General features: G+C 42.5%; 4 protein-coding genes and 1 pseudogene across 4 annotated transcripts in view; 3 read left to right on the top strand and 2 right to left on the bottom strand.

The window, feature by feature from the left end:
* Window positions 1-42,471, top strand: part of ITGB2 (integrin subunit beta 2) — a 109,337-nt gene extending 66,866 nt beyond the window's left edge. Inside the window, exons 4-17 of the mRNA XM_089671895.1 lie at window positions 4,678-4,766; window positions 7,387-7,570; window positions 8,917-9,087; window positions 9,405-9,646; window positions 10,354-10,509; window positions 16,533-16,628; window positions 16,804-16,893; window positions 21,929-22,069; window positions 25,100-25,284; window positions 26,043-26,287; window positions 30,069-30,279; window positions 34,690-34,898; window positions 38,371-38,537; window positions 41,787-42,471. Coding sequence (XP_089528021.1) covers window positions 4,678-4,766; window positions 7,387-7,570; window positions 8,917-9,087; window positions 9,405-9,646; window positions 10,354-10,509; window positions 16,533-16,628; window positions 16,804-16,893; window positions 21,929-22,069; window positions 25,100-25,284; window positions 26,043-26,287; window positions 30,069-30,279; window positions 34,690-34,898; window positions 38,371-38,537; window positions 41,787-41,855 — 2,255 coding nt within the window. The 3' untranslated portion in view covers window positions 41,856-42,471. The remainder of the gene's footprint in view (window positions 1-4,677; window positions 4,767-7,386; window positions 7,571-8,916; window positions 9,088-9,404; window positions 9,647-10,353; window positions 10,510-16,532; window positions 16,629-16,803; window positions 16,894-21,928; window positions 22,070-25,099; window positions 25,285-26,042; window positions 26,288-30,068; window positions 30,280-34,689; window positions 34,899-38,370; window positions 38,538-41,786) is intronic.
* A 16,408-nt stretch (window positions 42,472-58,879) lies between these two features.
* LOC149474127 (U2 spliceosomal RNA) lies at window positions 58,880-59,039 on the bottom strand (annotated as a pseudogene).
* A 19,662-nt stretch (window positions 59,040-78,701) lies between these two features.
* Window positions 78,702-122,911, top strand: PTTG1IP (PTTG1 interacting protein). Its single transcript, XM_089671885.1, has 7 exons — window positions 78,702-78,857; window positions 89,757-89,809; window positions 108,666-108,774; window positions 113,329-113,434; window positions 115,107-115,172; window positions 115,488-115,534; window positions 120,163-122,911. The coding sequence occupies exons 1-7, from the start codon at window positions 78,791-78,793 to the stop codon at window positions 120,204-120,206; spliced, it is 492 nt and encodes a 163-aa protein (XP_089528011.1). The 5' UTR covers window positions 78,702-78,790; the 3' UTR covers window positions 120,207-122,911.
* A 36,829-nt stretch (window positions 122,912-159,740) lies between these two features.
* SUMO3 (small ubiquitin like modifier 3) lies at window positions 159,741-178,743 on the bottom strand. The gene is made up of 4 exons (XM_089671876.1): window positions 178,585-178,743; window positions 170,066-170,194; window positions 161,280-161,351; window positions 159,741-161,191 (listed from the first exon to the last, which is right to left on the bottom strand). The coding sequence occupies exons 1-4, from the start codon at window positions 178,603-178,605 to the stop codon at window positions 161,129-161,131; spliced, it is 285 nt and encodes a 94-aa protein (XP_089528002.1). The 5' UTR covers window positions 178,606-178,743; the 3' UTR covers window positions 159,741-161,128.
* Window positions 178,744-179,547: 804 nt separating this feature from the next.
* Window positions 179,548-282,833, top strand: UBE2G2 (ubiquitin conjugating enzyme E2 G2). The gene is made up of 6 exons (XM_089671867.1): window positions 179,548-179,680; window positions 245,937-245,972; window positions 254,009-254,054; window positions 266,464-266,582; window positions 269,250-269,390; window positions 278,360-282,833. The coding sequence occupies exons 1-6, from the start codon at window positions 179,638-179,640 to the stop codon at window positions 278,470-278,472; spliced, it is 498 nt and encodes a 165-aa protein (XP_089527993.1). The 5' UTR covers window positions 179,548-179,637; the 3' UTR covers window positions 278,473-282,833.
* The last annotated feature ends 5,525 nt before the right edge of the window (window positions 282,834-288,358 follow it).

Genomic DNA, 288,358 nt, shown 5'->3' with positions numbered 1-288,358 from the left:
CTAAAGAAAAGCCACACTAGATAGTTGCAATTGTAGCAATATAGTGGAGAATCTTTTTGAAAGGAAAAAAGTATTGATAAAAAAAAGACTAGACTTTTCCCAACAGAGCTGAGAAGAAAACATTTATTCTCATAGGACACTAGCAAAAAACAGAGCCATGCTGGTAGTAGGAGGGGTTATCAAGGGATAGCCACAGATTTGTTTCTTTTGCAGTGTGCAATTCTCCTGTAGGCAGCAGTGTAACATTAAGGTTTATGATTTCATGTGTCCCTCAATCAACAACAAAGAAAATGCTTTCATAACTAAAGTATATATTTAAAGAAGCAGGCAAATCTAGTTACACTTGTCTACACAGATTCACTTACATACACCAGGCATTCACCAGCATTCAGTAAAACGCTTTCCTGATGGCAGTGCAAAAGTCAATCCAAATAAGGACTTAAAGGCTTAGATCCTGACTTGCGAGGTTTCTGATGTGTGCGAATAGTTGTTGGAGAAAGCATGGCATGTCCTCTACAGGAATAAATGGGACACCATTTCAGATTGTCAAAAACCAGACTGAAGACAGCTTCTATATTATAAATATGTTGAATGATACCTAAGATCTAGAGTTTGTTTCATATCAAGATTGACTTAATATAAAATTTATGATGAATCTTCCTCAGACCACAGCAAATGTTTAAGGTTTATAAGGAGGATGAAACACGAAGTCCATTCACTATTGGCACCAACAGTAGTGGATCTAAAGCAAGGGCGTCCCATACACATGCATAAACTTCCCAGCTGCTAGGCAGTGACCATTTGGGGGCAAGGAGGCAGGCCAATTGTCACAGAGATGGGTGGATGCTGTAATAGAGTAAACAAAGAAGGGTGAGAATACCTGTTTGTTCACATTATTGGATTTTTGTTTACCCCAATGGTGTTTGTCATTTAATGTGTCAAATGTCATAGGTTTGATTGGAGGATTGTCTATGGGTTTCACAGGTTTTAGTATTTTATGTGATAATGATTATATACAGTGTATGTCTGCATTTTAAATTTGAATCATTTGCTGCGGGTAGGGAAGGAGTATGTTTCTTCGAAATGTTACATTTTGCTGTGTGCATTAGCACTTAAATTAAAAGGACTCACATTTTGTTTGAAGTTCTATTGAAACTCATTTGTTTTGTATTAGTGTAAAGCATTTAGCCACCGGCAGATTTGGCTTGCAACCTACTCTTGCTTCTTCTTCTTGTAAGCCTTAAACCCTTTCTCTGCCAATACCTGCTTTTCTCTTGATAAAATTAGATATCTAAATTTCCTACAAATTAGACTCAAACTCAGAATAAGACTGAGCTTTATTCTGGTTAATACAGTGTTTCTCAACTCCAGTCCTCATGGACCCCCAACAGGTCATGTTTTCAGGATTTCCCTCAGATGAAACAGCTGTGGTAATTACTAAGGCAGTGAAACTGATCAAATCACCTGTGCAAAATAATGGAAATCCTGAAAACATGACCTGTTGGGGGTCCATGAGGACTGGAGTTGAGAAACACTGGGTTAATAGATGCAAAACCATATAAGTTTATGACAAAGGCAGGTGTGCCATGCCAGCCAGGAGGAGCTTAGATGTAAATTTTGTCTAGCGTAGGTTAGGTAATGCATATGTAATGATCTTAACAGATTGCTACATTATTATACTTCCATATTTTCCTATATACAGTACTTTAGTTCCTTATGACAGATTTTGCTGTGATGCACTATTATATGAATTTTGGATTTATTACCTAGTTATGTAATCAAGCTTGGATAACTTTAGATTGTAAGCTCCACGAGTAGGGCCCTCACATTCCTTCTGTACTGAAATGTATTGTAATTGTGCTGTCTCCCTTATATTGTAAAACGCTGTGCAAACTGTTGCCGCTATATAAATCCTGTATAATAATAACAATAATAATAACTGGAAGCAATAAACTGTAATTCATGTAGTTATCAGAGTATAAAGTACAGTAGCTTCTGCTATTTCATGGCACCTTATTTCACAACTGCTGCAGAAATAACCTACTATACTTAACTACAGTTTTTAAAATATTTTATCTTGGATTTGTTTTGCAGCAACCATAAATAAATATAATAATAGTAATAACAATGAGTAGTTATGTGTTAACATCAAAATGATGTGTAGCGCACACCTAATGTAGGTAGAGTAGGCTGATAGGTAAATTTAGTTTTGCTCCACTGTAGTCAGAGGAGCAGGAGTTGATTATTTAGGGCTGCTCAGTGTTTCACAGGCTGCTGCTCTGTTTCTTCCCCCTGTGTTCTAGAGGATTCTAGAACATAGTGGGAGGGAGGACAGAGTGGGCAGTCTGAATATTTTTGGGACTCCGGCCAATCCCTGGGGAGGTGTACCCAGAAGGTAGTGTGAGAGTCCATAAGTAGTCTGAGGCAAGGGGCAGTGTTCCTGGGTCCAGTTCTGCAGGAGAAGACCCCTGTGCAGGCCTGTGCTTCCTGGGGCAGAAGTCTGGAAGAAAGCCAGCATGAAGACACCAAGCTGCCAGCTAGGCTTAGCTGGGGGACCTATTTGTGGGCTGGTGACTACTGACTGTTCCATATGACTGTAAGCCCAGCAGGTTCTTCTGGACTATGCTAGGTGCCATGGATGGGGTCACTCAACCTACACATGGGATACCCTTTTTGCGTCATGCTCATCAATGCCCCGAAACAAGGCCGAGACAGCTTTCAGGGAAAATAAACCTTAAGACAGTCCTCCAACTTAGAGATGGCCATACACTGTGTACACTGAGGGAATAAACTGGATATCAATTCCCAGAAATCCCTCTACATGGTATGCAGCTTGCCCCCAAGACTCTCAACTTAAGCCCCAGAAATAGCCTATCTTTGTCCTCTTCCCATGTAGCAGCCCTTTCCCCTTTTTATTTATAGCACAGGGAGAGAGGCAGAGCACAGAAAGGCAGCCATGACAGTAGGCAACTTGCCTACACATTTGCAAGTCCTATCTGGATAAGCTAACGGGAGAGAGCCGGGAGGAAGTTGTGGGAGAGAGAGACCAAGCTGTCCAGAAGCAGTCTGGGTCTACATCAACCTCACTGGGAAGAGCCTGGTGGACATTGGCAGGAGGCAACTGATGATCCTCTGCCTAAGGGAGTACAAGACCCCAGTGCTGCAAAGTGTGACAGTGTGTAGCTTTAAACTCTGGAAAGAGTACAGGTTACAGTCAGCCTAGAGATCCATTCCTTTTGCTCAAGTGCAGCCAGCAGTTTGTACAGTGCAGTCAGAAGTTGAAGAGTTCTCAAGATGTACAGTTTTACAGTTCTGGGGTATCCCATGCTCCCTGTCCAGTCCACTTAATTGTTCTCCAATAAAAAAAAACACGAAAGGAAACCCCTAAACTGATACTTCGAGCCATCGGAAGAATACAGAAAATTGTGTGTGCCTTGGCTGTACTCAATGTACCATTGCCTCTGTAGGGGGTGCACTACAGATGTTTTATCATAACCACACTCACGTAGAATACTCCCGTGAAGGGCATCCGTCCCCTCTCCTCTGGAACCCAGAGTTTTTGCTCCTGCAGTTTAGATACCACTATGAATAGGCATCATTTGTAGACTGTTATACTGTTATGTAAATAAGGACCAGGTAGTTCCAGTAAAAATTTAGTTTGGGCAGTAGTTAGGATAAAGGTAATTTTCAGGTTATGTTAGCTGTTAAATGGTTGATTTCAAGGATTAAAGTAAGAGTTATGGTTGCTTATGTGTTATGGGTTAAATTCCTGGAGTGTAGTTACAGTGTTAAGGGTTATGTTAAAGTGATTGTGAAGTTTTTTTTAAAATAACAAACATGGTATACGTACATGCTAAGGTAAATGGTAGAAAGTGAGAGGAGAGAGTTACTACAGATGGGCACAGCACTGGATCAGGTGAGGACTCTGATAAGGATAAGTGGGGGTGAGGGTGTAACACTGTTACCTAAACATTTTTTACCTTAATGCAGGGAATGCTTTCAGATAAAAATATGTAGAGTGTAGAACCACTTTATGTATATTTTTTGGGAAGGGATAGTGTTGAGGTTAGGTGTAGGCTCAGTTTAAGTGTGAGGATGAAAAGGTTTTGAGTGGGTGAGTATACGTTCTTATATAGGGTTGTTTTTGGTACCTGAAGGACCATTCAAAATGTCTGGTGTTCCAGGAGCCTAAATATAATGTATCTTTCCCTACAGGCTAACCAGTGCATTATAGTACCTAAAGGAGTTCTGTGGTCACAGCATACACCTTTGTTTTATAACATCATAGTTGTAATAGCAATACAAACAATAGTTATTTTTGACACTCACATATAAGCTTTTTCCTTTCATTTTATGAGTGCTTTGCAGCTTCTCCTCTGCTTTTTTTTGTTTACTTTACTGTACATTTTGACCACAGATAAGCGTTAAGGCTTTTTAATTGGTCAATGGAAAAATGACTTAAGACACACTATAGGAGAAAAACTAGATTCGTGTAATAGAAAAGTACATTTTGAAAGTGTAGAGATTTTGGAAAACAAAGTACCACCAGATCTTGTATTATTATTACATTACATTATTTTTATATTACATTATTCTCTCGAGTCTCCATGTATAGAAAATGTACAGCTAGTAACGAACCTAGAAAAACTAATGCATCTGCATTGACCTATGTTCTAGCCCGGGCACAAGTATGCACTAAGACTAGAGCAAACACCTGCCAGGAATGTATCCGATCTGGTCCACACTGTGCTTGGTGTAAAAAGCTGGTGAGTAAACATTAAAAATGACGCTTTTAGTTAATAGATGCCTTTTTTCAAGTAGGATTCAGTAAATGGAGTTCCTTGTTATGATAATTTGCTGACTTAATGGAAATGCTACTATTACTTTAGAAAGGGGAAATAACAACTGGGATCATGCATACATGTGAAAATTCAGTCTAAAATTATCATCAATATGCAGAAATGGCTTATGAACAATTATTTGCCCGTTTATTTAGCTTTATTTATCTTTGAACCCCGCTCCCTCACCTCAGCGTGAGTGCCAGGGGTCAAAGGTAAACTCTAGGTCTCCTTTTCATCACCAGACCTTCTATTGTGTCACCCAACCCGTGCAATGCACAACAATACTATCAAATAATATACACTTGCAGGAATTTTTACATTGCTAGGCACTCAGGAGTTGGAAGACAGTGTGAGCTTGGTCGACATCTACCATCAGCTATTTAGTGCAAGGGCCTGTCTAATTTGATACAAACTGAATAGATTGTTCAGGTAGGTCCTCTTATTCCTTAGTTTTGGTAACTCTAAAGGAAATTGTACAGAGATTGTAAAATCAGATTGTATAGTATATGCCCATCTTTATACAAGCACATAGGAGGGAGTGGATGGAGACACCCAGCTGACAGGCCCCTATCACATTTCCATGTAGCGGGAACTCACATTTCCGTACACTTTTTTTGGGGGGGGTGGGCGTTTTGGAGCGTTCCGCTGGTCCACACATAGGGCAGTCCTTCACTTGAAAGAACTGCCGTACATAGGACAAACACCCCAGAGAAGCTCCATAATGTTTTTTAGAGTGGATAATGGCACGTTTTTTACTGTGCTTTGTTGGTGGATGGCAGATGCTTGCTGGCTACCCGCGCCTGGCGTTCCATTAACATGTAATGGCAATGCAAGTGCGATGCACATTTCCAATATGCACGGCAAAGCACACATCCTCTCTGCAGATGTGAATGGAGCCCCATTGTTGTTGTGTAAACACACCAATTTCACCTTCAGGCGCCATTCATACCTATCGTTATGGGAGTGTGCATTTTTTGACTAATTTTTCCTGTCATACACATAGGGCAGCTCATTGATTTCCATGGACATGATTGCAGAGTGGGAATAATTATGGCTGGGGGGGGGGGGGAGGATATGGCTGGGGGAAAATTGCCTTTCAATACAAATTTTCAGGAAACTTAAATACTTTTCAGAGACTCACATACGCTATATTGCCAAAAGTATTGGGACACCTGCCTTTACACGCACATGAACTGTAATTATTTATTTATTTCAGGTACTTATATAGTGCCGTCAATTTACGCAGCGCTTTACATACATATTGTACACTCACATCAGTCCCTAACCCTCAAATGGCATCCCAATCTTAGTCCGTAGGGTTCAATATTGAGCTATAACAGCTTCAACTCTTCCGGGAAGGCTGTCCACAAGGTTTAGGAGTGTGCCTATGGGAATATTTGACCATTCTTCCAGAAGCACATTTGTGAGGTCAGGCACTGATGTCGGAGGAGAAGGCCTGGCTCGCAGTCTCCGCTCTAAGCTCAGGACTAAGCTCAGTTTGAGCTCAGGACTCTGTGCAGGCCAGCTAAGTTCCTCCACCCCAAACTTGCTCATCCATGTCTTTATGGACCTTGCTTTGTGCACTGGTGCACAATCATGTTGGAACAAGAAGGGGCCATCCCCAAACTGTGCCAACAAAGTTGGGAGCATGAAATTGTCCAAAATGTCTTGGTATGCTGACGCCTTAAAAGTTACCTTCACTGGAACTAAGGGACCAAACCCAACCCCTGAAAAACAATCCCCCGACATAAAACCCCTCCACCAAACATTACACTTGGCACAATGCAGTCAGGCAAGTACTGTTCTCCTGCTAACTACCAAACCCAGACACGTCCATCATTTTGCCAGACAGAAAAGTGTGATTCATCACTCCAGAGAACACCTCTCTACTGCTCTAGAGTCCAGTGGCAGCATGCTTTACACCACTGCATCCGACGCTTTGCATTGCACTTGGTGATGTAAGGCTTGGATGCAGCTGCTCGGCCAAGGAAAGTCATTCCATGAAGCTCTCTACTCACTGTTGTACTTATCTGAAGACCACACAATGTTTGGAGGTCTTTAGCTATTGACTCTGCAGACAGTTGGTGACTTCTGCACACTGTGCGCTTCAGCATGCGTTGACCCCGCTCTGTCATTTTACGTAGCCTACCACTTCATGGCTGGGTTGCTGTTGTTCCCAGTGGCTTCCACTTTGTTATAATACCACTAACAGTTGACCGTAGAATATTTAGTAGCAAGGAAATTTCACTGATGGGCTTATTGCACAGGTTACAACCTATCACGGTACCACGCTTGAATTTACTGAGCTCCTAAGAGTGACCCATTCTTTCACAAATGTTTGTAGAAGCAGTCTGCATGCCTAGGTGCTTGATTTTCTACACCTGTGGCCATGGAGGTGATTGGAACACCTGAATCCAATGATTTGGAGAGGTGTCCTAATACTTTTGGCAATATAGTGTATGTATATGTTTTAGAGGAAATAGTTACTGTAAGAATTACATGTCATTACTAAGCTTTATTTTACCTGTATTGCTTTTATGTTTAGAATTTCACCACAGCAGGTGAGCCAGACTCTGTTCGTTGTGATACTGTAAATGTACTAGCTGAGCGGGGCTGTAGTGAGACAGATATCATCAATCCTCAAAGTACAGTATTACCTGAACGCCCCCAACCACAAGATGATAAAGTGCAGCTGACACCAAAGCAGATCAGGCTGCAGTTGCGACCAGGTAAGTGTGCATCACACAAAGTAGAGCAGAATTTTAATGTGCATTGAGTTAAACTGTCTAGTTCTATGCTGGATTTAATTTTTTTTGAGTTGATAGTTTATACCATGTATACACTGTTTTTGTTTACCATGTATACACAGGTACAAAATGTCTTCTTAAAGTAGACCTTCCATGAAAGTGGAAGATCGGCTCTATAAAAGCCCTCCCCTCCCCAAAGTCAAATCACCAGGTGGGCTTATTCCTCCCATATTACTGAAGCCCTACCTTTCCATGTGTGGGCCTCATTAGCCAATTACCTTCAAGTTCTGGTAGGTGGCTCACTCCCTGTGTTTTCAGCAAGATACATTTTCTAAACAGAAATATACAGTGCTTTTTAGATCAACATGAGAAAGAGATTAGCTGTGTGTAATAAATCTTACCATTATGTGGTCATATTTTAAAAATGATGTTGCTATGTATATTTTGTAATATTTATTTTCACGGGGCAGCCATTTTTTTCGTTACACATGCAGACTCTCCATTACAGTGCTACAGATTGGTAATGCTGTATTGCACCCTCTTACAAAGCAGTCGTATGAGTTGGCTGACAGATGTCCAACAATGCGTTGCCTGTGTGGCTGACATCTTAACTCAAGAGTCATTGATGGAGAAAGAGTAATTTGCTGAGCCAGTGAGAGTTCACTCTATTTGCTAATCTACAAATCTCTACATTTAAAACAATAACAAAATATGGAAGTGCAAGCTGGACATTGGTCGTATGAAAAACAATCACTGCTAAAATGAGTAAATTTATTTTCTCACTGAAAGTACACTGTACTTCTCTGTTAGAGCTCTTTCACATGGGAGGCCAGGACATGGTAAAAACAGGTGGTTGAGCTGCAGTTTTACCTCCTCTGGCCACTTACCTAAATTCTAATCTTACTGCCAGACAGGGCTGTACACATGCTGCGGTTGCAATGCTTTGCTTTACAGCTGTAGCAATTTTAGCTTGGCCTACAGAGTTTGACAGGTGGCACTGCCTGTCAAACTTCGCTATTGAGGTCAATGGAACCATGCAGCAACTGAAAGCAAAATGCTTAGCTTGCAGTTGCTGCACAGTATTTTAATACAAAATTCCCACAGGAAAAAAAAAACATATACATTCAGAAGGTGGCAGGATTTTCTCCTGAACGCTTGCTAACAGCTGCTGTACTGTCTATGTGAAGGAACCTTTAAAGTTCACTATATTATTATTGAGTGCCTTATAAGAAGAAATATCTGATTGCAATGCACACAATATAATTATACTAAATTGTGTAAACACCCTGTGATTTTTACCTAACAATCTTTTTTTCTAATATTATCAGGCAGAACTGGTGAATTTGAGGTGAAATTTAGAAGGGCAGAAGGTTATCCTGTGGATCTATACTATCTTATGGACCTTTCCTTCTCCATGTTTGATGACCTTGAAAATGTAAAAAAGCTAGGAGATGATCTGCTTAAGGCCCTAAATAGCATAACAACGTCTGCCCAAATAGGTAAGATACTGATTTTTTTTTCTACATATACATGAGGCTTTCTAACAGTTATGCTTTAAGTGTGGCAGCCCCAATATTGAGGTTTATGATGTGACTTGCTGAAATATGGCTACATGAGGGTTGAGGCTTAGATAAACAAATATTGTTGTCTATGACCTTGTTTTCAAATGGTTAGGAAGTATACTATACGTGACCACTTTAAAGTCAAATGGTGGAGCCTTGCTGCTTTATAAGCAACCGGAGTATGTTCCTATTGAGTCTGACCTTTAATATGTTTTTTTGATTACTTCTGTACATAACTTCTTGTTCTTTCTCAGGTTTTGGTTCCTTTGTGGATAAAACCGTACTGCCATTTGTGAGCACACATCCAGAGCAGCTAAAAAACCCTTGCCCAGATAAAACTAAAGCTTGCCAGCCTCCTTTTTCCTTCAAACATATCCTCACTCTTACCCCAAATGGAGGCAATTTTAAAAAGCAGGTCGGAGAGCAGTCCATTTCTGGAAACCTGGATTCTCCAGAAGGAGGTCTAGACGCCATGATGCAAGTGGCAGTTTGTGGAGTGAGTAAAATCTGCTATCAAAGTTCAGTCAAGCATACTGTATAACATTGCAAACATTCAAACTGAATCATGGAATGTAGCCTTCTTAATATGTAGCTCTAATTTTCAGGAAAGGGAGGTCATATAGCCAGAATCATGTAACAAGAGGAAGCACAGTGAAATGTCCTATGAAACTGTCTGCTAGAGTCTATAAAAGATTTAGTTTATAGTTAAACTGTATGAATTTTTATGCTTTTATACGTTTAAATTTCCTCATTTGCATTTTACTGAACAAACATGTTTTAAACAAGATTAAACTTGACCAGTATCATTGTCTGGTGTTTTCAATGGGGCATTATGGACAACAATGTATTGCTGATGGTAACTGTTACAGAATGATGTAGGGTTAACCGTTAATGATAAAAGAGGACTTTTACCTAAAACAATAATTTGTTAGTGAAAGGGGGCAGAATGCATATAAAATAATATTCACCTTTATTTTTTTACTGCTTAGATTCGTAAATCTAAGGCTCCTTTGGTGAACTCCTCTTCGTTGCCACCCTTGTTTTCCTGGTATTTCTGAATATCAGGCATTTCCCCTTTTGCAGTCAACAGGACTGGCTTCAAATTTAAGTAGCAAGATGAGCAAATCACTAGTGACACTAGATTTTAATATTCAAGTTTCAAGATAGTATTTGTAAATAAATGTCCCAATTGTATTTTCACAGGAGAAGATTGGGTGGAGGAATGTCACAAGGCTACTGGTGTATGCTACTGATGATGGCTTTCATATTGCTGGAGATGGTAAACTTGCAGCTATTTTAACACCAAATGATGGAAAATGTCACCTGGATCGCAATAGTTATGAGAAGAGTAATGAGTTTGTAAGTTTTTATTTTTAATTTTTTTTGCTATATCCAATAGCAGAATGCATTGCTGAACATAAAGGTCTGATGACTGGAAAATAAAGTTCACATTTTATCCACTTCCATTTAATATCATTGCTATGCATCCTTAATTTTCTTGGTAATGCACACTGAAATAATTCCTGCTGGCATGCACAATTAAAACCTGACTGTAATTGCCAGCTCAGTATAAAGCATACCAGTGATACAAATGGTATATCCTGAATAGCAGAAAATGTTATTTATTTTATATTGTTTATATTTATTATGTTTTATTTATGTGATAGCCTACCCATATAGCATCAGAATATGAAATTATTTGATCATTTTGAACAAAAAATACAATTCTAAAACTAGAGATGGGGCCATGGACAGCCAATGCCTCTCTTTTATATATTCGATGCCCCCAAAAAATTAAAGGAACACTTTAAGCACATCAGATCTCAATGGGGAAAATCTCATGCTGGATATCTATACTGATATGGACTGGGTAATGTATTAGAAACGTAAGGATGCCCCATCGTTTGCTGGAAATAAAAATTATCAACCTACAGAGGACTGAATTCAAAGACACCTTGAAAATCAAATTGAAAAAATGATGCAGCAGGCTAGTCCATTTTGCTGAAATTTCATTGCAGGAACTCAAAATGGTACTCAGTAGTTTTATGGCCCCCACGTGCTTGTAGGCATGCCTGACAATGATGGGGCATGTTCCTAATGAGATGATAGATGGTGTCCTGGGGTATTTCCTCCCAGATCTGGATCAGGGCATCACTGAGCTCCTGGACAGTCTGAGGTGCAACCTAGCGGCATCGGATGGACAGAAAAATGATATGCCAGAGGTGTTCTATTGGATTTAGGTCAGGCGAGCGTGGGGGCCATTCAATGGTATCAATTCCTTGATCCTTCAGGAACTGCCTGCATACTCTCACCACATGGGGCTGGGCATTGTCGTGCACCAGGAGGAACCCAGGACTCACTGCACCAGTGTAGGGTCTGACAATGGGTCCAAGAATTTCATCCTGATACCTAATGGCAGTCAGGGTACCATTGTCTAGCCCAGGGGTGGGCAAACGTTTTGACTTGAGGGCCGCAATGGGTTCATATATTGGACCCGGGGGCCGAACCAAGAGTAGATGAATGATGTCTATGTGTCATCCATAGTAAGTATAGTAATATTCCCCCATAGTAAGCATAGTAATTAATCCCCCATATAGTAATTCATCCCCCATATAGTAATTCATCCCCCATAGTAATTCATCCCCCATATAGTAATTCATCCCCCATATAGTAATTCATCCCCCATAGTAATTCATCCCCCATAGTAATTCATCCCCCATATAGTAATTCATCCCCCATATAGTAATTCATCCCCCATATAGTAATTCATCCCCCATAGTAATTCATCCCCCATATAGTAATTCATCCCCCATATAGTAATTCATCCCCCCTATAGTAATTCATCTCCCATATAGTAATTCATTCCCCATATTAATTCATCCCCCATATTAAGTCCCCAAGTCCCCCCTGTGTCAATTCACTTACCTTTGCTCCGCGCGTTCCTCTCGCCGTGTTCCCGCGCCGTTCCGGTGTAGCATGAAAATCTGTCTCCTATGAGGATCTGTCCCCCTCGACGTATCTGCGCATGTGCCAGTTTCAGGCATTAGCAGCCGATCGGCGATCTCCGGCACATGCGCAGATACGTCGAGGGGGACAGATCCTCATAGGAGACAGATTTTCATGCTACACCGGTCTTCTGGGCGGACTGTGAGAGGAGACTAGCGGGAGCCTAGCTCCGCGGGTCGGATTAAAAGGTCCGCCGGGCCGTATACGGCCCGCGGGCCGTAGTTTGCCCATTGCTGGTCTAGCCTGTAGAGGTCTGTGCGTTCCTCCATGGATATACCTCCCCAGAACATCACTGACCCACCAACAAAACGCTCATGCTGAACGATGTTACATTCAGCATAACATTTACCACGGCTTCTCACATGTGCTCAGGGTGAACCTGCTCTCATCTGTGAAGAGCACAGTGTGCCAGTGGTGGACCTGCCAATACTTTTATTCAATGGCAAATGCCAATTGAGCTCTATGGTGCTTGGCAGTGAGCATAGGGCCCACTAGAGGACATCAGGCCCTCAGGCTGAAGTCTGTTTCTGATTGGTCAGAGACATTCACACCAGTGGCCTGCTGGAGGTCATTTTGTAGGGCTCTAGCAGTGCTCAACCTGTTCCTCTTTGCACAAAGGAGCAAATACCGGTCCTGCTGATGGGTTAAGGACCTTCTACAGCTCTCCTAGAGTAACTGCCTGTCTCCTGGAATGTCCTCCATGCTCTTGAGACTGTGCTGGGAGACACAGCAAACCTTCTTGCAATGGCACGTATTGATGTGCCATCCTGAAGGAGTTGGACTGCCTGTGCAACCTCTGTAGGATCCAGGTATCGCCTCATGCTACCAGTAGTGACACTGACCCTAGCCAAATGCAAAACTAGTGAAAAACAGTCAGAAAAGATGAGTAAGGAAAAAAATGTCAGTGGCCGCCACCTGTAAAACCATTCTTGTTTTGGGGGTGGTCTCACCGTTGCCCATCTAGTACACCTGTTATTAATTTTATTAACACCAAAGCAGCTGAAACTAATTAACAATCCCCTCTGCTAATTAACTGACCAGATCAGTATCCCAGGAGTTTAATTGACTTGATGCTATACTCTGATTAAAAAGTGTTCCTTTAATTTTTTTGCGCAGTGTGTATATATATATATATATATATATATATATATATACACAGTATATATATATATATATATCCTTCTAGATCTATAGCATTTATTATTTCTTCTGTTGTAAGGATGCCTGACCATTTAAGATACAATTTCTCCTCTCAAGTCACTGTCTGGAACCAGCTCTGAATTAAACCGTTTAGGTCAGTGGTGGGCAATTAATTTTCCCAAGGGACCACATAAGAAACTGGGACTGTTGTGGAGAACTGAACCAATAGGCTTAACTTAAATCTGCTCAATTAAATATCCCGGGTATATGGGTGCACAAAACTAGATATGATATCCCCCTTAAAACAAATATAATACAAAAAAAAAAAAACACATAGAGAGCCAGCCTTATGTAATATGGTAAGCTAGCACCCCCTTAGCCCAAACTTACAGAGAGTCTGTAGAACAGCATATCTATAGGAACCTCATTTATATATTTCCTCCACTGTTATATAAGCCCCCAGCGTGTGATGCCACTTCCACAGCAGGACCGAAGTTAAGGCTGACTAGTGGGGGCATAGGCTCCACCCCTTACCTGTGGGTTGGCGAGCAGTTCCAGGCAGTACTTCGCCACCTGCCCTCACCCGCATCATAGTCTTGTTGCCCACTTCCCATTATCTGCCCCAGGCATTTAATGAGCCAACACAGCCCTTTCTTCATGGCCAACGCTGCTCTGAAGGGTGATAACTTCCATCTCAGTGAACGAAGGACCAACAAGGGTGGAATCACAGTCACCACTATCTTGTTGACTGACTGGCCTGGACCCAGGGAACCCACATTCCTCCCCCAGAGCCACAGAGCAGTGTCGCACCCTGCTGCTCGTGGTGGTGTGGGTGTAAGTTTGGCAGGTAGACACCTGTTCTCTAAGGTGAAGGTGCATAGGCACGTATGCACATACACAGATTAGAAAAAAATAGTCACCTTCAAAATAAAATCAATGCAGTTTTGCTCCATACATGGCACACAGCTATTTACATTTCATTTCTAATTCTTGAATGACCTCACACAGGCCTGATAGGGGCCAGATCTAGAACATGCCATCTAATGCAGCAGGAATAGAATTTTTCTTGAACTGTCACCCCCATGTCATATTGTTTTACCTTATACTGATATTAAACCCTATATTTTTTAATAAAAAAGAGGTTATACTTACCTGGTCTTCTTGAGTTCCCCACCGATCGTTTTCTGCTCCTTCTTACTGCGGGTGCCCTCATAGCAGTCTGTGCACTATGGGAGCACACATGTGGGTGCACTCCTGAGCAAGGATGTGTGTGTCTATAGATGCATGTAGGAGGAACAGTTAGTGGGGAGTTTTTTACCGTAATGCATTCCCTGCATTACGGTAAAAAACTCTTAGACTTTCTTTGTTTAAGAATTGGTTCCTGCCAACCTGTCTTGTTGCACAGCAATAATTCAGGTGCTTGTCTGGGGGAGGGATTCGGGAAAGCATTTTCCGCCCATGAAGTAACACCTTGTACTGCATTCTCCTAGCTCGTAGATTTCTCTGCACATGGTGGCTACAGACATTTTCCTGCTGCCCTGCATGGGATGTTGATGCCAAAACTTTGGTGTAGCCACAAATTGAATTTATTACCATCACTGAGCTAATTTGTCTGAATGAGTAAATGTAAATATAAAATAATCACAAGATGCTCTCCATAAACCTCACTAAAAAGGCAATAAAGGGCACTTAAAGCGTGCCTGACTAGAACAATCCATCTCTCCCCATCATAATCCTGGCTTTGTTTGCTAGTATAGATGCCTGGGTAATAGTACAAGAATGCAGATTCTAAGGTGTCAGTACTAGCAGGTGGCATGCCAGGAAGAGCCCTTGTTCTGGGCTTTATACAATGCACTGAATACCGTTACACAACACACCAATTGTAAAAATGAAAGAGAATTGATGTTGCTAAACTATACTGTATATACTTGCTTATTTAATCATTTTTTTAGTCTGTTTTATGTTTTTCTTTCTGCCAAATGCATTGAGAAATCTTGCTTCGTGTAACTTGTTAAAAGCAATGATTTATCCACACATAAAGCGTCTTGTGCTTCAACTGCAACAACACCATTTGTTCTATTAATAGCTAAACAATTTTCACATTTGTCATTTTGAAATGACACTCCATCTTGATCTCACAGCAGATTTATTTAAATACCAAGAATGGATTTTTAGTTCATTTTTTTTTAGAAAAAGATAGACATGAGTGATAGGAAAACAAATTAGTGAGATTTCATTGCAGTGTAATGCCCAGATCTGTTATTACTAGATAGGATATCAAATTTTACCCAAATTGTTACATCATTAGACGTGCTATGACTTCTCTGTCTGAAACCCTTTCATGAGAGAGACACCATTTTTTTGGTTGTCATGCTGATCCAATAGCTTCAGTTTTTTCCAAGATAATGATAAGTAGTTCTGACCAAGGAGATTAGCAAACACAGCCTTCATTTTTATCTTATGACAGGAATATCTTATGCTCCAGTGCTGGCGTAATGAAAGGATTATTTAATTTTTTGCACACAAAAGTGAATGTTGGGTCCTTGTTTCTGACATGTTATATTGGAAAACCCCTATTAGCACCTCTTATGCCTACAAGTATTCTTGGGGCTCCTTTACACCTATGCAGTTATAATCATGTATGCTTTTTTGTGTTACATATTATGTGTGTTAACGCAGCACAAAACAATGCATGCTACATGCGCGTTGCAATGTGTTTCCATTTACTATGCACAGCATCCCAACACATATACTTTACAGTACAGCTCAAAGAAATGCACCTGCCCTTGTAGTTTATTTCTTGCCTGATAATAGTACAAGTATGTTTTGCTGTACGCTGAGACACTGGAGGTTATTTACTAAAACTGCATGGTGCAAAATCTGGTGCAGCTCTGCGTGGAAACCAATCCGCTTCCAGGTTTTATTGTCAAAGCTTAATTGAACAAGTTGACATTAGAAGCTGATTGGCTACCATGCACAACCACATCAGATTCTGAGGGCACCAATTTTAGTAAATTTCCCCCAATGTATAAACAAATGTGTAAAATGGTATGCATAAGTATTGGGGGGGGGGGGCCTTAAGGGTGTATGTGATTGTAGTTTTCTAATCAGAAATCAGTTGTATACCTTTTGAACATTATTCCATCCATGGACTAGGTTTGAGATGACTCTTTGTTTTCTTGACTGTTAACACATTTAATAAACTTCTTTTAAACAGTTTTTGTACTTTGTAACAGGATTACCCTTCAGTTGGACAGCTAGCCCAGATGCTTTCGAAGAATAACATACAGGTTGTGTTTGCAGTCACTTCCAATATGGTGAAAACATATGAGGTAAGGGACCAGTGATAAATAAACATAGCTGGACGGAGCATTGCTACAATAGCTTCAGCTGTCACAGTTGTAGCTCACACAAGCTGTGCAAATGCATCTGCCTGCATCATAATATGCTTGCTCATTCCAAGCACAGTGCAGACATCTTTTTTACTCTTACTATGTTTTTTTATAGGCTCTCAGTAAGCTAATTCCAAAATCGGTGGTTGGGACACTATCTCCTGATTCAAGTAATATTCTCAACTTAATTACAGAGGCTTACCAGGTAAAATGTCAATTTCTATAAACGAGGCATACATGCAAGCCATTTAGATCTTATTTAGGCTCCTTGTATGTAAAAACATTCAATTTATTTAATGCGTATTCACAGAACAATTAATAAAGTTGTTTTTAAATTGGTCAAAGTGCGATTACTCTGTAATCCCTATTTAGATGAACCCCCTGACTCCCTGAGCCGCCTTCCCTCTTTTTACCCTTCATTCCTAGATTGTTTATTTCCTTTCAGGGGTATTTTTGTTTCATAGCATATAATTTAGCTTGCTAAGTATTCTGCTAATCTGCTTTTATGTATAATTTTTTCCAGAGAGGACTCTAATTTTATAGCAGATCTGGATTAGGTAAAACGAGGGCTAAAAAAAATTTACTCTATATTTTCCCAATGCTATTGTTACATAATTTGCGCAACCCTAGATATTTATCCTAAAATATCATTCTGACCAAAAGGAGATCATATAAGTGTGCGTTTTTTTATTTAACGATGAAGAATGGTTATGCTGAAACTCAAGGTTTGGCAGAGCTTTTCCCCTTTTGCTGTTACATCATGATGCAAATCGATAAAATATGACTTCTTTGCTCAGATTGTTAGTATAACAGATCAAGCTGGGTTTTTGCAGACAGAAATTAGGATGACAGCAACATTTTTACTGGTCTACAGTCGTTAACAATTAATTTTGACATTGTGCTTGCTTGTGCTTATACTATTGATGTTCTTGCCATAAAATCAAATGTCACCTTGCGCATCCAGCTTTTTTTGTTGGAAAATGGGGAGAGGGCAATGTAAACATTACACATATTACTTGTATTCATGGGATTCTGAGTCAGCTCAGGGTAGAAACATTGACCTCTCTGCTTTATTGGCCATCAGGTTGAAGGAGGAGTACACTTACAGTTTTGGAGAAACAAGGGATGAACTGTGCTGCATGTAATTTAGAAGACTGCACAAAATTGGGGAAAATAGTGCTTAGATGAACATACTCTATAGTGTTTTTGTACATACTTTGTTTATTATGTTCAGGACCAAAAGAAAAATATTTAAAAATGTATATTATAGTCAGATAAATATGAAATATTGCCTAATGAATATTCTGTCATCTTTTATCCGGCCAGAAGGTAGAGCTCGCAATTAAAGCGTATTACACTCGATTTTTTTTTCTTAATTGCATGGGCCCCCATGTGGGTTATGTCATAATGTGCTAGTATGCACTGCGTTTTAGCACATTATGGCAGACTTATCTTTCAAATGAAGCACTCCAGTGCTGTGCTGTCACCGCTCCTGCTGGACCCAGGCAATTCCATCTTCACCCCATTTTCCTTCCTGGGTTCCGTCTCATTGGCCATTTGAATGGTCTGGCCAAAATGACATCACTCCCATGCATGCACAAAGGAGTTACATCACCATGGCACAGATCAGAGCCATAAAGGCACACTGACATACTCATGCATGGCTCAGTGTATGTAACAACAGACAGGCAGGGGAACGCATTTATTACAAAAGTGACAGATATTGTCTTCTCTGTTATAAAAAAACATGCCTGTTAGCAGCTTTTAAAAAGTAAAGTTTAATACCACTTTAATAATTTTAAAACTGTGGCTAGAATGGTCCCTGAAATGGAAAGGTAGTGGAACTTAGAAGGGATTTCTACAGTTTCTAGCAATAGCCCCATCTGTTGTCAATTCCTTATTTAAATGTGCACCAGCCACACACACTTTCTATACGGAATCATATATAGTAGGTATAGAAAAGAATCATCCCCCCCCCCCCCTTTGAAATAATCATATTCTGTTGCTTTGCAGCCAGAAATAAAGACGGACACAACTTTTGTTTTATCCAGCTGTATTTACTTGTCATAACTTATAACATCCAAGTGAAAGATATAACACCAACATGTCAGAATTGTTTTTTTTGTTTTAATTCAAAAACAGAAACACCGAGTTGGAAAAAGGATCACCGCCCTCCTAAAAATGACTTGTAAACTCAATCAGGTGTAGTTAGTCACTTTCTTGTTTCAGTATTTTGTTGAACCACCTTTTGCTTTCATTACAGCCTTTAGTCTGTTGGAATATGTCTCTACTAACTTTGCACATCTAGACTTTGCAACATTTGCCCACTCTTCTTTGCAGAACTGCTCAAGTTCAGTTAAATGTGATGATGACCGTTTGTGGACTGCAGTCTTCGAGTCATTCCACAGATTTTCAGTGGGGTTTAAGTCTGGGCTCTGACTAGGCCATGCAACTTTTTCTCCTTCAACCACAGTGTGGTCATTTTTGCTGTGTGCTTTGGGTCATTGCCATGTTGGAAGGTAAACCTTCTTCCCATTGACAACTTTCTGGCAGAGGGCAGTAGATTTTCCTCAAGAATGTGACAGTATTTTGCCCCATCCATTTTTCCTTCTATCCTGACAAGCGTTCCAGTCCCTGCTGCAGAGAAACACCCACATAGCAGAAAATTACCACCTGAATGCTTTACTGTAGCAATGGTGTTATCTGGGTGGTGAGCTGTATTAGATTTCCACCAGACATATCGTTTAGTGTTGAGGCCAAATAATTAAATTTTAGGCTCATCTGACCATAAGACCTTTTTCCATGTGGCCTCAGAATCTTCAAGGTGCGTTTTGGCTAAGATCAGTTGTGAGTGCATGTGGCCTTTTTTGTGGAGTGGCTTGTTTCTTGCAACCCTCCCATACAAGCCGTATTTGTGGAAAATTTGTGATATTGTTGTCACATGCACACAATGACCAGTCTTTGTCATAAATTCCTGCAACTGCTTCAGAGCTGCTTTAGGCTTGTTGGTAGCCTCTCTGACCAGTTTTCTCCTGGCACTTTCATGCAGTTTGGAGCCATGTCCTGATCCAGGAAGGGTGTCAGGAATGGGCTCGCCTGCCGTGTGGGCTGCAGTGCCGGTGCTTGCCAGCGGGTGTGTCAGGAATGGGCTCGACTGCTGTGTGGGCTGCGGTGCTGGTGCTTGTCGGCGGGTGCTTTCGGCAGCCGGGATCTCGCTCCTGTAGTCGGGCCATCGCCTGAGGCTGATTGCAGGAGGTGTATTTGGGCAGCGCCGGGCCTGCAATCGGTGCCTTGGTGTTGTCCCATGAGCCCCTGTATCTTGTTCCTGATTGTCCTGTACTCCTGATTGCCTTGCTGCCGACCCTGCTTGATCCTGACCTTGCTGACTTCTCCTGCTCTGATCCCTGGCTCGTTTGACTACTCTTCTGGATATCCCTATTGATCTGAACTCCTGTTACCGAACCCGGCGAGTGACCCGACTACTCTTTGCCTGCTGCCTTGTACCATGCTGTCCCCACTGTTACCGACCCGGCCTGTCTGACCACGCTTGCTACTCTGCCATCCATCCGTCCTGCACGGACCTATCTGCCTTTTCAGGTCTGGCTCTTACTAGTGTATACCTCTGGCGGATCCCTCTAACACAGGTGGGTGTACTCAGGGGCCGCGACCTGATCACTGTCTGCTCCAAGTCCATCCCCACCATCAGGGGCCCTGGTGAACAAGCAGACTGGGGCTTAGACTCCACGCTCTGGGGAATCCTGTCCTGTGGATTGCTAGAGGTACCGCCAGGTGGTATCTGACAGAACCATACGGCCTGGCTGACCATTCCACCTCTCCAGCCCTGACTACGCCTGTGTTTCCGCACATACTGATATTAGTGGAAGGTTGGTTTTGTTTACTGTGAGTTTTGTATATTTGGGAGGCTAACAATAAATTATATTGTTATTACATCATTCCTGAAGCCTGTTACTTCCCTGTATCAGTCCACACATTTCTGGTCATACCCGGATCCCTGACAAAGGGTCTGTGTTGTACAAAATACTTTCCATTTCTTAAAAATAGACTTCACTGTGCTTCTAGGCATTGATAAAGCCTTTGGCATTTTTTGTATCCATCTCCTGACTTGTGCCTATCCACAACTTTATCCCGGAGATCTTTTGACAGTGCCTTGCCACCCATAGTTGATTGTGTGCTCTTTTCATGCTGAGCTAATCAAAATGACCACAGCTGATCAATGGCTTTGTGTGCCATTGAGAAGGTGATTAGCTACATCTGATTTAGTTTACAAGTCATTTTAGGAGGGGGGGGTGATCCTTTTTCCAACTCAGTGATTCTGTTTTTGATTTTTTAGCTTTTTTTCTGATATGTTGGTGTTATATCTTTTACTTGGATGTTATAAGTTGCACTGAGTAAATACAGCTGGATAAAACAAAAACGGTATCTGTCTTCATTTCAGGCTGCAAAGCAATGAAATGTAATTATTTTAAAGGGGGGTGATTCTTTTCTAGACTCACTATATAAGCTTAAGAGTACAAACAAGCAAAAGACAGGGGGGCAACTGTCCAACATTATATATACATATAATATAGGCATTACAAATATTTTTAACTGTAAGCTATATAGCACTATATAGCATGATGTGTGGAAACTCTATAAGCCTCATTCACACATGCAAATAGGGTCAGCCAGTGGATTCCCGCAGCAAGTATTAACACTGGTGTGTACAAAGCAATGGCAGGCTGACAGGACCTGTGCCTGTCTGCCACTGTTCACATGGATCCACACATCCAGTAGTTAACTATGGTTAGGGACAGATGATCAGTTCTGGATGCAATCTTTCTGTGTCAAGGGCTGCTCATCTGTCTCCTAACTGCAGGTAATCACTGGATCTGTAGATACTGTGCATGTGAACAGTGGAGGACAACTGTGGCTCCTGTCAGCCTGTCATTGCTTTGAACAGGTTGAGCGGACACAACTGTTTGCAGACTCCTGTGATTCCTGCCACAGGAATGTGCTGTCTGGCCTATTCACTAATGTGAATTAGGATTTAGAAGTGGGATTAAAAATAACAGTAATCTAAAATTATGACTTGCAGTAAATAATAAAAAATAATTATAGGGATTGTCTATAAACTTTAGCAGCAGCACAGTAACAAGATAATAACATGAAGTGCTATAGTGGCCAAGTATAATGAAACTGTGGATTTTATAAAATAATTGTCTGTTTTCACATTAATGCAGAATTTGTCATCTGAAGTTATTCTGGATCATGGAGTCACACCTGATTCCTTGGATATTCTGTATGATTCATATTGCTCTAATGGTGTTGTCAACAGAGACCAATTAAAAGGAGAATGCAGCAATGTCAAGATCAATGAGGAGGTAAGCAATGAGCATCAAATGCTATCTATAAAGTAAAGTATTTAAACATTGTACATTAAAAGCAATAAGGGCATCACTCATTACTTGTGCTATTTTGTTCCATTATACATTGCTGTGAAAAAGTATATGCCCCCTTTTTTGTTTTTTTTTGCATGTTAGTCAAACGTAAATGATTCAGATCATCAAACAAATTTTATTATTACACAAAGATAACCCAAATGAATACAAAATGCAGTTTTTAAATTATTATTTCATTTTTTAAGGGAAAAAAGCTGTCTACACCCCCACTCCCTTGCTAAATGCAAACATAGAAAAGTGACAGCAGATAAAGACCAAGTGGTCCAACGAGTTTGTCTGTTTTTTTGTGGTTTTTTTGGAGGGGGGGTGTTATGGTTTTTTAGGTTTTTTTTTGGGGGGGGGTTGTTTTGTTTTTTGTTAAATTTTTTGTCTGAGTATAGATCTATGCTTGTCCCACGTATGTTTAAAGCTATATATTGTTGACTGACTCATTGCCTCTGCTGGAAGTTTATTCCAATTCCTTTTTAATGGTGAATCTGTCACAATGATAAAGGCAATTAATAACTGCACCCCGCATACACTTTTTGTGAATCTAAAATATCATGAATACCCCAGGAGCCCCTAAACCCTAGAACAATTGGTCCTCCAACTTCCCACAATGTAATGTAGGCTCCTTTCTATATAATCTGTAGGCTATTGAACACTCAGACAGTCCTTTTATTGCCTCATAATGAGAGAGGTAGTGTAAAATCATGTAACAAACAGCTGCAGTCCTACTCAGCTGCATGTTTGAGAGCCTGAAAGACCATAACTTACATTACATTGAGATTAGGGTAACCAAAATACTACTGTTCTATAGAACCATTAGCCCTAAGAAATTCAAATAACATTACTGCCTCCTGTTATGGGGCATTTGGAAGTTTGAAAATTTTTACCTTAAAAAAGCCTTACTCATACCCAATTTCCTTTCCTCCTAAGACAACCAATGTCCCTTGTCATTTGATCAGTCTTTGTGCTACATTATGAATCTTCCAAATCTATGTTGATCATGGTTATATTTAAACATAATATTTAGATCTCTTCTAAGTAATTTTTTCAAAACCAAGAAATCACACTGTTTTCAACCTTTTTATCATAAGATCAGACTCCAATCAATACTATATTATACATCCATTAGCATAGCTTGGCTTTATAATTTTACATATGCCAACATTCAATTGCATCTGTCATTAATCTACCCACAAAGTCAATTACTAAAATTATTCTGTAATATGTCACATTCCTGCTGAGTCTTAGTAATTTCACATCATTCTGTGTTCTCCACAAAAGTTTTACTGAAGTTATCTGAATACATTAGATGGTGGTCTTATGTTGTATAACAATTTCCCCGCTATGTATAGAAAAGTTTCTGTGTGGATGTCTTAAAGTGGAGTTCCAGTCAGTTTTGTCTTTATAAAAAGTCAGCAGCTATAAAAACTGTAGCTGCTGACTTTTACTAAACACACATTCACATTTGCTGGGGTCCAGCGATGTACTCACCCACACCGTCCTTTCTCTGCCTCTTCTCTCCCCAGTACCGGCATCACAACTGTGGGCACTAGGCTGTGACAGCTTGCGGCTTCACAGCCGGGTGCCCACTGCGCATTTACCGTAGTGCTGTGCAATCTGATTGGTCCAGCAGTCTTCTGGGACCTGTGAAGGTTCTCAGGAGACTGTGGGAGGAAGGAGGGGGGGCAAACTTTGCCGTAGCAAACTGGTACACAGATTAGTCCTGTCAATTTAAGAAGGTGCTCCTAACGACAACTTATTACTGTATGTGTATAAAAGACACCTGTCCACAGAATCTCTTTCTTCCATTCAAACCTCACCAGCACGAGCAAGACCAAAGAGCTGTCAAAGGACATCAGAGACAAGATTGTAGACCTGCACAAGGCTGGAATGGGCTACAAGACCATCAGCAAGAAGCTTGATGAAAAGGAGACAACTGTTGAAGCGATTATTCGCAAATGGAAGAAATACAAAATAACCATCAATCGCCCTCGGTCTGGAGCTCCATGCAAGATTTCACCTCATGGGATAAGGATGATCAAGAGAAAAGCAAGGGATCAGCCCAGAACTACACGGGAATAGCTTTTGAATGATCTCAAGGCAGTTGGGACCACAGTCACCAAACAAACCATTGGTAACACAATACGCCACCATGGAAGGCACATGTACAGGCCCGTCTGAAATTTGACAATAAACCTCTAAATGATTCATAGAAGAGGGTTAAGAGAAAGTGATGTGGTCAGAAGAGACCAAAATTGAGCTTTTTGGCATTAACTTGACTTGCTGTGTTTGGAGGAAGAAAAATGCTGACTAGGACCCTAAGAACACCATCTCTGCAGTCAAGCACAGAGGTTGAAACATTATGCTTTGGGGCTGTTTCTCTGCTAAAGGTACAGGCCAACTTTGTCGCATTGAAGGGCCAACAGATGGGGCCATGTATTGTAAAATCTTGAATGAAAACCTTCTTCCCTCACCCAGAACACTGAAGATGAATTGTGGATAGGTCTTCCAGCATGACAATGACCCAAAACATAACGTTAAGGCAACAAAGGAGTGGCTCAAGAAGAAGCGCATTAAGATCGTGGGGTGGCCTAGCCTGTCTCCAGACCTTAATTCTATAGAAAATTTATGGAGGGAGCTGAAACTTCGAGTTGCCAAGAAATAGCCAAGAAACCCTAAGGATTTAGAGAAAATATGTAAAGAAGAGTAGACCAAAGTCCCTCCTGAGATGTGTGCAAACCTGGTAACCAACTGCAAGAAACGTCTCACCTCTGTGCTTGCCAACAAGGGTTTCTCCACCAAGTAGTAAGTAATGTTTTACCTGTGGATCAAATACTTCTTTTACTCACAGAACTGCAGCTCAATTTATAACAGTATATAACAATAAATGATACTGTGTATATGAATATGTGTTCAAATGACCAAATATATGTCAGGTTTTAATAAGATTTGTTTTTCTTTTAGATCACATTCAAAGTTAAGGTTACAGCAAAAAAGTGTCTTCCAAATCAAAGTTTCTTAATTCGTCCACTGGGATTTACAGAAAAAGTGGAAGTTAGTATCACGACTGCATGCGACTGTAATTGCAGAGATGAAATAGAGATTGAGGCCTGTAACTCGAATGGGGAGATTATATGTGGGATCTGCAGGTAAATGTATATTACATAATGGGGCTGATTTTTTAAAACTGAAGGAAAGTAGCAAGGAACTTTAAGAAGCTGCCTGTAGAGACCTATTCAATTCTGTACTGTTGTGTCAAAACAGTCTCTTAGTTGTCTGCTATAAAAACAAAATAAAAAATATCTGGCTTACTATATGGCTGCATCTAAGGTTGACAGCTGCTAAATCTAAAGCTTCCTCAGTGCTGGAATATGTTATATCTGCCCAAATAATCTCCTCAGAGACTACATATCACACTGCAGCAAAATTTAAAACTGACCTTCACTGGGACAAATGACTTTCCTCCCCTTGATTCTAACCCCTACAGTAAGAAAATCCCCCCCTTTATGTTTTCACACCCATGCTCGCCTCCCATCCTCCATTCTCGCCTAGGCGACAATGTTCCCAAATGAAAAAAGAAAAATGAAATGAAAGAAGAAACAGTCAACAGGATACCTGTTGTTAGGTTCTGTGGTCAGGTTATGGTTCAAGGTTATGTTAAGGATTAAGCATTAGTCAGATGTCAATTGTTCATTTTAGCGGGTATGTTAAGCTTTAAGGTTCAAATGAGGGTCAGCGCAGGGGTTAGGTCAAGGTAGGGGTCAGGATATACGAGACATTTTTTTTCACTTCTATCAACATCAAAAGCTGCTCTGAAAACGACCAGAATTGTGATTCTTGGTACTGTGATTACCTAGCTACATAGTTTATCGTCTGAACTAACAACAAATACTATTTTCATTTTCAGCTGTAAAAAGGGTCACGTGGGGAAGAACTGTGAGTGTGTAACTGGAGGTAAAACAAATCAGGAATTGGAACAGAGCTGTAGAAAGGACAACAGCTCAGCTGTGTGCTCTGGAGCTGGAGAGTGCATATGTGGCCAATGTACCTGCAATCCAAATGATGACCCTGCGAAAAAAATCTATGGCCAATATTGTCAGTGTGACAACTTTAACTGTGAAATGTTCAATAGTAAGGTGTGCGGTGACCAAGGTATGTGTTGTCTAATAATCATTTTTCTGATTGTCACTGTTTCCTGTACAGCGGTGTTACTCTACTGCCCCCTAGAGAGGTGACAAGAAATTACTGTATTCTTCACATAACCTCTGAACCGATATTCTAAAAGGTGTGATATGTAATTTATTCTAGAGTACAGTTAGGAACTGCAGAATACTGAGGTGCCATGAAGAGGCTTTGCAGTTTATGCATGTGTTTGCAAATGTGTGCTAACTAAACCCCAGTTTTTAACTCACACTGTTAGACAGGTTAATTCGGTTTGTTTGCAGGCTGGTTGGTAAGTTGAGCTGGGAATTTTTCTCTTTTATTGTTTGACATGCGTCGCCCATCCATGTACTCCTTGCTGTGAAGGCCAGTTATAGACTGGGGCAGTGGCCATTTTTTGTACTGTTGACTTGTTGCTGAGGGGGTGCACTGGACATCAGTGCCCTGATGATCAGTGTACATGTCCTCTCCGCGGAAAGCCGATTACTGGCTCTCCTTTCTAGCTGTCAGCGTGACAGCTCGAGAGGAGAGAAATGACGATAACCGGCATTTCCCTGTTTACATGTGATCAGCTGTGACTGAACACAACTGATCACATGACCGAGCCGACATCTTCGGCTCTTTCCGTGATCGGTGATCCGCTGTGTCCGAGGGACACAGCTCACCGCCAATCGCCGCGCGCTCCCTGAGAATGGAAGGACGTCATTTGATGTCCTCCCAGAACGAGAGAACCACCTTGCATCCGTCATATTACTATATGGCAGGCAGGAGGTGGTTAAAGGAGGGGTGGGCTCCCTCAGGTTCACCTGCCCTTGGTCTATCCATTAATTACATGGGTCACCCTTCCAGGTGCTCCTTGCTGTGAAAGACAGTTATAGACTGGAGCAGTGGGCATTTTTTGTACTGTAATGTATTTTAACCTGCTCCTGCTCAATGAGAGATTATTGTACATGGTGGACAGTTTTAACACATGCATTATTCAATCTGGTAGTATACAGTGTGTCAAAAGCAACAAAAGATAAATATGGGAAACCTCTACTGCATTTTTGTTTTACTTATACTTAAAAACATCTGAAAAAGAATGTTTTAAATATATTTATTTTGTTTACTGAGTATGGTGTAATACAATGGAAGTGGTGTAACTACGGCTATAGCAGTCCCTAAGATTGCTTTTGTGCCAGGAGGGCCCATTTCAGGGCCAATGGTTCCCCCTGCTGTCTCTGAGCCTATGAGGAGGGAGAGAGCCGCTGCTCTTGTTCACAGTGTTGGATTGAGATCAGGCTCAGGTAAGTGTAAGGGGGGACCTGCAGAGAATGCTTTAAGATAAAAAAAAAAAAAACCTTCAGCCAGGGGCGGACTGACCATTTGGAAACTCAGGCACTGCCCGAGGGCCCGGGGTCAGTAGGGGGCCCCATGAGATGCCCCTGGTACCTTTTTCATAGGCTTTTTTGAGTTTGGGCAAGGACACAGGGGCCCCATGATCCCCTATTGCCCCGGGGCCCCATGAGTTGTCAGTCCGCCCCTGCCTTCAGCCTTTACACCCACTTTAAAGAAGTTTATATTAGGGTTATTAGAGCAAACATTTAATGTTTCGAAGCTTACAAATCCTCAGGTGTTGTGGCTGCAATCATTTTTTTTTAAGATTTTTTTTTTTCCACCTTCTATTTCACCTGGTAAAGCAGACACCTTAGGAGTGCAGCTTTGTCAGTCTGAGAAAAGGGTAATGTTAGATATCCTAGCAAATTTAGGTGGACTAACAAATTGAAGCTGAACTCCAGCTAACAATTTATATTCATTTACAGAAAACAGTTCTTTTCTCCCTTTTGGAACAAAGGTTTTAAATAAATGAATAAAAGCTGACCATTATAAGCCCCTCCACCAGTAGTAAATGGTTTATTTCAACTCTCTAACTGCTATTCTGTCTGGACAGCTTGGACTGTTAGTAAGTTAAAAAATAACATACTTACTAAGTCTAGTAATTGGGAGGATCTGCTGGATCACCAAGTGAACATAAAGGAAAAAACCTTAATGCATAACTCCACTTTTGTTGAGAAAAAAAATTTGCCCTCTGTGTGATCAATGTGTATTACAAGGATTTTAACAAACTTTGTTGCAGATTCCTACCTTTTGTTATTCCGAAGAAATAGCTGTTTGTTTGTCTGTGTCCATGTCCAGAGTGGATGTGTATGGGAGTGATTTTATAAGTATCAATCAGCTGCTGCACCTGCAAGGCTCTAATGAGTAAACTGGCAAGGTCTGCATCTCTTTAGATGTGATTTCCCTTTGGGAATATCTCACCAAAAATTACTTTTTTGTTGCAGGGGATGCTCAAAATCTGACTCGTATCTTAGTACAGACTTCTGGAAAAATCAGTGTGCCAATCACACAGGCAGAAAATTACATTTTCAGGGGCTGTTCTTTACACCATCTGTGTACAGAGTGCCTCCAGTTAGTTATTGCATTGCATTGTACAGAAAATTACAGCGCTGTAGACTGAAAAGGAAAGGTAATTTTTATTAACATTCAGTAACACTGGTTGTTATTTACATTTCTGTACAGAAACCAATCAGCTTACAGGTTTTATTGCCAAAGCTTAGTTGAACAAGTTGAAGTTAAAAGCTGATTGCCTACCATGCACAGCTGCAACAGATTCTGAGTGCACCAGTTTTAGAAAATCTCCCCCAATATGTCTTGAGTCGCAATTGCATATGCTATATTGGGGGTTTTTTTATTTGCTATTTTTTTCACACAAAAGTGGAGTTACTCTTCAAAAAAAGAAAACTAATGCAACAACCACATTTAGGAATTGATGAGCTGCAATTTTTGTAATTATCTGATTAAATATGGTAATGGTTACTATTATTGCTACTTCATCTGTTTTTTTACTGACCACTAGACCACCTCTTTCAACATTTGTTTACTGTGGTGATGTAAATACTTAAGATTTATACTAATACCCTGAGATCTGAAGTCTGTAATGCATAGTTGCCAACATTTAAAAAAATATTTTAGGGACACTTTTTTTATTTGTATGTCCACAAAGCCAGTGTAGTGCCAGTGTAGTGTGTGGTGCGATCACCCCTGGGCTGGCCACACCCCCTCACATTAACAACCAATCAGCATGGGAGAAACAGCCACATGACTTCCTGTCTCTCACTGATTAGCAGTCCCAGGCAGGGGGAGGACAGAGAGGGAGGGCAGAGGATCACAGGGATCGGGAAAGAATATAGTTAACACATTGCAGTACTAGATGCCCCGACTACTGTGGCCGGCGGTCCGTGACAAAATAAAACTTGTCCATGACAAAAATCATTTTCTGTGATTCAGCCAGGGACAAAGACTGTCCGTGACAAATGTCAAAAATTTGTGAGCGTCCCAGGCAATCCGTGACTGTTGGCAACTATGGATACATTGAAAAAGACTGGGGAGCTACTGAGAACAAAGTAGTTACCTGAACCTGGATAGCATTCTGTAACACCAAGGAATACTGTTCATACCAATAGAACACAGTCTAAAAATATCACCCAATGATACTGTAGAAACGTATGCAATTTCTATACCTTTTGGTCGAACCCCTTGATGAGGGATTGTTAGATTTTAAGTAAGGTCACAGGTGCCTTCTCCTACACGAAGAGCATAATCAAATGTGCAAGCATGAAAGACAACAGAAGAAGTAACCAAAAATATTACCATACCATGGACATTTCCTATATGTCCCTCCCTAACAATGCCTGTGTTTAAGCAATCTAACTTAATCCTGTTTGATTTACAGGGACGTGTGACTGTGGCAGCTGCATATGTAATGAAGGCTATGAAGGAAGTGCTTGTCAATGTCTAAAATCCAAGAGCTGTACCAACACCAGAGGAAGCACATGCAGTGGTCGGGGAAAGTGTGAGTGTAACAAATGCACCTGTAAAGATGGTTATATCCCACCATTCTGTGAGACCTGTCCTGGCTGCCCTTCTCAGTGTCCACGTTTTGGGTAAGTGCTACTGATTGCCTTACAATGTCAGTTGATTCTGTAAATCTAACAGTGTCTGTACTGAAAATACAATATAATATTTTTTGTGAGTAATCCATTTCACTTTTTACTAGTTCAGGGAGACATTTTATCTGGACGTAGTATAAAAATGCAACTGGTTGGTGTGAACTTTATTTGGTGAAGTGGGGCAGGTATTAACCATAATTCAAATTGGTAAGGCCCCTTTCACACGGGGCGGACTCCATCAAGTGGATCCACTTGCTCAGAGGGAGATCTGTTTGCTGATCCCTGCTGAGCAGGTGGATGACAGGTCCAAGTCCACTCCGCTTGTGCAGAGTGGACACAGCCCACTTTGTTCTATGGGATGGTTGGATGTAAATCGCCTTTCCGTTTACATTCGACTGTCATCTGATCCAATCTGCTAGATGGATGGGGAACAGATCCCCCATCCATCTGTTTTTAGTGGATCGGATGCAGGCGGGGTGTACACGGACACATGTCTGTTTACATCTGCCTCCCCATAGAGAACAATGGGTGATTAGATCGGTCTGCCCTTGTGAGAGGGCCCTAAAGGATTGGATTACCCAACTGAGACCACACCCTCAAAGGTCTTATAGCCGTGAGAAGGCCAAAGCAAAACTAAGCAATTTATCTCTGCAGGGGGTAGATTATGATAACTGTGATATTGTCACCCAACCAAGCTGGCTTTTACATAGGAATAAAGGCAGAATGGAGCTAGGCCAAGAAACAGGCATGTCTGACATTAGGCGATGACTACAGCAGGTAGAACGGTGGATTTCTACCTTTTTAATTTGTTGCATATGCACTGTTGCTCTAGAGCCTGTTTATAGCCACCTCCTGTATGCATGCATTCACTTAAGCAAATGCTGCATGTCATTTCTAAGGGCAAATTTCCTGATGATGACAACAGGGTATTGTGCCTGTATAATGTGCATGGGCATGACCGTTTGTAGTCCTCTTTTGAGGATTGTGTGAGAGGGTGAACAACGAAAGAGTACAATTGGGAGACAGGGACAGAGCGCTGTTACTCTATTACAGGAAGTGTCTAAAGAAGGACTTTTATAACAGGATCACTTTTTAAATGAAAGCTGCAGAATTAAAAATGCTGAAAATATTGAAAATAATTTTCCTAGTCATACATTACAGGACAGAGGATAGTATCCTGAAAAACTTCTTAGTAGTGTCCATAAGAAAATAGACATCTTCTCTGCTCTGAGAGAAGCAAAACTTTTTTTTCTTTTTATCAAGACATATTTTCTTCTAGCAAAATTCTTCAGTTGATGCAGAGCCACTGGGGCTCATGTTTACAGTTTCTAATTTGGTTACTCCTTGGCTTTTCCCTTGGGGATGGTACGCAGACCCTGCAAGAAAAAAAGAGTCAGGGAAAACCTGTAGTGTCACCCTCTGGACACTAGATCCTGCATTTGGCACTTACCTAGGCAAATTGTGTAATTTGCTAAGTTAGCCGCAGAGTGCTCTACAGGTCCAGGGCCATGGTCCACCCGTCTGGAGGAACCCTAACCCTAAAGACTCCTTAGGAGGGATGCCCACTGGAGACAAGAAAAGGCTGTTGAGAGGGGGCATGTTCCAATTGGTCCAACCTGGCACTTTCCAGTCTGTGTGTACTGTTGGGGCTGCAGGGCACATTTCAATCCATCGTTGCCGTAAGTTGGGGCATAGCCTAGCTTTGGTTGCACCCCCACAGGGTTTAATTCTGAAGTTCCTACCAGCAGCACTTTTACAGCCGTGAAGTGATGGTGAGAATGGAATGAAGGGCACCTTTATATTTAGAGTCCAGTACCAACTCTACTGTTCAGGGTTCAGTTTTAAACAGTAGCTGCTCTATGAGGTCTGCAAACACCTGGTTTGTGTTCCCCACTGTGCCTGTGTGCATTGCTCCCTGGTATGCACATGAACTCTCTTTACCTTCTCGTACCCCATTTCTCTCAGGCCTTCAGCTTCACAGTGAAGCATGGAATTCAGGTACACCATAAGTCCTGGACCATGAAGTTCTCTGAGCCCATTAAGTCCTCCTCACATGAGGGGATGCCCTCACTTGTTAGAGTTGGGGAATGTCTGTTGACTTTCATGGCCATCTGCACAGAGGACATTTTGAGCTTTGGGTCCAGAAAGTGGTATACAAGCTCTACAATCTCCAATTTCAGGCCCAGTCTCTACCCCCTCCCCCCTTTCATGCTGTCAACCTTACCAGCATGCCCAAAAAGATTGGCAGACCTTCACATCACTCTGGTGCAGCTCCTATCTGAAGGAATCCTAATCATTGTCCTGGAAAACCAGAGGTTTTAAAGTTTCTATTCAAACCTGTTCACCATCCTGAAGGCAATATGGGGCATTCTACCCATGCTGAATCTGAAGGTTCTCAACACCTTTCTCCAGGTGAAATCATTCCACAGGTTTGTTATTGCTTACCTTCAACCTAGAGACCTTCTGGCTTCTGTGGACATTGAGGATGCCTACTTATATATCTCCATATTCCTGATACCTCAACATTACCTTTGTTTTGCTGTGGGCACACACATTACCACTTTTTTGCCTTTCCCTTTGGTCTGTCCCCTGCACCTCAGGTCTCACCAAGGTTTTCCTATTCTTTCACTTATTCGTTCTCTGCACATCCCTATAGTAGCATATCTGTATGACCTTTTTCTGGAGGAATGTTAAACTCAGGCTATATCAGCCAGTGTTCAATGGACAGAGCTTCTGAATCTCAAGAAATCAGTGCTGCAACCATCTCATCACTTGAGGATTGTGGACCTGATTTTAAACATGGCCCTGTCCTAGAATTGTCTTGCTCTTCTGTCTGATGGGTGGATCTACCACCTTGCTTCTTAGTTACTGGCTTTTACAGGCTTGGCAACTTAAGCCTAGATCCTGCGGGACAGGGGTCTATCAGATGTTGTCATAGCTTATGCTCTTGAAAGCTAAGAAATTCACTTCTTGCAAGAATGCCATCACATTTGAAAAGCATATTTTACTTGGTTCAAGACAAGGAACTTCCATCCATGGGAAGTTCTCCATGGGATAAATCCTGTCTTTTCCCCAGTTTGGCCATTGGTCTAGAGTCAAATCTCATCCTTAACCATTGTTTTTCACAGACCATATGCCTCTCACTCCCTATTGAAGGCCTTGTACAGGGTGTTGCTCACAATACGTTTAACGTGTACTTTGTGGCATATCAACCTGGTTTGTCAACTCTTCATATACTGCCCTTTGAACCTATGAAGGATATTCCTTTGGCTGTGCATCCTTGTACCTTGCCTTTCTCATCACCTTCACTTCTGTGAGGCGACTCTGAGTTTTCGCCCTTCACCTGTAAAGAACCTTTCATTGTGCTACACTAGGACATTGTTCTACAATCTCTCCGTCCTGCTTCTAAACATCTGAGGAGATTCCCTGCAAGCTTTTCAAGTTCATCTGTCAGCTACAGCTCCGGTTAGATAGCCTAACTCTCTGTTTGTTGTTCCTGTGGGTCACCATAAGGGACAGCCTACTCCTCATTCTGCTATTGCTAGCTACTTTTTCAAGCTTATAGCCTCCAGGTCAAACTTCTCCATCAGTGATTCTCTTGGCAATCAAACCTGAATTCCAGGCTGATAAAACAGACATGCAGGTATGTGCTTATAAAGAAATCATTAAATGTATGTATTAACCAAAATAACTAATGGAAGTGCCACAATTTTCCTTGACATCAAACACTTCCTGTACAACCTGTACAACAGAGCACACACTGGGGGCAGGAAGGGACAGCACAAGGAGCCAATCAATTCTGCTTCAGTGCAAATACTAACAAGAAGCATGCTGACAGTAGCAGAATGGAAGAGAGATGAGCTCCACGGCTTCTCTTTCAGACTGCATGCACACTAGCATTTTTTAAGCTCCTTGAAGCTAATAGCATTATCCTATGTGTCCATGCAAATTATTTTGTTAGAAGCATTTTTCAAGCTTCAGTCTTTAGGAGCAGAAAAAAAATTGTTTTTGCAGAGTTTTTGGGATCGTTTTCCCAGCAGAAAAAAAATGCTGAGCGCTCCTAAATGCTTCTAGATGCTAATAAAATGCTCCTAACAGCTTTTTTCCATCTTTTTTTATCTCTTCGTGTACTGTAAAAATGCTATTAAAATGTTAATGCTCCTAAGTGCTACTAAAATGTCAGCACAGAAATGTTATTATCAGCAGTAGAGCCACCAAGCTGGCTGTGTGCTCGGGCAGGGATGTGTAAATATCAGGAACGAATGGACAAATACAAATCCTTTAGCAGGTAAATCCCCTCCGATATATGTTTGTCTGTTGTGTAATAGCTGTTTGCCTGAAATTTAGCTTCAAGGTATTCAAAGCATTAAATTAGTATTTATCTTTTTTAACTTTATAAACCAGACCTTGTGTTGAATGCCACATAAAGCAAAAGGAACAGAGCTCCAAGAATTGTACATATGTTTGCCGTGGTGTAACTGCCGAAAAAGTGGACCAGCTAACAGAAGAGACATTCTGCAGAGAGAAGGATTCTGAGAACTGCTGGATGCAATATGTGTTACATGAAAACGATGGGGAAGATCTATACACCATAAAGTATACCCTAAAAAGAGGTAAGCAGCAGCAGAAAATATTTCACTGAGTGCAGTATGAGTGGGGATTTCAGCATGTAGGTCACTGGCATCTCATATACATTTTCATCCAGCCCCCAGTTGCTTTATTAAGTATACAGTATATAACTAGTGGTACTATTATTTTCACCGGTTGGGAAATGAGCTCACTTCAAATTAAAGTATAACCCCAGCAAAAGCTTTTATTTTTAGTATTGAACGAGTGAATAGGATTTTGTTTCTATTGCTGTCTTCCCACTGGGAAAAACTAATCTCATTCTGGGAGAAAATGGGAACTCCAAAAATGAAAAAGTTGTAATCAGGGCAGGAATAGGAGATAAATGTTCCAATGAGGATCCCTGTTCTGGTGAGAGCTATCGGAAGTGGCATTTCTCCACATTTTGATATTTCCATTTATATCCTGTTGTGAGACATTAAGTGAAAGGGCTCTCTGCAGCCATCTCTTTTCTTCATTACTGACTTAATATGTCTTGTTCTATGCTGTGAGAAGGTGGCCATAATGTTGAAGAGAATAGCTTTGCTTTCTCTAGTAAAAGTTGCACCCCTAATGACTGGTTATCTAATGATGTGTGAGGTAATATTAAAAAAACAGAATGCGAGAGACATACATTACAGATCCAAAGACTGCATGGAGCAGAAGCAGGGATATGCATGTATTACAGGTCCTCAAGTACAGATTCCTCTCCAGCAAGGAAAACAGTGAGCAGTACAGTAGCAACATCACCAAATGTATCTGCACATCTTGTGAGCCTAGCAGTCAGAAGCAACTCATACATAGCCAAAAGACTGCAAGCACAGGATTGCCTAGGCATACTCTTATGCCAGGAAGTGCACTGCTGTTTTTCAGGAGGAAATGAAGAAAAAAGATACATGTTTTAGGGTATTGGTTAGCCACAATTACCTTTTTGAGATACTCCCTATAAGAGAGCAAATTTTAACTTTTTGAATTCAGGTCCACTTTAGTGCCTTCCTTCTCACTTGCCTTACTTGTACTAAAAAAGGGAAGCGTGGCCAAAACTTTTTTTGGTGAATATGTCACAGAATTCAAGGAAATAAATGTGTGAGGATCTTCACAAAATAAGTTTACAAATTGTAGGATTGTTCAGAGTAATAGGAGTAGACTAGAAATTAGAGATGCACCGATATATTGGCGGCTGAAATATATCCGCCGCAAATCGTGTTATCGGCATTTTGCTGATAGGAAGAAAGGTTCCGATACATGCAAAGTAGCGTCTCAGACTTTTTCTTCAATAACACCCCCTAGTGACTTCAATGCAAAACCACGTCTCATGGACTTTCATGCAAAGTCACATTTCATAGACTTTCATGCAAAAACACCCCCTAGTGACATCAATGCAAAATCACGTCTCATAGACTTTCATGCAAAGTCGACTCTCCATTGACTTCAATGCAAAAACGCCCCCTAGTGACTTCAATTACCAGCCACATTAATTAAATTTAAAAAAAATTTAATAAAAACAAAGTGATTCAAAAGGCTTTTTTAAAAAAAAGTAATAACAAACATGTCTATACTAACCTGCTGTGTGCAGTGGTTTTGCACAGAGCAGCCCGGATCCTCCTCTTCTAGGATCCCCTGCCAGCGCTCCTGGCCCCTCCCTTCTGTCGGGTGCCCCCACAGCAAGCAGCTTGCTATGGTGACACCTGCTGCTCCGTGTATCCATTCACACACAGAGCTGTAGCTTGGCCTTGCCCCCTCTCTCTTCTCATTGGCTCACTGGCTGTGATTGACAGCAGTGAGAGCCAATGGCTCCTGCTTTTGTTTTAGCCAATGAGGAGTGGGAGTCCCAGGATAGCTGAGACTCCAGTGCACATCACTGGTTCGAGAGGGGGCTTAGGTAAGTATTAGGGGGGCTGGTGGGGATGCTGCACAGAGGAGGTTTTTTATCTTCATGCATAGAATGCATGAAGGTAAAAAAACCTTGAGCCTTTATAACCACTTTAAAGACTTTCACTTCGGTTTTCAGTCAAGTGCATCCTGAAATTTCAGTTTTGGTTTCGGCACCAGAATTTTCATTTTGGTGCACCACTACTAGAAATAATTGGCTATACATGTGGACATGAGTATATGTTTTTAAGTTTTGACCACAGATACACTAATTAAAGTGGGATGTGAACATTTTTTAACATAATAAGGATCTCATGGGTTTGGGTTTTTTTGGGATAAACAAGGTTTAGCCACATTGGAGAGAGAAACCACATCGATTTTTGAGCTAAACACACTACAACTAGGAGGTCTGAATATTTATATAGGTTTAAATTGTTTTATTTTTAATTTTGTTTTATTTTTAATTACTAGAATTGATTCTATATACATTTTACAGGACAGAGAAAAATAATCAATTTAAACTACTTCTTATTTAGTTATGTTTGTGGCCACCATAGGCAGTGGAATTTATTGGTGATTGTATGACATTTGATAAAGAGGTATATACTATATATAAACCCTGACAGCAAGATGCATTTGCCCACTTCAGATGATGAAATGCATTGGAAAGGGCAAAGTACTATGACATCACCATACACGTAAAGGTGACCGCATGCACTAACACAGGATTAAAGAAGTTGTGTGGCACCCTATAGAAAAGTGAATGTTGATCATTCCTAGTGCTGGCTGAAGCATTGCCTTTAAGTATATTGTTTTATTCTTTGAGTTTTAAATAAAGATATGGTTTTAAGGTATAAGCTTCTTCTTTCTGTGTTTTCTCTGAATGTGATATGTTGGGTAATTAAAGGAGAACCTCTGTGTACTGGGGATTATTAAGTCAGTGCTGTTTAACAATTTTTGTACAAGAGGTTAGACAAATCTGGTGAGCAATTTGATTCACGCGGGAATTTGCACTCTATTGTGCAAACAGTGGGATATATGTAATGGTCACTGACAGATTATATGGACTGAAATTAACTATATGAATTTTCATGTTTTGTCCTTATAGCAGGACTTTGTGAATTTAATGTGCTGTTCATAAGACCTGATAGGATATTTGATGATTTTGTATGAAACTACAGTTTTGTTTCTACTTTAATAAACTTTGTTCCTTAAATGCATTTGACGCATTTTTTGTGCTATTTTATTTGTTGAAATGATTCACGCTTATCTTTAGCTTTAAGAGATATATTACAGCTGAAATTTATGTTAGATAGGGAGGGGGTTAGTGAGGGTAGTGCAGAGGTCCTTATCCTTAGCTTTTTTATTACTTATCTGTAATGTCTAACTCCAGCAGAGAAAAATCAGGTCTCCGGGTTGGCTGTACTGTCTTGCAGCTCTGTGTAAAGCTCCAGAACTGGACAGACAGAAATACAAATCCTTTGGTTTTGAAACAGTGCCTATAAATATATTTCATCTATTTAATTGTTTGCCTGGTCTTGAGTGCTTTACACAACATCTTGCCCTTTTAATGAGACTATGTGATTTAAACTTTACTTTCCTTCAAAGAGTGTCCTGAAGCCCCCAACATATTTGCCATTGTGGGAGGAACCATTGGAGGTGTGCTTCTTATTGGTGTGATCTGTCTTCTTATCTGGAAACTTGTAACTGAAGTAAATGATAGAAGGGAGTACCGGCGATTTGAGATGGAGCAACAAAAGGCCAAATGGAACAAGGTAAGACGTTTTATATCTGCGTGTATCATTTAAATGGTTTTATTGCTATATTTTTTTCTTAGACTTAACTTAGGTACATTTATTATGGTAAGACTCATGGTAACTGTGTGAGTCTGTAATTGGGTCAGGATTACTGCAAGTAGGGCTGAGTGACTCTATTGCTCCCACCTGGTCCTCCAGCACCAGGTCGGTGACTCTATTGCCCCCACCTGGTGCTGGAGGACCATGATAGCTTTCAGAAGCCAGTGGGTGGAGGGGGTAGAGACCTAAATCTGCATGTTTATGGGAGTTCAACCAATCCAAGGCTCGGAGGCCCTGGTAATGTGGTAAGGCTCAATCATACATATGGGAGAGTCATGCCTGCAGGGGAGTTGGGTAGAAGACAGAGTGCTGAGGAGGCTGTTGGTGGCCTGGGAGGGGTCCCCTAGGTCTAGGAGGGTTACATATAGGGTTACTAGGGTTTAGTAGAGACACAGCTTGGAATCCCCTTGCGGGCACAGATGCAGAGGGTTCTATATATTATTCAAATCTCAATGTAACATATCCATATTCTCTTTTTCTAAGAGAATAGGTTCAGGAACTCACCTTCCCCGGCCAACTCCCTGCCCCCAGCCAAACCTGAGAAGAGAAGTACTGTGGCACCAAATGGTGAAAGGTTAACACTTAGAACTGCATATCACACAAGGTGCATGGTTCAGGAAAGTGCAGCACACAAAATACAAGACTCAGGACTGTGTATTGTGTAGTGGTGAGATGTGCATGTCTCACAGGGCACAGAAAAAAAGAAATCAGCAAAAGGGACAGTACTTACATTCAATGCAAAGTGTCCCTTGTGTGGTGGTAAAGCGTATGTAATATGCAGTCCAGCAAACAGAATGCAAGGCTCAGGAGTATGTAACGCAAAACCTAATGTACAGAGTACAGCATTTAGGAATACCATTCAGAGGCATTTAGTATCTAACATACAAATGACGACTGTAGAAAGATATGCAAAATACAACAAAGTATACATACAGTCATGGCCGAAATTGTTGGCACCCTTGATATTTCTCCAGGAAATCATGTATTTCTCACGAAACGTATTGCATTAACACATGTTTTGCTATACACATGTTTATTCCCTTTGTGTGTATTGGGACAAAACAAAAAAAGGGAGGAAAGAAAGCAAATTCGACATAATGTCACACAAACCTCCAAAAATGGGCTGGACAAAAGTATTGGCACCCTTTCACAACTGCGGATAAATAAGAATGTTACAAGCATGTGATGCTCCTGTAAACTCACCTGGGGCAAGTAACAGGTGTGGGCAATATAGAAATCACACCTGAAAGCAGATAAAAAGGAGAGACGTTCACTTAACCTTTGCATTGTGTGTCTGTCTGTGCCACACTAAGCATGGACAACAGAAAGAGGAGACGAGAACTGTCTGAGGACCTGAGAACCAAAATTGTGGCAAAATATCAACAATCTCAAGGTTACAAGTCCATCTCCAGAGAACTAGATTTGCCTTTGTCCACAGTGCGCAACATTATCAAGAAGTTTGCAACCCATGGCACTGTAGCTAATCTCCCTGGTCGTGGACGGATGAGGAAAATTGATGAAAGATTGCAACGCAGAATAGTCCGGATGGTGGATAAGCAGCCCCAAACATGTTCCAAAGACATTCAAGCTGTCCTGCAGGCTCAGGGAGCATCAGTGTCAGCGCGAACTATCCGTCGACATTTAAATGAAATGAAACGCTATGGCAGGAGACCCAGGAGGACCCCACTGCTGACACAGAGACATAAAAAAGCAAGACTACAGTTTGCCAAAATGTACTTGAGTAAGCCAAAAGCGTTCTGGGAAAACGTCTTGTGGACAGATGAGACCAAGATAGAGCTTTTCGGTAAAGCACATCATTCTACTGTTTACCGAAAACGGAATGAGGCCTACAAAGAACAAAACACAGTACCTACGGTAAAATATGGTGGAGGTTCAATGATGTTTTGGGGTTGTTTTGCTGCCTCTGGCACTGGGTGCCTTGACTGTGTGCAAGGCATCATGAAATCTGAGGATTACCAAAGGATTTTGGGTCGCACTGTAGGGCCCAGTGTCAGAAAGCTGGGTTTGCGTCCAAGATCCTGGGTCTTCCAGCAGGACAATGACCCCAAACATACGTCAAAAAGCACTCAGAAATGGATGGCAAAGAAGCGCTGGAGAGTTCTGAAGTGGCCAGCAATGAGCCCAGATCTAAATCCCATTGAACACCTGTGGAGAGATCTTAAAATTGCTGTTGGGAAAAGGTGTCCTTCCAATAAGAGAGACCTGGAGCTGTTTGCAAAGGAAGAGTGGTCCAAAATTCCGGGTGAGAGGTGTCAGAAGCTTATTGATGGTTATAGGAAGCGACTGATTTCAGTTATGTTTTCCAAAGGGTGTGCAACCAAATATTAAGTTAAGGGTGCCAATACTTTTGTCCAGCCCATTTTTGGGGTTTTGTGTGACATTATGTCATATTTGCTTTTCTGCCTCTGTTTTATATTTGTTCCAATACATACAAAGGGAATAAACATGTGTATAGCAAAACATGTGTTAATGCAATACCTTTTTTGTGTGAAATACTTGATTTTCAGGAAAAATATCAAGGGTGCCAACAATTTCGGCCATGACTGTATATTGATTCTGAGTATGTAATGTACAGGGTATGTTACAAAATTCTTACTACTGCACCCTGCATGCTGTGCCATGCATTACATACTCTTGGTCACTGAACTCTGCAAAAATCCCCTTCCCTCAAGTATCTCCCCCCAAATCCCAAAGAAACCATCAAATGCTCACCTCTTATCTCTTTGATTACCTCTGCATCCCCCATCCACAGCTCACCTTTGCAACCCCCATCCACTGTTTGCCTATGTATCCCCCATCCACAGGACACCTCTTCTTTCCCCTATCCACAGCTCAACTCCACACCCCTGAGAAAACCCCTTCTCCTCTCCTGAAGACACCTGGGATGTATAAGATCATTTACCTAGGCATGGAAACCAGGTAGTAAGTGAAGAAATGTAAAAAGCTTTAAAATAAGTAAATACAATGTACCTTCCTATCTATTTAGTAATGCTAGCAGCATAAGGATTAAAAATAGTCCACATTGATTGAGAGAGTGAAGTTCCACTTGAATTAATGCCTCAGATAAAATAGAAGCTAGTTTGTTTTTAATTTGGAAAAATCTTATAAAAGTCATACCTAAACCATTTGTGTTTATATTGTTCTTAGAGTATCAACCCAATATTTACCAATGCAACCACCACTGTGAAGAATCCACACTTTGATGGTGAAGAATGATTTTGAAGCCAAGAGCAAGCACAGGAGAGAAAACTAGCCACCAGTTTCTTCTTTGACATTCATGATTAAGATTTGTAAAATTGAAGAATGGTAAAATATGCTTCACTCAACTTTACTTTGGAGAACATGAAAATCCCAAAAAGAAATTGTAATAATTTGAAAAACAAGGACAAGTATCACTGCAGTCTGTTACTCAAGTGCAATATTAATACATTCTTGCTTCTATGAAAATCATTGAGGTCCTGTTCACATAAGGCAGCTTGAAATCGTGGCAGAATCAGTGCAATTCTGCCCGTGATTCCAAATCACGGCAGGACGTTCTTTGGGTTCATTTATTCTAAATGGTATCACAAATGTGGTTGGATTCTGCTGCAATTGTCGGAGCTTCTTTTTGGTGACAAACTCGCATGGCGCAGCCCATTGATGAGAACAGGCTGCCCAATTTGCACTGTGCGTTTCTGTGTGTAAATCGCACTTATAAAATCGTGAGTGGGAATTCTTGTTCCCACCATGTGAGGTCTTAATGAGGCCTAAATCTGCACAGTTCTGGAAGGGTTATACAGTTCCTTGAAAAAGTATTCATACCCCTTGAAATATTCCAGATTTTGTCATGTTACAACCAAAAACGTAAATGTATTTTATTGGGATTTTATGTGATAGATCAACACAAAGTTGCACATAATTTTGAAGTGGAAGGAAAATGATAAATGGTTTTCAAAATTTTTTGCAAATAAATATCTGAAAAGAACCACCTTTCACTGCAATTACAGCTGCAAGTCTTTTTGAGGATGTCTCTACCAGCTTTGCACATCTAGAGAGTGACATTTTTGCCCATTCTTCTTTGCAAAATAGCTCATGCTCTGTCAGATCAGATGGAGAGCGTCTGTAAACAGCAATTTTCAAGTCTTGCCTCACATTCTCAATTGGATTTAGGTTTGGATTTTGACTGGGCCATTCTAACACATGAATATGCTCTAACATGACTAACAATAATGTAAACCAATCCATTGTAGCTCTGACTGTATGTTTAGGGTCCTTGTCCTGCTGGAAGGTGAACCTCCACCCCAGTCTCAAGTCTTGCAGACTCTAACAGGTTTTCTTCTAAGATTGCCCTGTATTTGGCTCCATCCATCTTCCTATCAACTCTGACCAGCTTCCCTGTCCCTGCTAAAGAAAAGCATCCCCACAACATGATGCTGCCACCACCATGTTCATGGTGGGATGGTGTGTTCAGGGTGATGTGCAGTAGTTTTTCACCACGAGTTTTGCCTCAAGTTTAAAAGGTTTGCTGTGTTACCCACATGGTTTCTCGCAAACTGCAAATGGGACTTCTTATGGCTTTCTTTCAACAATGGCTTTCTTCTTGCCACTCTTCCATAAAGGCCAGATTTGTAGAGTGCACAATAATAGTTGTCTTGTGGACAGATTGTCCCACCTGAGCTGTGGATCTCTGCAGCTCCTCCAGAGTTACCATGGGCCTCTTGGCTGCTTTACTGATTAGTGCTCTCTATGCCCAGCCTTTCCGTTTAGGTGGATGGCCATGTCTTGGTAGGTTTGCAGTTGTGACATACTCTTTCCATTTTCAGATGATGGATTGGATAGTGCACTGTGAGATGTTCAAAACCTGGGATTTTTTTTTATAACCTAACCCTGCTTTAAACTTCTCCACAACTTTATCCCTGACCTGTGTGTTGTGTTCCTTGGCCTTCATGATGCTGTTTGTTCATTAATGTTCTCTAACAAACCTCTGAGGGCTTCATAGAACAGCTGTATTTATACTAAGATTAAATTACACTCAGGTGAACTCTGTTTACTAATCAGGTGACTTCTGAAGGTAATTGATTCCACTAGATTTTAGTTAGGGGTATCAGAATAAAGGGGGCTGAATACAAATGCACACCACAGATATCAGATATTTCTTTGTTAAAAAATTTGAAATCCATTTATTATTTTCTTTTCATTTCACAATTATGTGCCACTTTGTGATGGTCTATCACATAAAATCCCAGTCAAATACATTTAAGTTTTTGGTTGTAACATGACAAAATGTGGAAAATTTCAAGGGGTATGAATACTTTTTCAAGGCACTGTAAGTCTGTGTATGTTTTTGGCTTGCATCAGAGACAAGCTTTATTCATTTTTTTTCCCCCAGAAGTAAGGGAACAGAAAAAAGAACAAAGCACAAGAAAGATGCAGTCAGGTGTAAAGACTCTGGGTATGTCAAATGTAGTATAATGTTTAATGCTGAGTTTGCAAAACCATAAAGACATCTGAAAGCAAGATTTGAATCAAATCATCTAGGTCAGAAATATTTGCAATGTTTAAAACACCTAAGACACTGGGATAGTATTAAGCAAATACTTTGAAACCGCATAGTATTATTTAATATTATATATTTTAAAAGTATTTACTATAAGTTAATTTCAGATAATGCTTCATAGCTGTAATCGTTGGTAGTTATGCTTTTTAAAAAGAAAATTGTAGAAATACTATCTATGTCCTAGGCCTAGTGCTCCTGAATTGCAATCTCGATTTTTAAACGTCTGCTTACTCTTTACCTATCTTGTTGAGATAAAAGATCAAGTTCACAAGGGCTTCAGTTTGTAAAGAATGGTATGAGGAACAATGTAAACAGCATGCATATATAAAGCTTTTAGCAAGCTTTAAGCTGTTTTCAGCAAGCTTTAAGCAGATTTCTTGAAGCCCTTAAAGGATCCCCCTATGAGTGATATTTTCCTTCCTCTCTGTTCCAGCACCATTAAGTTCTAGCCCGAAACACATTTTAAATAAAATGCTGCCTGTCACTTTAAGCAAGCTATAAGCAGTATGCTTGCCAAAAGCCTGTTGAAGCCTGATTACAGCTTAATTCAGCTTAGCTAGACCTCTGTGTCCTGCAGTGCCAGGCTGGAACTGAATGGTGCTTTAAGGGTTTCTAGAAAGCTGGAATCTTTGTAAATGCTGCTTTATGTATTGCTCTTTGGACTAGCATTTACAAGCTAAAAACTGTGTGGACAAAGCTCCTGGAGCTACATACTTGTGAAGAAACCAGAGTTCCATAAATCTAAAGAAAAAACTATGTGTTGGTGCTAAATCCTAAGAAGCTTTCCTTAGTAGTAAATGCAGAAACATGTTGCAATGTCCTTTGTGTATGCTTCCCCCAAAGCATGTCTTGATCACTGTCTAAATCTCCATTTCTAGTCACGGCCATTCTGGCTGTGATAACAACAGACCCATCATAGCAGAACTGTCACTCTTTTGAAGCCGTGCACTAACACTGTACATGTTGAGTGAGATGATGGAGTCCACACTCACAGTAGCTCCCTCAGGAGTGTTATTCAGGCACTGCTGTTACCGGAGGTGTGCATTGCCATTAGAGATTGTGCACTTCCTATGCAGCTCTCAGTAACAGTCGCTTTGGCAAAGGATGCCTCTAACACTCCTGAAACTTTTAAAGGTGGCAATAAACAATAAACCTGCTTACTCAGACAACTGGAGAGCAAATTAAATGCACGAATGGAGCTGCAGTAAGTGCTCATTGCTTACCTTTACATGATGTGGTGTTACTGCTGTGTGAAGAATTGTAACCTGAATCCATGTTTGTCTATGCAGGACAAAGCAACAGATTAACTTTAAAAGAGAAGTATAGCCTGTTGGAAAAAACAAAGATTATACTCACCTAGATGGATACAGCATCAATGTGATGCTGCATCTTTACCCCACCGGCTCTGCACAGAGAACTGAGCGATCACAGACCGTGATCACTCAGTTCTCTCCTCCGCTTTGAACAGACAGCTGGAACCATCAGTCTCCGGCTCTCTGCTTTGTTCATCCAGCGCTCACTGGAGTGTTGGGCTGTGGAGGGGGTGGGAGGGGCTGGCTCAGTCTGAGCCAGATGTTGGTCCCAGAGTTCTGGGTGGATTTCAGAGGCAGGACCAGCTCTGTGATGTCAGCTGACAGCAGGCTACAAATGGGTCACAGGAGTGCAGAAAAAAACTGCACTTCTGTGATCCATAGGGGAAGTATATCCAAAAAAAGCTTTGGCTATATTTATCCTTTAACTCTCCCTTTCTCCAGCAGCATATTTTGCCTTCCTTTTCCTCCCATACTCCTATATTCATCTGGTACTTGTAATAAAAAGACAGCAATGTAAGCTCTAAAGACAAAAATATAAGTGCCTAGCGAAAGATGAGGTGTCCAAAATGCACACATTTTTAAGTTCGTTGGTAACATTAAAACAAAAGCCAACATGTTTTAGGGGCCACAAGCTCCCCCCTTCATCAGGGTTTAAAGATTTAAAAGATCTACTGAAAAGAAACTTTGTAGCAAAGAGAATCTCTGTTCAAATGTTTACTGAATGTTTAAAAAAGTTTGCCAGTGTTACCAGCTGTATACTGAATGCCCTCAAAATGTGTAGCCTGTTCTGTGTTTTTTTTATGTCACTAAAGATCTATTACAGCATTTTGGACTCTAACATTTGGCTTGGTGCTCCTGTTGTATTCTTGCTCTTTCACTTATTTCCTTAGTACCCATTGAAGGTGATGGGGAAACCCAAAACTCATGGGTTTCAGTAACATTTTGACTGCTGAAGTTAGATTGAAAAGTAGATGTGTTTATTAAATAAGCATGTAGTCGGATCTTCATGTAGGGAGAGCAGAACAATACAGTGCTGGATTCAAAGTAATGCTCTAACTGCCTTGGAAAGCTAATAGAATTTATATGTCCAAAGATGGGTGGTACCTAGCTACCTAATCATTCTTTGAAGTTCCATCTGTGTCTTTGGTGCATTTCATTGAAATGTAAATGGACATTCACACAAGCATGTTACTTCCCATAGCTTCTTTAGATAGCAATCTTCCCTGCTGGAGGTGTAAATAGCATTCTAACACAAGAAATACAGCTGTTACACAATAAGACTTCCAATTACAAAATATACATTCAATATATATCCACTTCATCAAAACTAAATGTTTGATATATAAAATGGCTGTTCCATTTTCCCTCGCACAGGGAATTTTGGTTTTATGTGGGGAGCTAAGCTGGAGTCCGTGACATCAGTGATATAGTGCATTTTCTTTACTCTTTACAAAAATATAATTGAATTCCCGGCACCACTTTGATTTTCTCTGGAACCTTTAAACTTTATTAAACTCTAGTCAGAGCTTTCACAAGGCTGCTTCTCTCCCCCTGTCATCAAGCTCCAGCAATGTCACATGAGAGGAAAAGTGAGCAAATCTAATGTTCTTCCATTCTGACGGATGAACAGAGTGGTGAAGGAGCAAAGGAAAATTATGTGGTTCCGGGGTCCAGGCTTTAAAGCAAATTTGTTGTTTTGCCCACAGAAAACAAAAGTTTGCTTTTAGCTGCTCAATATTACCTGACATTCACCAGTGATAGAATAGCTATAATGAATGATTATGTGGTGTATAGGTTAGTTACTACCAGAAATTCAACTATAACTCCAGCAACATATAAAATAGCACCGTTGATTGTAATTTATGTATTTGTTAAATAACATCATGAATTATATTTTCTAAATACAGCTATTGTAAGTACCTGAGCTTGGTTTGGTATCAGCCTCTTGTAATCCCCTGTACAGTAGAACTCAAACTGATAGAGAGCAGGGCAGCGCTAAAAGCCAATCAGCTGTGCTTGATGCAAATGTGTTGTCAACATAAAAAAGCCAGCAGAGATGAGTAAAAACATAGACAAACATCCGCTGCTATATCGGATAGGAGTCTGTTTACATGCCAGCGCTGCTGCAGATGTAATAGTTAGATCAGCAGCATCAAAAGGGTTAATCGTGTCAATGAGAAGGTGTCTGTAAATATGTACCATGTCCCAAACATGTAAAACAATGATTATATTTTTATGTTTATAGCTACATTAAAGGTTAAAGGCCAATGTATGTTGATTTTTTTTATTTTATTATCAATTTTAAAATATCTTAAATATCTTATTTTAAACTTTTTTTGAACATGTTTTTAATAAACAGAAAATTCTATAATTTTCATTATTTCCAGAAAATTAATTTGTTCTGCGCTCTCTAAACCTATCCTCAAGTTTAACCAACAGTGCATGTTTTTTGGATGTACAAATACACGTTAAGATGGGCCCCAACAGTAAATGAGTTTAAAATGATAGTAAAGGCAATTATTAAAAAAAAAAGTCATACTTAACTGCTCTGTACAGTGGTTTTCCACAGAGCAGCCCTGATCCTCTTCTTGGTTCCCCCTCTGGCACTCCTGGCCTCTCCCTTCTGCTGGGTGCCCTCAGAGCAAGCAGCTTGCTATGCTAAATGGCTCACATTGCTGTCTCAGCCAAAGAGGAGGGAGAGTCCCCGGAGAGCTGAGGCTCTCACGCACATGGCTGGATCGCATTGGAGCTCAGGTAAGTATTAGGGGGGCTGAGGGGGATGCTGCACTCAGAAGGTTTTTTACCTTCATGCATAGAATGCATGAAGGTAAAAAACCTTGAGCTTTTAAAACCACTTTAAAGGCAGATTACCTTACCTGGGCCTACCTAGGATATGAGTCCTGGCCATTTGTAGGTTTCATAAATCTAACCCCTGGTTCCTCTATTGGAAATCCCTGCAATGATTAAAAATGGAGGGTATACCAGCTAGCGCATTACCGCAATAAGATTCTTTATTTGTATTAAAAGAAGCAGATGTATACTCACAAACAGCACAAATTTAAAGGGGTGATCCCCTCTTCATCAGAGCCAACTTTGGATGCTGCATAACCAAACTTAAAATACTAGCTGGGTAGGGTCACATGACCAATTGGTTATGCAGCATCCAAAGTTGGCTCTAATGAAGAGGGGATAACCCCTCGAAACGCATCAGCCTGTTTGAAAGGTTGTCAGGGACATGTTGGCCATAGCATAGCTGTGGCTCATAGCTGCACACGAATATGCAGGTGCGGACCTGCAGGTGCTTGTGCTGTTGTGTGCAGGCATGTGTGTATGCGCACACAATGCATCTTGGCTAATTCTGGTGCCTATTGGCCTATATAAGTATAGCAGCTGAACTAGTGAATTACTGTCTGATCTGCAGCTCTCCCTGTGTTCCTGTGTCTGTTCCTGTATTGATCCCCCTGATTGACCTGGCTTATCCTAACCTCGCTTGAACGCTATCTGCACTGACCTCGGCTCGCTTCTTGGATTCTGTCTCTGCATACGGTATCTGCCTGATCTGCCTCACTGCTGCTGACATTGGCCTGTGACCCGAGCTCTCTATTTCCTGTCTATGCTTGACCTTGCCCGCCTGTTACTGACCTGGCCCGTCTGACCCTGCATTCAGCTTTGCCTGCTAACAGCCTGGTCTGCTATGCCATCTGCCCACTGTCAGCCTGCCTACCAGCCTGCTCTACTGCACAACATGCGGCCACCCTGCTCTGCAGTAACGTCTGCCTACAGCCTATTGCTTCACTCTTGGCTTCCATTCAACAAGTCATCAGCTATTCCTCCGCTGGACTGATCAGGCACTCATACCCCGCCGTGCTTGCTATTCCACCTTCAGTGGCCCCTGAGCCGGAGTTGTATGAGAGGCCTTTCTCTACATGTCAGGCTCCCTAGCTAGGCACATGACAAAGGTCTTCACGCTATTGGGGTTCGTTCAGGAGACCAGACGCTGCCATGTTTACTATGATGTTTGATGTGCCCTTACATCTGTGATGTTTGTGAGTATACAGTACATCTGCTTTTAATACAAATAAAAAATGTTATTGAGGTAATGCACTAGGCTTGTGCGCCTTCCATTTTTTGTCTTATGGCTGAAAGCCTGGTCAGATGAAGCTTCTTGTAAAAGAGTTCTCACTCGTGTACCCTTTGAAAGAGTATGCCTCTTTGTTGAGGCACTTGACAACTTCATCAAAGGATGTCACATGTGGAAAAGTCCTTCTTCCACAGTGGAAGGCTGTAAAACTTCCCTCTTCAGGGGCTTTGTTACGTACCTGTATGCAGATCCTGAGATGATAAGGGTGGCCCCTTGCACAGTTCCTGTCCAAGCACCCCTGTACATTGAGATAGGGCCTGCAAAGGCAAAGGAAAGGCATAAGTGCCAAGGTGTAGGCATTGTGAACGGGAAATGGGAGTGCTAGTATCTGAGGGGCAGAAGAATAACTGGTGATGCACTGTTTAGATGCCATATCCAGGTAAAGGTGGAGTCAGGTTCCAAACCTGGTTGAATGGTAGCCCATAATCAGTCAGGAACAGGCAGAAGTCGCCAACAATTGGGCAGCAAGGAACAGATACACTATGCAAAAGCATGATCAGTAGCCTAAGCTGAGGTTGGTAAAAGAGGCAGACAGTGAACATAAGCAGCCAGGGATAATCTGGGAGCAAGGTAAGAGGGAAAGGTTGGTAATAGGATCCAGATGCATCTCCGGAACTGGATAACAGGAACAAGACAGAAGACCATTCAGCAAATAACTAGTGCAGAGTTCAGATTTTAATAGCCCGCTTGGTGGCAGTGGACATGTGTGCAAGTCCGTTTGCGCATGTGCTGATAAGCGTTAGCAATGAAGTGCAGTCTGTCTTTCTATGCCCGCTGAAATGTACATTCTTATATGCACATGCACTGGCCAGACAGCATGAATATCTATATGCCCAAACGTTAGCCTGGCAGCTGACATCATTCCTTTTGACACAAAACTTGAAACAGAAATCCCACCAAGTCTACCACAAAGCCCTCTTCACAATGAAAGGGCACCCTCACTTCTAAAAGTGGGGGGATGTCTGATAACAGTTTGCATTTCCCTTTGCATACAGACCTATGGATTAAACTGGTAGTTTCAAAGGGGTACAAAATAGAGTTCCAAACACTAGCCCCACATTGTTTTCTTCTCTCAAACTAACCAAAATCTGCCCATGGACAGTCAGATTTACAAACTATCCTAAACCATTTCTTTTTCCAGGGACTGGTTGTTCTGGTCCTTCTGGATAACAAGTTCAAAGGATTCTATTTAAACCTGTTCATGGTACCAAAACCCATTGTATTATTCGTCTTATTCTGGACCTAAAATCTCTAAACAAGCACATTCATGTTTACAGGCTCAGCCTGGAATCTGCAGGACAAGACTTGGCATCAGTTGACATTCAAGGTGACTACCTCAATAATCTCATCTCATCAGCACTTTCTGCACTCTTCAGTAAGAGAAAAACACTACCAACTTGTCACAATAGCTTTTGGCCTATTCTCTGCAATCAGAGTAGTGACAAATGTGCATACACCCCTACACACTTTCTCAGGAACATAGGGGGGCATCCAGGTTACCAGGTACCTAGATGACCTTCATCTGAAGGATTCATCTTCTTCACAAGTACTGTAGCTCTATGTACTCTTATGGAATAAGTTTCAGCCTTGTCCATCCTACTTCAAAAATCTTTGGCTTCACTCTTACTTAAACCTTTATTCAAGGAGTCACATGGATGGGACCCTCTTTACAGCACTTGCTGTTTCCTTGCGATCTCTTGGTCCTCTCAGCCCTGTAGAAGCCACCCATAGAACCCATTGGAGAACAGCCCTTGGGTGTTCTCTTCTAAAAAGTGGCCTTCTTTGTGGCTATCATTTGAAGTGATAAGATCAAAACTGAACTTTATGGTTACAACCATAAATGCTTTGTGAGGAGAAGTCTCCATCCCTAGTGTGAAGCAAGGAGGTAAATCTCTGCTGTTTTGGGGATGTGTGAGCTACAGTGGCACAGGAAATTTAGTCAAAATTGATAGCAAAATAAAGGCAGAAATTATTGGGGGGAAATTTGCAGTCATCAGCCTGGAAACTGTGCATTGGGCACACCCTGGACATTCCAACACAATGGCCCAAAACATAAGGCCAAATAGATACTTTATTGGCTGTAGCAGAAAAAAAGTGAAGGTTCTTGAGTGGCCATCATAAACTTTTGAACTCAACATCATGCAATTAATGTTAGATAACCAATGGCTTTACAGGACTTTGAGGTTTTTTGTCAAGAATGGGCAGCTTTCAACATATAAGAAAATTACATGCCTCATTTATAACTATCACAAAATAATGCAGGCCATTATTGATGCTAAAGGGGGCAGTACACAATAGTAACAACTACATGTATGCAAACTTTGGAACAGGACCATTTTATTATTGTCCTTTATTGCTATGGTTTGTTTAATGACTGTCCTATTCTGTGATGACCAATAATTTAATTGAATCCCATCAAAAATAAAAGAAATGGAGGGGACCATCAAAGACTGACTGGCACAGGAACATTTGCTAATCTGGATTACCACTTCCCCAGAACCCACTGCCAGGATTGGGACCTGGCCGGCTGATTTTTGTGATTTTAACTTGCTTCACAAAAGCAGTAACAGTCACCACTAGAGACCCTCATCAGTACAGCAGTGAAGAAAGCCTGGGCAGATTTCAGGAAGGAAATGCAAAAAATGTACTTCTTTGAAGCAGACACCGATATGAAAGAAGAGGAAAAAGAACCTTCTAGTGAGACATTCACATTTTTATTCATGAAGATTATACCTCTCTTTGTTGCCCCTACAACTGTGATGCAAAAGCAAGCATTTTGGGAAGAGCTTAGGCTCCATGCCATGCAGCCTATAAACATAAAAATAATAGGAAGGAAGCGGTAACAAAAGTCACCAATAAAGGCTCTCATCTGTTACAGCAGTGAAGGAAAGCAGGTTAAAATTCAGAATGTTTACTTCCCGAACAATTTGATGATTTTGAATACAGTGAAGTGATAGGTCCTAAAAACATTTAAACAAAGTTTTTAGAATGCATCTCTTACTTCCAGATCCTCTCTTCCTGCCGTTGCTCTTCCTCTGCTACCACTTAAAAAATTTTAAAAGCCTTGGGATCATTTCACAAGAAGTAATAAAAGCTATTGCTCACAACAGGAACAAGGTGTAAAAAAAAATAAATCCTAGGACATGAACTACAGGGGCCTCGACAAACCCCTTAAGATTACACTAATGCTCAGCTCCAGACTTTGAATTTAAGAAAAGTACTAGATCATCAGGCAATCAGTACTCAATGATGCCTTGGCAGACACTGCTATGCTGAAGAATAGGCCTTGCTGTGTCACCTTGCAGAGCAAGGGGAGTAACATGCATAGTAACAAGCAGAATGGAGCCTACAGCAGGAGTCTACATGTGACAGCCCAGAACTGCTGTACCACATGCCTGAGTAGACTCCCACACTACCTGTAAAGTATGCAGCCAAGTGGAAGGCCCAAAGGAACAGGCCAAAAGAGGGTTCCCAAAGTAAAGGCAGATAATTACACTACAATGGCAACAGAAAAAATACCCCAAACAAAAAAATAAGTCCAGTAATATAACTTCTAGGGGTGTGCTAGCACAGGGCACCTAGGACACCACATCTCCTGCAGCATGCCTTGGGTCCCAGATGAAGCGATCGCCCCTTCTATTATTGTGAGAGGCAGTCAGTGAGGAGAGATGTTGCTGCCTGTCACATAAATACACCTCAGAGATGGGAGCAGGGAGCTTTCCCTAGGCTCCTTCTCCGCTCCGATGTGATCATAATACATCAGGAGGAGGAGCCCAGGAGTAGGGATGTCCTCCCGAAATGAGCTGTGATGATCTGAGGTCTGAAATTTGCCCTGAGAGAAACAATGATAAGGGGTGTTCATTTGTACTGGGGGGGGGGGGCGATTTGGAAGGAGAGAGGATTTCTGTTAGTAAGGGGAGGTGAGTGAGGGAGGATTTGTGCTAGAAGAAGAGGGGTTGTGTTGGAGTAGATTTGTACTAGAGGGTGGGATTAAAAGGGGGATCATCTGTGCTAGAAGAGGTGGAATTTGTGCTGGGGGGGATTAGCGGGGGTGCATTTGTGCTAGACAAGATGGGAGGACTTGTGTTAGAAGGCACGGATTAGTGGGGGAACATTTTGTGATGGGAAGGGATTTGTACTAGGGGGGATCTGTGCTAAAGAAAGGGATTTGGGAGGAGGATTTGTGCTAGGTGAGGGGGGAGAGAGTCACAGAGATTTGTGCTGAAAAGGGAAGAGAATTCAGTTTAACCTCTTTCTAAATGTTTCAAATCAAATCTAAAAATGTCTTTAGACAAGTTTTCACTTAATTGTCCTTTTTGTTTTCCTTTGTTATATCCTGTGTATTTCTTGTGCTTTCTTTGTAAAGTGCTTTGAGAAGCAACCTTTAAGCGCTTCCCGTCCGCCCTATAGCAGAAATACTGCTACAGGGCGGCATGGGTGCGCAAAATCACATATATATACGTGATTTCGCATTTTCGGTAATTACTCGCCGTCGTCCGGTTATCTTCGATGATCACCGACTGGGAGGAGGACTGTTTTGTTTACTAATAGTCCTCCTCCCTGTCGGCTCGGGTACACTGCTCTGGATGGCTGTGCACAGCGCAGCCATCCAGAGCAGTGTGATTACAGTGAAACCCACACAACCCGTCCCCTAGTAAAACACTCCCAGCACACAGTTAACCCTTTGATCACCCCTCATGTTAACTCCTGCCCAGTGCCATTAGTACAGTGTCAGTGCTTTTTTTTTTTTAGCACTGATCACTCTATTGGTGTCACTGGGGATGTCATAATTTCCGCCGCAGCCATGCTATAAGTCGCTGATTGCCACCATTACTAGTAATAATGAAAAAAAAAATCCCAGTATATATACTGCCATTTGTAAATGCTATAACTTTCACGTACTTTACACGTATTGGGAATTTTTTTTTTACCAAAGACATGTCGCAGAATACATTTTGGCCTAAATTTATGACGAAATTTGATTTTTTAAATTTTTTTACTGGACATGTTTAATAGCAAACAGTCAAAAATATTGTTTTTTTTCTCAAAATTGTTGGTCTTTTTTTTTTATAGCGCAAAAAATAAAAAATGCACAGGTGATCAAATACCACCGAAAGAAAGCACAATTAGTGGGAAAAAAAGGACGTCATTTCATTTGGGTACAGTGCTGCATGACCGCGCAATTGTCAGTTAAAGTAACTCAGCGCTGTAACACACAAAATGGCCTGGTCAGGAAGGGAGGGCAAGTGGTTAAAAGGTGCTATTTAAAATAAAGTTTATTATTATTATTAAATGTGTAACCCATATATGCAGCAGCAGTAAAAGTGCTGCATATATTTGTCCACCGAGCAGGCTCACTGCAATCTCTCAGCACAATAACTGGGATGTCTCCGACAATTCTTGCTTGCAGCTTCTCATTTGGAGCCTGTGGGATGAGCTCCTGACCATATGATCAATGTGAGAGCATCAACTTGGAGCTCAGAATTTGGAAAGTTAGACACTTTACTAGTTTTTGAAAAAAATAATTTTTTACATTCATTATAAAATCCTGTTCTTGGTATTCATTGAAAGACACAATCGTGATTCTTTACGTCATGAAGAAGTGCAGTCAATGAGTGGCCCTTGCTGGTGGTCAAACTCTCTCCATTTGCTGGAGGTAGCTCAGTTAGTCACAAAGCAGTGCATAGACAACATATAAACTAGTCATAAACAGAACAACCAGAGAGGTGGGTTCTATATCCTTTAAAGCAGAGTTCTACCTAAAAGTACAAGATCTGCTTATCTGCCTCCTCCCTCCCTCCGCTGCCACATTTGGCATCCTTTGGAGGGGAGCAGGTACCTGGTTTTGAGGTTCGGGACCCCTGCAGCCCTCTGGCACATTTCATAGGTTACAGAAGACTGTGGCCCATTCACAAACTGCAATGCGCTTCGCACATGCACAGTAGGAAACCGGCTGTGAAGCCACAAGGCTTCACTCATGGTTTCCCTTAGTCAAGATGACAGCGCCAGCACCCGACAGCTGATTGAAGAATCGGCTTGGGGTGAGGACCCTGGATGTCTAGACAGGTAAGTGTCCTAATATTAAAAGTGAGCAGCTACAGTATTTGTAGCTTCTGTCTTTTAATTTTTTTTGGGTGGGGACTCCGCTTTAATGAATACAGGGAAAAGGACTTTACTTATTTTTTTTTCTCTCATTGAAGTGCAAATACGGTATTAAAAATGCATACATTCCTGTAAAATAGCTGTGTGTGTAAGTGGGTGCTGCAAAGACCACCGGCTAGAAACCAAAAACTTTCAAAGCAAGAAGTCACTAGCACACCAAAGATGTTCAGAACGGATCCAAAGCTTTATTCAGTGATCATATCATAAATACAGAGGCAATGTTTTGGAGCAACTCAGGACCCCTTCATCAAACATGCGTCACAATGAAGGACACAGCAGAAATTCTTTAGATCTTGACCACTGGCACATCCTTGAGGAGTGTCAACCAAGTGGTGCCTGTAAGGCTTTTTGTCCAAAACTAACAACAATGCAACAACATCAACTTTGTAAAATTTTGTGAAAGTGTGGACTGGCATAAGTGGTCCCCTTGCACATCTGATGGTGGATATTCTCTAAACAGTTTATGTTCCGCTGTGACATAGATGAGGAGTCACATGCATAACACTTTGGATGAATGTATGAACTAGTGAATAGGAAATAGAAGGCCAGTGAACACTGAAAAAAGCCTGCTAAACCTGGCTTTCAACAGCAAAGCTATTAAAGCAACTGTAAAGCAGGAGGGAATGTTTGACCCTGAGACAGCAAGACTGGCCAAATATGGAGGCGTCATGGAGAGTCCACAAAAGACAAACATGTCTGTGTACCTAGGATGACAAAGGCAATCTGTAGCCACGAAGATGACTGGAATCCCTTCGGCTCCTACCTGATGCAGAAGCCAAGGATGAAGCTTTGGTGTAGGAAAAGCATATATTAGAGTATACTGGGCGCATGGTGCCACTGGGACATTTTCCACATCTGCCCAGGGTTACTTCTTCTTTGCCATAAATCCATCCATTTTCCTGATGAGAAGCCAGGAGATTTATATTTGGCATCCCCCACATTCAGCAGATTTGAAGACCTTCAGATTTAGAGACCGCTCTCCTTGATCCTTAGACTGCTAGAGCTGAAACATGGCTCTCCGCCCAACAAAAAATAAGGGAAACCTCTAGCGCTTCAGCTGGACTCCTAGTTCCTTCCTGATTAATGACGTCTGCAATGACCATGGCATTGTCCAAATATAACCTCACAGGCTGACCCTGAAGATTAGTCTAGTGCAAGAGACACAGTTTGACTGCAAGCAGTTCCAAGACACTGGTTGATCAATATTACTCCCTGGACAAAAGGCCCAGCATAGGCAGCTGTTTCCCCTGTTGCCCCCCCTCTGCCTGATTAGGCTGGCATCCATCATTACAATTTTGTAGTCTTTTTCTAACTAGAATCAATGAAGAGTGAAGCCATCACATCAGGGAGGCTTTGACATAATGACTCATGATAACAGATTTCCCTGCCCAGTGTTAAAGGAGACTTGTCCCATTTGTTCAGAATCTTCCACTGAAGATTCGTGTGATTTTGAGAATACAGACCCATCATATGAATGAGAAAACCATAAGGCGCAGACCCTACATGCAGGAGACAATTGATGCCTATCTGCAAGAGGCCAGGAGAAGAACATGGACTGAGAACTTCCAAAATTTTACCAGAGAAAGAACACCTTGGCTTGACCTGTATCCAGAACCAGGCTAAGGTACTCCAGATGGAAGGATAAAGTTGGCAACAACTTCCTGATGTTTAAAATCCAGACAAACCCCTCCAAAGTGTGGCTCCCAATTGACTTCCAATGTAGAAAGAGAATATCCTCATACAAGAAGATTGTCCAGATATACCACTTTGTACAACTAACCTTGTGTCAGGAAGGCTAGAATTGGAGCTAGTACCTTGCTAAAGACGAGAAGGGCTGATGTGAGTCTGAATGGCAGTACCACAAATTGGAAATGCTTATCTTCCACCATGAAGAGAAAAAAAACACTTATGGAGTGTATAATAAAAAAAACTCCTGTATACTAATAATTGATTGGACAAATGGTGGAGGTGAGGAATAATGACTAGGCCTCACTTAGCAACGTCCTAGCAATGTCGTGGGGTCAGGCTTCATGAGGTACATAATGGCCTACACCTGTAGCAAGGATATTATTAAACTTTAGTCAGAGACACACAGTTTGTTATTATCCACAGACACCCCTTATCTGCATAGGCAGGTTTCTGGTAAAGGTGAACTAACAATTTAAGATCAAGAATTGGGCAAATCCTGTCTTGGGCTTCATAAAAAAAGGTTGAATAAAAACTTCTGAACCTGCTCAAACTTTTACAACACAGCTATGCACTAATTTTTTTTTATTTTTTTTTAAGTCCGCAAACGTGCAACTATAACGAAAAAACCCGTAAGTGTTCACAAAAAAGTGCAAGTGCAAAACACCACACAAAAAGTGCACTTAAGGGTGTGCTTTGTCCTACCCCCGAAGGGGTTGGACCGCTACCCTGATCCCCCGGGGCACGAAGCTCCTGACAGGGACAAGGTTCCCATTTGGTCCTCCTGGCCAAAAGGCCTGGTGGACCACCGTTCCTTATGTCCAGCCGAAGCCGGACATCCAGTACTATGCCAGGGGGTTCTCCCGAAGAGAAAACCCCCTAGGGACAGGGGAGGAAGGAACCGTATGGCCACACATCCTCCCCCTAGACTTCAGGGCAGGCCCGAGGACCCACACCCTCCATCCTGTGAAAAAACACACACAAAAGTATAAAGTGACAAACGTGGGGTGAAGGAAAAATAAATAAATAAATAATTAAATAAATCTATAAAAATAATAAAAAGTGTCGTGCCCAAATTGTGCACTGACCAGACCCTGAGGCCTGTAGCAAAAAAATTGCCCAGAACTTGACCAAAAGGCCCGGTCCTAGAGGCGCAGTGCAAAAAGTGTTTAAACTTCGGTGACCATGTGCTCATTCACAACGTGGGGTCCCACACCCAAGTGCTACTCAGAGCACCCCTGAGGCGACTACTCAGGGGGCACCTAGTTTGCGGACTCTCTGCCTTCCCAGCCCCTGGCCAGACCAAGGTAGATCCGTCCAAATCAGGAGGTACTGGGTCCTTCAGACGTTCCAAAGGGGAATTACTCCCAGGGCCCCAGCTTAACTTGTGGCGCTCCCCGGTTTCTGTTCCCCCCGTAATAGCCATCCAGACCCCCATCATACCAGTGAGGGTACTATACAACAACCATCCCCGCAAAGCTAGAATGGTCGGGAGCACCCCCACTGGACACTGATAAGAACAGATACTACACTTGATCTTAGCCAAAAGGCCGAGAAGCGACATGCACTAATATATACAAAACCTCATAAAAGTGCTTAAAGTGTTACTAAATCTACAACAGAAAAATCAGTCTGTATATGCAGTAAAGCATGCTCGTTATACTCGCTGTGGAATCTAAGGGGTTAATCCTCTGCATTGTGTAAAACAGCTGTTTGATCCTGACTTCTCTGATTCTCCCCTTCTTCCAGTGTCCCCCTCTTATCTCCTGATAAGACATATCGTGTGGAGTCACTCTGCACATGCTCAGTTTGGTGTGTATTGCTAGAGAGGTTTTTTTTTTTCTTGGGAGAATGCATGTGATCAGCACAGGGCCAATAAGAGTTGTCCAGACAGAGGTCAAGGGTTCTACATATTCATAAAGCAAAATTAAAACTCCTCCTACAAGCTTTAACATGTGCTCGACTTTATACTGATAGAAGTCACAAAACTGCTCTAGCTGCTGATGAGAAAAGGTATTTAGAAGTTTATATTTACTAAAATAATTACATTTCCATGTTCTGTGTACTGTGGGAGACCGATTATAGTGAATGCAGGGTCCTGGGTTTAGTAACACTTTAACTCAATAAGTCCTTTATGAATGCCTAATGTATCCACCAAATATAATTCACTCTCTTGCTTAATCATCAACAAAGTACTTGGTGGTATAACTTCACCCATAAAGTGACCATGTGCTCTTGTGTGCTCTGTGACCCCCCTCAAGTGCTCTCACACTCTTTGGAAGGTAATGTCCCCCTGCAATAAGCCTAATAGTCAATGACCAGCTTTCAAGTGGTATCTCTCCTGGAACCTTCACTCCATCCTCCTGGGCTCCTCACTCTGCTTTTGTTGGTACTGTTCTGGAGACTCCGCAGCTTGGATGTAGGTGGGTATCACTCTCAGTATGCAGTCATCAATATTCAGGCAGTTATATGTACCAAAAGGTCATCACAGTGTCTTTAGTGTTCTGTTTTTTATTAAATCAATGGACTAAATCATTACACTCACTTTAAAACAGAGAAACAAAGAATACAGCTTGCATTTTTACTCGCAAGTGGTTCAACCAGCATGCGCTTCACGGGCTCAAACTGATGACACTGAAACTGCCCTACTAAAACTCACTAATGATCTACTAACTGCTAAAACCAATGGCCACTACTCCGAACTTTTACTACTTGACCTCTCTGCGGCTTTTGATACTGTTGACTAGAGATGAGCGAAGAAATGAAAAATTCGATTCGACTGATTCGGCGAATTCGTGGACAATATTCGATTCGAGTCGAATAAATTCGCTGTGAATTTAACTTAAAAAAGGGTGTTTCTAGGCTTCAGAGAGACTTAATATTAGTGCAGAACACTGTACCTTTAATTTAAATGCCCTTGGAGTCTGCTGGGGAAGAGAAATAATACTGTCAGTCAGTATGACATGCAGATGAGTGCCGTCGATCTTAGAATCACCGCACACTTCACTCATTTGGGCAGTCACGGGGCCAAAACCAGAGTGTGGAGCCACAGTGTGGCGGTGGAGGCAGCAGCAATGGGAGGCCATACAGCACCCTATGACAAAAATGGAAACCACCAGCAGTGTGAGGAGACCTGAAAGTGGCACATGGCAGAGTGTGGCGATAGAGACAGCAGCAATGGGAGGCCGTACAGGGACCCATGACACACTCTGGACCTGGCAGCAGCATGAGGAGGCGGTACAGGGGCCCATGACAGATTACGGGCCTGGCAGCAGCATGAGGAGTCGGTACAGGGGCCCATGGCAGATTACGGGCCTGGCAGCAGCAATGGGAGGCCGTACAGGGACCCATGACACACTCTGGACCTGGCAGCAGCATGGGGAGGCGGTACAGGGGCCCATGACAGATTACGGGCCTGGCAGCAGCATGAGGAGTCGGTACGGGGGCCCATGACACACTCTGGACCTGGCAGCAGCATGAGGAGGCGGTACAGGGGCGCATGACAGATTACGAGCCTGGCAGCAGCAACTTGGACAGGAGGACGTTCAGCTTCTGCACCGTCGGGTGCGTGCTCGCAAACTGTTGTCTCTTGGAAACGGATTCCAAGAAAGACTGCTGACGGAATCCGTGAAGAGGAGTAGCAGGAGAAGGAGCATCTGAACGAGCGGAATATGCCAACAAGCGACAACAGTGGCCCATGACAGATTACGGGCCTGGCAGCAGCATGAGGAGTCGGTACGGGGGCCCATGGCAGATTACGGGCCTGGCAGCAGCTATGGGAGGCCCGTAATCTGCCAGCACCCTATGACAAAAAATGGAACCCACCAGCAGTGTGAGGAGACCTGAAAGTGGCACATGGCAGAGTGTGGCGATGGAGACAGCAGCAATGGGAGGCCGTACAGGGACCCATGAGAGACTCTGGACCTGGCAGCAGCATGAGGAGGCGGTATAGGGGCCCATGGCAGATTAGGGGCCTGGCAGCAGCTATGGGAGGCCCGTAATCTGCCAGCACCCTATGACAAAAAATGGAACACACCAGCAGTGTGAGGAGACCTGAAAGTGGCACATGGCAGAGTGTGGCGATGGAGGCAGCAGCAATGGGAGGCCGTACAGGGACCCATGAGAGACTCTGGACTTGGCAGCAGCATGAGGAGGCGGTATAGGGGCCCATGGCAGATTAGGGGCCTGGCAGCAGCTATGGGAGGCCCGTAATCTGCCAGCACCCTATGACAAAAAATGGAACACACCAGCAGTGTGAGGAGACCTGAAAGTGGCACATGTTTGGGGCATGATTCATGGCGGATTTAGTCAGTTGTGTCAGGAACTGGTGGTTTGAAATCCAGACTAATCCACGCCTGATTCATTTTCACAAACGTCAGTCTCTCCACACTTTGGGTGGACAGTCGTGTCCTCCGCGGAGTTGCAATACCTCCTGCCGCACTAAACACGCGCTCCGATGCCACGCTACTGGCCGGGCATGACAGCCTTTCAAGGGCAAATTCAGCTAGTTGGGGCCAAAGGTCAAGTTTCGTTGCCCAGTAGTCAAGGGGATTGTCTACCTCGGTTGGCAGGGTGCTGTCCAAGTAGGCCTAAGCCTGTTGTTTGAGGTCCTGCTCCAGGTCCACCTGATGCTGCTGCTGCTGCTGCGGCTGGTTAGTAGTTTCCTCACTGCGCTGGTGAAGAAAGCTACTCATCATCGACTGCAGACTGAGGCAGCCGCTGCTGGTGGAGCTGCCACTGCTCCTACCACCCCACCCCTCCCCTGCTGCCATGGCAGCGGAACACGAGCGCACAGGGCCCACAGTGTCTGAGGATGGACGTTGGCGCAGACAGGCAGAGACCAGCTGACTACATAGGTGTTTTTTATAGTACGTTATTTTGGCCTCCCTCTCAGCAGGTGTGAAAAAGGCCACCATTTTTGAACGGTAGCGAGGGTCCAACAAGGTGGACAGCCAAAAGTCATCCCTCTGTCTGATGGTTATTATTCGGCTGTCGCTACGCAAGCAACCGAGCATGCTATGGGCCATTTGTGCCAAGGAATGCGAGGGACTCCCTGCCTCCATCTCCACAGCATACTGCCACGGTGCGTCTAGGTCCTCTGTCTCCTCTTCCTCCTCCTCTACCAGATGCTCCTGCTCCTCCACTCCTGTCCGCTGAGTGGAAAAACCACCCATTTCACTCAATAATTCCTGAGCACCAATGTCCTCCTCTACCTCCTCCTCTTCTTCCAGTCCTGCCCCCACAGGGGCCATGTGGCGTTGAGATCTGTGCGCCACGTCTACCGCACCCTGACCAGCCATTGTTAACAGCATTTGTTCCAGGACGTGCAACAGAGGAATGACGTCGTTCATCCCATAGTCCTGCCGACTCACGAATAGCGTGGCCTCCTCAAAGGGCCTGAGCAAGCGCAGGTGTCACGCATGAGCTGCCAATGGCTGACATCTAAGTTACACAGGGAGTACCTTTATCTGCTTTTAACATCAGGAAATCTGTGATGGCCTTTTGCTGTTCGTAAAGGCGGTCTAACATATGTAGGGTTGAATTCCACCTTGTTGCAACGTCACAGCATGAGGAGTCGGTATAGGGGCCCATGGCAGATTAGGGGCCTGGCAGCAGTTATGGGAGGCCCATAATCTGCCAGCACCCTATGACAAAAAATGGAACACACCAGCAGTGTGAGGAGACCTGAAAGTGGCACATGGCAGAGTGTGGCGATGGAGACAGCAGCAATGGGAGGCCGTACAGGGACCCATGAGAGACTCTGGACCTGGCAGCAGCATGAGGAGGCGGTATATAGGGGCCTACGGCAGATTAGGGGCCTGGCAGCAGCTATAGGAGGCCCGTAATCTGCCAGCACCCTATGTCAAAAAATTCAACACACCAGCAGTGTGTGAGGAGACCTGAAAGTGGCACATGGCAGAGTGTGGCGATGGAGACAGCAGCAATGGGAGGCCGTACAGGGACCCATGACAGACTCTGGACTTGGCAGCAGCATGAGGAGGCGGTATATAGGGGCTTATGGCAGATTAGGGGCCTGGCAGCAGCTATAGGAGGCCCGTAATCTGCCAGCACCCTATGTCAAAAAATTCAACACACCAGCAGTGTGAGGAGACCTGAAAGTGGCACATGGCAGCAGAGTGTGGCGATGGAGACAGCAGCAATGGGAGGCCGTACAGGGACCCATGACAGACTCTGAACTTGGCAGCAGCATGAGGAGGCGGTATATAGGGGCCCATGGCAGATTAGGGGCCTGGCAGCAGCTATAGGAGGCCCGTAATCTGCCAGCACCCTATGTCAAAAAATTCAACACACCAGCAGTGTGTGAGGAGAAATGAAAGTGGCACATGGCAGAGTGTGGCGATGGAGACAGCAGCAATGGGAGGCCGTACAGGGACCCATGACAGACTCTGGACTTGGCAGCAGCATGAGGAGGCGGTATATAGGGGCCCATGGCAGATTAGGGGCCTGGCAGCAGCTATAGGAGGCCCGTAATCTGCCAGCACCCTATGTCAAAAAATTCAACACACCAGCAGTGTGAGGAGACCTGAAAGTGGCACATGGCAGAGTGTGGCGATGGAGACAGCAGCAATGGGAGGCCGTACAGGGACCCATGACAGACTCTGGACTTGGCAGCAGCATGAGGAGGCGGTATATAGGGGCCCATGGCAGATTAGGGGCCTGGCAGCAGCTATGGGAGGCCCGTAATCTGCCAGCACCCTATGTCAAAAAATTCTACACACCAGCAGTGTGTGAGGAGACCTGAAAGTGGCACATGGCAGAGTGTGGCGATGGAGACAGCAGCAATGGGAGGCCGTACAGGGACCCATGACAGACTCTGGACTTGGCAGCAGCATGAGGAGGCGGTATATAGGGGCCCATGGCAGATTAGGGGCCTGGCAGCAGCTATGGGAGGCCCGTAATCTGCCAGCACCCTATGTCAAAAAATTCAACACACCAGCAGTGTGTGAGGAGACCTGAAAGTGGCACATGGCAGAGTGTGGCGATGGAGAAAGCAGCAATGGGAGGCCGTACAGGGACCCATGAGAGACTCTGGACCTGGCAGCAGCATGAGGAGGCGGTATATAGGGGCCTATGGCAGATTAGGGGCCTGGCAGCAGCTATAGGAGGCCCGTAATCTGCCAGCACCCTATGTCAAAAAATTGAACACACCAGCAGTGTGTGAGGAGACCTGAAAGTGGCACATGGCAGAGTGTGGCGAAGGAGACAGCAGCAATGGGAGGCCGTACAGGGACCCATGAGAGACTCTGGACCTGGCAGCAGCATGAGGAGGCGGTATATAGGGGCCTATGGCAGATTAGGGGCCTGGCAGCAGCTATGGGAGGCCCGTAATCTGCCAGCACCCTATGTCAAAAAATTCAACACACCAGCAGTGTGTGAGGAGACCTGAAAGTGGCACATGGCAGAGTGTGGCGATGGAGACAGCAGCAATGGGAGGCCGTACAGGGACCCATGAGAGACTCTGGACCTGGCAGCAGCATGAGGAGGCGGTATATAGGGGCCTATGGCAGATTAGGGGCCTGGCAGCAGCTATAGGAGGCCCGTAATCTGCCAGCACCCTATGTCAAAAAATTCAACACACCAGCAGTGTGTGAGGAGAAATGAAAGTGGCACATGGCAGAGTGTGGCGATGGAGACAGCAGCAATGGGAGGCCGTACAGGGACCCATGACAGACTCTGGACTTGGCAGCAGCATGAGGAGGCGGTATATAGGGGCCCATGGCAGATTAGGGGCCTGGCAGCAGCTATGGGAGGCCCGTAATCTGCCTGCACCCTATGTCAAAAAATTTAACACACCAGCAGTGTGAAGAGACCTGAAAGTGGCACATGGCAGCAGAGTGTGGCGATGGAGACAGCAGCAATGGGAGGCCGTACAGGGACCATGACAGACTCTGGACTTGGCAGCAGCATGAGGAGGCGGTATATAGGGGCCCATGGCAGATTAGGGGCCTGCCAGCAGCTATGTGAGGCCCGTAATCTGCCTGCACCCTATGTCAAAAAATTTAACACACCAGCAGTGTGAAGAGACCTGAAAGTGGCACATGGCAGAGTGTGGCGATGGAGACAGCAGCAATGGGAGGCCGTACAGGGACCCATGAGAGACTCTAGACTTGGCAGCAGCATGAGGAGGCGGTATATAGGGGCCTATGGCAGATTAGGGGCCTGGCAGCAGCTATAGGAGGCCCGTAATCTGCCAGCACCCTATGTCAAAAAATTCTACACACCAGCAGTGTGTGAGGAGACCTGAAAGTGGCACATGGCAGAGTGTGGCGATGGAGACAGCAGCAATGGGAGGCCGTACAGGGACCCATGACAGACTCTGAACTTGGCAGCAGCATGAGGAGGCGGTATATAGGGGCCCATGGCAGATTAGGGGCCTGGCAGCAGCTATAGGAGGCCCGTAATCTGCCAGCACCCTATGTCAAAAAATTTAACACACCAGCAGTGTGAAGAGACCTGAAAGTGGCACATGGCAGCAGAGTGTGGCGATGGAGACAGCAGCAATGGGAGGCCGTACAGGGACCCATGAGAGACTCTAGACTTGGCAGCAGCATGAGGAGGCGGTATATAGGGGCCCATGGCAGATTAGGGGCCTGGCAGCAGCTATGTGAGGCCCGTAATCTGCCTGCACCCTATGTCAAAAAATTAAACACACCAGCAGTGTGAAGAGACCTGAAAGTGGCACATGGCATGAGAGACTCTGGACCTGGCAGCAGCAGGAGGAGGCGGTATAGGGGCCCATGGCTGATTAGGGGCCTGGCAGCAGCTATGTGAGGCCCGTTATCTTGCAGCACCCTATGTCAAAAAATTTAACACACCAGCAGTGTGAAGAGACCTGAAAGTGGCACATGGCAGCAGAGTGTGGCGATGGAGACAGCAGCAATGGGAGGCCGTACAGGGACCATGACAGACTCTGGACTTGGCAGCAGCATGAGGAGGCGGTATATAGGGGCCCATGGCAGATTAGGGGCCTGGCAGCAGCTATGTGAGGCCCGTTATCTTGCAGCACCCTATGTCAAAAAATTTTACACACCAGCAGTGTGAAGAGACCTGAAAGTGGCACATGGCAGCAGAGTGTGGCGATGGAGACAGCAGCAATGGGAGGCCGTACAGGGACCCATGAGAGACTCTGGACCTGGCAGCAGCAGGAGGAGGTGGTATATAGGGGCCCATGGCAGATTAGGGGCCTGGCAGCAGCTATGTGAGGCCCGTAATCTGCCTGCACCCTATGTCAAAAAATTTAACACACCAGCAGTGTGAAGAGACCTGAAAGTGGCACATGGCAGCAGAGTGTGGCGATGGAGACAGCAGCAATGGGAGGCCGTACAGGGACCATGACAGACTCTGGACTTGGCAGCAGCATGAGGAGGCGGTATATAGGGGCCCATGGCAGATTAGGGGCCTGGCAGCAGCTATGTGAGGCCCGTTATCTTGCAGCACCCTATGTCAAAAAATTTAACACACCAGCAGTGTGAAGAGACCTGAAAGTGGCACATGGCAGCAGAGTGTGGCGATGGAGACAGCAGCAATGGGAGGCCGTACAGGGACCCATGAGAGACTCTGGACCTGGCAGCAGCAGGAGGAGGTGGTATATAGGGGCCCATGGCAGATTAGGGGCCTGGCAGCAGCTATGTGAGGCCCGTAATCTGCCTGCACCCTATGTCAAAAAATTTAACACACCAGCAGTGTGAAGAGACCTGAAAGTGGCACATGGCATGAGAGACTCTGGACCTGGCAGCAGCAGGAGGAGGCGGTATAGGGGCCCATGGCTGATTAGGGGCCTGGCAGCAGCTATGTGAGGCCCGTTATCTTGCAGCACCCTATGTCAAAAAATTTAACACACCAGCAGTGTGAAGAGACCTGAAAGTGGCACATGGCAGCAGAGTGTGGCGATGGAGACAGCAGCAATGGGAGGCCGTACAGGGACCATGACAGACTCTGGACTTGGCAGCAGCATGAGGAGGCGGTATATAGGGGCCCATGGCAGATTAGGGGCCTGGCAGCAGCTATGTGAGGCCCGTTATCTTGCAGCACCCTATGTCAAAAAATTTAACACACCAGCAGTGTGAAGAGACCTGAAAGTGGCACATGGCAGCAGAGTGTGGCGATGGAGACAGCAGCAATGGGAGGCCGTACAGGGACCCATGAGAGACTCTGGACCTGGCAGCAGCAGGAGGAGGTGGTATATAGGGGCCCATGGCAGATTAGGGGCCTGGCAGCAGCTATGTGAGGCCCGTAATCTGCCTGCACCCTATGTCAAAAAATTTAACACACCAGCAGTGTGAAGAGACCTGAAAGTGGCACATGGCAGCAGAGTGTGGCGATGGAGACAGCAGCAATGGGAGGCCGTACAGGGACCATGACAGACTCTGGACTTGGCAGCAGCATGAGGAGGCGGTATATAGGGGCCCATGGCAGATTAGGGGCCTGGCAGCAGCTATGTGAGGCCCGTAATCTGCCTGCACCCTATGTCAAAAAATTTAACACACCAGCAGTGTGAAGAGACCTGAAAGTGGCACATGGCAGCAGAGTGTGGCGATGGAGACAGCAGCAATGGGAGGCCGTACAGGGACCATGACAGACTCTGGACTTGGCAGCAGCATGAGGAGGCGGTATATAGGGGCCCATGGCAGATTAGGGGCCTGGCAGCAGCTATGTGAGGCCCGTAATCTGCCTGCACCCTATGTCAAAAAATTTAACACACCAGCAGTGTGAAGAGACCTGAAAGTGGCACATGGCAGCAGAGTGTGGCGATGGAGACAGCAGCAATGGGAGGCCGTACAGGGACCATGACAGACTCTGGACTTGGCAGCAGCATGAGGAGGCGGTATATAGGGGCCCATGGCAGATTAGGGGCCTGGCAGCAGCTATGTGAGGCCCGTTATCTTGCAGCACCCTATGTCAAAAAATTTAACACACCAGCAGTGTGAAGAGACCTGAAAGTGGCACATGGCAGCAGAGTGTGGCGATGGAGACAGCAGCAATGGGAGGCCGTACAGGGACCCATGAGAGACTCTAGACTTGGCAGCAGCATGAGGAGGCGGTATATAGGGGCCCATGGCAGATTAGGGGCCTGGCAGCAGCTATGTGAGGCCCGTAATCTGCCTGCACCCTATGTCAAAAAATTTAACACACCAGCAGTGTGAAGAGACCTGAAAGTGGCACATGGCAGCAGAGTGTGGCGATGGAGACAGCAGCAATGGGAGGCCGTACAGGGACCCATGAGAGACTCTAGACTTGGCAGCAGCATGAGGAGGCGGTATATAGGGGCCCATGGCAGATTAGGGGCCTGGCAGCAGCTATGTGAGGCCCGTAATCTGCCTGCACCCTATGTCAAAAAATTTAACACACCAGCAGTGTGAAGAGACCTGAAAGTGGCACATGGCAGCAGAGTGTGGCGATGGAGACAGCAGCAATGGGAGGCCGTACAGGGACCCATGAGAGACTCTAGACTTGGCAGCAGCATGAGGAGGCGGTATATAGGGGCCCATGGCAGATTAGGGGCCTGGCAGCAGCTATGTGAGGCCCGTAATCTGCCTGCACCCTATGTCAAAAAATTTAACACACCAGCAGTGTGAAGAGACCTGAAAGTGGCACATGGCAGCAGAGTGTGGCGATGGAGACAGCAGCAATGGGAGGCCGTACAGGGACCATGACAGACTCTGGACTTGGCAGCAGCATGAGGAGGCGGTATATAGGGGCCCATGGCAGATTAGGGGCCTGGCAGCAGCTATGTGAGGCCCGTAATCTGCCTGCACCCTATGTCAAAAAATTTAACACACCAGCAGTGTGAAGAGACCTGAAAGTGGCACATGGCAGCAGAGTGTGGCGATGGAGACAGCAGCAATGGGAGGCCGTACAGGGACCCATGAGAGACTCTAGACTTGGCAGCAGCATGAGGAGGCGGTATATAGGGGCCCATGGCAGATTAGGGGCCTGGCAGCAGCTATGTGAGGCCCGTAATCTGCCTGCACCCTATGTCAAAAAATTTAACACACCAGCAGTGTGAAGAGACCTGAAAGTGGCACATGGCAGCAGAGTGTGGCGATGGAGACAGCAGCAATGGGAGGCCGTACAGGGACCATGACAGACTCTGGACTTGGCAGCAGCATGAGGAGGCGGTATATAGGGGCCCATGGCAGATTAGGGGCCTGGCAGCAGCTATGTGAGGCCCGTAATCTGCCTGCACCCTATGTCAAAAAATTTAACACACCAGCAGTGTGAAGAGACCTGAAAGTGGCACATGGCAGCAGAGTGTGGCGATGGAGACAGCAGCAATGGGAGGCCGTACAGGGACCCATGAGAGACTCTAGACTTGGCAGCAGCATGAGGAGGCGGTATATAGGGGCCCATGGCAGATTAGGGGCCTGGCAGCAGCTATGTGAGGCCCGTAATCTGCCTGCACCCTATGTCAAAAAATTTAACACACCAGCAGTGTGAAGAGACCTGAAAGTGGCACATGGCAGCAGAGTGTGGCGATGGAGACAGCAGCAATGGGAGGCCGTACAGGGACCCATGAGAGACTCTGGAACTGGCAGCAGCATGAGGAGGCGGTATATAGGGGCCCATGGCAGATTAGGGGCCTGGCAGCAGCTATAGGGGGCCCGTAATCTGCCAGCACCCTATGTCAAAAAATTCAACACACCAGCAGTGTGTGAGGAGACCTGAAAGTGGCACATGGCAGAGTGTGGCGATGGAGACAGCAGCAATGGGAGGCCGTACAGGGACCCATGAGAGACTCTGGACTTGGCAGCAGCATGAGGAGGCGGTATATAGGGGCCCATGGCAGATTAGGGGCCTGGCAGCAGCTATGGGAGGTCCGTAATCTGCCAGCACCCTATGTCACTCTCCTCGCCAGTACTTCTTCGCCTGGCTGCTGAAAAGGCTGATGTCTCCCCCCGTTTCTGACCGCCCTCTGTTAGCTCTTCCTCACTGTACAGTGGGGCTGAGCCCACAGCATGCGATACTTCGCTTGGTGAGGGAACAGCAAAGGACAGGGGCAGGTAGAGGACACGTGATTTCAGTGGGCTTGCTCCCGGGCCATGCCAACTAACGGTTGTGTCTGACGTACCCACCGACCGTTGGCTGTAGGTGTCAGAGGTGACCTGGGAAGAGGAAGACGACCGAGCCAACCAATCAATGACGGCAGGGTTGTCGGTGGAGACACGACCGCTGGATGACACCGGGAGCACTGGCCTCTGGCTGCGAATACTGCTGCCTCGACCCCTTCCTCTGCTGCCACGTCTGCTCGCTCCTAAAACATTGCCTCCTCTGCCACTCCTCTGCATGTTGTCTGACATACTATTTAATTCAACGATTAGGTGTCCCTGAGTAACAATTCTCTGGCACTCAGTAACAATTCTGTCTGTCCCTGAGTATGAATTCTGTGGCCCTGAGTAACAATTGTGTGTCTGTGCAAGTAACAATTCTGTGTCTGTGCAAGTAACAATTTTGTGTCTGTGAGAGTAACAATTCTCTGGCACTCAGTAACAATTCTGTCTGTCCCTGAGTAACAATTCTCTGGCACTCAGTAACAATTCTGTCTGTCCCTGAGTAACAATTCTGTCTGTCCCTGAGTATGAATTCTGTGGCCCTGAGTAAGAATTCTCTGGCACTCAGTAACAATTCTGTCTGTCCCTGAGTATGAATTCTGTGGCCCTGAGTAACAATTGTGTGTCTGTGCAAGTAACAATTCTGTGTCTGTGCAAGTAACAATTTTGTGTCTGTGAGAGTAACAATTCTCTGGCACTCAGTAACAATTCTGTCTGTCCCTGAGTAACAATTCTCTGGCACTCAGTAACAATTCTGTCTGTCCCTGAGTATGAATTCTGTGGCCCTGAGTAACAATTCTGTCTCTGTGCGAGTAACAATTCTGTGTCTGTGCAAGTAACAATTTTGTGTCTGTGAGAGTAACAATTCTCTGGCACTCAGTAACAATTCTGTCTGTCCCTGAGTAACAATTCTCTGGCACTCAGTAACAATTCTGTCTGTCCCTGAGTAACAATTCTCTGGCACTCAGTAACAATTCTGTCTGTCCCTGAGTAACAATTCTCTGGCACTCAGTAACAATTGTGTGTCTGTGCAAGTAACAATTCTGTGTCTGTGCAAGTAACAATTTTGTGTCTGTGAGAGTAACAATTCTCTGGCACTCAGTAACAATTCTGTCTGTCCCTGAGTAACAATTCTCTGGCACTCAGTAACAATTCTGTCTGTCCCTGAGTATGAATTCTGTGGCCCTGAGTAACAATTCTGTCTCTGTGCGAGTAACAATTCTGTGTCTGTGCAAGTAACAATTTTGTGTCTGTGAGAGTAACAATTCTCTGGCACTCAGTAACAATTCTGTCTGTCCCTGAGTAACAATTCTATGGCACTCAGTAACAATTCTGTCTTCCCTGAGTAACAATTCTCTGGCACTCAGTAACAATTCTGTCTGTCCCTGAGTATGAATTCTGTGGCCCTGAGTAACAATTCTGTCTCTGTGCGAGTAACAATTCTGTGTCTGTGCAAGTAACAATTTTGTGTCTGTGAGAGTAACAATTCTCTGGCACTCAGTAACAATTCTGTCTGTCCCTGAGTAACAATTCTCTGGCACTCAGTAACAATTCTGTCTGTCCCTGAGTATGAATTCTGTGGCCCTGAGTAACAATTGTGTGTCTGTGCAAGTAACAATTCTGTGTCTGTGCAAGTAACAATTTTGTGTCTGTGAGAGTAACAATTCTCTGGCACTCAGTAACAATTCTGTCTGTCCCTGAGTAACAATTCTCTGGCACTCAGTAACAATTCTGTCTGTCCCTGAGTATGAATTCTGTGGCCCTGAGTAACAATTCTGTCTCTGTGCGAGTAACAATTCTGTGTCTGTGCAAGTAACAATTTTGTGTCTGTGAGAGTAACAATTCTCTGGCACTCAGTAACAATTCTGTCTGTCCCTGAGTAACAATTCTCTGGCACTCAGTAACAATTCTGTCTGTCCCTGAGTAACAATTCTCTGGCACTCAGTAACAATTCTGTCTGTCCCTGAGTATGAATTCTGTGGCCCTGAGTAACAATTGTGTGTCTGTGCAAGTAACAATTCTGTGTCTGTGCAAGTAACAATTTTGTGTCTGTGAGAGTAACAATTCTCTGGCACTCAGTAACAATTCTGTCTGTCCCTGAGTAACAATTCTCTGGCACTCAGTAACAATTCTGTCTGTCCCTGAGTATGAATTCTGTGGCCCTGAGTAACAATTCTGTCTCTGTGCGAGTAACAATTCTGTGTCTGTGCAAGTAACAATTTTGTGTCTGTGAGAGTAACAATTCTCTGGCACTCAGTAACAATTCTGTCTGTCCCTGAGTAACAATTCTCTGGCACTCAGTAACAATTCTGTCTGTCCCTGAGTAACAATTCTCTGGCACTCAGTAACAATTCTGTCTGTCCCTGAGTAACAATTCTCTGGCACTCAGTAACAATTGTGTGTCTGTGCAAGTAACATTTCTGTGTCTGTGCAAGTAACAATTTTGTGTCTGTGAGAGTAACAATTCTCTGGCACTCAGTAACAATTCTGTCTGTCCCTGAGTAACAATTCTCTGGCACTCAGTAACAATTCTGTCTGTCCCTGAGTATGAATTCTGTGGCCCTGAGTAACAATTCTGTCTCTGTGCGAGTAACAATTCTGTGTCTGTGCAAGTAACAATTTTGTGTCTGTGAGAGTAACAATTCTCTGGCACTCAGTAACAATTCTGTCTGTCCCTGAGTAACAATTCTATGGCACTCAGTAACAATTCTGTCTTCCCTGAGTAACAATTCTCTGGCACTCAGTAACAATTCTGTCTGTCCCTGAGTATGAATTCTGTGGCCCTGAGTAACAATTCTGTCTCTGTGCGAGTAACAATTCTGTGTCTGTGCAAGTAACAATTTTGTGTCTGTGAGAGTAACAATTCTCTGGCACTCAGTAACAATTCTGTCTGTCCCTGAGTAACAATTCTCTGGCACTCAGTAACAATTCTGTCTGTCCCTGAGTATGAATTCTGTGGCCCTGAGTAACAATTGTGTGTCTGTGCAAGTAACAATTCTGTGTCTGTGCAAGTAACAATTTTGTGTCTGTGAGAGTAACAATTCTCTGGCACTCAGTAACAATTCTGTCTGTCCCTGAGTAACAATTCTCTGGCACTCAGTAACAATTCTGTCTGTCCCTGAGTAACAATTCTGTCTGTCCCTGAGTATGAATTCTGTGGCCCTGAGTAAGAATTCTCTGGCACTCAGTAACAATTCTGTCTGTCCCTGAGTATGAATTCTGTGGCCCTGAGTAACAATTGTGTGTCTGTGCAAGTAACAATTCTGTGTCTGTGCAAGTAACAATTTTGTGTCTGTGAGAGTAACAATTCTCTGGCACTCAGTAACAATTCTGTCTGTCCCTGAGTAACAATTCTCTGGCACTCAGTAACAATTCTGTCTGTCCCTGAGTAACAATTCTCTGGCACTCAGTAACAATTCTGTCTGTCCCTGAGTAACAATTCTGTCTGTCCCTGAGAATGAATTCTGTGGCCCTGAGTAAGAATTCTCTGGCACTCAGTAACAATTCTGTCTGTCCCTGAGTAACAATTCTCTGGCACTCAGTAACAATTCTGTCTGTCCCTGAGTAAAAATTCTGTGGCCCTAATAACGTTTCTGTGGCCCTAAGTAACAATTCTCTGGCACTGAGTAACAATTCTGTCTGTCCCTGAGTATGAATTCTGTGGCCCTAACTAGCGTTTCTTTGTCCCTAAATAACGATTCTGTGGCCCTCATTAACAAGTCTGTGTCCCTGAGTAATGGTTCTCTGTCCCTAAGTAACTTCTCTCTGTCCCCAATTCTCGTTTCTGTGGCCCTAACTCTGTCCCTGTCCCTAGTACAGAGCGGTCTGCCTCTGTTCAATGACTGCAGGCAAATGAAGATTTCCAAAATGGCCGCTATATATACCTCGACCATTACACAGTGCTGGCTGGCTGGCTGCTGATTGGCTGATGCGATCACATGTCGTTGAGGAATGCATTATGGGGCAGCGCGCCTTGTCTGCGCGCCTTCCCCGACATCCCCGCTCCGTCGCCGCACATGTCAGCCGCCATTTTCGGAAAAATTTCGATTCGCGCGTCCGAATTAGGCTGTTTTTCGGATTCGGCACGAATCGAAATTTTTCCGAAATTCGACTCGAATTCCACTTCGGATACTTCGATTCGCTCATCTCTACTGTTGACCATCCCCTCCTCCTCAACAAACTCCACTCTCTTGGCCTCCAAGACTCTGATCTTTCCTGGTTCTCCTCCAACCTATCGCAGCCCTCCTTCAGTGTTACCTATAACTCTGTCTCCTCCTCTCCACTTCCTCTTTCTGTAGGGGTCCCTCAAGGTTCTGTCCTTGGACCCCTTCTCTTCTCCATCTACACCTCCTCCCTTGGTCACGTGATAAACTCTCATGGCTTTAAGTACCATCTCTATGCTGATGACACACAAATCTATCTTTCTACCCCTCACCTCATCCCTTCAGTCTCCTCTCACATTACTAACCTACTAAGTGACATATCGGCATGGATGTCACTCCACTTCCTCAAACTCAATCTTTCCAAAACTGAGCTCATACTGTTCCCTCCAGCCCGTGCCCACTCCCCTGACTTCTCCATCAAGATCAATAATGCAACCATCAGTCTCTCCCCTCATTTTAGGGTACTAAGTGTAATCCTAAACTCCCATCTGTCCTTTCAGCCCAAATCCAATCGCTGTCCAAATCTTGTAGACTTTACCTCGCAACATCTCCAAGATACGCCCGTTCCTAACCTCTGACACTACTAAGCAACTTATTCAATCCCTGATTATCTCTCGCCTTGACTATAGTAACTCCCTCCTCATTGGCCTACCTCATCGCAGGCTATACCCTCTTCAGTCTATCATGAATGCTGCTGCCAGACTCATCCACCTTACTAACCATTCTGTATCTGCCACCCCTCTGCCAATCCCTCCACTGGCTTCCCATTGCCCAATGGATAAAAATTAAAAACATTAACAATAACATATAAAGCTATTTATAACTCTGCCCCAAATTACATCACCGATCTTGTCTCCAAATATCACGCAAACTGTCCTCTCCGTTCCCCGCACGACCTTCTGCTCTCTACCTCCCTTGTCTCCTCCTCCCATACTCGTCTCCAGGACTTCTCCAGAGCTTCCCCCATCCTCTGGAACTCTCCCATCCTCTGCAATCTTGCAGCCATTGAGAAATACTGTGTGAGCTGTGATTGGTCACAGCTTGTCACATTGTACAAGGCTGTTGTGAATGGCCTTGTACCATGTGACCTCTGTGATCATTCACAGATTTCACTAGTAGTAAGCAATGATGTCAGAAGTGACATCTTGCTTACTACTTTTCATGTGATCACTGATTGGCCAATCAGTGATCACATGACTGGGACCTCGCACAGAGGTCCCGTACAACGATCAGTGTTCCACTGTGGCTGGTGGACACAGCAGGCACCGGATTGCGGTACTCCGCGCTCCCAGGGAGCATGCACAAGCAGGGGGTGAGGAGGCCGTTTATAAACGGCCACCCACCCCTGCACTGCCACCGTCCTGTCGTATATATATACAACGGTCGGATGGAAAGTGGTTAAGAAAGCTTGAACATATTACAAAATACAAACAGTGAGATAGAAAAGACATAAGACAAACATTTAGATATAAGTGCAAGGGATATATTCCATAATTACCATTGAACTGGATGTCCCTGGGGTTCTAAAGAGAGAGTCTCTATCTAGTGTCTATAGTTATAGTCCTCTCCTCCATTAACTTCCATGGAGTATCTCTGATTGGTTGGCAAATCTATTCCCTTTCATAGTTGGCTAACTTCAAATCCCTTGTATTTAGCATACACCAACCCTCTTTAAGGCAAATCTTGGCCCACCCTTTACGGAATTTAAGCATGCGAGTTCATGACCTTTTCCTGGGAAACTAAGTATTTATGAACAGCTGGCCACCTTCATTGCATATCTAAATGAGGTATCCTTTGAAGGGCATATGTGTGAAGCCAACAGATTTTGTCCCATTGTTAGATAAACTAACTGGCACTGAACTGTCTGAAAGAGGATTCTCAGCAAAGACTTCTGTTATACAGTAAAGAAGGTGTAATTAATAGAATATTCCCTTTGGCAACCATGGTATCTATAGAACAGGAATTTATGGGAAGACATATTGCACACCCAGACTGATACGGCTCTAATTGAAATATATTCATAATTACAATATTATTTACAGTGTTTACTGGAGATTTCACATAAACTCATTATCTAACAAAAGAAAGAACTAAGATTTCAAGGAAGGAGCTTAGGTCTTTACTCCTTGATGCTTGTCAAAATAACTGAGCTGCCTTTAGCAGATTTAGCTACCTATTTCTTTGTTTTCTGCCTTGTGTCCCACTCCTGCAGATGGCACTATAACCGAATAGTCAAGTCTAACGTACCTCCGTTGTGTCCTTCAATGTAAGGAAGAGGTAAGGCTACTTTACGCCTCAAGCCAAAATGATGGGTCAGAGAAAGAACAAGGGAAGATAGACAGATACATAGATATTATCTTTAATTCCAAACTTTACCAAATTAGGTATATTTGTTCAGTTTTTGAATACTGAAACAGTGAATACACACACTCACCGGCCTCTTTATTAGGTACACCTGTTCAATTGCTTGGTAGCACAAATTGCTAATTAGCCAATGACATGGCAGCAACTCAATGCATTTAGGAATCTAGATGTGGTGAAGACAACTTGCTGGAGTTCAAACCGAGCATCAGAATGGGGAAGAAAGGGGATTTTAGTGACTTTGAATGTGGCAAGGTTGGTGCCATACAGGCTGGTCTGAGTATTTAAAAAACTGCTGATCTACTGATTTTCACGCACAACCCTCTCTAGGGTTTACAGAGAATGGTCTGAAAAAAAGAAAATATCCAGTGAGCGGCAGTTGTGTGGACAAAAATGCCTTTTTGATGTCAGAGAATGGGCAGGCTGGTTTGAGATGATAGAAAGGCAACAGTAACTCAAATAACCAACCAAGGTATGCAGAATACCATCTCTGAATGCACATGTTGAACCTTGAAGCAGATGGGCTACAGCAGCAGAGGACCACTCCGGGTGCAACTCCAGTCAGCTAAGAACAGGAAATGGAGGCTACAATTCGCAGAGGCTCACCAAAATTGGACAATAGAAGATTGGAAAAACGTTGCCTGGTCTGATAAGTCTTGATTTCAGCTGTGACATTCAGATGGCAGGGTCATAATTTGGCGTATACAACATGAAAGCATGGATCCATCCTGCCTTGTATCAACGGTTCAGGCTGGTGGTGGTGTAGCGGTGTGGAGGATATTTTCTTGGCACACTTTGGGCCCCTTAGTACCAACTGAGCAAAGTTTAAACATCACGGCCCACCTGAGTATTGTTGCTGACCATGTCCATCCCTTTATGACTACAGTGTACCCATCTTCTGATGACTACTTCCAGCACCTTGTCATGAAGCTCAGATCATCCCAAACTGGTTTCTTGAACATGACGATGAGTTCACTGTACTCCAATAGCCTCCACAGTCACCAGATCTCAATCCAATAGAGCACCTTTGAGATGTGGTGGAATGGGAGATTCACATCATGGATGTGCAGCCAACAAATCTGCAGCAACTGTGTGATATCACGTCAATATGGACCAAAATCTCTAAAGGAATGTCTCCAACCAGGGGCGAACAGACCATTCGAGCACTCGGGCACTGCCCAAGGACCCGGGGTCAGTAAGGGCCCCATGAGATGCCCCTGGTACCTTTCATTGGCTTTTTTGGGTGTGGGTGAGGACACAGGGGCCCCATAATCCCCTATTGCCCGGGGGCCCCATGAGTTGTCAGTATGCCCGTTTCCAACACCTTGTTGAATCTATGCCATAAAGAATGGAGGCAGTTCTGAAGGAAAAAGGGAGTCCAACCCGGAACTAGCAAGGTGTACCTAATAGAGTGTATATAAATAACAATAAAGCAGAGTGTTTGAATAATAAAGACTTTTGAAGATGAGCCAACTGACTACCTCCTCGCCCTCAGAGACCCCTCGCCTCTTCCAGTCACGTGTCTGCTCAAGCAGCGCCCACTCATCTCCCTCGGCCACGCCCTACAGCCACTCCTCTCTGTTTACATAAAAGCCGATTAGGAGGGCGGTGAGAAAAGTTACAGTGGGCGGAGTAAATAGGACCGTCACCAATAGGCGGGATTGTAAGGGTGTATCACGTGCCCTGTGCTCTCGGTCAGGGAGTAGATCGCGGAGGAAGATGGACGTGCTTCGCTGTGTTTGTGTGTTCCTGTGTCTGTTGGCTGCGGCCGCCGCGGAGGGTGTCGGTGAGTGAAGGAGGATGAGGATTTCTGTGTACACGGGGGGCTGTGACACCTCCCAGCTCAAAGGGGGACGCCGCAAAACAAGTTGTGAAGTTCTGAGACTTTTCTGTTTACTATATAAACTCCTCCCAGTCCCAGCTCTCCGAGCACCCCGACACTGGAGACTTCATCACACCGGCCCTTCTGATCTCACTCCCCAGGTCTCTGATTTGTATCTCCCCCCTCCCCCATATCTGGAGGTCATACACATAACAATTTGTGATCGATCTTCCAGTGATCAGACAGCCAGTTGCCATTGATTAAAATCCTGGTGTGATATCCATAGTGCAATAGATGGAAAAGCTCTATTGAAAGTGATTGTGATCTGTCTTATAGTCATTCCTCTGACACAGATATTTGGTCCATCAGAAAAGATCAGCTGCAGCCAACCAATTTGCCAGATATTTACACCCCGGTCACACTGATCCCCCTTGGAAAATTGTGCAAATCTATGGATATCGCATCAGGATTTTAATCGGTGGCAACTGGCTGATAGTATTCTGACTTGAGGCGGGACTTGCAAGACATCTGCGACTTGCAAGACACCAATGTGTATGCAGGTCGCACCTGATGTAGTGCATGTACTACTTTAGAAATTGGTGCTGCTCCAACCAAGTCGAATTGCACAGATATGACCGCTGTAATTGCACACAATAGGGTGTGACTTGTCATGCGATTCACAAGCCGCACTCGGTGTGACCGGGGTCTAATAGGAGCAGAGCAGGACACACGGCGCTTCTGTGCCCATTATGCTAACTGTTTTTGGTCTGCATTTTCCCATCAGTGCTTTCTGGACTCCTCTTTAACCACCTCCTGCCCGCCATATAATACAATGACAGGCGCAAGGTGGTTCTCTCGTTCTGAGACTATGTCATATGACGTCGTCCCATTCTAACCGCCGCACATGCGTGGCTCCAGGAGTGTCCCTTGGACACAGCGGATCACCAATCAATGGAAAGAGCTGAAGATGTCGGCTGGGTCATGTGATCAGCTGTGTCCAATCACAGCTGATCGCATGTAAATATGGAAATGCTGGTTATCGGCATTTCTCTCCTCACAAGCTGTCACGCTGACAGCTCGAGAGGAGAGCCGGTAATCGGCATTCCTTGGAGGGGAACATGTGCACTGATCATTAGTGTGCCCTGATTACGATTATTATACAGGAGTTCTATAGCGCCAACAATTTGCTCAGCCTTGTGGTGATGATTTGTGTAGCCCCATCCATGCCACCTGTCAGTGGTCATCCATGCCACCTGCCAGTGCCACATCAATGCCACCTATCAGTGCCACCTATCAGTGCAATATGAGTGCTGCCTTTCAGTGCCCACCACTGCAACCTCATTAGCACACATCAGTGAAGGAGAAAAATCACTTATTTACAATTTTATAACAAAAACTAAGACAAAAACATTTTTTTTTTCAAAATTTTTAGTTTAAGAAAGAAAGCTCTATCCGTCTCAAAAAAAATGATAAAAATGTCATATGGGTACAGTGTTGCATGACCGCACAATTGTCATTCAAAGTGTGATAGTGCTGAAAGTTGGCCTGGGCAGGAAGGGGGTATAAGTGCCCTGTAGGCTTGTGGTTAAGGTACAGGTGGCTGTATTTAAATGGAGATCAGGCTGCCTCCAATCTATCACGTTTAGGTACTGGAAAAACAGATCTTTTCTAGTGAGTGTGGGTTTTTTTGTTTTTTTTTTCCTGGCGTTGGATGGACTTGGTGATGAGGTAGATGCATACGGATGCACATCTAATTACTGATAGGCTTGTGTCTATCAAGCTGATCTGATCGTACCACCCAAGTGTGAGTGTATGATTACATCCATACTAGTGGTGCACTGAAATGAAAATTCTGGTACTGAAAATTCAGGATGCACGTGGCCGAAAATCAAAATGGACAGTATTTAAAAATTAATATATTTTTCAAACGCATTTTTTTTGGAACAAAATACACTTTAATGATTTTAAAAAAACCCACAGTATATCCTGATTTTTTTTTTTTTTTTTTTAATCATCACTTTTATTCCTATCAAAAGAAATGCAAACCTCCCCTGTGGTATAAATAAGTATGACAGGTCCACTTTATGAAGAAATATGGGGTCATTAAGACCCCCAATCTCTACTCTACATTGTAAAACATTACATCAAAAAAAGCATTGATCTTGTGTGTTTAAAAAAAAAAAAAAAAAAAAATGACGTCACTCTGGTCCTCCAAGGGCGTAGAGATGAGTGGAGGCCATCTTTCCTTCACTGATCTGTATGCCCAGTTCCGTGATCATAGAATGGGTTCTCGGGTAAGGCTGAGAACACCGGGTGGTGGGGGGGCAGGGTTATTTTTGGCACCCGTATCAGTGCTTGTTTTCATATCGGCTGAAGGCCGATAGGGGTGTTTTTGACCATCTACTGCCCTTCGTGTTGATTATTTGGTGCGATTTTGCTCTGTTATTGTCCAGGAAATCCCAATAGACCTCTGAGGGTGGGACACAGCTAGGTTGCAAATTATTTAGGATTGGGGACATGGAGGTGAGTAGAAAGCTAGGATCTCTCCCACTGAGCCATTCTATTCTGACAGGGGGATCTCCCCCCCCCCAGTTGGAATACACTGATCAGCACTTGCAGCCGTTGGTTACAAGTGCTGATCGAATGCTGGTTTTCCAGTCATTTGGACCGGCTTCAGTTGAGCAATCAGCTGTACACAAAGACCACTAGTCACCCAGTTCCTGCTGAAGCAGACGGCCGGGTTAAAAGTGGAATTATAGGCAAACCTTTTCTTCTTTCATTTTTGATGGAGTAAGGCAGACCATAGATTATGCCCCATGAACACAGTCAGTGTTGGAGGGTTTATCCCTCCCACAGCCCTGTTGTGTTCTGCTGATGGGCATACTTCCCTGCTGCCAGAACACAAGGATTCCTATGGCTGGCAGCACTAATCATTCAGGAAAAACCTGACCGACTGCTTTTACACAAGTCGATTGATAGATTGACTTATGTACAACCAGGGTGCCCATACATCAATCAAAATTTGACCGGTCCCTGCTGAATGAGCTGGATTTTCAATCTGTATGGCCGGCTTGAGGAAGGGTCTATCAGCTTTTCCTTATTTCTTTTTTCCTTTTTTCTTTTTTTTGCTTGCCATCTATACCCTACTGGGGAGAGTGACCTTTACTTCCTGTCCCATAACTAAAACAGGAAGTTAGAGGAAATCCCTTCAAATTAAGGGAATCCCTTGAGGCAGCCCCCCCAGGTCACCAAAACTAGTGTCCCCATTGGAAGATTTCCCCTCTTACTTTTCTGGGGACAACCCACAATTTGGGTTTATCTTTTACTTTCAGTGATAATGGTAAGCAGGACAAATGGAGAGGGTGAATCTACCTAACTGGGACACAGACAGCAATACAACTAACAGGTTTTCTAGTCTCCACTATACCTAAAACTAAAAAAAAATGTTTTGCCGTTAGCTATACTTTAATGCCGATAGTTCCTCAGTGTGCTTTGATTCAGGGATGTGGCCTTCCTGGCTTTCTTCTTCTTGTAAATAGAGGAAGTCAAATATTTAGTTTCCCCCTTAGTTTTAGTTTGCAAAAATAATTCTGTACAAGTCTGAGTAGATTGGATTTGGTTACATTGGTTGAAGCATTGTATGGTAAAGTATAAGTTCACCTTTTTAACAAAAAATAAATGCACATTTTTTTTGCAGGTAAAAAAAATGTGTGTTTTTTGATTGTTTTACAAGCCTGGAAAGTGATCAACCAGTGATCAACAGTTTGCTGATTCCATGCAGGTCTCCTGCCGACCTGTCAGTGTAATCTGTCGGGACTTGTTTCCCATTAAAAGAACTGTGAATTAATGACGCTGCCAGGAGGGCAAAGCCCCGCATGCCACATTTCTTTAAAAATTGTGATAGCTAGCAGGAGAAGTGTAACATGTTACAAAAGGTGAACCTATCCTTTTAAAGCAGTGGTCACTAAATGGCGGTCCAGAACTGGGCCGAGGTACAGTCCCTTCTGAACGGCAGCCACACCACCATCCTCCCCCAGGCCACTTAGTCAGCCACCGACGCCAGCTCCACTGCAGGCGGGGTGGGAGGAGCTGCAGATCGGCAAAAAGGGGCGGGAGCTGCCCAAGTCACCAAGTGGGCGACCGCCCTCCAACATGAAAAGACTCCCGCCTCGAGCTGCAGAGAGCGGAAGTTCTCACGCACCAACAAGCTGGGCAATCACCAGCTCTTGCCCCCCAGTCCTGACCTGCAGCCCCCCACACCCTGCCCACCATGAGGACACCGGCTGGGTGGGAGGCCGGGACGAGGACACCCAGCAGCGGCACAGCCACGGTCTGGATAGGACCGCCCCTTCGTGGGGCGCGAGGAGTTGCAGATCAGGATCGAGGGCAGGAGCCAGCGACCACCCAGCCAGTCAACATGCAAAGACCTCTGTTCTCTGAAGCTCGAGACAGAAAGCGGGAGCCCCCCCCCCACACCAGCAAGCCAGGCAATTGCTCACCTGCCAACACAACAACCTGGCAGCTCCCACACCCTGCCCACCATGAGGACAACACCGGTGGCGGGTCAGGCCCAGGAGAAGACACCCCAGAAGGATTAGTGTCTCTGCCCTGCCTAAGGTACCATAGGACTGTACAGGGGAAGGCTTGCATTAAAAGGGGCGTTGTGTTGGGGAAAAGAGACCTCTTTAAAGAAGGGACTGTGATGTAGAGGGACTACAGCGTGAAAGTTACACTAAAGATCATAATGTACTGGGGACTGTGATGTGTTATATCACTGAGATTCGATCTCTGCTGGAAGGAAATTTTTCTGAACGGACCTCCGTAAATTTTAATTTAAGACTCCCGCTTTAAACATTAATAAACTCCTGAATTAAAAAAAAAAATTGTCTCCTGGGTGATTTAATCCATACCATGCTAGTATGCTTCACATACTTGCACATTACGACAGACTTGCATTCAAACGAAGTCCTCCAGTGGCATGCTGTTGGCACTTTCATCTGCACCCATTCTTCCTTATGGGTTCACGTTCCCCAGCCATTTGGCTTTGCCGCGATGGCGTCGGTTGCGGCACAGCACTTTGTTCTGAACTGATAGGACACCAACTAGGTTGTCCATTCAAAGTGTGCATGTGCTGGTGGTGTCCTACACGCCTCAAGTTTGGGAGATATTCACTTTACCTACAGGTAAGTCTTATTATAGGTCTACCTGTAGGTACAAGTTAAGTGTTTTTGATATGGCTTTAAAATCTCATCTGCTAAGTTACCTCTTTTGTTACCTGAATTCCTGCCACCTCCTCAGTCTTCAGGAGCAAGGGTTAGAAGAACTGTGGAAGCTGTCGCAGGCTCTGATCAAGATTGCCTGACCATGCCTGCCCTTTGTGCCCATAGTCAGTTCAGCAAGGACAGGCTGAATTTTGACCTACAGTGTATCTATAGGCAGGCTGGTTGTACAGAAGTCAGTCAGGTTTTTCCCAATCAGTGCCACCAGCTATAGCCTGCAACACTGATCAGTGTGTTTTTGATGGTGGGGAAACCGTTGGCAGAACACAATAGCTTAGCAGGAGTGATTCCCCATCCACATTGAGTGAGTGAACAGTTATATTGTGTTTGGGGGTTTTTTTTTTTTTTTCCTTTCTCCTTCAACCCACCAGTTGAAGAAGAAATAATTACTGTATGGCCTACCTGTGACAACTTCCACAGTTCTAATAATCGTGAAGATTGGCATGGACTGAGGAAGATTTCACTTAACAGAAAAGGCATCTGCACAAGGGACACATCCTGATTGTAAGTGCTTATTTTATTTTTTTTTTTTAACGGCACTTAGGGCTTGGAATTTTTTTTTTTTTTTTTTTCCGTCTGTGTTTATACTGCATTTAAAAATGTTTGACTGCATATAGTGTAAGCAACGATAGGTGATACAAACGTGCAAAATGAAGGTGCAAGCTCCAAGTTATCACTGTTATCCTTTCTTCACTACACTTTATAACAAGAATATGGACAGAGTAGAAGAAAAATATACTAAATATTTCCATACAATTGGCTCTCTTTAGAAATGTGCGTGTCTTGAGAAGCTTGTGTGCTGCATATGAAGTTGAATTGTCCTCTTGTACTAGAACGCGGTGCGGGAAACCTGTGATCTGTATGCGTTTTCCCGCACAATGTTCAGAATACACTGCAGTTGCAATCTGCAGCAGGTGTGAATGTTAACACCCAAATTAAAGTTGCAAACACGGTTTGCTTGCGCCAGCTCGCTTGTTATAAATGTACCACACAATCCGGTTGCAGTGCATTGCAAAAGTAGTGTGTGCGCTACTTCTGATGTGATTTGAGTCCATTCAAAATGAATGGGCTCAAATCCCACCGCACTGAATCGCTTGTGAATCAAACAGGAACATGCAGTGTGTAATGGGTGAGCTGAGCCTAAGGGCCCTTTCACACAGGCATTCCATTATTTCTTCAGTTCATTCACGTTTTTCAAAGAAATGGATGAGTTTACATTTTTTTTTTTCTTTGTCCGTTTTTTTGTTTTTTTCTTTGTTTTTCTTCAGTTCAGTCACAATTTTTTTCAAGGAAAAAAATGGATGGGTGTTTTTTTGCAGAAGAAAGTTCAGTTTCTTCTGTTCAAAAAAATAGATGCGGACATTGACAGATGTAAACAAATGTTCATCTGTTTACATCCACAAATCCATAGAAATACAGGGTGGTCCATTTTTCATCCGTAAATGGACATATGGAACGCCCATGTGAAAGGGGCCTAAGCAGGTTAGGGTCCGTTCACACCAGAACAGTGTGGTAAACTAGTGTTCTGTGCCGGTTTCTTGCATCACATTCAATTCACTTCTCTTGCAATTTGCAACGGTTGTTAATGACACCCCAAACACAGGTCGCAAACGCAGTGCAGTGGGTCACATGGTACAAAAGTACAATTTGATACAGTTGCAGTGCATTTCCAGATGTAGTGCTTGTACTACATCTTGTGGTTCGATTTCAGCCCATTCAAAATGAATGGACTGAAATCGAACTGCATGTGAATTGCCCAGGAAGCGCAGTGCATTCCTGTGTGACTTGCATGCAGTTCCTAGTGTGAATAGGCTCTTAATCTCAAGGATACATTGGTGTAATGCTTTCAGTGTGATTCTGAATTGCTTATTTGCTGTGATTTCTCTCGGGTGATTTATTGTTCCCAGTAGCAAAGCGGTTATTTTGGAAACGCTTGGTGCTTGAGCAAAACAAACACAGAAAGGATTGTTGTTCTGAGCTGTGATTTACCAGCTGTTTAAATAGCTAACCTCATTAACCTGTTTGTTTGAGATAAACCGCTCAGGTGCAAAGTGTGCCACTTGTCCTCCCTCCCATACAAATGCTTTGGTCTGATGTCATTCTCTGACATGCTGGATGAATACTCGCACTGAGCATGTCACCAATCACAAATATGAGAATTTAGTGCTGTCATGAGTGTTTTACAACTTCTATGGAACTCCTACATGCTAGGCTTCTGCAGTAATTATAGGGATGTCCTCTGTAATAAAAGGTACAACACCTGAGGAATGTCAGCTCACAAAACAGTAGCACAATCATTTAATATCAAAGGTTCTGCCTTTGTTTATGGAAAAGCTTTTGCTTCATACATATCAATGAGACAGACCATAGCACTGGCAGTATGGTGAACAAAGAGAACCTGTCAGGCCAGAAATGTGAAAATCACAATTGATAACTAGTTTTAAAGGTGTATGCCCCAAAGCCTTCATCCGCATTCATTCGTTTTTGGAAATTGAGGAGCTCATGCCATTTCACACGGGTGTTCCATTCTTCTGGTTGTGTTTTTTTTTTTTTTTTTTTGTCCATTTTCCAATTGAAGACTTGACAGCAATTCATTTATATGGACTTTCATAGTAAATGGATGATTATTCATTTTCATCTGCCTATGTCAATGTCCCATTTATTTTTTTATATATATATGTATTTGACTTTTTACTTAATATAACGAATATGAATTTATTTTCAGCATCTTTCGTCCAATAGGCTGCTTTCACATTTAGCAGTTTTTGCCGCTTTTTTTGCGTTTTAAAAGAAAAGCATCCCTTTAAATTCAATGTATGCCTTCACACTGGTCTGTAGCGGTGTTAAAAAATCCTGCTTGCTGCATTTTTGGCAAGGTAAAATAAAAAATGCACCTCCCCATTGAGGCCTGGTGTACACCAATGTGTGTGGTGTGTTTTTTTGTTTTTTTTTTTTAATGCGTCAAATGCATTCTAGCGCAACTCTGCATATAGCTGACCGAAAGTCACCTCCATCGGCTGATTCATTGACAGTCGGTCGCTATCAATGAGTGGACTGTAGCTACAAAGACCAGGTCTAATTGCTGTCACATTGATTGACATGTGAGGCTGTTTCGGATGTAAGCACTGCCACTTCTCCTGTATACTTAGGAAAATCTATTCACACTCTGAAAAGTGATCATAGCACCTTATGATTTGCACAATATTGCGTATACAATGTCTTGAAAAAGTATTCATACCCCTTTGGAATTTTCCACATTTTGTCATGTTACAACCAAAAATGTAAATGTATTTTATTGGGATTTTATGTATTAGACCAACACAAAGTGGTACATAATTAAGTGGAAGGAAAATGATAAATGGTTTTCCAAATGTGAAATGTGGCATGCATTTCTATTCAGCCCCCCTGAGTCAATACTTTTTAGAACCTCTTTTTGCTGCAATTACAGCTGCAAGTATTTTTGGGGATGTCTCTACCAGCTTTGCTCAATTGTTCAATTTTGTTCTCTGACCAGAGCACTTTTTTTTTTTTTCTTCACATGGTTGCCCTGTCCCCCACTTGGCTTCTCCGAAATGGGACTTCTTATGGCTTTCTTCTTTCCACTCTTCCATAAAGGCCAGATTTGTGGCGGGCACAACTAATGGTTGTTCTGTGGACAGATTGTCCCACCTGAGCTGTGGACCTCTGCAGCTCCTCACCATGGGCCTGCCTCTTTGATTAATGCTCTCCTTGCCTGTTCTGTCAGTTTAGATGCATGGCCATGTCCTGGGTAGGTTTGCAATTGTCATACTCTGTTTTCAGAGGATGGATTGAACGGTGCTCTGAGATGTTCAAATATTGGGATTTTTTTTTTTATAATCTAACCCTGCTTTAAACTTTTCTGCAACTTTATCCCTGACCTGTCTGGCGTGTTCCTTGCCCTTCATGATGCTGTTTGTTCACTAATGTTCTTACACATAGGTGGACTCTTATTTACTAATTGGGGGACTTCTGAAGGCAATTAATTTCACTAGATCTTAGGGGTATCAGAGTAAAGGGGCTGAATACAAATGCACGCCACACTTTTCACTTATTTAGTTGTAAACAATTTTTGAAAACCATTTATAATTTTCCTTCCACTTCACAATTATGTGCCACTTTTTGTTGGTCTATCACAAAATCCCAATTAAATATTTTTACGTTTTTGGTTGTAACATCACAATGTGGAAAAATGTCAAGTGGTATGAATACTTTAAAGGCACTGTATAGCTTTAGGTTATTATCGGCTGCTTTTGCATATGCTTTAGTTCCTGTCCTAGCATGTAGTAGATTGATTATTTGGAGAAAATCTGTTTTGTTATCCTGTTCCTTCACTTTAAAACTCACTCTTTAGCCCTGCTGCAGACATACCAATGGACTGCTGGCTGATAGAGGGAGACAAAGACTGTAACCCGTCCAGCCACCTGATATAGGAAATGGGAAGCGATGAGCCTACATCACTTCCGGTTTCCCCGGCGCCATTTTAAAAATTAAAATCATTTGATCACACTGATTTTTGTGTGATCAAATTTTTAAGGACAGAGGGATCTGGGGTCTTATTGACCCAGATCTCTCCATAAAGAGTACCTGTTACATGCCTATTACTGCCACAAGGGATGTTTACATTCCTTGTGACAGCAATAAGTGATTAAAGAAGAAAACACAGAGCGACCATACCACACGTCGGGTATCGCCACAAACATCAGAAAATGGGCAGCAATTCTAGCACTCTTTTAAATCCAAGTGGTAACATGTAAAAGCTTTTAAAGCCTATGGGTAGTAAAATGTATATTTGTCGCTGTTGCACAGGCATGCTTAATTGTAAAGCGTGACATGTTTTTTGTATCTGTTAGCATAACCTCCTCCCTTTTTTTTTTTTTTTTTTTTTTTTTTTTTTTTTAATATATTTTACAAATTAAAATTCAAAATTTCTTTTTTACAAATTTAATGCGTTTTTAAAAAACACTGTAAAAATACCATGTGACATTGCAGCACCCACTATTTTATTCTCTAAGGCCTCTGCTTGGAAAAAAGTGTTTGGGGATTCTAAGAAATTTTCTATCAAAAAAAATTATAAATAGTCTCCATAAAGCAACTTTTCTTTTTTAAAGGCCCCAGACAATCCCAAAAGCACCTCTGCCTAATAAAAACCTCAACCTTTAATATTTGTCCATCCTGGGGAATGTTTTTTTTTTTTCTTGTCTAGGAAAAGTAGATTGGGACCCCGATTTTTAGTCTACTCCCCTGCATGTCCCCCCAGTGGTCACTGGAGCACTGGGTTGTGAATGGGGAGTTAGCAGCTGGCTCAGGCTCTCAGCAGCTCGCCGAGAGTGCCACTCTACTCTGGGGTGAATTGGGATCTTTTCCTAGCCTGGACCGGCCGACTGGCGTCAGCTGGCTTCAGTTCGCTGAAAACTGGCCACCAGTGCAGAACTAGCTTTGGTTGTACTTCCTCTTTTTAAGATGCAATTCCCTATTGTGTATATTTTGCTTGGCATCTTTGTTTTCTTATTGTTTTAGATGCATACAATTCTCTAATATATTTTCTAACTTGCTTGTTTTTCAGCATGCTCCCAGATGTCCAACACCACATGTGAAACCTGCCTGAAGAATGTTACGGTAAGGGCAATGCAATGCCATCTGGCTAAAATGGTATAAAATTAAAATTCCAGGAAATTATGCAAATGTTTTGTAGCGTGCTAAAGTAGTCTTCTGGCCCAGGTCCGGAAATGTCCTCATTAGTGTTCACCCATCAAAGTATAACTACGTTATCAACCAAAAATAAACTATCATTAATACCCTTTCACATATAAGATCAAACTTTCACCCTTGAAAGTGCAAATCGACACAAAAATCCAATATGTAAATAAATAACCCTAAACATATATACTAATACACATATAATAAACCCAAATAATCAAAAATAAATCCCAAAATAACCAATAAAATTAAAAAAACAAAGCGAAATTAAAAAAAAATATGTAATGTAAAAAAATTCCCAAACGTAAGTCACTTGTGTTCAAAAATTATGTAAATTAAAGTCACTCCAAAAACTGTGTCCAAAATTATACAACTTATCAGATCCTTTGCCGAGCCCCTCCAATGGCTCCCAAAAGGAAAGAATGTACCTCAAAAGAGAGAACGCATATAGTGCATCTACTTAATAAATTTAAATGTCATACCCATATCCCATATGCATTTGTGCAACTTCAAAAAATTGTGTAAAATTAATATAGTGAAAAATGTAAACACCTGTGTAAAAATGTGGTAGTGTCACTCTGAATACAATAATCCAAGTGACCGTACAGTGTATACTTCTATAGTGTAAGGCATATATACCCTTACCAAAAAACAAACCAAAAGCCTTATCAATATTGCAGAGATCGGCAGCACACTTCCACAACTTTCCTCCAATCCTGAAAAGTACTCCTTAGGATGTCATCCATCCACCACATTCTCTGTCATGGCTTTAAGGAAGTACCCCATAGGACTCCAAAGTACTCATGCTCCATGCAAGTGATATATGAATAAAATATAGTGTAATTCCATTTCAAAATTTAACCTATATGCTTACATTCACATAATATCCCAAAAGCATATTCCCATGCCCTTCAATCCTCCCTAGAGTCACCGAGCAGCTTCCAGCTTGTATGACGTGGATTTCCAATAGCCAAAATGGCCGATGCGCCACTTCTGGTTCCTCTCCTGTGAATCCGACGTCACTTCCCTTGACGCGTTTCGTTACATCTGGGACTTCGTTACCCTTCAGAGTAATTTATTACATTGAGCATGGCCATCAAGGTCCTCCAGAAAGAACACCCCCTACCTTGAGGGCAGACAGGAGCGGAAGACAGGAGCTTGCCAGGGTCCTTGCTGAAGGGTGCGGGTGCACGCTTGTGGATAGGCATGGAGCTGGGAGAGATGGTGAGCTGTAAGGGACCGGGCACGTGCGTTATGTCATTGGATGCTGGGATGACCACCCTTCTGAGCAATAGATCTGTCATTCTAGTCTGGCAGTCCGGGCTGGAGCGCTGCTTGGGCCTTTCTCAGACTGCGGTCCACTCTTTAGTGACCACTGGTATAAGGTATAGTTGTATGCACCTTTCTTGCTTAAATACATTTTCAGATCTTTAATCAAATGTTATAATATCTGCATGTCCCAGATGCAGTCAGTAGTATTGACACTGCAGGTTGTTTCTCATTACCCCTTGAAGGTTTATCTGTGTATCCTGGCAGTAGGTCTGTTATTTTTCTACTTTTGTGACAGGTTAAGTGGTTCAGCAGAAGTGACAGTTGGAGGGTTTGAGGCAAACTTATTACACTGGTGGGGTGCTTATATTGGCCAGCTCTTTTTATATGGTTTAAAGTCCACAGCATACTGTCCTCTGTTCCTGCGGTGTGACTTTGCATCTCTTGATGGACTCTGTCATCTTCCCAGGCTTTTTCTGGGTCCCTGGTTTTAGGCCTCTTGTTTGTTTGGCCAGTGGGGATTCCAGTTTTTTATTTGACACTTTTCCTGTCTTTCACGATTGATTTGATATTCAGTAATCAATAACAATCTTTCAGTAATAAGGTAAGTGAAGGTAAATAAGATCTCTGTGCTGGATCAAATTGTGTTGGATGTGTAGTATTGCAGACAAAATTTCTGGATTAGACATAAATCTCCTTCAACCTTACCCCTCACCCCCCAAATCTACTCTGCAGCAACACCCCTTCAAAATTGCGAGATTAGTAGACAATATTGATTGTCTACCGAACCTGCAGTTGTAGGATTACACTTGTTTGTGGATATGTTAAACTTGGAATGTTCCACCTCTCACCTTAGAGATATTAATCTGTAACCCTGTGACAATACTAGTTTGTTTTGGTGTTGAGTAATCCTGTAACTGGAAACTCCAGTAAGTGTTTTGTGCCCATAAACTGAATTTGCAAGTTGGATGTTGCTTCCTTCAACATATTAAACGGCAAACCAAAAATGTTATATATTTCAGCTTGCTCATCCATGGATGTGGTGACTGCATTAACTACTTTTAAATGTGTTTTTTTTTTTTTTTTTTTTTTTTCACTGGTGATCTGGCCAGTAAGACACTACCTGCTTTAGAGTGCCTACACTGTGGATGCAGGAGGGCAGATACCTTTTGGACAGCAGCATTGCTAATCTAGGGGAAGGGTGTGTTAGATGTGCTAGCAGATTTAGATGCACTAACAAATTGAGGCCAAATTCCAGCTAACACTGGTTAAAGCTTCGCTATGTGTGAGTGTGTGTACACATCCTGGTAGGGAAGCAGTTTTACCGGGATCATGGTTGAGGCTACAACCATGATCCCAGTATCGTTTGAAAGCCCCAGTAATTCTTTCATGTAAAAGTTATTGGAGTGGCTAAGCAGCAGCCGCCTAATTCCCTTTACTGGTGGCGGAAGGGAGTCCAACCCACCTCTTGCCACCACCTTTACCAGGCTCTTCCGAGCGATCATTGAACTTGGTATGGATGCTACTGGTGGCATCCTAAGCCCAACACAGTGAGAAACTGAAGATGTTCCTCCCACTGTGTTGTCAGAACCCGGCAGCGACTACAGTTTACTCCCAGTCTCTACCCTTTGTTCACTAGCCAGTTACCAGCCAGTGAAGCATCGATCAGACTGATCTGTGTCTGTGCGAACATGCACATCAGTCTCGCATGCATATGTAAACAGTGATTGCACCACACGTGAGTTATCCCCACGAACCTCAGACCAAGAGCAATAATTCTAGCACCAGACCTGTGTATATCTAAACTGGTAACCTGTAAAGGCTTTTAAAGCGTTGCTTTGGATAATTTAGTGTACCACAGATACCAAACATGTCACGCTTTAAAGTTGTGTATGTTCCTAGAATGGAAACTATTTACTCAGCGTAACCTCTTTTATATTTCACCAAAAAATTGCTATTATGTTGTGTTCGTGGCCACTAACATTCATTGGTGTGACAAAAAAATTGCAACACCCATCTTTATTCTCTGGGACCTTTTCTTAAAGAAGTTTGGGGATCAAAGTAATTTTATAGCAATAAAAAGATAAATCTTACATGTAGGAGCATAGTTTCAGAATTTGGCTTGTGAAGCAAGTGGTTAAGCAGTTACAGAAACAGGTGTGTCGTGTGTGTGTGTGGTTTTTTTTTTTTTGTTTTTTTTCCTTAAAGGTGATCATTGTAAGTACAGGTTAAACTCAAAAAATGAGAATATTGTGCAAAAGTTCATTTATTTCAGTAATGCAACTTAATAGGTGAAACTAATATACGAGATAGACTCATTACATGCAAAGCAAGATAGTTCAAGCCATGATTTGTCATAATTGTGGTGATTATGGCTTACAGATCATGAAAACCCCAAATCCACAATCTCAGAAAATTAGAATATTGTGAAAAGGTGCAATATTCTCGGCTCAAAGTGTTCCACTCTAATCAGCTAATTAAGCCATAACACCTGCAAAGGGTTCCTGAGCCTTTAAATGGTCTCTCAGTCTGGTTCAGTAGGAATCACAATCATGGGAAAGACTGCTGCCCTGACGGTTGTGCAGAAAACCATCATTGACACCCTCCATAAGGAGGGAAGCCTCAAAAGGTAATTGCAAAAGAAGTTGGATGTTCCCAAAGTGCTGTATCAAAGCATTAATAGAATGTTATGTGGAAGGGAAAAGTGTGGAAGAAAAAGGTGCACAAGCAGTAGGGATGACCGCAGCCTTGACTGGATTGTCAAGAAAAGGCCATTCAAAAGTGTTTGGGCATTTTCACAAGGAGTGAACTGAGGCTAGAGACAGTGCATCAAGAGCCACCACACACAGACAGATCTTGGACATGGGCTTCAAATGTCGTATTCCTCTTGTCAAGGCACTCCTGAACAACAAACATCAGAATTGTCTTAACCTGGTCTGTTGCTCAGTGGTCCAAAGTCCTCTTTTCTGATGAGAGCAACTTTTGCATCTCATTTGGGAACCAAGGACCCAGGGTATGGAGGAAGAATGGAGAGGCACACACTGCAAGATGCTTGAAGTCCAGTGTGAAGTTTCCACAGTCTGTGTTGATTTGGGGAGCCATGTCATCTGCTGGTGTTGGTCCACTGTACTTCATTAAGTCCAGGGTCAACGCAGCCGTCTACCAGGAGATTTTGGAGCACTTAATGCTTCCTTCCACAGACGAGCTTTATGGGGATGCTAACTTCATTTTCCAGCAGGACTTGGCACCAGCTCACGCTGCCAAAAGCACCAACATCTGGTTCAATGACCGTGGGATTACTGTGCTTGATTGGCCAGCAAACTCGCCGACCTGACCCCCATAGAGAATCTATGGGGCATTGCCAAGAGAAAGAGACTGAACAATGCAGAAGAGCTGAAGGCCGCTATTGAAGCATCCTGGTCTTCCAGCAGTGCCACAGGCTGATAGCTTCCATGCCACGCCACATTGAGGCAGTAATTGCTGCAAAAGGGGCCCAAACCAAGTACTGAGTAAATATGCATGCTTATGCTTTTCAGAGGTCCGATATTGTTCTATGGACAGTCCTTGTTTTATTGATTGCATGTAATATTCTAAATTTCTGAGATTGTGGATTTGGGGTTTTCATGAGCTGTAAGCCATAATCCTCACAATTATGACAAATCACAGCTTGAATTATCTTGCTTTGCATGTAATGAGTCTATCTCATATTAGTTTCACCTTTTTTAAGTTGTATTACTGAAATTAACTTTTGCACGATATTCTAATTTTTTTGAGTTTCTCCTGTACATCTGTTGGTGTTAAATGGCCTGTCTCATCCCTTTTTAACTGCTACATCTATAGAACAGCTGGTTCTTTTTGAAAAATTCTTACTAGTAGAATCATCTGATGAAAATAAAGGAAAGCTTAAAAATAAAGTTAGCCACCACATCTAATTGGTAAACTGCAACACAGTTTGTTTTTTGGGATTAAGGTCTGGTTCACACTGGAATGTGCATGTTTCATTTTTGACAGCCCATTAATGTTTTTGAGCTGCCAAATGCATGGAAACATGCAAATAGTAGGGCAGGTGCCCTAAAAAATAACAAAATCATGCTGCCCCAAACTGCATGGTACCATGTGGATTGGTGGCCAGACACACCGCATTTGGAGTGCTGTTAATTGATGGCACCCGCACATGACTAACAAGCAGCACATTCCTTTGTGGTGCAGGAAATGCTTCTTGCACTAAGTTCTAGTGTGAATGGGCCCTATTACCACTTTGGTATTCTACTGAAATTTTTCAATACTTCTATATTTAAAGTTTTTTTATCTGGATAGAATGGAAGGCTTTCCATCTGGGAGCTTTTTACTTTTGTTAGACTCCATTGAGGGGGAATCTCCAGTGATACAGCGGAAAGCAACAAAATGATTGGTTTCAACTCTTCTGCATTCTCAAGTATAGGGTTTCTTGTTGCATCTTGACTTATGATATGGTTGGAAGCCGAGCAAAACCTTGTCAGGGCACAGACAACAATGGAAACCTGTCCTCTTGTTTGAGCTTTTCCTCTGTAATGTAGGGATATATTTGGGAAATCGGCTTGAGTGAGGCTTGGTTTTGTTTTCAATATGGATGTGAAAGAGAGGCTTGGTTGCAATTTGGGTTGTTTTACTATTCGCGTGGTTCCTCTTATTTCTGGATAGAAACTAGTTTCCGGTATTTGGAGTTAACGTGGAGGCTGGTTCTTTCCAAATTGAGTTTTGGTTGTTGCTTATATAACCGTGATGGCGGAGGGTGGTCTCCTAGCCCCCAAAGATATCTGGTTATGACGAAATGCGTTAGACGGAGCCTCCCTTCTGACATCGCATAGGATCACAATCTTGGCTTGTTTCTGCTGATTGATGCTTTTAATCTACTATGCTTGTAAGTGCATTTTCATCTAACTATACAAGTTTGTTAATTTTAGGGCACAAAAAAGCAATAAATTGCCCGAAAATAAATATGTATACAAACACATACTGAAGGAAATAAGTATTTGATCCCCTGTTGATTTTGAATGTTTGCCCACTCACAAAGAAATGATCAGTCTAAAGATGGAATGGTAGGTGTATTGTAACACTGAGACAGAATAGCAAAAAAAAAAAAATTCTAAAGAGATGCATGTCTAACAAATTATGCACTGATCTGCATGTTCATGAGGGAAATAAGTATTTGATCCCCTATCATTCAGCAGGATTTCTGGCTACCAGGTGTCTTTGATACAGGTAACAAGCTGAGATTAGAAGCAGTCTTTTAAAGGGAGTGCTGCTAATCTCATTTTGTTACCTGCATAAAAGACACCTGTCCACAGGAGCAATCAAACAATCTGATTTCAAACTCTCCACCATGGCAAAGAGCTGTCCAAGGCTAGCAGGGACAAGATTGTAGACCTACACAAGGCTGGACTGGGCTACCAAACTATCGCCAAGCAGCTTGGTAAGAAGGTGACAACAGTTGGTGCAATGATTTGCAAATGGAAGAAACACAGAACTGTCAGTCTCCCTAGGTTATGGTGTACCATGAAAGATCTCACCTCGTGGAGTGTCCATGAACAGTGAGGAATCATCCCAGAACTACATGTGAGGATCTTATCTATGATCTCCAGGCAGCTGGGACCACAGTCGCCAAGAAAACAATTGGTAACGCACTACGCCGACAAGGATTGAAATCCTGCAGTGCCCGCATGGTCCCTCTGCTCAAAGCGCATGTCCAGGCCCGTCTGTAGTTTGCCACTGAACATCTGAATGATGCAGAGGACTGGTTGAAAGTGTTGTGGTCAGATGAGACCAAAATTGAGCTCTTTGGCATCAACTCAACTCTCCATGTTTGGAGGAGGAATGCTGCCTATGACCCCAAGAACACCATCCCAACTGTCAAACATGGTGGTGGAAACATTCTGTTTTGGGGGTGTGTTTCTGCTAATGGGACAGGACAACTGCACCAAATCAAAGGGATGATGGGCGGGGCAATGTACCATCAAATCTTGGGTGAAAACCTTCTTCCCTCAGCCAGGGCATTGAAAACGGGTCGTGGATAGGTGTTCCAGCATGACAATGACCCAAAACACGGCCAAGGCAACAAAGGAGTGGCTCAAGAAGAAGCACATTAAGGTCCTGGATTGGCCTAGCCCGGGTGTCGGCAACCCGCGGCTCCGGAGCCGCATGCGGCTCTTTTTCACCTTTCCTGCGGCTCCGGAGCACACTGCCCACCAGGTGACAGGCAATAGGGTCGGCAAGCCGCGGCTTTTAATGTAGATCTTCTGTGTGCCGGGCGCCCGCTGGCAAACATTGGCTGTCAGGATGTAGGCGGGGCAGCCCGGATGTAGGCGGGGCAGCGTGACGAACTCCTCTCCTCTCACAGTCCGCCCTGAAGACCAGAACGGCGCGGGAACCCAGCGAGAGGAACGCGCGGAGCAAAGGTAAGTGAATTCACACAATATGGGGGATGAATTACTATGGGGGATGAATTACTATGGGGGATGAATTACTATGGGGGATGAATTACTATGGGGGATGAATTACTATGGGGGATGAATTACTATGGGGGATGAATTACTATGGGGGATGAATTACTATGGGGGGTGAATTACTATGGGGGGTGAATTACTATGGGGGGTGAATTGCTACAGGGGGGGTGAATTGCTACAGGGGGGGTGAATTGCTACAGGGGGGGTGAATTGCTACAGGGGGGGTGAATTGCTACAGGGGGGATGTATTTTCAGTTTTAAAAATGTTTCTCTCAAAATAAATTTCAATCGTGGTTTTGGCGAGATTTGGCTCAGTCGAAAAAAAAGGTTGCCCACCACTGACCTAAGGCTATGATTGTGATTATGACGATACACTGTGGCCCTGATTAACCCTTTGCTTACTGGGCCCTTAAACCCCCTTCATGACCAGAGCGCTTTTTGCAATATATGCAGTGTCGGATTTGTTTTAAATGTTGCAATGGTTTTGCGGCTCCCAGTCTTTTTTTCCCTCTCGGAAATGGGTCCAAGTGGCTCTTTATGTCTTAAAGGTTGCAGACCCCTGGCCTAGCCAGTCTCCAGACCTTAATCCAGTGTTTCTCAACTCCAGTTCTCATGGACCCCCAACAGGTCATGTTTTCAGGATTTCCATTATTTTGCACAGGTAATTTGATCAGTTTCACTGCCTTAGTAATTACCACAGCTGTTTCATCTGAGGGAAATCCTGAAATCATGACCTGTTGGGGGTCCATGAGGACTGGAGTTGAGAAACACTGCCTTAATCCAATTGAAAATCTGTGGAGGGAGCTGAAAGTTTGAGTTGCCAAACGTCAGCCACCGAAACTTAATGACTTGGAGAGGATCTGCCAAGAGGAGTGGGCCAAAATCCCCCCTGAGATGTGTGCAAACCTGGTGGCCAACTACAGGAAACGTCTGATCTCTGAGATTGCCAACAAGGGATTTGCCACCAAGTACTAAGTCATGTTTTGTGAAGGGGATCAAATACTTACTGTATTTCCCTCATGAAAATGCAAATCCGTGCATAATTTGTTAGACATGCATTTCTTTTGAATTTTTTGCTGCTATTCTGTCTGTTACAATACACATACCATTTGATTTTTAGACTGATCATTTCTTTGTGAGTGGGCACACATTTAAAATCAGCAGGGGATCAAATACTTATTTCCTTCACTATGTATGTATAACACATATATATATATATATATATATATATATATATATATATTATTTTATTTTATTTTTTTATCACATAGGGTTGACAGGTTCTCTTTGAGACATCCAAGGTCTAAAAGACCCTGGATGTATCCCCTGTGCTCCCCTGAATGTAATGCAGTGCACGTCACACTCCGTTACATTCTTTGCCGGAAATATGTGAATGGGAACCTGGAAGTGACCTGGGGGTGAGCTTGGCCCGCAGATGGACAAGCGGAGACCGGGAGACAGTGAGCGGGGGGAGCTTCACACGGGGGGCAGAGAGGCTTCCACTGTGTGGAAGCATTCAAGCTGCAGCACTGCCACCCGAATGCTTCCACCTGACAGGTGAGTCCTGCTGCCTGCCTGCAGCAGGGTTAAAGGTAGAAAATAACTACCTGCCCAGAACTACATGTCCCAGGCGTCGGCTGATATAAAATCAACATCCATGATGATGAGTATATGTTGACCCCATAACACCAGGACAGCTTGAGGAGCCTCGGGTGATGCATATGATCCGATTTGAGACACATGAGCCTGGACGGGATTATTTATATTGAGCATGTTGTGACCCCCCTATAATTAAGGGGTCAAAAGGGTCTGGTAAGTCTTTGATTTGATTTCATGTTGGTGATTACATTAGAATGAAGATTTTCCATTCATCACAGAACAAGGACTGGTATACACTTTATATGGACTGTTTCTATATGTTCTTTTTAGTTTATTTTGTTGTAATGGTTCACTGTTGAGCACTTTAGTTCACTTTTGTACAGCATGTGTATTTTCTTGAGGTATTTATATTTCACTTAGCGCAACACAAGTTTTTTATATTTGAACAATGGAAACCCAGTAGCTTTTTAACTAGTGGTGCACTGAAATGAAAATTCTGGTGCCAAACGAAAATTCAAAATGCACTTGTCCGAAAACCAAAATGCGCAGTTTTTTTAAAAAATGAATATACATGTTTTGGGGGAAAAAACTTTTTGATTAGAAAAAAAAACCCCCAAAAATATTCCCTTTTTTTTTTTTTTTTTTTTTTTTGTAAAAATATGAAAGCGGATGTTACGGCGAGTAAATAGATATCCAACATGTTACTCTTTAAAATTGCGCACGCTCGTGGAATGTCGTGAAACTGCGGTACTTAAAAAATCTCCATGGGTGATTTAAAAATTTCTACAGGTTAGCAGTGTAAAGTTAGAGGTCTAGTGCTAGAATTATTGCTCTTGATCTGGCGTTCGTGGCGATACCTCACTTGTGTGGGTTGAACATTGTTTGCATATGTGGGCATGGCCTACATATACGATCACCACTGCAAGGACGGGGGGCACTTTAAACTTTTTTTTTGCACTGTCCCTTTAAGAATAAGTGATTACAATTTTTATCACAAGAAATGCATGCATCCCTTGTGATAGAAATAATTTAGTGACCGGTCCTTTTTTTATGGAGAGAGATGGGGTCATTAAGGCTACATTCACACTAGCGTTGTGTGCAGGGGGCAGAGAGGTGTTTGGGAAGCGTTTTTTACTGCTTCCCAAACGCCTCTGCCAATTCTGCACATTACAACACATGGTGCTGTTCTAACGGGAGCGTTTTATTGCGGCAAAACGGACGCCTCTGGTCCAGTCAGGAGGCGTTGAAGCCTCCTATTCCAGTCTATGGTGCCGCTTCGCAAACGGCCGGCGTGTGCGGTTGCAGGGCGTTGCAGAGCGGTTACACCATTCAAACTGCATTATAGGCGTTTGTGGGGAGTTTTTAACACTTGGCAACCGCTGCTAAACCGCGCATGCGGCGTTTGCTGAGCGTTAAACGTTCCGCAAACCCCGGACCAACGCTTGCCAAACGCTATAGGGGCGTTTGGCAAGCGTTGGTAAAACAGCCAAGTGTGAATGAGCCCTAAGACCCCACATCTCTCCTCTGCAATGTAAAGCCTTGGATCAAAAAAAAAGCATTGATCTAGTACTTTAGAAGGAAAAAAAAATGGCCGGAACGGGAAGTGACATCCCTCTGGTCCTCCAAGGGCTTAGAGATGAGTGGCGGCTATCTTTCCTACAGATCTCTATGCCCAGCGCTGGGATCAATGGTTTTTCAGGTAAGACTGAACTACCGAGGAGCGGGGTTTCTTTGGCATCTGTATTGGTGCTTTTTTCATTCCGGCCAACGGTCGAAAGGGGTGTTTTAGGCCAAAACGTTTCGGCCACCGAAATTTCGGTGCATCCCTACTTTTAACCCTTCCTTAAAAGAATATTGCTCACTTTCATAGATTTATTTTTTTTTTTTTTTTTTTTTTTTCTTTTTTTGTAAACTTTTGCAACGCTATTGATTTGACTCCCATTGATGAACAAGACATTTCCTTTGGAAATAATGCATATATATCTAGTTTTATGGTTTTCGATTTACCTCTGTGTTAGTTTTAGCTGATCATATGTGCAGATGCAGAAGATACTACCCTTCCTGCTATGTTATGAAATCTACATGACTGCTGCAGCCTATGACTCATTTGGAGAGAAGGGTAGTAACTATGTACTGAAGTAGCCAACTGATGGTGCCTGATGTCATAAGCACATAATGGGGGGTACACATGAATAGCCTGGTTGGCCATGGATTGTCAACTTCATTCTGAGATTGATGTCCTTGAAGGTGTGGGAAATGTTCGTGCGTGTGTGTGTGTGTGTGTGTGTGTGTGTGTGTATACACAGGATTTTAAATCTTCACTGTGTGTTAGTTATACACCGTATGTAACTTTCCATGGCTTCATATATACATTTACTGTAGAAGGAAATGTTTGCTAACGATTACAAAGCTGTATAAATCATATTGTTACTGAGCAGCATTGTTTACACTTATATCCTACAGCTATACTGAACACTTTGACAGTTGAGTCAATAAATCTATTTCCTTAAGGCAAGATACAGAGGTAGGGACATGTTTAAGTAATGCAGGGTGTGTTTTTTTTTTTTTTTTTTTTTTTTTTTTTTGGGGGGGAAGGGGGGGGGGTGGTATTACACAGAGCAGCCTAACCACCAGGGGAGTTGTAAGCAGATCCCCTTCTAGTTGGTGCAAAGTGGGAGGCGTAGGCAGACCTTGCTGAACTCTGAGCAATCGGGTATAAATGATTTCTGCTATCGGTTTACATAAGGCTGCCTCCAAACGGGTTTGTCAAAACAGAAAAGGATGCAGTCCTTTTCTGGTGTGTATGGTTTTTAACTGGATTTGGGCTGGCCCAGAGGTAGGTGTAAATGGACACACGTCAGTTTTTTACACCAACCTGTCCATAGGGCTCCATGGACCTTCCAATCAGGTCTGCCAGAAAATCTGACAGGTGGGCCTGTGTAAAAAGGGGCCTTAGGAAATGACATTCATTTTAAAACTGTTGGTTTGAGAAAATACTCCAAAATGTTTGTCAGTATGATCATTGTCTGGAGCTTGGCTGCAGAGGGAAGTTTCTGCAAACCACTTTATAGCTAAAAGGGTTTCCTTCCTTTTTTTTTTTTTTTTTTTTTTTTTCATGATATTAGATCTCCCCTGATATTCCCACGAGGGAACATTCCTTATGAATTGTCATCAGTACCCCATTTGAAGATTTCCTCTGTTCTGGTGACAACTCACAATTCTACCTGATGTAGAGGATGTAAATTTCCGAAAGGCAACACAGGCAGCAATTAAACCTAAGAAAAGAAAAAAACCTGAGAAGGGTTCTAACCCCTCTACTCTATCCAACATGCTAAATGCATTGGTAGACTTTTACAGTACAGTGAGAAAGTAGCTGTCCATACACTGATCAAATTTGAATCTTCTTTTTTTTTTTGCTAGCTGAAACAAACTAACCCTGTATGGCCAGTTGTTTACTCCCTTTTTTACAGTAATGCTGAAAATGTGATTAACATAATAAAGGATTAATACTGTAGGTTGTTTCCATGTTTAGAATTCACTTTGTGTAACCAGTTCTTCTGATTTCAATTGGTTAAGCCCTCTGGGCCCCCCCACTAGTAGTGTCTTTAATCTACATGTGTTTCATTGTGTTTTTTGAGATGAATCATAGGGTGTTAATGGTTTAGCAGATTGGCATCTGAGAGTGTGTGTGTGTGTGTGTGTGTGTGTGTGTGTGTGTGTGTGTGTGTATATATATGTATGTATGTATGTATTTACACACACACACATACCCCGTTGCAAGAAAAAGTATGTGAACCCCTTGGGATTACGTGGAGTTTTGCATGAATTGGGTATAAAATGTGCTCTGAACGTCATCTAAGTCACAACAATAGAAGAACACAGTCTGCTGAACATAATACTACACAAACATTAGATGTTACCATGGTTTAATTGCACATAACATGTAAACATTCACAGTGCAGGGAGGAAAAAGTATGCGAGGCCCTAGCTTAATGACTTCTCCCAGAGCTAATTGGAGCCTGGAGTGAGCCAACCTTGACTCCAATCAGTGTGATATTGGATGTGTTGCTGACAGCTCTCCTGCCCTTAAAAAAAACACACACCTGTTTTGGGTTTACTGGCTTCAAGAAGCACTGTCTGATGTGAACCATGCCTCGCAGAAAAGAGCTCTCAGAAGACCTACGATCAAGAATTGTTGACTTGAATGAAGCTGGAAAGGGTTACAAAAGTATCTCCAAAAGCCTTGATGTTCATGTGTTCACGGTAAGACAGACTGTCTACAAATGGAGAAAGTTTAGCACTGTTGCTACTCTCCCTAGGTGTGGTCGTCCTGTAAAAATGACTGCAAAAGCACAGCGCAGAATGCGGCATGAGGTAAAGAAGAATCCGAGTATTGGCTGAAGACCTACAGAAATCTCTGGCACATGCTAACATTTTTGTTGACACATCTACAATAAGGAAAACATTCTGAGGCAAAACCAAGACATAGAGAAGAACTGTGGAATGTAGTCAATCATCCTGGGCTGGAATACCAGAAGCTGGTTGACTCCATGCAACACAGATGTACAGCAGTTCTCAGAAACTGTGCTTATACAACTAAATATTCAAGTGATTCAAAGGAAAGCAAAATCTTCAAACATTTTTCAGTTTATATAGTGAATGTTTGAGTTTGAATACAAACACTGCTATTTTTTTAACAGTCTAATATTCACTTTTCTTCAGGGTGTGTTTTTTTTTTTTTTTTTTTTGAGGAACACAAATTTGATCTTTCTTCATGTTTGGAATAGAATGTGTAGTGTTCCCAATGCATTTGTGTATGGAAAGAAAAGCTATTAGAAGGATTTTGAGCTTCATTCACTTTTTTTTCAACACACTGCTATTCTTTTTAACACAACTGTATATTAACTAGGAACTCAGAGCACATGGAGGCAGATCATGCGAAACCCATCGTGCGGGCGTTTATTGGGGTGACTTGGGGGTACAGACAATAGAAAAACTAGTCCACAAAACATAAGATGCCCCAACGAAGAATGATTCTCAGGATGGCAACATGGTGTAGCCGAGGGCAGGTAGTCTGCAGAGCAGTGAGGGCACAACAGGGCAGTAAATGCTTAGTGCAAAGGGTTCCTGGCAGAATAGGGTGAAGTCGTTGGCACAGGGTGGCACTCTAGTACAGCAGGGCTTAGTCCCGAGCCAAGAGCACCAATATGGGCCCTGGGAGTAGCAGGCTACACACTGATGCAGCAATTTATGGACTCGCCAGCCAGCAGTGGCTTCAGCAGAGGAACTCTAGCCAGATAGGCATGGAGAAGGAGGTCCAGCGGGCAGCGGTCCTTCACCAACTCCTCATGGGTCTTCGGAGGGCTGTGTCCTGGCTGCAGCTTCAAGATCTCACAGGCAGCAGCTGATGGAAGTGCAGAGGGTAGAATAAAATCTGTGTGGCTTTCCAGACACAGACAGCATAGAACAGGGGTGGGCAAACTTTTTGACTTGAGGGCCGCAATGGGTTCATATATTGGACCCGGGGGCCGGACCAAGAGTAGATGAATGATGTGTATGTGTCATCCATAGTAAGTATAGTAATATTCGCCCATAGTAAGCATAGTAATTCATCCCCCATATAGTAATTCATCCCCCCATATTAAGTCCCCAAGTCCCCCCTGTGTCAATTCACTTACCTTTGCTCCGCGAGTTCCTCTCGCCGTGTTCCCGCCCCGTTCTGGTGTAGCATGAAAATCTGTCTCCTATGAGGATCTGTCCCCCTCGACGTATCTGCGCATGTGCCAGTTTCAGGCATTAGCAGCCGATCGGCGATCTCCGGCACATGCGCAGATACGTCGAGGGGGACAGATCCTCATAGGAGACAGATTTTCATGCTACACTGGTCTTCAGGGCGGACTGTGAGAGGAGCCTAGCTCCGCGGGCCGGATTAAAAGGTCCGCCGGGCCGTAGTTTGCCCATTGCTGGCATAGAACTACAAGTCCTAGCCATGCAAAAAGCAAAGCACAGCCCATACAGATCTCTCAGCAGTTCAATGCATCCCCTATCAAGGCCTGCAGCCATGAGCTCCTCTGTTCATCACTGACTTCAACTCTGCATGTTTTCTGCCCCTTTCTGCCAGCATAGGGACATTATATTGTCCTTTTCAATTCTACCAAACCAAGCACATGGTGCCAACACGTCTGCTTTTCCCAGCTGTAGGACACCATTCTGTCTGTGCCTCCTGCTGAGATCAACCTAATCTCCCACCCCCTGTGGGGAACAGGAACTCATAGATTTAATTAAGCAGCCAAAATGACTGCTGGACAGGCTTGTTGATTTCAACAACACACAAATAAAATATATATTTATTCTTATTATTATTTTATATTTTTTTCCTTTCCCGTCTTGGATGTTTACTTTTATCTAGCACATATTAACTGGTGATTGGGGGTTTGGATAAATGAAAGTTGAATGCATTTATTGATATGACTTGTTTAGCACTTTCACAAAGCGCTTTAAACTATTCCATTACTAGTCCTGGGAACTTGCAGCTATAAGCATAAAAAAAAACCTATTTGAAAAGTGCACATGGACAGGAATGCACAAACTACGGAAGTATCATGCTCTATGCCATTGGTTCTTAACCTGGGTTCGATCGAACCCCAGGGGTTCGGTGAGTCAGTCGCGCGGGTTCGGCGGAGGTGAAGACCCACACCCGACTCGTATGATTCGTGCAGTAAATATTCATTATGTTTTTGTTTTTGTGTGAAAATCATGTTTTAATGGTTTTGTTCTTTGTTCTTAACGGTTTTGTTCATTTTGTGCACCTATGTATAAACATATACCTATGTTTTGAATTTTAAAAATCATATTTTATTTTTCCAATTAAGAAGGGTTCGGTGAATGCGCATATGAAACTGGTGGGGGTCAGTACCTCCAACAAGGTTAAGAACCACTGCTCTATGCTGTATCTACCCAGCAACACAACGGTTTGCTTGCTCATAGATTGCTCCATAGTAGCCTCGCCCACCTTTGTCAGATCTGCGGATGCAATATTCTGTTTTCATTTACTAGTAAATCCAGATCAGATAGTATTGTGCAACTTTATGTGGTATTCTGGTGTCTGTCCCTGCATTTAGCCAGTAGTGAGTAAACTTTCTGGATGGTCAGTTCAACCCTACCCTGTATTGTAATGTGTACGTTTATTCCCCCGTATGAGTAGTCCTTTCCATGACGTAGCTGGGTCATGCTGTGATGTGTGATAATGGAACCTGTACACGGTGATTGCTGGAGAACATGTTGGCTGGTTATCTGCATCAGTTAAAATTTCTTGACGTATATGGTTTTCTGTATTTATGTAGAGTCACACACCAGTTAACCTTTTTTAATTTCTATAGATATTTCTATGTATTAATCATGAACAGTGTCACTGGTTATGGATATCCATTCATTAATGTGTGAATCTGTTTAGAACTGTACATTAAACCAGATGGAAGAGCATGCACGGAAGGGTCTGTTTAAACCTATGAAGAAGTGTGCCAGTGTTCAATGTTAAAGGAGAAAGCCACTCCATATTGCTGGAAAACATTAACGCAAAATTTGGATTCATTTTTATAGATGTTCTACAATACAATTTGCAGGGAGCATTACAAAAGCATTAATTGTTTATGAACCACTTTCCATACAATTGCACAAGATCCGATCCTATGCACTGACAACATGGAATAGGTTGATGGCATTTTGAAATCCTACTTGGTCTTTCATACCCATCTTTTGGCAGGCGTTTGTTACCTTTTTGAAAGATGCCAAAAGCTCTGACGAGTTGTAGAAGGTTTTGAACCATTGGTCTGCAGAAAATTAGGTCTTGTATGGAGTCATTTAGAGTGAGAACAGGAGTTCACAAAATCAGTTCTTTTCAGCCACCACTGCCCTTTTACTCTACAGAGTATATAATGTGTTTTTTATTTCCCCCTGGAGTTCAGCTAGTGAGCAGAATTACTAATCTATTTATATGGTTGCGTCTTCACTGTCCAATCAGCAGGCAGGAATGTAACACATTGATTATTTAAGGTACTTATATGGCGCTGTCGGTTTACACAGCGATATAGTACATTCACATCAGTCCCTAACCCTCAAGGGACGTACAATCTAAGGTCCCTAACTTACATTCATACTTACATATACTAGGGCCAATTTAGACAGGAGCCAGTTAACCTACCAGCATGTCTTTGGAGGGAGGAAACCGGAGTACCTGGAGGAAACCCACGCAAGCACAGGGGGAACATGCAAAATTCAGGCAGGCGGTGCCATGGTTGGGATTTGAACCAACTATCCTAGTACTGCCAGGCGGAAATTCTAACCTTTTAGCCACTGTGTTGCCCGATAATGTCACCTTCTGGCTCTGCTAGCTGGTAGAAGTGTATGAACTATAAATTGGGCACAGAATTTGCTTTTTACTTAAATGAATGAGTCATTAGATACAATGCTGATCCATGAGTAAGCAAGGCATACAGTGGTTGGGGTTTCCAAACCTAGAACAGAATGTCATATAATTGAGAATACCAATCCTTAGATCTGGTTTACACCAAAGTGTTGTGTAGGAAGATGTTCCATGTACGTTTTTCCTGCACCACATTCAAAATTCACTGCATGTGCTATCTCCAACGCCTGTCAATCGTAAATTAATGACACCCCAAGCTCGGGTCACAAGTGCAGTGTTTGCCTGCATTGGATCACATGGTACAGAAGTACCATGCAAAGCAATTGCAGTGAGTTTCCAAAAGTAGTGCTTGTGCTACTTTTTGGTGCAGTGTGATTTGTAGCCTATTCAAAACGAATGGACTGAAATCGCACCACTCAGGACTGTATGTGAATTGTACAGGAACGCGCAGCACTCTTCAGGAATGCACCATGCTTTTTCACCCAGTGATCCTGAGAGTAACTGACACTTTGACTTTTTAAAGTCACAAGTTAACGCCAATGCAATATTTTATTTTTGTAAGTTACACATTTTAATGTAAAAATAATAAAGCAAAAATAAAGACCTGAAATAACTGGTATGGCTTTGTTTGATGATAAAGCAGTATATGTAATTTTTTATCATTAGGAGCATATTCCTTTTTAACAAATACGTTATTGAATAAACATTTGAATGTTAACTGATTTGTGGTGTGGATTTCTTCCTGAGGTTGGATTTGAAGGCACCTTTAAAAAATCTTGTATACCATTTCTTTGTTCAGATTTATTTGAGGATGTGGTGCTGAGGTTATTCAGTATATACTATACACCCAGGTTATACTGTATACTCAGCGATAAAGTTTAGAGGTGTTGATCACTCCTGTTTCATTAAAATGAAGCTTGCTTTTCATGGCACTTTGTTTTTCAGTAGGTGCCTATGTAAATAACTAAATTAAATGTAATTTTTTTTTTCCACCCACTTTCAGTGTCTGTGGTGTAACACAAACAGAAAATGCCTAGAATATCCTGTAAGAAACATCCTGCCTCCCTCATCCCTGTGTAAACTGAGTGATGCCCGCTGGGGAATATGCTGGGGTGAGTAAATATTTTATTTTCAGTCTGTGTGCATGTGTCCATTTGTAGGTTTAAACAGGTTTTTTTTTTTTTTTGCAGCGACTTTTTTACCAGGTTTTCTAATAAAACAAACTCAACTGTGAAGTCCTACAAGTATATAGCAGGACGAGTTCTTGGGGAAAGTTTTTTTTTTTTTTTTTTTTTTTTGTTTTTTTTTTTTTGTTAGCTTTTTGATAGCTTTTTGTTACAATTTTTTGTTTTTTTTTTTCTTTCTTTTGAAAGAGAGAACAGGAGGAAGCAAATATCATTGAGTAGGTATACAAGAGAACAAAGTGTGTGTATGTGTAATATAGAAATTCTACACACCCCTGTTAAAATGTCAGGTTTCTGTGGTGTAAAAAAAATGAGACCGATTAAAAATTTCAGAAATTTTCCACCTTTTTTTTTTTTTTTTTTAATGTGACCTATAAACTGTACAACTCAACTGAAAAAACAAACTGAAATCTTTTAGGGGGAAAGTAAACAAACTAAAATCATGTGGTTGCATAAGTGTGCACACCCTCTGAAAACTGGGGATGTAACTGTGTTCAGAATTAAGAAATCTCATTCAAAATAATGTTTAATAGGAGTCGGTACACACCTGCCATCATATTAAAGTGCATCTGATTAACCCCAAATAAAGTTCAACTGTTCTAGTAGGTCTTTCCTGACAGCTTCTTAGTTGTATCGCACAGCAAAAGCCTTGGTCTGCAGAGAGCTTCCAAAGCATCAAAGGGATCTCAGGAGAAGGGTAAAAACATTATTACATTACATCGAGTTTATATAGCGCCAAAGGGTTTGCTCAGCGCTGTACAATAGAGGGGGGAACAATACATGAAACGGTACAGCAACTACAAACAGCACACGATGGGTTAGAGGGCCCTACTCTTTCGAGCTTAGTCTAGGAGAAAACCTTTCCAAGGCATTAGATATATCCGGGAATACAGTGAAGACAGTCACTCATCAATTGGAGAAAATATGGATCAACTGTGACATTACCAATAACTGGACGTCCCTCCAAAATTGATGAAAAGATAAGAAAACTGGCCTGGGAGACTGCCAGGAGGCCTACAGCAACCTTAAATGAGCTTCAGGAATATCTGGCAAGTACTGGCTGTGTGGTACATGTGACAACAATCTCCTGTAATCTTCATATGTCTGGGCTATGGGGTAGAGTGGCAAGACGGAAGTCTTTTCTTACGAAGAAACATGCAAGCCCGGCTAAATTTTGCAAAAACGCATCTGAAGTAACCCAAAAAGCATCTGGGGAAAATGTGTTCTGGTCTGATGAAACCAAGGTTTAACTTTTTGGCCATAATTCCAAAAGATATGTTTGGTGCAAAAACACTGCACATCACCAAGGAACACCATACCCACAGTGAAGCATGGTGGTGCTAACATCATACTTTGGAGTTTTTTTTCTTCTGCTGGAACTGGGGCCTTAGGCAAGGTAGAGGGAATTATGAACCATTCCAAATAACAGTATTGGCACAACCTTCAGGCTTCTGCTAGAAAGCTGAACATGAAGAGGAACTTCATCTTTCAGCATGACAACAACCCAAAGCATACATCTAAATCTACAAAGGAATGGCTTCACCAGAAGATTAAAGTTTTTTTTGGAATGGCCTAGTCCTGAGTCTGATTGAAAATCAGTGGGGTGATCTGAAGAAGGCTGTGCACAGGAGATGCCCTTGCAATCTGATAGATTTGGACTGTTTCTGCAAGGAAGAGTGGGCAAATCTTGCCAAGTCAAGATGTGCCGTATTGATAGACCCCTACCCAAAATGAGTGCTGGAATAAAATCAACAGGTGCTTCAAAATAATATTGAACGGTGTGCAAACCTATGCAACCATATTTGTTTTTTGCTTCCCTCTACCTAAAAAGATTTCAGTTTTTTCTTCAACTGAGTTGTACAGTTTATAGGTTACATTAAAGGTGGATAAAGTTCTGAAATGTTTTCACATCACAGAAACCTGACATTTTAACGGGTTTGTAGACATTTTATATCCAGTGTGTTTCCTTCTGTCAGTTATTGGTAGTGGATCAGAAAAGGGGTGGTTTAATAAGTCGAAAGGGCCAAGTAACAAACAATTGTCAAAGGGGGGAAGGCATTGCATACAACAGCCCTGATCCTCCTTCCTCGGGTACCCTGCCAGTGCTTCTGGCCCCCTCCCTCCTGTTCGATGCTCCCACAACATGCAGCTTGCTATGGGGCAGCTGCTGCTCTGTCCTTTCACAGACTGAGCTGTGGCTTGGCCCTACCCCTCTTATTGGCTCACTGACTGTGATTGACAACAGTGGGAACCAATGTGGAGAGGGAGTCCTGGGATAGCCAAGACTCCAGTGTACATTGCACTGGAGTCCTGGAATAGCCAAGACTCCAGCGCATTGCTAGATTGAGAGGGGGCTTAGGTGAGTATTAGGGGTGGCTGGGGGGAAGCTGAACAGAGAAGGGTTTTTTACCTTCGTGCATAGAATAAAAACTGAGCCTTTGCAACCACTTTTAATGCATGCATCCTATGATTTATTTTCAACTACAGTCTGGAAAAGCAAGATCACTGACCTAGCTGTGCTGTCTGGTAGCAGTGCCTGGCTGAATGGAAATGCTAATCCTCTTTTTAGGTTTAAATAGTTAATTTATCTGTTTGCCTGGAGTTCAGCTCTTAATTTTCATAACTGGCTTCTCATGCGCTTTTCTCCTTCGATTGGTAGTTTTGGCTTTGGATGTTAGCAATTTTATTATTCCATTTTAGTTAGGATCTGGTTTTTTGTATCCTCGGGTTGCACAAAATGAATAAATTGTCTTTCTTGTTAGAAAAGTTATTTGAGCCCTTTGGCTAATAATGTCATGTGCTCCCATATGACTTGGTTTAAGCACTGTGAGGCCCAGCTTTCCTGCTGCATTCTGTGGAATTAAAGATGTAGATTGTAATTCTAAGTACAGCTATGTTTGCTTCATTTTAATGAACCTGTAGAATTTTGTAATGTAGTGATGGAAATGAGACACTGGAATTCAAAATCCAGCCACTCTAGTGTAGGAGGTAGTAACGTGCTTCAGTATAGGAAAGACTCTAACTGTAGGTTCACACCTAAAGTGATCTGCAGAAACACAGTACAGTCCATTTTTAACATGATTTCCTATGGGACGTGTTCACGCCTGTGCAATTTCACCTAGTGCATTTTTTGAAAAGGGTCGGACTTTTTTTGAATGCAAAAAGTTGTGTTTTGTTTCTATAGACTTCAATGGAAACGCTGCAGAAAACCATGTATTGTGTTTTTGATGTGTTTTGCGGTTTTAAATCTGCCTGGCAAGAATTAAAAAAAAAAAAAAAAAAAAAAAAGATTCTGCATTGCGTTTTTGACGTGCGTGTTGTGTGGTTTTTTTGTTTTTGTTTTTGTTTTTGTTTTTTTTCTCCGTCAAATGCAACATGCGTAGGTATGAACCTAGCCTAAGGGGGAGATGTACTAAACCTGGTGCAGCTGTGCATGGTAGCCAATGGCTTCTAACTTCAGCTTGTTCAATTTTAAGCTTTGCCAATACAACTAGGAAGCTGATTTTTCTGTGTAGAGTTGCACGAGGTTTTGCCCTTTTCATTTTTAGTAAATAACCCCCTAAGATCACACAGGGCTTCAATATGATTTTGATCTAAATTTCGGTGTGATTTATATAATTCTACCTGAAAATAAAATGTCTTTTCAGAAAAAAAGTTTGCATCCATTTTTTGCATAGGAAAAATTGAGTACAATTTGGATGCATCTTTGATAGGGTTTGTATATTTTTATGGTGCCAAAATTGCTCTGGAATAAAAGCAGAATGGTACAGGGACCTTTTTCCAAAATGGCTCCATGAGTCAGATTGATGTGGACACACCACTGAAAACAATGTAATTTTTCTTGTCATGTGATTCTGTGTGACTCAAGTTGCATCTGAAATCACACTAGTGTGAACCAGGCCTGAAGGAATCCTATACTGAAACAAATACACAGGTTACCTTTTGCTAACTGCTGAAAATGAGTGATTGCATGGCTTCAGTACTCTTCCAAAACCAGTAAGCAAATCTGGAATTATGACTTTTTTTTTCGGCCAGTTGACCAAGTCGACAGTGCTTATGCTTATCGCACTTTTTTTCCCTGAAACTGTATATGCTGTCATAACCGTTGATACTTTACCTCGCGACACGGTAACTTCAGTCAGGCACCAGCTAAACGGTCACCAACAATTTGCCCTCTTTGAATCTCAGTAAGCTCTGACCTGACTCTCTATTAGCAGCGTACGCACTGAATGATGAAAATGAGGCTTCCCACCTGTTTGCTAGGTGTCATCACACAGCAGAAGCAAAAGAATGTTACATCACTTCCACTTTCAACACAAAACATGTCACTTTTACACCTGCTAATCATGTAGTATTTATTTTTGTCTAACCCGTTTTTATTTGGAAAAATAGATGCAGAGACTACATATATATGGGTGTTTTTTGCTTTGGAAATAAACTTTTTTTTTTTTTTTTTTTTTTTTTTTTTTTTCTGTTTTACAGTGAATTTTGAAGCTCTAATCATTGCCATGTCTGTGGTTGGTGGAGTTATTATTTTGTCTCTGGTTGTCTGCTGTTGCTGCTGTTGTAGGAAAAAGAAGAACCGAAAGTAAGTATAGTCAGATCACGGTTTGTGCTTCTGCATTCACACAGTGTCACTTTGTTTGCAGAAGTGAATGCAGTGCAGAATGTTTATGGTTCCATTGTGTCCCTGATGTTTAAAGAGGCTTTATCCTGTAAATACTTATTTGAATGGCATCATCTATAGCAAAAATTGACTAAGCTTTTAGTTCATATTGTGACACACTGGGTTCAGTGTAATTTTGATGTTTTCATTGTGCATACTAGTTGCAGGTCAGTGGTTCAGTAAAATGTTGAAGTTAGTAGGCAATACCGGGACAGGGTTGTTCAGCTTCTAGGGCAAGGATCTAGAACTGCAACCCCCTCCGCCACTGTTATTACATGTTAAAGAATGGGTATACCACCCTGCATCCATTCTTTGCCCCCTTGCTTCACTGCGCCCAGGGCAGCTGCCGCTCTTGCCCACCCCTTGTCCCGGTCCTGCCAGTAGGCCAGCAACCCCCTGTATTTAGTCATCACCTGTTTAACCCCTTCCCACCCAGTTCCAATGTCTCTAGCTGAGCCATTATGCCTGGGGGGCAAGGTCTGCCTGGTCATGTGACCACTGATTGGCTGGCTGTCAGTGGTCACATGAACAAGAGTCATTCCCACCAGATCTAATCAGTACTTGAGATTGGGAGCGGTTTGGTCACTGCATTGTGTGCGGTGGGAATGCTCATTACAGAAAACTCTAATACCCACACGCTGCACATATGCATCTCCATGGGAGGCAAAGCCCACCCTTCAGTCTGGGAGTACTAAATGTACAGAATACTAAATGTGGGACCTAGTAGTAGCAATATAGAAGGAACCACGGCACACAGTAGGGAACCAGACATTTTATGACATTCTGAATTATGCTGAAGATTATTCAGCAAGGTTTTCTCCAACACGTGGAGTTCCACAGTGTGCGTAGCAGGATACGTAAGAATTTTGATAGCATTGCAAGGAGCTTTTTTTCAGATTTTAAAAACTAGTGCTAGATTAAAGGAAACCACATCACAAAAGCTATTTAAGTCTTAGTGAAACTTCTGGGGAGCCCAATGCAATGGCAATTTTTCAGCTATGGAAGTGCAAATATCCTATTTAGATTAAAGTCCTCTATAAGCAAATTGTGGCTGGAAAATGGGTAATGCTAAAAGTTGTGGTGGTCTTTGGACCGCATGTGAACCCCGCACACTTGTATTGCAAGACCAAATTTTTATTTTAGGGCATCGTATTTACTGGGAAAATTCAACCTGACCAGTTAACTTTTCTCCATGAGAACAATTGGCTTTTGTACCTTCTAAGGAAGTGTTTTGTAGACTTTATTCATTGAGGTTTCGTAAGTATAGCATTTCATAATTTCTATGTACCACCCAACTTGTGTACTTTCAGATCCTTAAATCCTAAGCTCTGTCAATTTTTATGTTGACAAGTCCCTTCTGTGAGAACGGGCCCACCCACTCACACTCCTGTTGGCCAGTAAGACCATTCTGCGTAATGATGGACCAGTGAGGAGGCAGTCCAGTCCATACCTGGACATTCAAGAAATTGATAGAATTTGCATATAAGAGCACCCTTTTTTTTTTTTTTTTTTTTTTTTGTTTTGTTACGTTCAGTTAAAATGTGAGTAAACCAGGAGTGAATGATTTTTGTTTTTTTCTTTATATGTTCAACAGTTCCAGCTTGGAGACTGAGAGAACGATGAGAGAAAATGAAGAGAGAAAAGTTCGCCAGGAAGAACGGTAAATAAAATGTTCATAGTGGTTCAATTGGCCCCCCCATAGTTAACTCTCAAAACCTAAAATGTGTTTGGGCATAACGTTTGTGTAGATACTATTTTATTTAAACAAAGACTGAACTCTGGAAACTGTGCTAAAAAAGGGAAAAGAACTAGGCAACAGTATTGCTTGTAATTATTCTTGTTCTTTCCCTTCTTATTGACTGCCCCCCCCGCCTTTTTTTTTTTTTTTTTATTTTTTTATTTTTTTTTTTTTTTTAATGGCTAAAAATTCTGATTACTTATGGCATGGGTTTATATAACTTATTTTTTCTTCTAGGAGGACCCAAATGAAAACACGACACGATGAAATAAGGAAGAAATATGGTAAATTTTTGTATTGCTCGACTGTTCGAGGTTGTTGTCTATGCCCTTACACTATGGTGAACATTTTAATTTTGCCACTGGTTGTTGGCTTGCTCAATTTGCTTGTGCCTTCTGAGAATAGTCGTGTTTTTTTTTTTTTGTTTTTTTTTTTTTGTTTCCCCCCCCCCCCCCCGTTTACAGAGAAATTAAGGGTTGATTAATTTTTAGCATGTGTTTAAAATGAGAGAATATCAATCAAAAATCCAGAAAACACACAATATAAATATTAGAAATTGAGTTGCCGTTCAGTGAGTGAGTATTTGATCCCTTACCAACCAACAATAATTCTGGCTCCCAGCCTGGTACACAGATTAGCATTGTCCATTTAAGAAGGAAAATGGAAGAAATACAAAATAACCATCAATCGCCCTCAGTCTGGAGCTCCATGCAAGGTTTTGCCTCATGGGATAAGGATGATTATGAGATAAGTGAGGGATCTGCCCAGAACTACATGGGAGGAGCTTGTGAATGTCAAGGCAGTTGGGACCACCATCACCAAACAATTTGGTAAAATAATACGGTGCCATGGATTGAAATCCTGCAGTGCCTTCAAGGTTCCCCTCAAGAAGGCATGTGTACAGGCCGGCCTGAAGTTTGCCAGTGAATATCTAAATGATTCAGAGAAAGATTGGGAGAAAGTGCCGTGGTCAGATGAGGCCAAAGTTCGACTTTTTGGCTTGAACTCGACTTGCTGTGTTAGGAGGAAGAAAAATGCCCTAGTAACACCATCCCTACAGTCGAGCACGGAGGTGGAAACATTATGGGGCTGTTTCTCTGCTAAAGGTACAGGCCAACTTTGCTGCATTGAGGGACCAGTGGACTGGGCCATGTATTGTAAAATCTTGGATGAGAACCTTCTTCCCTCAGCCAGAACACTGCTGCATGACAATGACCCAAAACATACCACCAAGGCAAAGGAGTGGATCAAGAGGAAACCTATTAAGGTCATGGAGTGGCCTAGCCAGTCTCCAGACCTTTTAATCCTATAAATTATGGAGGAAGTCAAAACTTCAAGTTGCCAAGTGACAGCCCTGAAACCTTAAGGATTTGGAGAAGATCTGTAAAGTGGACCAAAATCTCTCCTGAGAAGTGCAAACCTGGTAACCAACTACAAGAAACGTCGTACGTCAGTACTTGGAGAAACACTTGTTGGCAAGCACAGTCATGTCTTGCTTAGGGATCAGATACTTATTTTGCTCGCTAAACTGCAACTCCATTTCATAACATTTTGTATCAGGGTTTTCTTTTTTCTGGATGTTTTGGTTAATCTTTCTATATCATTTAAAATAAAAAAATTATAGACCCTTAATTTCTTTGTATCATAGATGTAAGTGGGAAAACTTAAAAAAAATCTGAAGGATCAAGTATTCCCCACTGTACATTTTTAACACCTTTTCAAATTTTGATTCACGTGTAGGGTTTTTTGTTTGAAGTGCAGGCCTATCCTTCTGCATTTGGTTCTGTCAAATTGTATATCTTCCACAAATGCTGAAATTCCACAAATACTGGATTCAAGCTGTTCTTATAAATATGTTCCAGATTTTAATATCTTAAGGTGACATGCAGATTGGTGTTTCTACTACCATTTTTAAGTGAGAATTTATTTTTTTTTTTTTCTTCCTTGGAGTGGTAAGAGCAGATTTACAGGGAGATTCTGTCTGCACACTTGTATTCCATCGCCTAACACACCATCTCTCTGGATTTATTTGGAATTAAAATGTCAATGCCCAGTCTTCGAATATATTGTATGGTTTCCCTTGCTTTCTTAGCAAGTGTGATTTCTTCTTGTTGTGAAACATGAACACTTGCTGCCTCATGTAGTACAAAATCTTGGTTGGGCCTCGAATAGTTGACCTAGTCAATCTTCAGAAAGTTCAAGAAAAGTCAGATGTGAATTTTTTTTTTTTTTTCTCTAATCTATGGATCAGTTCTTTCTGTGCCTCCAAGGTAGCCATCATATTGTGGAGGTGCAAGATAACCTTTTGGGCATCTCTTCCTCTTCCTAGAACCCATGTCCAGAACCATTTAGTTTAATACAATCAAATGGGAGTGAGCAGGATATGCCTCTGATATCAAATTCCAGCAGACATCTGTAATGCTAAAAGAAGGGTACTGTCACATGTGAGAAGTCTTTGTTAACCTGCTAATAAAATCCCAGCTAGAAAAATTTAGAATATGGCAGAATTAAAACGCTATAGATATAATTTTTTTTTTTTTTTTGCCTGGGCCCCCAGGAACCTTTTTTATGCCATAATATGCTAGTATTTACCGCTTATTAGTACATTATGACAAATTTGCCGGTGTTTGTCCCAGACATGTCCATCTTCTCCCAGTCTTCCTTCCAGGTTCATTATTACATCATTATAGCATGCACGGCTCAGTGTACATTACTGCTGACAGGTGAGAGGAAGTATTTGTATAACAGAAGAAACCAATAGGATCTCTTCTGTGATAAGTTCTGCTTGTCTGTGGTTTTTTAATTCTCTGGGTTTAATATCACTTAAAGTATAGGTCCACGCTAAAGTGGTTGTAAACGTAAAAGATTTTCAACTTTTGATGCAGTCTCTGCATTATTACAGGTACTAAGCACCTTTCCATGTCCTACCACCCCCCCCCCCCCCCCCCCCAACTCAGGAGTCTCGGGCAACAGCACAAGCTAATTGCTTCTGCAGCTGTCTATGACATCCTGTCAGGAGAAATGGGCTGGGGGGGGGGGGGGGGCGCTGAGTCGCACTGCGTGCCAATAGATGCGCAGTCGGGCTTAGGAGCGAGCCTACACAAGTGCTCCCATAGCAAGCAGCTATGTGATTGGCTGATTAGCAAGTTGTGTTACCAAGCAATTGAACATGTGCAACAATGAAAAGTGGCTGGTGAGTGTCTAACAGTTTGTTGCATTTTTCAAGATTGATTTTTTTTTTTTTTTTTTTTTTTATAGTATTATTATTTCAAAGTTCTACACAATTGCTAGCCCAGCATAAGGCTAGAAATGGGAAGGTACATTTCCTCTTCATTAGCAACAACACCTCTTCCCACATACATTAGACAGATCCTGTTGTCTCATTCTATATGCCATGATTTACGTTGTTGATCTGTTTTAGCTGCTGTTTCATAACTCGTATGGGGGGGCGGTGATTGAGGGGTCAGAGTTTTGCCACAATGCTGCTTGTGTTCACTCCAGGGTAGAAGTGGTCATTCTTTAGCTTCCGTGGATGCCAAACGTTTCTACAGTGTTAGGTGATGGTTTGTATATTTTTGATGAACTGCAGTTTATAAAGATACAGGCTTAGTGACTGAGTGTATAAAAAATAATAAAGTGAAAGGCCAACCTTTTTATCAGTGTTTAACCCCAGAGCAACCCCTCAAATTTTTCAGGTCTCTGGGAACTTTTTTACTAAAACCAGTTCATTGGGAGTCAGTTGGAAAAATACCCCTTCCTTTGATGGGTCTGTAGGAAAAATACAACCCTCTGTCGTGAGAATGCCACATGCAAAGCCGGCTAAAAATTTGCATCATGCTAGGGGCTTTGCCAACAGGTGTTGATCCCAGGAACTTTGACCTCCCATTTAATGGTGCCTGCAATCCGCTCCAGCTCAAGGAGACATCAACAGTCTTTAAGGCTAGGTTCATACCTATGCAGTTTGTATTTGCTCCGTTTCTGCACGTGTGTTTTTGCACATGGTTTTTACTGCATTTTATTCTTCCCAGCAACAAGAACAAAAAAATGCAAAACGCACTACATGCTTTACTGAAGCATCTCCATTGAAATCTATAGAACCAAAAACACACACTGTTTTGTGTTTAAAAAAAAAAAAAAAGTCCTTGACCCTTTCCAAAAAATGCACTGGGTGAACTGGTCCCATAGGAAATCATGTAAAATGGACTGCTGTGCGTTTCCGGAAAACACATAGGTGCAAACCTAGACTAAAGGAACCTTGGTTAAGAATGGTTGATCTTATTACATCTTTTTGTTTGTGGTTTTTTTTTTTTTTTTTTTTTTTTTTTTCTTTTTTTTTGTTTCTGTATTCACAGCAGTGATCTTTAGTATGCTAGCTTATTTTGTTTTAGAAGGGTAAGCAAGGTGAAGGCCATTAAAATGTTTCTCTAGATCTGTTTGAGTATTTGGCTGGCATTCTCAATGAGTTATGCTTTTTTAGTTTTGAGAATGTTGGCTGTTGGAATTGTGAGCCTGATCTGCCACCTTGTGGCAAACTACTTGCGTTTAAGTAAAGCCAGCCCTTTACACAAGCCATTGTTCATTCAGTTGTAGGTAGAGGCTCATAAGCAGTCAGACTGCTTGTTTCAACTTTGCAGACTGCAGAAAGCACACTTAGAAACTGAGTGGTTTCGAAGGGAAACAGAAAAATGTATTCGTACACAATTTATACATAAGCCCTGTTGTAGTTTGGATTGTTTGTTTTAAGAAAAATTCACACATTTTCATTATCTTTGCACTTGCTATCCCCAGTTCCCTTGTGAGTGTAATATGTCATTTTTACGTTTTTTTTTTTTTTTTTTTGTTTTTTTTCTTTACATGTTTTAAGACTGGAACATTCATAGATTCTTATTTGAGTTTTTTGTTTCTCTTCTAGGCTTGTTTAAAGAAGATAATCCTTATTCAAAGTTTGATAATTGAGTTTTGGAAGCCTGTGTTGCCAACTTCTGTGGACTGTTAAAAAGATTGATTCTCATATGTACCAATTCTTAATCGTTGTCTGCAGCAGTGGCCCACTGAACCAGTGCTTGTATAAATATATAAAGATTTTCCATCTTTTGGCACTTGAGGTGTTTAATACCAAAGCAAAAGGTGTGGTATGTGGTTACCCATTTCAAGCTGTCGCTATTAGATTGCTGAAAGGTGACCTGTGGGTGCCTACATATCAGTAATGTAGAACTGTACAGTAAACAAATCATGTTCAATAAGTGCGCTAGATCAAATCTTCTAATGAGTCCTTGACAGCCTTCATTATTTTTAAAGTGTTTGTAATCCTGAAAAATGAACAAAGCACATCCCACTATAGTGTACTAACCTGAATCCAGAGCACAAAGTCTGGTTCTTCTCTAATCTCTTCTCTGTTATCTGTATGACTCATTCCTAGTAGTTTAATCTAGCAACACAGCAGATAACTCATACCCTTAGCTCTGTTTCTCTGAACCTGTGAAGGGTGGTCACTTTCCTCCAGTCAGCTTTTATTTTACGGTCTGTCTCTGATCCCTGCCTGCTAGGTCAGAGCTGGATAAGATGTTTGTGTTAGGAGGTTGTAGAGGAGAGGCTGCAGATAAACAGATACAACTTGTATGTAGGAGGATTTGTTTAAGCTGTCTATCAACTAGGCTAGTCCCTTCACTGGCTCTATGTAAGGGTTTATAACCACTTTAAAGACTTAACAAATTTGGTTGCTTGCACTTTTGAACATGAGAAGCCATCTTCTATGTACTCTCCTGTCACTTGTTCACAATTTGTTAGTTTGTTGGCTGAGGTGGCACACTGGCAGCAGTGGTTTTAGGTTTAAAAATATTTATGTATAGAAATGTATTTTGACCTTTCTCCCATTCCAAAGATTTTGATAGGGTACAGTATTTTCCTTTGCCAGTATTTTAGGTACTGGAAGAAAATATGAAAAATGTATGTGAAGGCTGTCTTGCCTGCCACATAACTGTGAGTTCACTTTACCAGTGCTAAGATTAATACATATGTATATAGTTAGTGGGGTTTTTTTCCTCCTAATGTAACACTCCCAATTACATGTATAATTGTCAATTTAACTTTGGACCATTTTTTTAATGTATGCTGTAGTTTTTCTTGTCACCTTTTGCACTGAAGTCATTTTACATTGCTTACAGCTTGGTATAATTGGCACAGAGTGTCTGAGTGTAGAACTTCCTGTAATTTCAATTTAGCAACCAAATCCATTTCTCATTGTCCTGCATGTGTTAGAATATCTACAGGTTGGAGGAAAAAAAAATCACTTGATTCCCCCATCAAGAGTCGTTAATGGGGGAAGACACCCCCCCCCCCCCCCCCCCAAAAAAAAATTCTATTTTCTGCCGGTAGAGAGCCTTCCCCGCTGGCAGCACACAAAGATTACTACTGGCAACTATAGCCCCTGGCAGTAATTGTGCAAAAATAATTCAACAGGCTGGCTGTACTGAAGTCTATTATTGGAGCACCTTCAGTACAGCTAGCCTCAGTACTAAATCTCCTCATAGATGGATTGAGTCTCGGCTGGTCCCTGCTTAATTTGCATACTTTCCCTGGACACTGAATCAGCAGTACACTTGTTGCCACTACTCTGCCGGGTGAAATGAGCTGAAGGTAATCGGTACCATACTGCTGATTTATGGTCTCCTGGATAAACTGTTGGCTTACCTTTTTTGCAGCTTCCTTTTTCACCCAAGTCTGTTGATTCTTACTTCTGTATGGTCTGTAGAGATGTGTGAATCAAAAACAGATGGAAATTCTTTTGTTGTAAAACGGTTTACATACACTGGTCAGCCATAGCAATATGACCACCCACCATACCTTGTCAATGAACTGGACCCCTGAAGGTATGCTGTGGTATCTGGCACCAAAATGTCAGTAGCAGATCCTTTGAGTTTTGCAAGTTGCAAGGTGGGACTTCCATAGATCAGGATTTTTTTCTTTTCTTTTTTTTTTCTTCTTTTTCCAAGCACATCCCACTGATGCTCGATTTTTGGAGTCCTGCAGTCGTGCTTATTTTAAATTTTTTTTTTTTTTCTGTGTAATATTGACAGCAGGGGTAGAATATCTGGAAATCACATGATTTTGTGCACAGCTCTCTGCCACTCAAGTGCCTTTTTTAAAAGCCATGCCATGCAGGCTCATATATTGGAAGTGTATTTAGTGCTGTAACTGGTTTCCTTTATATTTTTTGGGAACTACACTTTTCAAACTTTTTACTAAATAAGGCTAATAGGTTTTATAACTGTATTCATATATTTTGATTTTTATATACTATATTCCTAGTGCCTTTTTTGCCAATTAACTATGCCATTAATTTAAGCATGAAAAAATGAGAGGGCTGCTTATTTGTGTACACATACTTTTAGTAGTGATAGTTTATTGTAAGTTACTGGTATTATTGTGGAACACTCTTGCTGATATGTTGTACTGATTGTATGTGCCCCCCCCCTTCCCATATTTCAATAAAAACAAGGAAAAACTTTTTTTTCTCATCTTTGTCAAGTTGTGACTTAAAAATGTGCAATGACAGATGATTTACCTTGCAGGAATCTGTTTTGCTATGTCTGCATGAAGCACATACTATGGAGGGACATAGACCTATCTTTTAAAATAAACGGTTCTCTAACAATTCTAAACTTGTACACTTTGCTGTTTTTCTTATTAATAGCATTGACAAAGTGTGTATTTTGCTATAATGGTCAAAAATTGCATGGCTTTCAGCTTAACCCCTTCACGCCTAAGGGTAAAACAAATCTAAATGCCTAAGCACAATTCTGCAACGTTGACATGTTAGTAAAACCGTACATATCGTCACAACTACTTTGTACATCCAGGTGGATTATACCTTGTTTTTTTCAGGACAAATTGGGCTTTCATTTGGTGGTAAATGGTCATGGATAGCTCCTAATTTTTTTTTTTTATTATTAAAGGAAAACTGGGCCAAAATAGTAAAAAAAATCATTTTTTTAAATTTAACTGTGTTTCTTGTTACGACCATAACCTACCACCAAAGAACAACCCAAAATACATTCTCCAGTTCTTGACTATCGCAGCGATACCATATATGTGTATGTTATTTGTTGTTTGTACCCGTAGTACAGCCCAGAAACAACAGTGCGCATTTTGTTTTTGTCTTTTTTTTTATTTATTTTTTACATAAAACACACTGTCACTGACATTGACATTAACACTAACTGACACCAATTTTTTTTTTAAAATCCTGACCTTTGACCCTGACCTTTGCCCTTGACCCTGACCTTTGACCCTGACCTTGACCCAAACACTAACCCTGGTACTGAACTAGATCAAACCTTGATCTAGGTATTTTTCTTTATTTTTTAATATTTATTTATCTTTTTTTTTTTTTTTTTTTTTTCCTCTCTCTGTCAGGAGTTCGAGAGATACAATGTATCTCTCTTCTCCATTCATAGAGAGAGAAAACAAAGGGGCCGGGCTGCACAGTGATTGATCACTGTGATAGTCTCTGATTGGCTATCACAGCGATCACGTGAACCGGAATCGGGAGTCCCGGGTCCTGATCGTTAGAAAGGGACCCGGGGCTCTCAGTGACACCGCGGTCTTGGTGCTGGGAGCGCGCCGAGCGGCGCCCTCCCAGCACAAAGACAGGTACGCAAATATGCGGCCCCACGGAAAAAAGCCCAGGTCCGTGAGGCCGCATATTTGTGTTACGTCGGCGTCAAGGGGTTAAAGGTTGCACCTCACCATTGTAGGACTGACATAAGCCAATTTTATGAAAGATTAGCATAAAAGAAAATACTATTAACATTTTAAAGTGTGGGGTTTTTTTTCCACATTTTCATGGCAGGACATGGGTAAAGTTGAAGTATGCAAAATCACAGTATAGCAGCTTATCAAAGCATACAGTGGGGATCGAACGTTTGGGCACCCCAACTAAAAATTTGTATTAATGTGCATAAAGAAGCCAAGGAAAGATGGAAAAATCTCAAAGGCATCAAATTTACAGATTAGACATTCTTATGTCAACAAAAGTTAGATTTTATTTCCATCATTTACACTTTCAAAATAACAAACAAAAAATGGTATCTGCAAAAGTTTGGGCACCCTGCAGAGTTAATATCTTGTACTGCCCCCTTTGGCAAGTATCACAGCTTGTAAATGCTTTTTGTAGCCAGCCAAGAGTCTTTCAATTCTTGTTTGAGCTATCTTTGCCCATTCTTCCTTACAAAAGTCTTCCAGTTCTTTGAGATTTCTGGGCTGTCTGTCACACACTGCTCTTTTAAGGTCTATCCATAGATTTTCAATTATGTTGAGGTCAGTAGATTGTGAAGGCCATGGCAAAACCTTCAGTTTACGCCTCTTGATGTAATCCACTGTGGATTTCGAGGTGTGTTTTTAGAATCATTATCCATTTGTAGAAGCCATCCTCTCTTTAACTTCAGCTTTTTCACAGATGGCATCAAGTTACCATCCAAAATTTGCTGAAATTTTATTGAATCCATTTTTCCTTCTACTCGTGAGATGGTCCCTGTGCCACTGGCTGCAACACAACCCCAAAGCATGATTGATCCAACCCCATGCTTAACAGTTGGACAGAGGTTCTTTTCATTAAATTCTGTGCCCCTTCTCCAAACGTACCTTTGTTCATTCCAGCCAAAAAGTTCAATTTTAACCTCATCGGTCCACAGAACTTGTTTCCAAAATGCATCAGGCTTGTCTATATGTTCATTTGCAAAGTTCAAACGATGATTTTTGTGGTGAGGACGTAGAAGAGGTTTTCTTCTGATGACTCTTCCATGAAGACCATATTTGTACAAGTATCTCTTTATAGTGGAATAGTGTACCACAACTCCAGTGTCAACCAGATCTTTCTGGAGGGATCGTGCAGTCAAACGTGGGTTTTGAATTGTTTTTCTCACAATCCTGCGAGCTGTTCTGTCTTATATTTTTTTCTTGGTCTTCCAGTTCTTGCTTTAACTTCCACTGTCCCTGATCACTGCCATTTCTTCCATTCCAAACAGAGGATATTGACATCTGAAAACACTTTGCTATCTTATAGCCTTCTCCAGCTTTGTGAGCATCAACTATTTTCAGTTTCAGTTTTCTAGACAACTGCTTAGAAGAACCCATGGTGCTGATTGTTGGGACAAGGTCAGATGAGTCTGGGCATTTAAAACCTTTGAGATTGACATCACCTGGTCTGCCCAGACTATGAGAACAATCCATGACACTGGCAGGTCTCAGCTTTGCAAAGGGGGCAGTGCATGCTATAAATTCTGCAGGGCGCCCAAACTTTTGCAGACGCCATTTTTTTGTTTTCTGTTATTTTGAAAGTGTAAATGATGGAAATAAAATCTAACTTTTGTTGACATATTATAAGAATGTCCAATCTGTAATTTGATGCCTTGTGGAGATTTTTCCATCTTTCCTTGGCTTCTTTATGCACATTAATACAAATTTTTAGCTGGGGTGCCCAAACTTTCGATCCCCACTGTACATGTATAAAGGCAGCTCATCTGAAATCTGACACTGTAGGAACAGTTTTCTAGAGGCAGGCCGTCTAAACAGGTTGTCCTTTTTCATTCAAAGTTTTACAATTGAACAGATATTTGACTCCTTTAACCAGCTGCCGACCGCAGATAGCCGATTGACGGCTGCACTGCGGCCGGACAGTTCTGGGTGGACGTCCTATGACGTCCTCCCAGAACGCGCTCTGGGTCGCACACCCGGCGATCTCCGTGATCGCTGTGTCCTACGGACACAGCTGATCACGTGATGTGGTAAAAGGCCAATCACAGTGGCCTTTTACCACATGATCAGTGGTGTCCAATGACACGCTGGTCACAGGGAAATGCAAGTGCCGGTTCTCTGTTGCACTTTCCTCACGCTGTCAGATCGTGAGGAAAGTGCTGCCGAGAACCGGCAGTTGTCAGAGCGGGGATCGGCACCGATCATCAGGGCACTGATGATCGGTGCCCAGCAGTGCCACCCGCAAGTTCCGCCCAGCAGTGCGCCCACTAGCTCCGCCCACCCGTGCCCAGCAGTGCACCCACCTGTGTCACTCTGCAGTGCCACCTACCTGTGCCCAGAAGTGCCACCTACATGTGCCCACCCACCAGTGCAGCCCAGCAGTGCTGCCAGTCAGTGCCCAGGGGTTGTGCCAGTCAGTGCCGCCAGTCAGTGCCCATCATCAGTGTCACCTATCAGTGCTGCATATTAGTGCCGCCTCTCCGTGACCCCTAATTAGTGCTGTCTATCAGTGCCGCCTATCCGTGCCACCTCATTAGTACTGCCTATCAGTGCTGCCTCATCGACGCACATCAGTGAAGGAGAAAAAATACCTGTTTGTTTCTTTTATAAAATTTTTCAAATAAACTTTTTTTTTTTTTTTCAATTTTTGTGCACTTTTTTTATTTATAGCGCAAAAAGTAAAGCGCCCAGTGGCGATTAAATACCACCAAAAGAAAGCTCTATTTGTGAGAGAAAAATGATAAAAATTTCATATGGGTACAATGTTGCATGACCGCGGAATTGTCAATCAAAGTGCGGCAGCGCTGAAAGCTGAAAATTGGCCTGGTAAAGAAGGGGGTATAAGTGCCTGGTAGGCAAGTGGTTAAACATGAAAGGACTAAAGAGAGGATTATGGGTATAGTGAGTATTACCAGTTGAGTAGCCAGAAGTTATAAAGATCACAAAAGAGGGTGGCAATGGGAGGAATGTGGGATTTGTCAATGCTAGATTCGAGTCCAGGCATAGGATGAGTGTGTTCATCCAATTATTCTCACTACTCAAGAATAGACCTGTAATAGGGTTCCATATGTTTAATATATACACTGATTAAAGTGTTCCGTTTTTTTTTTTTTTTTGAGCAGAGTATAGCATCGTCAAACTCCTGGGATATTTCTCTGGTCAGTTAAGTAGCAGAGGGGGTTGTTAATTTTATTAACACCAAAGCAATTGAAACAGATTAACAGGTGCCCTAAATGGGCAACAATGAGATGACTCTAAAACAGGAATGGTTTTACAGGTGGAGGCCAGTGACATTTTTTTTCCCCTACTCTTTAACTTTTTCACTAGTTTTGCATTTGGCTAGGGCAGGGGTGACCAAACTATGGCCCTCCAGCTGTTGAAGTACTACAAGTCCCATCATGCCTCTGCCTCTGGGTGTCTTGCCTGTGGATGTCAGAGTCTTGCAAGGCCTCATGGGACTTAGTTTCTCAACACCTGGAGGGCCATAGTTTGGACACCCCTGGGCTAGGGTCTGTCACTACTGGTAGCATGAGGCAATACCTGGACCCTACAGAGGTTGCGCAGAAAGTCCACGTATAAAGGAATTGATGCCGTTTGAATGACCCCCCCCCCCCTTCCCCCCCCCCCCCCCCCCCCCCCCACGCTTGCCAGACCAGAAATCCAATAGAACACCTCTGGGATATGTTTCAGTACATCAGCTACTGCCAGGCCAGGTTGCACCTCAGACTATCCAGGAGCGCAGTGAAGCCCTGGTCCAGTTCTGTGAGGAAATACCCAAGGACACCGTTGTCAGGCATGCATACAAGCATGTGGTGGCCATTAAAACTGAGTACATTTTTTGAGTTGCAATGAAATTTTCAGCAAAATGGACTAGCCTGCTGCATAATTTTTTCATTTTGATTTTCATGGTGTCTGATGGAAATGAAAAATCATCAGCCTATAGCATACTGAACTAAAACGATGGGGCATCCTTACATTCCTAACACATTAGCAAGTCCATATCAGTATAGATAGCCAACATGAGTTTTTTTTTTTTTCCCCCATTTAGATCTGATGTGTTTTCAAAGTGGTTCTTTTTTTTTAAATTTTATTTTTTTTTTTTTATTAGCGTATTTTCTAGTCCTCTTCCAGGACAACAGGAGATGACTAGCTCCACCTGGCAAACACAAAAAATTTACTGTTTAAATTCCCTGCCCTCCACTCCGCCAAACAGGCCTGGGGGGGTAAACAGCTGAGCTAGGGAGGGCAGGCTGTAACTCTCCTACTCCAGGGGTCCCAGTTCAGCACTTCCCGGGCACAGGAAGGTGCCTGGTGTTCCAGGGGCAGGTGCCTTTCCTCCCTCTTCTGGGGCAGTGGGGAGGCATGTCCAGGAGAGGACCGGGCCATGAGGTGGCTTCTTGTGGGTTTGGGGACCGCCAGGCCAGCATGTTGAATCGCATGGTGTCCCCCTATTGGGTGAGTGGGGCAGCTGCGGTGGAGTCTGCTACTGGTTCTGCCAGATGGAAGTAGGAGAGCCCAGGGAGCAGGATTGGAAGTGGGAGGAAGGCTGCGGACGAAGCCCAACTCAGTAGGACTTCTGGTGAGGGCGCAACTTCTGCCTTTAAAGATGGTGGTGCCGGTTGCCGCTTCCTTCCTCATGGGGCCAGTGTGGAGCCTCCAGGTATTACCCCTGGGAGTTTGGACCAAGGAGCCTGGCGAAGGTGACGCAGTCCCAAAGGACCCTGCTAAGGATGGAAGGCAAGGCAGTTGCAAAAAGTGAGAAGACCACGGGCGGTGAGTCTGACTCTGCTGGGGGGGAGGAGGGGGGTAGAGACCTTACTCCCCTACAGGTGTACTTAGGGGGAAGGAATTAATGTTCACTAAAGACAGTTTCTCTCCTTTAGAGCCAGGTGGAACTACCCAGGAGAGTGCCCACAAGACACCTAAAGCTAACAACTGAGTCTCACGGGACCAAGTCCTGAGAGACCTGGAAAAGCTGATCCTCACCTTTTTGGAATCTTTGGGGTGGATTGTCAATCAGAAGTCCTCATTGACTCCCTCCCAAACCAAGGTGTTCCTGGGGTATGTAGTGGACTCAAGAATCCAGAAACTATTTACCCCAAGACTGAAAAGGTAGGGAGGATGGTCTCCGCATTGTTAGTGGTTTCAGATTGTCCCGGAGGCACATCATGAGAGGCCTAGGATTCATGACAGCCTGAATTCCTGCCGTGGAGTAGGCACAGTTACATTTCGGGGAGCTTCAATTCTTCCTTCTGTCTTCTTGGAACAGGAAAACTGAGTTGCTGGATGAGAGGGTTTCGCTTCCAGAGAGTTAAGACCTTACAGGGATGGTGACTCAGGCTCCAGAATCTGAAGGAAGGGAGATTAAGCTGTTGGCAGTAGGTAAGGCATTGTAGGCCTTTGCCAACAACAGGATTGGAGAAGCAAAATCCAGATTCTGTCAATTTCAATAGCATACCCAAATTATCAGGGGGGTACCAGATCCTGGAATCGGCTCAGGAAATTGTAGGATGGGCAGAGAGCAGTCCTTTCAATGTCGGCGGTCCACATAAAGGGGTTGGTCAACACGAAAACCGATTTTTCTCAGTGGACAGTTCACCAGGGAGAGTGGGAACTCAATCCTGAGGTCTTATTTCAGAGGTCAGATTTTTGGCAGGGATGGACCTTTTCGCCTGCAAGAAACAGGAAGGTGAGACTATTTTCCAGGCTTGGGTGCAGGGATCCGAAGCCCTGGATGCATTGGGACAGGAATGGGATTTTTAGATTGCGTATGCATTTTCCCCTCTGATATTGATCCTGCAAATGCTTCAGAAGTTGGGCCGGTCAGACTGCAGACTGATCTTGCTGGCCCTGTGGTGGCCAAGAAGAGCCTGGTTTGTCACCTTGAAGAGGTGGGCTGTGGCTCCCCCGCAGTGTCTCCCAGTCAGGAGAGATCTTTTCTTACAGGGGTTATTTCTGCATCCCAAACTGGAGTTTTAAGTTAATGGTTTGACCCTTGAAAGGAAGGGCCTTAGAAAAAGGGGGTGTTCTGAGAGTGTGATGGACACTCTTCTCATTAGGAAACTGGTCACTAGAAAAATATAACCAGGTGTGTAGAGTTTTCCAGTTTGTGTCAGGAGAAAGTTTTCCCTTCCCACAGTTCCAGTGATCCTAAACCCTCCAAGCAGGGGAGGATAAAGGTATAGCAATAAGCACCCTAAAGGTGCATGTGGTGGCCCTGTCAGTCTTTTTTTTGGATCGGATACTTGCATTTGGAGACCGGAGAGAGGGTGACCCCAGTTAAATTACATAATTTTCCACCTTGGGATCTGACCTTAGTGTTTTGGAGGCTTTAACCAAGCCACCGTTTGAGCCAGTGGTACAAACTTCTGTTAATATTTTATCTTTCAAGTTGGGCTCTTTTTTTTTTTTTTTTAAGCCATTACAATGGCGAGTAGGATAGGCGATCTTCAGAGCCTGTATATCAAGGAACCCTTCCTGGTGGTATTAGAGGATGGTAGTGCTTTGGACAGCATTCTCCTTTATTTGCCCAAAATGGCCTCACGGTTTTATAGGACATGGGATTGTCCTACCGCCTGTCAAAACCCTAGGACAGAAAGGGAAAAGAGTTCATTATTTTGTTTTTTTTTTTTTTTTTTTTTTTTAGCTCTCAGTGTTTACAAACACATTTGAATAGAGTAAGTGACTTTTGGAAGTATTCACCTGATTTTGTTTAATGGCCCGAGAAAGGTCCCAGCAAGCATCTAAGCCAACAATGGCTAGGTGGATCAGACAAGCCATCTCCTTAGCTTATGAGCAATCGGGGTTTCAGTTCCCTAACACCTGAAGGCTCCCTCTACTAGAGCAATGGTGACCTCCTGGGTGGAGAGGGCCGAAGCATCCATTGAGCAGATCTGCTGAGCAGCCACATGGACAGGCCGAGACACTACAGGGTGGAGCTGTTGTCACTCCAGGACCTGGTGGTTGGCCAGAAAGTATTACAGGTAGTGGTCTCACCTTAAGGTAGGCCTGAGTTCCTTGCTTATAGTCTCAAGTGTGCTGTCCTGGAAGATGACTAGTGAAAAGTACCAGTTACACTTGACAGTAACTGTATTTCTGGGAAATCTTCCAGGACGACAGGCCTACTTCCCATTGGTTGGTTAATTCAAGACAGATTACCTTTTGTGCAGCAGGGTGCGGGAATACTCTTCCATAACTGAAGAGTGGAGGGAAGGGAATTTAAACTGTCAATTTTGTTTCCTGTCAGGTGGAGATAGTCATCTCAGGTGTGCCGTCCTGGAAGATTTCCCAGAAATACCATTACCAGTAAGTCTAACTGGTACTTTTTTTACTCTAAACGTCTTTCAGGACTGCACACGAGAGAACATAGCTCCTCCACCTCTCGCAGGAAACGCACACCCACACCACTCTTTAAACTGGAGGACTCTCCCCACAATCCTCTGTTGTGTGTGCATATCTAGCCAGAGAAAAAACATAACAACTGTGGGGACTGCATTCTCTCAGGGGCTGCTTGACAGAGGTCTCTTTTTTTGTACCTTGTTTTCATTTTTGTAGCAGGGATCCTCCAGGAGTGGCCCAGGTGGGATTGCTTGTTCCTGGCTCTGTCTAGGCATGCCCAAATGTAAATTCTGGGCAGTGCTGATGGGCATGCGGTATTAGTTCTGGACACATGGGGAAGGGGGCAGGACTCAGTCAGTGCCTATTTTTGGTCCTGGGCTGGCGCAGCAGCTTTCCAGGACGCCAGTGTAAACATTGTGTGCAATTTGAACATGAAACTTGTACACGACAGCCATTTTAGTTTCTCGTGAGCAATTAATCTTCCTCCCCTCCTCCTGAAAACTGGAATTTGTAGCTGCAAGTTTTAATAAACTTCAAAAGAGCCTCTTATCTTAATTAAAACACAATAGACACCAGACCATAAGCCTGGAAGGCAGCTGTAAACCGCTGATTTAGTATAGGCAGGATGTCTGCTTCCAGGAACCATGGAAAACACTTTCCTGTGCCCTATCGTAAAACAACAACTCAGTCAAGCTGTCAAAAATAACCTGTTAGGCCATTAAGGCTCTAGGAATGCAGAGCGTGCTATAAAACATCTATTCCACATGTAACAAGTCCACATACAATTCATAGATTTCTACAGGAACAGGAATATCCTACCAAACAAATCCAAGGTCACACATGACTATGCTAGCACATAGGAAAGGGGAGAAAGCAGTCTCTTCCCTCCTGGGTGACTAAGGTATGCTGTGTCTGGTATCCCTGGGTTTGAAATGTAATTCTGAATATTAATCTGCCAGTTGCTAGAATATCACCTGCACATATTGGAGGTTATTAATAGTGTAAGACTATTTGGGAATTGGTTGTAAATCTGGTGACCCATCCCTTAAACTGGATTATTGGTCAGTTGGTCTCTGTCCACACCCCCTTGATATTATAAAAAGGTGTGTCCTGTGAGAGGAGGAGGAGCTGCATTCTTTCATGTGCTGTCCTGAGACTCCTAGAAAACAAGTTACTTGTAAACCTAACTTGAATTTTTATTAGAGAACCACAAGCACGAGGGCAAGAATGCATGTTCTGGCTGTGTTTGAAAAGGTGAATCACATATTAGTTGTACTTCTTTTTTTTTTTTCTTTTTCTTTTTTTTTTCCTTTTTTTTTTTTTTTCCCTGGAGGGGCTTGAATGGTGAAGAGAGTCTCTGCTCTCAGACACAGCAATGGATCGAGATTGGTCTCGGGTAAGTGTGTTTAGGGAGCTAGAGGGGATCCTGATCACAGAAGGTTTTTCACCTTTAATGCAGAGAATGCATTAAGGTAAAAAAAAACCTTAAGACTATAGAATCTCTTTAAGGCCGTCCACGGAAAGGGAAAGTTGGGCATGATTCTAGCTAGTCTGGTGTGTGGGAGAGTGATATCTAGGGCTTCTGATTTGTGAAAATTAAGCTCTTTGCCTTTGTCAGAGACCTGTAGAAGGAGTTGGAGAGCACAGAGTGCATAGCCTGCCTGCATGACACTGCTCCTCACCCGGTAACATCACTTCCACCTGCAGATGGTGTTTCATGCTGGTTCCTTCACTTCGGTCGGCGTTCCAATGCCGGGACTGAGATGATGACGTTCCTCACTATCCGTGGAAGTGGGGCTCCATCCCTGGACTTTTGGGCTGCACCGAACCTGTGCATAACTGATGACAAGCGATCACTTTTATACTATTGTGAGTGGTATTTGCCTTTTCAGAATAAACTGTACATTAATGCTACACTCAGTGGTGCCTCCCTTGTTCTATTTCTTTCCACACAGAGCCTGCATACTCTGAGGAACAGCTGCAACAGTGGATGAGGGTCCCCTCCCTCCGCACATATGGACTTATAAACTGCACCCTGGGCTTATGCCATCCATCTTAGTGTCGATTTCTTTATGTCCTATCACTTGTAGTTAGTGGTGCACCGAAATAAAAATTCTGGTGCCGAAACCAAAAAATTCAAAACAGAAATGCGCAGTTTTTAAAAATGAATATATATTTTTTGGAAAAAAATACACTGATTAAAAAAAAAAATCTATACCCAAGTTTTTTTGTAAAATACGAAAGCGGATGTTACGGCAAGTACATAGATACCCAACATGTCATGCTTTAAAATTGCGTACGCTCATGGAATGGTGTCAAAATGCGGTACTTAAAAAATCTCCATGGGTGATGCTGTAAAAATTTCTACAGGTTAGTAGTGTAACGTTACAGAGGTCTAGTGTGAGAATTATTGCTCTTGCTCCGATGTCCGTGGCGATACCTCACACGTGTGGTTTGAACACAGTTTACATATATGGGTGTGGCCTATGTATGCGTTCACCACTACGTGAGAATGGGGGCACTTTAAACATTTTTAAAATGTATTTAATTTTTTTTTTTGTACTGTCACTTTCAAAAAAATTGTCATTTTATTCTTATCACAAGGAATGCATGCATCCCTTGTGATAGAAGTAATTAGTGACAGGGCCTCCTTTTATGGAGAGATATAGGGTCAATAAGACCCCGCATCTCTCCTCTGCAATGTAAAGCATTAGATCAAAAAAACATTGATCTAGTGCTTTAAACAAAAAAAAAAAAATAAAATGGCCAGAACCAGAAGTGATATAGCTCCGGTCCTCCAAGGGCATAGAGATGAGTGGAGGCCATCTTTCCTTCACTCCTCTCTATGCCCAGCACCGACATCGTTCGATGGTTTCTCAGGTAAGGCTGAGAACTACGGAAGGCGGCGGTGAGGGGTGGGATTTTTTCGGCACCTGTATCTATGCTCCCCTTCCTTTTTTTTTTTTTTTTCCCCCCCATATTGGCCGATGGCTGCTAAGAGGTGTTTTCAGCCGAAATGTTTCGGCCACTAAAATTTCACCCCTACTTGTACTTCCACTTGTTGCACCTATGCCCACCCTGTTTAAGCTCTTTAGTCTTGCCCATGGTGATGGTGAGGTTTAAATGGAAGAAAAAGATTCAGGTGTCTTTTATACATGAGTTGTCATTAGGAGCACCTTCTTAAATTGACAGGATTAATATGTGTACCACATAGAATAAAAGAACACGATACAAATGTTATAAATTGAGTTGCAGTTCAGTGAGTAAAGTATTTGATCTCCAACCAACAATAATTCTGGCTCCCACAGACTGGCTGGTTTTTTTAGTTGATATTTTGTCTCTATCATTTTAAAATAGACCTATGATAAAAATTATAGACCCTTTATTTCTTTGTAAGTGGGCAAACTTACAAAATCTGCAGGGGATCAAATAATAATTTTCCCGCTGTAGCTTGTAAGGTGTAGTGGTCAGTAGGCTGGGACAGGTTCTATAGGGAAGAGCAGAGATCTCTAAAGCAAATTGCAATTTCCCTGCCTCTACACACCCTTCAATATTAGGCTATGTGTCCAAGCACACATAGGTGTTTATAGATGTCTAAAGGTGGTAAAAAAAAAAAACACTGCCAGCAAGTTCAGGAGCAGTAGTGTTTTTGTTGAAAAAAAAGAAAAAGCTTGACATGCCTAAATGCGTGTTAAAGTTTAAGCTCACCTTTTAAAAAAAAAAAAAAAAGTGCATTTATTGTGTTATTTATTGGGAACTTGTAAAGCATTGCACCTATGTTTAGCAGCTCGGGGGTGCTATGTAGGGCTCTTGCAGACTTGCCTTGTATGAACAGTGAGTTATACGCTGACGGGAAGCTTCCATGAACTACCACAGCACTCAAGCGTTCATTGAGAACTAAGAGGGCCCTCTTACTGAAGGCATAGGAAACAGAGGTACAGAACTCCAGGGTAACACATTCACATCCTGAATAGTATAGACATAGAGTGAGCAAAAAAGCATATGTTAATCATACAAGGACAAAAAAGATGTATAATAGGTTACTAGCTGATGTGAAGAGTCAGAAAGAAGTAGGTAAAGTGTCCTGGCCAGATTTCGGTGGTGCAGTACTTGGAAAGGGGGAAGAGGGTAGTGGTTAGGTGACCACCCTAAATGCAAGCTGAAAAGGGATAAAGGCTAAGTCTGGAATTCTTAATGAAACATTTCCTGTGCAGGGATAGACAGTTTGAAGAAGGTTCTTTGAAGCAGGAAAGTATTTCGTAGCATCCAAGGTGCCTTGAAGAAGATTCCTAAGAGAAACAGAATATATCCATGGTGATAACTGTAGCGTGATTGTTCCTGGCGTCAGCGGGGCAGAGGACAGGGTCAGTAGGGCAGAGCAATGTGCTCAGTGGAACAGAGGATGGGGTCAGTAGGCCTCTTTTCCTCTCCTTTATACTATACACACTCCCCTCCCCCCACCCTTTCTGTACACTATACACTCTCCTCTCTCCTGTACACTCTACACCCTCCTCTCCCCCCCCCCCCCCCCTCTCCTGTACACTATACACACTCTTCACTATCTCCTTTAAATTATACACACTTCTCTTTATACATCCCTGCACAGTTCTCATTCTCTCATGCCACCCCTCCCCCTCCTGGCACTGCCCCGCCCCAACATCATGACTCCCCTCACCACCCTGCCTTTTCTGGTAACACTCTGTCCACTCCCTTCTTGCTCATTGGACCATGCCCACACACCCCTCATCTCCCTGTCTTTGATTTTGCCTGTGCTGCCATCCTCGCCAACCGCCCGGCCCCTCCCTGGCTGTAGTCATGCAGGAAGAAAAACAATCATTCGGTGCCGCCATCTTGGCTCAGGGTTTTTGGAGGCAGCTGAATGGGGCAGCGATGAGAGGAGACAGTGGATGCTGCTACATAAAGAGGCGCCCTGAGCTGCCCAACTGGAAACAATGAGCCGCCTCCTTCATTGCCCTGCCCGATGTATGTGTGACTTCTTCCATGGCTTCCCACCTGCTGCTTCTCCTTGCCCTATCCTTAGACTCTGACTTTTTAGGAGCAGAGGCCTAGTTAAAGAGCAGCCTCTTTCCTTCTGCCTGGGGGTGGCGCAGCCCCCCTGAAAAATGCCGCTCAAGGCAAAGGTCGTGTTTCCATGTTTACCTCGCAACAGATACACCCTTGGGTTAAGGCACAAACAGCTGCATAGAGTGACAGAGTGTTTTAAAAATAAATAAATAAAAAGTTGCCAGAACTGTAACGAGCACAGCCATCAATGTAGTCAAGTTAAGCAGGTAAGGTACTGTGTATCACTGGTTTTCTGGGGGGTCAGGTCAGGAGCAGGCATCATGGCTGGCACTTTATCTTCGTTACGGTTTGCCTTGGCAATTAAGCCTCTGGCTGCTCTTACTGGACAATCCGAACAGGCAATGGGCTTTTTTCCAAGGAGCACAACACTCGCTGTTTTTAGCTGTTATGAATTTCTCTCTCCCCATTGCCATGTCCATAATTGAGAGCTCTACTGTGGCCTATTGATCAACTGCAATACGTCCACTCTTCTGCCCAAAGTCCTGCTGCACCAACTCTTGACTGCCAAATCTTATGTCAAGTTTTTTTTCTGTATTTAAATATATTGCAATTCATGTTTCATCAGAGAGTACTTTTCTCTTTTTCAGCAATGCAGAAGTGAATGTAGTCTGGTATGAACTTCTGCTATCAGTTATTAGAGCCAACTTTTTTAAAATGGTGCAGATGTCTTTACATCCTTGAATTCCCCAGGATGGATCCCCAGACTTATTTAAAAAAAAGAAAAAATCTTCATGCTGTTTTCCAAGACCCTATATGGAAGGAAAGGCTAGAATAGTTAAGCTAAGGCCTAGAAATGATTTCCTGTTTATACTGTTTGCCTAAGACATGGGGGGGGGTGTATCTTGGCTCCCAACCTATGGAACTGCTTGCTTGCTCCCCCGTTGTAACACCTGGCTGGCTGGAAAGGGGCTAATCTCCTCTCCCCCCACCCCCACAATATAATTTCATTATCTGCAGATTTGAAATCCACTGTTCTAACTAGAAAACAATGGCTACTTCAAAGGGCATGCCAGCTACCCTACTCTACTTAGTATTAGGTACTTGTCTTTGTACACTGCCTGTGGTTTAAACTCTCTTCCAGACCTGACACTTGATCTCTGGAAGATTTATCCCCATTCCTGACCAGGCTATTTTTTTGTGATATGGCGCTGCCTTACTTTTATTGACAAGTGCGAGGTCATGCAACACCGTACATAAATGAAATTTGTCATTTTTCTCACCATAAATAGAGCTTTCTTTTGGTGGTATATGATCGCCTCTCCTTTTTTTTACTTTTTGTGTTTTTAAAAAAAAAAAAAATTTTATTTTCAGCTATAAAAGATATCCAATAAAAACATTTTAAAAATCCAATTTCTTAATTTAGAAATTATTTAATAGTAAGCCAAATCCAAATAAGCATATATTGGTTAGTTTGTGCAAAAGTTATAACATCTACAAACTATGGGACATATACTGGAAATTTTATTCATTTTTTTAATACAAGTAATGGCAATGATCAGCTATTTATAGCGGTACTGGAATATTATGGTGGACATTTTTACACTAACTGACACTTTGTGGGAACCAGTGACACGAATACAGCGATCAATGCTAAAAGTATGAACTGACATTGTACTAATGACACTGTCTAGGAAGGGATTAAACATCTAGAGTGATCAAAGGGTTAACTGTGTACCTAGCTAAGTGCTTGGTGTACACTAGGTGGTGCTTTTACTAGGGGAAGTGGAGAACGTGTTCGCAGCTTTGCAGGGACACACTATTCTTCACCCCTCACCTGTCAGAACAGAGCTCTGCCTTGTTTACTTACGCAAAGCTCTGTTCTGTGTCCTGCCTGATGCTCGGAGGGTACAGGTGGACATCCATTTACTGGCACTCACAGATTGGCTTCTGCTGTGAGTGTTCACAGCAGAAGTGATCCACTGGTGGTGTGCGCCCCCCTGTAGCAGAAATGCAAAATCACGTGTATATATATGTGATTTTGCAAAGGAGGGCCATCCTGTAGCAGTTAAACTGCTATAGGGTGGACCTTAAGTAGTTAAACATGACCTCTTCTCTCAATGGCAACAGGCTAAGGCTGGTACGGTGTCCTCTCTATACACAAATAGTTTCACTAATTATGGACAGTTTGAACTTGGTAACAAATATTAACAGCTATGCTATATCGTATGTGCCCAGAAGATAATTAAGCCACCAGTATTACTTGCGTAAGAGTCAATTTTAATATTAAAATTGACCCTTACCCAAGTAATACTGGTGGCTTAATCTCCTGTCCATACATACACTATATTGTCAAAAGTATTGGGACAGAACCCCACATCGTTGGATTCAGGTGTTCCAATCACCTCTATGGCCACAGGTAAAAATTAGGTTAAATTTTCTTGCTACTAAATATTCCACTGTCAACTGTTAGTGGTGGTATAGCAAAGTGGAAGCAACTGGGAACTACAGCAACTCAACCAGGAAGTGGTAGGCCACGTAAAATGACAGACCAGGTTCAGCACATGCTGAAGCACACAGTACGCAGAAGTCGCCAACCGTGGCCTTCACATTAGCACAACAACAGTGCGTAGAGAGCTTCATGGAATGGGTTTCCATGGCCTAGCAACTGCATACAAGCCTTACATCACCAAGTGCAATGCAAAGTGTCGGATGCAGTGGTGAAAAGCACGTTGCCGCTGGACTCTAGAGCAGTGGAGATGTGTTCTCTTTTTTTTTTAAATGTTTTTTTATTTTAAACATAGAAAAACATACAGACAACAAACGCCCACGCAGGGTCAAAGCCCAGCAGAGTGTACATAAAACAACAATGGTTCAAAACAACCCAAGGGAGAAAAACAAAAAGAAGGGGGGACACACATAATATTCAAGGCCTAATCATTTATAGACAATATAACAGGACCATAACATATAAAAGGGAACCCAGCTCACAACAGAAAAAAACAAAGCACCTGGGTGACTATCCGTTAATCAAGTCCCCACATCAGCTGCTGCAGTGGCGGTAGAAACATCATCAAGCCAACATGACCAAATTTTATAAAATTTGTGGGTGCATCCTCTGTTAGAATAGGTAGTCTGATAAAGGGGTGAATTAGAACTCACCAGATGTTTCCAATAGGTCACGGCAGAGGGAGACTGTTTTTTCCAGTTTAAAGTGATTGTCTTACGAGCATAAAACAACAGGACTTTAATAAGGTGCGCTTGGCTACAGTGGGAGCCAGCGATTCTACCAGCCCCAATAAACAGAATTTCTGGTCAAGGGGAACACTAATATTTACTACTTCTTCAATCGTATGTAATACTGCCTGCCAAAAAGACAATAGCAGGACAGGTCCAAAAGGTTTGAAAAAACTCTGTCTTCATGACGACAACGCCAGCATACTAGAGAAAAAGAGGGGTTCATTCTATATAACTGATATGGGGTAAAGTAAGGGCAGGGTGTAAAATTTTTAATTTAATTAGTTTATCTCTGGCAGAAACTAGGGGAGAGAAGGGATAATCCCAAATCTCGGACCAATCATCATTATCCAAATTAGGAATATTCGTCTTCCACTTCAGGCTTAAAGATACCAATTCGGGGCTAGCTGTCACAAGAAGATATCTGTATAATACCAATAGGGGCTTTTTCATGTGTGGTACAAGAAGGACAGACTCCAACTCAGAATAGGAAAGGGAGAGCGGTCAAACAGGGAACTGACCTCTGAAGGCATGGGAGGCCTGAAGGTATCTGAAGTAGGAATGCAGGGGCAAATTGAATTTAGCTTGAAGAGTGGGAAAAGAAAGGAGCTCGCCACGACCCGTGATGTGCTCCAAGGTTTTAATATGGTACTTAGCCCATAATTGGGGGTCTGGAAGGGAGGCAAAATGCGAAAGGGAAGGATTTAACCACAGCGGGGTATGCGGGGAGCAAATACTAGGGGGGAGAGATTTCAATCTAAGCCCAAACCCGGAGGGTGGTGCGCATAGATGGGGTGAGACTATGTGGTGATCTGGGACCCTAAACACTAGAAATTGTAGAGCTTCCAAGGATTATAGAATCGCAGCCTCCAAGACAATATAAGTGTTGGAGAGGTCTGGCTGCATCCACCAATGTACAGTAACCAGATGAGCAGCAAGAAAACACCGAAAATAGTCTGGCATAGCCAAACCTCCCCTGTTCGTAGGTCTAGTAAGGGTAGAAAATTAAAATCTGGGAGGCTTGGGACCCCAAAGAAAGGGGGAGAATAAGCGACTCGGTTTCGCAAAGAAAGACTTAGGAAGCCACTGAGGGGAATTGCGAAACTAATAAGTAAATTTGGGGAGAATTTTCAACTTTAACAGATTAATTCGACCAATCAAAGAGAGGGGTAAATTGCTCCATGCCTTCAGTTTTAACTGGACCTCAGACAAAATGGGGTGGAGATTCAATACTGCATCCTCCATAGCGGACCCGGAGACCACCCCCCCCAAATAAGTAAATTTATCAACCCACTGCAAGGGAGAATCAGGGAAGGTGGAAGCCAAGGCTCCGGAATCCACCAGAAAAAGCAATGATTTATGCCAGTTAACTTTCAAACCTGTGAAATTAGGGAATGAGTTCATGAGTGACAGTGCTCCCTGGAGAGAAGGCCCAGCATCATTGAGAAACAATAACAAATCGTCTGCATAAAGGGCCACGCACTCCTCCAACCATCCCACCCAGAGACCAACAAGATCAGGGGAGACCCGAAGGGCCTTCGCTATAGGCTCCATTGCCACAGCAAAGAGGGCCGGGGAGAGGGGGCACCCCTGTCAAGTGGCACGTTGCAAACCAAAGGCAGCCGAAAGAAGTCCACCCAGCCGTATCCTAGCTAAGGGTCTCAAGTAAAGGGTTCGCAACCAATCAATAAAACGCAAGGGAAACCCTATCCGATGCAACACTTCCCACAGATAGGCCCTTTCCACTGTATTGAAGGCCTTTTCCATAACCAATGTAGCCACAGTACAGGAGCCCCCATTCCGGTGAGTCGTATGAATATTAGAGAACAGACAGTGAATGTTAATATCTCTAGATCTACCCAACATAAAACCTGTCTGGTCTGAATCAATTACGGAAGTGATCACCTTGTTCAGCCTAATGGAAAGAAGCTTAGTAAGGATTTTAAAGTCACTATTAAGAAGCACAATGGGCCTATAGATAGCGCAAAGTTTGGGGTCCTTACCCGATTTGTGAATCAACAAAATATGAGCCTCAGACATAGAGGGGGGCAAGGAGCCAACATGTAGGCAATTTTTATATAAGGACGTTAGGATAAGGGCTAGAAACTCCATGTGGGTCTTGTAAAAATCCATCAGGATACCATCAGGTCCTGGAGCTTTACCATTAGGGAAGGAGCCTACAGCTGTGGAAACCTCCTCCACAGTAATATCCGAGACCAACAAAGCACGCTCAGAGTCGGAGAGCCAACTAAGGGCCAATGAGTCCAACAGGGCGGCCAAGCCCAAAAGATTAGGATCTGACTTGGTGGAGGAGGAATAGAGAGAAGTATAATAAGATTCAAGTTCATGCAATATATCCACCTGGGAGGACCCGCAGTACAAAGTTCTGGAATTACAGTGAGAGGCCTATCATGCTGCGACATCATCGCCAATAACCTACTATTTTTATCCCCAAATTCAAAAAATTCCTGTCTGTAGGCCTGGACATCCAACCTAGTAATTTTGGACAAGTGTAGGTGCAATTCTTGGTGAGCCGAGGAGAGGGAGTCATAATTATCTGCAGTGGGGGGTAGATGAGTAATTGGTGGAGGCTTCTGTCACCTTATCTTGTAACTGAGACATAAGGACGGAGTTTTCTGACTTAATAACAGAAACAACAGAAATATATAATCCCCTACTATGTGCCTTAAAGGAATCCCAAACCACGTCTGGAGAAGCTGACCCAGCATTATGCTCCCAGTAATCACGTAGTCCCAGTGGGATGTGTTCTGCAGAGACAGCATGATGGATCCACTTGGGATGCAGTCTCCAAAGAGAACTGTCACGGTATAGGGGCCCTGCCAATTATTAATTTCTGCTTATTCCTCTCATTAATGTCCCCAATTATTAATTCCCTCATTAATCCCTTGTGCCCAGAGGAAGCACATCCTCAATTAATATCCCACTCTCTTGTGCCAAATGCTCCCAGCCCTAATCAATACATCCCCTCCACCCTCATCCTGCCAAATGTTCCCAAATTCAAAAAAAAGTGTTCCCCCACTGTCATCCTGTTTTGTAGCCCAAATTCAATTAACATATCTCCTTTCCTGGCATCCTGCTTTATGTCCCCAAAATGCTGCTTTGTAGCCCAAATTCAATTAACGTATCTCCTTTCTTGGCATCCTGCTTTTTGTCCCCAAAATGCAGCTCAGTGTCTCCACCTTTGTCGCCCCGCCACCAGAGGTAGCGAGATTCACACCTCTCCATGGAGAGGTGCGAACCTCCTGCCAGGATGTTCCAGGCCAGGGCGTCTGACTGACGCCTCCCGATCCTGTCATCCGCAGCGCGGGCACAAAGAGTTCCCGCGCTTGCGGATGTCCCTGGACAAAGGTCGCGCTCACGAGAAGCACGGCCCGTGTCCAGGGAGCGTGCCTCGATGCCGGGCGACGAGGCACGCCGGCCCCGGCCTGCCCACAGTTGCCAGGAAGACCGGAGAGCGTCCTGCATCAGGATAAGAAAGCTGATGCCGGGCTCTCCGATTGTTCATTCTGCTGTGCAGTCAAGAAGGGAACCCAGCTGCGGCGGGACCCTCATGACCAGACGCTGCCTGAGACCCCCAAACCTAGGGTGAGATAGCCTGCCACCTGCCTGAGACCCCAGCTAGGGGGAGATTGCCTGCAAGCTGCCTGAGACCCCAAGCCTAGGGGGAGACTGCCTGCCAGCTGCCTGAGACCCCCAAGCCCAGGGGAGAGAGCACTCGCCTACTCCAGACCCCAACAGGTACCTGTGTCCTATTATCTTATCCCTGGGAGACCGGGCACCCTGTCAGATCCGTGAGCGTATGTTTCCCCCTGTTTTACCTGAACTGTTCCTGTGATGACCCCCTGCCCCCCTTGTTGGATTGCAATCTGCCACAGAAACTTTTCCTTTGCCCTTGGTGCTGGACTACAAGTGTTTTAGCCCCCTCCTTGCTGTCCCCCTATTGGCGGGATCACCCTCCTGGCAATCCCACCATTGAGTGACTGTCATTTTTTGTCTCAATAAAGCTTTGTGCGTTTGCCATCTGCTCTGTGTGTTCTGTCCTGCCTACCCTCCGTCACAAGAACCATTACAGTTGCCAAGACCGGAGTAATAATTTAAGGGGGCTATGGTCTGACAAACCCGCTGGGAGGTAGCTAGCCTCCTGTACATCACCAAGTAGGGAAGGATTACCAAACGCTAAATCGATACGTGAGGCAGTCTTGTAAGATGAGGAGAAACAGGAATATGCCCTATCCTGAGGATGAAGCCGACGCCACACCTCAGACATGTTGGCGGCCTGTGCCCAGACAGTCAGATCGGAGTTAAAGGACGCTGGGGGAACCGGACTATCCAAGGACTGTGAAAGAATAGCATTGAAATCTCCCATAAATAACATTTTTGCAGGGCAGTGCGGGGCCAGCTTCTCCAGCAAAAGGTAAAGAGGGGCCATTTGACTGGGTGGTGGTAGATACGTATTAACAATAATATATTTTTGGTTCCAGAATGACACAACCAACATGACATATCGTCCATTAGGATCTATAGTAACCTCTTCATCGACACACGGGATTGATTTGCTTATAAGGATAGTAACCCCACGACATTAGATGGAGTAGGCTGCGTGGAACGCCCTCTGTACCCACGTCCTCTTCAGAGCTAGGATTTTGCTGCCCTTGCTGTAGCAGGACTATGTGAGGATTATGTAATTTAAGATATTGAAATAGGAGTGAGCGTTTGTACTTGGAATTTTAACAATTCAAAATCTGATCAGGCCATTGCATAGAAAGGTCCAGATAAACAGAAAAGCAGTTAAATACATTCAACTTACAAATACTCCCCCAAACCACAAACAAACAAAAATGAAACCCTGCCTGTGCACCATAAAAAGATAAAACAACAAAAACAAAAGCCAACCAGTGCAGGGCCTGTACCCTAAACTGAAGAAAAAGTGACGGAGTCCATACGTCCATCTGGCAGTCCGTTTTGGGGAAGCTGTAGGTGTATAAACAGGTTAGAGGCTTCTACTCGCAAACCATCATAGCGGGATGTCAGGATGACAGAAGAAGGGGACGTGGGCAGGAAACTCATTGCTGAAAGGCGAATCAGGCATCCGGGAAAAGTAGAGAACCAACTCCAGCACATGTTAATAGCAGGTGAACAGAGTACTTACAGAAAGATTTAAGAGTTGTGCCTCAACGAGATTCTAGCCAGGTATCCACAGCATCGGGGTATCAAAGAAACGCGCAATGCCTCCGTCCAAAACCCAGAGTCTGCTCAGGTATAATAAGCTGTGACCACGGTCACGTAGACGTTTGCGTATCTCTGTGGGGGAGCGACAGCGTTGTTGCACCTCTGAGAAGTAATCAGGATACAGGGAGATTTTGGCATTTTCATAAAGAAGGTCAGGAGAATTGCGTGTGGCTGACAACATCATATCACGATCCCGATAATTAACTAGAAAAGGTCTGGGGGGGGGTTCCCGGCGGAGCAGGAGGGACCATGTGGGCCCGCTCTACCACAAATGTAGAGGAAAGATGTTGGAGGCCCAGTAACTTAGGCAGGAACTGCTCTGCAAAGTCTGCGGGTTTCGAGCCCTTGGCCTTCTCCAGAAAGCCTAGTATCCGCAGATTATTCCAGCATAGCCGGTTCTCCATGTCGATAGATTTAGCATGAAGAGCTTTTACCTGCCCCTGGAGAACCCTGAGTTCTCTAAAATCAGTTTGGACCACGTCCTCCATTTGAGATATGCGGGATTCCACCTCAGACAGCTTGGCGCGGTACTTTTCCATATCATGTCGGATCAAACCAACATCCGTGGATAGAGTTTATTTTTGAGGTTAGAGCTTCCTCGCAGGAGGTGATCACTGCTAGGAGGTCCGCTGAAGGTGGACCAGGATCCCCCATGCCCTCCCAGGATGTCTGAGTGCCAGCCAACACTGCTATGAGGGCTGGCCTAGTGTCCAAGATGGCCACCGGAGAAGAGGTCAGGGGAACCACCTAAGGCCGGCCCAACCTATGCTTACTGAGGGACATATGGAGGAGAAGGGAGTGCCTAGCCGACTCACCACTACCAGGAGGAGGTCCGGGAGCAATAAATCAGGGAAACCGCTGTCACAGGATCAATAACAGGATGAATGAGGAGCAGTGCTCAGCCACCACATGGCCGGCTCTCTTCACATGCAGCCACACCCCCGTCTCAGGCCTTTTTTAAACTTATTAAGTGTTCTTGCATGGCAAGACCACTTACTGTTATCTCACATATATATTCTTATTATTATTACCAAATTTACCACCCTAACTCCTCCCACAGTTTTTACACTACACAGACAGTAATATACCGAAACGTGCAGATTTTTCCCGATTGGTGTGCTATTACTTTGTGGAACATTTCGCCGAATGGTTCACGAAATATCGGCGTTTTTGTGGTGAAATTGGTCCCATAGGTATGAATGGCGGAATGTTCAAAACTAGAGTGGAAGCTGACAAAAGCTAGAGTGTGAGCAGAAAAATCAGGACATGATTTCTAAACTGCTATCACTCTCTCATTTTCAAGCCCACCTACACACATCTTATATCAAAACGTTCAGCTATCCCTGCTGCCACTAAAAATGTCCACGGCTAAGCCATAGTCCTGATAGTTTTCACAATATGACCAATTGTTTGCAGCTCACGCCGCCCATTGACATTCATTGAAACTCCACTGTAGCCACCTCAAATTTGAAGGGCAATTTCTAAACTGCGACTGTGCCTTCATTTTTAATATTTCAGAGACATACTATGCATCAAAAGCTCTTCGGTGTAGGATTTATAGTTTTTAAACTACAACCATTTGAAGATGGCAACTGCCAGTCAAGTGAGCAAGTTGGAGCAGTTTGTTTTTAAATGCTCTTCTCTGCCCTTGCTGTAGAGTGAGTTGCCATAGGAACCCAGGTGTGTGAGCAGGCAGCAGAGTGACAAGCCACTCCACCCAGTTACTCCGCCCACTCCAGTTGTAGACTACTGGTGGAAGCAAGAACACTTCACACAATTTCCCCAGAAATTGTAGCTTTTCTAGTATTTAAACTATTAGGGGACTGAGTGCCTGTTGCACTTTGTCCTGTTGAAATCCATTCTGCAGTTGCTAAGCAGCATAGTCAGACAGTTTACCTACCCACTGACCATGCTGCTAGAAAGGAGACAGATTTGTGAATGACAGCTCTGGTCCCTGGCCTCTGTGGCTGCTCTGTGTCTGATGACTTGGTGTCTTTCACTGCAGTAAGGGTTAACACTGAGGAACTGAGCACTGATGTCATCCGTTGGGTAAAGCTGCACAATTCTTTTTCTGGTATTCCCACTGCTGCTCCTGCTTGCAAGCACTGCATGAAACTCTAGTCTATTCCAACTACCTGACTACAGTGACCTGGTCACCTCTGGCCTCCCGACCCTCTTCAATATCCTCTAAAGAGAACTGGGGCCTGTAATCTGGTGCCCTATAGTTATAGTGTCCACTTCATCAGTGTCTCTCAGCTTTGTCACATAGGGCCAAGTCCCCTTCCCTATTGTCATGGACCTCATGGACTCATGGATGTTTAGTCAGACTTTTATTTTGTTACATGCGCTTTACTCTGAGCCCATTGACCTTTATCTCTGAAGAGACTGTGAGGCACTGCAGTTTCCTGCCACCACCTAAGAATTACAATGGCTCATGTTAGACCTCATTGATGCAGTGTGTTCTTGACTGCTGGGGAGCATAGGCATAAACACATGATACTATGTTTACCAATATTAACCTTGCCCGCAATAAACGACACACAGACCTGTTAAATTGGAAAGGGCAAGGCCACAGTTTTATTTGAATTTTAAAATAAGCAATTTTCCAACATAAACATTAAACCCGTGCCAGTCACAGTTAAACTGTGAGCACTTATGAAACTGTAACTTGACCTAGCCTAAAAGCATAGCCCATTGATGGAAACCTTTACACTGGCAAGGTAAAAATCGACACTCGTGACTCATTGATTAGCTGACCAGCGCCCCACCTCAACTGGACCTAGTCTAAAAGGCCTGTTGTTACCATAAGTTCAGGACAGCCTAAGACTGCTTGAACTTCCACTGAAGAGCATAGCCCATTAAAGGAAACCTTTACACTGGCAAGGTATAAACAGCCAGGCTGTGATAACCAACCTGGAAGAAAAAAATAACGGGCGGGCAACTTTTCTTCCTGCTTCTTCAAATGGTGAGTGAAAATTTTTATAGAGTTCAGGCACCGCCCCTCACCCTTGTTACCAGATAGCAAATCAACTTATCCCGTTTAGGCTTCATTCATTTAGTACATACACCCTGTAGTCAAGGCTCCCTCTCCCTATGGGATCAAGGGGCCTTTATGTCTGCTGAGGAGTATAAGCCTAAACCCATAATATCATGTTTACAAATAATAACTTTACCCCCAATAAACAACACATAGGCCAGTTAAGTTGGAAAGGCCACAGCTTTATTTGAATTTAAAATATGCAATTTTCCAACATAAGCAATAAACCTGTGCCAGTCACAGTTAGACTGTGAGCACTTATGAATCAGTAGCTTAACCTAGTATAAAGACATAGCCCACCAAAAGAGGCCTTTACACTGGCAAGGTAAAAACCTGTACATCAGTGATTAGCAGATGAGCGCCCCACTGCAGCCAGAGCCTTTTCAATAACCCCTTGAAGGCCAAGATTAAAAATGTCAAGGTCAACGTTTAAATGGATGCCATCTGGGCACAACAGATTGGCAGTGTCACCTTGTAATGCCCTGTGATTTACAACAACACCGCCTATATGTTGAACAAATTTGGAAACCTGAGAATTGACCTTATGTGTAAAACGCTCCAGGCAAGGGCTAGGGCCCTCATGGGCCCAGACTAAATGAAGCACAATCTCAGACCAGACTAAGGCCAACTTCTTAAAGACTGCACAACAGTAAGCAATGTCACGGTTGATAGAACAAGTGAAGTCCACAGAACGGGAATAACCCACGTCATTATTCCCCACATTGAGAACAAGTACGATGGGGCTGGAGACAGATTAACAAAGGCGGAGGCATCAGGTTATACAGTACTTGCATCCAGCTTAAACCATGGATCCCGCACCAATGAATCCTGTCAAGTTAGGGTGAGAAGCCTAGGTTCCTCCCATAGAGCCAGACCACAGTGCGTTTCGAAGCCCAGTATACAAATGAGTCTCTGACGATCCAAACTAACACTGGCAAGGAGCCTGAAAATTAAAACAAAAGGTGTGGGCGAACATATAAGGTAAAACAAGTGGATTCCCACCTACCCACATGCTGCAACTCAACATCTGAAAACCCCATGCAAGTAGTGGGGATGGGAAGAAAACTCCAAAGGGGGGAGACCCAACCTACTGAGGCAAAGCCGGAAAACCCTGATGAACTAAAATCTGCTCAGCCAAAGAAAATTGAAATGCCAAAAATACTGTGCAAAATGGGCCACCTCATGCATATAAAACCATCTTTTTTTCGTCTACCAGACTGGTCAGTTTTAGAGGTACATAGGAGAACAGACGCGCAACAAGCCCTAATGGAAACCCATAAATCACCGGGAAAACCTGTACCTGTTGCCACAAGGCACCAGAAAAATACCCACCAAAAAGCGACCTGCAATAATAGGGATTCGGAAGCACAAAAACATAGACAGCACCGAGAGGACATCAAAGAGTACTTGCAAGGACAGCGGGCGCAGAGAGTCAGGGACATGAGTGGTCTGTCTCTGGCCTTTTAAAATTCGTCAGATAGGAAATTCCTTTGTGGCGTCCTCCCAACCAAAGGACCGGAACCAGAGCCCACAGTGGAACCCAACGTGCCTTTGCCGTGTAGGTACTTCAGGTACGAGAACAAGGCCGGCCGCCTGTCCTGGTGGGAGAAAAGAGAAAACTCACCGTTTGATGAGGAGATCCAATCATCCCAGACCCGGCAATACATCGTCCATGTAGAAGGGGAGAGGGAAGCCCAGAGAGGTTCTAAAAGGAGTCAGAAATGAGGTTACACAAATGGCAGGGAGTGCCTTCCTGTGCATCCGACAGAACCAAGGAGCGGAAACGAGACAGGGCATCAGCATTGTTATTCAAAACACCAGGGACATTCTTTGCCCTCAACCAGATATTCAATGGCAAACATTTAAGCACCAGTATACACAAAAGGGAAACAACAGGAGGTGAGATAGCCTTGAGGCTGTTGATCACATTAACCACACTCCGTCCAAAACACCACCCGTTTGTTTCGCAGCCTCTCACCCCAGAGTTCAGTTGCCTTAATGATAGGGAAAAATTTATGTAAAGTAAGATTACATAACAGATCCCATGGGGTCCATGAAGCCGGCCAAGGTTTCTCCGACCATCCCCTTTGAAAGAAGGCACAAGAGCCCGATGTTTCTGTAAAAAGCTCCAGCTGTGAGTTTGGGACCTCCTCCAACTGCCAACAGGAATGGCCACTGTAAGATTGCAAGAAGGTCATTCAAACTTTCAAATCATCATGCATTGGTCTGCTGATCCAGACATAATGATGAGAAGAAGAAATTCCCTTCAACGTCCAAGATAGGCGTCAACAAAAGGCCCCTGACCATGGGCATTACCTGACAAAAACAAGATGACGCAGCAAAGACTGAAGTTGCTTCAGCTGTATCTTCCTGGTGTCCTTAACCAAATGGACGACAGGCAACAGCCTAGCCAACTTGTCACCAGGCAAGCAGAAGACCACCTGAACATTGTCAATCTCTATGCCCAGAAAGGACAACACATGGACAGGGCACTCAGTCTTAACAGCAGATAATGGAACATCAAGCTGCTCGCAGGTATCTTGAAAAGAAGTCAAGAGCAGTCGCCACCTGTCGCCATCCACTGGGCCCACAAAAAGGAAGTCATCCAGGTAATGCAGTAACAAGTGGAAGCTTGAGACTTCAACAACCTATTCAAGAAAACTGCTAAAAAGCTCAATATAATAACAGGAAACCGCACAGCCTATGGGGAGGCACATATCCACATACAGGCCCTGAAAATAGCAGCCAAACAAATGGAAGCAATCCAGGTGAACAGGAAGGCAGTGGAAAGCCAACTCAATATTTTAAAACAGCGAATTGCTGGGTGAGCTCCCCGCAAAGCGAACACCCATGCTTGAACTGGCGTGCAGTGTACCACTTGCAGGAGATCTAATTGTACAACCAGCAGACCCCTTTCTCCGGTGAAAGCACTGGCATTGGAATGAAAGGACCCTGGCTTGTGCAGGCACATAATCCTGACAATCGAATCAAAGCTCTTTTTGTGCAGCCATTTTTTTTTTATTAAGCTGGGCATCATAATTGAACCAGCCTTGGCCCCATTTATTTTGTAAGCCCCCCATATCAGGTCAATTTAGCAAAATAAAGATGGGGCCAACTCCAGACACTGTTCACAAAGCACAGCGGTGTAAGCGCAAAAACCCTGCAACCAGTTCCCAAAAGTACAGGGAAGCTGCTTTTGCATCTTGCTTTGAATGCCACATCTACACGCCTGAGTTTATTGATTATTTCGTCATCAGGGGGTATCAGGAAAAGTAATCCTAAAAGACCAGACACTCAGATCTCCTGCTCCCTACACAGCACACACTGAGCTGAATTCCAATTCCCTTATACAGTAAATAGCCACAATCTGCGCAGTGTATAGCTGGTTACTGTATTTAGCTCTGACCTGTGAAACTCCATGGTCGGAATGGCAGCTTCTTTGTTGTAGACTGCTCTAGATTGTAGCTGTGTGTAATGGAATCAGATGGGGAGGAGGAGCTCTTAGTTCAGTGCTCAAGATGTGTACCATGCAGGGAGTGGAGACTTTCAGCACAGGCATCAGGAGTGGTGGAGGGCTTTTGGAGAGTGAAACTGAACTCTGGGGGGCTTCAGCCCACACCCATAATCTGTCCACGATCTTACCACGGCTGCTGATTGTGTGGGCGGGATGTGTACTGCTCTGTTCACCACTGTCCTCACTTTTTATTCATTCCATGTGATTGGAGCAGTACACATCCCGCCCACAAAAAGAGCAAATGATAGTTCTTCCTTAACCCCTGTGAAGTACTGGAGGAGTGCTGGAGAATGGGAGGGGGGATGAACTGAAGCCCCCCCCCCCATGCACCTGGTGTGCCAGTGCGTTAAGAAGGCCCTGGGTGTGGGCTATCTAGGGGGAGGTTCTGGCAACCTGTTTCATGGCCCTCTAGCCTGTGTCTATTATTTGTATGTACTTAGAAACACAGGGAGGTGATGGCTCCATCAACGTGGAGTGTAGAACTTGTAATGAGAATGCAAACTGGGAACCCAAAAAAGCTGTGTGAGTGGACACAGAACAGCCATGTTGTTTAGAATTCACAGGTCAGCCATGACATTTTGTAGAATAGGAGGCACATAGCAGCAATCCCCTTTTCATAATCTCAGCAAGGTATTCTATACAATCAACAAACTTTTATCTGCATTCCAAACACCCTTATCAGTTTAGAGGAGATTAGCAGAATATAACACAATACTCACCTCAGTCTCACTCCAATGGCCATCATAAAACCTCCAAGCTTTCAGGCTTGAGTAAATAGAAATTTAACAGACATCCCTCCCACCTATTAGTATCAGATTTATCACCTGTCATAAATAGCTCAGCTGGTAGAACAGCTGAATACACATTCCTGGCTGGCTGTTATTAGCCAAAAATCCAAATTTCAGAGTATTTCATGATTTCTGAATTAATAACAGTACCACCAGAATAGGTGGATTAGGCCCATTACTTCTAGGTGAACTAACCATCCAATAACCATATTTGTATTCATTCAAATGGTAATTTCATGCTGGACAATTATCAAGTTACCAAAATGTACCCTGTAGGTATTCCAAGATATTAATAAATGTAGAAAACTGTATTAAAGGGCGGGGTAGTAGAATGACCATAAAGACTGTGACATCCTGTCCGTCACTCTTCAGACTTTTTATTGGCCAGATTATTTGCCAACACCCTCCGCAGAGACCAGAAAAGAGGGGTGTATTAGTGTTCTACAGCTCTCTTTTACCATCAAACAAGGAACTTCAGGAAAGATCTAAGACAGGCACTGATCCATCTTGCTCATTGACTGCAATCTGCCAAACTCACCGAACCAGACTTTGGTAGAGTGTTACTAAAGTCTGAATTTTTTTTCAAGTATAATAACAAACTTGTTATACTCCACTTCTCTGTGCAGTGGTATTGCAGACTGGCCCTAATCCTCTTTTCGGGTCCCCCGCCGGTGATCTCAGCTCCTCTTCTTTTTGTGTCCCCCATAACAAGCTGTTTGCCATGGGGCACATGCTGTGTGCACGCTCCTGGCCTGTGTCTATGGAGCTGCGTTCCATAGACATACACAGCAGGACTTAGCACAGCACACCACTTCCTCTTCCCTACATTCGATTGACAGCAGCAAGAGCCAATGGCTCTTGCTGCTGTTCGAGTCCCTGTGAAGAGGAAGAGAGAGAGAAGAGATGCAGCTGTGCACAGCGCTGATTTCTTCTCCCCTCTTCCAAAATATAAAACGTTTTTTACCTTAATGCAAGCAATGCATTAAGAATAAATTCACCTTTCATAACAAATTACACCTATAGTTAGGGTGTCACATGTTATGAATAGCCCGGCCCCAGCCTTGACAGCTGGCGGGGGATCTTCTCCTCCTGCTTGATATCAAAATGTTTTTACAAATGCGGTCATGCGGGGCTCTGCCTGCCGGTCACGTCACTCACAGTATTCTGTGAATTAAAAACTACAAGTCCCCACAGTCTTAGCAGCTGTCGGCTTGTAGTTCTCGAACTCCCACAGTGCTGTGGTGTATACGTTTGACCAGCCAATTGTCACGAGTTGGTGAATGTGGCTGGGATCTGACATCGTGCCGGTCACAGGGCTGTTTAGTGGGCATGGAGGAGTATGTGGAGCAAATGTCTGGGGCCTTAAAGCAAAGTTCCAGTTGAATAAAGAATAAAAAAAACTGTAGCTGCTGACTTTTAAAATACAGACACTTACCTTTCCCTTGGTCACCAGCCATCTTCTCTCCCCATCTTCAGCGTGGGCACCTGGCTGTGACAGCTTGCAGCTTCACAGCCGAGTGCCCACTGCGCATGCGCGAGTAGGTCCCGGAAGACTACAGGGAGGGAGGGGAAGACAGTTTCCACTTCCGATTGCCTTATCCAATTGCACCAGAAGTGGGAGCAAGTACCTGTCAAATTCGGGTACCCCCTCCCGCTCTGAAAAGGTGCCAATACTTAACAGGGAGTGGAGGACAAAGCCTTAAAGGGCGCTTGTAACAAGCCATCACAACTGAAGCATATTTCCCAGATGGGGCAGCTGTACATGCAGATGCACAGGGGACTCTAGTACTGGGATGTTGATGGCATATCCGAGGAGCATCTAACCCACATGGCCTTTGAGGGATGTTGTCTCTTTGCCCCTGCACTCAAAATGTTTATTAGCAATGCAATGGGAGGCCAGAGCATACTCATCTCAATAGGATATCTAGGGAGCGGAGTCTCACCCTTCACCATCTACTTCTGCAGCAAGTTCTCTCAGGCTCTGTGTCTGTCTCCAGCTCAGCTTGTAAAGCTGAAACTCATAGGTTTGCTAAACCCTCTGAAAAGAGCTCTCCATTAAAGTGTGCCTCCACATCTATTAATGGGGAGCAGATTGTGCTTCCTGGCAGATCTTCCAGTAGTTTGCCTCTTCAGCGTTTAGGGGTTGGGAGCTCCACAGGTACCCCTTCAGTTGTTCCCTATTTTTGACTATGCACAGGAAATGGCACCTTTCCTAGTTTTCCATTCAATCCAGTACCCTTTGTTTCAGCCCATATATGAGCTCAGGTCTTGAAGCAGACTCCACTCCCTAAGAACCATATCACCTGGGCAGGATAATCCCCTAGTGTACATGGTACTTCTCAGCATCTTTTTTCCCTAGAGGAACTCCTTGACCTACAAGGTCAACCTGGACCTGCTTAAGTCCCCCCGTAGATTCTCAGGGTCACCCAGGCACACCCGTTGCTTCTAGCACCATTGACTGTATTCAGGCTAGTGTCTTGTGCTGGCATTACCATTTTGGGAGCTCAAATGATTATCTCCTGTAAAAAAAAAAAAGTTTTCTGCATCCTCTTGAATGGTCTACAATACAAAACCCCGATTAGGCTTTGCTGGATTCTAGCATAGGCAGCTACCTGGCAACGATGGATGTGGGAGTTAAGCTTAAACCCTCACTAACAAAAGGTCCACATCCTATGTACCTGTAGCTCCATTGTCAACAGTGCGCTCTCCCTTTCTACTCTACTGTGGGAATGTACAGCATTTGGGGAACCCAATCAACTATCATTTCCCCTCCCTGTTGTCACAGATTTGACTTCTGAACAGCCTTACTTCTTGGTACCAGGTAATCCCTGCTGTAATCCTGCTGATACAAGTAGTTTCTTCTTCCCATAGCTGCCAGGATGTACATACCATCTACAGGTGAATCTAAAAAAATGAGAATATCATGCAAAAATTAATTTATTTCAGTAATGCAACTTAAAAGGGGAAACTAATATATGAGATAGACTCATTACATGCAAAGCAAGATAGTTCAAGCCGTGATTTGTCATAATTGTGATGATTATGGCTTACAGCTCATGAAAACCCCAAATCCACAATCTCAAAAAAATTAGAATATTGTGAAAAGGTGCAATATTCTCAGCTCAAAGTGTCCCACTCTAATCAGCTAATTAAGCCATAACACCTGCAAAGGGTTCCTGAGCCTTTAAATGGTCTCTCAGTCTGATTCAGTAGGAATCACAATCATGGGAAAGACTGCTGACCTGACAGTTGTGCAGAAAACCATCATTGACACCCTCCATAAAGAGGAAAAGCCTCAAAAGGTAATAGCACATTAACCTCCCTAGCGGTCTTTTTTGCATGGAAATATGTATTTTTTTTATTGTAGGCCTGTAATTTTTAGGAATAACTCACTGAAATCTGTCTGAACAAGAGTCTAGTAAACATCCCAGATATGTTACAATTTGAAACACGAAATCATAAATAATTTAATCATAAAAAATATAATAAATTTAATTCAATAATATAATCAAACCAAAAACACTGAAAATAAATATAGCACCAAGTTCGCACATCACTGAGCAAAGTCGTAAAATCGTTTTCAGTGTCTGATGACGAATTTCCCCACAAATCATTATCACTCAATTCTGCAAGTGGTTCTGATTTACTATCGCTGTTCTCTAGCTGGTCTAAAACCCACTTTTGACCTAAAGGGACGCTTTTTGGGCGCCATGGACATTTCTCAGTTTCCAGGCAGAAAGAACAGTAAAAATGCAGGCAGGGCACAGGACAAAGCACTAGGGACAAAATGTATGTGAAATGGTTTGATACAGTAATGTTTTACTATGTGGTTCTATTGTATGTCACTTTTTGTCATTTTCAAATTTCCCGCCGGTTCCGTTCCCCGTACGTCCCGACGCTCGCAGGGGACGGAACCCAGATGACAGATTCCGGCATTCGCCGGAGGACATTGCCGGGGACATTGCGGGAGCATAGGACAAGGTAACTGAAGAACAGATCTCGGAGCAGCGCCACATGGTAAGCCCGAGTGTAGCTCGGGGTTACTGCTTTTGGTACTGAAACTTTACCCCGAGCTACACTCGGGAATATCGCCAGGGGGGTTAATAGAAAGTTATGTGGAAGGGAAAAGTGTGGAAGAAAAAGGTGCACCAGCAGCAGGGATGACCACAGCCTGGAGAGGATTGTCAGGAAAAGGCCATTCAAAAGTGTTGGGGACTTTCACAAGGAGTGGACTGAGGCTGGAGTCAGTGCATCAAGAGCCACCACACACAGATGGATCTTGGACATAGGCTTCAAATGTCTTATTCCTCTTAAGCCGTTCATGAACAACAAACGTCAGAAGCGTTTTACCTGGGCTAAAGAAAAACAGACCTGGTCTGTTGCTCAGTGGTCCAAAGTCCTCTTTTCTGATGAGAGCAACTTTTGCATCTCATTTGGAAACCAAGGACACAGTATGGAGGAAGAATGGAGAGGCACATACTGCAAGATGCTTGAAGTCCAGTGTGAAGTTTCCAGTGTGTTGATTTGGGGAGCCATGTCATCTGCTGGTGTTGGTCCACTGTGCTTCATTAAGTCCAGGGTCAACGCAGCCGTCTACCAGGAGATTGTGGAGCACTTCAAGCTTCCTTCCGCAGACGAGCTTTATGGGGATGCAGACTTCATTTTCCAGCAGGACTTGGCACCTGCCCACACTGCCAAAAGCACCAAAACCTGGTTCAATGACCGTGGGATTACTGTGCTTGATTGACCAGCAAACTCTCCTGACCCGAACCCCTTAGAAAATCTATGGGGCATTGCCAAGAAAAGATGAGAGACATGAGACTGAACAACGCAGAAGAGCTGAAGGCCGCTATTGAAGCATCCTGGTCTTCCATAACACCTCAGCCGTGTCACAGGCTGATAGCTTCCATGCCACGCCGCATTGAGGCAGTAATTGCTTCAAAAGGAGCCCAAACCAAGTACTGAGTACATATGCATGCTTATACTTTTCAGAGGTTCGATATTGTTCTATTGATTGCATGTAATATTCTAATTTTCTGAGATTATGGTTTACAGCTCATGTAAACCCCAAATCCACAATCTCAGAAAATTAGAATATTGTGCAAAAGTTCATTTATTTCAGTAATGCAACTTAAAAGGTGAAACTAATATATGAGAGACTCATTACATGCAATGCAAGATAGTTCAAGCCGTGATTTGTCATAATTGTGATGTTTATGGTTTACAGCTCATGTAAACCCCAAATCCACAAACATCACAATTATGACAAATCACGGCTTGAACTATCTTGCATTGCATGTAATGAGTCTCTCATATATTAGTTTCACCTTTTAAGTTGCATTACTGAAATAAATGAACTTTTGCACAATATTCTAATTTTTCAAGTTTCACCTGTATTTTTCCTTGGCATCCTATTTGTAATGCTGGCTGTGTGCAATCAAACTCCTGAGTTTAGTGGTCTCAGGAGTCACTATGGCTTTTTAGGTTATTGGGTCGCAATCATTCTTGGGACTTCCCATGCAGACTTGTTAGTATCCTTACCTTGATGACCTGTCTTTTTGCATCAGCCTCGCCTTGTGGTTCCTGTTCTTCCAGTTTTCCCCAATGTTTTAAACACTTTGGTTTGTAAGTATTTTATTCCCAGTTTAAGAACTTGTCTTTGTGTCCTGGTTGACCAGCTCTTATCTGGCTCAGGTTCAGCATTTCCCTCCATGTGGAGTATTTCCTTCTGAAACTTCATCCTGGTCTGGAGCATCAGGTTGATTTTTCATGCTCTCCCCTTGCTTGTGTTGACAAGTTCCCATCTCATCCATTAAGATTCAGTTGTATCCTTCAGGCAGCCTCCCTCCTCTTTAAAGGATTGTGTTTTGTTGGGTTGTCCAGCTGTTCAATACATTTGGACACCCTATCTTTTTCGGAATACCTGTCACTCAAGAAAAAAAAAAAAAAAAGGGGGGGGGGGGTTGTACCTTCTGCAAAGTCAATTGAGGAACACTAGGGTTGTGCCTTTTTTTTTGCTCCTAAAAGTAATAAACCCTTGCACATAACACCACTCAAGTGACTAGCCTGAGGTCATACAGAATGATGAATGTAATCCTTTCTAAATTGTACCCTACCAAAATACAGTTTAGATTTCTCAGCTTCCAGGAGGCAGGGATCCAATTGTCACACACTGCACAGCATAAAGCAGAGTGTAATCTGCAACTTGAGTGGATAGAAAGGACCCCCCCTCTTCCAGTCTCACTGGGAAACATGCACATGTGGAATAATCACCAGTGTCGCAGGGGACAGGTGGAGTCTTCAAGGATTGCCTGATGTCTGGAAAAACTGAGAAGCGATTCATTCATATAGAGGAAGGACAGAACAGGCAGGATACACACCAAGTGCTGTGGACTGATGCATCCTGTAACAGGAGTATAACCTGCCTATCTGAACTTAAATATTTTCCTGTGCAAGAGGAATTTCAGTACCCAGAACACATGCACCTTAATAAAAGCCTAAGCGGTCTCTAAGAAATGTGGATATTAAAGAAAATCTACAATTGCCATTAGCCAAATGTGAAAAGAAAGTGAAAAAGAAAAGGATACATTGTGCTTATTTAACAGGGTGGATAAAAATAGATTAAAAATAAAAAATCCAATTTAAATATAAAAAAAAAAATTTAATCAAATTTATCTTAATAAAATGCTTTTGGAGTAAAAATCTATCTAAAGATAGTTTTCTATTTAAGATACAATAATTTAGTTTATTCAGCATGAAATGGAGCTTAGTTATATAGCACAAGGCTGTATATTCTGCAAGAATTACATTTTTGGTAAACTAATGAATCCAAGCTCTGCAAGCTGAGATAACATGCACTGCATTGATGCATTCACACAATTTCACAGTAACCATGAGAAAAAACATGAAATATAAGAATTTGAGAAGTTCAGCTATGTGTGATTAACCTATAATCGGTTCTGATATCACTGTTTTACAAACCTGATAGCTTATTATTCTAAAAAGAAAAACCTTAAATTTGGTTTGCAAATATCAAAGATTCTAACTACCAGCAAGAATGAGTTGGATTCCTTACATTTAAAGAGAACCTGTCATTTTAGATCCATCATGGCAGTGCCTGTTAGTGGGCATCCACTCACCAGCTGCTGCCACATCCCTCACCTTGTGTCACTGCCACATTACCAGCCACCCGATTAAAGTGAATGGGACTGAGTCAATAGCGGGTCAGAGGAGGAGCTGCTGCGAGACAGATCTTTAAAAAGGATTTAAATCAAGCCTCTTCACTACGGATTTAAATCAAATCCACCCTATTTAATATGTATTTAATGTTTTTATCGTGTTCAACATGCATTATGCCTGGGACGTTAATTGAGGGGTGAGGGGAGGGGCTGTGTTACGAGAAAACAAATAGGACTCTTACTTTCTGAAGCAGCCAGAAACCCATCTATAAGATGCACACCATATAAGATACTTTGCAGAGATTAACATACAAACATAATAAAAGCATCATTTGATTAGGTCTTAATACATAGGCATGGAACAATGTCAAATATTTTTGATGTTTCTTTATTTTGTAATTGAAATAATACATTTATCCAGCAGATACAAGGATTAAAAGAAACCAGAGGCCACACTCTAGAGACTAATGAGCAATACAAACAATATTCCTATTGGTGAAGGAGAGTTTTAATTACTCAAAATGGCATTTTATTTTTGGTACTGGAATACCAGAATTGAAGTACAAAAAAAATATGAACATTTAAATGCCAATATGAAGCAGTTTGTTTTTGAACGGCATTTTAGCCAGCAGAAATCCGCATTCAATCAAATTAAGGACACCAGAATAAGATTTTAAAAGTGGGATTTTAAAAGTGGGATGACCCTAAAGGGGTCACAGAGAAAGCCCCATTCTAGTACTTTACATCACGTGTAATATGGAACTAATTAACTTTACTAGCACACTTTTTTTTTTTTTACAGCAAAATGTTCAACAAAGGCCTGATTAGTTTGAACACACAACTAGCCTGTTGCAAAGGATGGAAGGAAAGCTGCCAATATGTCTTTGAAAGCATAGGCTCCAGAACCATCCTCTTCTGTTTCAATACTGTATGAATCACTGACAATGCATGTTAGTCCTTTTGAACTCACCTACAAGTTCCAAGTCAGTGAATCATTAAGTAGTGAGCCTTAATGAGAGGCCTAAAACTTGCACTGTTAGAATAATTCAGCAATGGCAAATCCTAAAGTTTAGTTTGACAGGTTCCCTTAGCAGGGCATTTAAAAAGGTGACAAGAATGGAAAAGTACCAAATAATATCTTTTATACCAAATGGCAGTGGTCTGAATTCAACCAATTGCTAACATGAGAGCAGGTTGTGTGCACCCACCTAATATTTACGTCAACCTGCAGTCTTTCACACAGCCTAAGCAATATGACCCTCAACCAACCCAAAATGTTTACTTTATTGGCAATAAAGCACAACCATCCTCCTACAATAAGATATAAGATACATTAACAACTTTGTAGTTTGGGAGACAAGGCTAACCATTTCTACGAGAATTAGAGTGCTCTGGCATAGAAGAGGTCAATTTTACTGTAGATAGGAAAAAAGTCCAAAATATTTACAAATGGAAGAGAAAAAAAAAAACTGCTGTAAAAATGAACAGTGCCACACAAAACATAATAAAATACAAGAAAAACATAACCACTTTATATGCAGGAAATAATGATTCTTGATATTGGCCCTCTTAACAACAAAACTTCCAACGCTTGCAAGTAGGGCAAAAAAGGAAAACAGATAAATCAAAACATTTTCTGGATAGTCCGCTAACGTTTTCAGAAATGTTGTGTGATCAGCATGTTCATTGTTTTGAAGGAAAGAAGTGGGAAGTATGGTGCACGAAGGCTCGTTGGGCTTCATCCATTCTGGTGAAGGAGCTTAGCAAACACCACCTGTCTGTTGTTGAAATACATCAATAGTATCTTCATCTTCCATCTCGAGCTGCAGGTTAAAATGCAAAATATACATCAGATTTCTATATTAAAATTTTTTTTAATGTGGGACAGTAGTAAGAAAGTTTAAATCATACCTGTGCAGGGGTGTCCGTTTCATTTATAGGCTGACCATCAAACCTGAACCGTATCTGTCTCATCGACAAACCCTTAAAAGGAAATAAAAAAAAATGTTTAATATTCATAGATAGTGGCAGTATCAGTTCTTTGTGGCTACGATTCACTGACAAAACATTACTAGTGTCGGTTTATAACTTGTATAACCTATCAGAGCATGGTGCACTACATGCATAAGCAATACAAACTCAAATGTAGAGCAGTCAGACAGAAGGTCCATACAAGCTGGCAGATAAATTAAGGTTTTCTTGAGTCAAAAATGTGCTGACACATATACAATGACAAGCCACTTATACAAAAATGAAGTGCTTTTCCTCATTGATCTGCAAACCTAAAGTGCTTTTCATCATTGATCTAATGTACATTTCCATCCCAACTAATTGTTAAGACCTCTGCTGCGACAATGTTTGCTGCTGTGACCATGTCTACTCCTTACCTCCTTGCCCTTTTTAGAAGGTCTATCATACACCACTGTTGTGGAAAAGACAATTTTGTCCCTCTAAAGCTGAAAACAAAGTGTAAAGAAAATTTCAAGTGGAACCTACATTTCTTAATTGTATTACTTTACTGTGCGATAATGGATCAACGCAGTGGGACCAATATGTAGACCACCATTAAAAAGGATACAGTGCCTTGAAAGAGTATTCATTCCCCTTGAGATTTTCCACATTTTGTCATGTTATAACCAAAACGTTTTATTGGGATTTTATGTGATAGACCAACACAAAGTGGCACATAATTGTGAAGTGAAAGGAAAATGATAAATGGTTTTCAAAATGTTTTACAAATAAATATCTGAAAAGTTTTGCATGCATTTGTATTCAGCCCCCTTGAGTCAATACTTTGTAGAACCCCCTTTCACTGCAATTACAGCTGCAAGTCTTTTTAGGGATGCCTCTAAAAGCTTTGCACATCTAGAGTTACATTTTTGCCCATTCTTCTTGGCAAAATAAGTCAAGCTCTGTCAGATTGGATGGAGAGTGTCTGTGAACAGCAATTTTCAAGTCTTTCCAAAGATTCCCAATTGGATTTAGGTCTGCACTTTGGGCCATTCTAACACATGAATATACTTTGATGTAAACCAGGAGTCTCCAAACTATGGCCCTGCAGGTGTTGAACTGCAAGTCCCATGAGGCCTTGCAGCACTTAAACAGCTGGAGGGCCATAGTTTGATACCCCTGATCTAAACCATTCCATTTTAGCTCTGGCTGTATGTTTAGGGTCGTTGTCCTACTGGAAGGTGAACCTCTGCCCCAGTCAAGTCTTTTGCAGTCTCGAACAGGTTTTCTTTTAAGATTGCCCTGTATTTTGCTCCATCCATCTTCCCATCAACTCTGATCAGCTTTCCTGTCACTGCTGAAGAAAAGCATCCCCAGAACATGATGCTGCCACAACCATGTTTCATGGTGGGGATGGTATGTTCAGGGTGATATGCAGTGTTTTCCACCACACAGCGTTTTGGTTTTAAGCCAAAAAGTTCAATTGTGGTTTCATATGACCAGAGCACCTTCTTCCACATTTGCTGTGTGTCCCTCACACGGCTTTTCGCAAACAGGACTCCTTATGACTTTCTTCTTGCCACTCTTCCATAAAGGCCAGATTTGTGGAGTGCATGACTGGTCCTGTGGTCAGATTCTCCCACCTGTGCTTTGGATCTCTGCAGCTCCTCCAGAGTTACCACGGGCCTCTTGGTTGCTTCTCTGATTAATGCTCTCTTTGCCCGGCCTGTCAGTTTTAGGTGGAAGGCCAGGTCTTGGTAGATTTGCAGTTGTGCCATACCCTTTCCATTTTCGGACTGAACAGTGCTCTGTGAGATGTTCAAAGCTTGTGATAATTTTTTTTTATAACCTAACCCTGTTTCAAACTCCTCCACAACTTTATCCATGACCTGTCTGTTGTGTTTCTTGGCCTTCATGATGCTGTTTACGAATGTTCTCTAACAAACCTCTGAGGGCTTCACAGAACAGCTGTATTTATACTAAGATTAAATTACACACAGGTGAACTCTATTTACGAATTAGGTGACTTCTGAAGGTATAGGGTTCCACTAGATTTTAGTTAGGGGTATCAGAGTAAAGGGGGCTGAATATATGTGCACGCCACACTTTTCAGATATTTGTAAAAAATTTTGAAAGCCATTTATCATTTTCCTTCCACTTCACAATTATGTGGCACTTTGTGTTGGTCTATCACAAAATCCCAATAAAATATATTTATGTTTTTGGTTGTAACATGAGAAAATGTTGAAAATTTCAAGTGGTATAAATACTTTTTTCAAGGCACTGCAAGTTCGCCTTTTGTAGCATGTTACACCCTGAATATGAATGTAACGTGTTATAAATGCACCCCCCCTTCGTTGTGACAGTTAGCTCCCCTTGCTAGCTGTCACAATCTGTAAAAACATCCAACCAGCCGCATCATCCATTTAGTCTTCTGTGAATGTGTCCCCTATGTGATGGGGTAAAAAAAAAAAAAAAAAATTTGTTTAAACGTGTGCAAAAAAAAAAAAAGAAAATTGCAAAAACTGCTCTGGCAGCAACAGGGTTAACCCGACACTAGCATGCTACTTCTGAAGGTATGAATGGACATCAAGTTATCCATTAGCAGAATTAGCTTCCAACACTAGAAAGGGTACATAAAGATATTTACTATAAGGACTCAGCTTAACACCTCCTCTCTGCTACCCTAAAGGAACACTGAAACAGAATACGAATCTTCCTGACATCTTCATTACTGTGCCTCATCTCTTTAGTGCCAAGTCTGTCTCAAACCTGTGCAAATTTGTTTGCTACCCAGTCTTGCATGTGCAGCAAATACACTCAAATGGTTGCATCAAGAGATGTGACCGGATTTCAGCGCAGCACTAATTTGCTTTAGAACGGCTCCTATATGCCATTAATCTGTGTACGGGAAAATCCTCCCCAAAGACAGCACTTGGTTGGAAATATTTCACTACATGAGAGCAATTTTAGGAATAACCATAATTTTCCCGTTTTATAATTACATACCCTCCAAGCTCTTTACGCAAAATAGAGCTGGGGGAGGAGAAACAGAAGCTCACTAAACTACCAAGTAAATGGCTATGCGGGGGGAAGTGAGCAGGAGTCTGATCACTGGAGGAGTTCCCAGCACACCTAGAGAACTGAACACACTGTGCTCTCATACCTAGTGTGGTCAGTTTTTAATAGGACAGAGGGACTGGCAGGATCACCAAGGAAGCAATAAAAAAAACCAGGATACTTTTTTATACAAGGCCATAGTACAGCAGGCACATATCAGGAATATGAAATGTTGGGTTTACAGATTCCTTAACCATGTCTAAGCAGCCTGTTTCTCATTGATGGGATCAAAATGGCTACCTTTCAAAAATGGTTTCAAGTCAGGAAATAAGATAAAGTCAAGAGTGCATGCATGCTCCCGAGCCAGCCATGTATGTCCATAACAATGGATAGCCCTTGTTTCTATCCATTTAATGCATGTGCCTCCATTGTGAGGACTCTCAAGATTTATAGTTAGGACCACAGATACTCAGGGTGCCGTGATGTAGCTCTGTGGCTTACGTATGTATTTGCAAATGTGTGCTAACTAAACCCCTGTTTTTAAACGCATGTTCTTAGACAGGTTAATTTGGTTTTTGATAGTTGGCTAAATGGCTGGCAGTTTGAACTGGCTTTCTTATTCCCCTCTTTTGATAAGTTATACTTATCCATGTTCCTTGCCGACAATAGCCATTATTAGACTGGGGTAGGCTGGCAAGTTGAACTAGATAGTCCTATTTTTTACTGTATGTCCATAAGACATACAGAGCTCAGCTTGACCCCACTCTTCACTAGTTGTGATTGACAGAAGCAGGAACCAACAGCTTTCGCTGCTGTCTCAGCCAACGAGGAGAGGGAGAGCCAAGGCTCTCATGTACATAGTTGGAGTGCGCTCAGGGGGGTTATGATCATATAGGCTTGAAGTAATCAAATATTTTCTAGGTGGCAGCCTTCCCCTCTAGATGAACAGCCTATTGAGGAACAGTGGATCATGAATCAGGATGTTCCAGTCAAATGGAAACTCTATTCAAGCCTCAGGATGGAATTTCCAGCACTAGAGTTATACTAAACCACAGGGACATATGAAGTGGATGTGTTGCCACACCCTCTTTCCAACATATTACTACATGTTTCAGGGTGGGGAACCCCTTTCTCAACCTTTACATTTAAGCCGATAGGTGAAAGTTTAGAGGACATGGTTTGGGAGGCAATGGAGCTGAAGCCTTCTTTTACATTAGAAATTGAGCGGCTCTGTGCATGCTTCCATCTCTCTCCTGCATGATTCTGAGTATCAGGCAAGACTAGCCTTGTAGGAGCTGCACCCAACCAGGACTGAATCACTGGGTGACCAAATTAGTGGAGCCTAGAGTGGCAATACATGCTCAATCACCATCAGTTTTGGCCTTTTTTGAACGGGTTATTCAATTTAAAATTGCAGATTTTTTTGGGTTAACATTCTCCCTAAACTAAGAAAGTCTTCATTTTTTCAATCAAATTGACAATTTGATGCCGCCTGTTGCTTCAATTTTGACAGGATTCATGTTGCTCCAGAGGGTTGTCTTCTGCATTAAAACTACTTACCTGCCTGCCAACCCCTGTACAGTGAGCAGCATACATGCAGTTGACCGCACAAATTCATCAATGCCGAATCTGACTGAATTCACATGCACACGCGGGAGTAATGTCATCCCAGCCAATGACAGCGGCTGGCGACCGTGACCAGGAAGTCGGCATCCCAAAGATGTTGGCAGGGCAGGGAGCCCCAAGACGCTGCATCACTGGAATTCATGAGTATGGTCCCTCCAAGTTAAACTTTACCCTGCTATAAACATTAAAATGCTAGTTTTCTTTTTAATGAATTGGATTTTCCATTAAGTTTTGGAATGCCCCTTATTAGCTACATACAGTATACAATGCTGTTTCAGCAGCGGGATGGGGGAATTCCCGTATTGTTCCCAGAACAAAACTGATGTAGACCAATTGCTGCTCTGTCAGTCACAGGAAACCTTGTATTTAATGGATGGATACAAGTATTCCTCTAAATAGCTGAGGTGGAGAGGCAGGTGGATAACGTCACAATCTTCACCTCAGCCATTCAGAGGAAGTCTTGTGTTAAGATACAAGGCTTCCTGTGAATGAGAGCAGTGATCAGCCTGACCCATTTTTCTGGGAACGATACAGAATACCCCATCCAGCTGCTGGAATAGCACTGTATGTAGCAGATACTACACATATAGTTCATACAGCACTCCGAGTGGGCACATGTACTTGCAAACAAAATTGTTTGTTTGGACCAGCTTAGTCTAAACTATTAAGTTAAACCAAATCTGGAAGCAGGCTTTCATTATTACATAAAAACGACAATAAGGATGACTTCTGGGTGCTGCCAACCCTTAATTTTCCAGACAGACTGGTGGGAAGATGTGGTGGGGGAAAAAAACCCCAAATAAACAAAAAACACACAGGTAGGAACCTGGCAACCATTTTTCTTTTTACAGTCACCCATCAGATAGGCAGGTACCATTATACCAATAAAGGGAGGGTGGGGGGAGATGTAAAGACACATGACTATGGACATGGAGGAAAAGATCAGCTATAACACTAAGGAAGAACATGTTAACCACAAAGTTTTGATCCCAAGGAGTTCAAATATGAAGTAAACTCACTCACCCCCCCCCCCAGAAAAAAAATATATATGGGGCTGCCTTTGCTGGTGGCATTCTAGCTGCTGGCTAAACAGGTGAAACTCGAAAAATTAGAATATTGTGCAAAAGTTCATTTCAGTAATGCAACTTAAAAGGTGAAACTAATATATGAGATAGACTCATTACATGCAAAGCAAGATAGTTCAAGCCGTGGTTTGTCATAATTGTGATGATTATGGCTTACAGCTCATGAAAACCCCAAATCCACAATCTCAGAAAATTAGAATATTACATGCAATCAATAAAACAAGGACTGTCCATAGAACATTATCGGACCTCTGAAAAGTATAAGCATGCATATGTACTCAGTACTTGGTTTGGGCCCCTTTTGCAGCAATTACTGCCTCAATGCGGCGTGGCATGGAAGATATCAGCCTGTGGCACTGCTGAGGTGTTATGGAAGACCAGGATGCTTCAATAGCGGCCTTCAGCTCTTCTGCATTGTTCGGTCTCATGTTTCATCTTTCTCTTGGCAATGCCCCATAGATTCTCTATGGGATTCAGGTCAGGCGAGTTTGCTGGCCAATCAAGCATAGTAATCCCATGGTCATTGAACCAGGTTTTGGTACTTTTGGCAGTGTGGGCAGGTGCCAAGTCCTGCTGGAAAATGAAGTCAGCATCCCCATAAAGCTCGTCTGTGGAAGGAAGCATGAAGTGCTCCAAAATCTCCTGGTAGACGGCTGCGTTGACCCTGGACTTAATGAAGCACAGTGGACCAACACCAGCAGATGACATGGCTCCCCAAATCAACACAGACTGTGGAAACTTCACACTGGACTTCAAGCATCTTGCAGTGTGTGCCTCTCCATTCTTTCTCCATACTCTGGGTCCTAGGTTTCCAAATGAGATGTAAAAGTTGCTCTCATCAGAAAAGAGGACTTTGGACCACTGAGCAACAGACCAGGTCTGTTTTTCTTTAGCCTAGCTAAGACACTTCTGACGTTTGTTGCTCAGGAGCGGCTTGACAAGAGGAATACAACATGTGAAGCCCATGTCCAGGATCCGTCTGTGTGGGGTGGCTCTTGATGCACTGACTCGATGCTCAGTCCACTCCTTGTGAAAGTGGAACACTTTTAAATGGCCTTTTCCTGACAATCCTCTCCAGGCTGCGGTCATCCCTGCTGCTTGTGCACCTTTTTCTTCCACACTTTTCCCTTCCACATAACATTCTATTAATGTGCTTTGATACAGCACTTTGGGAACATCCAACTTCTTTTGCAATTACCTTTCGAGGCTTTCCCTCCTTATGGAGGGTGTCAATGATGGTTTTCTGCACAACTGTCAGGTCAGCAGTCTTTCCCATGATTGTGATTCCTACTGAACCAGACTGAGAGACCATTTAAAAGGCTCAGGAACCCTTTGCAGGTGATATGGCTAAATTAGCTGATTAGAGTGGGACACTTTGAGCCTAGAATATTGCACCTTTTCACAATATTGTAATTTTCTGAGATTGTGGATATGGGGTTTTCATGAGCTGTAAGCCATAATCATCACAATTATGACAAATCACAACTTGAACTATCTTGCTTTGCATGTAATGAGTCTATCATATATAAGTTTCACCTTTTAAGTGTCATTACTGAAATAAATCAACTTTTGCGCGATATTCAAATTTTTTGAGCTTCACCTGTACTAGTTGCCTGGATACTTGGCTTCTATAATTCTGATTTAGACTAAACTCAGGGGGGAAAAAATCCTCACATGCTCCAGATCAGCAACTCACACTGCCAAGCAACTAGAATTTTTTAGAAGGCAACGATAGCAGCGGTCACCTGCATACTTTCCCTGATGACAGGATTTTTCTTTAAACCCAACATCACAAATCAATTATTCCCATTAATCACCTCCTCTACACAATATAAAGTTTGCCTTGAATGAGGAAAGACAAAACAGAGGGCGCACAGGCCTAGTGCATTACCATAAAAAATGTTTAATAAAAAATAAAGTAGGTGTTGTACTCACAAACGACAATATAGTCAAGGCACATCATAAAGAACAGCTGGGTCAACTCCGCGCTGAGTAACAGTCCGCAATAGGGAGTTTAGACATCCAAAAGGCTGACGCGTTTCGAGGACTTGCCTCTTCCTCAGAGTGGCTCTGAGGAAGAGGCAAGTCCTCGAAACGCGTCAGCCTTTTGGATGTCTAAACTCCCTATTGCGGACTGTTACTCAGCGCAGTGTTGACCCAGCTGTTCTTTATGATGTGCCTTGACTATATTGTCGTTTGTGAGTACAACACCTACTTTATTTTTTATTAAACATTTTTTATGGTAATGCACTAGGCCTGTGTGCCCTCTGTTTTGTCTTTCCTCATTCAGTATATTTGGATTCCCCCGGTCCATTTGAGGGCAGCAAGGTGTGCATGTTCCAGGACATTCTTAATGTGGTTGTAGCCTGCATCGAGTCCATCCCCAAGCGCAGGAGCATTTGTGTTATAAAGTTTGCCTTACCTGACGAAGCCAGTTTTAAACTCACCGGAGGTACCTCGCTGATGCAGTTCCCTCCCTGCAGAGCGCACTAATCCAGTTCTGCCTGCTGAGCTTTGCCATTTGGTCCCCTTCACTCCCATCAATCTGAGGTCAGGTCTCCTCTGGATCCTAAGAGGATCCCTCCATTGGCTGGCCAATGGGAATTGTTCACACCACGTAAGCAGTGATGTAGACATACAGAGGATGGATCCAATCCAGGAAGAAGCTGGTGTTGGATGACCACTTAAAAGTGAAAATTAGCTCTTCTTAACCTAGTGATCAGATAGGGGGTGGATGGAGAGGGGCTACTTTTATCCTGAAGTTGGACTTTAAGGTCTGAATGGTGGTACAGGCTAGTGGTACATCAGTGCACTTATGTACCAAGTGACAACTGAGAATTATTTAACTTGCAAGATAACCAACTGCGGCAGATACCACACCACTGCAATCTACAACCAAACATTTATGTTTTCCAGTTGTTTCATTGAAGAGACAATGTGTAAGAAAGTTTCAAAACAGTGTCCACCATTACATACCTGTCTCTCACAGTATGCTTTCATTAACTTGCTGAGAGGAGTGTGTCGCTTTATTTTAAACTGGACAACCGATCCATCCTGCCCTGCCACCTTAAGATTGATGTGATCATTTTCAGTCTTTACACCTTCCTAAACAGAAAGCAAAAGGGAAGATTAAAAACTTTATAAAACAAAACCTCATATGCACCATTAAAAAATAGATAACCACAGAGGAACCATTTCCTATTGTGTTTTTTTAATCGGTTTAACTACTTACCCCCAAATTTTGCTAACCGGCACTGTGTTATTTCAACTGGTAATTGTGCAGTCAAGCAATGCTGTACCCAAATTAAATTTATGTCTTTTTCACTCAAACAGAGCTTTCTTTTGGTGGCATTTGAGCACCACTGGATTATTTTTTGTGATATGAACGAAAAAAAATAAAAAAAAAATTTGGAAAAAAACCCCCCACGACTTTCTACTTTCAGTTACAAAAAATATCTAATAGTCTGCTAAATCTTTGGTAAAATCCCAATACATGTATATTAATTGGTTTGTGTGAAAGCTATAAGGGGGAGGGAGAGAAATAGAGATTGGAATTTGAGGGGTTTTTCCTTTCTGACTGGCCATCTCATTTCTTTAGGTGCTAAAATGCCAGAGCAGTACAAAGACCTCCCAAATGACCCCTTTTTGGAAAGTAGACACGCCAAGGAATTTGCTGAAAGGCATGTTGGGTCCTTGGAAAATTACACAAAGTTGTGACTTATATATTACGCACGTATGCCATGACTATATGTGGAATAACACCCCAAAACACATTCTGCTACTTCAAGTATTGGTATACCACATAAAGACTTTGGCAGCCTATCCACATACAGCCCCCCATAATCAAATGACCACTTTCAGGCTTTCAAAGGGCATACTGCCTCACTACCTATCAGTTTTGGAGGCCCCAAAAGTCGGGATAGTACAAACATCCCCCCCCCCCGCCCAAATGACCCCTTTTTGGAAAGTAGACAATCCAAAGAATTTGATAAAAGGCACGGTGAGTATTTTGCTATCTTTTCTTGCTACAGGGCCTTGGAAAAAAAAAAATACATTTTTGTTTTCTTCATTTTCCATAACCTTGTGGCAACAAATGAGATCTGAAAAATACTAACCATGCCCCTTAGCAAATATCTTGGGAGTGTCTACTTTCCAAAAAGAGATCATGGGGGGGGGGCAACATTAGTAGCTTCTGACACACATCACCCACTTTTCTAACCACTTGAACGAGCCTTTTGTGACACCGTTGTTTACATAAAACTTTTTTTGCTAGAAAATTACTTTGAACCCTTAAACTTTTTTTTTTTTAAAGCATTGGCCCTAGAAAATAAAATGGTGGATGTTGCGGGAGGCGTACGCGCATTCACATTCCTGAAATAGAAAGCGACGTAAGGAGGTTACTTCGCTTTGCCTGAGCGCCTGCACAATGCAGTGGTTCTGGTGGTGGTGGGGGGGGTTTCAGGGATTTTCCTTTTTTGCACTTTGCGCTGCATGATGCAATGAAGATCAATGTGAAGCTTGTTTTGAACTGTCATGGATGAGTTCGGTTCATGACAGTTTAGTGATCTGTGATTGGCTAGAGCTTGTCACATGATACAGGGTGCTGTGATTGGCCCCATATATCATGTGAGAGCTGTGAGCCAATTACAGCTCACCAGGAAGAGAAACAAAGCTGTTATGAATCAGATCGGTTCATAACAGCTTTGCTAACATTTTGATCACATAGCATTCACATGCTCACCGGGATCTTCATTCTGCCCTGTGTTAGTAGAGCCAGGGCGATGTACCATACTTTGCCTGTAGCTGCGGTCCATCCATCTATTTTGTGCAACACATGGCACAATGCTGCAAATTCCAATAACTGAATCTACTAGTGTAATTTCACTTTGCATTACTTTTTAACCATAATGTTCATCTTAAATCCTGAGTGAAACTTGACTTTTTTTGTTCTCCCTTTTACTTAGAAATACCATAAAGTGCTAGTGCTCTCTGCTAGCATCAATGAGTATCAGCCACACTGCTCACAGACATTCTCAAAAACACAGTCTTACCGGGTCAGTTACAGTACACTGGACAGCGTGGTCAAACTACAAACATGCAGGCTATAATACCTGACTGAATGTTTTTGTTACTTGAAATTGGAGTTTAGAGCCCAACTGCAGCTATTAAAGTAATGGAGTTCAGCTGTATACACTTGCAGTCAGAGGGAGGTAAAAAAAAAAGTGCTCGTGTGGATCACTTTTTTGAGAGGAACACATACTTAGTGCTACAGAGAAGGTTAAAGTGACAATATGCCCTCAGTTTTGTAGCCGATTCAATCACTGAGTATGCAGCTTCTTTATCTTTTAATCTGTGCCTATTTTCCAGTTTAAGCTGGTGCCATGACCTCTGAATCAGGTTTCAGAGTGGCTCTTTTTTCTTGCAGCATCCTATGGAGCCACCGTTGCATACAGGGACTAGAACTTTGTCTCCCTTCAGTGTGCATCAATAAACACAGGCTTGTAGCGTAGGATGGCAAGGCACTTCCCTTCTCTGAACGAAGACTGACTGGAGACTGCACTGCCTACTAACCTTTTTCTATAAAGACTGGACATTCAGACATCACTGAGAGCAGGGCTCAGCAGCACTGAGCTGTAAATTGCAACTGCAAGCAAAACATTTTATACAGATAAATTTATTGGAGAATATTTTATTATGCTCATTGTGTTAATCTGAAAACACTTAGGGTTGACTAATACTTTAAAACACACAGGTGCTAGAAGTGTACAGTCAGACTGCTGCTTTCAAACAGAAACAGCAGCCTGGGCCTTCAGTGGTCCAACAATCCCCTATGGTATTTAAGCCCAAATGGGATTCAAAACTTTTTTTTAACAGATGCAGATTTTTTTTGGGGCAATTTCACAGCAATCAGCCTCCCTGATCAGATCACAGCCACAAAGTGCATAGTTTTCAGGAAACCTGTACTTAAAACATGTGGACTCATTACTGAAGGTTCCTTTTGAAGATTAAAGTACTGGGAGTTATACGGATCCTGGGGTTTTAATAATTTGTCACTTACCTAATCATGCTTTGTAGACCAGGAGTCCTGACTGTGTCTGCTGGTTTTAAAGCAGTGGTGTCCAAACTGTCTAAACAAAGTGTCAGTTTACTATCCATCAGACTTAGCAGGAGTAGAATTTGTCCTGGTGTTGGTAACAATGTCACCTGGTGTCAGTGAGAGATACAGTGCCCTATCATTGGTGTCAGAGGAATAGCGCGTCAAGGGCAAGATAAAAGCAAGCAAACCACCACATCCAACCCCTGGGCTGCAATTTGGAGACCACTGTTATAATGAACAAGGCTGTTTTATTAAAAAGGAGTCAAGAATCTTTATGCAAGGCAAAGATGCACTTCAAGTAGCCATTCAGGTAAAAAGCAAATTCTTGTTTATTTCATCTGCACATGACTGGGAATTTAAAGGGAAAATTTCCCCTTTATAATAAAGTTGCCCAGCACAAGAACACCTATTAGGTTGGAAAAATGAAGTTTATTTGCAAACCTGTAATTTGCCCGCAGCTTCTGCAAAAAACACCCAAGTAGTTAATTGTTGCAAATACACTGTCAGCATCCAGGTATGAGGACCCAGGCTTGTTTGAACCCTATATATGTGCAGTGTGTTCTTTGCCTCTTGTAGCAGCGGCTGTGCTCAGCATTATACTACAGAGGGAGAGATTGCACTATGCAAGATTTGAATGAGCCCCCATATCTGTGCAGGTGGCAGGATTTGCTTAACTGGCAGCTTTTGTTGACCAGCTTTGGAGAGGATGCAATAGCCACAGGTATGAAACTGAAAAAGATTAACTAATCAAACCAAAGCAGTTTACACTAGAGATGTTGGAGTGCATAACCAATTTTATCATAAAGGTGAACTTACTCTTTATGCTCCATTCACACTTGTGTGACTTGTCATGCGACTATGGGGTCGAAAATGGCATGGCAGGTTGCACCCCATGTTTCTCAATAAGCACCATTCATATCTGTGTGACTTAAAAGTTGCAGCGGCTTGAAACTAGTTCCCACACTACTTTGGTCTGACTTTCATGTGACGTGAGGGTCATGGACTTCAATGTAAACCCTACAAAGTTGCACCTGAATGATATGCATGCAACTTGTGTGCGACTTTATAGAGCACAATCATCCTTGGTCAAAACTAAAATCACAAACTCGCACTGTAAAGTCGCAATAAAATTTTCACGATTTTGAAGTCGTACAAGTGTGAATGAAGCTTTAATGTGAACTCCGTTAAAATGTATTGCAGGTGAACTTATAGGTGTCTGCAATTGCCAACCTTTTATTATTATACAGGATTTATATAGCGCCAACAGTTTGCGCAGCGCTTTACAATATAAGGGAGGCTGTACAATTACAATACATTTCAGTACAGAAGGAATATGAGGGCCCTGCTCATGGAGCTTACAATCTAAAGGAAGGGGAGGTGATATAAAAGGTGATAGCTGCGGGGGGGGGATGATCTGGTGGAGGTGATTCAAGTACAGTTCTTAAGTGGAGGTGGGGTAGGCTTCCCTGAATAAGTGAGTTTTCAAAGATCGCCTAAAGGCAGACAGAGTGGGCGCTGATTGGACATACTGTGGTAGGGAGTTCCAGAGGATGGGAGAGGCTCTGGAGAAGTCCTGGAGGAGAGCGTGGGAGGAGGTAATGAGAGAGCTAGAGAGGAAGATATCTTGGGAGGAGCAGAGTAAGCAATTTGGGTGGTATCTGCGGATGAGGTTGGCGATGTAGCTAGGGGCAGTGTTGTGGATGGCTTTGTAAGCTGAAAACAGTTGCACATATACTTTAAGCTTTTAAGCCAGGTTACTATCAGCATGTAGTACAGACTGCACATATCAAGCACGAGTACAAGCCCTTGCATATCTGTACCCAATTGATTTGCCAATTTCAAAAACGTATTCCATATAGATTAAAGCCCGAGTCTACAGTAAAGGCACACACAATACACATTTCCCCAGAAATGCTGCAAGTACAGAGATACCTGCCGAACTCTCAGAAACCTTGTGTGCTCATAATTCCCTATTTGAGAGTGCACTGTGAATGTGTGGGTTTTGGACAATGGAAAAAAGCTTATTCTCCCACTTCATCCATATCTTGGATTTATGGAAACACTGTTGCCGTGTCATGTGCTACTGAATAAATGGCAAATACAATGGCTAAGGGCCAGCTCACACCATAGAAACGCACGCCGGATGAGTTTCTGCATGCACTTTTATGCATTCTGGTGCATTTTCCCCCTCTTTTCTTCACTCTAAATAAGGACATGTGCGGTTAGGTGTGTTTTGTGATGCATTTTCCCGCCTCCCAGTGCAGTTAAGAAAAAATGCAGCATGTTATTTTATTTGTGCAACTGGAACACACTGGAGTGAACTATGCTATTAGAAACCTTATAACCTACTTACACATTTTTGATACAGAAAAAAACTGCAATGGACTGCATGTGGTGTGAAGCGACACCAAATCTCAGAGCGACAAGTCATAATCTGAGTAGCACTAGGTTTCCCCAATTGGCCCAGTTCAGGATATGAGCCTGGGTTATTGTTCCTGTGCAATTTACAACTAAGAACTTTGTATTTACAGTCTAATAGTGTGATTGCAGCATTAACTACACTGCTCAGTGAAAGTAAAATGTAGATTACCACTACACTTCAACAGCAAATTTAATGCATACACACACATCCAGCATGTTGGGGGGGCAGTGTGGTGTAAACATGAGAATCCCTCTCCTCTGTTAAGTCTTCCTGTAAACAATCATATTCAAACTGCATACATTTCCAATCTATTACAGGCACTTGTATAGTGCCGTACATTTACACAGTGCTTTACATATTGTACATTCACATCAGTCCCTAACCCTCAAGCAGCATACAATCAAACGTCCCTAGCTCACATTCATACACATACTACGGGTCAATTTAGACAGGATCCAATTCGACCTACCAGCATGTCTTTGGAATGTGGCTGGAAACCGGAGTACCCAGAGGAAACCCACGCAGGCACAAGGAGAACATGCAAACTGCAAGCAGGTGGTGATGTGGTTGGGATTTGAACCAACGACCCTAGTGCTATCAGACGAAAGTGCTATTTATCCACTGTGCTGCCCCAATCTTTGGCAAATATCCTTAATCTACCATCTATACATTGCTTCACTGGTTACATTAGTTTTTCATAACAGCATCTTTCAAGCAAATCATATTTTCTAAGAAGAAAAACATAGTTAAGATAGATAAGTATCAAGCATTTCAAAAAACCACTTATTTCAATAGAAATGAATTTAACCTCAATACTGCTGTGTACGCGGATATATATATATTCTCCTTGTATTGAGGTTATACCAGGATCAAGGTTGCAGTTATAACCATGATCCGATATCAATCTTTTAAGTGGCCAATTCCCTAACTGATAAGTTTTCCGAGTGGCTATATAACCACTCGATCACTTTTACTGTCGCATTTCCTGGGCTCCCCCATCACACAGGGGAGACCAGGAACTGCTTCAACCGTCATCTGCTTCCCTGCATACAGTGAAAGGAACTGATGGTGTTCCTTCTACTGCATGACTTCACAAAATGGAAGTGACGATTTTGCCACTTCCGTGTCCTTTCATAAATTGAGCCTGATAAGCTTTTTACCCAAGGACAAGGACCATTAATTTCAGTCATAGGGAAAAAAAAAACAAAAAAAAAAAACAGACTTTGGTTCCATGTGAGCTCCCCTGTACCATCATGTCTGTGAACCTGATGTACACACTTATGCATTGCCCTTTTGCTAATGAATACACATGCCCATGATTATTATATATCCACCGTGTAATCAGGAAAAAAATATATAAAATACACAGATATTATAAAATATATATACACACACATTACAGAAATATACAGATCCATGAGAAATTATGGGATCGGTGCATTTCTATTACATGGAATTATACATATACAGATACCAAGTAACAAATACACAGATCCCAGAAAAAAAAAAATATATATAAAAATTCTGGGATCTGCGCATTTGTTACTTGGAATCTGTATATATACATATACACACACATACTAGAAATGTATAGATGCCATATACTTGAGTATGTAGATGTATGAATATTCCATGGAATGGAGTATCTAAAGATCCCTTCCCATAGAAGTGTATATACAGATCCCACATGATATATATACATGTGTGTGAAGTGTGTGCAGACCCCATGTAATGAAATAGAAGTGTGTGCAGACCCCATGTAATGAAATAGAAGTGTGTGCAGACCCCACGTACTGTAATAGAAGTGTGTGCAGACCCCACGTACTGTAATAGAAGTGTGTGCAGACCCCACGTACTGTAATAGAAGTGTGTGCAGACCCCACGTACTGTAATAGAAGTGTGTGCAGACCCCACGTACTGTAATAGAAGTGTGTGCAGACCCCACGTACTGTAATAGAAGTGTGTGCAGACCCCACGTAATGTAATAGAAGTGTGTGCAGACCCCACGTAATGTAATAGAAGTGTGTGCAGACCCCACGTAATGTAATAGAAGTGTGTGCAGACCCCACGTAATGTAATAGAAGTGTGTGCAGACCCCACGTAATGTAATATAAGTGTGTGCAGACCCCATGTAATGTAATAGAAGTGTGTGCAAACCCCATGTAATGTAATAGAAGTGTGTGCAGACCCCATGTACTGTAATAGAAGTGTGTGCAGACCCCATGTAATGTAATAGAAGTGTGTGCAGACCCCATGTACTGTAATAGAAGTGTGTGCAGACCCCATGTACTGTAATAGAAGTGTGTGCAGACCCCATGTAATGTAATAGAAGTGTGTGCAGACCCCATGTACTGTAATAGAAGTGTGTGCAGACCCCATGTAATGTAATAGAAGTGTGTGCAGACCCCATGTAATGTAATAGAAGTGTGTGCAGACCCCATGTAATAGAAGTGTATAGAGATCCCTTGTTCCAGAAGTGCAGATACAGATCCCATCCAATGAAATTGTATGTATAATATATACAGAGATGCCATGTGATGTCATATATCCCGGTACCATGTATATTGTCTAACGCGGTCAGCGGTGGGTAGATCGGTGCCTCTGTGTCTCTCTCAGTCCCACGTGGAGGGGGGTGTCGGTGTTTGGCGCCAATCTCCGGGGACAGTGGAGGAGCCGGCTATGAATCACACGCTCGGGCCTCCCCTTCTTCCCCCGACCCTCCCTCTCCTCATACCGGGTCCTCCCCATTTTCTCCCGGCCTGGACCTCCGTTATCTATCCCAGCCCAATCTGGACTCCCCCATAGCGCTCTCTTTTGTTGTTGGCCGCCTGTTATTCCCGGGCGGCCCGGAGCAGCCTGCGGCCTGGTCCCGGCCCTTCGCTCCCCCCTCCACTCACAGCCCCGCCGCCTCCTCAGCACAGAGCCCATAGCACACTATTGTACACGGCCTCTCCCCTCCTTCCACCCCGGTCTCACCTTGGGCTTCTCCTCAGACATGGTGCCGAGTCTCTCCCGCTCTTTTTCTCTCCGTTGGATTTTTCACTCTCTCTCTCGCTTACCTCGTGCGCGCGCGTCACCCCCACATTATAACCGGCCGCAATTGGCGGTGCCAAGTCACGTGGGGCCCGGGCGCGTTCACGATGCGCGTGCACATACGGAACACCCCTCCCCTTGCGCGCGATTTTCGCTAAATCCTAGGTCCCACCCCGCCCAGGCTTGGAGCGGGAGCGCGCTCGGACAGAGATTGGGGGAGGGGAACAGGAAACGGCTCTTGTGTAATATGAAGAGGGGGATGGGGAGAGATGTCCTTGTGCTGAGAGGGGGGATGGGACAAAGAGGGAAAGAAGGGAGAGGTCCTCGTGGGGTTGTGGAGGGAAGAAGACCGGGAATATGGTGAAATGGAGGGGGAGCGCGCCATGCCGGTCATGTGACACGGGGTGACGCACTATAGAACGAGAGGAGAGTGTAGGCGCCATTACTGTCCGATGAAATGTGAGAGGAAGATTTCCTGTTCACTGGCCTTCCTTTTCCAGAAATAATCCATCCCCCAGTATAAAGCTGTTCTCCATGTACTTTTTAGGTAACACACAGCTGGACTCTCCTCATACAATGCTGTGCTGAGGAAACGAAACGTCCTCTCCGAGCTTTCCATTCATACCCACATTCTCCTTTATGTGGAGCCTCGCCACATTTATCCCCCGTGTAAAATATTTATAACATTTTATAAATATTCGGGCTTATGTGTGCTGTATTGTGCTCGGGTGAACACTGCCTCCGCCTGAACGCACCGACCTGTACACATTAGGAAAAACAGCTGCCCTGAACTACCGCTCCGTGGAGCTGCACGCTGAGCCACATGTCGGAGCACGGCGCATGCGCACACGCCTTGCTTGTTGGCGGCCGCCTGGCACTGAGCTGCAGCGCCGGGTGTACTGCGCATGGGCCAATGGGATCCTGGTCCGTGACGTGTCCCGGAAACGGAATCTCTCATTTCCGTAAATAAACAGCGGAGGCTGCTAGAGCTAAGGCATGGCGGGGACGGCGTTGAAGCGGCTGATGGCCGAGTACAAACGTGAGTCCTCTCTGGAGACCGGGAGATAATGGTTGTCATGAAGTATTGTTCTGTAAACACACATAAGTGCTCAGAGCTGGTCTCTTCTGTCGGGTGACAGCAGCCCGGCTCTTCTGAGTATTACGGGTCTGTAGTGTCAGATTACAATGACAGCACTGTCTCTTCCATCTCCAAAGCTCATCAAAGTGAAGTTGCTACATCATCTCTTTAAAACCGAATACACATTAATTATACAGGTTCTGTGGCTGAATAAGGTGCTCATTAACCACTTGCTCACCTAAGAATTTACCCCCCCCCGACCAGGCCATTTTTTTGTGGTACGGCGCTGCGTTATTTTAACTGATAATTGCGCGGTCATGCAAAGCTGCACCCAAAAGAAATTTACGTTTTTTTTTTCCCCGAATTGAGCTTTCTTTAGGTGGTATTTGATCGCCTCTGCGTTTTTCGTTTTAATACGCTATAAAAAAGTGACAATTTTGAGAAAAAACTGTATTTTTTACTTTTTGCTATTAAACATGCAGGGGTGTGGACATTTTTGAAAAACTGCTTGTCCAGGGACTAAATTCGTGTCCAAATCTACTTGTCCTGATAAAATGTTTTTTTTTAACCAAAACCGTATTTAAATCGGAGGTGCTTTATGGGGCTTTTAAAAATGAAAGAGGATTTATGGCGACTTAAACGTTTAATAATTTTTAACATTGCGCAGTTCATCTCCTCCTCCCCTCCCTGCCTGTCTCCAGCACCACACCACACCCAGGGACTAGCAGGGAGGAGAGAGACCTTTCAGTGTAATGAGCACCAATTGGCTGCTTGTCAGGAAAGGGGGGTGTTGGGCTTATCCTTTAACCCTTTTGCTGCCAGAGCCATTTTTGTTTTTTTGCACACGTTTAAAAAAATAATTTAAAGCCTGAAGATTACACATTACTCCAAAACATGATATTTTTTCTGAAACCAGAGACCCTAGAGAATAAAATAGCGGTAGTTCCAATTTTTTATATCACATGATACTATGACAAAGGTCTAGGAAACACAAAATTTCAGTAAAAAATCCACTTAAGTTAATTTTAGGGCACACAAAGCAATAACTTATCCAATTTTTTTGTAAAATATAAAAGATGAGGTTGCATCAAGTAAATAAATATTCAACATGTTAGACCTTAAATTTGTGCGTGCTTGTGAAATGGCAACAAACTTTGTACCCTATATTTTCTATAGGTGACGCTTTTAAAGCCTCTTATAGGTCATCCGTTTTGTGTTAAGGAGGAGGTCTAGTGCTAGAATTATTGCCCTCATTCTGGCATGCGTGGCGATATATAACATGTGTATTGCAATCGCCGTTTTCATTTGTTGGCGTCCCAGCGCGTGCCTTTAAGTTTGTGCGTGTGCATATGTTTGGGGGGTCTTGAAAAATCTGGGGGGGGGGTATATGCTTGGGTTACAAGCATACATTAAAAACATATATATACCTTTTTTTTACTTCTTTTTTTTTTTCTTCTTTCTGTCACATAGGGGACAAAAAGTCCCCTATGGGATGATTTTTCGGTGACAGGTTCTCTTTTTTGAGACATCCAGGGTCTAAAAGACCCTGCATGTCTCCCCTGTTTTCCTCTGACTGGCCGGGAATCTGTCAGCGGGGAACCAGAAGTGATGTCACATCACTTCCAGGTCAGGACAAGAAGGGGAGGGGAGCAGACGTGTCCTAATGTACTTGTCCCATGTGACAATCTACTTGTCCAGATAAAAAAAAAAAAATCAACCAAAACCGTATTTAAATTAGAGGTGATATTACGAATGTTTTAAAAACAAAAGGGGATTTATGGCGACTTAAACATTTTAATATTTTTAACATTGCGCTGTGTATCTCTTCCTCCCCTCACTGCCTGTTTCCAGCACCGCACTCGGGAACTAGCAGGGAACAGAGCGACACCATGCAGTGTAATGAGCACCGATTGGGTGCTTGTCAGGAAAGGGGAGTGTTGGGCTTATCCTTTATCCCTTTCGCTGCCAGAGCCGTTTTTTGCACAAGATTAAAAAAAATCATTTCAGGCCTGAAAAGTACACAAACCCCCAAACATGATATATTTTCTGAAATCAGAGACCCTAGAGAATAAAATAGTAGTAGTTCCAGTTTTTTTATGTCGCATGATATTACTGCAAACTTTTCTATAAAAAATACAACTTAGTTAATTTTAGAGCACAAAAAAGCAATAATTATCCTATTTTTTTGTAAAATATAAAAGATGAGGTTGCAACGAGTAAATAGCTATCCAACTTGTTAAACCCTAAATGTGCATGCGCTCGTGAAATGGCAGCTAGTTTCAGTACCCTATATTTTCTATAGGCTTTTAAAGCCCCTTCTAGGTCATCAGTGTAGTGTTATGATGGAGGTCTGGTGCTAGAATTATTGCTCTCATTCTGGCATGCACTGCGATATGTAACGTGTATCTCAATCAACGTTTTCATGCGTAGGCGCCCCAGTGTGCTTTTAAGTTTGAAAGTGGGGCGCCTTTCAGTTTTAAAGTGGGGCGTGCTTGGGTGTAACTTTCATTTTTTACAATTTAAAAAAAAACCACTTTTTTTTTACTTTTTTTTTTCATCACGTAAGAGACAGTGTCCCCCTATGAGATGATTTTTTTGGTGAGAGGTTCTCTTTATTGAGAAATCCAAGGTCTAAAAGACCCTGGATGTCTCCCTTCTGCTCCGCTGGGGCTTGCTCTTTTCCAGGGATTGTATTACAATCTCTCAACGGGGACCCGGAAGTGACAGCATAACGTCACTTCCGGGTCAGCACAAGAAATGGAGGGGAGCAGACTTGTCCACTCTTCTCCCTCCCCTCTAGCCGGCGGCGAGCCGGGCCTGCAGATGGGCAAGTGGAGGTCTAAAAGACCCTGAATGTTTCCCCTCTGCTTCCCTGAATGTAATGCACTGCATTACATTCTTTCCCAGCCTCAATTGCTGGGAATCTCTCAACGGGGACTCGGAAGTGACATCATAATGGCAGCTGCTGACAGTGAGCCGATCTCAGGCCCGCAGATATGCAAGCGGATCCTGGGAGACAGTGGGTGGGGGGAGCTTTACATGGGGGTGGAGAGGCAGGATAGGCCTCCATGAAGAGATGAGTTTTTTTAAATCACCTAAAGGAAGAGTAGGATATATTTAGACAGATTGAGGTAAGGCGTTCCAGAGGATGGGAGAGGCTATAGAACATTCCTGAAGGCAAGGGCATCCCGGGTGTGATTAGGGAGCAGAAGGTATTCCGAGGTGTGGGAGGAAGGGTTTGGGTCATATTTTGAGATGAGGTTGGTGATGTGGCTCAGGACAAAGTTGTGGATGGATTTGTAAGTTGTTTGTATTTTTAACTTTATTTGTTGAGCGAGCAGAAGCCAGCAGAGAGGAGTAGCGGACACTGAGTAGTTGTTAAGGTGTACAAGTCCAGAAGCCGCATTCATGATAGGCCAAAGGGGGGATGGCCTATGTAAAGGGAGGCCAACGAGGACGGAGTTATAGTAGTTAAGGTGGGATATAGTAAGGGAGTGAATAAGTATCTTGGCTGTGTAATTGGTTAAAAAGGGGCATTATTTGGATATGTTAGGTGAAGGGGTCAAGATTTAGAGAGGTTCGAGTCTCGGATTACACTTAGAACTCTGCTACGAGGGGAGGGACTGATAGTTGTGCTATGACTCTTGATGGAAAAGTCAGGGGAGGGAGGAAATATTATGAGTTCAGTTTTGAAAATGTTGAGTAATGCAACATTCATATGGATATGTCTGTCAGTAAATTGACACAATGAGGCTGAAAGGATGAGGAACAGTGACATAGATATGGGTGTCAGTATGGAGATGGTATTGGAAGCCACGGGAGGCTATCAACTGACCAAAGGAGGGGGTGTAGATAGAGAATAGAAAGAGGCCAATGACACAGTCTTGGGGGCCCTTAAGGAAAGATGAAGGAGAGAGAGAGTTGTGGGTGACACCGAAAGAACGCTTCAGTGGGTAGAAGGAGAGCCAGGAAATTGCAGAGTCTTGGATTTCAAGGAAGGCTTTGTTAGGAGGAATGGGTGGTCAACTGTATCAAAGGCAGCAGAAAGGTCTAAAAGTGATTATGGAGAAGTGGCTACTGGTTTTAGAAGGGCAGTTCCGTGGAGCGTTGTGGATGAAGCTGACTGCATCCATTAGGTACATTGTATAACCACTTCCTAATAGGCCATTGTATAATATGGATGTTAGGGGGAGCAGTTATTCTGATAGGCCTTGCTTGTTTACGTTTGTGTGCTTGCCCGCTGTCATTAGACAACATTATATTTGAAACCTGCATTAATTAACTTTTTTTTAATCTATAGTCTCCTTGTGATCCTGTCAGTGACATTCTTCCTGTCCTAGGGTGATTGCGCTTACTGACTGTACTTTATCTAGCAGCATTGTTAGGCCTGGAAGTGTATTAGGTCTACAGAACACCTCCTCTTCTCCTCATCTACATCACACAGGAGTAAATATTCTGTAATTCACCAAGGTGAACTGGACAGGAAGGTATCCTAAAGCAGAAAACACCTGAGGGCCCCCGAAAAAAGAATGTTTTGAGTTTATTTCTGCTTTAAAATCTGGTCACCAAGACAAATAGAGAACGTAAATCGCCCTAACTGGGTCACAGGCATCAATAAAATCTGACAGGGGTTCTATGTATCCGTATTCTATCTAAATGTAAAAAAAATGGCTCTGGCTTTAGATATACTTTAACGTTAAAGTAGAATTCCAGCCTAAACCTAGCTAGTCTTAAAAATGTCCCTTCCCCCCTCCTATCACAGTTTTAAAAAGATGTATATGTTTACCTATATTTAGCCTGCTGCAGTCCGATTTCTTGCTCTCAGCTGCCACGGAGAGGAGAGAGTGCTCGATGACTGTCCCAGCCTTCGTGAACGCTCCCTCCTTTCCTCTACAGCTGCAATAAGGGAGCTGGATGACGTCCACAAACCAGAGCAGGCTGAAAATAGGTAAGTGTACACTGATCAGCAATACCATTATGTCGACTAATAGGTAAAGTGAATAACATTGAATATTTTGTTACAATGGCATTTAAAAATGGATATGATATATTAGGCAGCAAGTAAACCTGTTGTCCCTGAAGTTGATGTATTGAAAGCAGACCATGCCCATTCTGACCTGTGTACACAGTCAAAACGCCTACAATGGGTATGTGAACATCAGAACTGACTTGGTCTGATAAATTCAAGAATGGCTTGAAGAACACAACAATAATTTCGAGGCATTTACTTGGCCTCCAAATTTTCCAAATCTCAATACAATTGAGCATCTGTGGGATGTACCTCGCAATTTACAGGACTTAGGATCTGGTGCTGATGGCTTAGTGCCAGATACTATAGCATACCTTCAAAGGCTTAGTGTAGGTTATGGAGGGTGGTCATAATATTACAGTGCATCCAGAAAGTATTCACAGCGCTTAACTTTTGCCACATTTTGTTTTATTACAGCCTTACTCCAAAATGCATTAAATTCATTTTATTCCTCAACATTCTACAAACAATACCCTATAACGACAACGTGAAAGAAGTTCGTTTTGAAATCTTTGCAATTTATTAACAATAAAAAACAAAAAAAACCACATATGTAAGTATTCACAGCCTTTGCTCAATACTTTGTTGAAGTACCTTTAGCACCAATTACAGCCTCAAGTCATTCTGAATATGATGCTACAAGCTTGGCACACCTATTTTTGGGCAATTTATCCCATTCTTCTTTGCAGTACCTCTCAAGCTCCATCAGGTTGGATGGGGAGCGTCGGTGCGCAGCCTTTTTTTCAGATCTCTCCGGAGATGTTCAAGTCTGGGCTCTGGCTGGGCCACTCCAGGACATTCACAGAGTTGGCCCGTAGCCACTCCTTTGTAATGTGGGCTGTGTGCTTAGGGTCGTTGTCCTGTTGAAATATGAACCGTTGCCCCAGTCTAAAGTCCAGAGCGCTCTGGAACAGGTTTTCATCAAGGATGTCTATGTACATTGCTGCATTCATCTTTCCTTCAATCCTGACTAGTCTCCCGGTTCTTGCCACTGAAAAACATCCCCACAGCATGATGCTGCTGCCACCATGCTTCACTGTAGGGATGGTATTGGCCAGGTGGTGAGCGGTGCCTGGTTTCCTCCAGACATGACGCTTGGCATTCAGGCCAAAGAGTTCAATCTTTGTTTCATCAGACTAGAGAGTTTTGTTTCTCATGGTCTAAGAGTCCCTCAGGTGCCTTTAGGCAAACTCCAGGCGGGCTGCCCTTTGCCTTTTACTGAGGAGTGGCTTCCGTCTGGCCAGTCTACCATACAGGCCTGATTGGTGGAGTGCTGCAGAGATGGTTGTTCTTCTGGAAGGTTCTCCTCGCTCCACAGAGAAACGCTGGAGCTCTTTCAGAGTGACCAGCGGGTGCTTGGTTACCTCCCTGGCTAAGGCCTATCTTCCTCGATTGCTCATTTTGGCCGGGCGGCCCTCTCTAGGAAGATTCCTGGTGGTTCCAAACTTCTTCCAGTTACGGATGATGGGGGCCACTGTGCTCATTGGGACCTTCAATGCTGCAGAAATATTTCTGTACACTTCCCCAGATCTGTGCCTTGATGTAATCCTGTCTCGGAGGTCTACGGACAATTCCTTGGAGTTCATGGCTTGGTTTGTGCTCTGACATGCACTGTTAACTGTGGGACCTTATATAGACAGGTTTATACCTTTCCTAATCATGTCCAATCAACTGAATTCCCACAGGTGGACTCCAGTCCAGTTGTGGAAACATCTCATGGATGATCAGTGGGAACAGGATGCACCAGAGCTCAATTTTGAGTGTCATGGCAAAGGCTGTGAATACTTCTGTATAATGTGTTTTTTTTTTTTTTTTTTTTATGTTTAATAAATTGCAAAGATTTCAAAACGAACTGCTTTAACATTGTCTTTATGGGGTGTTGTTTGTAGAATGTTGAGGAAAAAAATGAATTTAATCCATTTTGGAATAAGGCTGTAACATAACAAAATGTGGCAAAGATTAAGGGCTGTGAATACTTTCTAGATGCACTGTGTGACGGACGCAAGATCGCTGCCACCAATATGTGACGATCCCACGATCGCTGTCACTAATATGTGACGAGCGCGGCGTCAGACCCCAGCCCTTCTCATCAAACTCGAGACCAAAAGACTAGCCAATTTAAAACCACAATGTCACGTGCGTAACAATGCCACACCCAGCTGCACAACGATTTTCCAGCTAATTGGACCACAATCTATGTACTGGCAGCCTGAGCGATTGTTACTGGGTCAGATTAATTATGCAATTAACCCTTCACACTGCCACCACCTCCTTTTTGTACAGAGAAAGAGGAAACTCGGCAATATCAGCTATAACACTATAATAGTTGAGATAATCGTCTGGATAACACGGTCACCGCAGGCCGGTTATACAGAGGGTTAAACAAACACAGCGCTCTTTTTAGAGGCAGGAATTCGTAAATTGCAATTAAGAGCTATAGAAACAGTTCAACACTTTCAGAAGGAAAGATTTATTACTAAAAGGTCAAACGGGTGCAATAAAAATATTTACAGAAAAAAGATGTAACCAATATATATATATAAATATACAGAGAACAACAGCACAGAAAAAAGGTAACAGAAGGAGGTTAAAGGGTTAAAGTACTTGCAAATCAACCTTGGGTTTGCAGATCAAGTTTCAGAGCGAAAGGGTACGGGTCTCCCAAGGTGGTTCTGATGTTAAAATGGGAGACTTCTTCAACTTAACTTTCTTAGGCCTGACAACCCAATTTGTAGTTCCCTAGCAGGGGGTGTCTCTGAAGTCATGGACCAATACCCCGTTTAGGGTGGGAAGGTCTGGGCGTAGACTTAAACTAGAGCCAAAATCTCTTATAGTTCATACTTTGGCTCATAACTTTCCATATGCATAAGTGGCACTCCACCCGTGGGTAGATTATTATGCAGACACTTCTGAGGATTGATTAGATATGAATTATGAAATTCTATACTGCATGGTTCACGAGATCTACTTTTCTGCTTTCCTATGTATTCCAACCACGGAGAGTGACCTATCAAAATGTTCGTCTCCGCTTGGCCAATCTGACGATATGCCTGGTTTTTATGTAAGTCTCTCATATCCCAAGATAGGAGACATAGGGGAAAAATGGATTTTAAAAAGGTTAACTGGTTCAATGTCTTTTGAACTGCTGGGAAGGCTGTGTTATCTTTTTACGAGGTGTTAAATTGCACAGGTTCTTTGGGCACTTGTGGCTCCCTGCTGGGCTCTCGCCTGTGACACTTTTAATACACTCACACTGGCCAAAAGTCGCTGTGACTCTCAGAGAGGGAGGGGGGAGAATGAGGGGGAAATATGCTTGTCAGGATGGTTAACCCCTTTGCCAAGATGGAGGTTGAAGCCAAAATGGTTGAACTGCGTCCATGTCTGGGTGTACGCCTGCCACACACTGTGGGGTTTATTTACTAAAGCTGGAGAGTCCAAAATCAGACTCCCTTCTGCATAGAAACCAATCAGCTTCTAACCTCAGCTTGTTCAATGAAGCTTTGGCAATGAAACCTGGAAGCTGATTGGTTTCTATGCAGAAGGGAGTCTGATTTTGGACTCTCCAGCTTTAGTAAATAAACCCCTGTATGTCTGATCAGGGTATATACATATATTTTTTTTTTTTACACAGCTTAGCCAGCATAATTGTTAGGAGGGGGGAGGGAAGAATTTTGACTGTTTTATTTAGGCTGGAATTCTACTTCAAACTTTCTGTTGCCTAAGCATGCAAACAATATCGTCTTCATAATCTGTCATTTGTGTTCTGAGTTGTGGTTAGCAAGCAGCATGTTTTTTTTTTTTTTTTTTTTAATTCTTTAAGTCTTTCGTAATATACAAAAGATCACAAAGGAACAGTTGCTTTTGTTGTTTTACCTGTTTATTTCTTTAGGGCAGTGCAACCCAAGGCAGCAGCATCTGGATGCTATGGTTAAACTGTCTTTTTTTTTTTTTTCACCACTAAGCTGTGCAAAAAATGTTTTGGTGAGAACACTATAAGTGAATGGATCTAAGGGCTCACTCAAACGTGTAGCAAGGAGGTGGTAAAAGCAGGCAGTTGAGCTGTGGTTTTCTTTCTCCCTGTGATCACTCACTTGAACAGGAGCATGCAGCTGCTCAGGTCTGTACACAAGCTGTCAGTCACCTCTGTCATATTTGGCAGGCATTATTGCTACCAAATGCAACTAATTCAAGTTAATAGGGCCAAGGCGCAACCTCTCTGCAGCTCCTTTCAAATCGTGAGGTTGCAAAGTGGTGGTTTGGCTTTTTGAAGATTAAAAAAAGCGGTAAGGAGTGGACATATTACCTCCCAGCCACCTGTCCACTCTCTTAAATGAAGCAAAATATCTATATTTTAAGTCTGGATGCTTATCAGCATTAGGCTAATGTTTCCCGAGAAAAGAGTCCAATAACATGATGTCATTTATTGTTAGTTGTAAACAACAAGCACATACAAGAAAAAAAATAAAAACACTCACCCTTAAGAGAGCTAGTTTTCCAAGGCTGAGAGCTGCTCTCCAAGACTTCGACTGGGTGGGAATATTGGCATCAATGAACACAATACAGAAATGGGAATTCTTCAGAAAGACTATATGTGAACACACTGCAAATTATGTTCCCACAGGCAACAGGTTTAAAAGGCAAAAAAAAAAACCTATGTGGCTCACAGCCAAAGTTAAAAAAGCTATAAATAATAAGAGCTTTTATAAAATATAAAATGAAGGAATGTCACCATCATTTAAGCATTACAAAGAATGCAACAGAGTATGTAAAAAGGAAATCAAAGCCGCAATAATAGCAAACGATCGACAGATAGCAATACAAACCCCCAAAAATTCTTTGAATATATTAATAGTAAAAAGGTCAGCTCTGAGCTTGCAGGCCCTTTACAAAATAATCTAGAGTGGGTGACTGGAGACAAAGACAAGGCAAATGTATTAAATACCTTCTTCAGCTCTGTGTATACAAAGGCGCATGGGGGAGCTTTTGTCCGTATTGTGCATGATAACACAACTCCAAATGATCCACATTGGCTCACAATTGATAGGATCCAGAAATATTTAGACAGAATAGAGGTGAATAAAGCACCTGAACCAGATGGATAAACCTACGAGCCCTTAACAGCTTCCCACCTGGCCACTGTACATAAACAGCCAGTTGGGAGCTTCGTTGTTCTGAGTGGACGTTCCTTACCGTCCTTCAGAACATGGGCGCGCGTGCAGTCTCGTTGTGCCTGTGTCCCCTGGACACAGCGCAACGCCGCTCGGCAGAAGGGCTCTCTGATTGGCCCTTCTGATCATATGACGGCTGTGTCCACAGTGGCTTAGTGGTTAGCACGTCTGCCTTCCAGTAAAGGGGTCATGGGTTTGATTCCCGACCATGGCGCCTCCTTCATGGAGTTTACATGTTTTCCCTGTGCTTGTGTGGGTTTCCTCCGGTTGCTCCGGTTTCCTCCCACACTCCAAAGACATGCTGGTAGGTTAATTGGCTCCTGTCTAAATTGGCCCTAATATGTGTATGTATGAATGTGAGTTAGGGACCTTAGATTGTACAGCCCTTGAGGGCTAGGGACTGATGTGAATGTTCAATATATATATGTGTAAAGCGCTGTGTAAATTGACAGCGCTATATAAGTACCTGAAATAAGTAAAAAATAAAAATAATTCCATTGTCCTGGCGCTCCAGGGCCTACAAAAATTTGATAGGTAGTCAGGAAATGAGATTTGTAATTTATGCCTCTAGTACGCCTTTAGGTGCTTCTTGGATGTTGGGCCTCTCTATGTGGTCAGGCTGTGGAAAAGTCTTACACATGTGGTATCCCCATACTCAGGAGGAGTAGCAGAATGTATTTTGGGGTGTAATTTTTGGTATATACATGCTATGTGTTAAAAATATTTTATAAATGGACAACCTTGTGTAAAAAAAAAAAAAAAAATTTTCTTTCAACATTTTCTAAAAACTTGTGGAAATAAATGACTTGTTCAAAATACTCATTATGCCTTGTGGAATATACATTGGGGTGTTTGCTTTCTAAAATGGGGTCATTTTATGGGTTATTCTATTGTCCTGGTACTGCAGGGCCTTCAGAAATGTGATAGGTAGTCAGGAAATGAGATGTGTAATTTATGCCTACAGAACGCCTGTAGGTCCTACTTGGATGTTGGGCCTCTGTATGTGGCCAGCTGTGGAAAAGTCTAACACGTGTGGTATCCCCATACTCAGGAGGAGCAGCAGAATGTGTTTTGGGGTGAAGCTGCAAGTATGCATATAACAGTTGTGTGGAAAAAAAAAACAATTTTATTTCATTAATTTTCCAAAAAATTACAGGTTCAAAAAATTACCATGCATCTTACTAAATACCTTGGAAGTAATTATAGACCACCTGTGGTAGTGAGCTCTTGTTGATACATAACTTGGGGTTCCCCAGGGCGCGGAGTCTAATCCCCAACCTGCTTCTTTACCAGAGCCCCTGATGGTGGGGATGGACTTGCAGCAAGCTGGGTCCAGGTTGCGGCCCCCAGGTATGCCCAGCTGAGGATGAGGAGACCACTCGCGGGAGCAGAGTGTAATGGGACAAGACAAACGAAAACCGATAGGCAAGCCGAGGTTAGGACAGGCAGAAAGCAAGCAAGGTCAGGAACGAAGCCGGATTCGGTACACAAGCAGTCAATGTAGTTGACTCTGCAGAATCCTACACCCTTTGAGCGCCTGTGTATTCAGGGCCCACATCAAAAGGGCACAGTCTCCAATACATATAAGCTCCTGCTGGATGTCCCTCCCTTAACTATTGATACCCATCGCTATATGCGTAAGTGGTCCCAGTTTCGCCGCTTTGACATTGACTTGTTGCAGTGGAAGAAAATATGGGAGAACGCATCCAAATCCTCTGTGTGTAGTTTATAAGGAAAATGCTTACAAAATCATAATGTTGTGGTATCGAACCCCTGATGTGCTCCATTCTTGTAACTTGAGTGCTTCTCCTGCTTGCTGGCGCTGCGGGAGGGAAACCGGCTCCCTTTTTCACATTTTTTGGGATTGTAGGCTTATCACTCCCTTTTGGGAAGAGGTTTTGGCCTTATTACAACTGGTATTACATTCCTCTCTCCCTTTTGAGCCTCTTTATTTTTTATTGGGCCTGCCCTTTCCAGGTCTCTCTAGACCATCGAGGAGACTCTCTGTGCATATTTTGACGGCGGCCAGGAGAAGCATTCCAATGAGCTGGCTCTCCCCTACACCTCCCTCAATGTTGACATTATTTAAGATTATTGCAGATATCAGAAAAATGGAATATCTAACCGCTTCACATGCCGATTCTATAATCTCATTTGAAGCTGTGTGGAACCCGTGGGATGTTTACACCTCTGGTCAACCTGCTTGACTTGTGCGGACTTGATCATCCTTCCAATGCTGCCCTATTGTCATTGCATACTGTTATTTTTCTACCCATGTTACTAGCATCGATGATCCCTTTGTTTTTCTTTATCTTTATTTCTTTTTAAAATGTCATGTATGTATATACATGTGGAAAATTTAATAAAATGTTATTCATAAAAAAAGCAGTCAATGTAGGATTCAGGCAGTAGCAACACACAGGAGCTCTGATAACTAGGAAGTTGCTCAGGCACTGTGGCCTAGTCTGAGCATGTCTTTATATAGGCAGGCAAACAAGCAGGCGGGACAGGAAGTGATGGAAGGGAAGGAAATAAAACCCAGGGGACAGCAGACTAATCAGGAACAGGACTGCAGCATGGAGGTAATAACACAAACAAGAAACTGCAGGCTAACTTGTGACAGACTTGTTAGTTTAACTTCTACTATTGGGAAAGTACTGGAGAGTTTAATAAAAGACCACAGATAAGTTCGTTTCAAAAAAATATTTTAAGCAACAGCATGAATTCATGAAAGACTGAAGTTGTCAAACAAATCTGATTTCTTGTTATGAGGAGGTGAGCAAAACCTTGGACAGAGGGGTGGCGGTGGACGTGGTATACTTGGATTTTGCAAAAGTGTTTGACACAGTTCCCCACACACAGCTAATGTGTAAGGTAAAGTCTACAGGCTTGGAAAATCTGTATGTAAATGGATAGAAAACTGGCTAAAAGATAGGTTGCACATCCCTGTGAAATCAATCGCCCGAGACATGCAGTTCCGGGGACTGGGCAGGTTCTTTTTCCTTACATGTAGCCCTGCTGCAGGCAAGCAGCAGGGCTTGCTTAAGAAAAGCGATCCGTAAACACGGGGGTGGACAGGCTGAAGCTGTGCACACGGTGTCTGTGACACTCATTCAGACAGCACACTGCCCCCACACTGGGAGCTCTGGTAGATCAATAAGCTTAATAATGGCATGCAATGCCAAGCTGCGGTTTCTAAAGAGCAAAATCCTCTCTTGTAATAAAAGAGGTATAGACTCCAGAAAGAAAGATATAATTTTACCCCTGTACAAATCATTAGTAAGACCTCATCTGGAATATGCAGTTCAGTTTTGGGCACCAATTCACAAAAAGAATATCTGGGAACTGGAAAAAGTGCAGAGAAGGGCAACCAAACTGATAAGAGGCATGGAGGAGCTCAGCTATGAGGAAAGCGTAAAGGAATTTAATTTATTCTCTCTTTAGAAGAGGAGATTAAGGGGGGATATGATCAACATGTATAAATACATCAGTAGTTCATATAGTGAACTCGGTGTAGAGTTATTCACCCTGAGGTTATCACAGAGCACAAGGGGACACTCTTTATGTCTGGAGGAAAGAAATGTAATCTCCAAATATGGAAGGTTTTCTTCACAGTAAGAGCTGTGAAAATGTGGAATAGATTTCCTCAAGAGTTGGTTCTGGCCAGCTCAGTGGATTGCTTTAAAAAAAGGCCTGGATTCTTTCTTAGATACACAGAATATAACTGGATACTAACATTTATAGGTAAAGTTGATCCAGGGAATATCCGATTGCCTCTTGGGGGATCAGCAAGGATTTTTTTCCTCTGCAGGAGCAAATTGTATCATTCTTTGCTGGGTTTTTTTTTTGCCTTCCTCCGGATCAACTGTGGGTATAGGATTATAATTTTTTTTTTTTTTCTAATGATTGAACTGAATGGACTTTTGTCTTTTTTCAGCTAGACTAACTATGTAAACGGCACATGTTGCCATTGTCACAAGCCAAGAAGCTGAAGGGCTTTTCTCTGCCTTTAGATTAATTTATTAGCGTATAGACATCTTCTAGAATACCATGCTGTAGATCTTTATGAAATTCAGCAGAACTGGCCACATGTCACCAATTTTTAGCCTGTATTTGGTAATTCCCCATTTTTTTTTTCACTTAAGTGTCCCTTGGTAGCCGTTTTCCATATAGTACACTAATCTCATAACTCTGCTAGTTTTGTTTACTTTTTAAAGTAAACCCTATAAACCTTCACAAGAATAAATAAAATTAGGCCACCCTGCATTTTTAGGTCATAATGTACTAATATGCACCGCATACTGGCACATTATGAAAGACTTACCCTCACACAGAGCTTTCTAGCTCAGTGCTGTCACGGCTCGCATCCCAGGCTTCCATCTTCACTCAGTCTTCCTTCTGGGTTCATGGGCCCCAGCTCTTTGAATGGCCTGGGCCATGATGACGTCACTGCTGCGCATGCGCGTGGAAGCCACGGCATGATGCGCTGCATTCTATATCATACTGTATGCCATGAACACTGAGCGTCACTGTGCATGCGCTGGTGGCATCAGTGACTGTTGCTGATGTTAATATCTCAGAAATTTACACATGAGAAATTCATTGTGCCTACAGGTAAGCCAGATTGTAAGCTTACCTGTAGGTACAGCGTAACAAAATAGCGTTTACTACTGCTTTAGGCTCCCCAGCCATGAGAACGACTGCTGTGACTCCACTAGTCATATCTGCTCCAGTTAACTGTGTTCTGCTCTCCTACAGGAAGCCTGTTTCTTATAGGGGCATAGTATTCTCTCGGGAGGGAGTAAACAGCATAGTCTGCAGAGAGAACGTGGGCAGTCAGTGTCACAGACAGCAAGAGGAAGAGCTCCCAAAAGTGACAATGATGCTCCCTGCATCTTATCAACTGTCAGGGATCGGTGTCCCTGCCGCGATGCGCCGGGTGGCCCATGCGCAGGACACCGATGCGTCCTAACCAGCGAGCAGTGGGACCTGGGCGAACGCGATGTCCGCGCATGCGCACTCGCGATCGCACGCCTGGAACCAATGACAGCGCAGGGCGGGCTATTTAAACGGGACTAGAGGTATGTCAAATTGCCATTTGCTCTTTTCTGCTCTGTTCCTGATACCTGATCCTGTGTTACTCCGTTGCCGACCTCTGCATTGTACCTGACCCTGGTGATTGTATCCTGCTTAACCCTTGGCTTGCCTGACCATCCTTCTGCCTGACCCTCTGTACCGCGCTGTCTGCTAGTTACTGAACCCGGCTTGTGACCCCGACCATTCTCTACCTTCTCCTCCGGTACCTCGCTGCCCGCACGTTGCTGACCTGGCCTGCCCGACTACGCTTCCAGCCACCCAGACGATCCATCCATCCATCCCGCAGGGATCGTTCCTGGTTACCAGGTCTGCCAGCCTCTTCACATCAGACTCCTTACCCCGCACTCCTCTGACGGTGCTCTCTACCATTGTGGGACGTACTCAGGGGTCGCGACCTGGTCTCAGTCTGCTCCTAGTCGATCCCCACCATCGGGGGCCCTGGTGAATAAGCAGATTGGGACTTAGACCCCGCGCCCTGAGGAACTCCGTACTGTGGACCGATAGAGACGCCACCATGCGGATCGGCAAATGGCCAGATGTCGGAGCCTGGAAGAGGATCATCCCCTTTGGAGGACATCTGCCAGCACCTGGCGGCACTAACCCAGGCAGTAAAGACGCTGCAGGAGGGTTATACCCACTTGGAGGGACAGATCCAGACATTGACTACGTCCACCCTTGCACCCCAAGATTCGGGTCCCTCCTCGTCCTGCCGGAGCCGCGGCCTCTATACCCGTACCAGAACCCCAGGTACCCACACTGGAGTGGTTCAATGGGAACCGCACCAAGTTCAGGGCTTTCCGTAATGCCTGCCAACTTTACTTCAGTCTGCAGCCGCGGACATTTTCCACAGAATCGGTGAAGGTGGGGTTCATCATTTCATTGCTACAGGACGAACCCCAGGCCTGGGCCCACCGGCTATTGGAGACCCATCAACCACAGCTGGAGTTGGTTTCAACCTTCTTTGAAGCAATGGCACTCCTTTACGATGACCCACAGCGAACAGCCTCGGCCGAATCGGCCCTACAAACACTCAGACAGGGTCGTAGGGCGGCTGAGGAGTATGTGGCAGAGTTCAGGCACTGGATGGAAGATACGCAGTGGAATGACGCGGCCCTGCGCCATCAGTTCCGCATAGATTTGTCTGAGCCTTTGAAAGACAAACTAGCCAGGGTAGGCATACCAGCCACATTAGAAGACCTCATCACTCTGGCCATCCAGATTGACCGGCGGTTGCGGGAACACAGAATGGAAAGGTCTGGCCAGAGTCAGAGGCCTACATGGGTGTTGCCCCGTGTTCCAGTGCAGACCACCTTGCCTAGTGGGAACCGCTACCCGGAGACAGTAGACGCACCTGAACCTATGCAAGTGGGGTTAACTCCCTCATTAACGCCCGAGGAACGCCAGAGACGCCAATTCCACAATCTATGCCTGTACTGTGGGGAAGCGGGCCACATGGTACGTTCCTGACCAGCAAAATTGGGTAAGTGTACATCTGTGTTTTCTGCCACATCTTCCACTGACATTAATAGTTCTAGTTACTTAGCAGTACCTGTCTTGTTCCAGCTTCCCGGGAGGACCGTATCAGCAACAGCAATCATTGATTCCGGGGCCTGTAGCTGCTTTATTGATCTAGGGTCTCCAGCATAGTATCAGATTCCCCTACAAACCAAGGAATGTGGATTGAACATCTTCCTGGCTGACGGGTCCTGAATTAAATCGGGAGTGGTAGACCAGGAGACCCCACCTCTCTGTGTTACAGTGGCAGGGCATCACCAAGCGTTCCTTCGTTTGGATGCCATCGCATCCCCTTTGTTTCCAATTATTCTGGGGCTTCCTTGGCTGTCGGCACACGACCCCCAGATTAATTGGAGAACCGGGTCCCTCCAATTCAGCTCCCCATACTGTCAGGAGAACTGCGCTCTCCCGACACCTTTGACTCCATGCTCCCTGTTAAGCTTAGACACTGACGCAGAATTGATGCAACTCATCCCCCCGGCCTACCACAACTTTCTAGACGTGTTTAACAAAAGAGGTGCGGACAACCTTCCCCCACATAGGCCCTATGACTGTCCGATTGCACTGCTCCCAGGATCCGAGTTACCCTTCGGGCAAATTTTTCCCTTATCAGAAAGAGAATTGGGGGTGCTCAAAGATTATATTGAGGAGAATCTTCAGAAAGGGTTCATCCGTCCCTCCACGTCCCCGGCTGGGGCGGGAATTTTCTTCATTGAGAAGGACAAATCCCTGACACCCTGCGTGGACTACAGGGAACTCAATAAAATCACGATAAAGAACCGCTACCCACTGCCCTTGGTACCAGAATTGTTTCAGAGGCTCAGGACAGCATCCATTTTTACAAAGTTTGATCTAAGGGGGGCCTATAATTTGGTCCGCATTCGGGAGGGAGACGAGTGGAAAACTGCCTTCCGGACGAGGTTCGGACATTTCGAATATCTGGTAATGCCTTTCGGTCTGTGTAATGCCCCAGCAACCTTTCAGCATTTCATTAATGATGTGTTCCGAGACTTTCTGGACATCTATCTAGATTTTCTCTGCGTCCCTGGAAGAGCACAGGGGCCACGTTAGAAAAGTGCTAGAACGGCTCCGTCTACATGGGCTATATGCAAAGGCAGAAAAGTGTAGCTTTGAGCAACGCAGCATTTCCTTCTTGGGGCTATTTTCCACTACTGGGGTCGCCATGGACCCCCAAAAGATCTCTGTGATTCTGGAGTGGCTGGTGCCGGTGGACAAGAAGGGTGTGCAGCGATTCATTGGCTTTGCCAGTTTCTACAGAAAGTTTATCAAGGGCTTCTCCAGCCTTGTGTTCCCCATCACCCAACTCACCAAACAAGGAGTGCGTTTTCGGTGGACACCTGAGGCACAGCCTTCGAATCCTTGAAGAGGCTGTCCACCGAAGCCCCCATATTGAGCCATCCGGACTCTTCATTACCCTACATTCTAGAGGTGGATGCATCTGAAAACGCAGTAGGAGCGTTCCCAGAGGAAGGGCGTCAAGGAATTGATGCACCCCGTGGCATTTTTCTCCAGAAAACTGTCGTCTGTGGAGAGGAACTATGATATTGGAGACTGGGAACTTCTGGCCATCAAGGCAGCGTTAGAGGAATGGAGGTACCTACTGGAGGGGGCCCTGCATCCAATTCTAATCTTCACGGACCATAAGAATTTTGAGTACCTGAGGATGGCGAAACGCTTGAGACCACGTCAGGCTAGGTGGGCACTCTTTTTCTCTAGATTTGTGTTCCACATAACATATAGGCCTGGATCAAAGAACACAAAACCTGACGCACTCTCGCGTATGTTTGAAAACCCTGAGGAACCCCACAAACCAGACACCATCCTGTCTTCTGGGAATTTCCTCACGTTACAGACCGAGCTACGGTCCCAAATACAGGCTGCATCCATCGGAATGCCGAGCCCACCAGGAGTATCTCTACAGAATAAGGAAGGACTTTGGTGGAAGGAGGGACGGATCATGGTGCCCGAAGAGTCCATAAACCGCAGTTTTGGGTCACTGTCATGATCATCCCCTGGCTGGTCACTTTGGGGTACGGAAGACATTGGAACTGCTGCAACGTACGTTCTGGTGGCCCAGCATGACTAAGGATTGTGAAGCGTATGTAAAAACCTGTGCGGTTTGCCAGAGAAACAAGCCTTCCAGAAGCAAGGCCTGGGGTCTGCTACGACCTTTACCCATACAGTGGGGATCAAAAGTTTGGGCACCCCAGCTAAAAATTTGTATTAATGTGCATAAAGAAGCCAAGGAAAGATGGAAAAATCTCCAAAAGGCATCAAATTACAGATTAGACATTCTTATAATATGTCAACAAAAGTTAGAATTTATTTCCATCATTTACACTTTCAAAATAACAGAAAACAAAAATATGGCGTCTGCAAAAGTTTGGGCACCCTGCAGAATTTATAGCATGCACTGCCCCCTTTGCCAAGCTGAGACCTGCCAGTGTCATGGATTGTTCTCAATGATCATCTGGGAAGACCAGGTTATGTCAATCTCAAAGGTTTTAAATGCCCAGACTCCTCTGACCTTGCCCCAACAATCAGCACCATGTGTTCTTCTAAGCAGTTGTCTAGAAAACTGAAACTGAAAATAATTGACGCTCACAAAGCTGGAGAAGGCTATAAGAAGACAGCAAAGCATTTTCAGATGTCAATATCCTCTGTTCGGAATGTAATTAAGAAATGGCAGTCATCAGGAACAGTGGAAGTTAAAGCAAGATCTGGAAGACCAAGAAAAATATCAGACAGAACAGCTCGCAGGATTGTGAGAAAAACAATTCAAAACCCACGTTTGACTGCACGATCCCTCCAAAAAGATCTGGCTGACACTGGAGTTGTGGTACACTATTCCACTATAAAGAGATACTTGTACAAATATGGTCTTCATGGAAGAGTCATCAGAAGAAAACCTCTTCTATGTCCTCACTACAAAAATCATCATTTGAACTTTGCAAATGAACATATAGACAAGCCTGATGCATTTTGGAAACAAGTTCTGTGGACCGATGAGGTTAAAATTGAACTTTTTGGCTGGAATGAACAAAGGTACGTTTGGAGAAGAAGGGGCACAGAATTTAATGAAAAGAACCTCTGTCCAACTGTTAAGCATGGGGTTGGATCAATCATGCTTTGGGGTTGTGTTGCAGCCAGTGGCACAGGGAACATCTCACGAGTAGAAGGAAAAATGGATTCAATAAAATTTCAGCAAATTTTGGATGGTAACTTGATGCCATCTGTGAAAAAGCTGAAGTTAAAGAGAGGATGGCTTCTGCAAATGGATAATGATCCTAAACACACCTCAAAATCCACGGGGGATTACATCAAGAGGCGTAAACTTAAGGTTTTGCCATGGCCTTCACAATCTCCTGACCTCAACATAATTGAAAATCTATGGATAGACCTTAAAAGAGCAGTGCGTGACAGACAGCTCAGAAATCTCAAAGAACTGGAAGACTTTTGTAAGGAAGAATGGGCAAAGATACCTCAAACAAGAATTGAAAGACTCTTGGCTGGCTACAAAAAGCGTTTACAAGCTGTGATACTTGCCAAAGGGGGCAGTACAAGATATTAACTCTGCAGGGTGCCCAAACTTTTGCAGACGCCATTTTTTTGTTTTCTGTTATTTTGAAAGTGTAAATGATGGAAATAAAATCTAACTTTTGTTGACATATTATAAGAATGTCTAATCTGTAATTTGATGCCTTTTGGAGATTTTTCCATCTTTCCTTGGCTTCTTTATGCACATTAATACAAATTTTTAGCTGGGGTGCCCAAACTTTCAATCCCCACTGTACCTAAGAGACCATGGGAGATGATCTCCATCGATTTCATTGTGGAGCTCCCACCATCCCAAGACCATACCGCCATTTTTGTGGTGGTGGACCGCCTGTCTAAAATGGCCCATTTCCTGCCTCTGAAGAATACACCATCAGCCACCGAGACAGCACAAGTTTTCGTAAAAGAAGTAGTAAGACTTCATGGAGTCCCGAAGGACATCGTCTCAGATAGAGGGGTTCAGTTTACCTCTAATTTCTGTGCGAGACTCTGGGAATCAAACTGTCATTATCATTGGCATACCACCCACAGACCAACGGGCAGACGGAACATACAAACCAGACCCTGGAGCAGTATCTCCGATGTTACACTTCGTTCCTCCAGGATGACTGGCTGACTCTCTTACCGCAGGCCGAATTCGCTTATAACAATGCGAGCCACTCCGCTACTCAGCAATCTCCGTTCTTTGCCAACTACGGATTCCACCCTACATTTCTACCTGACACAATTCCAGAGAGTCCAGTACCGGCTACACAAGATATGTTACAATTCTTTTCAGCAAATAATAAGGTGCTACAGGAGGCAATCACAATAGCTCAGAAAGATAGTAAGAGGGCCTTCGATAAAAGGAGAGGCGAACTTGTTCTGCACCCGGGGGACCAGGTCTGGCTGGCCACAACAAATTTGAAAATGTCTTGCCCATCAAGGAAATTAGGACCAAAATTCATGGGTCCATTTAACCTCTTGCCGACCGCGCATAGCCGAATGACGGCTTCACTGCGGCCGGCCAGTTCTGAGTGGACGTCATATGACGTCCTCCCAGAACGCGCTTTCCTGCGCGCCCCAGGGGGCGCGCACCCGGCGATCTCCGTGATCGCTGTGTCCTACGGACACAGCTGATCACGTGATGTGGTGAAAGGCCGATCCCACCGGCCTTTTACCACGTGATCAGCGGTGTCCAATGACACGCTGATCACAGGGAAATGCAAGTGCCGGTTCTCGGCTGCACTTTCCTCACGCTGTCAGATCGTGAGGAAAGTACTGCCGAGAACCGGCAGTTGTCAGAGCGGGGATCGGCACCGATCATCAGGGCACTGATGATCAGTGCCCTGATGATCGGTGCCCAGCAGTGACACCCGCAAGTTCCGCCCAGCAGTGCGCCCACTAGCCCCGCTCACCCGTTCCCAGCAGTGCCCCCACCTGTGCCCAGCAGTGCCCCCACCTGTGCCCAGCAGTGCCCCCACCTGTGCCACTCTGCAGTGCCACCTACATTTGCCCAGCAGTGCCACCCACCTGTGCCCACCCACCTGTGCCCACCAGTGCCACCCACCTGTGCCCACCCACCAGTGCCACCCACCAGTGCAGCCCAGCAGTGCTGCCAGTCAGTGCCACCAGTCAGTGCCCAGGGGTTGTGCCAGTCAGTGCCGCCAGTCAGTGCCCAGAAGTGATGCCAGTCAGTGCCGTCTATCAGTACCCATCATCAGTGTCACCTATCAGTGCCGCCTATCAGTGCTGCATATCAGTGCCGCCTATCCGTGACCCCTAATTAGTGCTGTCTATCAGTGCCGCCTATCCGTGCCACCTCATTAGTACTGCCTATCAGTGCCCTTTAGTGCTGCCTATCAGTGCCCATCAGTGCCGCCTCATCAACGCAAATCAGTGAAGGAGAAAAAATACCTGTTTGAAAAATTTTATAAAAGAAACAAACTTTTTTTTTTTTTTTCAAATTTTTTGCACTTTTTTTAATTTATAGCGCAAAAAGTAAAGCGCCCAGTGGCGATTAAATACCACCAAAAGAAAGCTCTATTTGTGAGAAAAAAATGATCAAAATTTCATATGGGTACAATGTTGCATGACCGCGCAATTGTCAATCAAAGTGCGGCAGCGCTGAAAGCTGAAAATTGGCCTGGTAAGGAAGGGGGTATAAGTGCCTGGTAGGCAAGTGGTTAAGGTGAGACGGAAAATCAACAAGGTGGCATATGAACTTGTACTCCCTGAATCCTTCAAAATACACCCAGTGTTTCATGTGTCCTTGTTGAAGCCTGTGGCACCGGATCCATTCCCGAACCGGAGATCTAGACCTCCGGAGGCCATAAACATTGATGGGGAGGAGGAATTTGAGGTGGAAACAATTTTAGATTGCAGGAAAAGGAGAGGCCAGACCCAATTCCTTATTAAATGGAAAGGTTATGGCCCGGAGGAGAACTCGTGGGAACCAGCCCAGAACGTTCATGCCCCTAGACTGATTCAGGAGTTTTTTCGTAATCACCCACACAGGAGAAGACAGTTGGGCATCCGGCGGCTGCCCATAGGGGGGGGGGCAATGTCAGGGATCAGTGTCCCTGCCGCGATGCGCAGGACACCGATGCGTCCTAACCAGCGAGCAGCGGGACCTGTGCAATCACGATGGCCGCGCATGCGCACTCGCGATCGCGGATGCGCGCCTGGCACCAATGACAGCGCAGGGCGGGTTTTTTAAACGGGTGTAAAGGTATGTCAAATTGCCGTTTGGTCTTTTGTGCTCTGTTCCTGATACCTGATCCTGTGTTACTCCGTTGCCGATCTCTGCATTGTACCTGACCCTGGTGATTGTATCCTGCTTAACCCTTGGCTTGCCTGACCATCCTTCTGCCTGACCCTCTGTACTGCGCTGTCCGCTAGTTACTGAACCCGGCTTGTGACCCCAACGATTCTCTACCTTCTCCTCCGGTACCTCGCTGCCCGCACGTTGCTGACCTGGCCTGCCCGACTACGCTTCCATCCACCCAGACGATCCATCCATCCATCCATCCCGCAGGGATCGTTCCTGGTTACCAGGTCTGCCAGCCTCTTCACATCAGACTCCTTACCCCGCACTCCTCTGACGGTGCTCTCTACCATTGTGGGAAGGGGTCGTGACCTGGTCTCAGTCTGCTCCAAATCCATCACCACCATCAGTGGCCCTGGTGAATAAGCAGATTGGGACTTAGACTCCGCGCCCTGAGGAACTCCGTACTGTGCACCGATAGAGACGCCGCCAGGCGGATCGTGACAGCAACCAATGATGACCAACACTTGCAGGGACCATGCGATAAACCCGATAAAACATTTTTTTACCTTATTGCAGCAAATGCATTAAGGTAAAAATGTTTAGGTTTTGCTACCAATTTCAACACGTACATATATCGACCATACTTACAGTTGTGCTTAAAAGTTTGCATTCCCTGGAAGAAATTGTGACATTTTGACATTGATACTGAGAATATGACTGATCAAGCCAAAAAATGTCTTTTATTTACGGATAGTGATCATATGAAGCCATTTATTATCACATAGTTGTTTGGCTCCTTTTTTAAATCATAATGATAACAGAAATTACCCAACTGGCCCTGATCAAAATTGTACATATCCTGGAATGTTTGGCCTTGGTACAGACACACAAGGTGACACAAGCAGGTTATAATGGCAATTAAAGGATAATTGCCCACATCTGTGGCTTTTTGAATTGCAGTTAGTGTCTGAATAAATAGTCATTGAAGTTGTTGGCTCTCACGTGGATGCAGTGAGCAGACTAGACACTGAACCATGGGGAGCTGAAAAGAACTTCCAAAAGACCTGCAAAACAAGGTAATAGAACTTTATAAAGGCAGAAAGGGATATAAAAAGATATTCAAAATCTTGAATATGCTAGTCAGTACTGTTCAGTCACTTAATAAAAAGTGGAACATTCGGGGATCTCTTGACACCAAGCTAAGGTCAGGTAAACCAAGAAAGATTTCAGCCACAACTTCTAGAAGAATTGTTCTGGATACAAAGATAAACCCTCAGGTAACCTCAGGAGAAATACAGGCTACTGTTTGGAAAAAGATGATGTGGCTGTTTCAAGGAGCACAATATGATTCTTGAACAAAAATGAGCTGCATGGTTAAGTTACCAGAAAGGAACCTTTACTGCACCAATGCCACAGAAAAGCCTGGTTACAATATACCTGAGAATACCTTGACACGCCTCACGGATTCTGGCATACTGTAATCTGGAGTGACAAGACCAAAATGGAGCTTTATGGTCACAACCATAAGCACTTTGAAGAGGGGTCAACAAGGCCTATAACGACAAGAATACTATTACTACTGTGAAGCAGGGTGGTGACTCACTGATGTTTTGGGGGGTGAGCTCTAAAGGCACATAGAATTTTGTGAAAATTGATGGCACAATGAATGCAGCATGTTATTAGAAAATACTGGCAGACAGTTTGCATTCTTCTGCACGAAAGCGGTGCATGGGATGCTCTTGGACTTTCCAGCACAACAATGACCCTAAGCACAAGGCCATGTTGCCCCTCCAGTGGTTACAGCAGAAAAAGGTGAAGGTTTTGGTGTGGCTATCACAGTCTCCTGTGGCTATCATCCAGCCACTCTGGGGAGATCTCAAACGTGCGATTTATGCAAAACGACCAAAGACTTTGCATGACCCAGAGGCATTTTGTCAAATTGAATGGGCAGCTATACCACCTGTAAGAATTTAGGGCCTAATAGACAACTATTACAAAAGACTGTATGTTGTCATTAATGTTAAAGGGGGCAACAGACAGTATTAACAACTAAGGGTATGTGGACTTTTGAGCAGGGGTAATTTCATTTGTTTACTAGATTCCATGTTTTGATTTATGATTGTGCCATTCTGTTGTGACCTACAGTTAATTATGAATCCCATAAGAAATAAAAGAAATGTGTTTTGCCTGCTCACTCATAATTTCTTTAAAACTGGTACATTCTGTATATCATCAGTCCTCCAAGAATATGCAAACTTTTTAGCACAACTGTGCATAGGAGTTGATTTACTAAAACTGGAGAGTGCAAAATCTGGTGCAGATGTGCATGGTAGCCAATCAGCTTCAAACTTCAGCTTGTTCAATTAAGCTTTGACAAATTACCTGGAAGCAGATTGATTTCTGTGCTCAGCTGCACTAGATTTTGCACTCTCCAGTTTTAGTAAATCAACCACATAGTATTTAGGAGATCATTCATTGTGATTGTGAGGGTGGTGGGAAATAAGAGGAGAAAGTAAGCCAAGTAAATTCCTAAGCATTATGACCTTGTAGAGGCCAACAGTGACAAACGCAGTCATATATTACCTGTACCAAAGACCAAATGGCTCAAAGGCAACTAAGAAGAATAATACAGTGTAAAATAAAGAACAGTAAATATACTGATAACTCCCATGATCAATAAATTGATCTCAGTTATGCTTCAAGCAGTGCATTGTGTCAAGATATTTCTTATAGTCATTAAGGTGTACTCTGCTGTAGTTAATAATCTTTTATTGGGGTGCACCGAAATTTAGTGGCTGAAACACCCCCATCGGTCATCGGCCGATATGAAAGAATGGACCGATACAGGTGCCGAAAAAAAAACCTGCCCCTTCGCCGCCATTGTTCAGTAGTTCTCAGCCTTACCTGAGAAACCATCAAACAATCCCGGCACTGGGCATAGAGATTAGTGAAGGAAAGATGGCCTCTACGCATCTCTATGCCCTTGGAGGACCGTACCGATATCACTTCCGGTTCTGGTGCCTTGTAAACAAGGCTTTTTTTTTTTTTAAAGCACTAGATCAATGCTTTTTTTGGTCTAATGCTTTACATTTTATCTCTTCATAAAGAGGACCTGTCACTAATTATTTCTTTCACAAGGGATGCATGCATTCCTTGTGATAGGAATAAAAGTGATTACAATTTTTTTTAAAGGGAAAGTGCAAAAAAACCCATTAAATATGTATGTAAATGATGTTCAAACCACAAACGTGAAGTATCGCCACGAACGTCGAAGCAAGAGCAATAATTCTAGCACTGGACCTCCTCTGTAATGTTACACTGCTAACCTGTAGAAATTTTTAAAACCTCACCCATGGATGCCATTCCACGAGCGTGCACAATTTTAAAACGTGACATGTTGGGTATCTATTTACTCGCCATAATATTCTCTTTCATGTTTAATAAAAATTGGGGGTATATATAGTGTTTTTTTTTTTTTTGTTTTTTCAATCAGTATTTTTTTCCAAAAAATATATATTTATGATTAAAAACTGCGCATTTTGGTTTTGGGCCAAGCGCATTTTGAATTTTAATTTCGGTGCACCACTAATCTTTTATATTTAAAAAATGTATACAGTTCTGTGTGACACCCCTTTATCATAATGATTAGTACAATTGACAGGAAGAAAGATAGTATTTCTTTGTGTGAGAAGGTCTTGTTAATGAAAGGTCATCTTTGCAAAAACCTTTTGGTCTGATGGTTTTTGGTGTCATCATAACTCATGGATCGTTTTCCAGATAGAGCAAGTCTATCAGTTCGTTTTGAACTTTAAGAAGAGCTGGTAGATCTGGGGATAGCTATTCCCTCAGGATACTCATTCTAGTCATGCGGAGGCAAATGTGTACCCATTCACTGTGTGTTGGCGGAAACTGTGTGGTTCAGGATGTCTAAATAAAATGATTAGTGGATTCATGGCTACACCGTAGCCCCAGGTCATTGAGATATAGTCAACCATATGTTTCCAGAATGGCTGTATGTGAGCACAGTATCAAAAACAATGTGCCAAAGAGGTTCACCACATTTTGGACAGGAGTTTGTTTCTAAATTGAGACTATGATTTTGGATTAACATGTAGGCTCTATTTGCTATTTTATATTGGGTTTCTCTTCATATTTCATTAACTATGACTTCACACACAGTTTGATAACCTTTAAACTGGAAGTCTGGGCTTGTACTATCTATGCTTAGACCTGCTCCCATCCCCATTCTAGACCCTATACTAAATATCCTATAAAGGTAAGAAGTCTATACTTACCCTATCTAAGGGTGCTTTGATCCGGTCACGTAATCTTACTTGTGGCCAGCTTCAGGGAAGAGGAGAAAGCAGCAACAACAACAGCTGAAATGCCTGGGCGGAAATACAAAACAAAAATGGTGTTTTGCTACCCCGGAGTTTCTATGACTTCATACATACATACAAATCATAATAAACAGTGTAACTCAATGATAATTAAACAAGTGAAAATATATAACCACACATAGGTAATAATATAAAACTGAAGAACCCAAAGAGAAAAAAGAAACAAAGCCACGGACTGACTAAGAAAAATGGTCAGTGTGATAAAGTGTCCAATGGAAATGTGGAAAAAAACTCCCTAAATATCATAAAGTGTAAATGTGCTCCCAGATGGCTGAAAGTGACATCTAATAATGCCTAATAAAGACTAATGAAAATAAATAATACAAACCAATCGGGAAGAATGCTGACCGAGGGCAAAGGTCAGTAATAGAAACAAAATGGTTAGTGAATAATTGCTAGCCATCATGAAAGTGGAAGGCCAAAAAGTGATAAAAGTGAACTCCCAGATGCCCAAAGGATGGCATCAACATATGTGACCTTAATATCTAAATGCACAAATATACGTGTAATAACACTTTTTCCGTGGGACCAATAATGTCCTAAATCATTCCCATAAATAAAGTGATAATGATGTGACACTAACAAAAGTGACCTTCATAAACAAACTACCGGTACTGGAGAAAAAACACGTGCCCCTCTAAAATGTCCTCCAATTCGATCAATCCCATACGTGGGAGACAACTATGAAAAATAAAAATAAAAGCACCTTGTGTCCAAGATGTGTAAATATGACCCCCACAAACCACCAATCTCAAAAAATGCAGTAATAATAGTGACAATTACCGCAAGAAAAGTCCAAGTAAAGAACCTATAGTTGTGGAACAAATGCAGTAACAACTTCAGATGCAGGCGGTCTCAGTTATTGATTCCGTCACCAGCTGAATTGCCCCCTCACCTCAACACATAGACCCTGCACGGCCAATGCGCTAGAAGAAAAAATGCGCCTTGAAGATGCCTCTGATTTTTAAGCGGGTTTCAGCAATGGTGGTGGTAGCCCCCTATTCACCAATGAAACTCCTGTCTTCTGGTCTCTCTTTACAATGCTCCGCTGTATGCAGCCATCTCATAGCAACCCATATGGGGAAAGACAAAAAGGTTCTCCCACAGTGTAATAAGTTCAACACTTTTAATGTTAAAATGTATAGCCAGAATGCCCACTCACATGTAATACAAGAATCAATAGCATTTAAACCACATTATTTTGTTGGGTGTACCAATATGGCGTCCATGCTGGATATGATGTCACCACGCTCCGTATGCCATTCCGATGCGTTGTGTCACGAATAACTTGACTTCCTCAGGGATAACGTGTTGACAGCCAACTCAATTTATAGGGAATCCTGATAATAAGAATTGCAAGGGCGGTAGCGCGGGAGGTTCATTCCATATATCTTTTTACAATGCCTGGGCGGAGACGTCACCCATAGACATACTATGGAACATTCATTGTCCGCTGTTCCTCCTCTCCCCTGAAGCCAGCACTGGGAGCTGTGCACATGACTGGGTCAGAGCGCTCCTAAATTAGGTAAGTATTCACATCTTTCCTTTACATGATAGTTGGTATATGGTTTAGAATGGGGGTGGGAGCAAGTTGAAGCTTGCTTAGTATTTACCTGGACGTATACTTTTAAGTAATTTCTCAGCCATATTATTTACAGGAAAGTTTAGATTCCATTTGTGTACATTGGATACCTCCAGTTCAAAAGCTCTGATTTTATTTAATGCTGGTTAGATAGAAGATGTGGCTATGTCAGAGTTACCTATTATCTTAAGATGTTAAACGCCAGTTATTAATGATTCTTTTCCAGTAAGCCATTATTTTGAAAAAAAGGGAAAATAGTCAATATTAGAAATATGATATCTATAACATAGTTCATCAATGGTGTATGGCTTTGCCTGTACTTGATGCAGAGAGTAGAAAAATGTGAGTTAGCCCACCTGCAGAACGCAACAGCTTCTTCCCCAAATGGGAAATCTGGGCTATCTTTGATGGGTAGATGCATTGAAAAGTATGGAGATTTTTGTAGGTATTTTCTCACATCTCTCCAGGTGACGATCATGTCAAAAATATTTTTAAGAGGCTTTGGTCAATTCCTAGGTCCCCTACTAACCTGATAAACCCCAAGTGTTATTTAAAGGAGTTCCATCTTTAAGTTCTAAGATATCCTTTAACATTATATCCCCCTATTATACCCTCTTTTTTCCATAATATGAAGGGGTTCTACCGTTGTATGAAATGCTCCATTTTCCGGATTAATAAGCTTAACAATGAGAAAATCACCACCTTTCAGTCCTCTGTTACTTTGAAATCATATTCTATTAACACATCTCACATATCACATGTTCTACTCATAATGTGGTATATTTTTTGCAGTGCTCCTGTTGCCTACAGTATGTGGGATGGACAACAAGATCTCTACATGTACGCCTAGGCCAGGGGTCGGCAAACTGCGGCTCTCCAGCTGTTGCAGGACTACAAGTTCCATCATGCCTCTGCAAGTCATAGCTGTAACTGTCAGTTTTGTAATGTTGCAATGCCTCATGGGAAATGTAGTTCCACAACAGCTAGAGAGCCGCAGTTTGCCCACCCCTGGCCTAGGCAAACATGGGGAATATCAAAAGAGGTTCACATCTGTGTGTGGCAAACTTGCATTTTAGAAATGCGCTGCACCAAAAGTCACAGTAAAAAAAGCACCATGCTACACTCTATAAAAAAAGTTGTGTGTAGGGCAGCCCATTCAAGTGGATGAGCTGCCCTATGCGTGACCAGTGAAAATTCTCCAAAACGCTCCCCCAAAAAACACATGCTGGAATGTGGGTTCCCGCTACACACATGTGAACGGGACCTAACAGCGAAGTGTCTCCACCCACTCCATCTTATGTACTTGTATAAAGATGGCTATACACTATGCAATCTGATTGTACAATTTTCTTTAGGTTTTCCAGAACTATGGAATAGGAGGAAAAATAAAAAAGTGAGCGCTCTCTCAGCAGCAGCCAATGCACTCAAGGTAATCACAGCAAAACCCTCAAAATACACAAAAATATAAGAAGTGCGGCGCTAATGAATATATGTCTCAAATGATCTAAAACACAATATGATATATAAGCAAAGATCAATGCATCAGATAAATAATAATGTCCAAGTAAATAAACGCAGGATTTTGCATGGAAGATAAAAGAACCAGGATCCAACGGTAAAATTGCGCACTCACCGGACGCGCTATAAGAAAGCGCATATGTAGTATGACCACTGGAAATCCCTCATCATGCGGGGACAGTAGATAGCCATCCAGGAACAGGTGATCTCGGTGTAATGGCCAACTTCCAGATCCAGAAATCTCCTTTAGACTGGGTAAATAATAAGTAAGGGACTCCCTCCGGTGGTGAAGATGAGCAATGGAATTTCCTGAAATATGTTAGCTCCAGATAGGAGCCAAAAAACACCTCATAGTGTAGTATGTAAAAAGCAAAAACGTTTATTCCAAAAATTAAGAACTTAAAACAGGGCAGAGACACTGTAACAGTGAACAATGAATGGAGTGTAACTGACCCAAAAGTAAGATGGCCGCCGGGCCTCCTCGTGGCTCCAGGCGGCTAATTGTCACGCTCTGCTAGGAGCCAGCAGAGCGTGACATTTAGCTGCCTGGAGCCACGAGGAGGCCCGGCGGCCATCTTACTTTTGGGTCAGTTACACTCCATTCATTGTTCACTGTTACAGTGTCTCTGCCCTGTTTTAAGTTCTTAATTTTTGGAATAAACGTTTTTGCTTTTTACATACTACACTATGAGGTGTTTTTTGGCTCCTATCTGGAGCTAACATATTTCAGGAAATTCCATTGCTCATCTTCACCACCGGAGGGAGTCCCTTACTTATTATTTACCCAGTCTAAAGGAGATTTCTGGATCTGGAAGTTGGCCATTACACCGAGATCACCTGTTCCTGGATGGCTATCTACTGTCCCCGCATGATGAGGGATTTCCAGTGGTCATACTACATATGCGCTTTCTTATAGCGCGTCCGGTGAGTGCGCAATTTTACCGTTGGATCCTGGTTCTTTTATCTTCCATGCAAAATCCTGCGTTTATTTACTTGGACATTATTATTTATCTGATGCATTGATCTTTGCTTATATATCATATTGTGTTTTAGATCATTTGAGACATATATTCATTAGCGCCGCACTTCTTATATTTTTATGGAATAGGAGGACCCAGCTATATTCACTCTGTATCCAATCAGGCAGGCCCTTGCACTACATAGTTGACGGTAGATCTAAAGGAGATTGTGCAATCAGATTGTATGGTGAACTTTACAGAACTCAGAACACAATTCTGTTTTCAGTACTACAGCTCCATCCACATAGTTTATCTGATCTCTCTGCACACTGCCAAATGAATGATCTATGTAAGATGAAAGTTAAGGTAGAAAAAAAAAATCGATGACTGTGTATTTAGTAAGAACAGTGATCACTGATTGATTGCATGTCATGTAATAGTTATGCACCTGGAAGTGGGTAGGAGGGTAGATGATGCAGGGTGTGTGTGTTAATGAGGTCAGCTGGTCAATTCCTTCCTTTGTCATGACCTAAAGCCTCTGCAAGAAATAAGGCAGAAGTTTTTTTATAGTTATCTGGACAGTGACATAAATGTGTGTAGAAAAAAAATAGAAAGCTTTTGAATGTCTGCAAAAGTACATTAATACTATATTGGTACAGAGAAGAGCTGGCATTTAGAAATAAAAAGGTGAACTAAAGTGAACTTATCCTTTTAATAAACCTCAGACCTGAATATTTAAGAAAGTAAAAGTGAGGTTTTGGCTTTCTTAGGAGAATATCTACACTATAATGCCAAAAGTATTGGGACACCCCTCCAAATCATTGGATTCAGGTGTTCCAATCACCTCCCTGGCCACAGGTGTATAAAATCAAGCACCTAGGCATGCAGACTGCTTCTGCAAACATTTCTGAAAGAATGGGTCACTCTCAGGAGCTCAGTGAATTTAAGAGTGGTACTGTGACAGGTTGCCACCTGTGCAATAAGTCCATACGTGAAATTTCCTTGCTACTAAATATTCCACAGTCAACTGTTAGTGGTATTTTAACAAAGTTGAAGTAACTGGGAACAACAGTAACTCAGCCACGAAGTGGCAGGCCATGTAAAATGACAGAGTGGGGTCAGTGCATACTGATGAAGTCACCAACTCTCTACAGAGTCAATAGCTAAAGACCTGATCTAAAACCAATCTAAAACCGCGCTGTCACGTGCGTAACAATACCACGCTCAGCTGCACCCTGCACAAAGATTTTACAGCTAAAGGATCACAATCTATGTACCTGCAGCCTGAGAGCGATTGTTACTGGGTCAGGTTAATTACGCAATTAACCCTTCACACTGCCACCACCGCCTTTTTGTACAGAGAAGGAGGAAACTCACCAATATTAGCAATAACACTATGATGTTTGAATAATCGTCTGTATACACACTGTCACCGCAGGCAGATGTATATAGAGGTTTAAAAACACACAGTAGCGCTCTTCAGAGACAGGGATTGTTAGTTTGCATTAAAGAGCTTTAGAAACGGGGGGGGGGGAAGGGTCTAGGCGGAGACCCACGCTAGAACCAAAATCCCTCTCAAGTTATACCAGGGTCAATAACCTTCCTTAGGTACATGTAGCATCCTATCCGCTGGTAGGATACTCTGCAGAATGATATTTTGAACGTCCAGATACCAGTTATGGCATATCTGTTTGTGAGGGTTAAGGAGATATCGCTTTCTGCTCTCGGGTAGACGTAATCTGGGGGTGTAAGATATCAGGCGACTCGCATTAAAATGACCAATCTGAATATATGTTTTGTCTTATGTTATGTATTACCTACGAGAAATTACGAAATTGTATGAAAGTGTTTTCACATGGGATATATGTTTTGCTGTTATCCTGGAATGCTTTTGAAGTCCAGTGACTACTGGGTTTATGGCTTTACGATCATCTCCAAGCAAGAGTCTCACAGACATACTGGGCCCAGGCTAATTGGGGTTTATGACCATGAAGCTATCCCTCTGTGCCTAATGCCAGTGATCTCAGCATACATACAGACCACATTCCTGAGGGAGGGGGATTGGAGGGAGAGAGAATGGTACAAGATGGAGGATCTGTAGCAAGATGGATGACCACGTCCATCTCTGAACGTACAATTGCTACAGATGGCACACTTAAGTTGCGGGTGGACCAGAGTTTTGTAAAGTGATAGAATTATATTTTTATCTCTTGAGTAAATACCCTTTTTAATGCATGCTAATACTTGGCTTACTTTGCTTGCTGCATCTTGGCACTGCATGCCATTGCTGAGCCTGTGATCTACTAGGACCCCCAGATATTTTTTCCATCCTGGATTCCCCCAAAGGTTTTTCCCCTAGCGACTAACTTGCATTCATATTTTTAGCCCCCAAGTGCATTACTTTACATTTTTCCTGTTCAATCTTTGTATTGACAAAATGATAGCGCATACATATCAACAGTAATTTGAACTTTAGAAGAAAGGGTGTGATTTGCAGATACAATAAACAGTAAACTGCACAGTGAAATGGCACAATAAAGTATAGATTTACCGGTAATATTCCACAACGTCAGCTGACAGGAGCATACTTTACATTTTTCAAAATTAAACCTCATTTACAGTGCATCCAGAAAGTATTCACAGCACTTAATGTTTGCCACATTTTGTTATGTTACAGGCTTATTCCAAAATGGATTAAATTCATTTTTTTCCTCAACATTCTACAAACAATACCCCATAATGACAACGTGAAAGCAGTTTGTTTTTAAATCTTTGCAATTTATTCAATATAAAAAAAACAAAAAAAAAAACACGTATATGACTCTCAAAATTGAGCTCTGTTCCCACTGATCATCCTTGAGATGCTTTCACAACTTGATTGGAGTCCACCTGTGGGAAATTCAGTTGATTGGACTTGCTTAGGAAAGGCATAAACCTGTCTATATAAGGTCCCACAGTTAACATGTATGTCAGAGCACAAACCAAGCCATGAACTCCAAGAAATTGTCCGTATACCTCCGAAACAGGATTGTATCAAGGCACAGATCTGGGGAAGGGTACAGAAAAATGTCTGCAGCATTGAAGGTCCCAATGAGCACAGTGGCCTCCATCATCCGTAAATGGAAGAAGTTTGGAACCACCAGGAATCTTCTTAGAGAGGGCGCCCAGCCAAAATGAGTGATTGAGGGAGAAGTGCCTTAGCCAGGGAGGTAACCAAGCACCTGATAGTCACTCTGAAAGAACTCCAGTGTTTCTCTGTGGAGAGAGGAGAACCTTCCAGAAGAACAACCATCTCTGCAGCACTCCACCAATCAAAGCTGTATGGTAGAGTGGCCAGACGGAAGCCACTCCTCAGTAAAAGGCAAATGGCAGCCCGCCTGGAGTTTCCCAAAAGGCACCTGGGAGACTCTCAGACCATGAGAAACAAAACTCTCTGGTCTGATGAAACAAAGATTGAACTCTTTGGCCTGAATGCCAAGCGTCATGTCTGGAGGAAACCAGGCACCGCTCACTACCTGGCTAATACCATCCCTACAGTGAAGCGTGGTGGCAGCATCATGCTGTGGGGATGTTTTTCAGCGGCAGGATCGAAAGAAAGATGAATGCAGCAATGTACAGAGACATCCTTGATGAAAACCTTATCCAGGGTGCTCTGGACCTTTGACTGGGGCAACAGTTCATCTTTCAATAGGACAACGACCCTAAGCACACAGCCCACATAACATTTTAACTGCCCCATATGTGCTCTTACATTTCTTATTGCATTCCTTGCAGTGTTGGAATGCTGACAATGATCCATTTTTTTACAGGCCATTTTTTCTCTTTTATATGCTTTAAGTTAAAATTTAGCTACCCAGGTTTATCCTCAGCTCTCTTATATTCATTGCCCATTACAATGCACTGGCTAATACCTTTATTTAACCACTTGCCTACTGGGTACTTATACCCCCTTCCTGCCCTGGACAGTTTCCAGCTTTCAGTGCTGTTGCACTTTGAATGACAATTGCGCGGTCATACAACACTGTACCCATATGAAATTTTTATAATTTTTTTTGAGACAGATAGAGCTTTCTTTTGGTGGTATTTAATCACCTCTGGCTTTTTATTTTTTTCTAAACAAACCAAAAACTGAAAATTTTGAAAAAAAAAACACGTTTTTTTCTTAGTTTATGTTATAAAATGTTGTAAATGAGTGCGTTTTCTCCTTCACTGATATGCGCTAATGAGGCTGCAGTGATGGGCACTGATAGGTGGCACTGATGGGCATTTACAGGCATCAGTGATGGGCACTGAAAGGCAGCACTCATATATGGCAATGTTAGGTGTCACTGACTGGCACTGTTAGGTGTCACTGATGCGCACTGATAGGTGGCACTGACTGGCATTGATAAGTGGCACTGACTGGCACTGATAGGTGACACTGAAAGGCAGCTCAGATGAGCACTGATATGTGGCATTGATGTGGCACTGATGGGCACTGGCAGGTGGCATTGATGGACACTGACAGGTGGCACTTTTGGGGCTACACTGATCATCAGGGCACACTGATCATCAGTGCCCTGATGATCAGTGTACATGTCCCCTCCGAGGAATGCCGATTACTGGCTCTGCTCTCCTCTCGAGCGGTCAGCGTGACAGCTCATGAGGAGAGAAATGCCAATAACCGGCATTTCCATATTTACATGAGATCAGCTGTGAGTGGACACAGCTGATCACATGACCGAACTGAAATCTTCGTCTCTTTCCGTTGATTGGTGATCTGCTGTGTCCGAGGGACACAGCGCACTGCAGATCGCTGCGCGTTTCCGGAGCCGCGCATGCACGGTTAGAATGGGAAGACATCTCATGTGGCGTCTTCCCAGAACAAGAGAACCACCTTGCGACCGTCATTTCCTTATATGGCGGGCAGGAGGTGGTTAATATGTTCTTAAAGCACTCCCATTTTTTCTTTAGTGCTCAGTGTTTCTAGAATTGTATCCCATTTTAATATCTTGTAGTATTGAGCACTTTAGAAAAGATGGCTCTTCTTCAATCTTCAGTCTTCTTGTACCTGCGATTTATACTGAATGCAGTTACCCTGTGATCGCTGTTTCCTAAGTTGTCCTGTATTTTCACATCTGTGATCAGATCAGTGTTATTTATAATCAGTAGATTTAGCAATCCATTATTTCCTGTCCGGGCATCCACCAATTGGCACATGAAATTGTCCTGCAAGACATTTCGGAAACGACGATCCTTAAATGAATGAGCAGTTCCTTCTACCCAGTAAAATATCTGGATAATTGAAATCACCCATTATAATAACATTGCCCTGCCTCTCTGCCATTCCTAACTGTGATAGGAAATCCTCCTCATTCTTCAAGTTATACAGGCACACCCCTCCCCCTCTTCTTCCCTCCCTGTCCCTCCAATACAGTGGTCTCCAAACTGCGGCCCGAGGGCCAGATGAAGCCCTTTGCTTGCTCTTATTTGGCCCTTGGGGCACTATTTCATCCACTGATACCAACAATGGGGCATAATTCCCCCCACTGACACCAATTATGGGGCACAATTTCTCCCAATGACACCAACAATGGGGCCCAGTAACACTAACGATGGAGCATAATTCCCCCCACTGACACAAATGATGGGACACGATTCCTCCTTATTACACCAATTATGGGGCACAATTCCTCCTAATGATGCCAACAATGGGGCCCAATGACACTGTTGATGGGGTACAATTCCTCTCACTGACACCAACAATGTGGAACAACTCCCACTGACACCAAAGATGGGGTGTTGTTTTTGCTCCACTGACATCGGGACCTTTTCTACTCTCAAAAGTCACAGTCCGGCCACCCTAAAGTCTGAAGGACAGTAAACTGGCCCTTTTGTCTAGAAAGTTGGGAGACCCCTGCTCCAATACAAGGAATACCCCTAGATAGTTGCAAGCCAGTCATGTGAGCTGTCATGCCAAATTTATGCTATTCCCACAAAGTCAAGATCCTCCTTGTGTATCAGCAGCTTCGGTTCTTCCAATTTGTTAGGTATGCTTCTAGCACTTGTGTACATGCCTCTTAATTTTGTACTGGAGCATAGTATTTTCTTCTTAGTTGTTCTGAGGCTGCAATTAGATTCTGCCAACCTACTCATCTTGAGTTTGGCTATTCTAGTTATACTACCACTAATGCCCCCAGTAGCACCCTCTGACCTTCACTCATTGTCGGCTATCACTTCCTCTGATCCCTCCCCCCCACCACTTAGTTTAAAAGTCCCTCTAACTTTTTGGCCATCTTCTCTCCCAACGGAGCTGTACCCTCTCCATTTAGGTGCAGTCCATCATTGCTATAGAGCTGGTAACTGACCAAAAAGGCAGCCCGGTTTTGCAGGAATCAAAATCACTCCTTCCTGCAATAGTTCCTCAGTTACTTGTTAATTTCCTTAATCTCCTGCTGCCTCTCTGGTGTGGCTTGAGGTACAGGCAATATTTCCAAGAATACCACCTTGGAGGTCCTTTTTTTTTTTTTTTTTTTTGTAATACAGCCCTTCTTGAAATCATTTTATTTTTAATGCACCATCTTCCTCTAACTTTGTCATTGATACCAATGTGTACCATGACAGCTGGGTTGTCCCCAGGCCCACCCAACAATCTGTCCATCCAGTCCATGATGAGCCAAACTCAAGCACCTGGTAAACAACTTTTTTTTCAGCGATTGCATTCTTTGTGACAGATTGCCCTATCTGTCCTGATAACTGAATCCCCTACCACCAGTATATGTCTGCCCTTTTCTTTAGCTTTGCCCGTGTCCTCACTGAAGGAGTTTATCTCCTGGCAGCTAGGGGAGTCACCCTGCTCCAGCAATGCTACTTCTTGACTGAAAGCCCCAACATCACGGAACTAGGCGTATTTAGTGGGATGTGTCAGCTCAGGACTGGCCTCTCTTAACACTTTTCCCTCTACCCTGTCTAACTGTGATGCCAACTGCTCTGGTGCCTGCACCTCCATATCTCCATCCACCTCTATACTGCCTCTGCCAGCACCCGATGGGTACAGTCCAAACTGTTTTTCAGGTTGGTGATGCTTTGTAGTGTTGCCAGCTGCTTCCTTAGATATAGGACCTGGGTTTCCAAGGAAACAACTTGCTCACCTTCTGCACAGCAGCAATCCCCATGGCATATATACATGCCACATGATGTGCACCCAGCACCATTTCTATTGGACATGGCACCCACTAATGTAATAGGGATGATCCAAAAAGATTAGGAATTCAATTTTGCACAATTTAGTGTTAATCTTCCTTCCTGACTTTTTTTTTTTTTCCTGAGCACTAGATGTTCCCTAGCTGTTTGGAATGTCCTGATCACTGATCATGCTGCTCCCGGCGTTCTCTCCTCCTGCACCCTGATCACATGGTCCCCAGTGTCCACTCTTAACTGCCCTTTGATCACACAGTCCCTGGTGTCCTCTCCTCCTGCAACCAGATCCTTTCCCCTTGCTCCTGTTCACTGACCACACGGCACCCGACTTCCGCTCTTCCTCCTCTTTGTCACACGGTCCTTGGTGTGGTGTGTCCTGTCTTCCTGCTCCCGCTTGCTAATCATACAGCCCTACTCCTATTCCACAGTGCTCACAATGCTACCAGTTACTCAAGTCACTCGCAGTTCTCAGTACTCACAGCATTCCCAGTTATTCAGTCCTCAGCTTTCACAATGCACCCAGTTACCCTGAGTCCTCAGTATTCACAATGTTCTCAGTTACTCCCAGTCATCTGCACTCACAGTGCTCCCAGTTATTCCCAGCCCTCAGCACTCACAATGCTCCCAGTTACCCAGTGCTCAGTACTCAATGCTCCAGTTACTCCCAGTGCTCAATACCCGCAATGCTCCCAGTTTCTCCCAGTGCTTAGTACTCGCAATGCTCCCAGTTTCTCCCAGTGCTTAGTACTCGCAATGCTCCCAGTCTTCAGTCTTCAGCGCTCATAATGCTCCCAGTCCCCAACACTCACAATACTTCCTTTTACTTCCAGTCTCAGTACTTGCAATGTTCCCAGTTACTCGGTACTCACATTGCTCCCAATAACTCACATGTCTCATTACTCACAATGCTCCCAGTTACTCATAGCCCTCAGTACTTGTAATTCTCCCAATTACTCGCAACTCCATTTGGAGGCATTTTATGTGGAGACTGGTAAATGTACCAAAGTGCACTTAGGGATGTCTTTGATTGGGTTTTGGTAAAAAGCAAGATGTCATCTACAAAAAAGACATATTTTAATTTGCGTTCCCATGTTGAAGAGCAGTGGTGATAAGTGGCACCCTTGATGGTCCCTTTCGATAATGGGAAGGAAGGAGATATAAAACCTGGGGTGTAAATCCTGACTGTGGGTGCTTTGTACATTTTGGATATAAAGTTTTCAAACTGTCCATGAAAACCCATATTTTGCAGTACTTGGAACAGCCAGCCCAGCTATATGTCATCAAATGCTTTATCGGAATCGATGGTTACCTTTTATAGATGAATACATCTGAAGAGATTGGGCTTTACACAACATAATACTTGCTTGGTTATATTTATGTTTGATCTGTCTCTTTGTGGGCTATGATTTTGCTGCGAAGAAATGCTTTGCCTGCTTCTCAGTGTTAAAGTAGATGAGAGAGTATGAACAGCATTTGTTTATATTGGTGCCATGCGTCAGTAAACATTTGGGAACATAATCCAGAATTTCCAGACTTATGGGTGAGTGATATCACAATTGGAAGAATATCCATATTTAATATATAGGGTTGTAAGGACTGGGATACAAATAGAATATTTTAGTTCAGGTATTATGAACGTGGGAAAAATGAGTAAAGAGTTTGTTTAGTGGGTTTCACTTTCTCTAAATCTCTATTAAATGAGGCTCTGAGTCATATCAGACAGGGAAGATATACAGTAGTAGAGGCAGTTAATGTGTGTTGTCAGTGTAGAATAAATATTTGGGCTGTTTTGTCCTCCACAACATCCATTACAGAATTAAAGTCCCCCTATCACTTTGTCAGGAGTGGCACCTTCTAAAATCCAAGGGGCGGACTCCTGAAAGTAGGCTTTTCAAGGCAAGTTCCAGAAGTAAATGTGGTGGAGAAGTTGTGATCGAATAAGGTTATGTCTCCCTTTCTTATCACATCTTTTGGAGAGAATAAAATAATTTAACATTTTGTTAAGTATTAACAAGCCAGTACGCCCTCCCTATCCTATCACTTTGCCTAGCCACAATTTTTGCATTCTGAGAAAATCATCAGATATGAGATGGTTCTGCTGTAATAAAGCTACATCTATTTTCAGTCTTTTATAGGATAAGTTCACTTTAAAAAAAAAATGCCCATTTTTTACGGTAAAAAAATGTGCAGGAAGAATCAATGAACTACCAGAGTTCTCAACAGTGCCATGGTAGTTTAATGAGAACTTCAAGCCAACAGCCGCAAAGGCTATCAGTAGTTGTAGATTTCCATTCACAGAACTCTGTGAATGAATGACGCGTCTGGGCGCGAAGATCCCCATACAGTCACATTTTGACAAAAATTGTGACAGTGAGCGGGGGAAGACGATTCCCCGCTCACTGTCAAATCGGGGGTATGGGTGTCAGTGCTACAGTAACATGTTACACCCTGAATTATGGGTGTAACATGTTACAAAATTTGACCTTATCCGTTAAGGTTTCTAAAGATCATATTTCTTTTGGCTGGGGACAGAATACCATTAACATTCCAGGAAACCACCTTCATGTGTACAAGAAGCCATTTGTAAACTGATTATAACAGTATGGCCTTAGTGTGGGATCCTAGAAAGAGAGTAGCCAGTATAACAGGCTGGGATAGCATGTAACATAAGAACAATTTAAACATAAACCTGAGCAACAGGGCTTTGGAGCCCATAAGCAGTGGTAAAGTAGTATACAATAAAAAACCAAGGATATCTTTTAGTTCATTTGCATGGCATGAGGTGTAAGACCTGAGCTAGCTAAGAGACCAGAAAACACAAAATGTTATAGTCTGCATTTTTTTATGTAAGTTCTCAGTACTTATCTCTACTTAAAACAAGGTGTTGCTGGTAGATAGGAGATCCATAGCAGGCAGGAATAGAACGCGTGGATCTCCGCGTTGATCATCCAGGTGATTGGAGAATGATGACACAGACAGCATCGTAGTGAAGAGCTGGGGTGACCTCTATGACCATCAGGTGTTGTGGACATATCAGAAGCTTGATTTAGCAGAGCAGAAAAAGTCAGGCAGATCACAAGTGAACGATCACCGATACTGTATATAGATCATGTACCTATTTAAGAGATAAAACTTCATTTTTCCTTTTGTAATTTTTTTTTATTACAAAAATAAAAGAAGGTAATATAAAACTAGTGCGATATTTGACACTGCAGGGGTGTGGACATTTTTTTTACAAACTAATTGTCAGAGGAACTGAATCGGGGTCCCAATCTACTTGTCCCTCATGACAATTTACTTGTCCTGATGATAAAAAAATAAGAAGGGTTGTTTTTTTTTTTGTTAGGCAGAGGTGCTTTTAGGAATATCTGGGGCTTTTAAAAACAAAAGGGGCTTTTTATGGTGAATTAAACGTTTAATGTTTTTACCATTGCACCATTTATCTCCTATCTACCTCCCTGCCTGACTCCAGCACCACACCCAGGGACTAGCAGGGAGGGGATAGACCTTGCAGTATAACAAGCATTGATTGGGTGCTCCTCAGGAAAGGGGAGTGTCAGGCTCTTTTACCACTCAGCAGAAGTACATCTGCTGAGGGAGTAAATAAGGCACCGGCCCCAATAGGAAAAAGGAAGAAAAAACTTTATTCCTTCAGGTTGCACTCTCACATGGGAACACATGGATTCTCATTACTAGCGCCTGCTGAGCAGCCAAATCAAGCTCCGATGTCCACTCCATTAGGCCCCATTCATACCAGGGTGTTTTAGAATTGCGGAAAAATTGCTGCAATTCTGCCTGCAATCTCAAAATGCATTACAATCGCAAAACGCAGGTTCAGGTGTCGTTATTTTTAATTGCACCTAAAACGTAGTTTGGTTTTGCCGCAATTGTGGCACGATTTACTGTATATCGCGTGGAGCTTGTTGCCAAACAGGAGCAGGATCTTCTTTTGGGTGACAAGCTTCACGCAATGTGATTTGCCGCCTGACAATCACGGCAAAACCACACATTTTAGACGCCATTGGAAATAATGGCACCTGAACCTGCGTTTTGCAATCGCAGGTGGAATTGCAGCGATTCTGCCACAATCCCAAACCGCCCAGGTGTGAATGGAGTCGCCCTTGTTCACATATATGCGATTCAATTCTGGGTGAATTTTGAAATGCACAGACAGTCTAGATCAGGGGTGGGCAAACTTTTTGACTTGAGGGCCGCAATGGGTTCATATATTGGACCCGGGGGCCGGACCAAGAGTAGATGAATGATGTGTATGTGTCATCCATAGTAAGTATAGTAATATTCCCCCATAGTAAGCATAGTAATTCATCCCCCATATAGTAATTCATCCCCCATATAGTTATTCATCCCCCATAGTAATTCATCCCCCATATAGTAGTTCATCCCCCATAGTAATTCATCCCCCATATAGTAATTCATTCCCCATATTAATTCATCCCCCATAGTAATTCATCCCCCATATAGTAATTCATCCCCCATATAGTAATTCATCCCCCCTATAGTAATTCATTCCCCATATTAATTCATCCCTCATATAGTATTTCATCCCCCACAGTACTATTCCCCCCCAAGTAGTAAGCCATGTCCCCCCTGTGTCAATTCACTTACCTTTGCTCCGCACGTTCCTCTCGCCGTGTTCCCACGCCGTTCCGGTCTTCAGGGCGGACTGTGAGAGGAGCCTAGCTCCCCTCCCCTCACGTTCGTCACGCTGCCCCGAATACACACATCCTGACAGCCACATCCGCGGGCCGGATTAAAAGGTCCGCCGTGCCGTAGTTTGCCCATTGCTGGTCTAGATATTATATGTTCCTTTTGAGGTGGTTTACAGAGATGCGATCCACATGCATTGCATTTTGAGTGCTATTATGAAAAGGGTCCTATGGGAGTTTGTAGCGGTGTGTTCCAGACTTGAAAGTGATAGAGTAGTGTGGCATGCATAGATAAGTGACTGCTATTGATAGGCGTTTTTGCATTGAAGTGAATGCAGGGCGTTTTTGCATTGAGGTCAGTGGGACACAATTTTGCATTGAAGTCAATTTCCCGCAGTAGGGCTAAATGTAAGGGAAAAAATAAACAAACCGCAGCTCGGCGCCTGGAACTGCATGATTTGTGCAGCCCTGCACTGTTTTTGATAAACTAACACATCTATAGATGTAGTAGCATTTCTGAATGAATTCTCAAGGTGCTCATTAGATATTTTAGATTGTAAGCTCTAAGGAGCAGGGCCCTCTGCTTCCTCTTGTACCAAATTGTATTGTTACTGTAATGTCTACCTTCATTTTGTAAAGCGCTGCGCAAACTGTTGGTGCTATATTCCTGAATAATAATAATAATATTTTGGCTTTAATGTTGCCCTTCATGTGCTTCATCCTTGTAAATAGTTGCTCACAAATATAGGTGCTGCCAAACACTGATGATATGAATAAGTCGTGTGAAGAGTGGGATATTTTTCTTTGGGAAGATAAAACTTGTAAGTCAAGTAAAGAGACACTCAAATTTTTCTTCTGCTGCATGTGCTCGTTAAGTGTAAACACATTTTTTACAATAAAAAAAAAATCACAATCAACATTTTTAAGTAAGTTTATGATTTTATGTTGGGCTGCATTCATAGCCGTCTTGGGCTGCAGGGTTTACATTGTGTCATAGTGTGGAAGACCTGGCTTTTTTTTTTTTTTGCAAAGAGCGTAATCACATAACCTTTTATTCTCTGTAAGGGAGCCATTTTTGTTAACATTAAGCAGAATACCATAAGCACGGGGTAGCAGAGTTCTTAAGTCATCTACCCCTATCTTTTTAGCACCATTTGCCTTTTGCATCTAATGCTGGAGCCCCCACATCTATGTAAACATTGGTATTTCATATGTGCAAGTCATACCCTCATCTGTCCACCAGATGGCAGTCAAGCATTGTGGTGGGTAGCTCAGAGATGAAGCTGTGTGAGTGCATGAGCGTGCCCCATACCTAGATTTTGGAGGCTTTTACATGGGAGCCTCTTTAGTACATTTGGGGAGACACAGTGCTGGGAGAGTAGAAGCAGGCACACTATGAATTTGTGCGGTAGATGTGTTAAGTATCTTGATTGGATTTTGTTACAGATATTTTTCTTTTTCTTTTTTTGTAGTAATAATTGCAGAAATTTGCCACTAGGTGGAGAGGTTGTCCTGCACATGAAAAAAGTATTTGCATTGGAGCGGAATACATCCACAGCCTGATGCTGCTTAGTGGAATGGTTTCAGCACCTATTCTTTTTTTATTAAAGGGATGCACTTCAAAGAGATTATTCTTCAAATAGTGTTTGTTTTACAGATGAGGAGTGAGATAAATGGTGTTTAGCAAACTAAATTCTAGTGAAACAGCACACTTAAAAAAAAAAAAAAAAAGTTTGCTATCATGTTTAACAGTATTCTTTACATGCTTTACAAATCAGTGGGAGAGCTTTCAGTGCCTTAAAGGATAACTTATTTCTGAACACTGATTTTTTTGCAGAGGCAAGAGAAGAAGCTTACAGTTTGTTGAATGATTTTTTAGGGACCTGTACAATTGGATTGTTTTATTTTACCCCTAGAATATGACTCTCTTACTGTGTTTCGGAGTTGCAAAGCCTAGAAAATACCTTAGCAGCACTTTCTTGTCTGATAGAGATCATCAACCTTTGTGATGCGTTCAGGAATTACCTTTGGTTGTGGTATTATGTCCTTGTTTAACCCCTTGCCCTTCTGAGGATTTACCCCCTTCCTGAACAGGCCATTTTTTGACAATTGCGTGGTCTTGCAACGCTGCACTCAAATGAAATTTACGGCCTTTTTCCCCACAAATTGAGCTTTTCTTTCGATGGTATTTGATCGGCTGTGCGTTTTTTTTTATTTTTTGTGCTATAAAAAAAATAAAAAGACCGACAATTTTGAGGAAAAAACAGTATTTTGGACCTTTTGCTATTAAACAAGTCCAGTAAAAAAAAAAATGTAAAAATCTAATTTCGTCATAAATTTAGACCAAAATGTATTCTGCGACAGGTCTTTGCTAAGAAAAAATCCCAATATGTGTAAATTAGTTGATTTACAGTTATAGTGTTTACAAATGGCGGTATATTTACTGGGATTTTTTTTTTCTACTAGTAATGGCAGCGATCAGTGACTTTTATCGGGACTTCAGCTGACATTCTGACGTTTTTTGCTTTCTTCCACGTCTTTCAGGTTTTGGTTGCCATTTTAAAGCATTTGCGATCATTTTAGCTGAGCAGCCTATCATTTTCTGCACTTCTTTATATGTTTTCCCCTCTCCAATCAACTTTTTAATCAAGGTAAGCTGTTCTTTTGAACAATGTCTGGAACGACCCATTTTCCTCAGAATTTCAGAGAGAAATGCACTGTAACCAGCATGTACAACCTTTGCTGCCTTCCTTCCTTAAATAAGGGCAATAATTGCCACCTGTTTTTCAAAGAATGAATGACCTCACTAATAGAACTCCACACTGCTATTATTTTGAACATGCCCCTTTCAATTAGTGATTCAATTACACAGAATCAGCAGCATGCATGTCATGACTGTTGGGTCTGTTGGACTTCTATTACTCTACTACACCTGCTAGTAAATTATTTGCCATGTAGAAATATCATTTCTACCAAAAACAGTGATTGATCAGGTTAGTGATGTCTGACTGCTATTATTTTGAACACAACTGTATGTGTATATGTATGTGTGTGTGTATATATGTGTGTGTGTATATATATATATATATATATATATATATATATATATATATATTTTGCACACCCGTGCTGCCCTGTAGCAATATTTCTGCTATAGGGCGGTCGGGAGGCAGTTAATTTGTAACGTGACTCTGATGGTAAAAGTCAAAATAGATAAGGCCTGTATTGAGCACAACTCTGTAATGCAGCCTGGTTGTGCTCTGTTGAATGACCTTAATTCAGCCTTGTGTTAACGGGCCTTTTGTTCACTTCAAGTAGGTTTTGCATCCCTGTACAAGTCTATGAGAATGCAAAACCTGCTTGAAGCAGGTAAACTCCAGGAATTAAAAAAAAAAAGAGAAAAGAAATACCCTTCCAGTAGGGCCCCCTACACTGCAAGGATTAAAGTAGAACTATAGGAAAAACTTTTTTTTTTCCTTTTGGATAGAGTAAGGGAGTGTGATAACCCTTGTCAGTTTATTTTTTGCCATCTGTGTCCCATTGGGGAGAATTCCATTCACATCCTGTCCCATAGCCAAAACAGAAAGTGAAAGGAAATCCCTGCAAATTAAGGGGATCCCAAGGTCACTAGAAATAGCATCCCCATTGGAAGATTTCCTCTTTATTACTTTCACTTTCAATGATAACAGTAAACAGGACAAATAGAGAGGGGGAAATCTTCCTAGCGGAGGCACGGACTGCTATAAAAACAGACTGGTGTTCTAATCCTTCTCCACTCTATCCAAAACGAAAAAAAAATGTTGCATTTAGTTGTGCTTTAAAGAATATATCAACCCAAAATGTTCTATTCCTGATGTGCCTGCTGTACCATGTACTTGTATGAAAACGTATCCTGTTCTCTTTGTTTTATTTCCCTTGCGTGAAATCCCTGGTGTTCTGACAGTCTCTCTGCTTTCGTATTAAAAACTGACCACATTGGGCATGAGAGCACAGCGTGGTCAGTTTTCAGGATACTCTGGGAACTCAGCCTGCTCTCCTCAAATGAGATGAGATCTCCGTGATTGATGTGTCGTACAGACACAGCTAATCACGTGATGTGGTAAAAGGCCAATCACAGTGGCCTTTTACCCCATGATCAGCCGTGTCCAATGACACGCTGATCACCGGGAAATGCAATTGCTGGTTCTCGGCTGCATTTTCCTCACGCTGTCAGAGCGTAAGGAATGTACTGCCGAGAACCAGCAGTTGTCAGAGCAGGGATCGGCACTGATCATCAGGGCACTGTTGATCAGTGCCTTGATGATCGTTGCCCAGCAGTGCCACCCACCTGTGTCCAGCAGTGCCACCCATCAGTGCCGACTATCAGTACCCATCATCAGTGCTGTCTATAAGTGACCATTAGTGCAGCCTCATCAATGCAAATCAGTGAAGGAGAAAAATTACCTGTTTGCAAAATTTTATAATAGAAACAAAGAAACTTTTTTTTTTTCAAATTTTTTGCTATTTTTTTGTTTATAGCACAAAAAGTAAAACACCCAGCAGTGAGTAAATACCACCAAAAGAAAGCTCTATTTGTGAAAAAAAAGTAAAAAATTTCATATGGGTACAATGTTGCATGACTGCGCAATTGTCATTCAAAGTGCAACAGCACTGAAAGCTGAAAATTGGCCTGGTAAGGAAGGGGGGTATAAGTGCCCTGTAGGCAAGTGGTTAAATGAAGGTAAACTGCAGGCCATACTCAGCTGTCAATTAATTTTGGATGATCTCAGAAACATCTCAAACTAATGCCATCGACATAAGCCTAAAGCCTGTCATTTCAGACTATTCTTCCTTTTATTGAGTTGACTTAGCTGAAGGAGGATTACTTTTTCACAACTGCGTTCATTTGGCAACTGACATTTAAAATAATGTGGCATTTTGTTCACTCATAAGACTACCAGATTTTGTTTAAACATTCGGTGTAAAAAAATAAATAAATGGAAGACCCAAGCTTTGAGACAAACACTTTAAAGAGAAAACACTTTAAAAAAGTAAATGCGCCCACATTGGTTTAAAAAATATGCATTTATTATTTTTTTGCATTATAGTCTGCAAATGGTTGCAGCCATGGTCAGTGGATTGCAGGTGCAATGCACAGGTTTCTGCAGACTATTACTCCAGCTGTAGGGCCATACTGAGTTATTGACGTTCAGTTATGGGGCTAGAAGACATATCAATGGTTCTTAGTGTGTTATATCGCTGTACTTGCTCCACTATCGGGGACCTACTATTCCCTCGAACATTGTGGCAGATGGGTAGTAGAATTGTAGTCTGTCCATTCACAGATCTCTAAATTTGATGGTGTACCTGTGTGGACAGAGCCACGCACAACCGTGCCAAGTTAAAAACAAAAATGAAAGGGGCATGCAGGGAGAAGAACCCCCAGATTCAGTAAGGTGTTTTGGGGATGAGGGCTGTGACCATGTTTCAAGCTACACATTAATGCTGGGCATAGACAGATTGAAATTTGTCCGGTTCATCAGGGACCAGATGAATTTCCATCTGTGTGTGGCCCTCGCTGACTATTAAGTAGACTCCCGTTGAACGGAGAAGCTGGAAAACGTTTGTCAATCAGCGGCCACAACTACTGATCAGTGTATTCTGACAGCAGCAGGAGTCACTGTCTGAAAACAATGTCCCTGCATGGGGGATTCCTACATCTGTCTTGCTCGTATGGATGAAGGAATCTGTTAAACATGTATGCCCAGCTTAAGGTTACATTCAAACCTGAAGGTAAGTGTTTAAAGGTGATTTTGGAGCATTTATGTGCACTTTTGTGCATTTTTTTCAAGTGTATTCAGGCTTGAGCATTTTGTTTAGGTTTGAAAAACATATTTTCAGCTGCTCCCATTGAAGTCTATGCAGCTAAAAATACCCCATTATGCAAAGTAGCTTATGTACTTCAGGCATCGAGCTACAAACACCTGAGCACTCATATGTGAACAGGCGCAATTTAAAAGCATGACATTTTGGAGCTTTATGCTTTAAGCCTCAAAATGCTCAAGTGTGAATCAGAGCTAGATAGGGGTGGAACATGAAACATGATCAGAAAGGTGGACCTGCTTTTAAGGCCCCATGCACATTGGGCGTCGAGCCCCGATGCACCTGGCTCTTGTGTTAAAGTGGAACTACACTTAATATTCAAGCAAACTGCCCCATCCATTCATGTCTCCATGCTTTATTTTGCTGAGAAATCACTTTGGAAAACACCCCTCTAGCATTTCTGGCTGCGGCCATCTTGAGTAAGGGCAGATTAATTTACTTCTTGGAATCTGTAATCCATCTGCCCTTAGTTCAGGCATGCAGCCAGGAGGGTGCTTAGCTTGGGAAGCCCCTCTTCCCCTCCTGAAGAGTGCTGGGATGTATGACATAATTTGCCTAGGCATGGAAACCAGAAAGTAACTGAAGAAATGGAAAAAAAAACAAAGTTAAAAAAAGATATACAATATACTTTTCTATCTATTTACTAATTTTAGCAGCATAGAGATTAAAAATAGTCCATGTTAATTGAGTGAGTGAAGCTCCACTGCAAGCTGCAGGCGGAGGGCATAGGTGTCCTGTCCAGCCCTGCTGCCGGCAGCCTGTCAAACTCTTGAGTTGCCGTAGAGTTTGACAGGCTGTCAGTAGCGGAGCTGGATGGGGCTGCGGCTTAAAGCGGAGATCCAGGCTCCCCCCCCCCCCCCCCAAAAAAAAGAAAAGCCAGCAGTTACAAATACAGTAGCTGCTGACTTTTAATATAAGGACACTTACCTGTCCAGGGATCCAGAGATGTCCTCGCTGAGCTGGCTTTTCAATCGGCTTCAAGTGCAGGTGCCAGCATCTTAAGTAAGGGTTGTTGCGGCTTCACAGACAGTTTCCTACTGTGCATGCTGTGACGTGTGCAAGAAAGCAGTGGGCAAAGAAGGTGGGGGGGGGGGGGGGGCGAAGTTCTGCTTTAACACCAGTGTCCCATGCATTGGTGCAAAACGTCCAGTTTTAAAGGGACGTCAAGCTTTGTAAGATTTCAACTTACAATACAACTTAAAGATGATATTAGAAATGATGTTGCATACTTTTATTTAAAAATTAAGGAGCCTAGTCGCAGCTGAATTCAACTTGAAGGTTTGTGCAATAGACGTGTTTTGATTTGTCAAAGTATACTTTTGTAAAAACATTGCACTTTTAGGCTTTGTTTACTATGTTCTTTACTACAACACAAACCTATTTACAATCATGTATAATTTAATAAAATACCAAGTCGTGGCTAAAGTCTGTGGGGGTTAGAAGTTTAATGTAGTCTTCAAAGCAAGAACATCTCTTGAATAGGCAGCATACTATTGATTAAGGCACAATAATTCATGTCCTTAGCCACTGAAATGACATTACCTTCCTAGATGTGTTCCAGAGAACTTCCAAGCTAGATCGTCCCACAAACACATTGATTTTTCATTATCCTTCCTCGCATTTCTTAGCATTGTATTACTGAGGTTATTCTAAATGTATATTGTGAATAATGTAGCAAAAGTATGTATTTCTTGATCACCAATTATATAGAAAGAAAGAAAAATAAAAAGTGTGTACAAATTGTATGAAGTAGTCATCTGTTGTTTTGTTTTTTTAAACACATTGATAAGAAACACATTTATTAAAGTGTATGGAAACCCTCACCTTGTAAAACTACCTATTCAGTTTAAAATAGACATGAAAGGCAAAACATTTGTGGATAGATATAAAAAAAATCCTATAACTTGTATCATAAATTCCTTTTTTCCCTTTTATGTAAGTTGATAAATGTAAGGTTATGCTCTCGGGGGCTAAAAATATGCATGCTTCATACATACTAGGGGGGTACATTTGGAATTAATGGTGGAGAAGGATCTGGGAGTTCTGGTAGATCATAAGCTTAATAATGGCATGCAATGCCAAGCTGCAGTTTCTAATGCGAGCAAAAACCTCTCTTGTATTAAAAGAGGTATAGACTCCAGAGAGAGAGATATCATATTACCCCTGTACAAATCATTAGTAAGACCTCATCTGGAATATGCATTTCAGTTTTAGGCACCAATTCAAAAAAAGAACATTGGGGAACTGGAGAAAGTACAGAGAAGGGCAACCAAACTGATAAGAGGCATGGAGGAGCTCAGATATGAGGAAAGATTTGAGGAACTGAATTTATTCTCTCTTGAGAAGAGGAGATTAAGGGGGGATATGATCAACATGTATAAATACATCAGTGGGTCATATAGTGAACTCGGTGTAGAGCTATTCACCCTGAGGTCATCACAGAGGACAAGGGACACGCTTTTTGTCTGGAGGAAAATCTCCAAACACGGAAAGGTTTCTTCACAGTAAGAGCTGTGAAAATGTGGAATAGACTCCCTCAAGAGTTGGTTCTGGCCAGCTCAGTGGATTGCTTTAAAAAAGGCCTGGATTCTTTCCCAGATACACAGAATTTAACTGAATACTAACATAGGTAAGGTTGATCCAGGGAATATCCAATTGCCTCTTGGGGGATCAGGAAGGAATGTTTTCCCCTGCAGGAGCAAATTGAATCTTGCTTTGCTGTTTTTTTTTTTTGTTTTTTTTTACTTCTTCTGGATCAACTGTGGGTATAGTATTATAACTTTTGCAGCTGTGAACAGAGAGCTGGGGGAGGAGAAACAGTAGTACACCGAACTTCCCATTGAATGGCTGTGCAGGGGGGGACATGTCAGGACAAGTTTGATAATTGGAGAAGAGCACACAGTGGTCAGTTTTTAAAAGGAAAGCAGAGGGACTGGCAGGAACACCAGGGATTTCATGGAAAAGAAGCAATACAAAGAGAACAAGATATATTTTCTTACAAGTACATGGTACAGCAGGCACATATCAGGTGTAGGAAATCTTGGGTCTATATACTCTTTAAAGCGGTAGTAAACTGCATAAAAAAAAAAAAAAAAAACCCTGCAAGGTAATGGCATACTATGCTAGTATGCATTGCATACTAGCAGATTATGAAGAACTTACCTTGAAATGAAGTCCTCCAGTGGAACACAGTGTCACAGTTCCCTGGGGCTTCCATCTTCACCCAGTCTTCCTTCCAGGTTTGCGAGCTCTGACTGGCCGTGCCGTAGTGATGTCACTCCCGGGCCACGGCACAGTGCTGTGAAGGAATGGCATGGGTATGCCGTTCCTTCAGAGCACATGTGCCAGCTATCAGAAAGGGCTAATATCTCCTAAACGGTTGATGTTTAGGAGATATTAATTTTTCCTACAAGTAAGCTCTATTATAAGCTCACCTGTAGGTAAAATGATTAAAGAAGCGTTTACTTCCACTTTTAATGTGCATTCTGGGGAGAATTTGGAAATAAAATTTAGTGCACTATTTTATAACTTATTGTAGAACTAAAAGCAAAGCTTTTTTTTTTTTTCTTCATTTTAAATGATTGACAGTTTTTTTTGTCATCTGTCTCCCATTGGGGAGATTTCCCTTCACTTCATGTCCTATTGCCAAAACAGGAAGTGAGAGTAAGTTCATCTAAAGTGCTTTAAATCCCTGGTAGTCACCAGAACTAGTGTCCCCATTGGAATATTTCCCCTCTAAGCCTGCTCTAATGACCAAAATTTGGGAATATCTCTTGCTTTCAGTTTTGTTAACAATAAATATAGAGGGTGAATCTCCTTAGTGGGATACAGACCACAATAAAAACCTAATATGTTTGATTCTTCTCCACTCTGTCAGTGAGCACATTTTTATTTACCAATGTATAAATGTGATAGGTGAAAAATGGTAGTGTTACTGTGGGGTTTTGAAAGAAAATGAATATTTCTTCCATTCAAACATTATCTTGCCATGGGCAAGACAAAAGAGCTGTCAAAGGACATCAGGGACAAGATTGTAGACCTGTACAAGGCTAGAGTGGGCTACAAGACTATCAGTAAGAAGCTTGGTGAGGAGACAACTGTTAGACCGATTATTTGCAAATGGAAGAAATACAGAATAACCATCAATTGCCCTTGCTCTGGAGCTCCATGCAAGATTTTTCCTCATGGAGTAAGGATGATCCTGAGAAAAGTGAGGGATCAGCCCAGAACTACATGGGAGGTGCTTGTGAATGATCTCAAGGCAGTTGGGACCACAGTCGCCAAAAAACCATTGGTAACCCAATACGCCGCCGTGGATTGAAATCCTGCAGCACACACAAGGTCCCCCTCCTCAAGAATGCACATTTACAGGCCCATCTGAAGTTTGCCAGTGAACATCTATAGAATTCATCAAAGGACTGAAAGAAAGTGCTGTGGTCAGATGAGACCAAAGTTGAGGTCTTTGGCATTAACTCAACTCGCCGTGTTTGGAGGAAGAAAAATGCTGACTATGACCCTAAGAACACAGTCAAGCATGCTAAAGATGCAAGCCAACTGAGGGGCCAATGGATGGGGCCATGTATTGCAAAATCTTGGATGAGAACCTTCTTTCTCAGCCAGAACACTGAAGACGGGTCTTCCAGCATGACAATGACCCAAAACATACTGCCAAGGCAACAAAGGAGTGGCTCAAGAAGAAGCACATTAAGGTCATGGAGTGGCTTAGCCAGTCTCCAGACCTTCATCCAATAGAAAATTTATGGAGGGAGCTAAAACTTCGAATTGCCAAGTGACAGCCAATAAACTTTAAGGATTTAGAGAACGTCTGTAAAGAAGAGTGTACCAAAATTCCTCCTGAGATGTGTGCAAACCTGATAATCAACTACAAGAAACGTCTTACCCCTGTGCTTGCCAGCAAGAGTTTCTGCACCAAGTACTAAGTAATGTTTTTCTTGGGGATAAGTCTTGCTTTGAATTCCAATTAGAAACCAACATTTGCAGGAATATCCATCTCTTGTGCTGATCTCCACGTCATTATTCTTTAACTACTCTTGGAACTACACTGCACTTGAGCAGCACAAACCAAAAACACTATATAATACATTTTTAATATTCAAAGCAAACGTGTCTATCCACCCATGTCTCCATGCCTTATTTTGCCTGGAAATCAGGAAATAACTGAAGAAATGTAAAAATACAAGTAAATATGATATTCCTATCTATTTACTAAGACTAGAAACTAGAGGCATAATGATTAAAAAATAGTCATTGTTGAACGAGAGAGTTAATTTCTACTTTAAAGAGAAGCTGTCATGTGTTGAGCTGCTATATTAGCTTGAGGCTATTACCTGAAAGATTTTATATTAAAGCAGGACTGAACAAATCCATCACTATGGTGATTAAAAGAAGTGATAATAATTATATGCATTAGGTTAAAAAAAAAAATGCTTCACTACTGGTCCCCGTAAATACTTACCTGACACCTCTCACTATCCAGAGCTGTCCCCACCAGCTGCTTGCTCTCCTCTCTTCCTGGATTCACAGGCTTCACTAAGGGGAGCAGGAACCATTGGCTCCTGCTGCTGTCAGTCAAATTATGTGAGGAGGGAGAAGGGGGCATGGCTGAGCCGCACTATGTGTGTCTTTTTGGATGCACACAGCCCGGCTCGGGATTGCACCCGCACGAGTGCCTTCTCAGCACCCAGCTTACTTTGGGGGCATTTGGAGGAGTGGAGAGCATTGGCGGGGAAATCCAGTAGAGGTGGTGAATGAATGCTCTGTGCAGTATCATTGGAAAGAGCAGGTAAGTATAAACCTCTTTTTATATTATAATGAATGCTTTGTGTCCATATCCCAGGTGACTCATATACTGTATATGTATTTATAAATGTATTCTCACTTTTGTGTTTGTGAATTTGTGTAAATATGTCAGTAAAATAAGTCCAGGAAATGCCTATTGCCATGGTGTCAGACCGGGATTTGCTGGCTTCTAACTTTTTCAGCAGGCTACTATATCTCTGCAATATTTGTCTAGACCTGTGTTAAATACTGCAGTATAAGTGTATCCTGTTGTTGAGAGATCCCTATTAGATCCAGAAGTGCGTTTGTGAGGTCAGGTACTGATGTCGGATGAGAATGCCTAGCTCGCATCCCAAAGGTGTTCTATCAGGTTGAGGTCAAGTTCCTCCACCCCAAACTAGCTCATCCATGTCTTTATGGACCTTGCTTTGGGCACTAATGCGCAGTCATGTTAGAACAGGAAGGGGCCATCTCCAAACTGTTCCCACAAAGTTGAGAGCATGAAATTGTCCAAAATGTCTTGGTATGCTGACGCCTTAAAAGGTCCCTTCACTGGAACTAAGGGGCCAAGCCCAACCCCTGAAAAACAACCCCACACCATAATTCCCCTGATAGAATGCCCCGACGCACGCACGTACGTCCAGTGTAATGTTGTTTCTTCTGCCCAAGCTCTTATTCAGTTGACAACAAAGGGAATGGGATCACTTAAAAAGGAGGGGGAAAAAGGTATTTATAATGTTTTTTTATATCAAAACACAAATGTTTTGCCTTTCATTTCTATTTTGAACGGAATGTGTTGTTTTACAAGTTGAAGGTAACAAACACTTTAAAGAAGAACTCCAGGATAGGCAAACACCCATTAGTTTTTTATATATATATTTGTGGGGATTGTTACCTATACCTAGCTGCTTTATAGTTATTACCAGTGCTCGCCTATATACAATACATTCCCATTAGTACACCCCTACCCAAAACACAAAACCGATAATAACATTTTCAAAATTCTTACCATTTGGGAGAAAAGTCTAACTGAATTTTCATGACTTCATCTCTGTAATTCAAAAGATAACAGCCTCTGTTCTAGCAAAGAGGAGGTGTAACAGCAGGGGTTACATCAGATCTTCTCTCTCTCTATATAGTAAAAGGAAACTACAGTTCCCATCAACCACAGGGAATTGTAGTGAATGTAGGATGTGTACATTAGGCCTGTACATGTTGAATGTGTCTGGGAGTCTCGGTCTGCCCACAACTGCAAATGGGGCTGAATTACATCACTTCTTGGAAACAGAACTGCAGAATGGATGTACCATGACTAGTGGCTGGGGGAATAAGAGACATAGCAGCCACCGGTCTTACAAACAGGAAACCAAAGAAAATTAAATGCTTGATGTGAAAATGAATAGGCTACTAGGTGAACCAGCAGATGAATGACACATTCAGTGAAGGTAGTAAATCCGCAACAAGGACAATACATACCTCCCAACCTTTGGAGATGGGAATGAGGGACACCTTTTTAGCAAAAGTATGTAAGCAAAGGACACACACCCTGCTACACCTCCATAATGGAAAATTATACAAAAAAGATTAGTTAAACCCATAAGTGCTCTTTTACCACTACTAATCCTTTATTTTGGTTTTGATATTTACAAATGCAGCAGTTTAGAAAATGGATGAAAGGTTTAGCACTGTAAAACACTTTTTGATAAACAGTGCATTTTATATGCAGCTTTAAAGGTCAGACCAAAATGAGAGACAAATGAGTAAGAAAGAGGGACAGAGGGACTTTGTTCCAAATCAGGCACAGTCCCTCAAAATCAGGGAGCTGTAGATATATAAAGAAGTTTTTTCCCAGAGTTCTGCTTTAACCTCCCTGGCGGTATGATTATTTCAGATTTTTGGTGCTGAAAGCGGTACCATTTTTTTGCATGGAAATATGTATTTTTTTATTGTAGGCTGTAATTTTTAGGAAAAACTCACTGAAATCTGTCCGAACAAGAGTCTAGTAAACATCCCGGGTATGATAAAATTTGAAACACAAAATCATAAATTATAATTTAATAAATAATCACAAAAATAATATAAAAATAATAAAAAATTTAATTCAATAATATAATCAAACCAAAAACACTGAAATGTGAAATAGAGCGCCAAGTTCGCACATTGCTGAGCTCAGTCGCAAAATCGTTTTCAGTTTCTGATGAGGAATTTCCCCCACGAATCATTATCACTCAATTCTGTAAGTGGTTCTGATTTACTATCGCTGTTCTCTAGCTGATCTAAACCGCTTTTGACCTAAAGGGACACTTTTTGGACGCCATGGACATTTCTCAGTTTCCAGGCAGAAAGAACAGACAAAATGCAGGCAGGGCGCAGGACAAAGCACTAGGGACAATATGCATGTGAAATAGGTTGAAACGGCAATGTTTTACTGTGTAAAATGAAAAAAAAAAAAAATGACATTTTTTAAAATTTTTAAATTTCCCGCCGCCAGCGGCGCCCGTACGTCCCGACGTCACAGGGACAGGACACAGAAGCCGGATGCCGGCATCGGCCGGAGGAGATGGCCGGGGACGCTGCAGGGGACACATCGTGGGAGCGCAGGGTAAGGTAAGTGAAGAACACATGCCGGAGCAGTGCCGCATGGTATTCCCGAGTGTAGCTCGGGGTTACCGCTTTTGGTACTGAAATGTTACCCGAGCTACACTCGGGAATACCGCCAAGGAGGTTAAGAACACATACTTGGAGCAATCCCCCTCCCTGTTGTGGCAGCTAGTGGTAGATCTGCTCCGCCCGCCCAACTGCATCATTCATTCATGGTGTTCCGTGAATGAATGAACTATGTGTCCTGACAGTCTTTTGCTGCTGTTGGCTTGTAGTTCTCAATGAAGTTCATTGATTTCTTCTTGTCAGTATTTCTGCCCGTATATCCTGACAGGTCTGCAGGAGACTTGCATGGCACCATATAAAAAAAAAAAATGTGCATTTATTATTTTTTTGTAAAAAGGTGAACGTATCCTTTAAGTGTATACAACAGCAAGTTTCTTTGACTGTATACAGCCACCTGTCATCCTCTTCATCTTTTTCAAAATAAAACAGCTTGAGTCTAGTCATCTGAGCTTCTAGTAAAAGGTTGGGCTCGATTTGTTAGAGGATCAGTTTGTTTGTTTTCCCTGCTGTCCATGGTGTTCTTAGATTTCTTTGCCAACATCCAAAATCATCAATACTTCTTTTTCTTGCTCCTTCATTGCCCAGCTTACCCATCTATAGACAGTGATGGAATACCATAGCCTGCGCAATTCTGCTCTTTGTACTTGCACATCAGTACTTTTGAAGAGTGTCTTTTATCCTTGCTTTTCCAAGAGCAGAAAAATATACTGCTTCAAAAAAAAAAAAAATAGTACACGGATTTACCTTGCTAATAATATACTTTTCAATGTAAGATTTCTAATGGCCATATCTAGATATTGCAAATGTGCACCAGAACAAACGAATACATAATTTTAAAAAAAGTTACAAAAAAGACTGCCCTTTTCTAACTTACAGATTTTATAAATGCCCCCAATGACTTCTAAATGATGGCTATCACTTTGTGGCAAGAGATTAGCAATTGTGTGTATATTGATGAATGGAGCAATTTTGTGAACGGCGTACCTAAGCACGTGATGACTCTTGCTCAACCATCCTCCAGCTTTCTCTCTGTAGTTCCGTAATAGCTGTGACTATCAAACCTAACTACTCTAAGCCAGACGTCAGTGTACTGCCATAGTAACATATAAACAGTATGAAAGCACACGGTGTTGAAGTAGGCTGCGCTTTTACATTCCCAGGATACACTTAAAGCTGTGCTCCAGGTAAACAGCTAAATATAGCATGGATATTGTGAGCTGCCTTATCTGTCATAGGATTTTTCATTTTATCCAGCCCCATTTGTTATTCTCCCAGTCCAAATGCTCCTTTTCCAGGAGTGATGGGCGTACATCAAAACAGATCCAGGTACTTATCCTAGCTGTATGTGAAAACACATTTTGAGCCTGGGTTCAGACTGATGCGGTGCGGACGTCACAGTGTTTTCTGTTCAAATTCCGCACCGCATCACAATTGCACCCCGTTCATGCGAACCGCTGCGAGTGTGTATGTTAAAGTTAACAACACCCCGAAATCGGTCCGCAAAATGCAGTGCAATATGCAGAATCACATCGCATGGGTGTGAATATCCATGCGATTTGATTTTAGTGCGGACCAAAAAAGGGTCCTACACCTTTTTGGTGCGGATGCAGTGCGATTTGAGCCATACAAAATGTATGGCTCCAATGGCACCACACACAATTTGCATGTGATTTGCACAGGAATGCGGTGCGGTTCCTGTGCGAATCACATGCGATATACCGCATATGTGTGAACCCAGCCTTAAAGAAATATTGCATGCATTTTTTAAAATTCATACCCACAGTACAGCATTCAACTAGGGAAAAAAGGTATGATTAGTATTATTATACAAGATTTATATAGTGCCAACGTTTGCTCAGCGCTTTACAATATACCAGGAGACAATACAGCTGCAATACAGTTCAATACAAGACGGTTAGGAGGGCCCTGCTCCTTGGAGCTTACAGTCTAAGAACTATTGAAGTGTTACATTTTTAAACTTGGTCCCTTTCAAAGTGTTGCAGCAGAACCAAAGTCAGCAGATACTTACCTTTGCTTCAGCATGGCTACATTCTCTAGCTATCTCGCCGGCATTGCTGTCCATTCTTCTTCCAGGTTTGGGAACTTTTGATTAGCCAGGCCAGGATGGCGTAAGCTTTCCATATGCACAGCTCACTGTACATTGTAAAAAAAAAAAAAACATTCAAACAGGAGGCAAAAAGCTTTTATTGCAGAAGAGACAGTGAGGTTGATTTACTAAAGGCAAATAGACTATGCACTTTGCCCCAGAGTTTAGTAAATGCAGTAAAGCTTCACTTTGCAAAGAATACCCAATTACATGCAAGGAAAAAATAGAAAAAAAATGCATTTTTGCTTTCATATGATTTGATGATGGAAGTCAGCAGAACTTCTGCTTATTTACTAATCTCTGGAGCAACTGCTCTTGCAAAGTGCACAGTCTATTTTTCTTTAGTAAATTAACCCCATTGTATCTATTTTCTGTGACGAAAACCTTCCTGCTCCCAATGTTTTTTGTTTTTTTTTTGCTTAGGTTCCACTTTAACTAATAAATTACAGATATGTTGTATGGCTAATAAGATAACACTACAAAGTTAATGTAAATTTGAAAAGGATAACTCTCCTTATGGATTCTTGTGACTAGATTGTCTAGCTGTGGGAAGCTGGGGGCTTGAATTAGAGGTTGGAGCCTTAAGATCACAAAGAATCTTCCTGGTGGAGGATTAGCCAGGTTTAAGAAGATGTTTTGAATCTAGTAAGCTTATGACGTGACCAGTTTAAAGTACAACCTCTCTAATTGGAATGCCTTTTATCTAAAACTGCAAAAGTACTGCTGCCTCCAATATAGCAATAGCTGATTTATCTGAGCTTGGCCTTGATGTTAACAGAAGTGCAGAAGCGTCCTGTCCTGTTGCTGCAATGTGTATAGCCATACCTTTTTTTTTTTTTTTTTTTCAGCAAGAGGTTTATAAACTTCTTTAGAGACAAACAGGTACATACAGGCGAAACTAAAAAAATTAGAATATCGTGCAAAAGTTCATTTATTTCAGTAATGCAACTTAAAAGGTGAAACAAATATATGAGAGACTCATTACATGTAAAGCAAGATAGTTCAAGCCGTGATTGGTCATAATTATGATTATGGCTTACAGCTCATGAAAACCTCAAATCCACAATCTCAGAAAATTTGAATATTACATGCAATCAATAAAACAAGGATTGTACATAGAACAATATCGGACCTCTGAAAAGTATAAGCATGCTTACGTACTCAGTACTTGGTTTGGGCCCCTTTTGCAGCAATTACTGCCTCAATGCAGCGTGGCATGGAAGCTATCAGCCTGTGGCACTGCTGAGGTGTTATGGAAGACTAGGATGCATCAATAGTGGCCTTCAGCCCTTCTGCATTTTTTGGTCTCATGTCTCTCATCTTTCTCTTATCAATGACCCATAGATTCTCTATGGGGTTCAGGTCAGGTGAGTTTGCTGACCAATCAAGCACAGTAATCCCATGGTCATTTAACCAGGTTTTGGTGCTTTTGGCAGTGTGAGCAGGTGCCAAGTCCTGCTGGAAAATGAAGTCAGCATCCCCATAAAGCTCGTCTGCGGAAGGAAGCTTGAAGTGCTCCAAAATCTCCTGGTAGACGGCTGCGTTGACCCTGGACTTAATGAAGTACAGTGGACCAACACCAGCAGATGACATGGCTCCCCAAATCAACACAGACTGTAGAAACTTCACACTGGACTTCAAGCATCTTGCAGTGTGTGCCTCTCCATTCTTGCTCCATACTCTGGGTCCTTGGTTTCCAAATAAGATGCAAAAATTGCCCTCATCAGAAAAGAGGACTTTGGACCACTGAGCAACAGACCAGGTCTGTTTTTCTTTAGCCCAGGTAAGACGCTTCTGACATTGTTTGTTGTTCAGGAGTGGCTTGACAAGAGGAATACGACATTTTAAGCCCATGTCCAGGATCCGTCTGTGTGTGGTGGCTCTTGATGCACTGACTCCAGCCTCAGTCCACTCCTTGTGAAAGTCCCCAACACTTTTGAATGGCCTTTTCCTGACAATCCTCTCCAGGCTGCGGTCATCCCTGCTGCTTGTGCACCTTTTTCTTCCACACTTTTCCCTTCCACATAACTTTCTATTAATGTGCTTTGATACAGCACTTTGGGAACATCCAACTTCTTTTGCAATTACCTTTTGAGGCTTTCCCTCCTTATGGAGGGTGTCAATGATGGTTTTCTGCACAACTGTCAGGTCAGCAGTCTTTCCCATGATTGTGATTAATATTGAACCAGACCGAGAGACCATTTAAAGGCTCAGGAACCCTTTGCAGGTGTTATGGCTTAATTAGCTGATTAGAGTGGGACACTTTGAGCCTAGAATATTGCACCTTTTCACAATTCTAATTTTCTGAGATTGTGGATTTGGGGTTTTCATGAGCTGTAAGCCATAATCATCACAATTATGACAAATCACGGCTTGAACTATCTTGCTTTGCATGTAATGAGTCTATCTCATATATTAGTTTCACTTTTTAAGTTGCATTACTGAAATAAATGAACTTTTGCACCATATTCTATTTTTTTGAGTTTCACCTGTACATCTCCAATGAAACAAATGAAAAAAAAAAAATTCTATTTTTTTTTATTGCCTCCTTCCCCTCCACCAGCACCATAGGATATGCAGGAGTTACCTACAACATTACTGTAATTTTTATTGAATAGCTTGTTGCTTGATTTGTTTATAAATATGGAGACAAATATAACTAAAGGCAAGTGAAAGTGAAAAAGTAGGCATTCCTATGGGAAAGAATAGTGCACTTGGCAGGGTGGGTTTTTTTTTTTTTTTTAATAAAAGACTTTACATTTCTGTGCAGAGTTGCACAATGAATATTGCTGGATTTGGGCTGAAGGTACTTATTAATCATGCATCACAGGAAATAGTAATGGTATTCTTAGATGATTGAGTTATGCTCTACCTTCAGGTGATTGGACACTGGCACATAGCAAAGCTGAAACCCAGTCCTGTATAACTGCTCCCCCACTGCCATCATGCCTCCTTTTTTTTCTTTTTTTTTTTGTGCTTTTTTTTTTTTCTTGTGTCAGTATCTCCATTGGCTCCACGGCACCCTCAACCTGGTTTTGTTGGTTCTCTGAAGACTGTCTTTTAACCCTTCTCTCTCTTTCATTTCTCAAAAGGAAGTCTTTCTCATGGCCATACATCGATCACCTTCAGTACAACAGCCTGTTGAATTTTATGCATGCAATTACTGCCAGCGTCCATAGCCACCGGCAGTAATCATTGTATTCTTCCAGAAAGGAAGGCACCCCCCGCCCCCCTTCGGAATAACACAATAGTGCTGTGGGAGGTATTCCCCCATCAACACAGACTGTGTTAATAGGGTAATTTAGCGATTTTCTTTCCCGCAGGAAAGAAAGTCGTATCCTATATGGCCTTCCTAAAGCTGGCCATACACTAGTAGAATTTTGTTCAAATGCTTTCATTTCTCGAGCAACTGTTTGTCTTTCAAATCGTTAGTGGGGTCAAAATGACATTCGTTTTTTACTTCAGTGATAAGCAAAGTCAGAGGAGCAGGATGAAAGTTTTAAACAAATTTCTAAGGGAATTTGGTTTTCGTTCAGGAAATAACATTCATTCCAAAATGGAATCTTAAATGCAAATTAAATTTTGAAGTATTTTTAAAATCAAAAAGAAAACAATTTTTACAGATTTAATTATTTTGCCCAATAGAAAATAAGCACAAATCCACCATCCATGTCTTTTAGATTGGTTATTTTGTCCTTCTATGTATCCTTTTATCTTGCATTTTTTTTCATTTATATAATCTTTTGTTTGTACAGCCAGATAGTTATAAGTGAGGAAGGTTCCATTTACCCTTGTAGAAGTTGTTTTTACAAAGGAGAGGACATATTTGCTAATGTAGCCCCTTATAATTAAAGACCTGACTAAGACTGATTGTTACTTTTAGGTCAACTGTTTTTTTTTTTTTTTTTTTTTACTGTCTGTCACGGGCTGCTGCTTTATATCTAAAGACTTCCATCTGGTATTAGCATGGTTACATTTGTAACTGTCCAGTCTTGGTGCATTTCCCCATCTGAGTCAGAGGTCTGACTCTTATGTCCTGCAGCTGAGTGACAAACAGCTGACTCCATCACTTGTCTTGTGAGTTTATCCGTTCTTTAGTATTCTGGCTATTAAGTCACGACATCTCCAAACTTCAAAGATGCAGGAGAAAGGTTTGAATGTTAGAAACCACATGAGCACAAAGCCCCTCCACTAATAATAGATGTAAACAAGACACAACTTCAAAATAGTAATTATAAATGGGATGTGGGTAGGAGAGTAGGCTCAAGTCTTTGAAATTTCTGTGTTGTGTGCCAGCTCATTATCAAGCGAGACATTGTATGACAACATTCTTCTCTCTGTGCTTCCACAGACCGAAGTTCTTATAGAAGAAAAATGATATGCAAGGAGATGTTTTCGATGTACTTATATGTCCTTTATTTTCTAACCATGATGACAAAGGCCATCCACACATAAAGCGCTAGTAAAGTTGTTTTTTTTTTTTTCTCAATTGAAATTGTATGGGCCACCAGGTGGGTTACGCCATAATATGCACCGCTATTAGCACATTATGACAGACTTACCTGTCACTGTATGTCCTGCAGCACTGCATTGTCATTGATCCTGTGGGCCCTGGTTACTTTTATCCTTCGCCCAATCTTCTTTCAATTTGCTTGCTGTTCAGTTGCTTGATTGACTTTACTGAGATGATGTCACTCCTGGGCATGTGTCCGGGAGCCACGCGATCGCACACAGGGTGCTGTACATGTCTGCAGATCTGCGCATGTGTGGCTCAGTGTACATGATGGCAGAAGATACTAGTATGGTATCTTCTGCCATAAAAAAACCTGCCTGTTAGCAAATTTAAAAAAAGGACTTCAATACCATTTTAAATACTTGTTTTGATTGTACATACTCAGAGCTGTAGAATGTGAGCAGTTTTCGGAGTTCTTTTTATCCCTTTGCCACTCTGGGCCTAATTACTTTTGCCTTTTAGAAAAGAGCAGCTCTCTGTCATTTAAACGGTGTAGCTCAAACTTTTCAACAGAGTGGAACCCTTGAAATAACTTTCTGTTGTCACGGAACCCCTGCTAAAATTTACTATATCTACAACTCATTGTACATTAGTCTGATGGTGAGTGGGAAGAATGTCCTTTACATTTGTGGTTATTGGAAAGAATTACACCCTTACAGATATCCAAAAAGATCAATGGTCAAATGATCAGTGGGAACTTAACTGAGAGGCAGAAATTGCTCAAGGACCCCCTAACAACCTCTGGAGGAACCCTAGGGTTCCATGCAACTGTGGTTGAAAAACTCTGGTGTAGAGGCTTGTATCTATGCTATGGTGCCGAAAGAGTCCTCTTCATCCGAGACAGTTCTAGGAGTGTTAGGGCTCGTTCACACTAGGCTGTTTTGCCAATGCTTGCCAAACGCCCCTATAGCGTTTGGCAAGCGTTGGTCCAGTGTTTGCGGAGCGTTTTTAATGCTCGGCAAACGCTCCGCAAACGCCGCATGCGCGGTTTAGCGGCGGTTGCTAGGCGTTTGCCGAGCGTTAATAACGCCCCACAAACGCCTATAATGCATTTGAATGGTGTTCCGCAAACACCCCGCAACCGCACCGCAAACGCCGGCCGGGCATTTGCGGAGCGGCACCATAGACGAGAATAGGAGGCTTCAAAGCCTCCTGACTCGACCAGAGGCGTCCGTTTTGCCGCGACGCGACGCAAACGCTCCTGTTAGAACAGCACCATGTGCTGTAATGTGCAGAATTGGCAGAGGCGTTTGGGAAGCGGTAAAAACGCTTCCCAAACGCCTCTCTGCCGCCTGCACACAAGGCTAGTGTGAACGTAGCCTTAAATATCTGGTTTGTCACCTACCCCTAAGTGTTTTCTGTGTCCTGGAGCAACGTAGAGGGCGGAGGGAGCCACAGAGCTCAGTGAGGGACCAGGACTATACTATACTAACACTATAGTTTATGAAGAGAGCAAAGATTAGCTTGGAACAGGTAAGTATAGTATAATAATTCTTCTTTACAAAGGAATACTTTTTCTTCTGTTTTTTCATTTTGTGAAAGGTCCCTTTTTAAAGGCTTTTTTATGAAAACCAACATACTATAGAATTCAAAGATAGTATTTCTGATTTTTATGTATTAAAGATTTTGCTATTTTTTTTATAGAAATATGTGCTTTTTGTCTAAAGTTTACAGAAATATTTTTTTACTTAAACAATGAACAACATTGGGCGCCAACGTAAAACGCTCAATCTAAATCAAGAAAAACACTCTGTACACTAAGTATTTTATATTTCATGTCAACAAAGACTTCCCACGGTCTAATTTACCTTTTTGTATGTTTATTTTCAGAGCTGACATTAAACCCACCAGAAGGGATTGTGGCTGGTAAGTCTTCACTGCTGAACTTCTTTTTAAGACTTCATTCATGGGAGTTGATTATCATTATGCTTAAAGTGATAATAAACCCAAAACTAAAAATGTAATATAGTGTGCATCTTACCAGTCTTTAGATGTGGTGGCTGCGTTAGTTTTATTTTTTAAGCTTTTTTCCCCCCTCTGTTTTCACCTGCTGATCTGGCCAGTAACACACCTCCTGTAATAGCGTGCCTGTACTCAGGGGTGCACCTTTGGACAGTAGCATTGTCAGTCTGGGGGGGAGGGAGTGTTAGGTGTACTAGCAGATTTCGATACACAGTCAAATTTGAAGCTGAACTCCAGGTCACACTGCAGGTACAGCAACATGATTTTTTTTTTTTTGTTTTGGGATAAAGGTTTTACATGAATGAATAAAAGTTGACCCTTGTAAGCACCCCTTTCAGTGGTAAATGGTTTGTCTCAACACTCTAAACTACTTGTTCTTTTGAAAAAGATCAGACTTACTGACTGGATCACCAGATGAAAATAAAAGAGAAAACCTAAAAAGAGAACTAATACAGCCACTACATCTAAGAATTGTTAACCTTAATTATAATAAATGTCTGCTTTTTGGTTTAATACCACTTTGAACCTCACTGACATATTGGTGTCAGCTTTTCTGTTCCAAGTTGTGAACTGAAAACGAAAGTTCAAATAATATCCAGTGCTCTGTGTTAATGTAATACACTGAAAGCAATCTCTTATAAGCACATTCAAGACCGCTCTAATGCTGGAATGTGGCTGACCCTCAGCGCTGTACACTAGATCAAAAGAATATACGGTTCAGAGCTAAATTTCCCTTTTATTGCAGAGTAGCAGCACACAACATTTTGAGTGGACACAGTGATTGCAAAATAAGGCCCATGTTGAAGTATCACCTTTGTGGCATCAGCTTGCAAGTGACAGAATCCTTAAAGAATATGTAACTCCAACATTTCAAATTCCTGATATGTGTCTGCTGTACCATGTGCTTGTATAAAAAGGTATCCTGCTCTTTTTGTATTGCTTCTTTTGTGTGAAATCCCTTGTGTTCCTGCCAGTCCCTCTGCTTTCCTATTAAAAACTGACCACACTAGGTATGAAAGTACAATGTGGTCAGTTTTCTGGCTGTGCTGGGAGCTAATCGGGCTTGTGCAGACATTCCCTCCCTCTGCACAGCAGTTCAGTCCCCGAGCTTCTTATGCAGCTGAGAACACAGACCATGTGATCAAAAAAAAGGTATTTAGAATGTGTGTGAGATAGATAGATAGATATATACAGTTATGTTCAAAATAATAGCAGTGTGTTGAAAAACGTGAATAAAGCTCAAAATCCTTCTAATAGCTTTTATTTCCATACACACAAATGCATTGGGAACACTACACAATCTATTCCAAATCAAAATATGAAGAAAAATATATCAAATTTGTGTTGTTTCTCTACAAAAAATTGACGAAAAGTGAATATTAGACTGTTCAAAAAAATAGCAGTGTTTGTATTCTTCTTATCAAACTCAAACATTTACTATATAAACTGAAAAATGTTTGAAGATTTTGCTTTCCTTTGAATCACTTAATGAATATTTAGTTGTATAAGCACTGTTTCTGAGAACTGCTGTACATCTGTGTTGCATGGAGTCAACCAACTTCTGGCACCTGTGAACAGGTATTCCAGCCTAGGATGATTGGACTACATTCCACAGTTCTTCTCTATTTCTTGGTTTTGCCTCAGAAACTGCATTTTTGATGTCACCCCACAAGTTTTCTATTGGATTAAGATCCGGGGATTGGGCTGGCCACTCCATAACATCAATCTTGTTGGTCTGGAACCAAGATGTTGCATGTTTACTGGTGTGTTTGGGGTCGTTGTCTTGTTGGAACACCCATTCCAAGGGCATTTCCTCTTCAGCATAAGGCAGCATGACCTCTTCAAGTATTCTGATGTATTCAAACTGATCCATGATCCCTGGTATGCGATAAATAGGCCCAACACCATAGTATGAGAAACATCCCCATATCATGATGCTTGCACAACCATGCCTCACTGTCTTCACAGTGTACTGTGTCTTGAATTCAGTGTTTGGGGGTCGCCTGACAAACTGTCTCCGGCCACTAGACCCAAAAAGAACAATCTTACTTTCATCAGTCCACAAAATGTTGCACCATTTCTCTTTAGGCCAGTCAATGTGCTCTTTGGCAAATTGTAACCTCTTCAGCACATGTCTTTTTTTCAACAGTGGGACTTTGCAGGGGCTTCTTGCAGATAGCTTGGCTTCACATAGGTGTCTTCTAATTGTAACAGTACTCACAGGTAACTTTAGACCTTCTTTGATCTTCCTGGAGCTGATTGTTGGCCGAGTCCTTTCCTTATTCTTCTATCCATTCAAACGGTAGTTTTTCGCTTTCTTCCACGTCTTTCAGATTTTGGTTGCCATTTTAAAGCATTTGCCATCATTTTAGCTGAGCAGCCTATCATTTTCTGCACTTTTTTATATGTTTTCCCCTCTCCAATCAACTTTTTAATCAAGGTACGCTGTTCTTCTGAACAATGTCTGGAACAACCCATTTTCCTCAGAATTTCAGAGAGAAATGCACTGTAACCAGCATGTACAACATTTGCTGCCTTCCTTCCTTAAATAAGGGCAATAATTGCCACCTGTTTTTCAAAGAATGAATGACCTCACTAATAGAACTCCACACTACTATTATTTTGAACATGCCCCTTTCAATTAGTGATTCAATTACACAGAATCAGCAGCATGCATGTCATGACTGTTGGGTCTGTTGGATTTCTATTACTCTACTACACCTGCTAGTAAATTATTTGCCATGGTGAAATATCATTTCTACCAAAAACAGTGATTGATCAGGTTAGTGATGTCTGACTGCTATTATTTTGAACACAACTGTGTGTGTATGTATGTGTATATGTATGTATGTATATATATATATATATATATATGTGTGTGTGTGTGTATATGTATGTGTGTGTGTGTGTGTGTGTGTGTGTATATATGTATATATATATATATATATATATATATATATAGTGAAGGAAATAAGTATTTGATCCCCTGCTGATTTTGAATGTTTGCCCACTCACAAAGAAATGATCAGTCTAAAAATCGAATGGTAGGTGTATTGTAAAACTGAGAGACAGAATAGCAACAAAAAATTCAAAAGAAATGCATGTCTAACAGATGATGCACTGATTTGCATGTTCATGAGGGAAATAAGTATTTGATCCCCTTTACAAAACATGACTTAGTACTTGATGGCAAATTCCTTGTTGGCAATCAGAGGTCAGACGTTTCCTGTAGTTGGCCACCAGGTTTGCACACATCTCAGGAGGGATTTTGGCCTACTCCACTTGGCAGATCCTCTCCAACTCATTAAGGTTTGGTGGCTGATGTTTGGCAACTCGAACTTTCAGCTCCCTCTACAGATTTTCAATCGGATTAAGGTCTGGAGACTGGCTAGGCCACTCCAGGACTTTAATGTGCTTATTCTTGAGCCACTCCTTTGTTGCCTTGGCCGTGTGTTTTGGGTCATTGTCATGCTGGAACACCCATCCACGATCCATCTTCAATGCCCTGGCTGAGGTAAGAAGGTTCTCACGCAAGATTTGATGGTACATTGCCCCGTCCATCGTCCCTTTGATGCAGCGCAGTTGTCCTGTCCCCTTGGCAGAAAAACACCCCCAAAGCAGAATGTTTCCACTACCATCTTTGACAGTTGGGATGGTGTTCTTGGGGTCATAGGCAGCATGCCTCCTCCTCCAAACACGGCGAGTTGAGTTTATGCCTAAGAGCTCGATTTTGGTCTCATCTGACCACAACACTTTCAACCAGTCAAACAGATGTTCAGTGGCAAATTTCAGATGGGCCTGGACATGTGCTTTCTTGAGCAAACGGACCTTGCAGGCACTGCAGGATTTCAATCCTTGTCGGCATAGTGTGTTACCAATTGTTTTCTTGGTGACTGTGGTCCCAGCTGCCTGGAGATCATTGACAAGATCCTCACGTGTAGTTCTGGGATGGTTCCTCACTGTTTTCATGATCATTGACACTCCACGAGGTGAGATCTTGCATGGTGCACCAGACCTAGGGAGACTGATAATTGTTTTGTGTTTCTTCCATTTGCGAATGATTGCACCAACTGTTGTCACCTTCTCACCAAGCTGCTTGGCGATAGTTTTGTAGCCCAGTCCAGCCTTGTGTAGGTCTACAATCTTGTCCCTGACATCATTGGACAGCTCTTTGGTCTTTGCCATGGTGGAGAGTTTAGAATCTGATTGTTTGGTTGCTCCTGTGGACAGGTGTCTTTTATACAGGTAACAAAATGAGATTAGCAGCACTCCCTTTAATTGACTGCTTCTAATCTCAGCTTGTTACCTGTATGAAAGACACCTGGGAGCCAGAAATCCTGCTGAATGATAGGGGATAAAATACTTATTTCCCTCATGACCATGCAAATCAGTGCATAATTTGTTAGACATGCATTTCTTTTTGAATTTTTTGTTGCTGTTCTGTTTCTCAGTGTTACAATACACCTACCATTCGATTTTTAGACTGATCATTTTTTTTGTGAATGGGCAAACATTCAAAATCAGCAGGGGATCAAATACTTATTTCCTTCACTGTATATATACACTCACACACACAAATGTCAGATGTTTTGTCTTTCATTTCTATTTTTAACTGAATGTTTTATGTTTTGCAAGGTGAAGGTTTACACATACTTTAGGAGTCTACTTGCCTTTTTCAAATAGAGAGATGTTGTTTCATCACTGTTCTCTTGCTAACAATCAATATTCTCCAGTGCTTTGCCTAGAAGGAGAAAAACTTCCATTAGGTAAAGTGTCTGCTGCATCTCAGTGATTCTACAGCAAAGCATACATCTCTAAATTATCTGTTGTTCAATGTACTCAGCAAGCTGTAGAACGCCATCACAGGAGTCTGTTGCTGCAAGAGACGGTTGGGCAAAGCTAGATGAACAGTGGCCTAATAGCTGCCAAAGTTTTCAGGACATCTGAGTGATGCCAGAATGTGCACGGTAGAAAAATATTTAGTACAGTAGCTGATCAACCAATCTCCACTGCCATTTTAATACAGCGCTGTGGCTGACAGATTTCTGTATTGCCTTTTTTAAAATTGTGGTATGAAAAAAAATGGTTTATTAAAGGCTGTTTTAATTTACACACTCTTTGCTGTCCCGATTAAAGTAGATTACAAAGCAGTATAGTGAGTGGCCTAAACGCTAGCTTCTTGTAGGTCATTTGACACTGGTTTAACCTTGGCTATTTCTAATTGCAACCTGTTAGATCAACTTTTGTGGAAGAGACAAGCTGTAAAATTGAAGCTGCTGATCACTGTATGTTGACAGCAGAGAGTCCTGCTTTCACAATACAATGTCTTGGGGAAAGTGGAAGGGAGGGATTCCTCCATCCTCCTGCCACCACGTGTGTGTAGATGGAAGAAGCAATCTTTTTTTTTTTTTTTTACTTGTTCATCCTGCTGCCTGAATGAAAAAACATCATCTCTTGACGACTTAAGTTTTTGAGTTGGTATCCATTGAACGCAGGGCACTCTCTACATGGCTCATATCTTCTCTCAGCATTTGTTAAGGGAGGCAGAGGGATTGCAGAATGAGTGTTTGTTTGCTTCCTCGATCATCTGATCTATAACTCTCTATATTTAAAGTCCAACTCTAGGCTCAGCCCCCTTGCAATACGCTTTGCTTTTAGTCTGGGTGGGTTCTCTTTCCAGCAGTATGCACTCTTCTGAGAATGCAGAGAGAAGTACTGACGAACATGTCAGCGCCTCTCTCTGCATCAATACACTATGAATGAAAGATGCTGTGGTTACACTCCCTCTGGAGTTGGTCCCATGATGTCCTGCATTAAAGTGATTCTAAAGTTTGTAATTTAAAAACAAAAAACCAAACCCGTTATACTTACCTGCTTTGTGCAGTGGTTTTGCACAGAGCAGCCCTGATCCTCTTCTTTTTGGGTCCCTTGCTGGCGGTCCTGGCTCCAGCCCCCTGCCAAGTTCCTCCGATAACAAGCCTCTTGCTATGGGGACACTGGAGTAGGCTTGCTCCTGTGAATGGAGACACAGAACACGGCTTATCCCCACCCCCTGCTCTCACCTAATTTGCTCACTGGCTGTGATTGAAAGCAGCAGGAGCTGCAGTGTGAGCCAATAAGGAGTGAGTGACCTTTTTTTGAGCTGTGGCTGTCAGCTCTCATGCACATCGCTGGATCGTGATGGGGTTCAGGTTAGTATTAGAGAGGGGCTGAGGGGGGAGCTGCACCCAGAAAGCTTGTTACCGTAATGCATAGTATGCATGATGGTAAAAAAAACTTCATCCTTTAGAGCCGCATTACCTGTAAGTCCTCAGTGTTCCAGAGTGAATGAGGCTGGGCAATATCAATCTGAAAAACAGAGCAGTGTCTTGTGGCCAAGAGGAAGTACTGCATTTTTGTTTTAAGGTGAATTTTAATGGAATTTAAAAAATGGTTGTAATTTAAGTTGAAACTGTAATAACTCAATATATATACCGTATTTTTCACTCCATAAGATGCACTTTTTTCCCCCAATAAAAGGGGGGAAAATGTCAGTGCGTCTTATGGAACGGCTGGTCCGGTATTCCCCCCGCCACTACCATGTCAGAATACCAGGCCGGCCACTCTTCTCTTCTCTGCAGCAGGACCTTACCTGTTCCTCGGTCCAGCGCTGCGAAGGCTTCCCGCGTCGGCATCTTTAGTGTGGGCTCTCGGCTGTGACAACCGGGTACCCAGTGCGCATGCGCGAGAAGCGCTGCGCTTTGTGAATAGTACGGCGTCTTCTGGGACACATGACAGGTCCCAGAAGACGCCGGACCAATCACAAAGAGCAGCGCTTCTCGCGCATGCGCAGTGGGCACCCGGCTGTCAGCCCGGTGCCCACACTAAAGGGAAGGACAACTCCGCAAAAGTAGGAGCGGGTACTTGTCAAATTCAGGTATCCGCTCCCCCTCCCTCCCCAAAGGTCCGCATTCTCTTAGTCATCCCCTGCACTGTCTGCAGTCTCTGGTCATCTCCTGCACTGTCTGCAGTCTCTGGTCATCTCCTGCACTGTCTGCAGTCTCTGGTCATTTCCTGCACCGTGTCCGCAGTCTCTTGGTCATCTCCTGTACTGTCCACAGTCTCTGGTCATCTCCTGTACTGTCCGCAGTCTCTGGTCATCCCCTGTACTATGTCCGCAGCCTCTTGGTTATTCCGTATACTGTCCGCAGTCTCTTGGTCATCGCCTATACTGTCCGCAGTCTCTTGGTCATCGCCTATACTGTCCGCAGTCTCTGGTCATCTCCTGTACCGTGTCCGCAGTCTCTGGTCATCTCCTGTACCGTGTCCGCAGTCTCTGGTCATCTCCTGTACTGTGTTCGCAGTCTCTGGTCATCTCCTGTACCGTCTCCGCAGTCTCTGGTCATCTCCTGTACCGTGTCCGCAGTCTCTAGTCATCTCCTGTACCGTGTCCGCAGTCTCTGGTCATCTCCTGTACCGTGTCCGCAGTCTCTGGTCATCCCCTGTACCGTGTCCGCAGTCTCTGGTCAACTCCTGTACCGTGTCCGCAGTCTCTGGTCAACTCCTGTACCGTGTCCGCAGTCTCTGGTCATCTCCTGTACCGTGTCCGCAGTCTCTGGTCATCTCCTGTACCGTGTCCGCAGTCTCTGGTCATCTCCTGTACCGTGTCCGCAGTCTCTGGTCATCTCCTGTACCGTGTCTGCAGTCCATTGGTTCAGAATATTTTTTTCTTGTTTTCCGCCTCTAAAACCTAGGTGTGTCTTATGGTCAGGTGCGTCTTATGGAGCGCAAAATACGGTAATCACTGAAAATTTCTGTACTTTCTGTACCTTCAAATGTTAAATAGGATAAATCATTTGCAGCAGATAGAACATGTTAAGCAATTCCCATGAGTTCTCAGAGTTCCTTTGTGTTGTGATTGGACAAATTTTTTATTTATAATTATTATTACTGTCTTTCAGGCCCCATTAATGAAGAGAACTTCTTTGAATGGGAAGCTCTAATCATGTGAGTAATGCATAACATGCACTGTATTATTAACCAGAACAGTAACACTATTGTAAACTTCATTCCCCTGTGAATGCAGCAGAACTGAAGTAGATACATTGTTTGTCTTAAAATAATCCTTATACACTTTCATTTTCTCACACTGTGCCTGTAATTTGCAGGCCACATTCTGCTAGCAGACCATACCTACATACCTAAGGAGAGTATTATTAGTTGTTGGAGATGTCAGCAATGGAAGGATTGGCGGTTATATTCCTCTCTCACCTGCTTGTCTGAAGCTTGTAAAAATGATATTTATGTTTTTTACTCCCTCACTCCCATACTTAGGAATTTCCCTTTGCTGGAATCTGATGTTGATCTTTCACTACTGGTTTCACGCCAACGTCTTTATAATACTGCAGGGTGGAGAAATAAAAACATTTTTAATATCTTGAATAACAATAATTTTATTAGTGGCATCTATTGTATCCTCAACATTTAGCAAGCAATTGTTTGTAGTAACTGGTATTTTTACTAATTTGCCTGTAAGGAAAAAATATTTAAAGTATAACTAAAGTTAAAACATTTGCAGCAACAGAACATACAAAATAATAACATCAAAGAAAGAGAGCCACTGAGGCTACCAATGTATTGGTTATGAAATCTTGAACTGCTTGACCTTGTCATGGTAACTTCCCGAATAATTTGGACATTTGTGATTGGCCCTTCTCTGATCCTGTTTGCTAGGTTTTTAGAGTATTGATAATAGAAAACAGAAAAAAAAGAAATGGTAGCACTCTCATGGAATGTGCCAAAATGGGTCTCCTGCCCATGAGTGGAAAGAAAAAAAAGGATAGTTCCTCCACTGACCCATCTATTAGGAAGCTAAGACTAATCTTTCTAAAAGAAATAGGGCATCCATATCCAGTAAATAAAAAGTGCTGCGCTAGAAAAACTAACAAATCTGCCTCCTAAACAATGTGCAAAAAGATACTATATCTATATAAAGTGCATATACCAAAGCTAAATTCAACAGTGTACGTCAGTAAACGCCCGACAGAGCCTCAGTTGGAAAAGTATAAAGTGTATGAGTGTAAAGATGTCAAAAATGATGAACACCCGGCTGACCACCTAGTATGAGCCATGTAAAATAAAGTGTAACACTAAATATTATACTCGTGATATATAAACATCATACTCGCCAGCTTCCCATCCCTGATGAAGTCACGTGACGCAACGCGTTGGATGGAAGCATGGTGACGTCCTTTCCTGTGCGGTGACGATTGCCGCCATCTTTGTTTATCCATACTTTTTTGCCATGTGAGTGCATTTTAGCCAATTTTTTATTCTTTTAATAAAGTTTATTGAACTTTGATGAGCCCCTTTCCTTTATTGTGTTTTTGAGCACATCTACTGGGTTCTTGTGGAAGTGGATTTTCCATCAGCCATGACACTCAGAGGAATAAGGATTTGTATTTAAGCGCAGTTTGACCTGTATCATGTGGGTCAATTTGTGGAGGATAGCGTGCATGTCTGGTGGTGGTGGACACAGCAGCACACCAAGGGGAAGATTGATGAGCATTGCACACTGTGGATTTATTATCATGTGGGATTTAATATTAATGTGGACTGTCACTTTATTAGTTTATGAACTTTATCATCAGTTTGTGTCACGAGTATAATATTTAGTGTTTGTGATGTACACTTTATTTCACACAACTCATACTAGGCGTTTTTGAGATCTTTACACTCGTGAACGTCCAGTTTCTTTACACTTATTGACATATTGGGGTTTGCATGTGTTGTTTCTAAAATTTATATAATATTTTATATCTTTTATACTTTTCCAGTTGAGGCTCTGTCAGGCATTTACTGATGTACGCTGTTGAATTTAGCTTTGGTATATGCAATTTATATAGATATATGTAGTATCTTTTTGCACATTGTTTAGGACATGGGTGTCCAAACTTTTTTCAAAGAGGGCCAGATTTGATGAAATGAACATTCGTGAGGGCCGATCATTTTGTGGCAAAAAAAATAATTAATGGATAAAGGAGAGACTGATATTGGTCATGACATATTTGAAATCTGTACTTTTTTCCCCCTAAAAAAAAAAAAAAAAATTACCCTCACTGATTTCCTTCAATGCTTGAGAAGGGAGCGCACCTTTGCCTTTCATCGGCCTCACGCATGCTCTGAAACGCGTCGCAATGCATGCTGGACATCCCTATGTCATCACGCTGACGTCGACATTGCGCTCCAGGGTGGACTCCGGACGCCATCTTTGGATCTCACACATGCCGGCCGGCCGGCTCCCTGTGAACATCCCGAGTCTCCTCCAGCGCTTACTACAGCGTATACATAGAGGACACCGCCATGTCCTTCGCTTTCACCATACATGCCTAAGCCTTTGGTTTTCTTTCATCATGTGTTTTCTCATTATGTTCTTCAATAAATGTACCACATATTGCACTTAGAGGTGCTTTTCTCCTTTTTAGATATTGCCAAATTATCTTTGGGGCCGTATTAAACTGGAACACGGCCACAATTGGCCCGCGGGCCGGACTTTGGACATGCCTGGTTTAGGAGGTAGATTTGTTAGTTTTTAGCACAGCAATTTTTATTTACTATTTATTTGTTTTAAGTGGTAGAACACTTTCTGGTGCTTGCTGCTTTTACTATAGTGTGTATTTATTTATTTTGAGGCAGCGCTTAAGACTTCTTCCATTTTTTAGTCTTAGGGCTTCCATATCCACCACCCTTTATTTTTGTCCTAGGTGCCAGTATCATCGATTAGTGAAAGTAAGAGAAAATCCCACATTTTGAGTTGACACCAGAACAATAATAGAGGGGAAATCTTCCATTGGGGATACTAGTTCTGGTTACACCCTGGAATTCCCTCAATTGCTGTTTTGGCTGTGGGATAGGGAGCGAAGGGTTATCACCCCAATAAGACAGATGGCAAAAAAGAAAACTGACAGGCGTTATAACTTTTACTGTAGTGAAAAAAATTGCCTTTAGTTCTATTCTTTCACACTTGCTTTTCTGTCTAAGCGCGATCCATGTTCGGATCACTCTTCAGACAGCAATAGACAGGTGGCGAGGGGGCATTGTATCACCTCCTCCCCACCTGTTTTAACCCCCTAATTACCAGACAACTGGGAGGTTCACGGGGTCAGTTTGGACATTGTATGTTGTGGTAGCTCCCCAAATACTGGAATGCTACCTCTGTCCTCTGTCCTGTAGCATGTGTATCACAACCACTAGGAGCAGAAGCTTCTGGGTGGGACACCGCGGGTGGGGGTGGAGATGGTTGCCAGGCATTGGGGCGGCTTATACCAAAGGAGGTGGGTACTCATACCAAAGGATGCAGTACTCATTCATGTACACAACATTGCAACAACAGGGGTCCCTGAGACCATTCTTTTCTCTCTTGATCATCTACCCCACCCTCCTCTGTGCCACCCAGTGGCTGTAAATAAACATCAAGCTGCTTACCTTCTGCAGTGTGGCGCTGCAGCCCATTTTCTAACAGGCCACAGACCGGCCCAAAGCCCGGGGGTTGGGGCCCCCTGCTCTAGGGTTTCTGCTTTCAGAAAATGTATAATGTTTTGAGGGTTTTATGCAATCTTCAGGCCTAAAATGATTTTTTAAATATGTTTTCTGAAATTGTAAAAACTGGTCTGGCATTGAAAGGGTTAAACTAAAGTGTGCCGTTTCTAGAGTACTAGATACTGGTCCATGGGTAACTTTTGATTTTGAAATTTGTGTTTTACCTTCTAATACCAGTATAACTTTCAGATAACGGTTTTTAATGTGTGGTACCTAGTTGTTTCATTTAGCACAGCATATATGAATGTGGTCTTTTCACCATGTTTGGCAGCATCCTGTTTACTACTACTATGTCGTGCATTCATTTAGCCCCTCAAGAGCAGACAAGGATCATGGTAGATATTTGACAGTTTTTCATGTGAAGTCTCTGTCCACTTGAAAAGATTGCCCCAGCTCTTCCAAACAGCTGCCACCCGCTTATATGACGTGTATCATTTAAGACATGCCTTGCAGGCAGATAGTTCAATTATAGCCTCACACACCCTGACTATTAAGAGGAGCGCCGTGACCTTGCCATTAGAGCATGCTTTGATTTCCTGTGCTGTGTTGTTTTGTTTTTTTTACCCCTCCTCTGAAAAAAAAAATGGCAAGTATCAGTGTAAAGTCTTTGAAGTGTATATTTTTTAACAGAAACTCCAAGGTGCTTTATTAAGGAAAAAAATCCCATGCATTTTACACTTGTATAGGAAACTGGACTGTACCATCAATGAGTTTCTGACATGAAAGATAGACTTAATTCACCAAACAATAATTTCACACCTGGAGATTAGGATTCTTGAAACAAATTCCTAGGATTTTGATCAGGGAACATCTTTTGACTTGAAGTATAATAGTTTTCCATTAAATATTGTTTTCTATATATAGGAATACAGAAAAAAAATTGTATTAAAGTGTTACTAAACCCAGGATCCTGCATTCTCTATATGTGGTCTCCCACAGTACACAGAACATGGAAATGCAATTATTTTAGTAAATATAAACTGATAAATACCTTTTCTCATCAGCAATATATAGCAGTCTTGTAACTTCTAGCAGTGTCCAGCTGAGCATTGGTTAATCTTGTAGGAGTTGTTGTGCTCTGACTGTCCTATGAGGTTGCATAACCCCTGACCCTCTGTCTGGACAGTGTTGATTGGCCCTGTGCTGATCACATGCACCATCCCAAAGAAAAAAAAATCTCTAGCAATACACACTAAACTGAACATGTGCAGAGTGACTTCTAGAGCTCTGTACTAATAAACGGTTGGATTGTGGACAGTAGAAGGAGAAGAGGATTAGAGAAGACAGCCTTTTTTACACAATGAGGAGGATAAACCCATTAGGTTCCACAATGAGTATAACAAGTATGATGCTATACGCATGTACATACTGATTTTACTGTTGTGGGTTTAGTAACACTTTAAATTAAAAAAAATAAAAAATAAAATAAAATAAAATATATATATATATATATATATATATATATATATATATATATATATATATATATATACACTGCTTAAAAAAAATATTAAAGGAACAATTTGAAAACACATCAGATCTCAATGGGGAAAAATATCATGCTGGATATCTATACTAATATGGACTGTGTAATTAGTTACGTAAGGATGCCCCATCCTTTGATGGAAATGAAAATTATGAACCTTCAGAGGACTAAATTCAGAGACACCCCGGAAATCAAAGTGAAACAAATTATGCAGCAGGCTATTCCATTTTTCTAATATTTCAGTGCAGCAACTCAGAATGGTACTCAGTAGTTTGTATTGCCCCAACGTGCTTGTATGTCTGGGCATGCTTCTGATGAGATGACAGATGGCATTCTGGGGTATTTTACTCCCAGATTTGGACTAGGGCATCACTGAGCTCTTGGACAGTCTGAAGTTGCAACTTGGTGGCGTCGGATGGACCAAAACATGTTTTCCCAGAGGTGTTCTATTGGATTTAGGTCAAGTGAGGGCAATTCAATGGTATGAATTCTTACATTCTCCAGGAACTGCCTGCATACTCTTGCCACATGAGGCTGGGCATTGTCATGCACCGGGAGGAACCCAAGGCCCACTGCACCAGCGTAGGGTCTAACAATGGGTCCAAGGATTTCATCCTGATACCTACTGGCCGTCAGGATGCCATTGTCTAGCTTGTAGAGGTCTATGCGTCCCTCCATGGATTTGCCTCCCCAGACCATGCATACATAGTTACATAGTTAGTCTGGCTGAAAAAAAGACAAAAGTCCATCCAGTTCAACCATTAAAAAAAAAAAGTTATAATCCTATACCCACAGTTGATTCAGAGGAAGGCAAAAACCCAGCAAGGCATGATTCAGTTTGCTCCTGCAGGGGAAAAAAGTTCCTTCCTGATCCCCCGAGAAGCATTCGGATATTCCCTGGATCAGCTTTACCTATAAATGTTAGTATCCAGTTATATTCTGTGTATCCAAGAAAGAATCCAGGTCTTTTTTAAAGAAATCCACTGAGCATGGCCAGAACCAACTCTTGAGGGAGTCTATTCCATATTTTCACAGCTGTCACTGTGAAGAAACCTTTCCATGTTTGGAGATTACATTTTTATTTCCTCCAGACATAAAGAGTGCCGCCTTGTCCTCTGTGATGACCTCAGGGTGAATAATTCACTATATGAACCACTGATATATTTATACTTGATCATATCCCCCCTTAATCTCCTCCTCTCAAAGGAGAATAAATTCAGTTCCTCTAATCTTTCCTCATAGCTGAGCTCCTCCATGCCTCTTATCAGTTTGGTTGCCCTTCTCTGTACTTTCTCCAGTTCCCCAATGTTCTTTTTGTGAATTGGTGCCCAAAATTGAACTGCATATTCCAGATGAGGTTTTGCTAGTGATTGGTACAGGGGTAAATTGATATATCTCTCTGGAGTCTATACCTCTTTTAACCACCTCCCGTCCGGCCATTGCATATAAATGGCCGGACGGGAGCAGTGCAGGGTCGGGTGGCCATTTATAAATGGCCTCCCCGTCCCCATCTTGTGCGTGTTCCCTGGGATCGCACAGCACCGCGATCCGGTGCCCACTGTGTCCTCCGGACACAGTGGAACACCGATCGTCGTACGGGACCTCTCTGCAAGGTCCCGATCATGTGACCACTGATTGGCCAATCAGTGATCACATGCAGAGTAGTAAGCAAGATGTCACTTGTGACATCATTGCTTACTACGTGTGAAATCTGTGAATGATCACAGAGGTCACATGGTACAAGGCTATTCACAACAGCCTTGTACCATGTGACAAGCTGTGACCAATCACAGCTCACACAGTAGTTCTCAATGGTTGCAAGAATGAAGCCAGAGAGGAGGAGAAATTATTGTTTATACAGCCTTTATGTGTAAAAGCAATCAGTGTAAAAAAAAAAAAAAAAAAATCTTCATCACCCCCCCACAAGTAGTAGAGTGTCACCATGGTGACACTGTACTGCTAGGGTGACAGTATGTAAGAAAAAAAAACATAAATAATAATATAAAAAAATAAAATAAAAATGTAAAAAAAAGTTTAAATATTATTTTTGGTTATAAACTAATTTGGGTTATTTTTTTTTTTTACTAAAAAGATAACGGAATAAATTTTGGGCAAGATTTATGATGAAATATTATTTATTTGCAAAATTTTATAAGAAAAACCCTTTTTTTCCCAAAATTTTTGGACTTTTTTCATTTACATAGCAAAAAAATTAAAATCCCAGCGGTGGATAAATAAATACCACCAAAATAAAACTATCTGTCTCCAAAAAATGGTAAAAAATTCATATGGGTACAGTGTTGCATGACCGCGCAATTGTCATTCAAAGTGTGATAGCACTGAAAGCTGAAAATTGGCCTGGACAAGAAGGGGGTAAAAGTGTCCGGACTTGAAGTGGTTAATACCATCACTGATCCATCACCAATACAGTCATGCTGAATGATGTTACAGGCCACATAATGTCCTCCATGACTTCTCCAGACCCTTTCACATCTGTCACATGATCAGGGTGAACCTGCTCTCATCTGTGAAAAGCACAGGGCATCAATGGCGGACCTGCCAATTCTGCTGTTCACTGGCAAATGCCAATCGAGCTCTATGGTGCCGAGCAGTGAGCACAGGGCCCACTAGAGGATGTCTGGCCCTCAGGCCACCCTCATGAAGTCTGATTCTGATTGGTCAGAGAGATTCACACCAGTGGCCTGCTGGAGGTTATTTTGTAGGCCTCTGGCAGTGCTCTACCTATTCCTCCTTGCACAAAGGAGCAGATACCGGTCCTGCTGATGGGTTAAGGACCTCCTATGGCCCTGTCTAGTTCTCCTAGACTAACTGCCTGTCTCCTGGAATCTCCTCCATGCTCTTGAGACTGTGCTGGGAGACACAGCAAACCTTCTGGCAATGGTACATATTGATGTGCTAATTGGAGGAGTTGGCCTGCCTGTGCACTTCTGTAGGGTCCAGGTATCGCCTCATGCTACCAGTAGTGACACTGCAAATGCAAAACTAGTAAAAAACAGAAAAGATGAGTAGGGGAAAAAAATGTCAGTGGCCTCCACCTGTAAAACCTTTCATGTTTTGGGGGTTGTCTCATTGTTGCCCATCTAGTGCACCTGTTGTTAATTTCATTAACACCAAAGCAGCTGAAACTGATTAACAACCACCTCTGCTACTTAACTGACCAGATTAATATCCCAGGAGTTTAATTGACTTGATGCTATACGCTGATTAAAAAGTGTTCCTTTAGTTTTTTTGAGTAGTGTGTGTGTGTTTATATTGTTCAAACTTCCTAGAGTCATGATCCAACCACCATAAGAGCATGCATGCATGTACAGTTGCAAGAAAAAGTATGTGAGCCCCTTGGGATTACGTGGCGTTTTGCATGACTTGGGCATAAAATGTGCTCTGAACGTCATCTAAGTCACAACAATAGAAGAACACAGTCTGCTGAACATAATACTACACAAACATTAGATGTTGCCATGGTTTAATTGCACATAACATGTAAACATTCACAGTGCAGGGAGGAAAAAGTATGTGAGGCCCTAGCTTAATGACTTCTCCCAGAGCTAATTGGAACCAGGAGTGAGCCAACCTTGACTCCAATCAGTGTGATGATGTTGGATGTGTTGCTGACAGCTGTCCTGCCCTTAAAAAACACACACCTGTTTTGGGCTTACTGGTTTCAAGAAGCACTGTCTGATGTGAACCATGCCTCGCAGAAAAGAGCTCTCAGAAGACCTACGATCAAGAATTGTTGACTTGCATGAAGCTGGAAAGGGTTACAAAAGTATCTCCAAAAGCCTTGATGTTCATGTGTCCACGGTAAGACAGACTGTCTACAAATGGAGAAAGTTTAGCACTGTTGCTACTCTCCCTAGGCGTGGTCATCCTGTAAAAATGACTGCAAGAGCACAGCGCAGAATGCTGCATGAGGTAAAGAAGAATCCCAGAGTGTCAGCTAAAGACCTACAGAAATCTGTGGCACATACTAACATTTTTGTTGACACATCTACAATAAGGAAAACATTAAACAAGAATGGAGTACGTGGGAGGACACCATGGAGGAAGCCATTGCTGTCCAAAAAGAGTATTGCAGCACGTTTGAAGTTTGCAAAAGAGCACCCAGATGTTCCACAGCACTACTGGCAAAATAATCTGTGGACAGATGAAACCAAGATTGAGTTGTTTGGGAAGAACACACAACACTATGTGTGGAGAAAAAAAGGCACAGCACACCAACATCAAAACCTCATCCCCACTGAAAAACATGGCGGAGGGAGCATCATGGTTTGGGGCTGCTTTGCTGCCTCAGGGCCTGGACGGATTGTTGTCATTGATGGGAAAATGAATTCCAGAGTTTATCAAGACATTTTGCAGGAAAACGTACGACCATCTGTCTGCCAACTGAAGCTCTGCAGAGGATGGGTGATGCAACAGGACAATGACCCAAAGCATACAAGTAATTCAACAAAACAATGGCTGCAACAGCACAGAATACGCCTTCTGGAGTGGCCCAGTCAGAGTCCTGACCTCAACCCGATTGAAATGCTGTGGCATGACCTTAAGAGAGCGATTCACACCAGACATCCCAAGAATATTGCTACACTGAAACAGTTTTGTGAAGAGGAGTGGTCCAAAATTACTCCAGATCATTGTGCAGGTCTGATCTGCAACTACAGGAAACGTTTGGTTGAGGTCATTGCTGCCAAAGGAGGGTCAACCAGTTATTAAGTCCAAAGGTTTTTCCTCCCTGCACTGTGAATGTTTACATGTTATGTGCAATTAAACCATGGCAACATCTAATGTTTGTGTAGTATTATGTTCAACAGACTGTGTTCTTCTATTGTTGTGACTTAGATGACGTTCAGAGCACATTTTATGCCCAATTTATGCAAAACTTCACGTAATCCCAAGGGGTTCACATACTTTTTCTTGCAACTGTATATGTATGTGTATATATATATATATATATATATATATATATATATATATATTATATATTTTTTTTTAAATATAATCTTTGTTTATTGAAAAAATATTCAATACAAAAGAGTAGAGAATTACAAAAATTAGAAACAAATGTGTTGTATGAATTATTCCAGTCACTGTACTTCCACATTTCAACAATGGTAAAGAAAAACATTGGCATTGAAGGCAAAAGAGTCAGAGACTGGTACCAGAAAACCAGTAATTTGGAGTGCTTTTCCATCCTATATATTGGCCTTTCTATCAAATGGCCTGAATATGAGAATACCGTGAAAATGCTGAACTTGCTCTATCTGGTTGTCACTGGGGAACAGGAAAAAATATTTCCCTGTTAGATTATATTTATATGTGTTTTTCCTCTCTTCTGGTCAACTGAAAATTTAGGGTTCCTCAGAATACAAGATTTTTAATGTGTTTAGTTTGTTTTTTTGTTAAACTCTTTGGACACTTGTCGTGTCTTTTTTTTTTTAGTTTAACACCATTACATTCTTCAGAACAATGCAGCATATTTGAGTTTTTCTCAGGTTTCACCTAAAACCTGTATACCTTTTGGCAGTAGCATCTAAATAATGATGGAAGGCTTAGAATTATTGAAAAATGTTTTGTTCGTATGTATAAAGTTTACAGGTCAGTGGATAAATCTGATCCTGGGTTTAATTCAGCAGCAACAACTGCCTTTTCTAGCAATGAATGATCTTACAAATATATAATTGACTTGTCAAAATAACAGTTTGAGAAATATGTATGTATGTTCAAAGGTCAAGCAAAACTGTTGTCCCCTGCAGGCATTTGTGAGTCTATTGGAAACTTTGCAGTTACATCACGCCTTTTATGCTGTTAAGGTGTAAATATCTCCCCAGAGGGGTTTTGGGTCATATGAAGGCTAATTTGATGGTCAGCATAAGCGTGACAGGGATTCTTTTGGTTAGCACAGCATCTTCCAAGGATATCACAACTGAACCTGCCAGTCTGTTGAATAGCACAATATTAGGGAGAGGGCATGTTCAGGCAGCTGAGTGTTAAAGTAGAACTCCAAAGCTTAGTTTTGAATAGAGTGGAGAAGAAGTAAACATCTTGGGTTTTATGACTCTTTGTGTCTCCATTGGGAAGATTTCCCCTCGCTTACTGTCCTGGTTTTACCATGGGAAGTAAGGGAACAGGGGGTAGGCAGCAACAAAAACCCAATAAAGATATTAACCATTCTCCATTCTATCCAAAGCACAAAATAATTCCAAGACTTCCACCTAAAAGACCTATTCTCCCATACGGAAATATTTTTAGGCATAGCAGATTGTCACACTCATAATGGTGCCACTGCATTGTCTGATGCCATCAGTAATTTAGCTGGTAAGCAGCTGTATGTCTTGGGGGATGCAAATAGAACCAACTACCATATTAGCAAAATAAGATATAGTGTGGTACATGTAAATTGTCTGTTATATATATAACTCATGATACAGATTGATCTTTATGCTAACTGGCAGCAAGATGTTAGGTTATGTAGTTTATCTTCTGTTATCTATTTAGTATCCCTCACGAAACAGTTTTGTCATCCTTAAAAGAATCATTTACAGATATACTCTGCTAGTAACTTCAGGTCTATTCCCCTTGATGGCTCTGTTTTGGTGTCCTGCATACACCTTCAGTAATTACTTTCCCTAGAGCGTTTTATTAAAGGATCATATCACATAGGGTGACTATAAAAGTCCTAATTCTGCCCACACTGTGGCAGCCAGATGATGAATGAGATGTGGATCTAGCTATTTAAAATGGGCCCTCCACTCAGGTTTTTCACTTTTTTTCATCCCAATCCTTGCCTCCACAGGACACCAAAAATGCACCTTGTAAATAAACTTTTTTTCTGTGGTTTTTTTTTGTTTATTTTGTTTTTTTAAATATTTCTGGTTGTTCCAGACACCCCCCCACCCCATTGCCCCCTTTGCCACCATTCTGCCTAGACAAGAACGATGTACAGGATGCCCATGCAGTCTCCTGTGATGATAATCTCACATATTTCAAGAATTGCTTCCTCACAGCTGAGGAAGTGGCATTTGTGTTATCAGGGGGCTGGTTGTAAGCCCTAATGACGTAAATGGAGAAGATGGTGGCAGGGGACCTGGTGTTCAGCAGCAGAGTGGCAGATCAGAAACAGAACTCTGCTGGATTTGTTAGATGTTGCCGAGTGTGTTTTTTCTGCGATTTTAAAAAATGTACACGGAGGTTGAAGATCCTCTTTAGGTTACTATATATAGGGCAATTCATTTAATTCCAGAGCTGTACAATTTATTTTTAAATCTTTGTGTATAATTGCTTTTTAAAGATGGTCTATTCTTCCTGTCTTTGTAGGGGCCCAGAGGACACATGTTTTGAGTGTGGGGTATTCCAAGCAATCCTCAGCTTTCCTCTAGACTATCCCCTAAGTCCTCCAAAAATGAGGTTTACCTGTGAAATGTTTCATCCAAACAGTAAGTAATAAAATCAACACAAGCTTTTCTTTTTCTAATGGATTATATAAATCTCTTTTAGGGTACTTGCTGTTTATGAACAGACATTCTTGGGATTTTGAAATAATATCAAAGATTAGTTTGATACTTAAAGGATGAAGTCTATGCATCACCTTTTTTATTAGCACCATTAAAAAATGACTTGATATTGTTTCCTGCCAATGTTTCTTTGCAGGGATTAAGTTTTTTCCCTGGTACTTTACCAGGACTGCGGCAAAAGATATGCAGTCCATCTTCACACCTTCCTGCTTTATTGCAGGCATTATCCCCTAGATTCTTTTGACTTTGACTATTAAAGAGTGCTATTTACGTGCTTACTCTAAGGTTAATAACTTATAACAACCAATCAGCATTCATTTTTTCTGATGTGACTTCAGCTGTGTGAACTTGGAAGTTGCTTTGATTAACTGCACTTAAAGTGATACTAAAGGCTTTTTTTTATTTACATAAATAAAATGTTATACTTAAGTGCTCTGTGCAATGGTCCCTTACCTTTTTGATAGTTCCCTGCCAGCGCTGTTCACTGCACCTTTCTCCTGGTGCCTTCTCAGCAAGCCAGGTTCTATGGAAGGCACCTGTGCGCTTGTGCTTCCAGGTGGTGTGCATCCATAGACGCACACAGTGTGGGTAAGCCAAAGCCCTGCTCCCTCCTTACAGAAGATTGACTAACAGCAGCCGGTAGCATACGGCTCTCAGTGTCTCCTGTGAGACCAGGAAGTGAGACGAGTGGTGCTGCAGCCGGGACAGCACTGGAGTGGTGAGAGTACTCAGGTGGGTGTTTAGAAAGGGAAAGTGTTTAGGAATAGGCAGTGGGTTCTTTTACCTTAATGCAGAGAATGCTTTAAAAGATAATTATGGATTAAAAAACAAAATCATACCCACCCTTGTAGATGCAGCACCATTCTGATACTGCATCTGTCCCCCACCAACTCTTAACACCAAGAACCGAGCAATCACATAACTGCTGATCACTTAGTTCATGGTCTTCAGAGAGCAATGACGGTCAGTCACCACTTACTGGAGCGCTGAGCTGATCTGGCTCAGGCTGTCGGTGGCGTTCTGAGAGGCTGAGCCAGCTGCTGGTCAGTCATCTGTGCATATCCCGGCATTATTGTTGGGATCCCTGCAGAGCCCGGGAGTGGCTGTGTGATATCAGCTGACAGCGGACTTTAACCTGCTGTCGGCTTAAACTTAGTCACAGGAGAGCAAAACAAAGTGCACTCCTGTGATCCGCAGAAGTGTGAGCAAAAGAGCTTTGGCCATACTTCTCCTTTAAGGTAAAAAAAAAAAAAACAATTTAAGAATTAGCACTCATGCCATTCATTGAATGAGACTGTTTATGTCCTGTACCTAGCTGATTGTTTAGAGCTTTATAAAATACAAGTTGGAACATTAACATTCCTGCTAAATAGCTGCAGAAAGAACATTAGTAACAGGAAAAGCCAAATGTAGAGTTTGTTGTGTAGCATTATATTAGGTCTGAATGAACCCAAGAACCTTTGTTACATAAAAGAAAGCAGTAAGCAAGGCCCTTTGCATAGATGCCAAATAGACATGTCCTTGTAAATCATTGCAGTCAATGCTGCCATTATTTTGAAACATGCTTTAGCACAGTGTTTCTCAACTTTTTTCCAGTCAAGAGAACCTTTCAATTTTGCACAATCTCAGAGCACCCCATTGTAAAATGTAAAAAACTAAACTAATGGTTTTACATATTGCAGCAGCATCCAAACACAAAGGACACCCATCACTGGAGATGATTTATTCTTACAAAGTAAAAACACTTTTGCACACTGGTACGGACTAGTATTGCAGCATTTCTTTCTCTCCCCCACACAGCTAATGTGACCCCAGTACTGGTAGAGAGCATTGGGGGAGAAGTCAAACAAGGATGCTGTGCAGGTGGTCAGCATCCTCATTATCAACTAATGACATCAACGGTTGTTAGAAAGCTTGCATTTGGACCACATGGTGCTCAAGACTGTGATGTTGCACAATAAAAATCTGTGGCTTTGTATAACAAAAATGCAGGTTTGAACCACCCACTGGCTTATATACAATGTTTAGGCATTTTGCAAAGGCAATCCTGAAGAACCCAGAAGGCACTCCTGGATGCCTTGGGACCCTGGTTGAAAACAACTGCTTTAGCACATTCATAAAAAGTGTCTTATGATAAATGCAGAGACTCATGCATACATCGCACTGCAGTTCATTTATCTCCACAAATTAGCATTTCAGCAATCTTTACTGTCAGCATTTAACATAGAGATAACTGCAGACTGTATGGAAATCATAGAAGATGTCTAATGGCATTAGCTATATCGGTAGGCCAGATGCATCTGTAAAAATAAATAGATAATAATTACAAAGCTCACCCTAAAGCCAGGTTGTAAACACATTTTATTTTTTTAATTAGTTACATTTGGCTGACCACTTGAATTATAAAAGCTTTCAAAACATCCTTTTTAAAACACATGGATGCAAAAAATATACATAATAAAGGGCAATGATGTTGTTAGAGGTGGGAGGTTTGTAGAGAAGGTTTAGTATTGTATTCTCTGAAAAGCAACCAATATCTTTGTCAGAACAGGTAAATATGTAGACTTGTATGTGGTTTCTTTCTTGCAGTATACCCAGATGGAAGAGTGTGCATCTCTATTCTACATGCTCCAGGAGATGACCCAATGGGTTATGAGAGCAGTGCTGAGAGGTGGAGTCCAGTACAAAGTGTGGAGAAAATTCTGCTGTCTGTTGTCAGCATGCTAGCAGGTGGGCAATTTTCTCATTCACTGGTCTGATTATCAAAGTTAAGTGCGTTCCAGAAATAACCAGCGTTTGGAGGAGTTCCTGACCTTACAAATGAGAAAGCGTTAATCCGTATCCATTATAAGATTTTCTTCACATACCAAAATTTAACTTTTCCATTGATAAAAAAGCAATTAGTTTGTCACGCTGAACAGTAGCTGCACCTCTATGTAATTGTCTGTCCACACAGTAAAAATGTTATGCAAGATGCTGACAGAGTTTTTCTTGATTTTTTTTTGTCAGTCCCCGCACTGTTGTAGGTAAACACTTTGTTTTGACACCTCGACTTCACCTAGTTCACCTGCCAATGATGCCAGCTATGCTGTTGCAAAGCTGTTTGGACTCTTGTGGGATTGACAGGAGAGTTGGCTTTTAAAGTTGCATGCTGCTAGCTATCAGTGGCTAGTAAATCAGGCTTTAGTCCTTCTCTTTTTAATGCCTCAGGTACTGTCATAGTGCCACAGTGGGAGTTCAGCTTCCAAATTTCCCTAAAAAGTTACCCAATGGTGTGCATAAATTCTGACTCCTGTGACTTTAGGGGTCTTTCAAAAACATACTGCTTTAATTACTTGTTTCATCTAGCCCTAATATCAGATGGGTAATAGGATGGAGATTTTTTCAGAGGTTTCCTATGTGAATACTTAAAGCATGTGGTGTTGCACATGTCATCAGTTATGACACCAGCCATTTGATGGTTTGACAGTTTGGTTGAGAGCACAAGCAAATGTGAGTAACATTCCCATCACGTGTCGGGAATATAATTATTTTTTTAAAAAACTGTTAAATTGCTGCGTTGAATTCAGCTTTAAGGTAAAATCAAAAGGTTTTACAGCCTTTCCCTTTCTTTTTTTTCATCAGTTTCTGCAGCATTTTTAAAAATTTAGCCTGTAAAGAGAGAGAGTCCACATATGCCTGTTTCCTATTGGGATGGCCTCCTGGCCTTGAGAGAAACAACATTTCTATTTTGGTAGTTTCAGGTTTCACTTAGATGGCTGATCAAACCTCTAAAAAAAAAAAAAAAAAAAAAATGGTAGAAATGATTATCACTCTTCTGAGGAGAACTTGTTTTGAACTTCTAATGGATTCAGTCTAAGACACGACCTTTTTCCAAGAGAAGAGATGTTAAACTTCTTTTTTTTTTTTCATACGTCCTTTTATGTTTATAGGCTGGCTTCAGTAGCTAGAATAGAGGCCAGATCCCCTATGGGAATTCTGACTGCAACAATTCCACTAGTAATACAGGTTCCTTATAGATGAAAATATGAATGCGTGAAAGAAAGCTGGCATGCTTGACAGAACAATTGAAATCTCTTTCCCAAAGACTTTAAATGTCACTCTTGGCAGTAGAGGCTCTACAAGGAATGATATTCTGTCTGTTGTACATAGAGAGCAGAAGAGCTTATCCTCAAAGCACAAGGAGCTGTTAGTAGTCTGAATGATTTTCATTCTGATGATTACACTGTAGTTTTGATTATTTTTGATATAAGGCCAAAATTTACAGAACATGACAAATCCCATGTCTTTTTCAGTAGTTCAAGTAATAGGTACAGACTTGACCCTAGCTGACCCAATGTGAAAGTGTGTTCCCACAGCTCTTTGTATGTGTCATAATCCTTTGGCATTAGATATCATTATTGAATGATGCACAGCCCTGAAACATGGCAAGGTCTGATGTGCAGAATTTTAATCATTGACTTAATCTGAAAAATCTTTTTGGGTTGACCAGCTTTATCTTCTGTTGGAATAGACACATTTACACAGAACTGATTGTTTTCTCCCTGTGTTTCCCTACTTTTCATAGCAACCTTTTCTTTTGCCAATGCTTATAAAACTGCTACCAAACATGAATTTTTCAGCCTATAAACAAGTCACGGGTGCATAATCATTCAATAAAAACTCTGCTCCACTCTGTCCACAGAGACTGGTGGGTGCTGCCATCTTAACTCTCACTCAACATACACCCTGTTCCAAATTATTATGCAAATGATATTTTTCTAATTTACCTAAATAATTGATGTAAATAACAGTCAGCATAATTCTCATGTTGTCAACCATTAGGAGTACAATTCAAATTTTATTGAACAAACCTCCTACGATAACAATATTTTTTTGTAAACATAAAAAATGTACAATGTTCTGTTCCAAATTATTCCGCACAGTAAGTTTCAAAACACTTTATAGGTTGTAAAGAACTGAAAATTGTCATTTGTTGTGTTTGCAGCATATTTACTGAAATCAAAAGCTATTTCAATCAAACTTTTAACAGGTCACGTTACATTTTAACATAGGACCCCTTATTTGATAGCAGCTTCACAAGTCTTGCATCCATTGAACTTGTGAGTTTTTGGACAGTTTCTACTTGAATTTGTTTGCAAGATGTCAGAATAGCCTCCCAGAGCTGCTGTTTGGATGTAAACTGCCTCCCACCCTCATAGATCTTTTGCTTGAGGATGCTCCAAAGGTTCTCAATAGGACTGAGATCAGGGGAGGAAGGAGGACACACCATGGCTTTCTCTCCTTTTATCCCCATAGCAGCCATTGATGCAGAGGTATTCTTTCTAGCATGAGATGGTGCGTTGTCATGCATGAAGATGATTTTATTACGGAAAGAATAGTTCTTCCTTCTGTACCAGGGAAGAAAGTGGTCCGTCATAAACTCCACATACTTTGCAGAGGTCATCTTTACACCTTTGGGGAACCTAAAGGGGCTGACCAGCTCTGTTCCCATGATTCCGGCCCAAAACATGACTCCACCACCGCCTTGCTGACATCACAGCCTTGTTGGAACAGGGTGGCCGTCCACCAACCACCCACTACTCCATCCATCTGGACCATCCAGGGTTGCACGGCACTCATCAGTGAACAGGACTGTTTGAAAATTAGTCTTCATGTATTTTTCTGCCCAATGCAGCCGTTTCTGCTTGTGAGCATTGGTTAGTGGTGGCCGAATAGAAGGTTTATGCACAGTTGCAAGACTCTGGAGGACTCCACCTTGATGTCCGTGGGACTCCTGAGGCACCAGCAGCTTCAAATATCTGTTTGTTGCTATGTAATGGTATTTTAGCAGCTGCTCTCTTGATCCGATGCATGGATCTGGCAGAAATCTTCCTCAATGTGCCTTTACCTGCACGAACCCGTCTGTGCTCTGAATCAGCCACAAATCTCTCAATAGTGCGATGATTACGTTTTTCGTGAAATATCTAATGTTTTCATACCTCGTCCAAGGCATTGAACTATTTCACTCTTTTCGGCAGCAGAGAGATCCTTTTTCTTCCCCATATTGCTTGAAAATGGTGCACTGCTTAATAATGTGGAACACCCTCCTTTAGTAGTTTTTCCTTAAATTGGGCTCACCTGCCAATCTAATTATCACAGGTGTCCGAGATTGTTTTCAGTGATCAAAAGAGCCCTGAGACACAATGCCATCCATGAGTTAAACTGAAAAACAAAATATTTAATCTTTGTGACACTTAAATAGAATTTGCATAATAATTTGGAACAGGGTGTAGAACATGGAGCCCCGTTGTTGGTCACAGTCTGTATGCCAAAGACACCTGTCTTTCCTGTGACAGTCACTTGTCATTGTTCACAGCCAGGGAGCCTCAACATTTGCCTAACTGTAAAAGTGATCTTTAGTCTACTAATGCCTAGTACATACGATGAGAAAAGTGGACAATAAAACTGCATTCAGAGCAATCGTCCAATAATTATTGGACGATTGCTCTGAATGCAGTTTTATTGTCCACTTTTCAACAGGTAAAAAGTTTTGGGCATAAAATTAGCTAATCTTACATAATTTTGGGGTGCTGAAAACGAAAATGACCCTAAAAAATGTTGATTGGCTCTAGTTTCCATGATATATTCACCCATCTAATGACGTAAGCCATTCAAAATTATGATGCAACTTCAGCTGCATATTGCGCAATTGATACTGGTGACCAATAGAAAGTTGCATGTATACTGAGATGATGCAATATTAGCCTTTAATTGCATCACTTCACTGCATAAAAGCTGCAGTATCTGTAGCTGATTGTAGTTCGACAGCGTCTTTACATTTCGTTTTATGCCTTTATAGGCTACTCAGTAATGCCTCGAACTTGTGTGAATAAAGCAGATAATTTCTGCTATATCTGCGGTGAAATAACTTTTATCTCACAAAAAAGGAGGATAACAGGAATGATTAAGAAAGCCTACAACTTGTATTTTGGCTGCAAGATAGGAGACCAGGACAAGAGCTGGGCACCACATATATGCTGCAACTCTTGTGGGACGGCACTGGAGCAATGGTTGAATGGAAAAAAGGCATCTATGCCTTTCGCTGTGCCAATGATTTGGAGAGAGCCAACAGATCATGTTAGTAATTGTTACTTTTGTATGGTGCCTCCAATTGTAAAAGGGCTAAATAAGAAGAAAAAGTTATCTGTGCACTATCCAAATATTCCATCGGCAATACGTCCAGTTCCTCATGGAGAGGGGCTACCAATTCCTAAAGCACCAGAATCCTTCGTGGTTGAGTCAAGTGAGGAAGAACCTGAAGCGTGTAGTCACGTGCAGTTGTAAGAGATAGCCCTTTCCTCGAATACAAGAGAAAAGCCAAGAGAAGCAAAACCGACACAAACTGAAGACAAAACTAGTGAGAATCCTAAGTATTAAAATGATTCAACTTAGCTTATGGCTATAATTTTTCTTGGTAATCCTATGCAATATATTATGCCATTTAGGCTTTGTTATGTAGTCAATATCACTTGCTTTATATTTGTGGAAAGACATCTATCTATATAATTATTGTGCATTATGTAGTCATTACGCCTATAGTAGAAAACTTTCCGTTTACAGAAAAACTAGAGCCAATTGACAAATTTCATTGTTATATTTGAACTCAGAATGTGAAATTCATTAAGAAATGGATCCTTTTGTTTCCAAAACTGGCAAAAAATAAAAATTTGTTGAACAGTGTAATCTATTCATTAGTACACAACTTTCGAGATCCAATAATGACCGTTCTTGCAAAATTACCCAAAGGGACAAAACACGAAAATTTTTCTCGGAAGATAACAGAACAAACAATTTTCATTTGATCAGTACACTTTTTGTCTGTAAAAAATTGGGTGACCAAAACCGCACATTCTCAGAAATATGGAAATAACCCAGAAGGAAAAAGGACAAGGAAAACAATCTTCGTGTTCAGCATAAATGCGTTTAAATATGAAAAACATTGTTTTCAGTACATGTGGAGAACTAATCTACATGCGGAGACCAATGCATGAATACACCATGACACTCCTAATGGGTATAGCCGAAGGTGTGGCAAAGAGAGGGGGTCACATGTATATGACATCACTTCTGATTACACAATGGTACGTTGCTACGCAAACGGGAAAGTTGTACTGATTCACATGAGAATTTTCGTATGCTTAGCATTCGTATTCGATATGAAAGTAACATGCAAAAAAACCCACAAACTATCATTTGTCCTATTTTCTCATGGTATATACTAGGCATTAGACTGTACATCTTGGGGAAAAGAGGCATGCATTTGAGATAAACAATATTGCAGCTTATGAATATACCGCTCTGCTGACCTGCTTCAAGAATAGAAAGGTTCACTTTATTAGTGATTACCAAGGTAAGAAAATGATTTATTAGGATGCTGAAAAAGGGAATTTACACTGAGCCCTTAAACCGGTATTACTCGGGTCATAAGTGTCACTAATCTCTGGTAATAAAAAAATATATGTTCTATTCAAGTATGTATTCTTTGTTCCAAAAAATACCTTCTATTGCTCTCGGCCTCCTCCAAATCTCAAAACGCCTTTCTTTTTTGCTGCTGACTTCCTGTTGGGTGGCTGCGTCATTTTCCATTTCCCACTGTAAGTAGGATGGGAAGCCACCCTAACTTGCTCGCTCCTGGGATGGACTATAGGATCTGTAACAGGCATAGAGTAGTACACATGACTGCAACTAACTTGCACTGCACATTCCAGATAAACTGAAGTAAGGGGAGAAAGGGTTCACATGGCTTACAGAGGAAGTAACAAGGAGGCAGAAAAACACAGTAAGAAAATATTTAATGAAAAATGGATTACAGAGCCATTAGGTAGTGGATATGTATGGATTATTTTTGGACAATAAGGGTGTCTTTTAGTGTCGCTTAAATATAAAGATATATGTATATAATACATACTAAATAATTAGTGCAGAAACCACCCTAGTCACTTGAAATACTCAAAGGAAATGATTATATTTTGAAATATACAGTACAGTGATGGATAAAGAGTAACATATGAGCATCACCCTACATATACAGTGCCTTGAAAAAAGTAGTCATTTCCCTTGAAATTTTCCACAGTTTTGTTTGACATCCAAAGACGTAAATGTGTTTTATTGGGATTTAATATAATAGACCAACACAAAGTGGCACATAATTGTGAAGTGGAAAGAAAATGCTAAATGGTTTTAAACATTTTTTACAAATAAATATCTGAAAAGTTTGGCATGCATTTGTATTCAGCCCCCCTTAGTCAATACTTTGTAGAACCCCCTTGCGCTGCAATTTTAGCTGCAAGTCTTTTGGGTATGTCTCTACCAGCTTTGCACATCTAGAGAGTGAAATTTTTACCCATTCTTCTTTGCAAAATAGCTCAAGCTCTGTCAGATGGAGAGCGTCTGTGTGCAGCAATTTTCAAGTCTTGCCACAGATTCTCAATTGGATTTAGGTCTGGACCTTGACTGGGCCATTCTAACACATGACTGTGCTTTGATCTAAAGTATTCCTTTGTAGCTCTGGCTGTATGTTTAGGGTCTTTGTTCTGCTGTAAGGTGAACCTCTACCCCAGTCTCAAGTCTTTTGCAGACTCTAACAGGTTTTCTTCTAAGTTTGCCCCGTATTTGGCTCCATCCATCTTCCCATCAACTGACTAGCTTCCCTGCCCCTGCTGAAGAAAAACATCCCTACAACATGATGCTCCCCCCCACCATGTTTCACGTTGGGGATGGTGTGTTCAGGGTTATGTGCAGTGTTCGTTTTCTGCCACACACAGCGTTTTGCTTTGAGGCCAAAAACTTCAATTTTGGTCTCATCTGACCAGAGCACCTTCTTCCACATGTTTGCTGTGTCCCCCACATGGCTTCTCGCAAACTGCAAACAGGACTTCTTATGGCTTTCTTCTTGCCACTCTTCCATGAAGACCAGATTTGTGGAGTGCACGACTAATAGTTGTCTTGTGGACAGATTTTCCCACCTGAGCTGTGGATCTCTACAGCTCCAGAGTTATCATGGGCCTCTTGGCTGCTTCTCTGATTAACACTCTCCTTGGCCAGCCAGTCAGTTTAGATGGATGGTCATGTCTTTGTAGGTTTGCAGTTGTGCCATACTCTTTCCATTTTTGGATGATGGATTGAACAGTGCTCTGTGAGATATTCAAAGCTTGGGATATTTTTTTTATAACCTAACCCTGCTTTAAACATCTCCACAACCTTACCCCTGGCCTGACTGGTGTGTTCCTTGGCCTTCATGATTCTGTTTGTTCACTGATGTTCTCTAAAAAACCTCTGAGGACTTCACAGAACAGCTGCATTTATACTGAGTTTAAATTACACACAGGTGGACTCTATTTACTAATTAGGTGACTTCTGAAGGCAATTGGTTTCACTAGATTTTAGTTAGGGGTATCAGACTAAAGGGGGCTAAATACAAATGCACACTCCACTTTTTAGATATTTATTTGTAAAAAATTTTGAAAACCATTTATTATTTTCCTTCCACGTCAAAATTATGTGCCACTTTGTGTTGGTCTATCACATAAAATACATTTAAGTTTTTGGTTGCAACATGACAAAATGTGGGAACATTTCAAGGGGTATGAATGCTTTTTCAAGGCACTGTACCCTACTGTTGTTATGCTAATATCTTTGGCTCTTAAATGGAAGAAAAAATGCCTGTACATAGGCAGAACTGGCCCTTTTTTTAGAATATTTTGGAGACCTTGAATATCTTGCACATTTTTACTTAGTTTCTTGAGTAATGGTGGACACACATGAGCTAATCCTGTCCTGCAGCTGATGTAAACCTGACATGAACCGGTGAACAACTACTATATGAATTAGCTGTGAAACCTGAACTTCAGCCTGCATCGCACATGTGTGAATTGACTCTTACCTATTGTATTTTTTTGTGCAGTGTGACATTTTGACTCCTGTGCCATCACTGTTCTCTCCGCCTTTTAAAAAAAGACATACTAGGCAAGAAAGGTTAGAGGTTTTTTTTTTGTATTACCCTTACCCAAAAAGCTGTTTCCATCTGAGAGCAGAGAGTATAACCCTACAGGTTATGGTGAGGAGGGACTTATAAAATCAAAGTGCCCTCAACTCAAATCAGCTTGTAGCACAGTGTGCAATGGGATCTGCAGTTTTGCTGTTTAGGGTGTAAAGGAATGATTTGCAATGGCTTCGTCCACTGTCTTAAAATGAAAAAAAATTCTGTGATTTTTGAGAGATGTGATGGACTGAGCATTGTATTTACCTTCAGTTTTAAGAAGGCTTTACAGTTGAGAACAGATAAAGAGTACCATTGAAAATATGTCTCAATGTCTGCAAAATTCATATATTGTACTATTTTGTGCAGTCTGGCATTTTGACTCCTGCTCCAGTACTGTTAGAGTAATCTTCTGTCTGCCTTATTTAACTGAAATACTAGATAAGAAAGGTTTGAGTTTTATGTTCTGTATAATGAATCTGTTGGTGATACAGCTGGAATCTTTGAAGCTTGTTTTTCAGTAAGATTATTTTCTCTTTCAGACATTCTGATTTTCTTTTAAGTATATAAGCCTGAACTCTCTTCTACAATCTTGGTTTGTCAGTCCTTCTCCACTGTGCCTTAAGTGTTAATTTTCAGTGTTGAAGTAAAAATAAAATTCTCATTTATATTTTTTTAGAACCTAATGATGAAAGCGGAGCTAATGTAGATGCCTCAAAGATGTGGCGAGAAGACCGTGAGCAGTTTAATCGGATTGCCCGGCAGACGGTTCAAAAATCTTTGGGATTGTGAAAAGACTCATCAGTATTTCTTCCGAACAGAGATTTCTCCATGTATTTCTGCCACAGAGTTACTTTCAGGCAATCCTTGTAATGCTGGGATTATTTACATTTTTTTCTTTGCTTGCAAAATTAGCTTTTTGGATGTTTTTGCACCATTACATTTGTTTCCAGTTTCAGCGCATTATCGCACCTCTTTGTTAAGTGGAGGTTAATAACTGAACCATCTTGTAGTTCTCTGTATAAGACTCTGTTGGAATGATTGCACACCTTACCACCTAGATCCACAAAGGAACTTTGGACACTGGAGTTTAACAGATTTTTGCTATACAAACTCCCTTACAGTATTTTTAAAATTACATAAATGTCTAAAATGTTTTGGAACATGGCTTTATATCTGCTTGAAACTGTATGCTAATTTATTTCTTGGCATTTAGTCAATAAATATGAACAGTTTCATAAATTAGTGATAATGGATTTGGGTTAAGATCCCATAGGAAAGGTTTCTCTTGAATCTTAAACCTTTTCATTGTGTATTTAGCAGAACTGTGCAAATTGCATGATTACATATAAAGTTTATTTTTTTTAAAAGGGTCCACATCTTCTATACAGTGTTGCAGTTTATGCTGTTTATTCTCAGATATTTTTTCTTGCTGACAATCCAGCACCGCATACATGTTAGAAGGCCTGAGCTGCCATAATGACATGCTCTGCCACATCTTTCTGAAATAAATTATTGATATAATTATGTGTACATGTGCGTGACTGCCAGTCTGTTTGGTCTGTAATTGTGAGGGTCAGGTTGGGCTCATTAGTGCATTTAATTTAGAGTCCTGGGCAAGGTCAACATCACAGTTTGATCAGCAGTTGGAAGCTAAGACAGCTGAAACATTTAATCGCCGCATGATCTTTTTCATCAGATGTGCACATAGGCACCTCTGGCTCTGCTTTTATCACTAATGCACCCCCTCCCTCTGGATAGGTCATCTGTAAAGGTCTGCTAAATCCTAATGGTACACATAAACTTGCACATTAATACCAACATTTGCAAGGCTGGTCAATGACCATCGGATGTCAGTATCTCCAGTAAGCCCTTTGTCACATGCTCCTAGCAAAAAGCATTTGCATATCCTAAATTTGTGTTAACATTTTATGACTCCATTAATAAGTGACTTTACCATATTTTGAATTTAAAAGATTGCAGTTGAAAAAAATAAAGCTTGAGGAACAGAAAATTGATTCCCATTGACTTTTTTTAATACAGGTTGCTGAATGAAAATGATCTCTTGGATGATTGATGTAGGTGTACTCTCCAGTTTTTGATCTATTTTGTGTTTATGCATTGATGTGTGAAGATTGTATACATTTATTGTAGGCTCTCCCAATGCATATACTCTCTATGGCAACATGTTAGTATAAATCTGACAATCACACCTATATGAGCTTGTTCGACATCCCATTCCAAAACTATGGAGTTGGCCCCCCTCTTTGTAGCTGCATAAGCCTCCACTCTTCTACATAGACTTTCTGTAATATTTTGGAGTGTGTCTGGGAGAATTTGTGTGCATTTAGTCAAAAGATCATTTGTGAGGTCAGGTACTGATGTTGCATGAGAAGACCTGGCTCACAATTTGCATTCCAATTTACCCCAAGGGAGTTCATTGAGTTTGGAGTTAGGGTTTTGTGCAGGCCTTTCAACTTCCTCCACACCAAGCTTGGCAAATTGTGGAGCTGGCATGTTTGCTGTAGCATTATCAGTATCATTCATTGGAAACACGTATCAGCATATCTTTAACCAATAATAGTGTTCAAATGATCTGCACCAGCTCTATATATTTAAAGCTATTGTCAGAAGAAACCTATCGCCTATGTTGAGATAAAGTGGGGAGCTCCATTACTGACCTCTCCTTGTAAACATGTAAGCTGAATGGCTGTCTTGTTGATCCCCATGTCCTCAGAACTTCACTTGACCTGGAACATGTTCTGATTTTACTTAATGCTTTAATTTATTTCAGGTTAGTGATTCTGAAACCAGGAGAAGCCGAGTAAATAGTATTTTTTTAGAATCTCTTTACTTCTAGAAGAGCACAGGTTTTTTGTTTGTTTTGTTTTTAGGCTTGGATAATATTGGGAAGTAAGAACCTTTGCTGGGTTTTATTACTGACTGGATTCCTGCTAGGGGGCTTTCTCCTCACTTCCTGTGTGGCTCTCTGCATCTGATTGGTCTGCTAAGTGTAAATCTTGAATCCAGCCAATGGTTTGTTTTTTTTATATTTGAATATTGTGGTAAAAGTTAGAAATACTGCTATGAAGGGGTGTTCCCCTTATTTTCTATCTATTTGAAGAGTCTCAGACATAACAGAAAGTTAAAAGAAATTTTTAGCAGAGTGAAAAATGGTTAGAGGATAAGTTCACCTTTGTAAAAATAAATAAATGCACATCTTTTTGCAGGTAAATAAAAGTGCATATATTATTTTTTACTAGGAGCCTGCAAAGCATTGCACCTGCTATCAGCAGACCTCAGATGCAATCTCAGGCTCCTGCAGACTGTCAGTGTAGCTGTCTTCCCATACCTCATATGTGCAGTCAGTTACTGAATGGCAGGAAGCATAAAAGAACTACCTGGAGCGCTCAACAGCACCCTGGTAGTTAATTGAGAAATACAATCCGGCAGCCGCAAAGGCTGTAGGACTTGTAGTCCTACAATTTACAGAACTCACTGTAAATGAATGAGTGCGGGGGCTCTGCCCACCTGGCCGCAATTTCTTTAAAATTTGCTACAGCGGGTATGGGAAGAGGATCCCCGCCCCACTGTCATAACGGTGGACTGGTGGGTGACTACTGCAACAGTAACATGTTATACCTTGAATACGAATGTCACATGTTACAATGTTTAAAATTTCTGTAGTGTATACAAATACATTGTATTCTCTAAATTTTCCATCAAATATAAAACAGGAGACTGTATCGCATTAATAAATTATATCTAGCTCCAAAATTGTGTACACGTGTGAAACTGCAAAAAATATGAAACCCATAATTGTAGTAAGGCAGCACATCTGCAGGTCTTCATACAACTAAATAGGGCCCTACAATAATTTTTTTTTTAGCTCTGGCATATATGTTGACATTTAATTTGTAATGGTTGTATTCATATGTATCCTAACTGTGTGTTGGCAAAGATTTTTTTTTAATATTATTACTTAACAGTAATAAAGTCATAAATGGGCTAACATGCCACTGGAACAGTCCTGGGCTCACAGAGTGTTTTGGTGATATGGGGCATGTCCTGTTCATATTATTTTGCTTCATCTACTTTCTGACACTGTCCTCACTATTTTTTCTTTAGCTTTGCAAGGGTTTCTTACAGGTGCTTTTGCCTTCTGTAATTTTAAAAAAACATAAGCAAGCTAACTAGCTTCTGAATAAACTGACCCTAGAGCGTGCCTGTTTATTTGTGCTTTGTCATATGTTGGCTGCTTGTACATCTGAAAAATGGTGATATTTATAGCTTCTAATTATAAATTCAGGTTCATTATTGACTACTGTATTCATTATTCTTGCATTTTTATGTGAATCGTGCAGTGGTTTACATAGTATTTAGAACTATTCACATCACTCCATGTCCCAGGGTACGTAAATCTAATATTCCTAACACATTTATAACAGCAAATACATATGCACATTTTAATCAGAAAGCAAATCTATGTATGCATACTGTCTGTGATAAATGGTTAGTTATTCTCTTGAACCTTAATTTGCATTATTCCTGTTTATTAGTCAGGGGGTTAATAATACTGTATGTGAACTCTTTTATATCTATAGTATTTGCTTTAGGTTAGAATGTTTATATTCTTCCTTTGTTTTTTTTCTTCTGATAAACATGTAAAAGAGATTAGTTTGACTTGCATAATCATATTAATATTTTTTGATGATGTAAAAAAAAAAAAAAAAAAACCTTACTACTATATATCATTTACTGTAGATGTATATGGCTGTAGTCATAACTGCTCATTGCATATGCAGGCTGTGGCTTTGCTTTACTGCTCCTTATTGAAATATAAGTCTGAGTCACAAGACTCTTCAAAAATTATTTGCACTGCCCATGCAGCCTACAGTTAAACCATAGAGATGGAGTAATTGCAGTGGCCCATTGTGAGCGCTCTAGAATTTAATATAGGCAATAGAAGATCAAGCTTGTAAAAATGTGAATATCATAAAAAATATTTTGAGGGCAACCCAAACTATGGCAGTGAAAATACACTATACATTCCCTTTAAGCTGACACACACTAATCTCATCTCCACATCCTTGTATAGTATTACATTTTGTTCAATTAATGGTGTTTTATTTTAAATAAACATTACAAATTGAGTCTAGTTGGATTATTCCATCCTCTGCAATGGATTTCAGTGCAGGTATTTGAATTCAGTCTTCGTGCTTTTTTGACTAACTGGTTTGAGTGGGATGGACAAAAAGAAACACATCCCTGTCTTTCTGTGGAGCTTGTGACCTCTAATACCAAGAAAATACAACTTACTGATTTTTGGATCTGATCGCTAAAAAAGGCAATTTGTGTATGTAAATACTGCATCAAAACAAAAGTTCTGCAAAGCTCTTGCTGTTTTTTCTTTCTCTAGAAGCAGTCACAGCCTGAATTGAAAATTCTATCTCCTGCCAGCAAGCTGTAGAAAAGGCTTTTGCTCTTTTAGTAGAAGCAGTGGTCTCTCTACAGAGGTCTAACACACCCCTTGCTGAAGAAGACCTATAGCTCTTCAATCAGTAGGGGGCATGTGTTTTGTGAATTGCAGAGCTATAGGTCTGACTCAACAGGGGATGTGGCAGCCTCTGCATAGAGACCACTGCTTCTACATCAAGAGCATGTGTCCTTCTCTGCAATGTGCTGGACTGTTTGTCTTGGAATATGCTTAACTGATTTAGGCATTTTTCACATGGGAAGCTGGGGGACAGTAAAAACAGACAGCTGAGTTTTATGGCCCCCCAGCTGCCCACCCAAAGTGTAAGAAACTTGAGGAATGCTGATCACATACAACAGCTATGACGCTTTGTATTGTGGCCATTGCAAATATAACGTGCCAATGCTTGGCTCACAGTTGTGGTGCATTAGTCCTGTTGTAAAATAAATAAATAAAAACAGGTATTCAGGGAGTGGAAGGATTGTCTTCTGAACACCTGACAGCAGCTGCATAACTGCCCTCTGAAAAGCAATCCACCACAGAATGCTTTTCAGAGCATTGTCTAGTGTATACCTAGCCTAGAACGGAAAGGTCAATTGGGCTTTAAAGCTAAAAGCTAAATACACCATTGAAATACATACAGTATATGGAAGCTGTTTTACATGACAGAACATTTAAACATCTGTCCAACTAGTTGTGAGATTTATACAGCCCTGATAGACAGTCTGGCTTGACTAAAGCTCCGTACACAAGGCCGAATATTGGGTGGTATCGGTTGGTTCAACAGACATCGGCCGACATTTGGCCTATGGGGGCAGCCGGTTCGACAAAACGTTCATCCGGCTTCCTTTCAAAGGGGCATGACTGAAAAAGGTCTGCCGATGGGCTTCCAATCAGCACTCTTAGTCAACAACAGAGTGCTGACCGGTGTGTTCTGGCCTGGGGGGGGGGGGGGGGGGGAATGGGAGGGTTGAACACAATAGCACAGCAGGGGAGATCACTATACTGTTTATGGTGTGAATGAGGCTAAGTCTGCTGTTAAGCAAAACTCTGCTAGGTCACCCCCCTACCTTAGGCCTGTGATTTGGCAGTGAAGGATCAGAAACATACTGATTAAGTCATTTGTCAGCTCTCCCATGACCGTATGTTTCATGTTGTATGAACATGCAAGACACCTTATTGATGAAATCTACTACCCTTACCTCTGTCAGTCTGAGTGTGGCTGCACAGGGGGTTGCAAGAGGCTGAAATAAAGTCAAATTCCAGTTCTTACACCTAGTTGCATTTTAAAATTATCAGATCTTTGGTGCATGAATTTAAGGACACCCTTTTAATGCCATTTTTAATCCAAAATAATGTTTCTCATGTATGGGTTTCATTATGAAAGTAAGGGAACATAATTTGCATGGGTCATTTAACCATAGGACAAAACTCTTGTTAGCAGATTTAATTGAACCAGAAACTAACTCTCCTGCGCTCTGAGACCCAAGAAGGAGTGGGTAGATGGAACCAGAACTGCAAATTCGACCACCAAAGCTATGGGGTTGTGCAGCTCAAAACAAGGCTGAGGAAGCCCGACCAGTACTGCGAAGCGAAACAAAACAGAATGCGCACCAACCTTGCGCATTACCTCAGTAAACCAAATTTTATTGAATACAGAATGAATTCATCAGAGCTCAAATGAAGAAGGGACCCCCTTTGAAACGCATCAGTTGTATCCTGAGTGTCTACCCCTTTGATGGGACTCGCGCAGGCTCTACTATTCTAAAATTCCCTTGAGGACTTACATGCTTGATTTGCTTCGCTGTTTGCGAGTATCATTCTGTAGCCAATAAAATTTGGTTTACTGAGGTAATGCACAAGGTTGGTGCGCTTTGTTTTGTTTCGCTTCACAGTAGCAGCTTTCATTACCTGTAACCTTCTCTTAGACCACAGGCTCAATAAAGACTCTTGCATTGAGCAGAGCCTACAACCCCACCCCATGCTTTTTTGGGTTATGATGCAACATGAGATTGTACTTATGCAATGGTACTTGCACACAACCTATTTTGCCTAAATGGAAACTCACTGAGATTTAAATGGCATATCTATAAATGCAAGACATACCAGCAGCAACGTCAGTACTTAGATCTCGTTTCTTGGCACTAAATTGTACTGATTACCATTTGTGCTTAAAGCTGACAGATTTAAACTAAATAATGCAGTTGAGTATTACAAATTGGTTAAATAGAAATAACCCCCACAGAGCTGGAGAGAGAAGATGAGCATGAGAAGCCAGCCAGGCTTTGCTGCAGTGCACACATGCCAATAGAGAACATGTTGACTGGAGGAGAGAGATAACTTATTATTGTACTGCCTGGTTTCATTGTCCAAGGAGCTGGTTGAGGACATGTCCTGGACAAAGCTGTGCTACAATTGCAGTGGAGGTCCAGGATCTGGGTAAGCTGTCTGTGGTGCATGTGTCACAGTACATGCTGAACAGAATTTTAAATCCATTTACTGTAGACTAACAAACTTGCTCATTTGTTGAACAGGCTAAATATGGATGGGCACATCTCTGCAGGAGGGGAGAGCACCGAAGTGCTCATTGGTATGATGGGGGGCGAATGCTAAGGCGGGCATTGGTGTAGGGGCCAGTGAAGTTGGGACATGCAGGAGAGTAGGTAAGAGCAGGTGGGACGATGGAGGTAGGCGCAGTGGTGAGAGAGTGTGGGCTGGAGTCCAGGAGGAGGATGGGGGTCAGATGCAGTGGTGAGAGTGGGGGCTGGAGTGCAGGAGAAGGATGGGGGTCAGATGCAGTAGTGAGAGTGTGGGCTGGAGTGCAGGAGGAGGATGGGGGTCAGATGCAGTGGTGAGAGAGTGTGGGCTGGAGTGCAGGAGGAGGATAGGGGTCAGATGCAGTGGTGAGAGAGTGTGGGCTGGAGTGCAGGAGGAGGATGAGGGTCAGATTCAGTGGTGAGAGTTGGCTGGAGTGCAGGAGGATGGGGGTCAGATGCAGTGGTGAGAGAGTGTGGGCTGGAGTGCAGGAGGAGGATGGGGGTCAGATGCAGTGTTGAGAGAGTGGGCTGGAGTGCAGGAGGATGGGGGTCAGATGCAGTGGTGAGAGTGGGCTGGAGAGCAGGAGGATGGGGGTCAGATGCAGTGGTGAGAGTGGGCTGGAGAGCAGGAGGATGGGGGTCAGATGCATGGGTGAGAGAGTGTGATCTGGAGTGCAGGAGGAGGATGGGGTCAGATGCAGTGGTGAGAGTGGGCTGGAGTGCAAGAGGATGGGGGTCAGATGCAGTGGTGAGATTATGGGCTGGAGTGCAGGAGGAGGATGGGGGTCAGACGCAGTGGTGAGAGAGTGGGCTGGAGTGCAGGAGGACGGGGGTCAGATGCAGTGGTGAGAGAGTGTGGGCTGGAGTGCAGGGGGAGGATGGGGGTCAGATGCAAAGGTGAGAGTTCAGTAGGAGTTACAGCTGACAACATATTGCAGAGGCACCACTCACCTCCAATCCTGCATCCAACCACCCCCACCCCGCCATCTCTGTTCCTGAAACATCCTCACCACCACTGCACTTCTGGTCGTAGCTACTGCAGCCACTATATCCGGCCCTCCCCTCACCTCTGCCTGTCCAGCTACAGAATGCTTTGTATTTTGTGAACCTATTCACAAAATACAAAGGCTTCTGGGAATGAAGAGGGGAGGGGGCGGGCACAGCGGCTGCTGTGTGAGAGAGTAGTGTCTCTCCTGTCAGAGCCCTGTGAGTGTAGTGACAGCTGTGTTCTTGGAATGCTAAAACAACTGATATATAAATTAAAGAGAACAGTCCACAAAGTGGCATGCACCTAGTTGGACTTAACTCATAGCATGTCAACACATTTTACAAAGTGGCTGAATTACTTGAATTCAGCTGTAAATGATGTAATCCTAATAACCTGCCTGCCCATGTTTCTGGCAGAGCCAGAAACTAGTGGGCAGATCTCACCTCTCCAGTCTTGGGTGATTTTGGTAGGAGTAAGATGCAGTCTCCTAATGTCCACACAAGTGAAACATCCATTCATGGTTGTATTATTTCCATCGTTGCTGCAGTTTATGTAATACAGTGCAAGCGCTTGTCTACTGTTATTGCTTGAACCCCGTACCAGCAGTTAGTAGATTCATCAAATATAAGCTGTCATGTTATCCCCTGTGGATATCAGTCATTAGTTTTGGTTTGTCAGTAGTTTGGCATACATCTCTCTACTTGGGTGCCTCACCCTCTGCATAAAATAAAAAAATGAGTCAGATGTAACCTCTTTTGACTCCACTATACGATTGTATGTATTGCGTGTTTGTACTTGCACAATATAACATTATGAAAATTATTATGAAGCATCTTATGCACAATCATTTAATAATATTTTTTTATGGTAAAATGTACTTATCCTCACAATATTGGCAGCAAATATAATAACAATTGTGTTTATTATGCAAGAACAGGAATGTATTCATTTTTAAACACATTCTTTTGTACAAGCATTTACCTTAACCACTTCAAGTCCGGACACTTTCATCCCCTTCCTGTCCAGGCCAGTTTTCAGATTTCAGCGCTATCACATTTTGAATGACAATTGCGCAGTCATGCAACACTGTACACATGTGAAAATTTTAGCATTTTTTTGAGACAGATAAAACTTTATTTTGGTGGTATTCACCACTGGGATTTAATTTTTTTTGCTATATAAATGAAAAAGTCCAAACATTTTGAAAAAAAAAGTGTTTTTCTTATAAAATTTTGCAAATAATCTTTCTTCATAAATCTTGGCCAAAATGTATTCAGCTATCTTTTTAGTAAAAAAAAAACCCAAATTATTTTATAACCAAAAATTATAATTTAAAAAAAAAAAATTGTTTACATTTTTAGTTTTTTGTATTATTGTTTTTTTTGTTTTTTACATACTGTCACCCTATCAGTACAGTGTCACCATAGTGACACTGTACTACTTGTGGGAAGTGATGAAGATTGTTTTTTTTGTTTTGTTTTGTTTTTTTACACTGATCGCTTTTACATCCATAGAGGCTGTAAAAGAAATCTTTTCTCCTTCTCTCAAGCTGTATTCTTGCAGCCATTGAAAAATACTGTGAGAACTGTGATTGGTCACAGCTTGTCACATGGTACAAGGCTGTTGTGAATAGCCTTGTACTATGTGACCTCTGTGATCATTCACAGAATTCACAAG

This window comes from Staurois parvus, unplaced genomic scaffold, assembly GCF_062004578.1.
Source record: "Staurois parvus isolate SC_StPar_1 unplaced genomic scaffold, SC_StPar_1.0 ptg000011l, whole genome shotgun sequence".
NCBI lineage: Eukaryota > Metazoa > Chordata > Amphibia > Anura > Ranidae > Staurois > Staurois parvus.
This window is presented reverse-complemented; position numbering and strand designations above follow the sequence as displayed.

Coding starts and splice junctions, on each gene's coding strand:
- PTTG1IP (XM_089671885.1), top strand. CDS start 78,791: ATGGACGTGCTTCGCTGTGTTTGTGTGTTCCTGTGTCTGTTGGCTGCG. Junction 108,775..113,328: donor CCGCTGGGGAATATGCTGGG/GTGAGTAAATAT, acceptor TCTGTTTTACAG/TGAATTTTGAAGCTCTAATC. Junction 115,173..115,487: donor AAAGTTCGCCAGGAAGAACG/GTAAATAAAATG, acceptor TTTTTCTTCTAG/GAGGACCCAAATGAAAACAC.
- SUMO3 (XM_089671876.1), bottom strand. CDS start 178,605: ATGTCTGAGGAGAAGCCCAAG. Junction 161,352..170,065: donor AAGCATACTGTGAGAGACAG/GTATGTAATGGT, acceptor TTTCCTTTTAAG/GGTTTGTCGATGAGACAGAT. Junction 161,192..161,279: donor AAACGGACACCCCTGCACAG/GTATGATTTAAA, acceptor TTTAACCTGCAG/CTCGAGATGGAAGATGAAGA.
- UBE2G2 (XM_089671867.1), top strand. CDS start 179,638: ATGGCGGGGACGGCGTTGAAGCGGCTGATGGCCGAGTACAAAC. Junction 179,681..245,936: donor GCTGATGGCCGAGTACAAAC/GTGAGTCCTCTC, acceptor GTTTATTTTCAG/AGCTGACATTAAACCCACCA. Junction 254,055..266,463: donor GAATGGGAAGCTCTAATCAT/GTGAGTAATGCA, acceptor CTGTCTTTGTAG/GGGCCCAGAGGACACATGTT.